The sequence below is a fragment of the Pseudorca crassidens genome, chromosome 4, assembly GCF_039906515.1.
Source record: "Pseudorca crassidens isolate mPseCra1 chromosome 4, mPseCra1.hap1, whole genome shotgun sequence".
Lineage (NCBI taxonomy): Eukaryota > Metazoa > Chordata > Mammalia > Artiodactyla > Delphinidae > Pseudorca > Pseudorca crassidens.
The window spans coordinates 39758558-40046915 of record NC_090299.1 but is presented as its reverse complement, the minus strand read 5'-3'; positions in this window follow the sequence as shown (position 1 = coordinate 40046915).

Genomic DNA, 288358 nt, shown 5'->3' with positions numbered 1-288358 from the left:
AGAGTGATGGTGGCCTCATAGAATGAGCTTGGGAGTGTTCCTCCCTCTGCTACATTTTGGAAGACTTTGTGAAGGATAGTTGTTAATTCTGCTCTAAATGTTTGATAGAATTTGCCTGTGAAGCCATCTGGTTCTGGGCTTTTGTTTGTTGGAAGATTTTTTTTTTTTTTTTTTTTTTTTTTTTTTTTTTGCGGTACGCGGGCCTCTCACTGTTGTGGCCTCTCCCGTTGTGGAGCACAGGCTCCGGACGCACAGGCTCAGTGGCCATGGCTCACGGGCCCAGCCGCTCCGCGGCATGTGGGATCTACCCAGACCGGGGCACGAACCCGTGTCCCCTGCATCGGCAGGCAGACTCTCAACTACTGCGCCACCAGGGAAACCCTTGTTGGAAGATTTTTAATCACAGTTTCAATTTCAGTGCTTGTGATTTGTCTGTTTATATTTTCTATTTCTTCCTTGTTGAGTCTCGGAAGGTTGTGCATTTCTAAAAATTTGTCCATTTCTTCCAGGTTGTCCAATTTATTGGCATATAGTTGCTTGTAGTAATCTCTTACAATCCTTTGTATTTCTGCAGTATCAGTTGTTACTTCTCCTTTTTCATTGCTAATTCTATTGATTTAGTCTTCTCCCTTTTTTTCTTGATAAGTCTGGCTAATGGTTTATCAATTTTGTTTATCTTCTCAAAGAACCAGGTTTTAGTTTATTGATCTTTGCTCTCGTTTCCTTTATTTCTCTTTCATTTATTTCTGATCTGATCTTTATGATTTCTTTCCTTCTGCTAACTTTGGGGTTTTTTTCCTTCTTTTTCTAATTGCTTTAGGTGTAAGGTTAGGTTGTTTATTTGAGATGTTTCTTGTTTCTTAAGGTAGGATTGTATTGCTATAATCTTCCCTCTGAGAACTGCTTTTGCTGCATCCCATAGGTTTTTGGTCTGTGTTTTCATTGTCATTTGTTTCTAGGTACTTTTTGATTACCTCTTTGATTTCTTCAATGATCTCTTGGTTATTAAGTAGTGTGTTTTTTGGCCTCCATGTGTTTGTATTTCTTACAGATTTTTTCCTCTAATTGATATCTATTCTCATAGCACTGTGGTTGGAAAAGATACTTGACACGATTTTGATTTTCTTAAATTTACCAAGGTTTGATCTGTGACCCCAGATATGGTCTATCCTGGAGAATGTTCCATGCACATTTGAGAAGAATGTGTATTCTGTTGTTTTTGGATGGAATGTCCTATAAATATCAATTAAGGCCATCTTGTTTAATGTATCATTTAAAGCTTGCATTTCCTTATTTATTTTCATTTTGGATGATCTGTCCATTGGTGAAAGTGGGGTGTTAAAGTCCCCTACTATGATTGTGTTACCGTCAATTTCCCCTTTTATGGCTGTTAATATTTGCCTTTTGTATTGAGGTGCTCCTATGTTGGGTGCATGAATATCTACAATGTTATATCTTCTTCTTGGATTGATCCCTTGATCATTATATAGTGTTCTTTGTCTCTTTTAATAGTCTTTGTTTTAAAGTCTATTTTTCTGATATGAGAATTGCTACTCCAGCTTTCTTTTGATTTATATTAGCATGGAATATCTTTTTCCATTCCCTCACTTTCAGTCTGTATATGTCCCTAGGTCTGAAGTGGGTCTCTTGTAGACAGCATATATACGGGTCTTGTTTTGTTTATTCATTCAACCAGTCTATGTCTTTTGGTTGGAGCATTTAATCCATTTACATTTATGGTAATTATTGATATGTATGTTCCTATTACCATTTTCTTAATTGTTGTGGGTTTATTATTGTAGGTCTTTTCCTTCTCTTGTGTTTCCTGCCTAGAGAAGTTCCTTTAGCATTTGTTGTAAAGCTGGTTTGGTGGTGCTGAATTCTCTTAGCTTTTTCTTGTCTGTAAAGCTTTTAATTTCTCTGTCAAATCTGAATTAGATACTTGCTGGGTAGAGTCCTCTTGGTTGTAGGTTTTTCTCCTTCATCATTTTAAGTATGTCCTGCCACTCCCTTCTGGCTTGCAGAGTTTCTGCTGAAAGGTCAGCTGTTAACCCTATGGGAATTCCCTTATTTGTTATTTGTTGTTTTTCCCTGGCTGCTTTTAATATTTGTTTTTTGTATTTAATTTTTGATAGTTTGATTAATATGTGTCTTGGCATGTTTCTCCTTAGATTTATCCTGTATGGGACTCTCTGTGCTTCCTGGACTTGATTAACTATTTCCTTTCCCATATTAGAGAAGTTTTCAAGTATAATCTCTTCAAATATATTCTCAGTCTCTTTCTTTTTCTCTTCTTCTTCTGGGACCCCAACATTCGAATGTTGGTCTTTTAGTGTTGTCCCAGAGGTCTCTGAGACTCTCCTTAATTCTTTTTATCCTTTTTTCTTTATTCTGTTCTGCAGAAGTTATTTCCGCTATTTTGTATTCCAGGTCACTTATCCATTCTTCTGCCTCAGTTATTCTGCTATTGATCCCTTCTAGAGAATTTGTAATTTCATTTTATTGTGTTGTTCATCATTGCTTGTTTCATCTTTAGTTCTTCTAGGTCCTTGTTAAACGTTTCTTGTATTTTCTCCATTCTATTTCCAATATTTTGGATCATCTTTACTATCATTTTTCTGAATTCTTTTTCAGGTAGACTGCTTATTTCCTCTTCATTTATTAGGTTTGGTGGGGTTTTGCCTTGCTCCTTCATCTGCTGTTTGTTTCTCTGTCTTCTCATTTTGCTTAACTTACTGTGTTTGGGGTCTCCTTTTCACAGGCTGCAGGTTTGTAGTTTCCATTGTTTTTGGTGTCTATTCCCAGTGGCTAAGGTTGGTTCAGTACATTGTGTAGGCTTCCTGGTGGAGGGGACTAGTGCCTGTGTTCTGGTGGATGAGGCTGGATCTTGTCTTTCTGGTGGGCTGGTCCACGTCTGGTGGAGTGTTTTGAAGTGTCTGTGGCCTTATTATGATTTTAGGCAGCCTCTGTGCTAATGGATTGGGTTGTCTTCCTGTCTTGCTATTTCTTTGGCATAGGGTGTCCTGAACTGTAACTTGCTGGTTGTTGAGTGGAGCTGGGTCTTGGTGTTGAGATGGAGATCTGTGGGAGATTTTTGCCATTTGATATTACATGGAGCTGGGAGGTCTCTTGTGGACCAGTGTCCTGAACTTGGCTCTCCCACTTCCGTGGCACAGCCCTGACGCCTGGCTGGAGCACCAAGAGCCTGTCGTCCACATGGCTCAGAATACAAGGGAGGAAAAAAAGAAAAAAAAGAAAGAAGAAGTTAAAATAAAATACAATAAAATAAAGTAAAATAAAATAAAGTCATTAAAATGAAAAATAAAAAAATAATTATTGAGAAAAAATTTTTTTAAGATTTAATAAAAAAACAAGTGGACAGACAGAACCCTAGGACAAATGGTGAAAGCAAAGCTATACAGACAAAATCACACACAGAAGCATACACATACACACTCTCAAAAAGATAAAAATGGGAAAAAAATATATGTATCATTGCTCCCAAAATCCACCTCCTCAGTTTGGGATGATTTGTTGTCTATTCAGGTATCCTGCAGATGCAGGGTACATCAAGTTGATTTTGGAGATTTAATCTGCTGCTCCTGAGGCTGCTGGGAGAAATTTCCATTTCTCTTCTTTGTTAGCACAGCTCCCAGGGCTCAGCTTTGATTTGGACCCACCTCTGCATGTAGGTTGCCTGAGGGCGTCTGTTCTTTGCTCAGACAGGCTGGGGTTAAAGGAGCAGCTGATTCGGGGACTCTGGCTCACTCAGGCTGGGGGGAAGGAGGGGTGCAGATGCGGGGCGAGACTGCGGCGGCAGAGGCCGGCGTGACGTTGCAACAGCCTGAGGAGCACCATGTGTTCTCCCGGGAAGTTGTCCCTAGATCACGGGACACTGGCAGTGGCAGGCTGCACAGGGTCCCGGCAGGGGAGGTGTGGATAGTGACCTGTGCTTGCACACAGGCTTCTTGGTGGTGGCAGCAGCAGCCTTAGCATCTCATGCCCGTCTCTGGGGTCCGCACTGATAGCCACGGGTCGTGCCCATCTCTGGAGCTCCTTTAAGCAGAGCTCTTTTTCCCCTCTCCTCACGCACCAGGAAACAAAGGAGCAAGAAAATGTCTCATCTCTTTGGCAGCTCCAGACATTTTCCCGGACTCCCTCCCGGCTAGCCGTGGTGCACTAGCCCCCTCAGGCTGTGTTCATACAGCCAACCCCAGTCCTCTCCCTGGGTTCTGACCGAAGCCAGAACCTCAGCTCCCAGCCGCCCCACCCCGCCCCGGCAGGTGAGCAGACAAGCCTCTCGGGCTGGTGAGTGCTGGTCGGCACCGATCCTCTGTGCGGGAATCTCTCCGCTTTGTCCTCTGCACCCCTGTTGCTGTGCTCTCCTCTGTGGCTCTGAAGCTTCCCCGCTCCGCCACCTGCAGTCTCCACCCGCGAAGGGGCTTCCTAGTGTGTGGAAACCTTTCCTCCTTCACGGCTCCCTCCCACTGGTGCGGGTCCCATCTCTATTCTTTTGTCTCTATTTTTTCTTTTTTCTTTTTCCCTACCCAGGTACGTGGGGAGTTTCTTGCTTTTTGGGAGGTCTGAGGTATTCTGTCAGAGTTCAGTATGTGTTCTGTAGGAGTTGTTCCACATGTAGATGTATTTCTGATGTATTTGTGGGGAGGAAGGTGATCTCTGCTAACTCTTAATTCTTCTGCCAAGAAGTCTTACTCTTCTGCCATCTTGAAGCTCCTCTTCTCCTAACTCTTAATACTCCTTTTCAGTATGACGAGCAGTTATGCGTAACCATATGACGCTCATAGCAGATAAAAAGAGTGACATATTTATTCTGTATTCAAGGCTCCATCTTTAGTTAATCCATGTTTTTTTTCTAAATCCCTTGACTGATCCAGACCTTATTTTCCTCAGTGTTATATAAATATTGCAATTATGTCAAGAACCTAGCACTTAGCAGAAGCTCAGTGTGTGGCAGTGATGAATAGGGGGAAGGGGTGGGGTAGAAAACAGGGAGGAAGAAAAGTGAAATGGAAATCAGGTTCTTTTTATTGTGTAAAATATTCTCTTACCAACTATAAATTTCTATGTAAGTCTTAAATGGACAATTCCTTAACTCTTGGGTACTGCAGTCTGTTGAAAGAACATACATTTTGGAGTTGAATATTCTTAAACTTTTATTATTGCTTCATACCCCGTGGTATGCTGGTACATGTTTAACAGCTGGCTCTCAGGGCAGGGGCCAGGGCTGCTTCCTAGCAATTGCTGATTTACATGTTGTAAACAATTCCACTGTGGCTGACTTTCTGCTACCAAAGTGACACCCCTGAACACAGAGTGAGCTCTTATAAGCTGGTGTGAGCTGGGTTCAGTGTACTTCCCACAATGTAACCCTGCAGAAAAATTCTCTGAGACCCAGTTTCCTGGTCCAAAAAGTGGGTGTATCAGTAGATGTCTCCCAGATCTAGGGCCATTGGGCAGATTAAATGTGACAGTTCATAGAACTACTAAGCACAGTGCCTGTTACTCAGCAGTGAACAATGAATATTGGCCCCTTCTTATTTTAAAAAAATTGTATTGGATTATAGTTGATTTACAGTGTTGTGTTAGTTTCTGCTGTACAGCAAAGTGAATCAGTTTTATACATACGTATATATGTATTCATAAAACTCTTTTTAGATTCTTTTCCCATATAAGTCACTACAAAGTATTGAGTAGAGTTCCCTGTGCTCTACAGTAGGTCCTTGTTGATTATCTGCTTTATATATAGTAGTGTGTATATGTCAATCCTAATCTCCCAGTTTATCCCTCTCCTTCCTTTCCCCTCTGGTAACCATAAGATTGTTTTCTACATCTGTGACTCTATTTCTGTTGTGTAAATAAGTTCATTTGTACCATTTTTTTTAGATTCCATGTATAAGCGATATCATGTGATATTTGTCCTTCTCTGTCTGACTTATTCACTCAGTTGACAATCTCTAGGTCTGTCCACGTGGCCCCTTCTTTTTAAAGATAATTGAAGGTTAAAAGTGCAAAAAAATTTCTTCAAGGTTGTGTTGATAGAGAAGTGGGAAGAGAACCAAGTTCTCTTAAAAGAAACAATATTTCTCTTACTTCTGCACCTTCTTTTTTATTCTATCTCCATAATAATCTAAACATTTTTTCTTGGCTCTCATTTCATCTGATGAGAGCTATCTGGTCAATCACAGAAAGGAAAAACATAAATGAGAAACCATAACTATGGCCTTGGTGCCATGTTTGCTTTATAAATAAAATGAATCTTTCAGAATATTCTGTCTGATAAAATGACATAGCCAAGACCCTAAAGCTGAATTTATAAGATCTTAATATACGGGTTTCAGGATTTTAATAAAAAGCATTAAAACACTTGATTTATTATAGAGGTTGCAAAACAACTGGCTATACACACAAAGATATATATATAATACATATATATATAATACATATACATACATATGTACACATACATATATTCATATTTATACATAAATCTGTATGTGTTCATATACATATATATTAGATTACAATATTTTATTCATAAATTTTTATGTGATTTGGAACAAGGAAACCAAGAAATAATTAGTTTGTTGATTTATTTTCTCATTTATTTATTCATTCATTATTTTAATAATTCAGGCATTATATCTTTTTAGAATATCTGCCACATGTCAGACATTGGGCTAGGCAAGAGGTCATACAAAGATGAATTTTATAGGTCCCTTGTACTGTAGGAATTAACTAACTCCTGGGAAGATAGAAATACACAAAGATAATTACAATTTAAAAAAGTGCAGAGCATCATCATAAAAATAAAAATGGGAGACAGTTTTTCTTCAGTTTTGTGAAGTAATGATTTTGCAGGGAACCAGGTGGAAGAGAGTATTGCTTTTAAGGCAGTTTTAACTTTTTGCTTATATACTGACATTGAAGGACAGAAACAGAGCATTGGCTCCCAATAATTCAACATAGAATCGTCTCTTTGAGCTCCCATACTGAGTATTACCTAAGACTTATTACACCCTGGGTTCAAAGTCTACCAGTACCTACATGGTGATACATTTATTGGCCTGTAGATGGCAGGCTTCACTCATTGTTCCAGTGGATTTTATCCACTCCTGTTAGATGCCCTGTTAAACTTTGCGCCTGAGCAGTCTAACCCTCTGTCTAGCACTGCTCCGCAAACGAGTTACGTATTTATTTACTTGGATCATCTTAAAACCTTGTGGTGCGACATATTTATCATGTCAGGAATTTTTAATGTTCCTGAGCATTTTGTGAGCACAGCTCATAAATGTGTGTGTAGGCAAGACTTAAGCTTGAAAGACTTTTGATCTTCCGATGTAAATAAGGAATTATTTAAGAAAAAAGTCGATACTGTAGAAAAATCCGGTAAATTAAAAATAGAGGCCACTAACCCCGAATATAAACGTGCTTGCTAAGCACAGGCACTCTGCAACACCTCCACACCTCTCTCTTCTCTGAGATTATGGAAATCTGTGAGCGTTTGGCCTCAGGGCTGGAATTATTTCAAATAAGCAGGCATTTATTGACTTTCTACTATGTGCAAGACACTGCATTAGGTGATAGGGGAATATGTAGTTGAATAAGCATAAAAACCTGGCCTTTGAGACTTATAATTTTAGGGAGGAAGCTAATAATAACCCAGCTAGAATGTTACATCAGAAATTCCAGCAAGGTGCTATGAGAGTGGAGGTAGAGAGGATATCACACCCAATAATGGTGGATGAAATATTTGTGGAAAAGTTGGAATTATAATTGGCTGAGGGATTATACACAGAAACTTCAAGGGCAGCTCTGAGGAGAAAGCACCCCAAACATTTGCATTATTTGGAATTTTGCAAGCTCCTTAGAGGCAAAAACTGTGTGCCCCTTTTTCCTTTTCCCCCCATTTTCTGTAATACATAAGGAAATATTCAATGAAATGGAATTTTAGATTTCATGGTCAACAAATCCATATAATTCCAAAATAAATGAGTCTCTATCCTCTATGCAATTTCTTAAAATAATTATATACTACATTAAAATATAGCTATTTGGAAACTTTATAGTTTTTAACATATGCTTATTGTAAAAAGTTGAAAAATTCAAGAAAAATATTAGATAGTAATAAAAGTAACCTGCAATCCTACCTCCCTGATATTCCTGTGTTCCTGACATTCCTGATATTCCTGATATTCCTGATATTTCAGTGGTAAATAAACTTTAATGTTTAAATAAGCATCCTAATAGCATGGTGTCTACATTTATGAAAAGCTACTAAAATCAGGCTAAAATTATTGACACATAAAGCCAGTCATGAGCACAATGACACTTCCTGCCTTGTTAAAAATTGTAAGTGAGGGCTTCCCTGGTGGCGCAGTGGTTGAGACTCCGCCTGCCGATGCAGGGGACACGGGTTCGTGCCCCAGTCCGGGAAGATCCCACATGCCGCGGAGCGGCTGGGCCCGTGAGCCATGGCTGCTGAGCCTGTGCGTCCAGAGCCTGTGCTCCGCAACTGGAGAGGCCACAACAGTAAGAGGCCCGTGTACTGCTAAAAAAAAAAAAAAAGTGATCAATGAAATGGATTTCCATTTTGAAACTAGAAAAAAATAACTTTGCATTTTTTTCCCAGTGACGTCTCATCTCTGGGCTTTGTATCTAAAAGCTTTGGATTAAATTTAAGCTAAAATGAGTTATTTATTGGGTAGTTCCTTCTCCTTATGAAACTCTATTTCCTTTTCTATAAAGTGATGTCATAATATCTACTCTCATTTGTGAGATTGAAGAGTAGCTGTGTGCTGGACCTGACACATAACAGGTGCTCATGAAGTGTAATCCCCACCCCCGCCTTATGTCAAGTAAGTCCCTTTTCTCTTGCTCACTGAGAATTTCTGAGAAGCTTGTCAACATTGCCTTAGTCCAGGATTTCTCAGTCTCAGTGCTATTGACATTGGGGTCATATAAATTTTGTTATAGGGGCTGTAGGATGCTGTATGATGTTTATCAGTAGCCCTGTTCTCTACTCAAGGGATGCCAGTGGCAACTTTTCTAGTTGTAGTAATCAAAAATATTTTCAGACATTGTCAAATGTCTTTTGGGTGGCAGAATCACTCTGAATTGAGAATCACTGCCCTAGTCCCTTAAAGAATGCCTGTTCAGTGGCTATAGTGGATGGGAAATGTCTCTCTCTAACAGACTTGTGCTGTACACCATTGGCTGCAGAGCTGCAACTCTGGTTGAGAGTCTTCAAGCCCTGCCTTCCCCAGATTTATTCAGCAGATACTGTGACCCCTTACTGCCCTTCCCTAAATCACTTACTTCATGAGAAGTCTTGGGCACAATAGTTTATGTCTCAGCATCATTTTCCCCAGATAGTTCATGAAGTCTATAACTCTCTTTTTTTTTTTTTAATTTTTATTTATTTATTTTTGGCTGTGTTGGGTCTTCATTGCAGTGCACAGGCTTCTCATTGAGGTGGCTTCTCTTGTTGTGGAACACGGCCTCTAGGCACGTGGGTAGTTCTGGTGCATGGGCTCTAGAGCGCAGGCTCAGTAGTTGTGGTGCACAGGCTTAGTTGCTCTGTGGCATGTGAAATCTTCCTGGACCAGGGCTCGAACCCATGTCCCCTGCATTTGCAGGTGGATTTCTTAACCACTGCACCACCAGGGAAGCCCTATAACTCTCTATGTTGCCATAAGTTAATTATCTGGTTTACCTCAGGTAAATGCTTCACCCATTGAATTAGCTTCTCCAACTGCACACCCAATCTATCCAAGTGGGCTTCATCCTTTGGTCCTGCTTAGTCATCTGGTTTCCCACTGGCACTGTCTTAAAACACAGGACACTTGGCTGAGACCCTGGCATCTTTCATAGTTTGGAATCATTTTAACCTTCTAGGAACTTGGGTCTCTATATCCTCAGTAACTGATATATATATATATATATATATATATATATATATATATATACACATATATATATATATATATAGTTATATAGTTATATAGTTATATAGTTTATAATTCTTGGAAGGAGGGGTCATATTGTTTGAATATGACTGTGATGAATATCTCTATGAAATAAGGACAATAAAATTGCATCAAGATTTGAGCTAAACCATACTGTCTATACTTGTCTTTTGCTTTCTATCTTGATTATCTTTTTCTGCCATTTTATGATTTTACAGAGTGTACACAATTATACTTACGTTTATTCATTTATTTAGGTGACTTCAACCATGTTTTACAGTTCTGTCATATTTCCTACCATAATAGCTCTGCCTGCATGGAAAGGCATGAGGTTCTGCACAACACCTAACACCATCCAGTTTCTTTTCTGACAATGCTATGATTTTCATGCTTAAATAGATGTTTAGTTGAAAATAGGTTGACCTCTGAGAAACACCTCATCACTACCTCCCTGAAATTATAGATACTTTCCCGCAAGAACTTCCTATTTTAGTGTATTTGTACCTGACCATGCTGTTGGATATCCTTGGATATCAAATTAGGTTCAAATAAAGTAAAACTTTTTACCATACTGCATATTGAACTTCTGGAATGGTTTTGGCCATATCAAATTCCTTTATTCAGATTTCTCTAGATTCCGTCTTATTTTTTTCCTCCCATGAGTTCTACAAACTAGTGTTGGTCAATATTTCTCAAAAATCAGAATCTCAGGGATTGAGTGTCCAAATCAAAATAACGGAGTAGGAAGATCTGAACTCACCTTCTCCCATGGACATGACAAAACTACAACTACATAGAGAACAACTATCTCTGAGAACAACGTGAAGTCTAGCAGATCAGATTTTCTTTAACTAAGGATATTTTTAAAAGGCCACATGGTGATGGGTAGGAGGTGCAGAGATGTGGTCTAGTCCGAACTCACACCTGGTATGAAACTCCACAAACTGGAAGAATATTACAACTGCAGACGTCTCCCCTGAGGAATGAGGGGTCCAAGCCCCATATCAGGCTCCCCAGTCCAGGGACCCTCACTGGGAAGGTGAACCTCCATAACATCTGGCTTTAGAAACCATTAGGGCTTATGTGGGACAGAGCCAGAGGGCTGTGGGAAACTGAGACTCTGCTGTTGAAGGGTTCACACACAAACTCACCCACTCCAAGTTCCAATGCACAGTCAGCAGCAAGAAGAGTACCTGAGTCATATGAGATTGTGATTCATTGACTAATTTTAGAGCATGTGCTGGAGGGGCAGGAATCTTGTAGAATTTTCTCTGATGAAATTGCTGGCTAGTGCCATTTAAGAAAAACATAGTCTTCACCTAGAAGTTGCAGCCAGGCTTTATAGGGTGGGGACTGTCCTTACCTACCAATGTGTCTGCAGTAGTCACAGTTGAGTCACGCAGTGAGCTGGGCCAGGGACATAGTTACAACAATTATTGCCCAACCGCAACAGGAAGGCACATGCAACCCACACAGGGGATAACACTGGAGCACCTGGCTATAGTGACCAGGGGGTACTGTTCCTCTGGGCCCCACAAGACACCTCCTATGTAAGGCCACTTTTTCTAGTCTGAAAAATACAGCTGATATGCAAATACATAGAAACAAAGAGAGTTAAGCAAAATGAGGAGACAAAAGTATAGCTTTCAAAAGAAAGAAAGACAAAACCTCAGAAAAAGAACTAAGAAAAATGGAAGTAAGCAATTTACCAGATAAAGAGTTCAAAGTAATAGTCATAAAGATGCTCACAGAACTCAGGGTATGATTGGATGAATGCAGTAAAAACTTCAACAAAGTGATAGAAACTATAAAAAATAACCAATCAGAACTAAGAATACTATAAATTAAATGGAAAAAAACACTAGAAGGACTCAACAGCAGATTAGAGGTGAAGAAGAATGAGTCAGTGATCTGGAAGATAGGGTGGTAGAAGTATCCCATTTGAAATAGAAAAAAAATTACAAAAATGAAGATAGTTTAAGGGACCTCTGGGACAATATTGAGTATACCAACATTCACATTATAGGGGTTCCAGAAGGAGAAGAGAGAGAGAGAAGAGGACAGAACACCTATTTCAAGAAATAATGGCTGAAAACTTTCCTAACCTGAAAAAGGAAACATACATCTAAGTCCAGGAAGCACAAAATGTTCCAAATAAGATAAACCCAAATAGACCCACACCAAGACAATTATAATCAAAATGTTAAAAGTTAAAGATAAAGAGAGAATCTTAAAATCATCCAGAGAAAACATTTGCTTACATACAAGGGCAACCCTATAAGACTATCAGCTGATTTTTTAGCAGAAACTTTACAGGTCAGAAGAGACTGGCACAATATATTCAAAGTGCCAAAAGGAAAAATTTATGTATATAACTATGAATACTCTATCTGGCAAGGTCATCATTCAGAACTGAAGGAGAGCTAAAGAGTTTCCCAGGCAAGTATAAGTTAAAGGAGCTCATCACCACTAAACAAGCCTTAAAAGAAATGTTAAAGGAACTTCTTTAAATGAACAAGAAAAAGCTATAACTAGAAACAAGAAAATTATGAAAGCAAAAATCTCACTGGTAAAGGCAAACTTAGGTTAAATGTTGTGGAACAAACATCTATAAAGAGAGTATGAAGGTTAAAAGACAAAAGTAATAAAATAAATCTATATCTAAAAAAATAAAGTGATATACAAAATAAAAAAAGATGTAAAATATGATGTCGAAAACATAAGATGTGTGAGGAGGTGTAAAAATGTAGTACTTTAATAATGTGCTTGAACTTTAGTGACCATCAACTTAAAATAGACTACTATATACATAGACTGTTATATATGAACCTCATAAAAAACACAAACTGAAAACTAAAGCAGATACACAAAAATAGAGAGATAAGAATACAAACATAACAGTAAATAAAGTCATCAATTCACAAGGGAAGAAAACAAGATAGGAAGAAAAGAACAGACAAGAACTACACAAACAACCAGAACACAAGTTAAAAAAAAATGGTAATAAGTATATATGTGTTGACAGTTACTTTAAGGGCAAATGGACTAAATTCTCCAGTCAAAAGATACAGGGTTACTGAATGGATTTTTAAAAATCCATATATATGGTTCCTATAAGACACTTACTTCAAATCTAAAGACACACATAGACTGAAAGTAAAGGAATGGAAAATATTTTCATGCAAATGGAAACAAGAAGAAAGCTGGGGTAGCGTTACTTATATCAGACAAAATGACCTTTAAAGCAAAGACAGTAACAAGAAACAAAGACAGAAATTGCATTATAATAAAGGAATCATCACAATAAAGGGCTTTAAAAATTGTAAGTATATATGAACCCAACATAGTAGAACCTAAATATACAAAGCAAATATTAACAAAAATAAAGGGAGATGTTGACAGTAATACAATAATATTAGAGACCATAACACCTCACTTGCATTAATGGATAGATCACCCAGACAGAATTTCAATAAGAAAACAATTTCACTGGTCTTAGATGACACAGACCAGATGCACTTAATAAATATATACAGAATATTCAACCCCAAAACAAAAGAATACACATTATTTTCAAGTGCACCTGGAACATTCTTCAGGATAGATCACATGCTAGGCCAGAATGGATCTCCAGGATAGATCACAAAAAGTCTCAATAAAATTAAGAAGATAGAAATCATGTCAAGCATCTTTTCCAAACACAGTGGTATGAAACTAGAAATCAATTACAAAAAGAAAGTTGGAAAGAAAAACACACACACACAAACAAGTGGAGACTAACCAACATGCTACTAAGCAATTAGTGGGCCAGTGAACAAATCAAAGAAGAAATAAAAAAACTGAACATAATCAATCATGGAGAATCTAAGATTTCAACTGTTCCCACTAAATCTCTGGAGTCTCCCAATATATGTCAGTATTTAACATTCTCTGCAATCCTCTGTTTAAACCTATGGAAGGACATCATCTCAAATGATTTTCTATTGAAGTACTCCACTGTGTGCGTTCTGCACACGCGTGTGTGTGTGAAGGTGTATGTATGTGTAGTAGAGAGAATGTAGAATTTACAAGTTTCAAGGTGTTATAGATTAAAGGAGGAAGGGTCATCTTAAATTGGGTTTCCACGGTAGTAGAGTATGAGATGAAGTTTTGAATGCAAATAGTGTCTTGGGTGATCCCAGGAAACACTGGTAAGGAGCAGAGAAATAATACAGAAAAAGGAACACAGATGTATTATTACAGGTCTTCTGAGAGGCAGACACCAAGATGGGATTAGAAGCATAATGATTTTATTAGGGGAAAATATCTGTACAAAATAAAACGGGGAGGAACTAGGAGAAGCTGAGAAGCAGATTTCCTTCCTTCCCTCTCTCCTTTTTTGTGAAGGAGAGAGGGAAGGAAGGAAGGTTGGTTGGAAGCTTCTTAGATTGTTAAGTGAGTTCACTAAGGTCTACAGGGAATTCTTGAACCCTAGTAAACTATCAGAGAAGTATTGCATCTGCCTTAGTATCCCTGTATCTCTCAGTTGTTGGCTGAGAGAAATCCATGGGAAGCATGGTCTTGGTGCAAAAGTGCTGGAGTTGAGAACAGAAAGCAGATGGGGCTCGCAGTTAATTTCCTGCAGTCAGAGATCTGGCAGGTGTATTCTCAAAGCCAAAACAGAAGCCAATTCAAGGTGTATTAGTGAGCATGCTAATGACATGGGCATTTGGGCTCAATCTTGCTCAGGACGTCTGAACACTGTGAACAGACCTCAAAGTCCCTCCTACCTGAGGGATGAGGAAGCTGAGATACTCATCCAGTAGGTGCTAAGTGGCATTACCTGAGGACTTTTCACAGGAGTATCAACCACCTGGTGCCTCTGGCCTGCCCCTCGCTCAACCAGAGAAAGCCCCCAGGCAGAGAAGCACAGGTACCTGAGCACACACAAAATGGAAAGTACCAAGAGGATATTGGCAGAGCACCAGCAGAATCCATGACAATGAGCTAAGGAAAAAGAGAAGCAAATTTTTCTGAATTTAGCTAATTATTTGTTCTTGAGCCTTTCTAGGATTTTCAAGATTCGAGGGCAGTCAAGTAGCATTTTCTTTCTGTTTATGATTTCCCTCTGAGACTATCATTGCTTTAGGCAAATGTATTCATGTGAAGAATCATTTTTCTCCATGTCTGAGCCTGTAATAAATGTCAACACTTTTTGGCAACTGCCGCTAATGCTGCAAACCTACCATTAACGAAATTGAAATTACATATGTTAGGACCCTGGATCAATTTATTTCAAGGGACATCCAAGATAATTCTGGACAGGCAGTGAAATTTCTCCACTTCTGCGGCTCTGAGCCTCTTTCTGGACAATGAAAATGAGATTTCTACTCGCTTTTCTTTTTCTGCTCAGTTTCTTCTCATTCGTACATAATGCACACACACACACACACAATGCTAGCTTTATTAATTCCCCTCCAATCCGGCATCCTCTCTAAAATACTTAGTAAAACCACGTACTCAGGAAACAAAGTTAAAGACTTTAATGTATGTTTAGTGGAACCTCTAAGATGTTTAATGAATAGTTCTTAAATTTCCCTAAGAATCATAAGATATTGGGACAAAAAGTAAGTTCAGACAATATCAGTGCTTTATTTTACAGGCGAGAAAAATAAGTGCCAGAGAAGGAAGCGACTTGCCCAGAGCCATACATCTTGTTAGTGACAGAGCTAACACCAGAATTAAGGTTGCCTGACATCCAGGCTAATAATATTCCATAGAATTTGATAATTATAAATTTAATAACAATAAAATAGTAAGAAGAAATGGTCTTTGTTATGTTCTAAATTCTGGTATAAAGACTTTTTGTACATTGTCTCAAAAAAGGAAATCTTTAATAAGGTAATGGGTCATTTAGGAGGCAGTGCAGCAACCTGGCTTAAGAGCAGAGAGCCTCTAGGATCAGAATGCTGGCGTCAAATTCTAACTCTAACATACATTACCTGCATGACACGGAGTGATCTCCCTGTGCCTTTTTTTCTCCATAGTAAGTATTAATACCTATCTCAGTATTGTTAGAAGGATTGTATGGGATTATACAAGCAGAGTCCCTAGGTGGATCATGGTGCATATTCAATAAATACGAGCTATTACAAAGCCATCTTCACAACAGCTCTCTAAGGCAGATTTTATCATCCTTACTGTACAGATGAGGAAACAGAAATTTACGAAGGTGTCTCAGCAGCAAGAAGAAGAGCTATACCTCAAACTCACCTACTGAGTTTTACCCACCTTGCTTCTCATTTTCTCGTGCTGATTCTCATGCAATGATAATATATCCATCATTTAACTTAAAATGTGTTTCTCATCCCATTTGGCAAATCACATCCCTCTTCCTTTTTTTTTTTTTTTTTTTGCGGTACGCGGGCCTCTCACTGTCGTGGCCTCTCCCGTTGTGGAGCACAGGCTCCGGACGCGCAGGCCCAGCGGCCATGGCTCATGGGCCCAGCCGCTCCGCGGCATGTGGGATCTTCCCGGACCGGGGCACGAACCCGTGTCCCCTGCATCGGCAGGCGGACTCTCAACCACTGTGCTACCAGGGAAGCCCATCACATCCCTCTTCCTGGATGCAATCTCTCTCCCTGGGTCTTATACTTCTTCTTGAAGTGATCAGTGTGGTTTTCATCACATACTCTTCTTCATTGGGTAAGTCATGGCCCTGTATCAAGGCCAATGTTATTCATTTTCAGAAAAAAAAAATCATCTTCAATTCCTCAATATTAAACCTAATGACGACTTTTTATCAACAGTATTTGAGACAGTTTTTTTGCCTTTTTATAAGTTTTGTGAAATGGTTGCTACAGCTATTCATTTGCATTTCAGTTTATATAGTATAGTTCACATATCTGTAGGTCTCCTACTGTCCCTGGACTTTGCCCTTGCTTTTAGAGAGCTCATAATTAAAGAAGAAAATACTGGGACTATAAACAAATATCTATCATGAGGCAAATATCAATTGAATAGGAGAAGATATAGACTATAAAATGCACCCTAATGAAATGTAACTTGTAATGTGAGTTTTAAAGACTAGAGCCACAAGTTGTAAAGTATCAATGCTGTGCCTGAACCAAAGTATGTAACTGCTCTAAGAACTTGGAACAGAGAGAAATTAAGCTGTAAGATAATGTAAAAAGACAGAGAAAAGAGATGTAGAATTATCTGAAGCAGAATATAGTGCCTGGGATAACTAGACTCCAGAGTGACATTTTCAAATATATTAATATACTTATAAAATAATGTGCCCATAAGAATGGGTTTGCCTTGTAGTATAGAAAGAGAAGAATCAGAGGAATTTATGATCAGTGTCCAAGCTATCAGCTGTCACTGGCAAGGATCACCATGAATATATTAGCCCAATTGCCCTTGACCATGGGACTTTTTTCACAGTTCTTGTTTTCATGCCTACTGAAGGGCATTAAAGAGATACTGCACTGATGACAAAGACTTTGATTGTTTACACTCTCTGACAATGATTTCACATGGTTACTTAATGACTGTTTCTGGTTGTGATTTGGTGTCCCTGTTCATTAGCTACAGAGGAAGAAAAGGCTAAACAAGAGATCTGAACATCTCTGGCCCACAAGATGATTATATTTCTCATTGTAAACTGATAAAATGACACACTGAGAACATATTGGTTTTGTATTTGTTTACTTCGTGATTCATTCTCTTAGTGTCTTGTCATTACTGGGGGCTAGTTAAGCAGTATCTGGGCCCTTAGAGTAGAATCCAGTGAGGATCTCTCTTAGAAGACACTTCACCATTTCCAGATCCATGTCTATCTTCTATTGATGACTACACCTTTAAAGGCAAAATATTATTTTCCGCGTTTCTTTGAGGGAAGTAAAAGACCTTATTAGGTAAACACCTTGATGGTCACATTGGGGTTGATTCTGAGGGTTGAGAGTACGGTTTGAAAGAAATGAACTCAGAATATAAGATGAAAAGGGATTTAGGATTGAGGTAAAGAGAGGCATGACAGAATAAAGGAAGGTATGATTGCATGACACTCATTAACATAGAAGAAAACTGAATCCCTATTTGGTATAAATGGCCAATGTAATTTTTGTATTCCAGTGATACATTAGAATTTTTTTTTCAGTCTTCTGTGCAAATAGAAGTTTCATATAGATGGATAGGTATGTTATTGTTATTTTTGTTGCTGGACTCAAGAGAAGAGAGCTACATATCAGGTTTGTTTTGACATATGTGTGAATAGAGACATCATCTCCATGATGATCCACAAATTGAATTAATTCAGAAGAAGGAGAGACTGCTAATCAGGGGTACCTGGAGAAAATGTGAGTGATTTCCTCCCAGAATCCCTGGAATGCTTGAAAAGGGTGAATTCTACATTGATTTGGATCTGAAAGCACAGGGTGTATCTGTTGACATTTTCATTTCATAGAGAAATAATTACTCTTTCTGTTTTTATCATAGGAATTAATAGAAAAGAGGGATCATTTTATATTGGGACAATCATAAAACATGTCATAGATGATGCAGCAGCCAGGTGGAACTTTGAAGCATAAAGCTGTTTTCTAAAACCCAAAATTGATGTTAAATAAGGGATGTTAAATAGTGGTTATAAAGGGGATGTGGAAGGATGAACTGTATAGAAAGAAGGTTCTAAGCATTTGTGAAAATAAAAGGGCTCTTTGGTGGTCACTGAGCACAGCATTTGGTTGAAGGACAGGGTTTGGGGAGGAATGTAATGTCTGTATCCCTCAGTCCACTGGAAGAAGGACTGCTAACTATGGAACCACATAATGACTGGAGGTCTTGGGGGCATGTTTTCTTGTGAGAAGCCATTCATGAGGCCATTAATAGAACCCATGAACTGCTGAGAAGCTATAAAACCAGAAGCCAGGAAGTCCATCTGAAGTCAGGAATAAGGAGAAAGCAAACATGAGTTGCTCTGGGCCTTACTCTAATGCCAGTGGAAGATGGTCCAATGCTACTGGTGCCCCAAACCATGTCCCTCAGCCCACCTCTGATTTCAGTGACATTCCGGTGGATGGTTTCACTTACCCTGACAGCATCCCACCCCAAACATACCTAGTGAGACTGCTTTTCTACTGCAATGATTTCTCTGAAGTCACTGAAGGTTATTTAGCTCATGTACCTGGTACAGCACAGAAGGGTGGGTGAATAAATGCCTCCAAGTGAATTCCCCACTATTGGGAAATGAAAGTTAGGGGGTAAATGCCCCTTGTTCCAGCCTTCAGAAAGGTAATGCTTAAGCTCATCCTAGCAGACTTGAAATTCCCCAAGAGCTTTGAGTCCCATATTCCACCATGGTAACCTACTTCATAATGTACCTTCCTCTCCTTGTCACACTCTCCCCACTCCCTCACAATTGTATTCAGGGGTACCTCCCAAGTAAACCTACTCCTAAGTCCTTGTCTAAGGTTTTGTGGTATTAAAATTTGTCAATTATGAAATAATTTGAGAGAACTTGGTGTCCTTGAGATACAGACAGGGAAAAGCTAGAAAATTCTATATCTTTACTGGGCCAAGGTACTTAAGAAAAGAGTCCATTCTTGCAGAAATTGAGAGGAATGGGTCTGCAAGAATAAGCTGAAATCAGAATACAAAGGATTTAGATCCTTAGGCTAAGACTTTGGAAATTTAAACCATGGAGAAACAGTAAAATTTGAGGGGCTCAGATGTAACAGAAAAAAACTGAGATTTTAGGGAGAAGATTAGTATGTCTCTAACTGATAGATGAATTTAGAAAGACTCGAGCTAGAGGCAGAATGACCTCTGGCATGTTAATCAAAAACCAATAATGCGGGCTTCCCTGGTGGCACAGGGGTTGAGAGTCCACCTGCCGACGCAGGGAACACGGGTTCGTGTCCCGGTCCGGGAAGATCCCACGTGCCGCGGAGCGGCTGGGCCCGTGAGCCATGGCCGCTGAGCCTGCACCTCCGGAGCCTGTGCTCCGCAACAGGAGAGGCCACAACAGTGAGAAGCTTGCGTACCGCAAAAAAAAAAAAACAAAAAAATAATGCTTTTATTTTTTTTCTACTGTTTAAAATTTAATATATCCATTAGGTATTTACATCTGTAGTCTTAGGCAAAATGATCAGTTTTCCATCAGTGAAAAGAAATCCTTTTCCCAGGCGTAGATTATATGTGAGCATGCTTGTAATTTTCTTGTTGACACCACAAATTCTCAATATGCGTTTGATTATTGGACTTCAAGTTCTAAAAGGTGATTTTGGGAGAAGGCATTCGAAAACCTATTCAGATTCTCTTGGCTCAATAGAAATTGGTAGTACTAGTTATTTGATGAGAGGTGAAGTCTAGCCTCTTCTTTGGAGGATCTACCTCCACAGGGTGAAACACATGAAAATGGGAAATGTTTTATTTTAGAATGTCTGAATACAAGATCAATATTTATCATGGAGGTTGCAGACATCCCACTAAGAAAAGTTCAACTACAGTTTGGAGAGATGCGTTTGGTGGGTTTGCAAAGGAAATCAGCTTTCCACTGAATGCAGAAGGCAGTTTGTAATGAAATTCAAAATTGAGAGAAATTCGTCCAATCTAACAACCCAGAAAAGAAATTTAAGTCTTTTTAGAAGACCTCAGTCAAGTTGCAAATCAATAGGAGCTGATTTATTATCTGGGGCATATAATGAAAACCAAATTTTCGCTGGGTTCCAAAGTGCCTGTGCCATTAAAATTTTTGAGCTTTAGCGGAACCTGCAAGCAGAGACAAAGAAATACACATAAAGGCAAGAACAAACATTTCTAAAACTTAGTTTGGAGAATTTTTAACGTTTTCCAGTTTCCTTGGCCTGGCATTCAAAACCCCCGTGTATTATATCCAGCACATGTTTATAACTTTGTGTAACAGAATTTAAAATGGGACCTTTGTTTTCTGCTTTTGCTCTTCTATGAGACTCCCAAAAGCCAAAAACAAAACTAAGATTGGTGGTTAAGTGTTCACACATTCTCAGACTGGTTCCCAGTCCCATAGCCCTCAAGGGAAGAGAAAGCATAATATATAAACTGTGACTTGGTAGATTTTCCCACTAGTTAAAAAACTATGTTCTCTTATCTCCTTTTAGTTCCAGATCAATCTGTGCAAAAATGTTATTTAATCAACTAGCCTTACTTACATATCATGACTTATTAAAATGTAACTTCTACCTATAAAACTATTCGAGACCGTTTCTTTGTAGATTTTAGAAAGGTTAGCGTGAACTACAACTGCATTCAATTAACTCACTAAACTATATAATTAATCATTTATTATCTCATTGATTAGATTTCAGGATTAAAGAAATAATAAATAAACTATATATATATAGTTAAACTAAATATAATAAATATAATATAATATATAAATATAATAAATATAATAAAATAAACTAAATATAATAAATATAATAAACTATAATCTTTTCTCTTGTGGAGTGCAGCATCTGGATGCAATAGGTACTATTACAGAGTATGAATAAGGCATGGAGGACATACTAAGGGGGAACTTATAGACTGGATTGGAGGAAGGTATGGAGCTCAATAGTCAAGTAAAGAAGTATTCACAGAGCATGAGTAACCTGATCTGGGGGTGAAAATCAGTTTGAGAGAAGATCCCAGGCAGAGTGAAGGCACAGAGGCCTTAGAGGGAAGTATCCCAGAACCAACAGGGAACCCTGAAGAGCTGGGTGTTGTGTGTATAGGAAAACAACACAGACAATGAAGCACATTCAGTAACACGCTGAAAAACTGTGGATTACAGTGTAAGTGTTGATAATCCTTGAACGCTTTAAGCAAGGATGCAGTGCAATGCAGTTTTCATTTTGGCTATATCATTTTAGTGCAAGTGGAAAAAGAATTGAAGTGGTAGATTTTGGAAGATAGGAGACATTTAAGGGAAAAAACTGAGTAAAAATGAACACATTATTGAACATCTACTATTATTTCAGACATTATACAAGGCACTGGAAGCAAAAAGAAAGCACAGCACTCTTTTTAAAAATTTTGTTTTGGGTGCTTTTGTTTCAACTGCTTTACCAAGAAAGAGATGGACCAGTCCGGGCCATCAACATGTATGAAATATCTGTGATGATAGTCTCCATGTCAGATACTAAATATGTGCTAATATATTTAATTCTTACATCAGTGTTTTTGAAGAAGTAACATTAGCCTCATTTTACAGAAGCAGAAAATGATATATATATAAAATAAAAATTATATATGTATGTATATGTATAATAAAAATTATATATATGTATATATATAATAAAATAGTTCAGAGTCTATATTTGGAAATCAGTCAGATCTGGATCTTAAACCTGCTTCTATTATATCACAATCCTATGAGTTTGGGCAAATTACTTGAAGGCTGTGATCTTTACATTTACTTATAGAATAAGAAGCATACTTCCTTCTTGCAGCATTTTTGAACATGTAAGAGACAGTAAATAAACTTGTTTCAGTGGCTGGAAAATATCACTTACTGAATAATAACTGTGATAATGGTGACATTGTGTTTCACATTTGATTGGGATATATACTGGTGCTATTTACTATGATGAGAAGACACAGGAACAGGTGTGAGAGAGATGACTGAATGTTTAGTTTGGGGAATGCTGATTTGAGAGGCCCAGGAGATGTAACAAGTGCTGCTGTCCTGGTGATACAGACCAGGGTTCTTGGCCTTCCCCAATCAATAGAATTTGACTAGAGGCGAGACAAGAAATTCAGGCAAGGCTTTATTGGGGCCCCTACTGCAGCAGTAAGGGAGAAAGAACAAGTAACAGATTACCTTGCTCACTCCCAGAGCAGGAGCAAGCTGATTCCTTATATGAGGTGAGGGCAGGGGTATGTCCAGGAGTCAGGCCAGAGGGTTGGCTTAGGTGTTCTGCCCACCCCTTTGTGGTGTTTAGTGCAGGGGTCAGGCACAGTACCCTGCTTTTGCTCCTGACACCTGGTTTTTGCTCCCAGCTCTTCAGAAGTGGCAGTTGGGTTTTTTGGTCTTTTTGTATCTTTCTGTCTATAATTTGCCCTTACTGAGCATGCATGCAGTTAGTTGTAGTCCCATATAGTTTCTTTGTATTTTGTTGCTCGAGGAGAGGTTTGTCCAGGTGCAAGCATTGCAGCACTGCTGCAAATGGTCCCAGGTCCCAACCTGTCTCACTGGTCCACACTGTCCTGGTCTACTTGAGTTCTCCAGGGTAGTTGTAGAGTGTAGTTTTCAGCACACTGTTAATTCCTTATCTCAGGAGTCTGGATCTGAGTCCCTCTTCTTTGAAAAATTTCTCCAATATCATTGGGACTTGTTCTGTTTCAAACAGGCACAATCTACAAGTATGAGATAGTTGATGCTCCTGGGGGCAATCCTCAAACAGTGGGAGATGGGAGTTGTTGATTCGTGTGATAGCTTTCCAAAACTCTGGTGGGATAATTCCCAGGTAGTTTTACACAGTTTTCAGAGGGTCTCCAAAAGGATGAAATACTTGTATTCCACAGTGATACCTAACTCCTCATTAACACACTATTCCCTGTCTCACTTCACCAATTCTCTTGTGCTTATTACAACCCAAACAAATTATCTGTATTCAAGCCTTGTCTTGGGGTCTACTTCTGGGTAAACCCAGACTAGAACAGATATTCAAATGAAAATATCTGTTGGTTTACAGCTTACTCCTAATTGTTAGTCCAGTGCTAGACACGAAAATGGCATGCAGTGAATGGTTTCTGAATGACTGAATTGATGGAGCTAGGGGATCATTTGAAACTAGAGGTAATATATTTTTAAATTAAGTATAAGTGATAGCTTAAGGCATAAGAGTTAGCTGAAAGTTTGGAATTGGATGGGATTAGTCCAAAAAAAAGTATTGAATGGTAAGAACAAAGAAGGCAGGGACACAATTTGGATCAACATGAACATTTTTACTGTAATAAAATATACATAACACAACATTTACCATTTTCACCATTTCTAAGTGCATAATTCTGTGGCATTAAGTATATTCACAATGTTGTGATATCATCACCACCATCCATCTCCAAAATATTTTTGTGTTCCTAAACTGAAATTCTGTACCCATGAAACACTAACTCTCCATTTTCTTCTCCCCTCAACCCCTAGTAGCCCCTAAACACCAGCTTTTAATGATCAGATACAGAAAGACTACCCAGAGGCAGGTATTTACTAAGGAGAAGAAAATGAAAGTGGGTTCTTTAAACTTAGAGAAGATAGTTTTAAGAAAGGAAAAATGGCCCAAAAGGCCCATGGAATGTAATTGCTGCCTAGAGGTTAAGTTAGGTAACAGCTAAAATATATCTATTGAACTTGGAGATGAGATATTTCCATAAGATATTTCCATGGAGTAGTGAAAATAGAACCATGCATAGTTACAGTGGACAGAAAAGAGAGTTGGATGACGAATTGGGTCCAGTGAGCCTATGCTGGTCTTTTGAGAAAGTTTTGTTTCCTTCACAAACATTTGAATGTCCAAATTGTGTTAGACTTTATACTTAAATTAGAGAAGTGATGTAATATCTTTTCCTGTAAGAATTCATGATCCAGGATTCTCTCAGTAGAACATTTTGGCTAGCTAAACTAAAACTGATTGCTATATGCCACTGTCTTTGCTGTATGTTATCTCATTCTTTTTGACATAAGTATTACTGTCCAATTTTTACAGATAAGAAAGAGGAAAATCTCTGCAATTGAAAACATTACTGTGGTATTTTAATATTATCTTTAGATGTTGCAATTAGAGTGGGTTCAAGATCTTTTGCTTTTTCCACCACTCTGGTAGGTACACAACTTTGGAAGTTATGCTTTGCTGTAACACCCAGATAACTGAGGATCAGGGAAGGGAAGCCTATTGGCTAAGTATAAGTATGAGTCTTAGGCATATTTTGTTTCCAGGTAATAAAGCTATACATTTCTGTATGACTCCTTCTATCAAGAACATGGGTTCCAAAAATGCAATTAGTACCAAGTTCAGGTTTGATTTTCTGCAAGTATTAACAACACTAGTTTGAGTTTAGCTTCAGGTATAACCTTCTCTATGTGGGCTTCTTTAAAGCCTCCTCCTTCCCATTGTCCCTTCTACTTGCCTGTGTACATGAGTTCAAATATTTTCCACTGAAGCTTACAGAAACTGAATTCAAGCTAACTTAAACTAAAATTAAGTTTAAGTTAAAGTGGACTATTGATTAAAAGAACAATTTAAAAGGCTCACTAAATTCAGGCATGACCTGATAGAATTTTCCAAAAATGTTTTTGGAATTTGGTCTCTCTTTTGCTAGCTCAATTCTTCTCTCACAGGTAATGATGTCATTATTTAGTGGACTCTGCTCAAGCGGTCCAAAGACAGGGCTCCCTGCAGATATAGGCTTATATTCTACTAAACAACAATAAAGGGAAGATGATATCCGTTTCCTATTAGTCTCAGTCAAGGTGCCTCTACTGACATTAAGCATCCTTGTTTTGGCCACATGCACATCCTGAGGATAAGACTTTGGGTCAGCCTGCCTGAACCAATGATGCCAAGAGTGAAAGAAGTGAGACGAGATGATTCCCCAAAAGAAGTAAAAGAAAGAGGATGCTTAAAAGACAAACCGGTAGATGTATTTTCACAGCATTTATCACAATGCATTTCAATTTTCTATCTTTTTCACTTAAGCCAAGTCCAGCATGTTACATTCATATGCCTTTTTATCATTTATTCATCCAAAACATATTTATTGAACATTTACTATATGACAGGAACTCTTCTAAATCCTGAGGACATAGTGATGAATAAAGTAAACAGGTTTTCTGGCCTCACAGAACCTAGAGTCTATGGTGGAGACAGACATGGAAAAAAAGATAAGTTTTATGAAAGGAGAAATATAAGGTTCTAAGGTCCTCTAGAAACCCAGGACAGAGGGCTTTAAAGTACATGAGGAAGTTGGAAGGCTCTCTCTAGTAAGGGATATAATTATAGATTTCAATAAATGCTCCCTAAATGAGAAAATAAATAGCCACTTGAGGCACTATTTTATTTTATTTATTTTATTTTTTTTTTGCGGTATGTGGGCCTCTCACTGTTGTGGCCTCTCCCATTGGGAAGTACAGGCTCCGGACGCACAGGCTCAGCGACCATGGCTCACGGGCACAGCCGCTCCGCGGCATGTGGGATCCTCCCAGACCAGGCCACGAACCCGTGTCCCCTGCATCGGCAGGCGGACTCTCAACCACTGCGCCACCAGGGAAGCCCTAGGCACTATTTTAAATGGCTATAATAATACCTTATGATGCAGGTCTTTATTTTTCAGAAGACCTCCACATTAATTTGCTCACACACTGTGTACTACATGTTCATATCTTTGTTACTATAGACATACATATATATTCACACATATAACATCCATCTATCTACCATCCCTTATCCACTTTGGGGGAATATATACACTTTTGAGGAAGTATAGAAGACCAATGAGACAAGAGTTGCCCAGCAGAGAGGGTAGACTGCATCTTGATGAAGCTGATGTAGTAAGAAGGGGTTGCGTCATAAAGGATCATGTTGCAAAGCAAATGGTTTAAGGTACCATGAGCCCTTGGAAGGTTTTAAGTTAGGAAACAACAGAATCACCTTTTGGAAAGTTCACTTGGCTACAGCATGGATAATGATGTGCAAGGGATTAGATGTTAGGAGTGAAAACCTAACCAGTTAGTCTCTAAATAGGTTCCCCCTGAATGAATACATAAATGGTCACTTTTGGCCATATCATTCTTTATGGATTATAAATGATAAAAAAAAGTTAGTTTATTTAGGGTTTTCATTTTGTAGCACACATCTAGGGTCCAAGGAGACGTGGGCACTAAATCTGTTGTTCATCATCATCTCTCTGTGCAAGGTAGCAGCTTGAAAAAGCAGAACTTGAAACACTGCCTCTGCCATTGATTTTCAGTATAACATTTGTAAATCATGTCCCAAATCATTTTTGCTCCCTCCCATCTGTGAAAGGGGTGCTAATAAAATTTTCCATGCTTTCAACTCAGCAGTATAATTATAGTAATCAGATGAGAAATTGTGTGTGCAAGTGCTTTGTGAATTCATTCATTCATTAAAATTTATTAAGTGCCTATTATACACCAGGAACTAAACCACATATTGGGGATATATATTCAAGTGAGATGTAATCTCTAATCTCAGTAAACAAAACAAAGGAAAGCAATAATTAAAATACCATGTGTCAGTTGTTGTAAAGGTTAAGCTCAGGATGCTACGGTAGGGTGCCATGAAGAGTCCTTAGTCCTTGTGGGATTGGGCATGATCAGAGAGGAAGGCTTAAAGGAAGGGATACTCGAACTTAAATGAACACATCACCCCAAATGTTTAGTTATTCATTAATATCTTTAATTATTATTCTTGCTAGTTTATGATGAATTGGTATTAAAATATGTATTATTAATTTTATTATTATTAACCACATGAAAGAGGGTGATAAGAGTCTGCTTAGATTATTTTAGCACATAGATATGAAGAGACTTCCTGGGAATGTTTCTTCCTACCCCTATGCAGATGGTTCCCAGCAAGAGGGTGAATTCCTTTCCAGAGGGAACCAAAATGCAGCAGCTGGCATTTCTGATATTTGGGTAACTGTCAATTTTTATCCCGAATCTGCTTCTTCTGTGTACCTGCTATAAATCACCTGGATTTTATTAGGAAGGCATTATGCTTCTTAACAAAGTATCACCTTCAGGAGGTGAGATTGTTTGCCTCTGTCATGAGTAAATGACATTTAAAAAATGTTCTCTGAGCTGGTATTGTGCTAAGATCAAATGGATTGAAATAAAGGGCAGCAAGCTCTTTTCTTCCTTTATAAACCAAATCTTGTTTTTTCTGACCCTCTTGCTTACATCTGAACTCTGAAAGATTTTAAACTTAAAATCATTGAAGCTATAAGTGGTATATTCTACTTTCAAAGAAAAGTATTAGTTTATTTGCTTGACCTCTGCCATCTCCCTTTTCTTATTTTTTTTCTTTCTTTCCTTCTTTCTTTTTTTTCTTTTTTTATGTCAGAGCTTATAAGCATAAAGATAAACTAAGGGAGAGAAAACTTGGATTAAAATACCCTGTTAGAATATGATTAAAAGAATGAAATAGTACTTTTAGAAAAGTAATACACACTGGAAATTAACACTAATGGGTTTACCTGAAGACCCCACCAAAAATTTATAAGAATGAATAAATAAATTTAGTAAAGTTGCAGGAAACAAAATCAATATACAAAAATCAGTTGCATTTCTATACACAGAAAGAGAAAGTTAAAATTCAATCACATGCACAAAAATTGCAAAAAAAGAAATAAGAACTACTAATAAATTTAATCAAGAAAGTAAAAGATCTGTATACTGAAGAATAAGATACTGATAAAATAAATTGTGGAAGACACAAATAAATGTAAAGATACCCCATGCTTATGGATTAGGAGAAGTAGTATTGTTAAAAACATCTATATTATCCAAAGTCATCTACAGATTTAATGCAATCCATATCAAAATTCCAATGGCATTTTTCACAGAAATAGAACAAGACAGCCTACAATTTGTATGACACTTCAAAAGATTCCAAAGAGTCAAAGCAATCTTGCAAAAGAACAAAGATGGAAGCATCACACTTCCTAATTTCATTACATTACAAAGCTATAATAATCAAAATAGTGTGGTATTGGCATAAAAACAGACACATAGATCAATGAAAGAAAATATAGAGCCCAGAAATAAGCCCTCACATATATGGTCAATTAATTTACGACAAAAACCCCAAGACTATACAATGGGGGACAGATAGTCTTTTCAATAAATGATGGTGGGAAAACTGGACAGCCACACGCAAAAGAATGAAATGACCCCTCTCTTACACTATTCACAAAAATCAACTCAAAATGAATTAAAGTCTTAAATGTAGGACCTGAAACCATAAGACTCTAGAGAAAACATAGGGGATAAACTCCCTGATGTAGGTCTTGGCAATGATATTTTGGATTTCACACCACTAACAAAGACAACAAAAGCAAAAATAAACATGTGAGAGTACATCAAACTAAAAACTTCTGCATAACAAAGGAAACCATCAACAAAATGAAAAACTAACCTACAAAATGGAAGAAAATATTTGCAAAGCTATAAAGGATTAATATCCAAAATATAAAGAACTCATACAACTTAATATCAAAGAAAGTAAACAATCTGATTGAAAATGGACAGAGGAATTGAATAGATTTTTTTCCCAAATAAAACACCCAAGTGGCCAACACGTATATGAAAAGGTACACAACATCACTAATCATTAAGGAAATGCAAATCAAGACCAACGTGAAATATTACCTCTCCTTTGTTAGAAGAGCTATCACAAAAAAAGATAAGTGATAGCAAGTGTTGGTGAGACTGCAGTGAAAGGAAACTCTTGTGCACTGTTGGTGGAAATGTAAATTGATACAGCCAATATGGAAAATAGTATGGAGTTCCTCAAAAAAGTTAAAAATAAAGCCTCCATATGATCTAGCAATCCCAATTCTGGGTATGTATCCAAAGGAAATGAAAACAGACTATCAAAGAGATATCTGCACCCCCATGCAACATTATTTTCAATAGCTAAGATATGGAAGCAATCTAAGTGTCTGTCAATGGATGAGTGGATAAGGAAGTATGAGATATATATACACCCTATATCAGCAATATTATTCAGCTATTAGAAATAAGAAAATCCTGCCATTGACAGATCTTGAGAACATTATGCTAAGCAAAATAAGCTGGACAGAGAAAGACACATGGTGTCACTTATATGTGAAACCTAAAAAATAAATAAATAAATAAAAGGTCAAACTCATAGAAAGAGAGTAGAAGAGCAGTTGCCAGTGGCCGCAGGGTGGGAAAAATAGAGAGAGGTTGGTAAAAGGGTACAAACTTTCAACTATAATATGAATAAGGTCTGAAAATCTAATATGTTGACTATAGTTGATAACAGTATCCTGTAACTGAGATTTGCTGAAAATAGAGTTTAACTATTCTCCCACAAAAAAGAAAAATAAAAGGCAAATATATGAGGTGATGTACATGTTAGTTAACTAGATGGGGGGAATTCTTTCACAATATATATGTATATCAAATTACCACAATGTACATTTTAAATATCTTACAATGTTCTATGCCAATTATACCTAAATAAAGCCAAAATTTAAAAAATAATAATAATAAGGCTAATGGGTTTGGAAATGAGGAAGACTCAGAGGAAATTTTTGTAATTTGATTTGTTCCTTTATTTTGAAATTCTACATTGGCAACTATAATGATGATTATGAAGATGATTAAAACAACTATGATTTTATAGGGTGTTGAATATAATAAAGCAATGCTAGGGAAATAGGAGTATGGAGTGTTTCTATTTTACCACGTTCTATCTGCAAATGTATCTTTCTAATCTCATCTCTATATATGAAAATTTCCACTCATCTCAGTTCTCTGGATAACTCTAGAAAGTAAACTATTGGTGGTTTGAACATTCTGTTATTTATTATTACCTTTAAAAAATGCTTAGACAAGTCTAAGGGCATCTTCCTTTCTAAAAATATGTATTAAATATTTAATTTCTCATGAATATGTGCTTCTCAAATAACATTTATTTTATGACTTGAATTTAGTAAAAGTCACCACCTCCCACAAATATATATCCTAAGTATAAACATTTTTAAAATATTACAGACAGTTGTATGCATCAAATTTTAATAGAATTCACAGAATTGACAGTAGCAAAATATGGCTTGAGGTAGATATGAGTTAGAGCAGGAACCCAATATACAAAAATCACAGTCACTGTTGAGAATCAGGCTTAGAAAGTTACTGGTCTAAATTAGAATATTAAACCTGTAAACTGCAAAAATAAATGTGGGATGGATCCCAAATTAGAATTACTAAGAAGGGAAAAAAATATTAGCAAGAGGGTAAAGAAACACATGTTTTTATTTCAACAATGCAAAAAAGAAGAAAATGGATTAAACACTGTTTAGTTGATGTCAACATTTAAGGATCAACCTTTGACAAAACACAGAAGACAGAATAATGTTTAGAAAACAGAAAAAAAAAATATATATTTTTCAATGTAAAAGTCAAGTTACAGTTAACAGAATATAGGGGGGAGCAGTGAGGAAGGTAAAGTAGAAAGAAGGGTGTAATCATATTTTCATCTCAGTGAGGGAAAACCACAAAGATGATATAAAATTAAGAGCTTAGAAGATAAATGGAAATAAAATAATAACTATCAAAATTGTAGAGAAACAGAAAGGGAAAAAAAAATTTGAATTCTCACCTTTCATGGCCAAAGCCAACAAATAATGTCTTGTAAAAATACTATTAGTGGCGATATAGAGGTGACTATCAGAAGACAAAAGGAAAATGTTTAAAAGGGAAAATAGAAAGGAGAAGAGGGGACAGAGATGAGGAGGGAGTGGGAAATTGGATAAAGTGGGGAAAGCCTCTAAAGAAAATGGAATGATTGGCTCTTAGAGGAGGACAATGAGGGAGCAATTCATGAAGGGGTCATGGGGTCAAAAGAAAATCATGTTTGGTTTGTTTCTTTCCTTATGATGAGAGAGACTCAAGTGTTTTAAATTCTTTATGGAAAGAACCAGTTAAGAAAGTGATGATGAAGATATTGGAGGGAGAATGGAATTGAGATTGGAGAAAGGCTGTAATTGGTTAGCAGCATCCCAAAGGATGGGGATGTATTAGAAATCAATGCTCAGGAAGAGGGTTATTTTTTATGTGGGGGAAAGGTCCTCTTTTGGAGTGAGACCTGAAGGGGAGAGCCAAGGATGGCTGCAGATTTTAGCAGCACCACTACTTTCCTCTTCTCTCTTGATACTCTTTTATTAATCTAAACGAAAATAGCATTGACATTTTGCATAGCTGAGAGAAACCAAGTCTCAGGGGACAATGTGACTAAGCCAGGGTCTCTCTCTATGAAGTCAGATCCTGGAATTTTTTTCAAGTGCAATGTTCTTCCCTTCCCTATTTCTTTCACCTGGGTTTATATGACCAAGTACAAACTCTTAGCATCCTTAAGTCCTAAGTGCATATTCCCCTCTTAGCTCTTTTCCTTTGTGGTAATATCTCCTCAGGGATATACAATCAAGCTAATTCACCTGAAGTCTTTGAAATCAACCTTTCTACATTACTGTGTTTTTAAAAAATGCAAAAAGAAATGCTATTTTCTATGCTTGTGCCAGGAGAAAATTTTAGAGTGAAAGACAATCAGCTCTGTGAGAGCCTCCAGGGAGCCTAAGTTTCTGATATAAAAAGGAAACTTCAGTTTCTCCCTATCTTCTGTGTTTAGGACTTCAGTTTTCATTATTTTATTGCTACCAATCTGGAAAAAAGAAAAAAAAAAACAAAAAAACCACCATGCAATTCTGGAAATAAGTGACTTAATTTCAACCTTAGAATAAAAGGAGAAATAAGGAGGCAGAAGGGGAAAATATCTGCAGGAAGAACAGAATGGTTATGGTTCAGAATTAAGGTAAGTTAGCAAAATCCTCTTATGGCAGGAGCTGAAATGGTAAGGTAAAGAACAGATGATTTTGGGTGCATGGAAGCTCATGGTAAAGGTTAGGAGGAGGAATGAAATGCACACTCAGCTCACTTCATCTGTATCTCATGTCTAGTCAAACCATGCAAGTCCAAAGTTAGCAAATGAATGCTGAGGGCTCAAGTTCTAAGTACAGTTCTAAACTTGCGGCTCTCTCAAAATAAGGACCAGTTGCTCTGCCCTTGCGGTACCTGGATCCCAGCAATAAGCCCCCTATAGTTGATTGAGAATGCAGAGCGGTAAACCAGTTGTCAGTCTATAGTCAGAAAAACAGTAAGTAAAAACAGGTTTCTCTTCCCTGGAGAATCAAACACAGAGCTACAAGAGAGTAATTTGCTACATTAATAAATAAAAGGGAAACAAATTGAAGATTTTTCTTTAAAACAGACACATAGGATTTTCATTGTTGATGCAGTGTTTATTATTTATGGGTCTTTGTGAGAATCAACTCTTTTGAGATTATCCCTGGATGTCAGACAAGACAGAGGGTAAGGCCTGTTCCCTGGATTTAAGGCAAATTTCCTCATCTGTGATACGGGATAACAGCATCTTTCTTACAGAGTTTGTGAGGATGGAGTGAGCCTAACTAAGGTCCTGGCACAGAGAGAACAGTTAAAAAGTTGCTTCTTTTCCTTCCATAAATGCCATAAACCATGCAAAACATTTATAGTTCTGTCATATTGCTGGAAAAAACTGTATGAAGAAAAAGGTGAACATAAGAGAAAGATTGGAAAAAAATAACCCCAAGAGAGTAAAAAAACACATAGCAAGTTATACTTCTTTTACATTTCTGAGAAGAGTTTTCCTTTTATCAGAACTTCTGATATAAGGTATATATGTTGTGATATATTCTAAAATAGGAACTAGGTGCTATTTCCCAAAGTGTCAAATCTTATATTTAAATGCTCCCAGCTTCTAAATTTCTCCAAAATTCTTTATCATCTGTTTGACTTTCCCTTAAGTTCCTGCATAACTTCAGCTCCTTACTTGCCTGTGACCTTGGGAAGTTTCTCATGGTGGTCTCTGGAAAGAGACTTTACAAAGCCAGAAAGGCAGTGTGCTGCCTGTCTTAGTCCCACTGTTTCTCCACATCCTCTCAAGAACCCCTCATATAGGCAACATTATTATCCTCATTTTACAAAATAAGAAACCCACATTTAAAAGAACATTGCAGTAGGAGTAGACTTTGGGCGCACCTTGCCTGGTTTTTAATCCCAGTTCCCTATCTACCAGCTATGTGATTCTGAGCAAGTTGTTTGACCTCAGATTCCTCATCTGTAAAATGGGAATAGCATTTGTAGTTATTGCACATGATTATCATAAATCTGAAAGAGAATAATACTTGTTAAGTTCTTATCACAGTAACTTTCACTAAGGGAACTTAGAATAAATATTAGCCATCACTACTGCTTTTAAAGATGTTTAGTAACCCACTTTTAGTAAAAAGCAACACCTCCTATAAAAGCCATGTCAGCCTGTCTCCAGGGCCAAAGTTCTCCACCATTAGCATGTCCACACCTCACATCTTCTGTTATTTTATTAACTGAATTGAAGGCAAAATGCTATAGTCTTTGGAAGCTGATTATTGCAGCTTAAAAACTGATCAGAATTTTTTTAAAGAAATTTCAAGCTGTCAAACTTCAAGATGTAAATAATTTATTCTTCCTAAAATTGAAATTGAAGGATGGATATATATGATTTGCAAATAAAAGTGCACATAAAGTGATTTAACATGAGTATCTCAGATAATGAAAATGGCAAGAAACTGTCCTTCCTTGCAAAGATAATGAACGATTTACAAGAGAAGTAAATACAAGCTGCTGCTCATTCAAGCCGTAACAATAATCTCCCTGTGGTAAAAAGGAACCTATTAGGGCTTGAATGCAGCTTAGGCTAGGTGTTATGATGGATGACTCTTAAGAAGAGCTGTATTGGGAAGTGGGGAGCAGTTAAAGAGGAATAAAGAAACATAGTATTACTCAGTAATAAAAAGAAACAAAATTGAGATATTTGTAGTGAGGTGGATAGACCTAGAGTCTGTCATACAGAGTGAAGTACGTCAAAAAGAGAAAAACAAATACCGTATGCTAACATATATATGGAATCTAAGAAAAAAAAAAAAAAGGTCATGAAGAACCTAGGGCTAAGACAGGAATAAAGACACAGACCTACTAGAGAATGGACTTGAGGATATGGGGAGGGGGAAGGGGAAGCTGTGACAAAGTGAGAGAGTGGCATGGACATATATACACTACCAAACGTAAAATAGATAGCTAGTGGGAAGCAGCCACATAGCACAGGGAGATCAGCTTGGTGCTTTGTGACCACCTAGAGGGGTGGGATAGGGAGGGTGGGAGGGAGGCAGATGCAAGAGGGAAGAGATATGGGAACATATGTATATGTATAACTGATTCACTTTGTTATAAAGCAGAAACTAACACACCATTGTAAAGCAATTATACTCCAATAAAGATGTTAAAAAAAAAAAAAGAAACATAGTATGAATAAGTTACCTCTTTCTCTGCTTCTGAATGGAAGAGGAAATAGCCACTCAGGAGAGGGGACTGGCTAATGTCCCCTTTCTGAAGGCAGATGCTTCAGGAGTATCCTACTGAGATTACAGAATGGGACAGTCTTTGTGCTTCTCTGAATTTTTGGAACCAAGAGTTTTAAGACATTTGAACACCTAGGTGGAGGCCCTGCTTGTACTCAACACTTCTTTCTTATATTTCTTTTACCTCTTTTTCTAAGGGTGAGCTTGGTTTCCAAATCTGTGCTATTGTGTGATATTAGGAAAATCACTTCACTTCTGTGGTAAGGGTTGGGCAAAATGGGAGCACAGAGGAAAAGCAACTCTATCTCTCTAAGGATTTCAGAAGAAGGATCATTTCTGCAAGGTTCTTGCCTGTTGTGTGGGAGCTAGTTTAAGTGGAGGAGGAAGAGGGAACTGGGTGTGAAAGGGGAATGGTGAGAGTTGCACTGTGGAAAGGTACCTGGATAAAGAATGCAGCTTCCTGGCTCACTGCTTCATCCTTTCCTTGAAACATAGGGGTTCAGTGGTGCTTGGGAATTTGGAATTTTTCAGATTTTTGAAGCATAATATGGAACAAATGCCTTTTATTATATGATACCCTTGGTTGATCTGGACAGTGTCACATAATCAAACCAATATTTCTGCTTAGTTCTGCAAAGCAGGATAAAGAAAGAGTATAATTAGCTGTGTAAGAGTTCAACGTTGTTGAGTTCATCCAAGTTTAACAGTTCTCCTGTTAAGATAGTTTTCCTCACAAGCAATGCTTCTTCAGGGCATTTCCTTTGTGTCATAATTAAATTCTCTGTTTCCTTTGGTAATTGGCCTCTTCTTAATTCCCTGCATTTCTCTCTAATTTTCCTTAAGAATTTGGAAAGCAAATAGCAGATTTTGTTGTAGAATAAGAAGTGGACTGGCCCATTCCCCAGAAATCAACACAAGAACAAAGTCTTTTGGGTCTTCAAAATGTAACTGCTGCATTTTTTGTAACTCAGAGTCCATGAGTTTAGTTTCTAGCCAACAATTTCCTAATGTTTCAATGGGATTCCTTTGTTCCTTCTGTGCACCATCCCACCCCTGCATATACAAGCACTTATCAAGGGCCTGGTTTTATTGTAATCATCCAATTGATAAAACGGAATTTTCTAATGAGAGAATATTTTTAAATTTTTGTATTTTATCATTTCACTGATTTGAACGAGAGGATCCACTTAGCATTTTTACACGGCTAAACAATTTACCCAAGTGATTTGATTTTGTATAAGTGAGTTAACCTCTGACAGACACTCAGTTGTCTTATCTGTACAGTAGGGGCAGTTGCAATAACCTCGTGGAGATTAAATGAACTATGTCAGACACTTAATACATAGTTATTAAGGAAATAAAGTATTAAAATATTTTTATTGGTCGTAATAAGAGAATCAGCCAATGATCATGGGGAATCTGGAGCCATGGATCACATTTGATGTGTGCTTGTATCCAAGCAGGACTTACAATGATTAAATCAAATGTCAGGATTTTGAGGGATAAGAGGAAATTACAAACTGCAGAGAAGCCACAATCCCTCACCCTCAATTACTGGGGTTGGAGAAGAGGCATTGTTGAAACAGAGCAAAAAATTGCCACTAATCATATGCCCCAAGATACTTGAAGGATGTTTAGGAACATCCATCAACATCAAGGATCTAGTCCCAGACTCTATAATATGTCATTCCAAAAATAACAAAATAGTAATAAAACAATAAAAATAGATATTTGTTGAATTATTTCTAAATTTTTACATGCCAGCCCAGCACAGTTGTAACGTGTATACATATACATATTTTGTGTGTGTATATTGTACATATCAGTATAATCCTCCACAGAATTCTATAAGATAGATATTATTAATATCCCAATATACTTTAGGGAAGACTGAAGTACAGACAAATTATGAAACACGTAAGAAAAACTCCATGGGCAAAAACGTCAACATTCAACATGTAAGTCCAAATTCAGTCCTTGAATTTTCTGTACTTGCCCTGTCTATGTCCTTTGATATCTCTTGCTTCATTCTTCCAACTTGGTAGCTACTCTGATACTTTTTATAGAGCAACCTGCTTGACTGGTTCATAACCCCTCACCATGTTCTCTGACATGTTTTCTTTATCCCTGGCATGTTGCTTTCTTCTAAATTCATTCTTTTTTTTTTTTTTTTTGCGGTATGCGGACCTCTTGCTGTTGTGGCCTCTCCCGTTGCGGAGCACAGGCTCCGGACGCACAGGCTCAGTGGCAATGGCTCACAGGCATAGCCGCTCCACGGCATGTGGGATCCTCCCAGACTGGGGCACAAACCCGTGTCCCCTGCATCGGCAGGCGGACTCTCAACCACTGCGCCACCAGGGAAGCCCCTCAGGTGCCTTTTTTATGGATGGAAAAGAAAGATTTGCCCCATTTAGGGTATCCACATCTCTCTAATTACATAGTCTTCAATACTTACTTTTACCACTGAGCTTATAATACTACAATGAAATTGTCTACTTATAGCTACTTTCCCCACTAGTCTATGAGCAAGGGGGACCCTATCTTATTCATTGTTGTATGTTCAGTATCTTAGTCCCTGGCACATAACATGTGTCTAAAGAATGTTTGTCAAATTGAACTCAACTGAAGTGGGATGAGGGATGTTTGGAGGAAGGACCCTCCTCAAATTAAGTATATTATAAATTATTGTAGGAATCCAGCTCTCACTGAGCCCTGAACATTAGGGTAGGTGCATACTTCTTAAGATCTATGACTCCAGGAATATCTGATGTAAACACTCAAATGTCAGTTATTCAGTGTCATGTTGATTGGTTTGCAAATTCTATGTGGTTCACACAGAGATGTCCTTCCCTTTCAGGGAGGTGGGGGTCCATTATTAAGCAACCTTTAATTTCTGCTCTCTCTAAATTCAACACATGGTTCCTCCTACATTGCTTCACCCATATGTTACTTTAAATCAAGCAATTCAGGCTGGTTCTGGTGTACAGGAATTAATAGATATGTGGCCTGGATTTTCTAGATGATTGGGGTTTTGAGAGAAGAAGTTGGAATTTTAGCTGGTCAGGATCAAGTCAAAAGGAGGTATAGAGACCTTTATTGACTGAGGTTTCTCTATGTATTTCCTCTTCTATAAGCTTTGTAAGCATAGATGACAAGCATGACATTGAAAAGTACTTACATAGAAAAAAGAAAAGAATAAGAGAATCATACCCACAGTGGGTGGGCTGGGAAGAGCTATCAGGTCTTGTGTCAACTTAGTCATCTCAACAGTACCTTCTGATGCCACAGTTTGGGGTTATCTGTGCCCATGTTCCCTTTCATTCCTTTGTTATCTGAGAGTTGACTATCCCTTTCAGTACAAACTCAAACTTTCATGAACCCTGATAGCCAAGGCTTGTTTCTAACATACAAATTAGATACCTGGGAGATTATTTTCTCTTCTACTTTTGAAAAATGCATCTCATCTTTTTTTTTTTGCCAAAAACAATAAGTTAAGGACAACCTCAAAACTGTCAGCTCTGATACAAATTTTGTCTTGACCCCCTAATGAGATTAAATTCAAGACCAATTAGCTCTTTCATGACTTCCACCTTTGATGGATGGCAGTAGTTGCTTTTTTCCCCCCACCAAAGGAATAAAATAAGAGGCAGAGAGCTGAAAGGGATAAAATAACTTTTGGATAGGAAACCTTCAGTGTCTACTGGTTTTAGTGTTTTCTCCAGGTAAAGTCATAGCATTTTTCTGATGGGAGAACCAGAACTTGGCCTTAGAGGACAAGTGGTGCTAACATCTACTGCAAATATAAGATAGCACTTCCAGCATGAGGTGACTTGCTCCTCTGCGTGATAAGTCCCAGGCAAGCCTTCAGATGGCCGAAGTCTGTCTCTTATCTTTACTGTAACCTCACAGGAGACCTTAAACTAGAAACACTCAGCTAAGTCACTCCCAAATGCCTCACCCAAGAACACTGTGAGAGATAAAAATGTACTGTTTAAAGCTTCCATGTTTTGTGGTAACCTGTTATACAGCAATTGAAGCAACAATGCTTAAGTTTTCTTCTAAAGTGTGACATGAAGAACCCACACAATACTCTTTCTACAGTCAAAAAGAGTTAAAAGGATGGTGGTAAGATTGAAATTTCCTCCTAGGACAATGATTTAATCATTTCAGATAATTAAGCCTATTGTTTTCCTCAAAAGCATCTGAGATGTTGGATTATTGTGTTATCAACTCACTTTCTTCAGTTGACAAGCCCAATCAACTGATATTACAGAGAAAGCTTACATTAAGGGAAAGATCAAACTTTGTTGCACCAGTGAAAATTAGCTCTTTACCTTTTCCCTTGTGGATTTGTCTGTTCTGAACAGAATACCAAAACTTGTAGCTACTTCATTACCCTCAAAATTGTGTTACTGCAAAGGTATTTTTGTTCTCAGAGAGCTTCATCTGTCTAGAAAAAGTGTTTTTTCTTTTTCTCCTTATTTCAACCAGGAAGGTTTTTGGTTTTGCTTTTTTTTAATATTTATTTATTTTTGGCTGTGTTAGGTCTTCATTGCTGCATGCGGTCTTTCAGCTGTGGCGAGCGGGGCTACTCTTCATTGCAGTGCACAGGCTTCTCATTGCGGTGGCTTCTCCTGTTGTGGAGCATGGGCTCTAGGCACAGGCTTCAGTAGTTGTGGCACGTGGGCTCAGTAGTTGTGGCTCGCAGGCTCTACAGCACAGGCTCAGTAGTTGTGGCACACAGGCTTAGCTGCTCCACAGCATGTGGGATCTTACCGGACCAGGGCTCGAACCTGTGTCCCCTGCATTGGCAGGCAGATTCTTAACCACTGCGTGACCAGGGAAGTCCCAGGAAGTATTTTAATTTAGATGACTAGCTTCCATTTTAGCCATATCAAATACTATAAATGTTAACATTTATAGTATAGCTAATTATTTAATTAACAATGAACACATTGGTGATAACCGTAATATGTTGGGGTAAAGATAATAATGGTGATTTGATGGAAGCTCTGATAACATGCTAAGGGCTATTTAAAAGTCAGCAGGCCAGTTTGAAAACCACAAAAATATAGACTTAGAGGAAATGATTGTCTTATATGAGCCATAAAGGACAACTGTCTGAAAAGTAAAGCAAGTGTGTCAGCCAAAAAATATGACCAAGGAATTTTGACAGAAAGGTAATTTGTTCAGAATTCCCTTAGACATTCTACAATTAAGATAATGCCATTCAAAATGCCCTGAATTGGAATACAGAAAGCCCTGCAATTGAATTTCTGGTAAGATATTGAGACTGTCAGATTTCAGTTTCATGCTGGTATCATCAATCTGGGCTTTATTTATTAAAGTTAATCTGACTTCTTGTTCAAGTATTTCTGTCTCCTAGTAAACTGTGGGACCCTGAATAATACAAAGAATGCTTTATTCATTGTTGTTTTCATGCTACATTGTTGAACAAATAGAAGGCACTCAACCAATGTTAGTTAAAGTTAGAAAGAAGGCAGGGAAGGAGGGAGGAGGAAAGAAGAGAATGTCATCAAATAAGACATAAAATGCCTAGCTTAATAACAGAACTTGACATTGTTCTGTCATTAATTCATCAAATACTCACTGAGCACTTACAGTTTCTGAATCCAAGTAACAAAGAGAATTTTTCTAGTCTGACTCTTGAGTAGCTTACTGTTAGACAAAGGTAATAGAAAATAAATAAAAACAAAATCATGGTAGCATATGCTTAATTTTATAATAGAGATTTGATTGGAAGAACTTCATAGAAGTTACCAGGCATCAAGGCACAGAAGGATATTAGAGATGCAATATCTGAAAAGACAAAGAGGTAAGTGAGAGACTGAATTAATAACATATATATGGTAAATCGTTTTAGTTTCTTAATTGATTCTCTCCTATAAGAGACACAATTCCAAGAGTTGCTATGTGATTTTTGGTGGCTCTCTCCAGTATATGTGGATGGCTGCACATCATTTTTGTTGAGACTGACCCTATGACCTTCTGTGACCAATGGAAGGACAATGGATGTGACCTTGTCATACCCAGCTCCTGGAAAGTACTGATCTATTTCCTTTCTTTTTTTTTTTTTTTTTTTTTGTGGTACGCGGGCCTCTCACTGCTGTGGCCTCTCCCATTGCAGAGCACAGGCTCCAGACGCACAGGCTCAGCGGCCATAGCTCACGGGCCCAGCCGCTCCGTGGCATGTGGGATCTTCCCGGACCGGGGCACGAACCCGTGTCCCTTTCATCGGCAGATGGACTCTCAACCACTGCGCCACCAGGGAAGCCCTACTGATCTATTTTCTATCACTAAGGATTTGCCTATTCTGAACATTTTATATGAAAAGAGTCATACAAGATATGACCTTTTATGCCTGACTTCTTCCATTTAACATAATACTTTCATGGTTCACCAATGCTGTAACATGCATCAGTACTTTATTCCTTTTTATGGTGGAGTAATATTCCATTTTACAAATTTTTAAGTATTTTTTATTCATTCCTCAGTTGATGGACATTAAGGTTGTTCCACTTTTTGGATGTTATGAATAATATTGCTATGTATCTGTGTGTAAGTTTTGTATGGATGAATGCTTTCATTTCTTTGGGGTATATACGTAGACACCTAAAAGTGCAATTTCCAGGTTATAATAGTGACTCTATATATAACATTGTGAGAAAATGCCAAAGTGTTTTCCAAAGTGACTGCAAAATTTTTCATTTTCAGTAGGAATGTATGAGGGTTCCAAATTCTCCAGATGCTCTCCAACACTTGTTATTGTTCATCTTTTTGATTATATCCATTCTAATGTGCATGGAACAATATCTCATTTTTGTTTTGATTTGCCTTTCCATAGTGACTAATGATGTTAAGTGCACGATGTGCTTCTTGACCATGAGCATATCTTCTTTGGGAAAATGTCTATCCAGGTATTTACAGATTTTTTAATTTGGTGATTTGTCTTTTAATACTTGGGTGTTAATTGTTATTTTTATATACTGAACACCAAACCCTTAACAAATATATGATTTTCAGATATATTCTTCAATTTTGTGAGTTGTCTTTTCATGTTCTTGACATTATCCTTTGAAGCACACGTTTTTAATCTTGTAGCCTAACTGGTCTTGTATTATTTTTTCCTTTTGTTGTTGATTCTTTTGGTGTCATATCTAAAAATTAATTGATTAATCCAAGGTCAAAAAATGTGCTTCCTTATTTTCTTTAAGAATTTTGTAGTTTTAGTAGTTACATTTAGGTTTTTGATCTATTTTGAGTTAATTTTTGTATGTAATGTGAAATAGAACTTCACATTCATTTGCATGTGAGTATCCAATTGTGCCAGAATCATTTGTTAAAAAGATTTATTTTCCTTAGTGAATTGTCTTGGAAGCCTTAATAAAAATCAATTGACCCTAAATACTATTCCACTGATCTCTATACCTATTTACATACTCTACCAGTACCACACAGTCTTGTGGTTACTATAGCTTTGTAAAAAAATTTGAAATTGCAGAGTGTGAATCCTGCAACTTTAATCTTATTTTTCAAGATTGGGCAATTCTGGTTCTTTTGTTTTTATATATGAATTTTAGGATCAGCTTGTCAATTTCTATTGAAACAACAGCTGCAACTTTGAAAGAAGTTGTATTCAATCTCTGGAGCAACTTGGGAATTATTGCCCTCTTAATAATATTATGTATTCTAATCCATGAATATGGATGTCATTCCATTTATCTAGATTTTTTAAAATTTCTTTCAATGAGTTTTTGCACTTTTCAGTGTACAATTCTTGCACCTTTTGTGCTACATTTATTTCCAAGTACTTTATTCTCTTTCATGCTATTGTAAATATATTTTTTTAATTTAGATTTTTATAGCTATCGTATAACAATATAGCTGATTTTTATATTGATATTTTCAATGTTGCTGAATTTGTTTTCAGCTCTAATAGTTATTTTGCAGGTTCTTAAGACCATAAAAAATAATGGCTTCTGAAAATAAATATAGTTTTACTTCTTCCTTTTTAATTTGGCTGGCATTTTTTTTCCTTGCGTAATTACCTTGCTAGAACATCCAGTACAAGGTGGAATAGAAGTTGTTAAGGCAGAAATCCTTGTCTTGGTCCAACATAGTTGAGAAAGGTTTAAGTTTTCCACCATGATGTTGGCTGTAGATTTCTCATAGGTGATTTTCTGGATTTCCTACAGCTCAATTTTTACCTTTATTGAATTATTTTTATATACACACAGCAAGAGATGTTGACAATAACACAAATGCCACCCTGTTCCACCAGCAGATAACTGAGGGCTTTTCAGTTGCTCGTTACCACCTTGGCTAGTGAGTTTAGTGTGTCTTCTTGGTCTTGGAGCCTAAGAAAAGTCCAAGTTATTGTGCACTGACCAGGCCATTACACAGGGAGTGCAGGATGAGAGGAACTTCAGTTGGGGAGGACAGATCCAGCAATGTTTGAGTCCGCCTTCTGTCACCACAACTGTTCTGATTTGTATCCCAGTGTTTTTGTGCCATACACAGCAGAGGTTTCTGCAGGAATGAGGAGAGGTAAAATGCATGTTCCCACACTCCTCCCATTTTATGAAACTCCTAAGATTGGAGATGCTCTTGTCCAATGATCCAGGGTGAGGACTACCCTGGTATATCTACCCAGGCTATTTGTTCAAGTCCTGAGGCTACAACTTCCACAGGAATCCACTGCACCTTTTGCTCCATCCAAACGTTTCAGCTCTGGTTGTGCAACCTAGGAAGGGAGGTCACATACTGAACAAATATGACATATTCTATAATATTGCCCACATGTACCTAGTGAGCAGAAGTCCCAGGTTCACCCAGGGAATCCTAGAGCCTTTATATTCTGTTGTGCCTCCACCATGATATGGTGTACTTTGATGCCAACCCTGCATTGTGCAAACTAACAGGCAAGTAACACCTGTTGCTCATAATCAGGAATAGCAGTCCCAGAATGTCAATGATTTCCACTACTCTGTCTTCTAGCTTGCTGATCTATTCCTCTGCATCATTTAGTATACTGTTGTTTCCTTCTAGTGTACTTTTTATTTCAGTTATTGTATTCTTCATTTCAGTTTGGTTGTTATTTATATTTTCTAATTTTTTGTTAAAAAACTTCTGATTTCTCTATCTGTTCATCCATTCTTCTCCCGAGTTCTTTGATCATCTTTCCATCATTACCTTGAACTCTTTCTTGGGTAGATTTCCTATCTTCACTTCACTTAGTTCTTCTGGTGTTTTATATTGTTCCTTATTTTGGAACATGTTCCTCTGTCATCTCATATTGCCTAACTTGCTGGGGTTTTTTTATGTATCTGGTATGTTGGTTATGTTTCCCAACCTTGGAGAAGTGGCTTTTTGTAGGAGATGTACTATGCATCTCAACAGCACACTCCTCTCTGGTCACCAGAGCTATATGCTCTAGGAGTGCCCTCAATGTGGGCTGCGTTGGTACTTCTGTTGTGGTGAGCTGACTACTGTGGGCAGTCTGGTAGGAGTTGCTGGCACCTGGTTTGGTTGGTTGCCAAGTCCTGCCTTGTGAGGAGGCTGCCAGCCACTGGTTGGCAGAACAGGGTCATGAGGAAGCTGGCTGAAAAACCCTGAGGGGCCCCAGAAGTAGTGTTAGTTCACTGGTGGGCAGAGTCAGGATCCAGGAGACCTCGAGGATGATGCCCTCCCACCAGTGGGTGAAGCCAGGTCCTGAGATTAGTGCCAGCAAACTGGCAGGCAGAGCCAGGTGCTGGGGTCTAGCTGAAGGACCCTGTGATCCTAGAGCTGGTGCCAGACCTGTGGTGTGTGGAGCCAGTTCCTGACACAGCTGGTTGTGGGGTTTGTGGTGTCCCAAAGCTTGTATTGAAGTGTGATGGGTGAGGCTGAAGGCCAGCAGATCCTGGGGCTGGTGCCTGCTCATTGGTCATTGGAGGTTGGTCCTGGAGTCTCTGGCTACAGGATCTTGGGGGTCCCAGGTCTAGTACCTGCACAGTGGTGTGTGGGGCTGGGTCCTGGTCTCCCTGATGGGCAGGGCCATGTCCAAGGGTGGCTGGGGGCACAGGAGGTCTTTTTTATTTTAATATTTATTTATTTATTTATTTTTGGCTGCATTGGGTCTTATTTGCAACATGCAGGATCTTTTCATTGTGGCTCACGGGCTCTTCATTGTGGTGCACAGCCTCAGTAGTTCTGGTGTGTGGGACCTCTAGTTGTGGTACGTGGTCTCAGTAGTTGTGGCACACGAGAACTAAGATCCCGCCACATGTGGGATCTTAGTTCCCTGACCAGGGATGGAACCCACGTCCCCTGCATTGGAAGGTGGATTCTTAACCACTAGACCACCAGGGAAGTCACTCAGGAGGTCTTAAGGAAGATGGTCTGCTGGTTGCTGGGGCTGTGTGCCTACCCTGTTAGGTGCTTGGCCTGAGGTGTCATAGTACTGGTACCTCTACGCTGGTAGGTGAGGCAGGGCTGGGTCCTCAGTCTAATAAGCTAGAAAGAGGATTCCAAAATGGCACTTTCCAGCACCAGTGTCCACATGGTAGAAGGAGCTTCCAAAAATGGCTTCCCCCAGTGTCTGTGTCCCCAGGGTGAGCTCCAGTTGCCTCCTGCCTCTCCAGGAGACTCTCCAAGACCAGAAGGTGGATCTGACCCCAGATCCTTTTAAATTACTGCTTCTTCCCTAGGTCCCAGAGTGCATGAGATTTTGTATGTGCCCTTGAAGAGCAGAGCCACTATTTCCTACAGCCCTCTGGCTTTCCTGAATGTAAGCTCCACTGGCCCTCAAAATCAAATGTTCTAGGGGCTCATCTTCCTAAGACAGAAGCCCTGGCCTGGGGAGCCCAATATATGGTTCAGACCCGTGGCTCCTTTGAGAGAGCCTCTGCAATTATAGTTATTCTTTCGTTTGTGGGTTGCCCACCCTGGGTCATGGACCTTGACTGTACAGTGACTTTGTCCTTCTTATTTGTCTCATTTTGGTTCCTTCTTTGTATCTTTAGTTCTAGAAGGTCTTTTCTCATAAGTTCCAGTCTTTCTCATCAATAGTTTCTCTGTAAGTAGTTGTAATTTTGGTGTATGAATGAGAAGGTTAGCTCAATATCTTCCTACTCTACCAGTGAATAGAGTATTAAAGATGTATTTCAATTAAAATTAGGTTATTAGGGTGGACCCTAAACCAATATGACTAATGTCCTTGAAGAAGAGGAAACTTGGACACAGACATGTACATTGAAAAGACCACGTGAAGACACAGGGAGAAGAGAGCCCTCTATATACCAAGGAAAGAGGTCTCAGAAGAAAGCAACCATGTGAACACTCTGATCTCAAATTTATAGTCTCCAGAATTGTTAGAAAATAAATTTTTCTTGTTTGAGTTACCCAGTTTATAGTTTTTTCTTATGGCAGTCCTAGCAAACTAATACTGGTACCTGCTATCATTCTTAATATAGGTATTAATAGCTATATATTTCCATCTAATGTCTGCTTTCAATGTAGCTCATAAATCTTGATATGCTGTGTTTTCAGTTTTATTCAGCTCAACATAATTTCTAATTTCCCTTGTGATTTCTTCTTTGACCCTTTGTTTATGTGGGAGTGTGTTGTTTAATTTCCACACATTTGTGTATTCCCTAAATTTTTATCTGTTGTATTCTCTAATTTCATACCATTTTAGTGGAGGAATATACTCTGTGTGATTTTAATCCTCCTGAAGTTATTGATTTTTTTTTATGGGTGAATGTATGGTCTATCCTGTAGAATAGTCCAAGTGTACCTTCAGCACTTGGAATGCAATCTTGTCTTCTGACCTTCATATATTTTGAACACAGTACAGACATGTTATCTCTCACCTGAGCCTCTCTACCTGCCCTTATCTCTGCACAGTGTTTTCTTCTCTTCATTATAATCTTTATCTAATTCCAGCTAGTTTTTTTTTCTGTTTTTGCTAAGGTATCGCATCTTCAAAGGAGTGTTCCTTATCCCCTTACCTCTACCCAAATTTGTCTATGCTCTAATAACAAACATTTTGTGCATACCCATATTCTAGCACTTTCCATTTTGTATTTTCATTGTGTGCTTGTCTTTCTTTTGGAGACAGAAAGTAAGTCTTATTCAGTTTTATTAACAACTAGTAGTGCTTGTCATGTATCAATAATGTAATAATTATTTTTGGATGGAAGGATGGGAAAAGGACCACTGTTGTTCACTGAAATAATTTTGTAGCTGTACAAAGTAGAAAGATTAGAGTAGTTAATGTAGTCAAATATTCGTGGCCAACATACAGACTGTTTTCTGCTCTTTCAGTATATATTTATTCCCTAAGTGTGAGTTTATCTTTGAAAGTTATTTCTCAAAGTGTGAGCAATAACTCCCTTAAGAAAATATTTCTTCATAAAATGTGTAAGATACATGAAACTTTTATAACTGCTATGGCAGTAGACAGAGTGTTACACTAGAAATATAAGAAGATTATTCAAAGATGGGCCATTAAGTGGAGCACAGTTTGAATTATCTAAGGCTGATGACATGAATATCTTTGTAGACTTAAAATAAAACAATAAGTAATATATTGTGTGAACATAATTAGCTATTATCATATTCTTATAATGTTAACTTACATCAAAGTACTTATAAAAATTTATTCAGATTATCCACATTTGTAAATTCCTCTTTCTTACGGGTTGTTTCTTTTTTTAAAAAAATTGCCAATACATGAAAATAGATATATTTAGAATTTTAGGGTAAGTTTTGTTTATAGCGTGGATTTTTAATGATAAACTCTTTAAAGTGGTACTTATCTTTTGAAGGTTATTTAAAACACTCTATCACTCTTGGTAAACAGTCTAATTGCTAGCAAAATGGTTTTATCAATTAAACTGGAAGCTATAAAATATCCTATTTGCACTTTGATTTTATGTCTTTGTAATTTGCCCTCTAATCTCATTGACCACTCATTTTCAGTATCTTTCACTCTTTTCTCAGGTCTTTAAAGATTTAAATGTTTTAGTATTTAGTTCTTAGACCTGTTCTTTGTTGTCAACTTTCACTTTAGGTTACCTCATCAACTGAATGATTTTATGTGCCTTAACCTTGATGATTCCTAAATGTGTATTTCAAGTCCTGACTTCTCCCAATGAACTTCACACTAAATTATCTAACTGTCTATGAGATCTATCGAATGTCTAATATACATCTCAAACTTAAGATTTCCAAAACCCAGCTCTTCTTTTCCACCTACACGCAAATCTTCTCTGTCTCAGTTATTCCCATCCCAGTAAATAACAAATCTAAACTTTAGAAGGCATGTGGGTCAAAAACTTAAGTAATTTTTGAATAATTCCTCTCTCTACATTTATAGATATCCACCACAAAGCAACTGCTCTTAGCTTTAACTTCAGACTTCCCTTCGCCAACCAATTTCTATAATATTCTTTGTAACCAACCAAGAACAAGCACCACCATTGCTCACCCATCCCACTACAATAGCATCCTAGTTATCTTTTTACTTCAACCGTGATCATCTCTCTCATAATATACACACACAAACTTTTCAACATCACTACATGACTGAGACTTTTAAATTTCAAAACTGTTGGAATCTTCCAGTGCTAACCTTTTTTCACAAAGAGAAAAATTTTAATTTTTACAATGTTCTACAAGGTGCCACGGTTCTTAGTTTACTATAGTAACCTTGCTACCCCATATACTTCTGCCCCAGGCTGTTCCAGCATCTCAGAACACAATTTTATGGGATCTCATTGGCTGCAGAGATTACTTTATGGAGAATTAGCACATTTACATGACTAAGTTTTGCTATCCTAGAATGAGCTGTATGTATTTTCCTGTTTTTCTTTTCTAAATATGTTTTAGAGAAAAGTTGTATAGTTTTTTTCCCACAAATGAATCTGTACATTTCTTATATTTCTCTCTGTGTTTTATTTGTTATATCTCTAGCCTTTGTTATTATTCTTAATGTGCACTTAATGTCTTTTACAATTATGTTTTCTAATTAATTATTATCTGACTATATCAGGGTTTTTCAATCTTGGCACAATTTAATATTTTGGGCCGATAATTCACTGTAGAGGCAGGCTGTTCTGTGCATTGTAGAGTGTCTAGCAGAATCGTTGGCCTTTATACAATATATGGTCAGTAGCATTGTCCCGACTGTGATAACTAAAAAATGCCTCCAGATATCTTGTGAGGCACAGAATTGCCCATGGTTGAGAAGCACTGATCTTTATGAAAGTACAGATGGGTTCTTATGTGCTGCATGCAGCTCATTCTCATTTGGTCTAAATATTTCCCATGTTCCATACAATCTTAATTGGTTCTTAATTTGAAAACTTATGGGACCTAACATATTTGCTATAAGAGATAGATATGCCAAGAGATTTCCTCAGAGCCTCACATACATTAAATCCATGATTCCCAGTAATCATAAGTCTACCAGTTTATGCGCTTTAGCCAGCACTAAGTAATTGAAAGTACAAGGGCATTGGGGACCTATAACCTGGGTGTGGTTCTTAACTCCACTGTCTAGTCAGTATACAGTTTCATAGGCATAATTTAAACTCTTTATGTCTTCATTTTCTCATCTGTAAATGGGAGGTGGAAGCAGCTGCTTTACACAAGTGTTCTGAAGTTTAGTAATGATATATGTGTGGTCCAGAACACATTTTAGACCAATGTATGTGGCAATTAGGAACTCTTCATAAGGCCTAAGGGCGGGACTGCAGAGGTGGAAAATAAATATTCCTTGATCAACACTGCACTGGGTAGTGAATTATATTTACCATTTTACTGAGTGCTCTCTCTAGGGATTATGGAAAACTGAATTTTCAAATGTGTGATATCTAGACCCTGTCTTTAAGAAGTTCACTGACAGGTAAAAAGAGACATAGTGACAGTACAAGGCGGTCTGCACATAATAAGTAAATGAATTATACTAATACAGGGAACAGATTCAGAAGGGTGATATTTCTGTGATGCCTCATCTCAAGAGTAAGAATTGATGTGATAAAAATGATTATCCTTATGTACAATATTAATTTGGTAAAATAATAATTGGTTTACAATTCCAAAATTTCCATCAATAGTCCACATCTCTGGAAATTTCCTTTTGGGGTTAGCTATTTGTATTAAGTGATGAATCCTTTTAACCAAACTTAAAAAAAATACCTTGGAGGGACTCATATAAGTTGTTTCTTCCTTAGTCTGCTAAACAGCATAAAATAATTAACCAGAGAGTTAAGAGGGATTTGCAATTGTTTGGCAAAGTTAGGATTAGCAGGACATGAAAAGAAAATAAACATCAGCTGGCCTAGAGCTACTACCTCTTCCTGAAGCCCCAGATTTGATAAGGGGAAAGAGCTATAATTTACAGCAGGAATTAATTTATTCACCAAATAATAATTTTTAGAAAAAAATTCAGAATATTTTACATGATTCTTTTGTTGATAGTTGATCAAAAGTAGGCCTTCCCATGCCAATACACAAATCCAAGAAATCAGACTTCAGGAAAAGAAAAAGAAAAAAAAAAGTAGATACACTGTCTTCTTTAAAGTCATCACTTTTTTTTTTAATTAAGAAAATGAGACCCAGAGTGATGAAATGACTTGTTCATAGTAACATACTTCTTTTCTTTTAAAGCAAAAGTTAGAACACATTTATCCCCACACTTAGCCAGTGTTTTTTCTATTATATTTGCTCCTTTTCCATATACTTCACTTTGTCATTTTTTTTTAAATGAATGGTGCTTGGATCAGTTCCAGAGGCAAATGCACCTCCAGCTCCATTTCAGGAGTCCATCCTGTAATTGTAACACCTGATCTCTGTCCCAGTGCCTGAACCCAATCACTGGAGATAATTTGAGTCGACTGAAACTCCTCAAGTCAGCCATTGACCCTCTTCATTCACAGTAGGCCACTGTGATAGGCAAGGTTGGCCACTGCCACTTTAAATTAGTGGTTTATCTTGAGTCCTGGAGAATGAAAGTCCTTTCAGGGGGAAAGGATGATGAATCACATGGCAGGGAACAAATGTAACTGTGATTAATGGGACATTACACAACAACAAAAAAATAGAGCCAACTGTGCACAGAGATAACTGGAACCACAAAGACTAACTTATTGTCTAAGTTAATGTAATTAACTTCAAGCCCCTTCAGAGCTTGGCTGGCTGATTCTGGTGAGCCTTTCCATTGTGCTGGTAATAATGACAAAATTGTGGCTCCTTAGTTCAAATACTATCTTATTAAGGACTATTTTTCTCCAATGCTTGGCACTGATAAAATGTCCAAGACTAAGATATGGCAATTTGAAGTAGCACAATTATAAGCAACTGTTCAGATTCATCCAACTTTCCCTTTTTCCCAGCGAAGACAATGGAAGACCACTCATCTTATGATATATGAGCTTCCTCAAATATATCAATGCAGAAGGGCTTACTGATTATCTTTTTTTTTGTTTCTTTTTGGGGGGGTTGTTCTTAGTTAAAAGAAAAGAAGTTTTTAGAAAATGTCATGTTATAGTAACTGTGATGAAGAAAGATTTCTGTTTTCTCATCATAATCCAGTAGCATAACTTATCCTGTCCATGCAAGTATGTTTCTCTCATTCATAGTAAATAAGTAATTGCTTTGTCTATTAGAAGGAATGGCTGGCTTGAATACTTAAGAGAAAGTATTATGGAGAGAAAGTATTATGGATTCAGAAATTATCTTGCACACTTTAAATAAAGAATATTAGCATTATGTATATTTTCATCCATTGAAATCTTGTCCACATTCTTCAGTTAGCAACGTTGGAATGAGATTCTGCATTTAAAAATGCTTGCCAACCTCCTTGCAAAAGTTGGAGGCTTCCCAAATATTTGATACCTGCTTCTTTTCATATTTTTGGAATTGTTTGTCTACTCCCACAAGCTAACAGAATAGCAAATACTTCCTCTAAAATTCTGAGATATGATATATTCAGATCACCATTTTTTTTTCCAACTGCCAGGTGTGTTTTTCTCCTCCTGACTTTGAAATTATAATAACATCTCATAATTTATAGTGTATTTATCCTTTACAAATAACATTAACCTAATTGATTCCATCAGGATAGATGTTAGAGAGCAGAGGTGTGGTATGAGTGAAAGAGCATGGACTCTGGGGTGACCTATCTACGTGTGACTTTTAGATCACTTAATTGTTCATATGAGTATTAAGTAACTTATTTTCTCTGAGTCTCATTTTCCTTGTCCATTAAAAGCAGGTAATAATATTTACTTCATAGAAGTTTCTGAATACTGAAAGAGACCTTGTATGCATGGTATGCTATGAAATCATTCAACTATTTCTTTCCACTATTCCCACCCTTTCTTTACTGGAAGAAAGCATTATGTTTTATTTATCTTTGTGTTTCCCGAGAAAAGAGAAAAAAAATGAGGTAATGTAGCTTTTATTAAGAACATTCCGCAAGTCAAGTTCTGTTGTAGTTCATTTCATATACATCAGATTATTCAAAAGGTATTATCTCAATTTTTGCAAGTAAGGAAAGCAGATGTTGGGAATATTAAATAAATGATTAAAAAAGTGTCCAGGCCAGTGCTTTAAGTTTAACAAATGATTTCTGAAATGAAACATGAAATGCAAGTATGATGAGACACCATGGGTGAGCATTCTCTAATCTGTATATCACTCAGTGTCCCATGCCAAGCTTCAGAACAGGCCCTAAGTCCTGCATATGCAGGCAGCTCCAGCCACATGTGCAGTCCTTCAGCCTTAGTTCTACCTGCTTCATATCCATTCTCCACTCTTCTTCATTGAATCAATTTCACTCAGCTATTGACCCTACTGCCATCAGTATTCCTCCTCATTCTTCAACTTCCATAGTAGCCTCTTTGCTCTTGATAATGACCATCATTCCCCCAGGTATAACTTTGATTCCTATCCGTGATTCTGGTCTTCACCAACTCTCTGCATCAATGACTGCTACAAACATCTTTCCAAACTTGAGTTGCTTTGGCAATCCTCTTATCATTACTTCCTCTTTTGTTAGGCTCACACCTAGTGCATCTTGTTCAGTTAAAAAGGAAATAGTGTCAAAGAAAAATTATTCAGTGGCACTTGTTAAAGCATAGTTTGAAAGACTTTATTCAAGGGAGGACCATCATGGTAGAAATAGGGACCATTGTGTTGGAATTTTACAGTGATGGAGAGAGTTTGGACTCAACTCTGAATACAGCATGTGCAAGTGGGAATTTATGGCCAAGGATTGGGGTGGAGGTCAGTGGATGGAAAATTAGTTAGAGGAAACCTCAGGAGTAAGGAGGATTCTGGTTTAACTGATCTAACAGGATTCTTGCTGAAGGCATGCAGGGTGATCAGACTTCATCTAGGGGATGGTGGAGGTGAGAAACCCAGTCAGATATTGAAGATAATTTGATATTGAGTGTGGGAGTTCTGGTTAAACTGACTAATCAGGATTCTTGCTAAAACAGGACAATGCAGAGAGGATAACGGAAGTCCAAAAGTCAAGCCTAGTTGAAAAAAGAGTTCAGGGAAATATGAGTAGAATTTGCTCAATGAGAGAATCTTTGTCTCTAGACAAATGAATGAATGAAGTGAAACAACAATGGTTTGCTTCAAGTTGCAAAGTTAGTTATGGGACCAGATCTATTTTCTGCCTTAGCCTGAACTATGGCCATTTCTACTAGACCACTGCTTTTCAACAGGGGGGTGATTTTACCCCTCACAGGACATTTGGCAATATCTGGAGATATTTTCTGGTTGTAATGCAACTGGCATCTAGTAAGTAGAGATCAAGAATGCTGTTAGAACATGCTACAATGCACAGGACACCTCCACAAACAAAGAGTTATCTGGACTCAAATGTCAGCAGGGCTATGGTTGAGAAGTCCTACCCTGGATTAAAGTACTGAATCATGAGGAAGCAGGAAGGAGTCTCCCTTGTGATTTTACTGCTTTTTATACATGTGAGAACAGCTTTGTAGAGCTATGATTAAAAATGCGTGTCATGAGCTAAGAGTTCTATTTACATATTTCCTATTGATTTACTTTGTGGCTTCCTATTCATCACTTTATTCCCAATTACAAACATTTACTGAAAAGCCCAGGCATGTCACTATAAAGGAGGCATTAAGGAAACAGAGGTTTTCTGTATCAGCACTGACCACTTGTGCACCTCTGTAGATACTATTCACCTCAGTGTCCATTTGCCCTTTGCAGATACAAAAATAAATAAATAAATTCTCCAATTTCCCATTTATGTTATGGCTATAACATCCAGAGTCGGTATCTAAGTGTTATTGGTCAAGTATTAAATAATGCAATATAAATTAATAATGTATTGTAATAAAATGTTCTTTATCACCATTTTATTTATACTGCTTTATTAATCCTTCTTTTGCTTGTTTTATTTATTATTTTCTTTCTGTCAGCCACCTGACCCCAAATGTTGCACTAATTACTTAACCAAATCTCAGTTACTCTCTCACGTCTTTCTAGCTTATTTTTCTTCTCGTTTCTCAGCCTTAACTCTTTTATCTTAATCTTAGGTTGGTATTTTTTGTTATCTTTTTCATCTCCTCTTCAATTAGTCTGTTTTCTCTCCTTTTCCACTAAATCTTTTCTACTATCTTAAAAAAAAAAAGTGTCCCCAGAGCGTTATAAAAAAAACAGAGGGAAATGGAAAAAAGGCAGACAATTGCCAAACTCATAGCTATTTTCTTTCATTCTCTTCTGTAAAATTACTAATCATATTTCCAAGGAATGGACAATGGTGACAGCCAGACAGCCCATACCTTAGGGAAAAGGTAGACTTACACAAACCACAGACCCCTCAGAACATGGAGCATAAGGCTATGAGGCTGGTGGTAGGAAATGACTTTGAGATTCAATTGAACATTTACTCATTAAACTGTAAACATGAAAGTCAATCTTCCCATTGCTGGGTTCCTCACTGCCTTCAGAATAAGGCTGTTGATTGTTTGGCTCTTATCTCTTTATTCTCTTCATTTATATCTTGGACCCAAATGCCCTTCTCTGCAGCCAGTTGAGACACCTGGTGTTCCCTGAATGCACCATGTTGGTTTCATGTCCTTATGTCTTTACATCCAGCATCCTTCCTATTAGGAGGACTCCCTTTTCCTGGTTCTCTGCCTGGAACATTTCTGTTCATCTTTAAATATTTAGCTAAGAAAAGTCCCCTTCATTGTGTTTCCATATATTGCATACTGATCTTAATTATCTGAATGTATTTGTCTGTTGTTTTATTTTCTGTACTATGTTATAAATTTTTAGTGGGGGTTGGGGTTGTGACTTTTGCTTTTTCTCTCTAACATCAATCACATGATTTTGCTCAGTAGATGGACAATGAATGGCAGCTGATTGAATAATTGGTTGGAAAGAAAATATGTGAAAATTACCAAGAAGAAGGGAGGTCCAAATGGGATGCACTCTTGGTGTACAAATATCACAGGAATGGAAACAACAGCAATACTAATTTGCCACAAAATACTTTTAAGTGCATGGGAAAAAATGATATACCAACTAGCTAGGAATTATGGGAAGAAATGTCTATCATTTATTTTTTTTCATTTTGAACACTTGGACTTATAATCAGTCATCTCTTTTTCTGGTTAAATAAAATCATTTCCTCCTTTAAGGTAATTTCATTATAACTATTAAATATGTATCTTCTAAAGGGAATTAGAACTAAACTCTACATATGTATATGTAAAACTTATTTATTGCATGAGCTACACTTGTACCACTTTATTCTTTCTGACCAATGTCTTTCCAAAGCACCTTACCTGAGTTGTTTTTCCCCAAACTTGGATGATACTAAAGTTAAAAATAAGTTATCTGGTTAAATTCAAGTAATTAAAAAGAGTTTATTAAAGGCAGTCCTCCTCAATATACTATCAAACCACATATTCAATTTTAAAAAGCTTAGGGAACCCTAACTTAAATCAGAAAACTTGAGATGGGGAAGGAACTATTTTTTTTTCCCTCTCTTTTTCATTCATTTTCTCCTCCAACTCGTCACTGCTGTTTTGGGTTCTTTCTGGGTAGGAATAAATAAAGGTACAAGAGTTAAGGGAGAGAACAATCTTTTATGGATTTAAAATTTTTAATTTGGCCCAGGTGTTCTTTGTATGTGGCTAATTCCCTTCTTTTGTGCTGTTTTATTTGAGAGGGAGTAGTTATTTGAAGTGCCTATATAATTTCTCTCAGTTCCAGTTTTCTTGGTCTAGGTAATGACTCATTTCAGCCACTTACTTCTTAACTTTCAAACCCTCTCTTCCCATCATCCTTTCCATTGTTGGGTCACCTTACCCATCCAGTCTGCTTTCTTGGATGAATTCCTCTAGACCACTCTGTCTACCTCCCTTCCACAGGGTGCCCATATGTCCCAACTTGAAATGTCTTGCTATACTTTCTTGTCACAGGCTGTTCTCAATGTACCCCATGTCTCCTCTATGCTGCTGGCAGAAAAGACTTCTCAAAGCAAGTGTCAAGTGCCATTTGCTATGTCCCTCTTCTTCCTGGCAACATGCATCAAGCTTTCTAAATGGTCACTTCGTTTGAGTAACTAGACTACTTCTCACCTGATCTTCCATATTGGTATTGGCTGATGGACCATGGTACTCTGGAGATTAATTTCAAAGAAATCTTTCCATCATTATAAGTCATTGCTGTTTTTGCCCTTGGCTGCAAAGAGATTTTCTTATCACTGGCTCTGCTCCTTAATCCTACCACAGAATGACCTGGCTGGAACAGGTTATCCTTTGCTTGTAACCAGAAACAAGCATCTTTTGTATTTTAAGTGGCACCAGCGTAAGATGTCAATCTGAGCTCCTGCTGATACCTTAGAAAGGCAATGTTCCTCTTTTTAGGCTTTTAGCTGGACAGAGCCTTGTGTGTTGCAGGGTGGTCAATAACCTATAGCAAACAGCGACATTTTTTACTACTGCTAAAAAGACTAAGTATCTGTTAGCATCTGCTGCATAATAAACTCTCCTAAAAGTTATGGCTTAACAAAACAACCACTGGCTCACAATTCTGCAGATTGGTAATTTGGACTGGGCTTGGCTGGGTGACTTTTCCAGTCTGTTAGGCTCATTTGTGAAGCTGTGATCAGCTACCAGTTTTGCTGGGGCATCTCAGTAGAATAACTGTCCCTGCTTCATATGACACTGCATGCTCTAGCATGTTAGGATAGATGTCTTCACATGCTAATGATAAGGATGTAAGAGAAAGCAGGACGAGAGTAGATGCACTCAAGTCCCCTTGATCCACATTGACGCTTTCACTGCATTCTCTTGCCAGAGCAAGTTACAAAGCTAACCTGGGTTTTAGAGGAGTGGAAATAGATGTTCCTTTGTGATAGGGCATGGATACAGGAAGGGGAATCATTTTAGCCATTCTGTAAGCAATCTATTATAGATGGTCCAATGTATCTCTCTTTACACTGTGCCAATATCCATACATCCGTTCATCACTGGTGATGAAATCTACAGGCTGGAAATTATGAATGGACAGGTAATATGAGAAGTAAAACTCACTCAGATCATCTATTGGATCATTTAACAAAATAGGGAAGTAAAAGCTCAAATGGAGGGTTAAAATCTAACAATTTCTAATGTTCTGTGGTTGTATATTTTTGTGAGTCCAGTTTTGAAACAATGAGATCTTGAATTTTGTTTTATGGTTATTATGTTACTATTTTCACATCTCTTTTTCTAAATTTAGGTAATTTTCTTACAATTTTCAAATTATAAGAATTGCCTTTACTTCTCCTAAGAAAATGTTCAACATAGTGTAACTAACAAATAACAGATATAAACATATTTATGAAGTTTAGCAATTGAAATGTGATGTGTCTGTAAGTTATCATTTTTTGTTGTTCTTTACCTGTTAGACTGGAAAACACCCAAAGACATGATTTTACTCTCACATTCCCCAGAGTTCATTTTTGTTTGAGATTTATGTATTTATTTTTAACTTTTATTGGAGTATGGTTGATTTACCACGTTGTGTTAGTTTCAGGTGCACAGCAAAGTGATTCAGTTGTACATATGCACACATTCATTCTTTTTCAGATTCTTTTCTCATATAGATTATCACAGAATATTGAGTAGAGTTCCCTGTGCTATATCCCTGTGCTGGTTATCTATGTTACATATAGTAGTGTGTGGATATTCATCCCAAGCTCCTGATTTATCCCTCCCCGCAAATGTTTCCCCTTTGGTAACCATAAGTTTGTTTTTGATATCTATAAGTCTGTTTATGTTTTGTAAATAAGTTCATTTGTATCATTTAAAAAAATAGATTCCACATATGAGTGATATCATATGATATTTGTCTTTCTCTGTCTGAGTTACTTCACTTAGTATGATCATCTGTAGGTCCATCCATGTTGCTGCAAATGACATTATTTCATTTAGTTTTTAAAATGTTTGAGATTTCTATATGCATTTTACATGCACCAAATTATCCTACAATGATCCATCACCAGTAAATCACTTACAGACAATTTTTCTGTGCTTTAGGTATTGCATTATTAATTGGCAGAAAATTATAAACATGGTTTATGAATTATTTACAAAGTGTGTCTACTGGGAAGGAAGAAATCTGAATACAGGTAATGCAAAAACATGTTTGAGCTCCAGATACTTAGGTTACCATTTGGGGAATCTCTGTTTGAAACATACAATGAGTAGCATGACTTCTCACTAGATATAAATAACTGGAGCTTTCACTGTATTATAAAAAGACTCCTTAAAATTCAAGGCATGATAGAATATTGACAAGTAATACAAGATTTGTAAGCACAGTTCATATTATTTTTCCTATCAAATTAGTAAATATTTTTAAAGTAAGATAACTGAATAGATGCAGTGTTATAGGTTTTCTTTTGCTATAGGAGATGGGAAAATAGATTATCATAATCTGGAAATACAGATGAAATGCCTAAGAATACTCCTGATATTTTGTTTTGGTTGAGGGGTGACAAAAAGAGCATCTATCTTCTCTACTTGGATTCTGATGCAACTTAGAAGTAAGGAAATGGATTCAACAGATGGAGACTGGTTATTACCTTTATTTCTCTCAAAGGCAAGACTGAAGACATAACTTACATGTTAGGCAATTATGTTTCTTAACACTTGCTAATATTAATGTTCAGAATTAACTTTATCAAACCAGTCATAGACAATAGCTATCCCTATAATATTGGAGGAGAGGCCAAGAATTTATACCAACCTAGGGCACCATCATATCAAAGTTAACTCAGGTATGGAGCATGGTCAAACATTGTGAGGCATGGTCACTGAGCTGACACCAGCAGATGTGCCTTGAGAAAGGCCTTGGTAAGCTAAGATGGCCCTGCAGCAGTGGGGAATGACTAAGGCTGGATGGAGGTAATGTCAGACAATAATATCTAGACCTTGTAAAATTGAATCTAGTGTAAATTCAAGGGTAACAAGGATAAGTGGCTGAAGGCAAAAGCAAGAAGAGAGAAGCCATCTTATAGGCTAACAATTTTTATTAAGAATTTGAGCATAACATATATGGAACATGCTCACGCTATCAAATTGCTCTGTGATTTATACCAGATTGGATAATTATCTATTTTATAACCCTTTCAACATGTAAGGGAGAAACTTAGAATGAAAAAAGGGGGGAGACAGAAAAAATCAATAAAAGAACCAGGCTTCCCTGGTGGCGCAGTGGTTGAGAGTCCGCCTGCTAATGCAGGGGACACGGGTTCGTGCCCCAGTCCGGGAAGATCCCACATGCCGCGGAGCGGCTGGGCCCTTGAGCCATGGCCACTGAGCCTGCGCGTCCGGAACCTGTGCTCCGCAACGGGAGAGGCCACAACAGTGAGAGTCCCGTGTACCGCAAAAAATAAATAAATAAATAAATAAATAAATAAATAAATAAATAAATAAATAAATAAATAAATAAAATAAAAGAACCCAAATTTATAAGAACAACAAACTTTAAATACAAGTTAAACTTTGGAGCAACACTATCTTAGGCTTGTGGAAAGATCGTTCAATTAGAGATCAGGAGCCCTCTGTTCAAAATTTAGTTTATCTACCAAATAGTTGTGTGGTTTTAGGCAATAGCCTTAGCCACTATGTTCTGAAGCTTGCTCCTCCTACCTTTTTATTTTTAATTTAGGAATTGCCCAAAGTGACCTTTAAAGAATTATCATATCTTATGATCTTAGATATTGTTTGTAATACATCTTTACTGTAAACCAATACCATAAGAGTAAACATTAGCACCTTTCTACTCACATTAATAACGTTTTTATTAAACTTGATCTCTCTATATATCTAATTTATAGTAACCCATATTCAAATTGTTGTCAATTTCTAAAGAGGCAATGCATCTATATTTCTGCAAAATACTTCTTCTTAGGAAGACCTAACTAAATGGTTAAAAGATTAAAAGTTGTCAAAATCAAATCCAAAAGAACCTATTTTGATTCCTTATCCAATCTTTTCTATTAAATCACTTATAAATAACTCGCTTGTTTATCCTTCTACCTCCAGACTCCCATGCCCATACACTTAAGAGAATCAAGGCATTGGGAAACATCCATTTAGAAAATATAAAATAGAATAGACAGTAGACAGTTCCAACTATGAGGTTAAAGCTCATTAGGATGTTGCTGACTTGTTTTGGTGCTTCTTCTTTGAAATACTTAATATTCTGGCTTACTTATTGCTTTGACCTCAAACAACTGTACAAAACTTCAAACACTCTGACCACAGAGACTCGACCATTGCCTCATCATCAGTATTATTTAGATCCTCAAATGTACTGAACATTTTAGTACTGTTTGTTACACAACATTGTTGGGAATTAGGCGGCTGCCAAGAAATAATGCTTCAATATTCTTTTCCTAGATTTTGATCCAATTGAACAAGCATCAGAAGGTAGAAATCCTTAATAGGTTCTTGAGCCTCAAAATGCCATTGATCAGCAGTGTCTGGGAGACAATAAATGAAGGTATTTCTTAAAAGACATACCAGGTCTGTAGATAGACACTTGGGATACTATTCCACTATTTCAGTAAGAGGAGGGGATGTTCCTACTCTTTTGAAGATTTTACTCGTACAGGGAAACCACAAAGTCAGAATCCATGCAGGCTTGCAGCACCAACTGTAAGGGATGACTGTATAAACATATACACAAAGGACCCTGAATCCTTGACTGCAACTCTCCTGAGACTCTAATGCACTCACTGTGCACCACATCTGATGTTGGGATGTGCAGCTTTTCCCTAGGAAACCTGTCAGGTACTTGGATCTCTCTTTAAAATAGAGACCTTCTGGACTATTCAAATGGAATGAAACACAGCAAGGAAAAAAAAAAGGAAATAAAGAAAAGACTGAGAAGACTCAGTAGGAGAGGACTTTCTAGCTGGCAGAGGAGTAAGATGTGGAGATCACCTTCCTCTCCACAAACACATTAAAAATACAACCAAAATTTGCAAGCAGCTCATGGAGCTCAATATCAAAAAAACAAACAACCTAATCCAAAAATGGGCAGAAGACCTAAACAGACATTTCTTCAAAGAAGATATACAGATTGCCAACAAACACATGAAAGTATGCTCAACATCATTAATCATTAGAGAAATGTGAATCAAAACTACAATGAGATATCATCTCACACCAGTCAGAATGGCCTCATCAAAAAATCTATGAACAATAAATGCTGGAGAGGGTGTGGAGAAAAGGGAACCCTCTTGCACTGTTGGTGGGAATGTAAATGATACAGCCACTATGGAGAACAGTATGGATGTTCCTTTAAAAACTAAAAATAGAACTACCATATGACCCAGCAATCCCACTGCTGAGCATATACCCTGAGGAAACCATAATTCAAAAAGAGTCATGTACCAAAATGTTTATTGCAGCTCTATTTACAATAGCCAGAACATGGAAGCAACTTAAGGGCCCATCAACAGATGAATGGATAAAGGAGATGTGACACATATATAAAATGGAATATTACTCAGCCATAAAAGGAAACAAAATTGAGTTATTTGTAGTGAGGTGGATGGACCTAGAGTCTGTCATACAGAGTGAAGTAAGTTAGAAAGAGAATAACAAATACCGTATGCTAACACATATATATGGAATATAAAACAAAAAATACATCTATATGTGGAACAAATACTACAGAACATCTAGTGAACGGTGGCAGAAGACCTCAGACTTCCCAAAAGCTGTGTGGCTGACAGGGTCTTGTTGCTCCAGCTGGGTGTCAGGCCTGAGCCACTGAGGTGGGAGAGCCGAGTTCAGGACATTGGATCACAAGAGACCTCCGGGCCCCACATGATATCAACTGGCAAGAGCCCTCACAGAGATCTCCATCGCAACGCTAAGACCCAGCTCCACTCAATGACGAGCAAGTTGCAGTGCAGAACACCCCACTAGCAAAACAGGAACACAACCCTACCCATTAGCAGAGAGGTTGCCTAAAATCATACTAAGCTCACAGACACCTCAGAACACACCACCAGACACGGTCCTGCCCACCAGAAAAAAAAGTTCCAGGCTCATCCACCAGAACACAGTCATTAGTCCCCTCCACCAGGAAGCCGACACAACCCACTGAACCAAGCTTAGCCACTGGGAGTAGACACCAAAAATAATGGGAACAAAGAACCTGCAGCCTGCGAAAAAGAGACCAAAACAGAGTAAGTTAAGCAAAATGAGAAGACAGAGAAATACAAAGCAGATGAAGGAGCAAGGTAAAAACTCACCACACCAAACAAATGAAGAGAAAATAGGCAGTTTACCTGGAAAAGAATTCAGAGGAATGAGAGTAAAGATGATCCAAAATCATGGAAACGGAATGAAGAAAATACAAGAAACATTTAACAAGGACCTAGAAGAACTAAAGAGCAAACAAACAATGATGAACAGCACAATAAATGAAGTTAAAAATTCTCTAGAAGGAATTATTAGCAGAATAACTGAGGCAGAAGAATGGATAAGTGACCTGGAAGATAAAGGAGTGGAAATAACTACTACAGAGCAGAATAAAGAAAAAAAGAATGAAAAGGATTGAGGACAGTCTCAGAGACTTCTGGGAAAACATTAAATTCACCAACATTCGAATTATAGGGGTCCCAGAAGAAGAAGAGAAAAAGAAAGGGACTGAGAAAACATTTGAAGAAATTATACTTGAAAACTTCCCTAACATTGGACAGGAAATAGTCAATCAATCCAGGAAGGGCACAGAGGCCCATACAGGATAAATCCAAGGAGAAACACGCCAAGACACATATTAATCAAATAGAAAGAAAAAATATTAAAAGACACAAAGGAAAAGCAACAAATAACATACAAGGGAATCCCCATAAGGTTAACAGCTGATCTTTCAGCAGAAACTCTGCAAGCCAGAAGGGAGTGTGAGCACATATTTAAAGTGATAAAAGGGAAAAACCTACAACCAAGATTACTCTACCCAGGAAGGATCTCATTCAGATTCGACAGAGAAATTAAAACCTTTACAGACAAGCAAAAGCTAAGAGAGGGGCTTCCCTGGTGGCACAATGGTTGAGAGTCCGCCTGCCAATGCAGGGGACATGGGTTCGTGCCCTGGTCCAGGAAGATCCCACACACCACGGAGCGGCTGGGCCTGTGAGCCATGGCCGCTAGCTTGCATGTCTGGAGCCTGTGCTCTGCAACGGGAGAGGCCACAACAGTGAGAGGCCCGCGTACCGCAAAAAAAAAAAAAAAAAAAAAAAAACAAGGGCAAAGGAGCTGAATAGACATTTTTTCCAACGAAGATATAGAGATGGCCAAAAGACACATGAAAAAATGCTCAACACAGCAAATCGTTAGTAAAATGCAGATTAAAACCATGAGACATAACCTCACACTTGTTACAATGCCCATTATCAAAAAGACAAGCAATACAAATGCTGGCGGGGATATGGAAAAAAGGAAACTCTTGAGAACTGTTGGTGGAATTGTAAATTGGTATAGTCATTATGAAAAACAGTATGGAGCTTCCTCAAAAAGTTAAAAAAAAAGAAAAATAGAACTTCCATATGATTTAGCAATTCTACTTCAGGGAATATATCCAAAGGAGACATAAACACCATGTCAAAGAGATATCTGCACCGCCATGTTCATTAGCAGCATTATTTACAATAACTGAGTCATGAAAACAACCTAAGTGTCCATCAACAGATGAAAGGATAAAGTTGTAGTGAAGATATATAGAATAGAATATTATTAAAACATAAAAAGAAGGAAATCCTGCTATTTGCAACAACATGGGTGAAACTTGAGGGCATTATGCTGAGTGAAATAAATCATATAGAGAAAGACAATACTGTATAATCTCATTTATATGTGAAAACTACAAAACAAACAAAATTCCTAGAAAAAGTAATCAGATTTGTGGTTACAACAGGCAGGGAATGGGGGGAGAGGAAATTGCATGAATTGCATGAATGTGGTCAGAAGGTACAAACTTCCAGTTGTAAGATAGATAATTACTAGAGATTTACTGTACAACATGATGAAATATAGTTAGCACTGCTGTATGAAATATTTGAAAATTGTTAAGAGAGTAGATCCTAACAGTTCTCATCATAAGGAAAATTTTGCTTTGAACTTTGTGTGTGTCTATATGAGATGATGGATGTAAACTAAAGTTATTTTGGTAATTATTTCACAATATATGTAAGTCAAGTCATTATGCTGTACACCATAAATTACACAGTGTTGTATGTCAGTGATATGCCAATAAAACTGGAAAAATGATATCTCAGTGCCAAAAGAAAAAAATCACAAATTCTTTTTGTGCCTCCTCTTCAGATTCATTGAATCAGAAATTTTAGGACTGTAGACCAGGAATAGGCACTTTAGACAAGTTTCTTAGTTTCACTCAAGTTTAAGAACACATGATGTAAAAATATCCATTTCAAAATATATTCTAAGACATTTCTGTCTAAATTTTATGCATGTTATTCACAACTATATTCTGTGTCTATCAGCTAACATTGCATAAAAAAGTAAAATCAAGTGATTGACAGGTCACTGTAAACACCATTTTAAAGGCTGCATGATATTAATACGTGAAAGTACTCTAGTTATTTTCATATTTTTTCAACATTTCAGGTTTTTGTTCTATAAAAATTATTGATGTGGATATCTTTAAACATATATATTTCCCACATTAAACTCTATTTATCAAATCTGTTGACTCTTAGTCTACCTATAGTGTATTAAAATGCCCTTGTTACTTCATACTTGCCAGCACTGAGAATTGCCATTTTTCCAATGGATGCAATTCGAGAGACAAACTTCTATTACTTTTACCTTGGCATCCTTAAATCAATGTGTAGTGTTCAATATAATTATCATTGATATTTCCTATTTTATGAAGCCCCTGTGATCCTTACCATTTGTCTACTGAACTTGCTAATTTTCCCCTTAAACTTTGATCTACATAGTTATTTATTCATTATGAAAAATAACTCTTTAACATAGCTATTACACTTATTTGCTATTTTTTTCTTTGAATTTCATTCATTTAGCTTTTTAAAAGCATTTTTCTTTTTGTACTTAACTTTTTAGAACACTGCTGCTTATTTCATTACACTTATTCTTAGCTTGTATTCAGATCCGAACATTTGATAGACATTAAGTTAGTTAATCTTCCAGGCACTTTGTGTGTGATTTTTTTCTTTTTGTTGAATTCTTTGGGATTTATTTACAGGTATATTGTGAGAAGATTATCAGCAGGTCAGTACTCTTATGATGGTCCAATGTCTTGTGATTCCATGAAACAAATTCAGCATTGGTACCTTAAAGGACCCTTACCAGCCATTCTCCTAGAACAAGAATCCCAACCTCAAGCAAACCTGGAGGCAAAGTACTGGTGTTCCCAGGTGCATTGGTTATATCCTTGGAAAAAATAGGTCAAAGAGCTCCCAAGTGGGAGAAATCACACAGATCTGGTGTAGGCTCATGGCAGGCAAGGCACTCCCATCTCTATAATGTTAAAGGGGACTCAGAAAATTTTGAGGAAGCCATTGGCACTGTATGGGGCAGATAATGCCTTAAGAGGCAAGACTTGTTCTGTTTAAGGACAGAGCTATAGAGAGGTTAAGAATCATGTACAAGACAAAACATCAATGATGAGGTTATTACTAGTGTTTCTTTTTTTTTTTTTAATTGGGTTTGTTTTAGTAGAGGAGATGTCCTCCCAAGACAGTCTCATGCTTCCTCAAATCAAATTCTTTGTCCTAAAATAAGTTAGTTTTGAGACTTTATTTTCATAAAGGAAATATTTATCATTATCATGTATCATTCAAAAATATAGTTTACTATGACTAAATAGGATTAATAGTACATATCTGTCCAGAAGTATGTGAAATTATGCATACATGTATACCTGCTTGAACATTTTTCTTAGCTCAATTCCTAACTCATGGTAATCAGAATTGGCTAGCTTCCTCCTAGGCTCAGTGGACAATCATTCAGAAGCCACCCTGATAGAATGCCAGTTGGTACTCATCCCCCCCTCCCTCCTATTCAATATAAGGAACTTCATTTTTTTTCCACCATGGATAAAATACTGGGTGAGTAGTAAAGTAAGTGAATCTAATGGAGACAAGATGAACAACTTAATTCATTATTTAACTGAACTTTCTTAAGCATAGACCATACAAGTATTCTATGACCTTTTTTTTTTTTTTTCGGTTTTAAACACTCATTTAATGTGTTACTTTCCGACACAAAACATACTACAGGCTAAATTGATACAAACAACTACTACATTTGATTTTAATGAAAACGCCGAGAGGGGACCTTCTATGACCTTTTTGAAGAGTGTTATATTAAACAATGTATGTTTATATATAAAGACAAGAAAGACATATGGACATGAAAACAGCTATGTTTAGGAGATGAAAATATAAGTGACTTTCTTCCCTTTATTTCAAGTAATTTAAATCATTTTGGGATACTGTTTTTAAAATTGAAAAATTAACAAATAAAATATATATACATGCTATTAAGATATTTCAGTGATATTCCCTCTTATAAAAGTGAAAGAAGAATTTTTCCCTTACTATTTTAAATGTATGTGTAGCCACCTGTCCTGGAAATTCTAATATTTCTTTTCACTAATTGCCTTAGTATCCCTCCCATATTCTTTTGTACCAGCAGCAAACTGCCTCTTTTTTATGTAATAACTGAAGCATTTTTCTTGGGGATGATATGAGCCTTTTTTCACTTTAGTTTTTCTCTCCACTTTCTCCTTTTAATAGTTTCTTTCTTCATCACTCATAAAGATTTCTATGATAATGTCTGCCACTGGGTTTAAAAATGACTACAGTTTGCCAGTCTTTTGAAATTGGATCACGTGCAAGATTTATAATTAAGTGATGGCAGAGAGGTCCTCCCTCAGAAGGAATAAAAACAGATCTCTGCTTGAAGCTGTGCAATTGGGAAAATAAAGAACTGATGACACCAAGGGTGAAGTGTGTGAAAATAAAGATTCTCAAAATCTATTCTGTAAGCCCTCTAGACCAATCTGCTAGTTACTAACTACCAGGCCACTCAGACCTTCATCCTCATCTGAAAAATAGCACATGATTTTGTGTTCAGTCTAAGTCTCATGACTGTTGTGAGGATGCAAGAAGATAAAGCATTTAATGCAAAGCTGCTATCTCTTACAGACTTCAAAGGAAGGGGATAGATTTTTCAGTTCTAAACTATCCCCCCAAAGCATAGCCATCATGTTGATACGCATACTGGTTTAAGGTTAAGGGCTCCTGACTTCTACCTCTGCTCAGCTGAAAGGAAATAATGAACAAGAACAGGATTTGACTAAGAGAGAGATTCTTGGAACCAGTTTTGTGGGGGCAGGTGAGCCAGCTGATGGTTCTACCAGATCTAATTAATTACAGTGTTGATTTCTCTATCAACAAATACTTAATGACATCTCACAGCCCAGGTTTACGTCCCTGAGAAACATGCCTATTTTATAATGTATAAACATCATACAGTACTTACTTAGTCTAAACCAAGCTGTGCCAAAATCACCCTTCCAAAAAATGCTATTGGAACTGTTGATATTTGCAAAATTACAGCTACGTGAACAGAATTGTCTTTTAAAGAGAACTTGTAGAGGGAAATCTTAAAATTCCAATTTTCTTTATGTATTATTTTTCACATGTAAATAGAATTATTGAGTCTCAGTGAAGAAATCAGATACATTGTGCTTCCGGTCAGTGTGTTTTGATTTATTGCTTGTTTGATAAATTAAATGACATCAATTGTTATTAGCCTCATAGAGCTATCATTCAATAATTAGTATCATTACTCCACCTAAATTCTTCTTATATGCAATTTTTAAAAAAGAAAATTGACTTGGACACATAATTTGAAAATTAAATTGTCAGAAGTTATGAGCACACGTACTATACTAACATTACCCTATGAATAGTGTGTGTGTTTGGGGAGGGAAGGCATAGTTTATATATTATTCTCTCATCTAACATTTAGTAGAAACCTTCCTTTGGTCAGACATTGAGGTCTGTTCTGAGATATTTGGCAGGGGCCTATGGTTTCATTATATCTCCAAATTGCATTATACACCCATCCATTCAGTTGCCATTTGACAAGTCTTTATTGGACTCCCATGCATTTGTACATTTATTGGAAGTAGAATTTTGGCCTTCTGAGGAGGTAGGTTATATGATCAATTCCTTGAAAACAGAGACAGTGGCTTGTGGACCTTTACAACTCCTGTAGCAGACAGCAATATCTTTTGCACCTAATAGGTATTCAGTGCTTATTAGTTTAAATTAACAGGGAGGATCTGATAAGGCTTAAGTGTTAGTTTAGTCTTTTTCTTTAAGGATATTGTGCTTTCGTAGGAAAATAATAATTGTTTCTTTGTCTTCTACTAAGAAGTATGTCTATAGAGAAATATACCATCTAACTGTGAAGGGTAAAAATGGGCAGAGTCGAGTATATATGGATGGAGTATGGAAGGAAGGAATAATGATTGACATTGTTGAGTGCCTCCAATGTCATGGGCCCTGGATGATGTTGGGCTTAGTACTATGTCTCCATCCTTCGTCGTGTAGATATTGAGATCTGCTCTAGGATATTTGGTAGGGGCCGGTTGTTTTATTACATCTCCAAATCACCCTTTTTTGGTTACACTGACCACTCACTTTGGATATTTTTGTTCATTTACTCTATGTTTATAAGCTCCTGTTGTATACCAAACTGTGTTACATGTTTTTTTGTGACCTGGCCCTTGATTACTTCTCCAAATTTACTCTGTCATTTTATCCTATTTAAACTTAATTGGCCACCCAGACCTTTGGTCACCTTTTCCAATATACCAAATTATTTCCCATGTTAAGATGTTGTAAATGCTGTTTCTTCTTCTTGGAACATAAACAAACAGCTCCTTGCAGCGGTGGTTGCTTTGTCATTTTTGACTTCAGCTTAAATGTAATTTAACATCAAAGAGTTCTTCCATGAATATTGTCGAGAATTCCCATTACTCTTTATCACAGTCACTAATTTAACAACTTCTTTGAACTTACTGAGCAAAAATATTTCTCTAATCTGTCAGTTTAATTGTTTTTGACTGTCATTCACTCTCACCATCCCTATTCCACAAAATGTAACCAACATGAGGGCAGGAATATAAGACTTGGTGAGAAGTTTATTTGAAGATAGTCTCTAGCACATAGTGGAAGTCAATGCATATTTGATAATGAAGTGACTACCTGAGTGAATGAATTCAAGACAAGTAAGACAGTCCCTACTATCAGAATCTTATAATTTATTGCAGACTAAGGTTCTAGAGAAGGAGACACAATGAAATAAGCTATAAGGTATAAGCCAGAGATTCATGGATGCCCAGTGGAGGGTACCAGAACCCAGAGGTAGGAAGTTAGGGCTAAGAGTGCAAAGCTGACCTGAAAAGCCTAATCCTGAATTTTCAAGAAGTGCAGGACTAAGGGATAATGATATATTTTACAGTTAAATGTTAAATGCACTACTACATACTGAATTGTGTTCCCTCAAAATTCATAAGTTAAAGTTCTAACCTCCAATGTGGTGATATTGAAATGAAGACTTTTAGGAGGTAATTAAGGTTAAATGTGGGTATAAGAGTGGGGCCTTATTCCTATAGAATTGGTTACCTTATAAGAAAAGGAGGAGAGAGATGTCTCTCTGCTAGCTCAGAGGAAAGGCCATGTGAGGACAAAGTACTGTCTGCAAATCAGAAATAGAGCTCTCACCATCAACCAACCCTCTCAGACCTTGATCTGGGACTTCCACCTTCCAGAACTGTGAGAAATAAATTTCTGTTGTTTAAGCCATCCAGCCTGTGGCATTTTGATATGGCAGTCCGAGCTGGCTAGTACAAGTATAAACAGAAGAGATTTCTTAATTAAAATTTCTTCATTAAAATTTCTTAATCTATGCTGAGCCTGAACAAGATTCCTTTTCATCCACTTCTTTTAAACTTCTCTCTCTTTATTCCTCACTCCTGAGATTTTAATCATCTTTCCCATATATCCTTGCACTATAACTTGCCTCAAATGCCTTTGGGAAACAATTAGGTGATTTGTCAATAAGTAAATAATGGTAAAGTTTTCCTCACCCGAAACACTAATAGCCAGCAATTTATTTATTTATTTATTTATTTATTTATTTATTTAGTAAGCATTCTGAGGCAAAGGAGAAGATTATTCATTAATTGTTGCTTTTCGTTTTTAGCTTTCTTCCTGTATCTGGCAATATTAAACCTATACCGCTAGACATGCTATAATGCAAATTTATTTTAATTGTAAGAGCAGTGCAGCTGAGGTTGTGACTAATTCACCTCTTTGTAGTACACCTCTTCTTTATGGCTGCTTAACAATTGCTATCAGCATTGTTTGGCTTCTAAATCTAAATTATTGTTCACGAATACCCAGAGGTTTATCAGACAGTGCCAGATTTCCCAAGTGAGAGTTGAGAAGTCTCCTTTTCAGTGGCATAATCAGTAGGTAAAAGGGCAATATTCCTTAGTGTGTGCTTCAAAAATATCATTGTACTGAGAAATTTTTCTGATAAATGTCACTTACATAGAGAAAGCTGGAAATGTCTCATCTGGTCAGAAATTTAGTTTGAAACCAAGTCCCCCTAAAATTGAGCTCCTCAGCTGAGTTTATAGTTAACTTCTCTATCCAAAACTTCACTCTCTTTCTTGTCTCCTCAAAATCTAGTGGTATCAAAGAAAAGGGGGGGTGAAACAAAGGAGGGAGGGCCCTCCCAGGTACAAAACACCCTCCATGTCCCCCATTTCTTGTTTACAGAAAAAGGCTTTAGTATCCTAGGTCTTCCCTGAGTTCCAAAGAGCAGACTCAAGCACTTACTAATTAGAGACAAACAGTTAAACAAGAAAAGTAATGACAATAGTTCAGCAATAAAACAGAGCCCTAGTTCCTCCTGAAGGGATATACATGGCAATCTGATGGATATCTGAGTTGTTCTTCAGGAACTAAGACCCTTCCTTCCCTAGGTGGAGGATGGTGACCACGTGCTGAACACAAGCACAGAGACCCCTGGCTGGTTGGAATCAGAAGGTTGATGATTGAGATTCATGAAACATCACACTTCTAGCTCACCACCTACCAATGAGAAGAAAATCATGAATACTGCAGCCCTCACCTCCAAATGTTGCCTTTAAAAATGATCTCCTGAAAGCCATTGGGGACTTTGGGTCTTTTGAGCATGAGCTGCCTGTACTCCTTTCTGGGTCTTTCAATAAATGCTATATTATACTTTCCTTCACCACAACCTGGTGTCTGTAAATTGGCTTTGCTGTGTGGTGGGTGACCAGATGCAAGTTCAGTTCAGTAACAAGTTCAACCAGTGATATGATGTAACAGAGGAAAAAGTAAGTTTCCATAAATTTTGTCTGTCATTTCTTCAATGCATTTTTAATTTTTTTTTCTTTTTTAAATTTAGGAGGTCGACTTCTTGATCTTTCCATAACTGGTGAATGGATACAATGCAGATTTTTAGGCAGAAGAGGTAAATAACCAGTATATCTTGCATAGGTTACTTAATCATGCTAAGCTTAATTTTCCACATCTGGAAAGCAAAGATACTTATAATACCTTGGGAAGAGATGAAGCAATATATGAGATAATACATGTAGTAAGCATAGTAAATACTCAAAAATGTTCCTTTTAATACTGATAATGTACAAAGAATTCTGTTTCTGAAATTACTAAATTTGTTACCACTGGATATACCATTTATTTATCTGAGTTTCAGTCAGTATGTGTAAAATTGGGGCTAGAAGATATGATATACATATTTCTCAGGGATCTGAAAATAAAGTAACCTAGCTCTTTGTTAATGTCATGTGGTATTCTGATGGTTAATTATATATGTCAGCTTGGCTGGGCATAGTGTTAAGATATGTGGTCAAACATTATTCAGGATGTTCTGGTGAGAGTGTTTTTAATGAGATTAGCATTTTAATTAGTGGACTTTGAGTAAAACAGAATGCCCTCAATAATGTGTGTGGTCCTCATCCAATCAGTTGAAAGCTTGACTAGAACAAAAGACTGATCTCCCCTTTCCCCACCCCCCAACAAGAGAGAATTCTGCTAGTAGAGGACCTTTGAACTTGAACTACAGATTTTGGACTTGCTAGGTTCCATAATCATGTGAACTAATTCCTTAAAATAAATCTCTCTGTATACACATCTTATTGGTTCTGCTTCACTGGAGAATACTGATTAATACCTATATGGATTGATTTATTTAAGCTCCCATACAATATTTATCAAATATTTAATGTATGTCATACACAGTTCTAAGCAATATGGATAGAGCGATGAATGATATAGAGAAATTCTTGATCCCATGCAGCTTACATATTGGAGTGGAATAGACAGACAAACAGCAAGACAGCATAATTTCATGTAGTAATAAGTGTTATGAAATAAAGGAAGCAGGGAGGAATGACCAAGAGTGCCTAGTGATGGAACACTAAAACAGACTGCAACTGATATCTTTTGTCTGCCCCTACACATCCACTCTCCCCCTGTCCCTATCCTTCTCTCTGCTTTGGAAGGAGACTGACTCAGGAAGACTACATTGATTGGTAACCTAAGGCTTCTTGAGGATTTCGCTTCCTATAGAGATTGGAATAAAATGAAGTCTGAATATTTACTTATTTTTGCTCCTTTCCTGTAAGGTGACCTTGGGTTGGCTTTGTCCTTTGTCTATAGGTTACTGTTCCTAGGACTCTACACAGCTGTCCTTCATTCTGGCTTCTGGTAACTATTACTACTCTGCACTATCACTTGGGTTTCCCCATACTCATGTTTATAAATAGTTTCCTGAAAAATAAATCCTCAAATTATCCTGTTTTGCATGTGTTGTCTCTGTCCTGTTGGTATCTGACAGATATACATCACAGAAGGTCTCATGGGGGATGATCTTAAGCTGAGGCCAACATGCTGAGAAGCAGCTAGCTGTGTGAAAATATTTGGAAGAATATTCCAGGTAGAAAGAAGAGCAAGAACAGAGGTCCTGGAGATAGAGACAAATATGATGTCTGAAGGTAGGAAGAAGGTCAATGTGGCTGGTGTGTTGAGTGACAAAGAGAATGTGGGTAGAGATCAGAATAGTAGGTAGTGACATATACATTGGCTAGAATAAACAAGATTAAAGCCTCTGAAGTGTTTCAAACAGAGAAGTAGAGCAATATGAATGATTCTTTTAATAGTAGAAGACCTCTGTAGTGGGCTGAGTGTGAGGACCTCCCCAAAACACGTCCACATCGATCCCCTGAAACTTGTGAATATTACCTTTTGGTAATTTGGAAAAAGAGTCTTTGCAGATGTAATTACATTAAATATCTCGAGATGAGATTTTCCTAGGTTATCCAGGTGTGCCCTAAATCCAATGACAAGTGTCTTTGTAAGAGAAAGGCAGAGGGAGATCTGAGACATATAGAGGAGAAGGAGGATGTAAAGATGGAAGTAGAGATTGGAATGATGTGCCATGAGACATGGAAGTCAAGGATTGCCCACAGCCATCAGAAGCTGGAGGAAGCAAAGAAGGAGTGATCCTCCTCAATATCCTCCAGAGGAATCATGACTCTACTGAAACCTTGATTTTAGACTTCTGGCCTCCAGAACTGTGAGAACATTTCTGGTATTTTATGCCACCCAGTTTGGGGTAATTTGTTATAGCAGCCTCAGGAAGCTAGTACAACTTCCATGAAACCTTCATATAACTCACTCTGAAGATTAACCTTAACTTCGTTTTACCACTGGCTTCTCTTTGCTGCCTTCAAGCAGCTTGGGCTCCCAAGAGCATTTGAAATGGATGCATACCAAGGGGCAGTTGTGTTTATCTCCAACCTGTTTATACCAGTTCTACTTGTTTATACAATTATTTAATGATACAATTCAGCATTATGTAAATTAATGGGATATAAATATGCATAACTACTTGTATAAGAGGATGAGAAGAGTTACAAATAGACTTAAAACTCATACAAAAACATCATGTGGGCAAATCACACTGGGTTTTCTGAAGGGATAAAAGAAGGAGCCTAGTGTAATCAGGAGAAGAGTAGAGCAATAAAGAATAGGTCAACAAATGACAGATGGAGGCTCAAGATTTGGGACTTCAAGATTCCCACAAGGAGACAGATAGTTGTTGATTATAGCTGAAGAATAAATGAGCAGGTTATCTGAGAAAAACAGTGACCTTCTCCTAGACCCAGTCTTATACACATAAACTGACAGCAATTCTGCTTATGATAGTGGCTAGAAGTGCATCAGGATTCTATCATTTGAATCAGGGGTACCTTTACATTCTTTGGGTCAGTTTCTCTGAAGCTTTTATGTTAGATTCCCAAGAGCTTCTAAAAGTCAAGCTAACAAGGTCTTGGTCTTTGGGTTTATTGTACAGAATTCTAGAAAATGAATGAACTAATCAATAAACCAACTAACCAACCTGCTAACTAACAAAATAGAAAACAAACAGAGAACTATAACAACAGACTCTTGAGAGTCATAATTTCTTTGAAAACTAACCTAAATATCTTAGAATAACTTATAAAAAGAGAGTTGATTAAAAATATAAATGTCAAATTATGTATTAATGAGACAACTGTAAACTACAGAAAATTATTTTAAAAGTTTAATTAGATTCTAATCACGTATTGTTTTGAAACTATCTTTACATTCTGACCCACTTTAAAGACACTTAGGCTGGAAATCAAAGATGATTCACTGTGGGCGTGGCTTATAAAGGAAACGCGAAGCAGAACTCCAGCAGGAATCTGGACTCCAGGGAAAGTGTTCAGTCTATGACATAAGGCTAGTAAATCTATATACATTAGTAGTTTCAGGTTAAAATAAAATTAATGTACAAGTTATGTGTGTATTATTTATATCATTAATAAAAATAATATTTTATACATTAATAAAACATTTTTTATGAATTTACCAAATACTGGTTCTTATCAGATTAAGAAGGCCTGTCTTTATCAGTACTGACAAATTCTTGGGTTATGAACACCTCGAGTTTTTCATTTTGAAATGTATTGCCCTTGTTTTTCCCATGTCTCTTTCTCACCCAACCCACCACCCCAGTCTGCCTCAAAAAAAAAAAAAAAAAAGAAAAAGAAAACAGTCCGCCTTAATTTTACAACAGTCCAACACCTACTATACTGCCTAGTGCAAAGTAAGGTCTGATAAGAGTCATTGCTTTAAACCGATTTGGGCATTGGCCTTCTGATTTGTTAGGTAAATAATTTCCTACTTGGTATTAGATTTTTTTTTTTCAGAGAAGGCTTCCTGATCTTTCTTTCAGTCAATTTAAAAATGGTTAAAGTCAGAGCCAAGGCTAGTGAACAAGAGTTGTGATCTGGTTAGGAAATACTGATTGGAAGTAGATAATGATAAGCTAAAACAGTAGGGCAGCACTTTCTGTTTTGCTCAAAATCTGAATCTGATTGTCTGAATCTGATTGAAGGAATTAAAATTTAGAGTGGTTGCAAATAGGTGTTTGTACTTTTCCACTAAGTTCCCAAAGTGTAAGAGCTGCATCTATTTATTTAATAAATAAATAAAAGTTTGTTGAGTACTTACTGCTTGTCAGGCACTGAGAGTAAATGCCAAGGGTAATTTTATTTAATCATCCTACAAGTCCTGATCATGTCTGGAAACAGTATGGACTATGGGATCTGGGAAACCAAGTGGGAATTTCATGCCTAATCTGGTGAAACGTACTGAGCACTTAACATATGCTGGTCACTGCTCTTCGCACTTTACTTGGGTTTCCTTTTCATTCCTCACATCATTTCCATGAGATAGAAAAATGCCATTGCACCATTTTCCTGAGAAGATTCAGAAGCACAACAAATAATTCTTTTTCAGCTCAGATAAGTGACAGAGGCTTGATTTAAAACTGGGCCAACTCTAGAGCTTTTGTTTACATATCTGGTTTCCTTCTTCCAAGGTTTTACTTTTATGTTAACCTGATATGTTTTATACTTAGTTTCTCAGTTTCCTCAAATGTAAACTGGGAAATGAGAAATTTTGTGCAAATTAAAGAAGCTTGCTAGTGACTTGGTTCTAGATTAAAGCAAACAAACAAAACTAATGCCTACTCTTATACACATGAGGTAACTGAAGCTCAACAGATTGAACTGAATGATGCAGGCCAGTGAGTAAGTGGTAGAGCTCTACAAAATCCTTTGCATTATGACATTTTGATCTTTTTATACCCACAAGGATTCACCCTATGTTGTGAGTGTAGTATGTGCTCAATAAATGCTTAGGAAATCCAACTATTTAAAACTATGCTGATCTTCTAAAGTATTTCGATGTCATTTACATTTACATTCATATGCATTCATATATTCTGAGGTTTGCTCAAAATTGCTTTGTAGTCTTACCACATATATGCAAATTTATTAAAAATGTGGGGCTTCTAAGTCAATCTTCAGTCACAGTTGACATTTATGTTGTCACAATATTTATCTTGTTCTTTTAGGTTACAGTAGATTTTTCAATTTCTTATTTTAAAAATAAACTGAAATAACATGAAATCAAGATATAATCTCCATCTGTTTGAAAGCAGGCCCTATAGCTCTAAGGCCTTCTGTTTTTGGTCATTTATTCTCATTCCAAAGCCATCATTCAATGTCAGAGTCCAAAACAAAAGATTAAGGAGTAAGAAGAAAGCTTTAAAGTTACAGAAGGCTGGAGATATTTTTTAAATTGACAAATTGGATAAATTTAGCATAAAAAAAACCTTGAAAACAAAGGCAAAGTTTGAGATACTAGAGAAACAAAAACAAAAACAAATTTTCAAAAGCATCTATGAAAATCAATGAAAAAATCTATGAATTAATAATAACAAAAGATTATTCATGACCATTTTAATAGCTAAATTATTCACAGTTGTATTATAATTATGGGATTCAGTGAGTGTAGGTAACATTCAAGGCATATAATTATTCATCATTCATTCATTAAAAAAAAATTTGAGAATGTACCAAAAGCTAAGCATCATTAATTCAGGCAAGAATGTGGTGTTTACTTTTTCTTCTTTTGTTTGTTTAGAGCAAGGGTCTCCAAATGAGTGTGTGTGCCATAAGCAGTGTTTAGTATAGAGATTAACACCAGGAATCTTGCTTAGCATTCCAGACAGTTAGATTAGGGACTTGAAGTGGATTGAATAACAGACCCCAATTCTTCATTTTTCTCTGCCTCTCTCCAGTTCTGTCACCTCATTGTGGGTAGAGTGTATTCCCACCTCTTGATTCTGGGCTTAGCCATGTGACTTGCTTTGTCAAATGGCATGTGGCTGGAGGTGACATTGTGTCAGATCTGAGCCTAGGTCTTAAGACATCTTGTGTATTTCCATTCTCTTTCTCATTTATGCTTTTGCCATCACCTTGAAAAGAATATGTCTCTGATGTCCCTTCAGCCTGGGCCCCAGAATAAATGCACAAAGATTAGAGTCACCCCAGTCAGCAAGCAAACCTGTAGGCTAAGACAGAGCCACCCAGCTGAGCCCGACCTAGATCATCCAATACTCATCTGAGCTTCAGATGGTTAAGAGCAAATGATTGTTGCTTTTAGCCACTGCGTTTGGATGTGCTTTGTGATCAAATGTTTTAATGGCAATGGTTGATTTCCTATCTGTTAGCTCAATTCTGCTGACCTCTTCCTATCCCCTCACTTCTCCAATTTCCTGATTGGTGAGTTTGGAAAAATAATTTGGAGACATATAGTCAAGTAATTTCTTCTTCCTTTATTCCATTATTATGGGTGCACACGTTGTAGGAAGTCTTTGAGAGAATGTGACCACTGTTGACCCTCAAGCTGGACCCGGCCAAAGGGAGGCTCCCCACCCTCTCCCCTGACCTTAGAATGTACATCTTGCTTGCCTTCCCCTCACTAAAAGCTATCTATGGACAATGCCTTGAAATAACAATATGTTATTGAAACCATCTGGATGTATACACAACTGAGCCCACTTAACACCTGTATATAAACTATAAAAAACATCTGTATATAAACTGTATATAACACCTGTATATAAACTATAAAAAGATTTTGGTGGGCAAGTTCGAAGCCTATTGGCCACCCAAGGCAAGCCTTGTAGGTAAGTTCCCTTTTTTTATTAAACTTGCCACTGATCAACCTGGAACTGTCTGCCTCTGCCTCTTTCTTTTGTCTCTTCTTGCCCTCCACATATGGGGGCTAGTTTCAGATTACACCCAGGAGGCTCCTGAGGTTATGAACTAACTACTGTACATGGTGCCTGCAGGGATATGTATTTTACTCCACTTCTCATCTAAGTTTTACAGAGTGGAATACACACACACACACAAATACATACGACACATGTATGGAGACCTGTACCATTTGGGACAGTCAGACTGGGTGGGTAAGTTGCTTAATTTTGAGGTTCAGTATCAGAAAGTTTACAGGACTACAAATATAAGCCATATTCATTAACATTAGCTTTAACAGTAATAAAATTTGTGTTTTAGCCTCATCTGCCTTATGTTATCTTATTTCTCAATTTGTTCAGAGCTAAGGAAAGAAAGGAGAATGCCAATCTTTGAGTCTCTTCAAACCCCAAGATATGAAGTTTGGGCCTGAAGGATTGGGATAGATGTTCCATGCAGTAAGCTTGGTGGAAAGGGCTCTTCCTTCAAGGTGGTGGTGATGGCAGTGAAAGAGCTGGAGCTCGGTCGAGTTCATTTCATTTGGGTGCATTAGGTTGTGAACTTTGAGAAACAGGTTGTAATTGATTAATTAATGTATGTATGTATGTGTGTATGTATGTATACTTGATAAACACTTAGAAAGTGCTTGTTATGTGTTTTACAAATATGAAGTCATTTAATCTTTGTAACAATACTATATCATAGCATTATTGTACATTATCATATAGTGTTACTGTATCATAGTGTTATCCCAGTTTAAGTGATGAGGAAAGCATCATTAAAGCACAGAGAAGGGAAGTAAATTTCCCAAAGTTACATATTTAGTAAATGGCAGAGCAAGGATTACAATCCTGACATTATGTCCCCAATATTAATATTCTTAGCACTAAACTTTGTCTATACAACAGATATTAGGTTAAAAAACAATACTTGGAAATATTTTTGTTGTGTTCAACCAACCTAGCGTTGAGCCTATTATGTGGATATGACATGTTAAGCTTCATGATTTTTACAGGCGTATGCTGGGATACAAGGCCATTTTTTTAGTTGAATTGTAACCACTGTCACCTGACTCCCTGATTTAGGCCTTAGAGCACGTGGGCTTTTGAACTTAATTGATCTCTACCATTTAAGGCAATTTTTTGTAAAGTCAGACAGTATACTTTATAGAAGCATCACCAGATATATAAATCCCCATGCAGTAGGGCTTAGGCTTTGTTTGTTTTTTGCAAAAGTGAGCCTCAGGAAAGTTGTGGACCATGGAGTTTGGTATGGCAGCCCCTGGATGTAGTAATAGCATAGAAGTTCTGACTCTTCAGCAAAACCATGGAGACTGGTCTGGCAAGCAAATATTGGACACACTAGCTTCTGCAAGGAGAAAATTTCCATAGTTATGGATTGCAGGCTCAGTGACAGAAGGCATGGGGTAGCTGTTAAACCTTGACCTTACACTTACAAAAGCTTTGGCCTTAGCACATAGGTTGCTGTGGAAGCTAAAGTCATGCATTGTCCTCTAGAGTGGCCACAGCACATGCTAGCTCTGTGGATCCTAGCCACAAACTCAGGTGAGGCTACAACTGGCCTCAGCAGAGGAGTGGGCCAACTTTCTGTGCCTTGATATTGAGATATGAAAATGCATCTTTTCCCGAGCAGGGTTGGGCAAGGCAAACATTTCATTATAAGGGAAAGAATCTTCTTAGCCTTTTAGATAGTAAAGGAGAAGAATATTTTTTTTTTCCTTTCAAACATTAGGCACATGAGTTGCCCATGAACTAGACAAAGGTACTAGGTCCCCAACTTCTAATTGTTAGTCCCAGGAGTAGTCATGTAGTGGTAGACTAGGGGATCCAAATTGTATTCTTCTTTTAGGACCAGAGGCTAACCTTGGATGCATGGAAGTGCTTCTGCATAAGTTGCTTTATGGTGAAAGTAATGAAGCATAGGCTTCAGGGTCCCTCTTATGTAGTTTCCCTCCAAAGCTCTCAGAAATTTCCTAGCAATGTGTTCATAGGGCCATATGTTTTATAAAATTGGCAAAATTAAGCTATCTGAGCCATAATCAGTTATGACCATTAGTTATTTAGACTGAATTTCCCTCATCTGTCTTCCCCAGTTTATGGATGAGATGGGAGTTGCCATAGACATTTTTGGAGATCCAACTAAAAGGAAGTTAAAACAGAGACACGTAGTTTGGGCTGAGCGGTATATATGCATGCGGATCTCGATCACTTTCATGAAGGGTCATACTATTTTTAGGCATCCAAATACAGGCCATGATTCCAAGAATATTCCTTCCATCTCTGTGCTAACCCACCCAAAGGCATTACACACAGGAGCAGTATCAGAGGTCATAGTTTGTTTAGTAATTGAAATTCCATGTTATTTTTTGTTAATAAGAGGACGTTGCAAATTATATAAACTTCAGACCCCACAAAACCTGAATGTGACCTTGTCCACAGGTTCACCTCTTCCAGATGGTCTCAAGTTAGCTCTAGATTAAATAATTCCCTGTGAGGCAAAAAGAATAGCTATGACAAATTTCACGGTGAGAAGTAGTAGAAGCAGGCACTGGGGCAAAGGACTAAACAGGGAAGAGTGAACATTATGTCACTGGAAAGAATTCATGCATTAGTAATTATTTTCAAGGATAAAAGGAGAAATGGGAAATAAGAGAGACATATATTGACACAGTTATAAATATGATATAGATATATTTATAAATATATACTAGATGGGAGAAAAAGTTATTTAAAATACCTGGTGACCTGGGCTACCACTACTGAACATTTCTAAAACTTGCAAGAAGTTAGTAATAACACGTATGACATTCTCTGATGGTCAGTGCTTATAATGTGAATTCTATTTAGACTCCTTGAGAAATAAGATAAAGATAGAATTTACCATGGAACTAAAACATAAGGGGAAGGAGAGAGACAGAGATGGAGCAAGAGAAAGACAGGCAGAGACAAAGAGACAGAGACAGAGACAGAACGAGAGGCTTCTGGCTACTACAAAAGGAATTTTGACCCAACCAAGCATCAAGAATGTCTTGCTGAAACTGAGCCAAATAAGAAATGGGGAAGGATGAATTTTAAATTTGAATTTTCTTGAACTTTAATTCACAAGGAAGAAGAATTTCATTTTAGGCATTAATTCATTGTAGACTTTAACTTGTAAAATTATTCAGTTTTAAATTTTTGGATTTAAATACTTCCTGAAATTACAGGACACAGTTTAAATTAAAGTTGGGACCATTTTCATACTGTTGACATTTTGAGTGTCTTAACTGCATTTAATCTTATTGTAGCATCACTAATAAGATGCATTGTACAACATGGCTAGACATAATTTGAGATGGAAAGTAAATATAGAATGCATTTTAAACTTTAGGTTCTGACCGTGATTAAATGAAATAGTGCAGAATTACCCTCCTGTAATATAAATGAAAAAGAAATGGACAAAATATAGAAAGTAACCATTTTAACATGTTGGACAACATTCAGCATTTTTATTGATGCCTGAAAAAAGCAAAACAAACAAGGTGGGTGAGCCCTATGATTGTCCCAGCTTTCTGACTGGAGGGAATTACAGAATGAGAGTCTGTCAGGTGATGTCAGATTGACCAGCAATCTTGCTGAGTAGAAAAGGCAGGGATAAAAGTAACGATGGCCAAGGCAGCTATAATATGTGGAACTGAGTGTCCAAGAGAAAGGAGATGTCTAGAAAAAACTCTGAAATGTTTTTATCAGGGGTCTTCTTGAGTCTTTAGCTGAATATCAACCTGTTCATGTATAGAGTGAAATCCCACAAAGCAGATAATAAAAACTCAAGGAAAGAAGCATTACTGTGGAACTGTAAGCCAAATAATTCTCAGAGATCACACAGAGTTGGATATTATTATAGACCCCTATGGGAGACACCTTGTTAAATACACAGAACAATCAGTAGAGATAAGAGAGGAGCTATGCCATAAAAGATAATTTTTCCATATTAAATTCTGGTCCTCCTCAAAAATAAACCTTTAAAAAAACAATCTTCACGTGTTTTAAAACCCAATGCTTATTTTGACTTAGTATTATGTTCAACATTTATCTTACCATAGAATCACCCTCTATGGCAGAGGCATAACAGTAATTTTCATTTTCTAGGAACTGTATGACATATTAAAAGGTCTGTTTGCGTAACAAGACAGTTTACAAAGTATTAAATTAAATCTTCATTTACATTATTCTATAAAACTCTGGCAAGGACTATGATAAAATTATCTTCAATTGGATGTAATAATAAGCCTTTTTTCAGTAAATCACAGTGATACCTTCCTTTAGAAAAATAAATGCAATAAATCAAGTCGATTTAAAAACAAGAGAATCAGATAATTTAAAGAAGCTTGTATTTTTTAAAACTTGGAAACCTTTCTGTAAAATAAAGAGTAGTCACTTGCCTTTCACTTAAAAAAAAGCCTCAAAATCATGAAACTAACACAAAAGTAACAAAACTACCTGCCAGATAAAGCCACTGTTTTTTAAAATAGTGAAGTAAAATCTAGCAATTAAGAGCATAACATTCACAGACTTCATTATTCAAATAAAAATCACTAGATTATAAAAAAGCAGAGAAATGTGACCTATTGAAAAAACATTTTCAGTAGAAACAGATCTTGAAGTAAGAGAGATGATAGAATTAATAGAAAAGAACATTAAAACAGATAGTATACTATGCTCCAGATATTTAAATAAGTATCAGAAAATATGAATACAATTTTAGAATGGAATATATAAAAAGATCCAAGGGAACCTGTAGAGATGAAAAATACAACACTGGAATAAAAAATACATGGAATAGGATTAATAGCAATTTGGACACATATGAAAACAAATCAACAAACTTGAAGACACAGCAATAAGTATTATCCAAATTAAACAGAGAAAATAAAAACCATGTATAGTGAATTTAGCTTAGCCTATATACTATATATAAGATTGTTAATTTTATTAGTCCACTTAAATTGTCCATGGGGGCCCAGATATTTGGTCACACATTATTCCAGGTGCATCTGTGAGGGTGTTTCTTGATGTCAGCCCTTGAATCAGTAGACTGAATAAAGCAGATTATCCTCCCTAATGTAGGTGACCCTCATCCAATCAGTTGAAAGTCTGAATAGAACAAAACAGCTGATCCTCCCTTGAGTAAGAGACAACTGCTTCTGCCTGACTGCTTGACCTGGAATATCAGTTTTTTCTGCCTTTGTATACAAACCAAAACATCAGCTCTTCTTGGGTCCCCAGCCTGCCAGCTTTCATTTTGGAACTTACATCATCGGTTCTTCTGCATCCCAGTTTGTTGACTCCAGATCTTGGGACTTCTTAGCCTCTGTATTTACTTGAGCCACTTCCTTATAGTTAATCTCACCCTCTCTTTCTCTCTCTCTCTGTCCATATATATATATCTAGCTCTCTGGCGAACCCTGCATAAACTAATACACTAATACTATACGTATATTGAGATGATTTTAAATATACTCCAGAGTGTGTCTGTTTATATATATATATATAATTGTGACCTGTAGCACAATATAAAGTGAAGACGAGGACCCTCTTTTTGGCAGATGGCCACCTTCTCACTGTGTTGTCAGGTGTCAGAGAGAGCTGTGGCATCTCTTCCTTTTCTTATAAGGACACTAATTCCATTGTGAGAGTCCTACCATCATGAATTTATCTAAACCTGATTATCTTCCAAAGGCCCCATCTCCAAATACAACCACATTGGTGGTTAGTGCTTCCACCTATGAATTTGGTGGGAAGGTGCAGTTTAGCCCACAACATCAATTATTTCTTCAGGATAAAACCCAGATATTACATATTTTGGTAGTTTGAATATATAAGAAAATATATTTTTTTAAATATTAGAAACCTACCCTCTGAGAAAATTGCACTGTGGCTCTCTTATTTTTGCTTACGAAAGTGCCTGTTTCTCCAATGCTAAATATCATTTACTATTTTTTGCCAATATATTAAAATAACATACTAACTTCTTACTTCATTTATAAAGTTCATTAGTAACTAATGGAATAAAAATGATTATGCTTATTGGTTATTATTATTGTTCCATTTACTAATCATACACTTTGCCTATTTTATATTAAGATTTTACATTGTTTTATATTTTTGTTTTATATTTTAAGCTGTCCTGTATCTTATTTATCAAACTTTCTCTATCATATGTTAAAATATTTTAAATCATTTTTTTCACAACATTTTCATTTTATGATAACATCAATATTTTTATGTTGAAAATATAAAAATCAACCCTGTTGTGTAGTTTCTAAGACAGATTTAAGTCCTATCAGCAAGTGATGGAGGTGAAATATGAACCCAAGTGTTCTGATTCTGGAATTTTTAATCTTATTTCCCACGTTATAATACTATGTGACTGTAGGCAACTAGCTTAGCTTCTCTGATTTTTCATCAAGAGTGACAGGATAGCAGTATGTATCTTACAGAGACTGTGAAAGATAACAAATGTAAAGCACTGAGCACATGGTAGGTACAGAACAAATGTCAGTTTCCTCATTAAAAAAGATAAATTAACGCTTTGTAATTGGAAAGTGCATGTTGTTACCCAGTATATCTTCCAATATTATGTAAATTGAAATCTCAATTAGGATAGCCTCGTGCTTCTTTCTTCTTCCCTCTACATCTGAAGGACCTGATGATACATGTAAGAGGAATGTAAAGAATGAACCATTTTTAAAAATCTCTGAATGCTCTGAAGGAGTTTCTCCAGAATGTGAAGGTCCTTCATTAGAGGCAGTTAATGATGTTCTTTATAAAGCATTTCACATTAACCGGTCTTAAAAATCAAGCTCTTGTGTATGCGGTCACATTACCCGAGCCAACATTCTAAGCCTCCTGCAAAGCTGAAATTTTACATACTCCAGGAAGCACCAAGCCTGAGCAGTTCTGACTACCAGTGGAAAAACAGGCTCAAGGCAGTTCCAGGAAACTAAAACAGCAAAGTGGAAAGAGACAGTGGAACAATTCATTCCCCAAATTTACGAAAGAATCCTTGGTGGGGAGGAAAGCAAAGTGTTTGCTTTCTTTTAACTGCTGCCATTAAAAATGAAATTTATATTTTATTTTTAAAACCATGGCATTCCAAGCTGAAGGTTGACATTAGACCACACACCTTTAGTTGTACAAATAAACACATTAATCTCAGTGGAGCTGTGGATTTGCTTGTTTTGTATTAGTGCCAACCTGAGAATGTGCTCTGATTGCTTGGTTTTAGAGAAAACAAGATGTTAAAATTGGGTGAATTGAAGCTTGCGTGTTAATGTAATTCTTTGGGATTAATATTAGAAAATTGCTCTTGTATTTAAGGCAGTACCTGGTGTGAGTGTTTCTTGTAGTTTTTCAGAACATTGTTTTATAAGTGTAAGTTGACAGTAGACCCTGATATTCTCTGAGGGAACAGTTGCTACTTATATCTGATTATGGCTATAAGATGCTATGAATGCTATATTATATGCCACTGGGCTTGCAGAAGGGAGAATGCTATTTTCCTCTAGGTTGGAAACAGATTTTCCAAGAAGGGTAAGTTGTCCTTCTCATCATCCTCATCTCTTGTTGAGGAGATTTTTCCTTCTCATACTGGAAACCAGAACGAAGAAAAAACTCTAGGTGAGGGTAACATTCTTGGTCTTGAAGAGGAGGGGTCCTGATGACCAGGAGAAGGACAATGAAGATAGGTGTTGGGATAGAACTAATGATGTGGAAAGGCAGGGGGATTGAGAATCGGCCCTTCAATATGTGTGCCAATCAGGGTTCATGATGCCTATGATATCTCTATCAATGTGTACAAGTTAACTCTGGAAACTTGAAAAGGTCATTCTTTCAAATTATGTCATTTGTATTCCATCATAATGACACTAAGTGACAAATCCAAGCCCATTCAGCTTAGCTGAAAACTACTAAACCAGTGAATCTTGATTTCTTGGCCCAGCACTATTCCCTCCAAAAAATAGTTCCTTTCTTATTATTTCCTTTGCTCCACTTGGTCAGATTTCAACTTTCCAGCCTGATTTTTTTCTTCCCAACAAAAAGGAATTTCATTAGAGTTGAGTAGTGTTCAATGTGTAAGCCCTTGGTTTCAAACCAACTCCCTTGTTTTTCAGAACTACACAAGGAAAGATGGTAGCACTGACAAATTGAGTTTGACACTAAAATAAAGCTCATATATCAGGTTTTCGGTATAGACAGAAAAAGAGAGACAGGATGAAGAGGTAAAGTAAGCAAACATCCTTGAGGACCAGAGCAGCACCTGTACTTGAGAAACAGCAGACACAGATTCCCCACTGATGTTTGGAGCTGAACAAGAACTGATGGAACCAACATGTCTTCTAAATCCAGTGGTTCCTGGAATGGAAGGGTACATTGAAGGCAGGAAGGACACCTTTATCTGTCACAAACGAGTAAAAAATGCAATGTAGGGAAAAGGTCGTTGACGCTGGGATCAGATAGACAAATATTAGAACACTACTCCTTCCACATCCCAGCTAACTTATTGGTCCTAGTCTTGAGAACCATTTTCCAATATTATTCTTAACCAATAAATTGGGGTTAAGAATAATACCTTAGAGTTGTCATAGCTGTCAAATGAACTAAACCAGAGGTCTTGAACTGCAACCCATGGCCAAATCTTGCCACTGCCTTCTTTTATAAATAAAGTTGTATTGGAACACAGCGAGGCCCACTTTTTTACATGGCTACAACTGCAGAGTTGGGTAGTTGTGATGGACACTGAGCCTATTTGCCTGCAAATACTAAAATATTCACTATCTGACCCTTTACAGAAAAAAATTGCTTTCGCTTGAGCTAAACTATGTAAATGAAACTAAACTAAGTAAAATACCCATGATCTGGGCACAAAAGTAGTAAACACTTTTGAGCAACTAGTGTTAATTTTGTTATTACTGTTATTACCCACGAATATTCTGCCCAGCTGATGAAAGCAAATGTAATTGTGTTAAATGTGACTTAAATTCTAAATCCACAATCTCAGAAAGCTTGACTAGCTTTCTACCTTTGTGCTTAATTCATGCACAGTTTAAGCATATGGAATAATAATGTTCTTTATGACAATCTAACATGCAACTGCTAGTGTTTATTAGTTTCCCACCAAGAGGAGCAGTTCTAAACTATGTGTTGTCATTAAGAATAGCCTTTCTTGGGCTTCCCTGGTGGCGCAGTGGTTGAGAGTCCGCCTGCCGATGCAGGGGACACAGGTTCGTGCCCCGGTCTGGGAAGATCCCATATGCCGTGGAGCGGCTGGACCCGTGAGCCATGGCTGCTGAGCCTGAGCGTCTGGAGCCTGTGCTCTGCAACGTGAGAGGCCACAACAGTGAGAGGTCCGTGTACTGCAAAAAAAAAAAAAAAAAAAAAAAAAGAATAGCATTTCTTCCTTCAGCACAAAGTCTAGATTTGAGGTCAGTTTAAAAAAAAAAAAGCCTTTTTTTCTATTTCTTACCTTGTTCTTTAGAGCTTTTCTCTCCAGCTGTGTTCAAAGGAAAAGGAAGCAATGGCATTCCCCTTCTGATCAATTAGAGCAAGAATCATACACTCTATACCTCATTTCTCAAGGATCTCACTCTGGTTCTCCTCAAGCTTCCCAAACTCTAAGCATCTCCCCAAAAGGTAGCACTCCCAGGCAATATGGTACTATGCCTGCTATATGGTGAAGCCAAAAGTGGGTGTGATTCTTACTAATGTATTAGAATGAGTGAAACCTAAGAGGAAGCTTCATGTCCCAATCTTCTTGCCACATATTAGTTGTTTTCTTCAAATATTAGTAGCTTGACTGTATCAGGATAAGAAAGTATTAAGTGAGAAGCACAAAAAGGAAGAAATGTTTGACAATTTTTATAATTTTCTATCTCTTTCACATCTTTCCATTACTTTATGTATCAAAATTTCTAGTAATTTACTCGAAGACACTACTGAGTACTCTCTAAGACTCCAGTATGTTCTTGGCCCATACTTTCTCCTACCCAAGGATGGAATTCTGAGATAGGTTGAACTTGATCTACCTGAGAGCTAACACTGAGGAAGTACACAGCAAATTAGAGCTGAGGAAAAAGTCTTCAGATTTGGAAATCTAACCCGCCTTATGCCACAGATTTGGAAACAAGTCCAGTGAGTCACCAGGTTGCCTTAAGCCATGTGGTAGGGAATGCAGAAGTGTCAGGTACCCTACAAATCTCAAGTTGCCTTCTTTATAAATGGTTAGAAAATGTATCATCATACTATGTTTTATATAAAAGTTCATCAATACGCTGCATTTGGGGTAATTTTTTTATGAATAAAATAGTATCCAATAAGGTCTTAAAATTATTTTTTATGCACCAATGTTTAGAGAAGAATGATGTTTATTCATTCCAGAGATATTTATTGACTGATAACCAGGTGCCAGAGATACATGAATAAATAAAGCAGATGAGAGTATCTGCCTTATGGAACTTACTTTTTTTATTTTTTTATTTTTTTGCAGTACGCAGGCCTCTCACTGTTTTGGCCTCTCCCATTGCGGAGCACAGGCTCCGGACTCATAGGCCCAGCGGCCATGGCTCACGGGTCCAGCTGCTCCGCGGCATGTGGGATCTTCCCGGATCGGGGCATGAACCCTGCGTCGGCAGGCGGACTCTCAACCACTGCGCCACCAGGGAAGCCCTGGAACTTACATTTTAAAGAGAGGAGCCAGAAAATTAGATAGTTGGCTTTCCATATCCATGGGTTACATACTATGAACATACTATGTTTACCATCTTAGGTTGGTTGAATGCGCAGATGCAGAACCCACTGTTAAGGAGGGCCAACTATGGGACTTGAGCACCTGCAGATTTCCACAGCACCTCCTGGAAGCAATCCCCTATGGATACCAAAGGAGGACTGTAAATGAATAAGATGTACAATACTCTAACAGTGATAAGTTCTATGATAATACATAAAGCTGAGAAGGGGAAGGGGTTGCTGGGTTAAAGATATCAGTCACCATTAAGTAGAATGGTTCACTAAAGCTGGGAGATGCTTCAGCAAAGCACTAGGGGAGGGAGTCAGCAGGTGGTATGGATTTTGGGGAATGAGATTTCCAGGCTATAGGAACATCAGAGAGAGGGCCTAGTGGCTGGATTCAAGTGAATGAGAGGGCAGCCCAAGAAAAGCTGAGAAGAATGAACAGGGAAGTCTGCATTGTTCTATAAACCATTTTTAGTTGGACTAATTTTGAGTGAAATGAAAGTCATTAAAGGTTTGCAGAAGTGTTAAGTGGTCTGACTAAAACTGGCTGCTGTTTGAGAATAAATTTAAAGAGAAAAATATAAAACATGTTGTTCTGCTACAGGAAAAGAGAAAACGTTCAAAGTTCCTACCTGGCATAAAAGACTTTCCATAATCTCATTCTATTGATACACTCACTCCATGTGACCTTTCCTCCAGTCAGATTACCTTCAAACTTGCCCAAGATCCTGCTGGCAAAATGGTGCTCTTTCTGCCTGTTCTTATTTCTCCATCTTCTCATTAAAAAAAAAAAATGTCTATGTAGTTTTCAAGATCCAACTCAATGAATTTCGGCTCAGCTTCTAGAATACCTTTTTCAGCTCTGTTAGCTTGGTCCCTTTTCTCTAGGGATATGGCAGCACTGTGGGCATGCCTCAAACCAAGACTTGGCTCAGTGAATTGTTCTTATCCATTCATGTGTCTGCTTCTACAGCTGGACTCTGAGCATGTAGACAACCAGTCCCCAGCTTGGAGCCTGTGCTCAGTGTAAGTGCAGTAAATAAACGACTAAATAATTCAAAGAAAGAGTGGATGAATAGGTTTTAGAAATATCTGTACAACATGGTTCCTATAATTTATGATATGCTATTGTTCACTTCAAAATTTGACAGGGTAGATCTCATGCTATGTGCTATTACCACACACACACACAAATACATACAAATGAAGAAACAGAAGGACAGAGGAAACTCTGAGAGGTATTTAGGTATTTTCAGCCATCATGTTCCCTAACCCCATGACACTGATGTTCTTAAACCTCAACATGGCATGCTTCTCCAGGCTCCTTCTGCTTTTTTTTCTTCTACGTTCCTTCTCAACAGCCTTGACTAGGGAGACTCAGCCAATGAGATAATTTTTATAGACATTAAATTTGAAAAAGCTGTTTACACTACCAATACAGAATGTGTTTCTTTAGAAGAAATGTGAGCATCTTTGATGAACTCTATATACATCTATTTCTATGTCACCTGAGAGTCTTCTCACTTTTTTATTTGACCTTAGATCCTGATGTGCCATATTTAAGTCCATCAATACAAACTCCCAGAATAAGGGAGCATAGTAAAATGAAGAAAAATAAATATGAATCAAGATGCATCAGCTGATAGCTCACAGAGGTTCTCTGCACTGAACCATTAATTATGACCTGTGCAAATTGAGCTTAGACATACACAAACACCCTTCATACTATTACCACCATAATGTGGTGTCAACAAAACTGTTGAAAAAAAGAAGAAACTGAACAAATCAAGACCTGTAAAAATGCCCCTTTCTTTCTCTATCTCAATCAGGTCATCTTCACCGCAAACTATCTAATACTGGTTTTATGGAATTTTCTAAGTACCATGAGGTCATAAGACCATAGAAGAGTAGGACTAAAATTACATGAGGACCAGAGGGGAGAAAGAAAAAAGAAGGTTAGGGACTTCCCTGGTGGCGCAGTGGTTGAGAGTCCGCCTGCCGATGCAGGGGACACGGGTTCGTGCCCTGGCCCTGGAAGATCCCACATGCCGCGGAGCGGCTAGGCCTGTGAGCCATGGCCGCTGAGCCTTCGCGTCCAGAGCCTGTGCTCCGCAACGGGAGAGGCCACAACAGTGAGACGCCCGGTTACCGCAAAACAAACAAACAAACAAAATAATAAAAGGTTATTTTGGTTCTTAAAAGTCAGTCTAACTGGGCTCCACAAATTGATTTTTTGAGCTACTACAATAAAACAAGTCTCAAAAATAAATGTATTATAGGCAATGGTATGTTTTCAACCATCAAGCTGAGCTTTAATTCCAGAATGCAATCAATAAGACTTTGTGTTTCCATAACAGAACAAGAGTAGAAAATCTGTGATGGGGGCATATGTGTTTATACAGTTGCTGATATTTCAGGCCAATGACTTCTTTGACAAATGATACCCTACTTCCAATCAATAACTCATAAGCCACAATTTACTTTTTCTTTACCTTGAACTATAACCAAAAGGAGGCAAGCATCACTATAATTTCCACTTAAAACATGGGTAAGAGTTGATTGTGTGTGTGCATATATGTGTGTGCATGGCCCAAAGGCAAATTATGACCACTAAAAGCAGTAGACTCTTCTGTTGGGAACTGTGTGAGTACTTATAATTGTGGAGGGAGGACATACTGCTAGAGAAATTTGACAATATGCATTATGTTTCTTAAGTACTTCATGTCCTTTGAATCAGAATTCCATTTTGCTTGAATCTATCCTATGGAAATAACCCATTGTCTGGGGAAACGGAAAACTATATACAAAGATGTTGATTGCAGCATTATTTATAATAGGGAAAAATAAAAGCAAGCTAACTTTCCAGCAATAGTCATGGTGAATATCCTGATTTGGGTAGTACACAGCCAGTATTAATGCCCTGAGAAAATGCTAAGAGAAAAAAGTGAAAGAGAAAATTGGACCCTTGGTATTATTTCAAACATGCAGAAAAATACACATAGCATGAATGTAGGACATAAATATGCTAAAATATGTCCAGTAATGGTTTAAAGGTTTTAGGGATATGAGGACTTTCTTATCACTATGTATTTTCCAAATTTATTATCAATATGAGTAGCATTATTATTAAAAGAAAATCTCTGACTTAATAGCTTGACTTCCTAAAATAGTAAAATCAAGGAAAGAAACTGTAAAAGAAAAGGTTAATACATTTACTTTCTAAACATTGATAAGGACAATTTCTTATTTTAAAAAGCATTATAAATAAAACTAAAAGTCAAAGTTCAAACTGGAGGTGGGACACGGAACATAGATATTAATTTTGTTAATATTTTAAATATTAAAACATTTTAAAATAATAAAAAGTATTCTTAATATATTATATAACATTATTTATATTAAGAATATTTACTCGTATGTCATGTTATATATATTAAGATTCTATTACATAATAATAGAATATATGTAAGTATGTATAGTATATAAAAATTCTTAGTATATAAAACCAGTAAAACAGACCAGTAAATCAAGCATATCGATATAATAATCAAACATAAAATTTCCAAAATAGAAAACACAAATGGACAATAGCTGAGCTTAATAATAAGGGTAAACACTGAAAGTCTACTACACCAAGATCAGGGACAGATTGAGACCCAGAGTAGACAATTCTGAGTCAATACATTGAAGAATGTTTAAACCCAATATTCTTCTGAACACTCTGAGCTGCAGAAGTAGCCCACTTCTTCCATTAATGGCTAGTGCTCTCCACTTGCTTACAGACAATGCAGAGAGATCTACTTTATAGAACAGCATGCAACTTCTTCAGGATTTCCCCCTACTTTCTTACCTGGCCATCGGACCAATGATTTAGATCAACTCACTATGCAACTTGACCTGGGAAGTGATGAGTCTGCTAGGTGAAAAAAAGATTAATTGACTTTTATAGTTAAAGAAACTGAGATATAGGTGCTGATTTTCACTCAGTATGGTTATGACAATTTTACATGGTAAAGAAGAAACACATCTTGGTTTTCATCTTCAGTTCTAAATTGCTGCACTAATTATATGTTTACTGAGATTTGTAAGAGAATAGTACATACCAATCCTGGAAGTTCAACAGAAAAATTTGGAGTTTTGTGTTCTCTTTTGCTAAGTTTTCTGTCATGATCTGTGATGAAATACATTTTTATTTATGGAGTGTTCATGCCATAAATCACTAACTGTTGAATTTCTAAGGATATTCAATCATTGCTGTTAAACTTTCAATAGGCAATCATATTATATATATTATATAGAATATTATTTTGGAATTCAATTATATATTATTTTTACCTCTAAATACAAAAAGTTACAGTAAATTCTAGAATAATGAAAATCAAGTGGGAGAGGAAATTTAGCCAATATCTGTATGGAATCTCATTTATTGTACCTTGAATTATTTTTCATTTTACTTGTGATTGTTTTTTTTATACCTAGGTCTTTCATATACGCTTCATATTTTTTGGTGGATTCCAATACCTAGCATAGCACCCTTTCCATAGAACTTTATTGGTTTTTGTTCCTAAGACTAAATTAATGACTTGAAAGCAAATCATATGTGCATTGTGGGATGCAAGCTCAGATACATTCATTTATTCATGGAACATGTACTGAATTCTTACTTTATGCCAAGGAAACTGCTAGGCACTGAGTATACGGTGTTGTCTAAAGTATGATATTTGCTCCCAAGGGACTCACATCTCTAAATGCCTTGAAATTAACAGATGCCGAAATAAAACCTACTTGACAGCAAAATCCTCTATGAATGCTGGCTCTAGGTGACAATAATAACTTAACTTCCTAGATAAAATCTTTGGTCTGTTGTTAAAAAAAAAATTAGATTTCATCACAACTCATTGTGACACTCAAATTGCAAATAGTGCCCCAAATTTAATACCATACCTCAATGTAATTTATATTTTTCAGATTCAAATTTTACCAAAACTGTTAAATAATCTGTTATAGTCTATAATAGGCTCTTTTGCATACATTATGCAATATATTTAGTGTCTCCTTTCATTTCATCTTTTGTGCAAAAAGCCGATCACTCGACCCTGCATTGTACCAGCCCTTAGAACATAGCAATGAATAAGATATTTCCTGCACTTGATTTGGAAAACATTAGTCTTATTTTAAGGCCCATCTCAACAGTAAGTCCTTCTATGTTGCCTTTCATGATTCATCTTAGAAGTATAAACCACTCCTCTGTTTTTACTCCTGTGATTCTTTGTGTTCATACTCAGAGAAGAAGGGGAGATATTAGAAAAAGATTTAACACAGATACACCAAGGAAGCTCCTCAGTTCATGATATGAGCACAATTCAACATGTCATTGAGTTCAATTTTCCCTATTGGAAGAATGTATATATTATTTTTAATAATTGTTCAATTTGGAAGTTGATCTTAAAGCATACCAGAGAAACATCGTCCATAATTCTGACGGTTTTGAGGCTTTGTGTCCATGCGGATATAAAATATTTACAGAAAACATAAAATGATTAGTGTGCACTCAACATGATAATAATGTTCAGTGCTTGTTGCAGTCCTCTAAATTTGTATGCAAGTCATAAATTCTCTACTCAGTACACCAAGTCTCAGTGATCTCATCTGCAAAACAGTAATAATATTTAACTGCATAAATTTATGGTAAATAATAAATGGCACAAGGAAAGCAAATGGCTTAAAATAGTGCCTGGTTATAAATGGCACTCAAAAAATGTTGATTTTTATTTTATTAACTCATGCTTTTAAGGAAGGTGAGCCTCTATCTTCTATTTAGTGAACCATACTAAGATATTTGCTTTCTGGAATTTGTAGAGCGATGCTTATTCCATGCTAGAGCCATGTATACCTTTTAACTTTATTTTCTGCCTTCTGTTATTTATTTACTATTTTGCTAACTGAAAAATATCATACAAATGTAATGGAAGTTGAAATTGATTATAATGATATTATTTTGTATGAGATAATGTGGCTAAATAAAAATTGCATAATTTCTTAAATCCTAATTTTTTTATTAACAGTGTTTACTAGGTCAGTGATAATAGGAAAACTACCTTTAAACCATGTTTTGGTAATATATTAAGCATAAAATATGTTGCTTGGAAGTTTTATATATGTAGTATCATTGTTTGGAAAACAAATTTGCAAATCACATGTTATTGTCATTTTTCAATGAAGAAGTTGAGGCTTCTAAAAGTAGTTAGTGAAAGTAACTTGGCTAGGATATGTGTGGTAATTCAACAGTGAGTTTCATGTATTTCCCTCAATCTCACCCGAGTTCCTTGTCCACAAAATGTAGGTGAGAATGATATTTAATTTTAGAGTAGACATGAGAATCAAATTAAATATGGTATATATAGATGTTTTGTGAAACATCCATATATAATCCATGCTATTACTGTTACTCTTACTGCTGTTATTATTTTACTGATTATTTACTTCTTCAGTATTCTTTTACTTTTACCAATTATTGTCTTCTCTAAAACTTATCACTGAGGCTGTTCCTTCAGTCCTCTTCCATTCCTTTTAAGATCAAGCATTTCCAAATCAGTGTCAAAAACATAAGTCTTCAGGTTATACTATCTATTTACTGCAGTGAAAGTGTTGAAATCTCAATTTATTTTGGGAAGAGAGTTTCCAACCTGAAAACATCACTGTAAATCATAAAGCAGTGAAAATAATACATAAAAACCTTCATCTCACTAAATCTCCTGAGTGGATGTTGATCTTCTTTCAGAAAGAATATCTATCATTTTATTTTCAATTCAGACTTGTCAAGGAATAAGTCAAAACAGAAATAATCACAGAAATTGACAGGTATAATAAAATAATAGTTGGCACTTGTCCTGTATTTTTTCCTGTTGAATTAACCTCTGGTTGTTGAATGTCTGCACTTAACCAAAGAGAAAGAACATAGAAATAAAAGGAATACTTGAGAGAAAGTCTCTCAGAAGGAGGGAAAAGCCATAACCTATATCTTGGCACACACACAATTTAATTTCCTTCTGTTGGATTCAGTTTAGAAGGTACTGAAGGTTGGTCAAAGTGTTACAGAATATTTATTCCTTGCAAAGAACACTGTGAGGCCCTGGAGTCAAATATAAAATAATAGTTTGTTTTCAGCAATTCCATAAATGATATGACTTAAGGCAAAACAATTCACGTTCTGAGATTCATTGAGGTCAATTTTGATAAGTCATTGAATTGGATGATATCTAGGTTACTTCTACCTCCAAATTACAAGGTAGTGAGTGACTACCATAAATAACTTGAGGAAAATGGAGCTCTTTTTATAACTTCCTAACATATTGACCTATCAACATTCATAATGAATTTTAAGTACCAATGTATGCATGTATGTGTTTTCTAAATTCCATTCAAGTATGGTTTACAAGATATTGACTATCAGGCAACAAGGGACAGTGATCTGGAGATCTGGGAAACAAGGGAGGTGAGTCCTACTATTTCCCAGTCTCATTGCCTTGAATGTTTCCCAGATGCAGTGCAGGGATGAAGGACCCCAAGAATTCTTGCAGTATCTGTGAATTAAGGAAATAGGGTTGAGAGCTTCAGAGACACAGACATCTAGAGTTCAAATTCTGGAATACCTAGAGGAGAGGACAGCACAGACAAAAATCTCTGAACTTCTGAACATAGTTATCTTTGAGTATTCAGTAGACCAGCACATGAAGGAGAAGAAACTATCTGAGGCTGGGGCAAAGAAGAACATCAAACAGGGTTTGAAGGCCAAAATTAGTGCCTATTCCCACAAGCCAAACCAGAAAATCCTCATGATTCTTGGGGCATTGGGTCTTATCTCCAAGAAGAATTTTACACAAAGGGGTCTTGCCTCAGTAGTTGGTAATAATTAGCCCTAGATTAACAACTATTCTGACCACACCTAACAAATTTGAAAATAATTGGAAAGGATCCAACTATTTCCAAGAAACTTCTGTGTGTAACAAGAATGCTCAAGTGTTTTTATCAAAAATAGAACCACACAAGGTAAAATTTATAATGTTTGGCATCTATTCAAAGATTACCAGACATTAAAATAAGTAGGAAAATACAAACCATAATGAGAAGAAAAATCAATCAAAAACTGATCCAGTTGTGACATAGATAGAAACCAGTTATTAGCAGACAAGGACATGCAAATAATTATTATAAACATATTCTATGTGTTTAAAAATATAAGTACAGGTAGAGAAATATTAAAAAAAAACTGAACTTCTAGAAGTAAAAATTTGAGATAAATGATATATTAGATGAGATTATTGCTATAATAAACATTGCAGAGGAAAAGATTAATGGACTTGAAGATAGAACAGTAGAAACTCAAATAAAATGCAGAGATAAAAGTGAAAACAACAGTAAAAAAATCAACTGAGCATTAGTGAACCGTGAGAAAAATGAAAACCACCTAAAATGATGTTATTGGAGTCTCAAAAACAAAGGAAAGAGAAAACAATTTTTTTGAAAAAATAATGATGGAAAATTTCTAAATTTGATGACCTCTATAAACTCAAAGATCCAAGTAGTTCAATGACTCTAAGTGTGTGTGCTGCATGCATGTACACAGACACACAATATGAATAAAACTGCAGCATGCACAACATAATCAAATTGCTCAAAATTAATAATAAACAAATCTCAAAACCATAAAAGGAAAGTAAAGAAGGAAATTACAGAGGAACATTGATAAATGTGATAGAATATTTCTTGCTCAAAACAATGCAAGTCAGAAGACAGTGGGGCAATCTTTTAAGTTCTGAAAGAAAAAAAAATCTGTCAACTTAGAATTTTATATCCAGGTACGTTATCTTTAAAAATAAATTAGTTTTAGACAAATGATGGGTAAAAAATCACCAGCAGAACCACACTGCAAGGAATATTTTAAAGCTCTTCAGGATGAAAGACAATGACATCAGAAGGAAATTTGGATGTACATAAAAGAATAGAGAGCAAAGAAAATAATAGCTACATAGATAAATACATAATATAGTGTTATTTTTATTTAAATCAATCTAAAAATAATTGTTTAAATTATCCTGTAATGCAGGTTTGACACTATATATAAAAGTAAACTATATAGCAACTGTGACACAAACATTGGGGAGAATTCAAGTATAGTATTGTAAGGTTCTTAAACTATTTGTGAAGTCATATAATATCACTTGAAGGTAGAGAGTAATAAGTAAAGGATGCAAAACTAAATAAACCACTAAAATTTTTAAAAGATTATAGTTAATAAATCAACATAGGTAAATTGAATTATACAAGTTATTGAATTAATAAAAATAAAGTAGAAAAATAGGAGAAAATGAACAGAGAAATGATGGGATAAACAGAAAGCAAATAACAAAAAATTATAGTGAAAGCTAATCAGATCAATAATCACATTACATGTAAATAGTCTAAATGACACAGTTATCTCAATTTGACTCAACTTATCTCAGTTTGGATAAAAAAGGACAGCCCAACTACATGCTACCTAAGAAAACACCTTTTAAATATAAAGGATCAAACAAGTTAAAAATAAAAGGATGAAAAATTACATTCTTTGCTGGAGGGGGATTTCAGAGCAAAGAATAATGCTGGGTGAAACAAAGTCATTTCATAATGATAATGGGATTAGTTCAACAAGAGAACATAACAATCCTAAATGTTTGTGTACCTAATAATAGAAACATAATACACATGAAATTAACAATAATGAAATTAAGAAGAAATAGTTAAATCCATAGTTAAAGTTGGAGATTTCAACATCTCTTTCTCAATAATTGATGGAATAATTAGACAGGAAATCAGTAATTATATCAAAGATTTGAAGAGTATGATCAACCAACTTGACATAATATTTATAGAACACACAATGACAGCAGACTATTATTAAGATAAATTAAAGAAGATTTAAATAAATGGAAAGGTATGCCCTGCTCATTAGTCAATAGACTCAATGTTGTTAAAATATCAATTTTCCCCAAATAGATCTATAGATTCACTGCAACCAGCAGAATTGGTTTTTCAGTGAACTGATGAGTCAATGCTAAAATATAGATGGAAATGTAAAAGTTCTAGAAGGATCAAAACAGTTTTGAGAAAGATCACGGTTGGGAGTTTGACTACACTATTTCACATAGTATTATGAAATTATAGCAATCAAGATAATGTGGTATTGTCAACATGGTACTTTCAGTGGAGCAGGTTAGAGAGTCTAGAAATAGAATATAAATATATGGACTACTGATTTTTGATAAAATACAAAAGTAATTCAGTGGAGAAAGGGTAGTTTTTCATCAAATAGTGCTAGAATAGTTGTATATTCATATGTAACAAAATGAATGTCAATATGTACTTTATATCATGTACAAAAATTAAATATAATGTATCATATGCCTAAGTGCAAAACCTTGAGCTATAAATATTCTAGGAGAAAACTGTTGTGACCTTGAGTTAGGCAAACATTTCTTAGCTACAACATCAAAAACATGATCCATAAAAGAACAAATTAATAAATTAGACTTAATAAAAACCATGAAGTTCTGCTCTTCAAAACACACTGAAGAAAATAAGAGGACAAGCAACAGATTGGGAGAAAATATTTGTTAATCATATGTCTGTTAAAGGACTTATATTCATAAGAGATAACTCTCAAAACTTTGTAAACAATCCATTAAAAATGGGCAAAATATTTGAACATTATTTTTCACTAAAAAGATATACAGATGACAATTAAGCATATGAAAAGATGCCCAGTGTCACCAGTCATTAGGAAATGCAAATTTAAACTTACAATGGGATACCATTACACACATATCAGAATGGTTAAATATTTTTAAAAATGATTGAGTATGCCAAGGAAACTTATGAGTGTTTTTAGCAAATTTATTCATAATAACCCCAAACTGGAAACAACCCAAATGTCTGTAAAGAGGTGAATGAGTGAACAGTGTTCCTTAGTATCCATATAATAGAAAACTATTCAGTAACAAATAGGAATGACATTGATATATGCTATAACATGAAGGACTCTCAAAACAATTCTGGGTAACTGATGCCATACAAAAAATGAAAATATATTGTATGATTCCATTTAGACAATTCAAAGAAAATTAAAGCCAATCTAGAATGACAGAAAGCTGAGCACAAGTTCCCTGGTCGGGGTGGATGTGTGGTAGGAAGGAGCTGGTCAGAAGGATTGCAGAGTACTAAAGAAAAATGGGTAAATTACATGAGCGATTTTAATTTGGAAAATTAAAAATATTCAGATGCCTAATTAACCAAAATGTTCGGCCTTGGCACTAATAAATTAAAATGAAGTGCTTTATCATTAAGGAATATTTTTGTTAGTCAGTTGATCAAAGATTAAAAATAATGATACTCCATGGTAACAGAAATAAAGGAGATGGCCACTCACATAATTATCAATAAATATATAAATTGTTGCATTCTGTCTGATGAAAAATTTGTCTCTATGTAAAGCCCTAATTTTATTTTTTCAAATCGTTGCCTAAAAGCTAATCTGAAATGTAGATACCTATTGATTCCAACACCTTCTCAACATTTTTATAATAGCAAGGATTTTATTAAAACATAAATGTCCAAAATTGAATACAACTTATGCCAAAATGCTTAAAATAATATTTTTGCAGAATGTTGAATAATATGAGAAATTGTATGCTTATATATGTTCAGTGGAAAATATGTATAAATATAAATGGAATAATTACTTGCAGTATAAAAAATACATACTAAAAAATAAAGGAAAACATGGTATACTATAAAAAGTTAGTTAGGTCCATTAATGCTTAGAGATGGGACTGGAAGGATAAATGACAAACATGCATGATGCTCTTAAATCAAGGGAGGGGACTGAACATTGGGAGGAATAGGAGATGATAGTTGGAAGGTGGACTTTGATGTTTCATTATATATATATATATGTTTAGCTACTTAACAATATGAATGTATTTGTACATAATATCCATAATATGCTAATACTTTTTTTTTTTTTTGCAGTACGCAGGCCTCTCACTGTTGTGGCCTCTCCCATTACAGAGCACAGGCTCCAGACGCGCAGGCTCAGCGGACATGGCTCACGGGCCCAGCCGCTCCGTGGCATGTGGGATCTTCCAGGACTGGGACGTGAACCCGTGTCCCCTGCATCAGCAGGCGGACTCTCAACCACTGCACCACCAGGGAAGCCCCGTGCTAATACTTTTGTATATGCTGAGGACTTCCGCATTACTATCTCTATTCTTGACTTTTCCATTAGCTCCAGATGTATGTACACTTCATGAAAAGATGTAACTGTTATTCAGATTTAAATAATAAATTATTTTAAATAATTTATAGACAAATTGCCATATAATACCTGCACACACATGTGCACACACATATACACATACACCCTTGCAAAATAATCTAGGGACAGATCTCTTAAATTAGGTTTATTTTGCAAGTAACCTAATAAGTCACTTTTTGCATATTGTTCACTACATCAGTACTCTATTCTGAAATTAAACCATCCTGGGAACTCCCTGGGTGGTTAATGTATGAAGAAAATGGTACTGAGCACTTTTACTGCTAATGGAAAGGGCGAAAACAACATGAATGGAATCTCAAAGATTTTGCAGTCTTGTCAGGATGACAGATAATGAAGAAAATGCCTTAAAATCAATTTCTCTTTGGACAGTATTGTTCTGAGAATACATTGCTTGATTTTATGTTGTTGAAGAGAAAAAGCACTATTGATAAAAATCAAGTCAAAGCCATTTGGAATTAATTGATATGAAATATTTGGCATGGACGTTTTACCTAGTTTAAGACTTAAATGGGTATTTGGAAAAATCTTTTTATTGCTACTCTTGTTAAGTCTCTAATCATTCCATTAACATTTATTTAGTGCCAGCACCTGAGCAGCTGCAATCACACCTGCTCCGAAAAAACTTTATTTTTCAAAGTATTTGCTATGCTTAAAGCTCTGAATTTTATAAATAAGCTTTATGAACTTAAAGAGAGAGCATGCAAAACCCAGATAGTCTGTGAGTGGAGTTGTTGTTGCCATGTAATGATGTATATAATGTGTTCCATATTAACACCCGTAATTTTTTTCCTTAGCATTTCTGTACTCTATGGCCTTGTGGCTTTCCTTCCCAAGAAAACTCGGCACCAGAGAATCACATTACCATTCACTTGTCAGCCTTGAGCCCGCGACCTCCGAAAGTAGGCAGAGTTTGTTCTAGGCTGGGGGCCCACTGGGACCTGGTATTAGGAAGTAAGAATCATTAACTTTGAAGAGCCCCAAGGCTCCTCGGGGCCAATTCTACAGTGGAGCACTATGCTACTTAATGACCAGGAGTAAACCGAAGGCCACTCTGGGCCAGTCCCTTTGCTTAACTGAACCTTGATACTGTGCCTAATGGGTGTACCAAGGGACTTGGAGGGAAGACCATGGTTATCTTTGTAATAAATAACCCTCTTCTGTATTATGTGGGCATGAGAGATGTACTTTGTCAAAGACCAAAAGTACCTCACAGCTGCTAACTCTGTGACCTCAGGCAAGGTGCTCAGTCAACCTGAGACTCAATTTCCTCACCAGCAAAAGAAAGCTAATGATAGCTGCCCTACCTTCTCTGACGTGTAACGACACTCTATGTAATTAATTTAGAAGCTATGAATCGAGGTTTGGCTTTGTGTGTGCCAGATTCAGTAAAAGGAAGCAAGGACACAACATGAATAAAACATGTCCCTACTCTAAGAGAAGTAGCTCACAGTTCATCAGGAGAGACAAAAAGGTAGCTAATGGTGCTAGAGGGTGGGGATGCCATGATGAAGCTACAGGATATATGCTATGGGAGGCTTAAATGAAGGAATAATTAATTCTGCTGTGAGACAGGGAGTATGAGGAAAGTCTTTAAAGAAAGGATGATTTTGTAGCATCATCTTGAGAAAGAGTAGGAGTTTGCCAGGTAGAGAAGAGTTGAAGGACTTTGCACAGAGTAAAGAGTAATCAATAAAGAACCTGCACAGAGGAGAGGTATGTGAGGAAAATGTGTGCATATCAGGACATGTATGCAAGTGTTCTGCCAAGTGATATACAAGTATAAGGTGGCATTATTATCAAAGCTACACTGAAGTTGTTTGAGAGCAAAACTCACCTCTCTTTCCTCCCATGCCCATGGCATAGTTACTGGTCTGGTATTCATGACTTCTCTTCTTGTGTGGTTCTGCTAAATTCTTTACTTATGAAAGTTCATATATGCACCGAATTTGAAAAATTCAAGTAGCACTAAAAGTCTGAAAACACTCTACTCCCAACTCTCATTCCTCCCAAATCACTTCCAGTTATTATAGCTATTCTCTTTGGTATTTATAAATAATATATCTAAACTGAGCTTGTTTCTTTTTTGCTTTGAGATCTTATCTATTGACTTCTTGTTATGAAAGATACAATTTTAACCCTCTTTCTCCATCACTTCCCATTACATTTTGCCACTCGTATGCACCAAAAGTGATTAGGTAACAGTTATCTCCTGTCATTATATAATGTATATAAATTATGACTACATAAATATTGTTCAAAGGTGAGCCTTGCTGTGTACTATTGTGTATTATGACAAATCATTTCCTTCCTTGTATGATACTATTAATTTGCTCATTTTACAAATTGGCTTGATTATTTTAGCTTGGGTTTCTATGTATATATCCTTAATTATCCTCTCCACAAATAGATAATGGAAGTGTGAAACTGTTTTAAATAAGGACAAACACATAAGAACTTTTGTTTTTTTCTTTGTCTTTTGTGCAGTTTGGAGGGGATATGTCTTCTTATTCCAGTTTTCATTGATTTCTTTTTAACCCTACTTTAAATGGAAATTTCCTTCTGAGTAGTCTTATGTGGAATGTCTTGCTTCCTGGATTACACGACTTCCTCTTTCTTGGTTCACTCCCTTGTTTGGGGAATTTTCTTCCCAGATTACTTTCCTAGGATATATTAAAAAATTATTATGTTGTTAAGATATCTAGGACTTAAGAATTTTTTTTATTCTTATCCTCATTCTTGTTTGATAGTTTAACAAATTATAGAATTCTGGTTTGGAAACTCCTTCCACTCAGAATATGAAAGCATTTCTCCCTTATAAGCAAGTTTCTGACATGTGGTGCCATGGAGATGTACAACTCTGATCTTCCTGAAAGAAGGAACTTGGATTTGCCTGGGATTGTAGTGACATTGTGATCACTGTGACATTGGGGAGAGACAACATTTCCCTGGGCACCTACAGCCAATGAGTGAGCTTGGTGAAATGATAGGGACTGTCCATTTCTCCCCAAGAGAAGGGGTCCTTGGATGGGCAGTCTTTTCTGGGGAGTTCCGCTTTGGGTCCCCTGAGACTTTTCAGACCTATATTGCGATATGAGGTTCTTCCTACCCATCTCTACTTCTTCCCATCTTCCTTTCACAGGTTTCAAATTTGCACAGTGGTCTTATCTATGTGGAGCCTTTTCTTAATACCTCATTTTTAGCTCCTTGCCTTACAGTACCCTCCACTTTGCCTGTTGTACTTAAGTTAGCAGACAGTTAGGACTCAGCATTACCCATTCTACTCTTCTAAGCCAGCTACTATGTATCCAACAGATTTTTAATACTGTTCACAACTCTTGTCTGTTGAATCATTATAATGGGGACCTAGATCCTCATTTTTATTCCAGCTCTCAGGAGTGCTGCCTATCATGCAGAAGTCTCACAACTGAACCCTTCTCTAGTAGTTGCACTCAGCCAACAGGGGCAACTAGTTTCACTGGAGTTCATGTCTCTTTCTGGTGGCAGCATGCATCCAATCACTGATTAATGTGTGGCTAATTAGTGATTATACTTTAAGATGGCGGAGGAGTGAGACATGGAGATTGTTTTCCTCCCCACAAATACATCAAAAATACACCTACATGTAGAACAACTCCTACAGAACACCTACTGAATGATGGAAGAAGACCTCACTTACCAAAAGGCAAGAAACTCGCCATGTACCTAGCCATGTGGCTGAAAGTGTCTTGGTGCTTCAGCCAGGTGTCAGGCCTTAGACTCTGAGGTAAGAGAGCCGAGTTCAGGATATTGGACCACCAGAGACTTCCCAGCCACACATAATATCAATCAGCAAGAACTCACCCAGAGATCTCCATCTCAACACTAAGATCCAGCTCCACTCAATGATGAGCAAGCTCCAGTGCTGGACACCCCATGCCAAACAACTAGCAAGACAGGAACACAACCTCACACATTAGCAGAGAGGCAGCCTAAAATCATAATAAGGTCACAGACACTACAAAAAACACCACTGGAGAGAGTCCTGCCCACAAGAAAGATAGGATAAGCCTCATCCACCAGAACACAGGCACCAGTCCCATCCACCAGGAAGCCTACACAAGCCACTGAACCAACCTTACTCACTGGGGACAGACACAAAAAGCAACAGGAACTACGAAATTGCACCCTGTGAAAAAGAGACAACAAACACAGTAAGTTAAGCAAAATGAGAAAACAGAGAAATATGCAGCAGATGAAGGAGCAAAGTAAAAACCCACAGGACCAAACAAATGAAGAGGAAATAGGCAGTCTACATGAAAAATAATGCAGAGTAATGATAGTAAAGATGATCCAAAATCTTGGAAACAGAAGGGAGAAAATACAAGAAACATTTAAGAGGGACCTAGTAGAACTAAAGAGCAAACAATGATGAACAACACAAAAAATGAAATTAACAATTCTCTAGAAGGAAGCAATTACAGAATAACTGAGGCAGAAGAGCAGATAAGTGACCTGGTAGACAAAAGAGTAGAAATAATTACCACAGAGGAGAATAAAGAAAAAAGAACGAAAAGGATTAAAGACAGTCTCAGAGACCTGTGGGACAATATTAAACACATGAACATTTGAATTATAGGGGTCCCAGAAGAAGAAGAGAAAAAGAAAGGGACTGAGAAAATATTAAAGACATTGAAACTTCCCTAATTGAAAACTTCCCTAATATGGGAAGGGAAATAGTTAATCAAGTCCAGGAAGCACAGAGAGTCCTATAAAGGATAAATCCAAGGAGAAACATGCCAAAACACATATTAATCAACCAATCAAAAATTAAGTACAAACAAAAAGTATTAAAAGCAGCAAGAAAAAAGCAAAAAATAACATACAAAGGAATCCCCATAAGGTTAACAGCTGATTTTTCAGCAGAAACTCTGCAAGCCAGAAGGAAGTGGTAAGACATATTTAAAGTGAGGAAAGGGAAAAACCTACAACTAAGATTGCTCTACCCAGCAAGGATCTCATTCAGATTCAATGGAGAAATTAAAACCTCTACAGACAAGCAAAAGCTAAGGGAATTCAGAACCACCAAACCAGCTTTACAACAAATGCTTAGGGAACTTCTCTAGGGAGGAAACACAAGAGAAGGAAACGACCTACCAAAAAAATCAAAACAAAACAAAACAAGTAAGAAAATGGTAGTGGGAACATACATATTGATAACTACCTTAAATGTAAATGGACTAAATGCTGCAGCCAAAATACGTAGACAGGCTGAATGGATACAAAAACAAGGCCCATATATATGGTGTCTACAAGAAACCCACTTCAGACCTAGGGACACATACAAACTGAATGTAGGAGATGGAAAAAGTTATTCTGTGCAATTGGAAATCAAAAGAAAACTAGGGTACCAATTCTCATATCTGACAAAATAGACTTTAAAATAAAGTATATTACAAGAGACAAAGAAGGACATTACATAATGATGAAGGGATCAATCCAGAAAGAGGATATAACAATTGTAAGTATTTATGCACCCAACATAGGAGCACCTGAATACATAAGGCAAATGTTAACAGCCATAAAAGGGGAAATCAACAGTAACACAATAACAAAAGGGGACTTTAACATCTCACTTTCACCAATGGACGGAATTGCTCACAAAGATAAATAAAACTGAAAGCTAGATATTTGAGAAGATAAACAAAATTGATAAACCATTAGCCAGACTCATCAAGAAAAAAAGGGAGAAGACTGAAATCAACAGAATTAGAAGTGAAAAAGAAGTAAGAATTGATGCTGCAGAAATACAAAGGATCATGAGAGATTACTACAAGCAATGATATGCCAATAAAATGGACAACCTGGAAGAAATGGACAAATTCTTAGAAAGGTATAACCTTCCAAGACTGAACTAGGAAGAAATAGAAAATATGAACAGACCAATCACAAGTAATGAAATTGAAACTGTGATTAAAAATCTTCCAACAAACAAAAGCCCAGGACCAGATGTCTTCACAGGTGAATTCTATCAAACATTTAGAGAAGAGCTAACACCTATCCTTCTCAAACTCTTCCAAAATATAGCAGATGGAGGAATACTCCCAAACTCATTCTACGAGGACAGCATCACCTTGATACCAAAACCAGACAAGGATGTCACAAAGAAAGAAACCTACAGGCCAATATCACTGATGAACACAGATGCAAAAATCCTCAACAAAATACTAGCAAACAGAATCCAACAGCACATTAAAAGGATCATGATTATACTACCCAAAGCAATCTATAGATTCAATGCAATCCCTATCAAACTACCACTGGCATTTTTCACAGAACTAGAACAAAAAATTTCACAATTTGTATGGAAACACAGAAGACCCCGAATAGCCAAAGCAATCTTGAGAACGAAAAACGGAGCTGGAAGAATCAGGCTCTCTGACTTCAGACTATACTATAAAGCTACAGTAATCAAGACAGTATGGTAGTGGCACAAAAACAGAAAGATAGATCAATGGAACAGGATAGAAATCCCAGAGATAAACCCACGCACATATGGTCACCTTATCTTTGATAAAGGAGTCAGGAATGTACAGTGGAGAAAGGACAGCCTCTTTAATAAGTGGTGCTGGAAAAACTGGACAGGTACATGTAAAAGTATGAGATTAGATCACTCCCTAACACCATACACAAAAATAAGCTCAAAATGGATTAAAGACCTAAATGTAAGGCCAGAAACTATCAAACTCTTAGAGGAAAACATAGGCAGAACACTCTATGACATAAATCACAGCAAGATCCTTTTTGACCCACCTCCTAGAGAAATGGAAATAAAAACAAAAATAAACAAATGGGACCTAATGAAACTTCAAAGCTTTTGCACATCAAAGGAAACCATAAACAAGACCAAAAGACAATCCTCAGAATGGGAGAAAATATTTGTAAATGAAGCAACTGACAAAGAATTAATCTCCAAAATTTATAAACAGCTCATGCAGCTCAATAACAAAAAAACAAACAACCTAATCCCAAAATGGGCAGAAGACCTAAATAGACATTTCTCGAAAGAAGATATACGGACTGCCAACAAACACATGAAAGAATGCTCAACATCATTAATCATTAGAGAAATGCAAATCAAAACTACAGTGAGATATCATCTCACACCAGTTAGAATGACCATCATCAAAAAATCTAGAAACAATAAATGCTGGAGAGGGTGTGGAGAAAAGGGAACACTCTTGCACTGCTGGTGGGAATGTGAATCGGTACAGCCACTATGGAGAACAGAATGGAAGTTCCTTTAAAAACTACAAATAGAACTACCATATGACCCAGCAATCCCACTACTGGGCATATACCCTGAGAAAACCAAAATTCAACAAGAGTCATGTACCAAAATGTTCATTGCAGCTGTATTTACAATAGCCCAGAGATGGAAACAACCTAAGTGTCCATCATCAGATGAATGTATAAAGAAGTTGTGGCACATATATACAATGGAATATTACTCAGCCATAAAAAAATGAAATTGAGCTATTTGTAATGAGGTGGATAGACCTAGAGTCTGTCATACAAAGTGAAGTGAGTCAGAAAGAGAAAGACAAATATTGTATGCTGACACATATATATGGAATTTAAGAAAAAAAAATGTCATGAAGAACCTAGGGGTAAGACAGGAATAAAGGCATAGACCTGCTAGAGAATGGACTTGAAGATATGGGGAGGGGGAAGGGTAATCTGTGACAAAGCGAGAGAGAAGCATGGACATACATACACTACCAAACATAAGGTAGATAGCTAGTGGGAAGAAGCTATATAGCACAGAGAGATCAGCTCAGTGCTTTGTGACCACCTGGAGGGGTGGGATAGGGAGGGTGGGAGGGAGGGAGACGCAAGAGGGACGAGATATGGGAACATATGTATATGTATAACTGATTCACTTTGTTATAAAGCAGAAACTAAGACACCATTGTAAAGCAATTATACTCCAATAAAGATGCAAAAAAAAAAAAAAAAGAATAAAACAAGTTCTCAAACTAGGACTCTCAAATGTCTTTTTCAGTCACATTATTGGCTTATTATGTCAAGCATGCAGATCCCAAATTTATTTGCTTAAAATGAATTATAAATTCTGACGTCTTACATCACAGAATTGGTGTATTGGAGTTAGTTAGAATAGGAGTGACTTTCTCTGTGCATACCTGGCTCTTGCCCGCAACTGATTCACTGAAGGGTGAGCAAGTGACCAAGACACGCAATTAGAATTCCTTTCCAAATATTATTGAACTAGAGTGAGAGAAAAAAATTGGTCTCTCTGATGGCAAAGCCACTTGTTGTTAGGTTAAGGAATTGCTGCTTTGTTTAAAAGAATAATGCCTGTGTATAACAATGTATAGGGATGAAAGAGAGAAAATTAGTTCTAGTGGGTCCAGTTGTTCCTCAAGTCTAGCTAAATGACTGCTCCTTACATTATTTGTGTCTTTATCTACCTATGTCATCTATTTTTTATTTAATTACACAAGCCAGGAAATTATCTTTTTATTTAAATTATTTCAGTTTTGTTTCTGACTTTCGGTAAACAAGGATTCCAGACAATCTCTGTGTCTATAACATAGTTTGTAAAATGTGATGGCAATAATAAAATTATCATGATGAATGAATAAATTGATAAAATACTTATATGAATCAGAGTATAATACCTAATGCTCACCAGCTTCCAACCCCCTTTAACCATTCTCTACTTACGTAATATATATAATACAATAGCATTGAATGAAACTATTCATTACCAGTTTGAAATAAAAAGCAGTTTATGAACAAAAATATAAATATATCAAAATATATAGCAGAACTTAAGAGATTTTAGAGAAATTGCATTTTAACCTAATTTTATAACTTTCTAAATGTGTGATTTTGGGCAATTTGCTTAACAATTTTGCACCTCCATTTCCTCTATGTAAAAAAATGAAAGCTAGTTCTCATTTCACATTACTGATATGTGATGTAAGGACAGGGCAAATGAAGTAAGTACTCAAATGATTTTACTTTTCTCTTTTCCCTAAAAATGTATTCATACGTAGTCTGACTCCAGCTGTGATTTGAAGTTTATGAATATAACTTCATAGAGTGACTCATGATGTCCACCATCAAGTCTATATAATGTATGTTCAGATGAGACAAACATAGAAGATATGATCCATCTCTTTACTCTTTTATATATTTTTTTGAATTTTATTTTTTTATACAGAAGGTTCTTATTAGTTATCTATTTTATACATATTAGTGTATATATGTGAATTCCAATCTCCCAATTCATCCCATCACCACCAACCTGCCCCAGCCACCTTCCAAGTGGGAGCTACTCTTCCTTGCAGTGTGCGAGCTTCTCATTGCAGTGGCTTCTCTTGTTGCGGAGCATGGGCTGCAGACACGAAGTCTCCGTAATTGTGGTGCATGGGCTTAGTTGCTCCAGCACATGTGGGATCTTCCCGGACCAGGGATGGAACCCGTGTCCCCTGCCCTGGTAGATGGATTCTTAACCACTGTGCCACCAGGGAAGTCCCTACTCTTTTATATTTTAATGGTGAAAAAAGGGAATCCAACCCTTCCTTGGGGTGGAGGTGGAGCTTCCACCTGCAAAGAGTCAACATGTTATTCTGGGTTTTCATTCACTTTCAATTTCCTCCTCATATGAAGTTGATTTGGGTAATGATATAAATGTGGATGATAAGTAGGAGATTTAAGCCATCTCTTTTTTATGACAGGAGGGAAAGATAATTGTAGTGTAGATAAGGACAGGTGTATAGGTTTGCTGGCATCTGAAACTAACATGTATAAAACTGATCTACTTGTATTTTTGCCCAAAACAGCTCCTCTGCTACCTCTCCATCTCAGTTAAGGGCAACTCCATTCTTCTGGTTTTTAAGGCCAAACATCTTGGTGTCCTTTTTGACTCTTGTCTTTGTCCTATGCACCACATTCAACCTCTCAACACATTCTGGAAGCTCTATCAACCAAATATGTCCACAATTAAGCACTTCTCACTCTTGCACTGCCCCTTTTGATCTGATCTACTTTCCTTTCTGGTTTGGATTGCTGCAATTTTCTGTTTAAGATATTTTACCTAAGAAAATAATCGAATATATGGAAAAGCTTTATCTAGAAATAGCAGATACTGTTTCAAAGTATATAAACATATGTCCCTAAGTTGTATATATATTGTTAGTTGTTTTCTAAATTAGAAATAACAGTTTATACAGGAACAAACGTTGTTTCCTGATTACCAGTAATATAATGTACTCTTTATAATAATAAAAAAGGGATGTGTTCAAATTTGTATTTATTTGATTACCATGACCTGAAGGCTTCTCCAGATGTGATGGCCCTTTATCTCTTTGATCCCATACTCTATTACTTCTATACTCATTTAGTCTTCTCTGGCTACAGTGCCTTCTATAATAAAGGTCATAATTTTAGTTCATGGAATCTAATTAGGCAAACTTTCATAAGGATAAAGACTTACCTAGAACTTAATGACAAATTTAAGCATAGAACACAATTGATACAAGAGAATCTCAATTTCTCTCTACACGTGTCTCTATTTCTTTTCACTGTAGATCAACTATCCTCATATATGATAAGAACCATCACCAACTGCAGCTTCCAAATGACACACATATAATCTTTTACCAAAATTAATACAGAATTATTTATAGAAGTAAAGGCCATTGAGACATAAATATAAACTATCCTGCTATAACCATTTTTGTGCATATTGATATAGAAAACCTTAAACATTCACTGAAGTAAAATATAGTCAGAAATAATTGTTTCATATACTTTTTTTTTTTTTTCGGTACGTGGGCCTCTCACTGTTGTGGCCTCTCCCGTTGCGGAGCACAGGCTCTGGAAGCGCAGGCTCAGCGGCCATGGCTCACGGGCCCAGCCGCTCCACGGCATATGGGATCCTCCTGGACCGGGGCACGAACCCGTGTCCCCTGCATCGGCAGGCGGACTCTCAACCACTGTGCCACCAGGGAAGCCCTGTTTCATATACTTTTAAGTGTTGTGTTCTTTTATTGCCTTAAATTGGTGATTTTTAAATTAATTTTATTGGAGTATAGTTGATTTACATTGTTATGTTAGTTTCTGCTGTACAGCAAAGTGAATCAGTTATACATAAACATACATCCACTCTTTTTTAGATTCTTTTCCCATATAGGCCATTACAGAGTAATGAGAAGAGTTCACTTTGCTATACAGTAGGTTCTTAGTAGTTATCTATTTTATATATAGTAGTATGTCTATGTCAGTCCTAATTTCTTAATTTATCCTTCCCTCCTTTTCCCCCCGGTAACCATAAGTTTGTTCTCTTCATCCGTGATTCTATTTCTGTTTTGTAAATTAGTTCATTTGTACCACTTTTTTAGATTTCACATATAAGTGATATCATATGATATTTGTCTTTGTCTGACTTTTTTTGTTTAACAAAAATTTTCTATTATTTGACAGTGGTGTTCTGAGATGCTGTGACAATGTTTCCTCATCTCCATGTATCCAGCTTTGACTTTGAAGGTGATGTATTTCATCCAGGGAAGAAAATATGGCAACATAAAGAAATTTTGACACAGAGCTGATGAATCTTGTTTTTCCTAGCTTGGACAAAATGATTTATAGAGTTAAAGGATATCAGTAAACATGGATCTGAAAGCTGCTGAAATATATGAATAATTTGACTGTGTATTACATTTTATGTCTGTATCTAAACACATTGAAAAATAGAGGGTCTAAGAAATAAATGCTTGAAACTCCAGAACCAATAATCTAAGCTCTTTCCCAATGTGTTTGTGGCCTGAGATGAGGGGGCTTTTTTTTTTTTTTCAAAGGACAGTGAGACTGCCAAACTTGCTTGTAGAAACTGATTGCAATTTTTAATCTAATGATCTGTCGTATTTCATTCTACAGAGTTGGATTGAATTCTATGTCTGACAGCTAAAAGTTGCATGACTCTAAGTGCACCACTTATTTTTCTAAAGTTGAATTTTCTTATTCATAAAATGAAGTGTAGTGTAAACCCCAACAGGATTTTTGCTGTTGTTTTGTTTTTTTGTTTCTTTTTTGTAACATAAGTGTCTGATTTAAGTTTTTGTTTGTTTGTTTGTTTGTGTTTTTTGCGGTAGGTGGGCCTCTCACTGTTGTGGCCTCTCCCGTTGTGGAGCAACAGGCTCCGGACGCGCAGGCTCAGCAGCCATGGCTCATGGACACAGCTGCTCCGTGGCATGTGGGATCTTCCCGTACCGGGGCACGAACCTGTGTCCCCTGCATCGGCAGGCAGACTGTCAACCACTGCGCCACCAGGCAAGCCCCTGATTTAAGTTTTGATTGTCCAGGCATCTATTTCAAAGAGGCATCCAATTCAAAGATCAAGCTATCTCAAAGAAACACACTGCCAACCTCCCCACACTGAGGCTTCTTTGTTTTAGAGATCTCGGTTAATTTTAATAACTGACCAATTGAGTTTTTTGTTTTCTTTTCTCTTCCCCTGCTTTAAGTTCCTACTCTCATGTTTGAAATTTGCTAATAAAGGATTAGCCCATGAAAACCTGGGTCACCACCCTTGATCCCAATAAAAGCAGAGTCCCAAATCCTCAAACCCATGCATTGTCTCTCTACCTGTGACCTTGCTCTGTGGCCCCAGGTGTGCTATGGAATTTCCAGGTCTTGTAAGTAATAAACCTTTATTTTTTCGTAGTTTCCTGACGGTTATTGCTAGGGTATTGTTCAGTCATAACAAGAAGCACAAGAGCTAGTCCAACCACAACAATTGATTATTGATAGGCCAATACTAGCACATAACAGGGGGAAATACCAATTTCCACGGATGTTCAAAATATTAGTGACTGGTACAGTAGATGCACTGACTACCCAGAAAGGATGCTGGTTACAGCACTGGTGCAGGCAATTGGAACCCAGCTGGACAAGTGTACCTTCTTATTTGCTGGATTGTGGGGAGCTCAGAAGAATGTTGAGATATCTGACCAGGAAAGAACCAGGGCACTCGAGAAGTAGCTATTTACGATTTGTAATGGAAGCATTTCAATATTTTGACAAGCAGGGGATCTACTCTTGTGTGTGTGCCTGATCTTCGGGCAATTTCAGGGTACACAATTTACACTGTAGTGTAGTGGGATGCTCCCTCCCATCTTGGAGTTTTGCAGTATACAACCTGTGCACTGGTACCTGATGGGCCTGTTCTCAGTTTAATATGGGAAAAGTGGCTCCAAGATTGTTTTTGTTGAGTAGTCATTGTGACTGAAATTCTGTCCTCATCATTCCAGTAAATCATACAACCTTCAGTTCAAGCGTGTGGTATGTGTAAACACCCATTATGTATGTTTGATGTTACAATAGTCTGATTAGTTCCCTGGATTCAATCAATTCTCCAAAATTCTGCCTGGCATTTTTTGCACTACTTTTTCAGCTCTTCCAAGCCTTTATGGTGATTAACAAATGTTTTACCTGATAATATTGATATGTATTTAGCGGAAGAGTCAATGGGGTTATATGTACAACCTCACTCACAGCCTTTTGGATTATGTTTTTATAAGATCATTTTTGGAAGCTCTGTGACGATGAGTGGAGACCAAGGATGAGAGTAGGAAGACAGCATAACCTTTTTTAAATAATGCAAGCAATAATGTGGACCAAGGTAGCAGGGATACAGGTGGCGAGAAGTGATTTCTTACCAAGACAAGTCCAGTAAAATGCTTCTGTGACTTCTGCATATCCTAGTATCTGAATGATGACTTTTAGACCTTCAAGGTTGTGGACCAGGGCTGCAGTTTGATCCATGTTACCAGATGAAAGATAAATTCTTTGTGGTGTACTCAGGCATATCTGAATACAAATTGCCTTCAATATCGAGTGTGATTAATGTTGTGTCTATATGTTTTAGAGTGTTATTTACAGGGAGAGAAATAATGGATGCAATAATGCATTTTATTCCATGATGTTAAATCATCAGGGTTGTAATGTAATCAGTCTAATTTGATTGGCAAAGATGTAAAGTTATAAGTAAATAAGTACAGTGGATTTGCTTTTCCTTTATCCTTTCTTCCTGAAAACTATGCATTAAAATATTATAGTCTTCTTTTCACCCTAAATATTAATAATCATAGCTCATCTTTGTTATTTAGTTTACACATTTATAAATATGCTTTTGTAGTACCCTTAGATAGGGATTTCTGATTACTATTTCTGCCACTGCAAATACTAACAGCTTTTTAAGCAATTCCCTTGCTTACCCAGTGTGCTAACTCTAGTTAGAATCTAGCTGAAATTGATTGATATATAACTGTTGACATGGTATGTAAATAGTTTCATTAGCGGGGGGAATAGGTAGTTTTGCACATTTGAAATTAAAGCATTACCAATTTTGTATTTTGCCCTTCATCATTTATTATACAAATGGTTTGAATTAGTATATCATAAACATGCTTTGAAGGTGCTGTATCATCATTTATAATTATCAAATTAAGTAAAAGAAAACCATTGTGTAGAGTTAATGTACCAATTACCCCTCATTCAGATAACAAGAAATGCAGTCTTTGAGTGACCTAAATGCTTTCACAGCTAATTTAGGTAGAGCTGGACCCAGTTTCCTAATTTCTTAACTAAGTAGCCGTGCTACTGGGTCATACCACAGAGAACTCGTATTAGAGCCGATTTATAAGTATGTAGAGGTGACATAAAAAAGTATCTCAGTGAAGACAGTTTATAGCCAAAGAGGCTAAATTGAAGCCTTCTAAAAGTTTAACTCACCTATTTAGAAATATTCTCTCCTTTATATTTCTTCTTATTTTTAAAACATATATATTCTAAAATCTTGAATTCCACTTGAGAATGACTACTATTTTAAGCTGAATTACAAGAGTAGTTTTAAATACATTTTTCCCCACTGTGTTTGGGAATTTAGACATAATCTCCAAGAGCTATGAGGTTAGGTATTCAAGAACACTTGACCTACCCTGTGATCTGGTCCAGTTTCTCCTAATAGCTCTTTTGGGCCATGGAGCAGATGGCCGGGTTAACCTGATGACCATGCCATCTGTTTGAATGAACTAAGTTCCCAGCTGACAGAGTAATTAGAGGCCGTATTAATACCGTGGACAGGACTGTTAAAGACTGGTTGGGTGGTCTGTTGGCTGGATATGAACAATCTTAGTATCAGTTGGACTCATAAGCCAGACATTCCCAAATAAGCCAGAGGCATTCAGGAAGTTATAGCTTTAAATGATGTTGAAAAGAGTTTGTTTCCACTTAAAAAAATGAACTTAAGTTAAATTGGACTTTAATAGAAGCAGCAGAGAATGCTGCTCATTTACCTTCTCCTTTTTTAATTCAAGTCTCTTTTAACTTCATTGTACATTTTTATAGAAAATATGAGCTTTCCCTCTGGAAGCTAATTGCACTGAAAGGTTGATGGGTGATAAAACCAACTAACTCCATAAGCTTTTGGTGGGATACCATGTAGGCTACAAAATCATATTAATTTATTTCAAAGAGTGTGTTCTTTCAAGAGGTCTGGAATATCAAAACTGATCTGATGCTTTGATCATTCAGAGGAATTCAGGAGAATTCAATTTGCCACCCAACACATATATTGAATGTTACTGCTTCAAAACACATTCACTTTACTTCATTTACTCTTCACAAAGATTATTCTCTTCATTTTTTAGAAGAGTAAATGGGGATGAGTATAATGGGGCTCAGAGAATGTAAGAAAGTGTCAGAATGGTCATAATTTGTATTGTTTTTAGTTTATTAGATGTTCCCACCCCAGCTTCCTAGTTTTCTGAAAACCAGGCAGAGTTGCTGGATCCATAACCGTTATACTGTACAAGTATGAGAGTAACATTCTGGGGTGGTGGTTCCCAAAGGCTCTTTTGGTGACAATCTTTCTAAACAATCCCTTCATGGTCTTACAAAGCATCCAAACTCAGCACTGTCTCAGAAGTGTATGCAGATTTCTCTTCATCCAGGCCAATGGCAGGTGGCATCGTGCAAACTCCACATGTTGCATTCAAATTAAAACAATTAAATACTATTTATACACAGATATATCTATTGGTATATTGATATACTTTCAGACTGGCAAAAGTTAAGAAGTCTGATAATATCATACAATGACAATATATAGGAAAACAGAAACTTTCATTCACGATTGGGAGAAGTTTAATTAGAGCTACTATGGGGAGCAATTTGGCCCACCTAAATGTCTGGATGAATGGATAAAGATGTGGTACATGTATACCATGGAATATTACTCAGCCATGAAAAAGAACAAATAATGCCATTTGCAGCAACATGGATGGACCTAGAGATTGTCATACTGAGTGAAGTAAGTCAGACAGAGAAAGACAAATATATAATATCGCTTATACGTGAAATCTAAAAAAATGGTACAAATTAACTTATTTACAAAACAGAAGTAGAGGGCTTCCCTGGTGGCACAGTGGGTGAGAGTCTGCCTGCTGATGCAGGGGACACAGGTTCATGCCCCAGTCCGGGAGGATCCCACATGCCACGGTGTGGCTGGGCCCGTGAGCCATGGTTGCTGAGCCTGTGCGTCTGGAGCCTGTGCTCCACAACGGGAGAGGCCACAACAGTGAGAGCTCGCGTACCACAAAAAAAAAAAAAAAAAAACAAAGAAACAAAAAAAACAGAAGTAGAGTCAGAGCTGTAGAAAACAAACTTATGGTTACCAAGGGGGGAAGGGTGGGGGAAGGATAAATTGGGAGATTGGGATTGACATATACACACTACTATATATAAAATAGATAACTAATAAGGACTACTGTATAGCACAGGGAACTCTACTCAATACTCTGTAATGAACTATATCAGAAAAGAATCTAAAAAAGAGTGGATATATGTATATGTATAACTGATTCACCTTGCTGTACAGCAGAAACTAACAACATTGTAAATCAACTATACTCTAATAAAAATTAATTTAAAAAGTAAAATGTGCATTCCCTACGTCCTGATGATTTCTCACCTTTATAAATAGCTGAGAGAAACTTGCATATTTGCTCAAGGAAACCTATAAATGTATGCTCATTGCAACATTGTTTCTAAAATTATTTTTAAAATAAAACATTCTAAACATCCATTAAAGAGTATGAGTAAGTAAAATGCAATGTATTCATATGAGATAATACTATAAATGTTAAAAATAACACATTAATTATTTTATCCCCTTGATGTTAACATTAAAAGGATTCCAAAACTAAAGTTGAATTTTAAAAAATCAATTGATTAATGATGTGTTTATGAATTTAAATATACATAAAACTATACTAAGGAGAACCTATATTTACTGAGTGCTTAATACATGCACTCTTCACAGGACTTCAGATGTTCATAATTCTTATGATATCCTTATATCCTTTGAGTAGGTAGCATGATTTCCCCACTTCATAGATGAGAAAAACAAGTTCCAAGGATAAAAAAATATTTCCAAGTTCCCACAGCTGGAATAAAAATGAGTCCTGTTTTGCACTCTTCCAATATTCTGCAGACAACAGCAAGCTGGTCATAAGTGTGTGTGTGTGTGTGTGTGCACGTGTGCAGATGTACATGTAAATTATGAAATGTTAATGACAACTTTGGTTAAGAAAGGAAAATTGGACTGGAACTATTCTTCTAAAGAGGCTGTAATGCAAACTCTAATGTTTTAGTTTATCTTTTAAAAAATAAAAAAAAAAGAAAGCATGGTGGAATATAAATACTGGATGACTAATATTATAAAACATTTATTCAATGTACCTCCTTAAAACATTAGTGCAATTAGTACTCTTACACACACAAGCTATGAATAAAAGCCCAAACTACAACATATAACAGCATTTTTCTTCCTATAGGTGTATGGCAAAAATTCCCAACACAGTAGCTACTTAACATTCTAGAGTTTATAAGTGCTTATATCCAAGAGCTGGCATTGACCTTTAATTTCCTTGGGATAGTTTAATGATAAATGCAGGCTTGAAAAGCATCAACATATTGCCAGTTTAGCAAAACAAAAGACATTTGTTTCAGATGAAAATAAACAAAAGGAACTCAAATATTCTCTATGCAAATGCATGTGTTGAGAAAAATAAACCCCCCCTCCCATGCACATAGTTAAGAGATCATGAGACTCACTCACACATCTGTTACAGTGACCTCAGTCAAGCCACTGCAATATTCCTATTGTTTTTTAATATGGTGTGAGCAGTTTTCTCAGTAAGATCAAGTTAACATTTACTGAGCCCTATCCTCAGTGCTGTTGGAGAATTAAAAGATGAATAAAGCATAACCATTATATTTTTGGAGCTCAGAATTGATTAGAAGACTCTTTTAAGCATATGCATAATTATAAATTAGACTATTATGGTAAGAGAAGTCTTATAAAATTGTTCTGGGACTGCAGGAGAGAAAGCAAGTCATTCTAACTAGAAAGATTGGAAAAAAGACTTGCAAATGTTCCATTGGGACTTCTCTTTGAAGGTTACATAATATCAGAGTGATAGAGACAGAGGGAATCTCTATACAAATATTTTTATTGCATTTTAATCCACATTATGATTGTTAATTGGTAAAAGCAATTTAATAATACATTGCAGCACACATTTTGCATACACTGCTACTTATTAGCGTGGCTGTGGTTACTGGCTAATATTTATTGAGTGATTACTATATGATATCAACTAAGAATTTTGTATACCTTATATTTTTTTTCATCCTTAAATGAAGACTACGAGGTATGTGTTATTATGCCATTTTACAATAGAGGAAACTGAGGCTCAAAAATATTAAATGACATCTAAAAGTGACATGTCTGGTTTTCAGGCTCAGTTCTGCTTATTTGAAGACTGTGCTCTCCTGAGAGTAACCCTACTATCTAAATGAGGAAATGAGTAAGTGACAGAGGACAGATTCCCACCCAAAGACAGTCTAGTTGCAAAGAATTTGGTCTTTCCTCCTTACAGTAGGACCCTACAATGTTGGTAAGACATGGGGAGATACAGTTTTTAGCTGGAAAGTACAGCCCATAAGGCAGGAAATTATCTGTATAGGGATAATTTTCAAAATTCCCAAACTACAAGAAAGAAAGAGAGGGAGAGACAGAAAAAGAGAGGGAGCAAGGAAGAAAGGAAGGAAAGAAGGAAGGAAGGAAGGGAGGAAGGAAGGAAGGAAGGAAAGAAAGAAAGAAGGGAGGAAGGAAGGAAGGAAGGGAAGAAAAAAGCTTGATTCACACTGAGAATTTCCATGTGAATGTCCTGCTGATCCTTCAACATTTATACTCCTCAAATTTAACTGACTGAATCTTCTTCATGGTACTTAAAGGGTGCCATCATCCTTGTTGTCAGACACCAAAACCTGGAAGACATTCTTGAATTTTCCCTTCACACGTTACCCACATCCACTTTCTGCCCAAATGGTATGGATTTTATTTCCTAAATATGTATTGAAATCAGCCTCCTCTGCTTCATTCCCACCAAAGTGAGCCCACCAAGCCCGTAATGTTACTTGTCTACAAAGTCCTTATAATAATACTCCTGCCCATTTACATTTCTTCCTCTTGTTTGTCAGCTACACCCCTGCCAATGTTGTCTTGTTAAAAGAAACCTGATTCTTACCTTTGTGGTTAAATCATCGAATTTTTATTAATTACATCATGCAAAATCCTTTGCTACTAGTTCCCTGGTTACATTATATCATGACAGTGAAGGGTCAGGATTCCACAATCAGGTTGCAGATGTACAGGTGCTTCACTCATGGCTCTGACACTTTAGCTGTGTAACCTTGTGGACCATTCATTTAACCTCTTAGTGTCTGTTTCTCATGTCTGAAAAGATGATAATGGTATATATCTAATAGAATTGTTGTATGGATTAAATGAGTTAATATATGTAAAATGCTTAGATTAGTGCCAACAATTATTACTAAGTGTTTGCTATCATATTATTTTAACCCAGTCACAAATCTACTTGCTAGGGATACAGCAGAGCCCAGGCATACAATACTCGTTCTCTGACATGTCTTTATCCTTTTATATCTGGCAAACTCTTCTATTCTTGAATAACTCCATGCCAATATCCTTTATGCCCTGATTCCTTCCTTGTTACCCCTCTATAAGATCAATAGTTTCCTTCTCAGCTTTCCCAGAACAGTTTGTTGAGACTGTGATTATAGTATTTATAACACTGCATTGTAAACTCTGTTAAGTGTCAACAAATCACATCAAACTCCCTCCAGAACTGAACTTGGATTTTATTCTGCTTTGTTTCCTAGCAGCAAACACAGTGCTGAGAGAAGAGTGACATGATCATGAATGAAAAAAAAAAAAAGTACCACTGGCAGGAGGAGGAATGTATGAATGGAAAAGGAGAAGCTAGATTCAGGGTAACTTGTCAGGAGATTAATCATATGAAAGACAATAAAGACAATGGTAATGAAACAGTCATTTCCAACAGAATTTGAAGGTTGAACTAAAACTATATCATGGGTAATGGAGGCTAAGAGCTATGTCAAAGATAATGCTTTCACTTGGGTATAAAAGAGAACTTGGTTTTGTATTGTTGTCAATTTTCTTCCAACTCCAACTTTTTCCTCCTCCTTCTGCTTCTTCCTTGATCCATAGGTCCACATATGCTGATTGCTATATATGTGAAATATTTAGACCATATATGAATGGCATAATTTCAGTGATGACTTTGAAAGTGTAAATCAGTATATAAATTGTAACATAAGTTATTGAAAAGAGGTGAGGCAGAATTCCTGGCTGTCTGCTCTAATCTCAAGTTTATTAGTTGTGTGATTCTTTGGTCTCTTAACCACCATGTGAGGCTGTATAATTGCTATCCTAAGATGCAAATGATGAACATGTGCAAATCCATTCTGAAAATTATAAGAAGCTCCACAAATGGGAGGTACCACTTTTCTTATTATCGGAGTGTTGTAACAGGTTTCTACATAATAAGTTTAATTTTGTCTTGTTTCTAGGAAATGTACTACTTATATGGAGGTTGCATTTATTTAATCTGGTTGAGGTTTCTAGGATATTACTCAAACTTCAACAATATTTGCCTAAACTTAGTAACCTAATTTGTTACGAAGTGCTTTTTTTTTAACATATGCAGGGAATATATTTGTATTTGAAGGAAGCATATGTACATTTTTTAAAATTTCAGTAAAAAAATGAAATAGTTGGAGACATTTCTTCATGTTACTTTTGGCTATTTATATTCTACAGAGTACCAAAGTCAATAACCTTGTCAAATCAAGTTAAACTCTAGCCTGCACCCAACCCTTGCTTGATTGGGTGGAGGGAAGGCAATACTCTTTAAATATGCCTGGAGAAAGACAGGGAGGACTTACAATAAAGTGTTCTTGATGTTATTTTTTGACATAGTGTTAAAATATGCTTCCTTCACATCCTTTGTAAGGAACTTTCTGACATCTCTCCCAATCTAAAATAACTGTGGTGACCTTCAGTTAAATACAACTACATGATTAATTAAGACAAGTCATAAAGACTACAGTAACCTGTGACAAAATAATTGCAAAGTAACTCTAAAAGTGTCTTAGCTAAGCTAACATATATAGATATTTTGAAGATGACATACCAAGCAATTACTGGATGATGTTTCAAACAAACTCCTAACATTTAAAACCTCTTTTGAAAAATATGTACCAACATATACTGCAAAATAAAGACATGTAAAATAAAGATATTTAATAGCAGCAATATTGTAATTATTATTACCATGAGAATGTTAAGAACCATGAAGCATCTGAGTCGCCAGCCAGCATTTCACAGATGCAAGTAGAAGACATAAGACTCCTGTTTCAAAGGTGAAGAAGTATTAATTACAGATGGCAATAACAGTAGTCCGAGCATCAGCAATTTTGTACCTCTTCCCTGAGGCCCAATTCCTATAAGATGATGTGAAGGGGCCAGATGACACCTGTGTGTACAGTAAGTTACATTACAGGAGGGAAATCCTGAGGTTAGAGAAAGCATGCATTCCCGTTGTTACAGATGGAGACACTATGTCTACTTTTCAAAACTGCATGCAAACAAGTCTTTTGCTCTGGAAAGAAACACTATTTCTATCTTCCAAGATGTTCACTATACTAACATCCTTAAAAAGATAGTCTGGACAAAAGGACCATTAATGCCTTACTTGCAGGTCTTGCAGAAACACCTAGATAATGACTGTCTCCCAGAGAGACACTACCTTTGAGTTATGAGGCAGAACTACCTGTTAGTTACTTTAGAGTCTTAGGCAATTTACTACTCACAATTCTCTAAGTTTCCTCATCTGTAATGGGGATAGTAATATTCCCTATCATAGAGTTACTGTGAAGATTAAGTCAATTAATACATGAAAAAACTTTAGAACTGTGTATACACTGTAAGCATTAAAGATGTATTATTTACTGTAGATAAATTATATTATAAATAATTTATTTACTTTTCTTACTTTAAAGCATTACTTAAGAACTGCAGAGTCTCACCCTTTTAGTTGAAGAATTTATAGGTAAGGTCTTAGCAGTTCCTGGGACCACTTGTCCTGAGAAGCTGCCCCTCAGAGTTCCTCCAAGAGGCACCACCTACCACAGAGCTTGGTAGCTGGAGAAAGGAATTGGTATTTGGGAGCTGACAGGCAACATACAGTAATCCATGTGGCTTACAGAGTCTTGGTGCTCTGGCCAGGAGTCAGGCCTGAGCTGCTTAGTTGGGAGAGTAAAACTCAGAACATTGTTCCATGAGAAAAATCCCGGCCATGCGTAATATCAGTCAGTGAGACCTCACCCAGAGATCTCCGTCTCAACGATAAGACCTGGCTCCACTCTATGACCAGCAAGCTCCAGTACTGGACACCTCATGCCAAACAACTAGCAAGATAGGAACACAACGCCACCCAGTAGCAGAGAGGCTGCCTAATATCATAATAAGTTCACAAGACACCTCAAAATACACCCCTGAACACAGTCCTGCCCAACAGAAAGACAAGATACAGCCTCATTCACCAGAACACAGTGCTTGGAAGCAGACACCCAAGATACAGTCCCATCCACAAGGAAGCCTACACACCCACTGAACCAACCTCACCAACTAGGGGTCAGACACCAAAAACAACAGGAACTACAATCCTGCAATCTGCAAAAAGTAGACCTCAAACTCAGTAGGTTAAGCAAAATGAGAAGACAGAAAAATACACAGCAGATGAAGGAGCAAGGTAAAAACCCAAGAGACCAAACAAATTAAGAAGAAATAAGCAGTCTACCTGAAAAAGAATTCAGAGTAATGATAGTAAAGATGATCCAAAATCTTGGAAGTGCAATGGAGAAAATACAAGAAATGTTTAACAAGGACTTGAAGAACTAAAGAGCAAACAAGCAATGAGGAACAACACAATAAATGAAATTAAAAATTCTCTAGAAGGAATCAATAGCAGAATAACTGAGGCAGAGAATGGATAAGTGACCTGGAAGATAAAAGAGTGGAAATAATTACTGCAGAGCAGAATAAAGAAAAAAGGATGAAAAGAATTGAGGACAGCCTCAGAGACCCCTGGGACAACATTAAACACACCAGCATTCAAATTATAGGGATCTCAGAAGAAGAAGAGAAAAAGAAAGGGACTGAGAAAATATTTGAAGAGATTATAGTTGAAAACTTCCCGAATATGGGAAAAGAACTAGTCAATCAAGTCCAAGAAGTGCAGAGAGTCCCATACAGGATAAATCCAAGAAGAAATAGGCCAAGACACATATTAATCAAACTATAAAAATTAAATACAAATAAAAGACATTAAAAGCAGCAAGGGAAAAGGAAAACAAATAACATACAAAGGAATCCTCATAAAGTTAACAGCTGACTTATCAGCAGAAACTCTGCAAGCTAGAAAGGAGTGTGAGGACATATTTAAAGTGATGAAAGGGAAAAACCTACAACCAACATTACTCTACCCAACAAGGATCTCATTCAGATTCGACAGAGAAATTAAAACCTTTAAAGAGAAGCAAAATTTAAGAGAATTCAGCACCACCAAACCAGCTTTACAAAAAATGTTAAAGGAACTTTTCTAGGCAAGAAACACAAGAAAAGGAAAAGACTAACAATAACAAACGCAAAACAATAAAGAAAATGGTAATAGGAACATACATATTGATAATTACCTTAAAGGTAAATGGATCAAATGCTCCAACCAAAAGAAATAGACTGGCTGAATGGCTACAAAAACAAAACCCATACATATGCTGTCTACAAGAGACCCACTTCAGACCTAGGGACACACACAGACTGAAAGTGAGGAGATGGAAAAAGATATCTATGCAAATGGAAATCAAAAGAAAATTGGAGTAGTAATTCTCATATCAGACAACATAGACTTTAAAATAAAGATTATTACAAGAGATAAAGAAGGACACTACATAATGATCAAGGGATCAATCCAAGAAGAAGATGTAATAATTGTAAATATTTATGCACCCAATGTAGGACCACCTCATACATAAGGCAAATGTTAACAGCCATAAAAGGGGAAATTGACAGCAGCACAATAATAGTAGGGGACTTTAACACCCCACTTTCACCAATAGAAAGATCATCCAAAATGAAAATAAATAAGAAAACACAAGCTTTAAATGACACATTAAAAAAGATGGACTTAATTAATACTTATAGGATATTCCATTCAAAAACAACAGAATACAATTTGTTCTCCAGTGTTCATGGAACATTCTCCAGGATATAAAATACCTTGGGTCAAAAATCAAGTCTTGGGAAATTTAAGAAAATTGAAATAATATCAAGTATCTTTTCTGACCATAACACTATGAGACTAGATATCAATTACCAGAAAAAAGCTGGAAAAAACCTGTAAAAAATACCAACACATGGAGGCTAAACAGTATGCTATGAAATAACCAAGAGCTCACTGAAGAAATCAAAGAGGAAATAAAAAAAAAATCTAGAAACAAATAAAAATAACCCAAAACCTATGGGAAGCAGCAACAACTGTTCTAAGAGGGAAGTATATAGCAATAAATCTTACCTCAAGAAACAAGAAAAATCTCAAATAAACAACCTAAACTTACACCTAAAGCAATTAGAAAAATAAGAAGAAAAATACTCCAAATTTAGTAGAAGGAAAGAAGTCATAAAGATCAGATCAGAACTAAATTAAAAAGAAGTGAAGGAAATGAGAGCAAAGATCAATAAAACTAAAAGCTGATTCTTTGAGAAGATAAACAAAATTGGTAAACCATTAGCCAGACTCATCAAGAAAAAAAGGGAGAAGACTCAAATCAATAGAATTAGAAATGAAAAAGGAGAAGTAACAGCTGACACTGCAGAAATACAAAGGATCATGAGAGATTACTACAAGCAACTATATACCAATAAAACTGGCAATCGGGAAGAAATAGACAAATTCTTAGAAAAGCACAACCTTCTGAGACTGAACCAGGAAGAAATATAAATATAAACAGACTAACCACAAGCACTGACATTGAAACTGTGATTAAAAATCTCCCAACAGACTAAAGCCCAGGACCAGATGGCTTCAGAGGTGAATTCTATCAAACACTTAGAGAAGAGCTAACACCTATCCTTCTAAAACTCTTCCAAAATATAGCAGAGGGAGGAATACTCCCAAACTCACTCTATGAGGCCACCATCACCCTGATACCAAAACCAGGCAAAAGTGTCACCAAAAAAAAAGAAAACTAGAGGCCAATATCACTGATGAACATAGATGCAAATATCCTCAATGACATATTAGCCAACAGAACCCAACAGAACATTAAAAGGACCATACACCTTGATCAAGTGGTGTTTATCCCAGGAAAGCAGATTCTTCAATATATGCAAGCCAATCAATGCAATATAACATATTAACAAATTGAAGTAAAAAACCATATGATAAACTCAATAGATGCAGAAAAAGCTTTTGACAAAATTCAACACCTATTTATGATAAAAACTCTCCAGAAATTGGGCATAGAGTGAATTTCCCTCAACATAATAAAGGCCATATATGACAAACCCACAGCCAACATTGTTCTCAATGATGAAAAATTGAAACCATTTCCACTAAGATCAGGAACAAGACAAGATTGCCCACTCTCACCACTATTATTCAACATAGTTTTGGAACTCCTAGCCATGGCAATCAGAGAAGAAAAATAAATAAAAGGAATCCAAATTGGAAAAGAAGAAGTAAAACTGTCACTGTTTGCAGATGACATAATACTATACATAGAGAATCCTAAAGATGCTACCAGAACACTACTAGAGCTAATCAATGAATTTGGTAAAGTAGCAGGATACAAAATTAATGCACAGAAATCTCTTGCATTTCTATACACTAATGGTGAAAAATCTGAAAGAGAAATTTAGAAAACATTCCCATTTACCATTGTAACAAAAAGAATAAAACACCTAGGAATAAACCTGCCTAAGGAGACAAAAGACCTGTATGCAGAAAACTATAAGACATTGATGAAAGAAATCAAAGATGACACAAACAGATGGAGAGATATACCATGTTCTTAGATTGGAAGAATCAACATTGTGAAAATGACTATACTATCCAATTCAATCATCAGACTCAACGTAATCCCTGTCAAACTACAAATGGAATTTTTCACAGAACAGGAACCAAAAAAAAAAAAAATCACACAATTTGTATGAAAGCACAAAAGTCCCTGAACAGCGAAAGCAATCTTGAGAAAGAAAAATGGAGCTGGAGGAATCAGGCTCCCTGACTTCAGACTATACTACAAAGCTGCAGTAATCAAGACAGCGTGGTACTGGCACAAAAACAGAAATATAGATCAATGGAACAGGATAGAAAGCCCAGAGATAAACCCATGCACATATGGTCACCTTATCTTTGATAAAGGAGGCAAGATATACAGTGGAGAAAAGGCAGCCTCTTCAATAAGTGGTGCTGGGAAAACTGGACAGCTACATGTAAAAGAATGAAATTAGAACACTCCCTAACACCATGCACAAAAATGAATTCAAAATGGATTAAAGACCTAAATGTAAAGCCAGACACTATAACTCTTAGAGGAAAACATTGGCCGAACACTCTATGACATAAATCACAGCAGTATCCTTTTTGACCCACCTCCTAGAGAAATGGAAATAAAAATAAACAAATGGGACCTAAGGGAGCTTAAAAGTTTTTGCACCGCTAAGGAAACCTTAAACAAGATGAAAAGACAACCCTCAGAATGGTGAAAATATTTGCAAACGAAGCCTGTGACAAAGGATTAATCTCCAAAATATACAAGCAGCTCATGCAGGTCAATATCACAAAAACAAGAAAACCAATCCAGCAATGGGCAGAAGACCTAAATAGACATTTCTCCAAAGAAGATATACAGATTGCCAGCAAACACATGAAAGGATGCTCAATATCATTAATCATTAGAGAAATGCAAATCAAAACTATAATGAGGTATCACCTCACACTGGTCAGAATGGCCATCGTCAAATAATCTACAAAAAATAAATGCTGGAGTAGGTGTGTAGAAAAGGGAGCGATCTTTCACTCTTTGTGGGAATATAAATTGATACAGCCACTATGGAGAACAGTATGGAGTTCCCTTAAAAAACTTAAAATAGAGCTACCACATGACCCAGCAATCCCACTACTGAGCATATACCCTGAGGAAACCATAATTCAAAAAGAGTCATGTACCACAAAGTTCATCGAAGCTGTATTTACTTTAGGTAGGACATGGAAATAGCCTAAGTGTCCATCTACAGATGAATGGATACAGAAGATATGGCACCTATATACAATGGAATATTACTCAGCCATAAAAAGAAACAAAACTGAGTTATTTGTAGTGAGGTGGATGGACCTAGAGTCTGTCATACAGAGTGAAGTAAGTCAGAAAGAGAAAAAAATACTGTACACTAACACCTGTATATGGAATCTAAAAAAAAGGATTCTGAAGAACCTAAGGGCAGGACAGGAATAAAGATGCAGACGTAGAGAATGGACTTGAGAACACAGGGAGGGAGAAGGGTAAGTTGGGACAAAGTGAGAGAGTGGCATGGACATATATACACTACCAACTGCAAAATAGATGGCTAGTGGGAAGCAGCCACATAGCACGGGGAGATCAGCTTGGTGTTTTGTGTCCAACCAGATGGGTGGGATAGGCAGGGAGGGAGAGAGACACAAGAGGGAGGAGATACGGGGATGTATGTATATGTATACAGCAGAAACTAACACACCATTGTAAAGCATGTATACTCCAATAATAATGTTAAGGAATAAAAAAAAAAGAACTGCCTATACATGGAAAAAGACCATGTCATATATTCTTTTAGGAGGTTAAAATATACTTATTTATTATTTGAGTTTTTAAAACTTGATGGTAAAAAATTACACATTTTATATCTCTTTAATTTATTTATACCCTGTTGAGCTTTCCTAATGTGTTCTATGTTCCTACACTAATTTTGTTACACATATTATTTCATTTGCACAGAATACTTGGAGTTAGATGACATTAGCCCGAAGGGCTAAAGCCAGGCTTTTAACCCAGTACTCTGTGTGCCCTAAACTTATACTTTTTCCTATTAGATATAAAATACTCTCTCAAGGGATATATCTTAACCTTTGAATCTATCACAGCACCTTTACAAGGACTATGTGACAGTAATACTTTCCTCTTTATCTAGTGTTCTATAGTTATAAAAGCATTTCAATCCATTATGTTTTATAAATTTCCCTGCTTTAGTGTTGAATAAGCTAATTTCAGTGAGAGTTGAGTTTCTGCCACAATGTCACAGCACTTGAAAATAGAAGAGGAAGGCTTCAACCCACATATCCTAACTTGCCCCTTTCTCTGGCAGAACACACTCTTCGGCTGTGTCTCTTTCCTTTCTCCTATCTACTCATGGGGACACAATTTCATTGCTTAACACTTTGGAAAGACTTCCCTGCTTAAATGAGATGGCCTCTAGTATAAGGGAATAGTGATGCAATTCTCAATGATTCCTACTAGTGATCCTGCTATAAATTAGTGAAAAAGAGGACAAGGCAGGTTGAATGAGAGATCCTGGAAAATTTTCTTTCTTCAAGATGGACTCCTGGACTCCTCAGTTGTTCTAGGCACTGTCCTCATGGGCACATTGAATTCTTTCATGTGAAATCAGGTTCACGAATTCAGAGTAGTTGTGAGAAAGAAGACTCAATTTTACTATAAAGGACACCATGTTACTTCAGTCTTGTGCTAAACTGCAGCCAATTTTTCACTCACAAAAGACAATACAAAAGTGATGGGGGCTTCCCTGGTGGCTCACTTGTTGAGAGTCCGCCTGCCAATGCAGGAGACATGGGTGCGTGCCCTGGTCCGGGAAGATCCCACATGCCGTGGAGCAGCTTGGCCCATGAGCCATGGCCTCTGAGCCTGCGCGTCCAGAGCCTGTGCTCCGCAACAGGAGAGGCCACAACAGTGAGAGGTCTGCGTACCGCAAAAAAAAAAAAAAAAAAAAAAGTGATGGTATTTTTAGATGGACTTGTGGCATATATTTGTACAAAGTGGGTAATATTAAGGCATGTTGTAAGGAACCATGTAGCAGTTTTGTAATATTCCAGAAGTCAATGGGTGATTTAATCAGTACCCAGATTTAATCTCCTGATAGAAGAGAATAAGACATATATAAGATGTCAGCATCCTAAACAGTTAAAATGTGATTTTGTAGTAGGTCTCTAGTTCTAATAGGTAAAGTGCTAGCCTTGGAAACTGAATATGATCCCAGTGATAGCTAGGAACTTGATCTTACCCAGTTCAGACAGGGACTAGGTACTGTTTAGTGAGTATGCAGGTGGCCAGCACTTTTTGGCTGCAAGGCTCAGCCCAGATCTCATTCACTATTTAGCCCCAAATAGAAGTGAGTAAAAGTGCCCCCAGAAGGACTTTCCCAAGATAGAAGACCTGGAGATTGTGTAAAGATAGAAGGTCCCAAGAGATCCTAGTACTGAATTATCAAACAAGAAGCCTGAGTTTCGGTCTACAGAGAGTTAGGATTCTCCTAATGAGAAAGTAATATGCAAAACATATGAAAATGTGATGAGGTCATAAACCAAAATAATTAAGAGATATGTGGAAAATAAAGCTAGAGGAAAATATGTACAACTTATTCAGAACTTCCATGTGGTATCCGGAATAAGATTGGGGGTCAAGAGGTAGGAAATGACTTTTGGATACAGGAGGTATTATGTATAGGGCAGCAAAATTTATTTGAGATCCATCCAACTGAGGTCTGAAGATAACAATATGCTTTCTGCTCTGGGGAAGACTAGCTCATAAAATAGAGACTAAGCCTGCTTCTAGATAGACATTTGAAGGGATGCCAGACAGGTAGAGAAAGCAAGGGATGACAGCACCTTGCCAGGTGATAAAAGAAGATTAAGATGATTTCTACACATTATGAAGTCCTGAAATTCTAGCTGTGATGTAAATTGTGCCCAGGCCATTAAAGCCAAGCAAAGAAGAAGATTTTGATTTTCACCTCAGTGATTGTTAAGGAAGTATAAAGCAAACATGATCAAGTTTTCACCTGTCGGAGTCATGAGATATCTTTGAACTTTGTTACTAACAAAAGTTTGGAAAGCATTCTTTAATTAGGATTTTCCCAGCATAGACATGATTAAAGACACTTTAGTTTGTACCCATATGTATGCATTCCCTTGGTCTAGACACTTATTAAGTCAGAAACACTCCTCACGGTCTCAGACTTATGGGAACCACAAAAAGCAGGAAATGAATTTAAGGGCATGCATTCCAATTTGGTTTGTTATAATAAGATACTGACAAATCCATCCCAAGTAGAACATAGCTGTATATTTTACTTTTATAATTATTTAGTTTTTGTTTAAATAACAGTTGCCCCATCTGAGTTTGTCCAGAATGCAGTCAGGAGATTGCAGAATCTATGTCAGGGGGTATCATGCCTGCATAGCTACAATGTCTCGCCATCATCAAACAGCGACATTCTGGTCTGATGAGATGTCTACAGGTATTGTTATTTCTCTCCTCTCTTTCCAAGACACCATCTAGTTATCATATTTCCTTTCTCTATTTTATCGTTTCAGTAAATGTCTCCTATCTGCCCCTTTCAGATCAATTTTCCTACTATACACAATGCTTGGCATCATTTTTATTCTTTCAGCCACTCCTTAAGTCAGATTTGGATTTCAGAAAGGCCAATCTTTTCTATTGGAAAATTGCAATTAGCCTCACTGTCCTATAACCATAGGAATTCCTGCTGGATCTTTGTTCCCAGTTGCCATACAAAATAAAACTTATCCCGAAAACTTATAACATCCATTCTGTTTTATAACAAATATTGAACAGAACAGAAATTATAGTAGGTTTTCCCAGACATCAAGTAAGAGATATCTGGAAATATTCTTTCTTGCTGTTTGAATCCTAGAACATGATCTCTTTATGGAATAATCTTTACTATGTACCTCACTGTGCTTTGCTGCCCAACAGAATTACAGCTTTACTTTACTATTCAACTGGGACTGGAAGCCTACCTGACTAAAACTGAGTCTGATTCCTGGAGATCATCTCACTCACTTGGCTTGTGCTAGATCTCTAATTTCTCAGAGGATTGAACTCTGATCAGAATTTCTAAGGATTGGCTGAGTGGAGTTCCTGTGGAAAATTCTCCCAAACTTCACCATTTGGCTACAAGTGTTGTCACCACCTGCGTACTCCCGTTACCTTGCCCCTATCCCCTAGAGCCTACACTCTGATATACGGACGAAATCAGAGGAAGTATGAGCTCTCCTGGTCTTTTGGACACTATACTTTGAGTTGCTTTCCTTTCCTATAATGAAGGCAGGTGTTACAAACTTACTCAACATAGCTTACATAGTAAAGCCCCTGAGTGAGGACAATTTCTGACATTATTAAGGAGAACCTAGCAACAGTTTAGTGCCTCTTTAATAGTGGGTTCTTTCTTAGTTCACTCAACTCTCCAACCCAAGGGAGCCATGAATGAAGGGCAGTAGTGGAGCAAAGGGGTCAGGTCTTATGCTTCCCTTGGTCCCATTAGCAAACCACCAGCTGAGCTTCAAGAATGACTTCTCACAGAGCTGTTTAACATGTGTTTTCTCAAACTGGACTCAGGTGTGGGTCATGCTGTCCAGGAACACACAAGTATTTTAAAATGTTGCAAGCAACCAGAGCTTCTAGGTCACCTTAATTCAAGACCAAATAAACAAAGTTTGGTAAGAGTCAACATGGTCACCTCCATTTTTAAAGGATTAAAATTTTAAAAAGAGAAAGAACTAATAGCTTTATTTGATATGAATTCTGGCATAAGTAATGTATATGTCAAAAGAGACTTCTGGACTATTGAAATTAGGCAAAAAATAAGAGAAGAATGAACCTTTATTTATATAAAATAATTTAAAGTTAATTGTGGATTATTTTTTGATGACTTCCAAGTTCCAATTTATATGTCATGAGACATTTTTGTGTAAATACAATGATTCTTTTCTGTTTGAGATGGAGACAAAGACTTATTATGTGACACTCCTGTTTATCTTGAATAACTATAATCTTCAATAGTAGTTCTATTTGGTAGAGGAGAGACTTCTGGTCTTCCTGACTTCCACCCTTGAGTCTTTCCTAAATTATTTCTATTGTTGTATCAATACAAGCTTGAATATACCAAACCTGTGCAATCATGTGATGAATAGTTGAGTTGTTTGTGTGTTTCAAGTATGATAAATACGGGTTTTCAATACTGGTAACTTTCTCACATAAAGAAACATTGATGTGCATGTGTTCAAAATGAATGAATGAGAACATTCACTGAGAACATTCATGAACTCAATTAATGAGAACAGACTTCCATGCCAGGAAAGGGTATCTACAATACTTTTTTATAAATACTATAACATGATTTTTCTTGCTGACAAACATTGAGAAATGGAAAGGTCCTTGTTTTTACTTTTCTTAATTTTCACAAAGATGTTTATTTACAGACATCTAATCTTCTCTACTATACTTACAGCCATGGTTGATGGTTTGAGAATGTGTAAGAGAGAAGGAGTGAGTGAAAACATGTTATAATTTATCATGGTGTGAATACACGGCATCACACTAAAAAATAACACTCTTCACTAAATATAGCAGCATATACATATTTTTATGGGTATAGCTTAATAAAAAATCTTCCCACCACTTATATTCCTAAATGATTCTAAGGTACATTGTGAAAATACAAAGCTGAATAAACTATACCTCTGTCATGGCGTATAGTAATAACTGTATTTAGTTTTTGAAGATTGAGCAGTACACTTTTGATATTAGAACTTTGCTGGTAAAAAATTTTAGAAAATCACTCTCACTACCTTGTGGAGAATGGGTTATTGTAGGACAAGTGTGGAATGAAGAAGGCTGGTTAGTAAGTCATTGCAGTCATGTGGGCAAGAGAGAATGATGACTGAAGCTGGGGTCAGAGAAATGGAAATATTTAGAATATAATTTGATGCTAAATTACAAGACTTAATTATGAGTTAGGTATTGGAAAATGATATGAAGAGAAGACTCAAGAATGATCAATTGGTTTTTACCTTAAAATCCAAGTGAATGATGGAACCATTTATTGGTTGGTTAAAAGATTGATTTTTTTAAAAAAATAGGTTCATACATGGAAAGGATTTGATTGTAAGAGTTTGATTTTGGATATTTGAAGTGTGAGATACCCAAGTGAAGATATAAAGAAGGCAGTTGAACACAGAGAAAAGTTGTAAAGGGAAAATTGAGAATTATCTGCTCAAAAAATGAATCAAGCCACTCAATGAGATTGACTGAAGAAATCATGTGGAAAGGGAAGAGAAGAGAACTCAGGATAAGTTTTCTTTTCAGTATAAATACGTGCTAAATGATAATTAAATTTACATATTTTACAAAATTTAAAAACTCAAATTATTTTCTAAATCTAGCAATCATAACCCCAAACGAAATCCCAGGGTGCAGTGACATGTAGAGTTTCAGCAGAGCAAGAGAAGGAAGCAAAGGAAACTGAGAAGAACCTATCAATGGGATAAGTAAAACTGGCAAGTTGTGACATTCTGAAAGCCAAGAGAAAAACCAAAAAAAGGAATTAATTCCCAAAATATCATTGATGTTGAGGGTCTGAGACCAGAACCAAATTGATTTTTTGTTGGTTCATTTAAGTAAATGTAGGCATTTATTATGGAAGGTATTTATTCCATCTCTCTCTCTTTGCCATCTTGGTTATTTTGGACTTGACAGTAAGAAATTAGATTTGTTTGCTAGGAAGAAAACAAGGATTATCTTTGTTAACACAAAAGGGAAAATCCCAGTTCACTTTTACCAACACAAGCAATAACAGGCTAGGCAGGGAGTTCTAGAAGATCTGGTTTGATACACAGATACATAATGTTCCAGGTCTTTGACTTTGGGAAATCTACTCATTCCTCTGAAGCTCAATGATTTTTTTTCTGTAGAAATATAATAATACTAATGTTTGTGTGTGAAGGCATAGAGATTATTTCTGTAAAAAGCTTGACATCTAGTAACCTTTTATCCGCATAATAAATAAATTCAAAACATCTTTTTAATCTTGTAGATCATATGTTTATTTCAGCACCCACAAAACAGTACTTGCTGAAGTTTCAACATGTGCCTTGTGCAGAGGTGGCTCTTTCTGGACACAGAGAGCTGCTGAGTCCAGTGACTTTAGCTTCCGCATATTGGCAGAGTATGTGGACAGTGAGCACAGCAGGGGCTACCCATTCTTAGATTTTTATCTCTCAGCTTCACGTGCTCAAGGTTCCCCTGGCTCTGCCTCTTGCACCATCAATGATTCACAGTGCATACTGGGGTAAGTACTGTAAAGTCCCAAATTAGAAGTGCCTTCACAGCAGAATGTCAGTTCTAACGCCAGCACATCTGCATTGGAAGCATATGGATCTATCTTTAATCAGCTACACAGCATAGAACTTCAAGCACGTGTCCAAGAATTCAGCCATGAGATGACTCTAATCAAGCAATGCCAAAAGGCTGCCAAGCTCATCATTTTTAGAACAGTCCACCTCAAACTAGCTGTGGTGAATGGCCATTGAAAGAAATTCTTTAATATCTAGTCCTATGGTGTATAACCAGTACGTAGCTAATATCACAAATGAGTTCCATGCCTGCTTCGCTATAAGCAAATCTGTTGGTCATTCCTAGGTTTACTGGTCAAGTCTGGTGGTCTTGATAATGCTAAATTGCCATGGTAGTTTCTATACTTCTCTATTTTTGTACTTAACTCATTATGGACAGATATCGGCCTGTGAACCATATTGGAATTAAAACTCAAGCCTCTACTCACCTGCTGAGATATATCCATTGGCTCCCTTTCCCTAATAGGTTAAATAGGTTTAAAAGATATTTTAAAATTCTCAGTGAGGTTGTATCACATAGCATTTTACTTAATTCACCATTTACAGCCCCTATCATATTTAACAGTAATTTTCTGTTTATGTGACTGTCTACTGGCTAAACTTTGTGTTCCTGGAGGGATGCCACAGGATCATAAGCGTACATATATCCCCAGCAACTAGCACCATGCTTGATGCATAAAAAGACCTCAGTAAGCTCATTTGGACACAATATATATGTATTAAGAACCTGCCATGAGGCAGGATCCATTCTAGACACTAGAAATGTAATGATGGGCAATACTAACAAAAATCCCTCCTCTCAAGGAACTTTAATATCATTGGAGAAGAAAAGACAGTAAGTGAGATTTAAAAAAAAGCAAAACAGTAAAATACATAGTTGGTTAGTTGGGAATAATTACTAAGGATAAAAAAAATAAAGCATGGACAGAAAGTTTTTGGAATTGTGTAAATATTTTCCACGTGATTGAAAGTAGTGGTGAGTCAGAACTCCTTCATCACCTGATTAAAATAGTATCTTTTTAGTTTCATTTATCACCTCTATGACCACACAGAACCTGAGCCTTTTTTTTTTTTTTTTTCTGAGCCCTTTTTTGAATCAATTATTTCTCTCTGGAAAACTTTCTGTTGTTTCTACCTAGGAAATGCCAGCTTACCATTTAAGACCCGGGTCAAGTATTATCTCTGAGAAACCATCCATGACTCCACGGGAGGATGATAGTTCACTCCTCTCAAGGATTTCTCAACATCGCTGTAGCTCAGGCAGGATCACATTGCTTTTTGATTATTTGCTTGTGACAAGCTGTCTGCAAGACTCTGTAAGGGTTAAGAGGCAAAGGCCTTGTTTTTCTTCCCTTCTCAATTCCCAGCGGCCAGTGTGGGATCTAGGATATCAGGGAAGCTCAATAAATACCTGTTGAAATAGATTCTAAGGAAAATGAGTTGAGAGAAACAATCTAAGGAATATAAGAACTTCCTGTTTCTTGGTTTTGTGAGTCTTTCTTAGGCAGACAGTAACACACTTGGACTATATTAGTTTAAACACCACACTGATGTTTCCCTGAATATAGTATTACATTTTTAGAACAGATAATGTTGAGATAAAAAATATCTTCATCTCGGTGCTTTGTGTCCACCTAGAGGGGTGGGGTAGGGAGGGTGGGCGGGAGATGCAAGAGGGAGGAGATATGGGGATATATGTATATGTACAGCTGATTCACTTTGTTATAAAGCAGAAAATAATGCACCATTGTAAAGCAATTATACTCCAATAAAGATGTTAAAAAAATAAAAAATAAATTTAAAAACCTATATCTACATCCTTGACATATCGATCTCCCCAAATTATACATTTAAAGATCCAAGTGATGATATTCTTCTGGAGTTCTGATAAGAAAAAAAAAAAAGAAAACATATATATATATATATATATATATATATATATATATATATATATTCTGAATTGATGTTTAGAATGCTACTTCTGTAGCAAAGTGCCATATGTTCTCTAATGTGACTTTTAATTTCTCACATGGACCCAGCGAGATAATACTTAAAAATTTCAGATGAGTAAACTGAGTCTGGGATCTTTCTCTTAACCATATAAAGAACCATCATTTACAGACCACTTGTTAAGTGTTGGTCACTCTGTCAAACTCCTCTGATGCATTAACCTATTTGGTTCTTCTATGGCCTAATCAAAGACTTGAGCAATCAAGGATTAAAGAGTTTACAGGATCATAGCCCAAGAACACACATTCAGAACTTTGAGTCAGTCCTGGTCGGTCTCGTTACCAGAGCCCCCTGTTGTAGCCAGTATGCTGCTCTGCCTCATACTCAGGTAACACATGTGAATCAAGTCATTCAATCCAGGGGCCAAACTCTGTGTCCAATACCATGGAGTATTCTTCAGTGGTTCTGGGCAACCCAAGCTAGCCACAGGCTGGCGACCTCTTCTGCAAATATTTGCAGATGCCAACATGTATAATACCTAATACTAATTGATGCTTGTCTTATTTTTATGAATATATTATTGATGCATCACATTCATACTGAAAACTATGTATATTCTCAGTAACTGCATAACCTGACACATTTTCCTAAATTGAACACATTCGGTTGAATAAATAGAGCATTACCAGGACAGACCACAGAAGTTTCCTTGGTTTTCCAGTTACCTTTCCTCACCCCCATTAAGGGCCACCCACATCCTGACTTACAGCAGAATAGATGCATTTTGCCTGTTTCTCTATATTTATAAGTGGAATCATTTTGTATTACTAATCTTATGTATAGCTGATCCCCTTTGAGCCTACCCAGACATTCTGGATACAGTTCAACATAATTGAAGGAGTACCAGGCTTAAGGTCTTCATGGTGCTGGACAGTCTGTTGCCAATTTGATATCACAGAAGAAAAGCTACTGGCTTACTAGATCCTTTAGTGCTTCTTCTAAGTTCTTGAAATTCTCAGTGGCTCCTGGGTGAGACTGAGAAATCACCCAGTCCCAACCTTTGGTGCAACAGGCTGAGATTGCCAGCAATGGATCCCCCAACTTTTGCTCCTCCAGCCCTAACAGCTGTGTGTGAGTCTCTAACTACTTGTATTAATTGCCTTGCAAACTGGCATGTTTCCCTGACCAAACTCTGATAGCCTTAGCTCATTACCAGAATTATATCATATATTAAGCTTATGATCACTCATTTTACCTATTTTAACTTGTTTTCTAACCTCTAAATTGAGACAGTTGAATATGACAGTCTCTAAATTCAGTCCTAATTCTAATATTACCATATGTGTGATTATGAACTAAACTGTGTTCAGAGTGGAATTCCCAATAACATAGCAGCAGAGAGAAGTGGGGACCTTGGCATACGAATCCCTGCATTTATGCTCCATCCTTGACTAGTTGTGTGATCTTGAAACAAGTTTCTCAAATTCAAGGAGGCCCCATGCATTCATCTGTAAAAGGGTCATAAGTATTTGTTACTTATAACAATGGTGAATAAGTTCAGTGATTGATATTTAGCAAACATCCAATAACTGTGTAATGCCATCTATTCTTTTTACTGTATTTTAGAAGGTGGAGACGATACATGATACATTTAAGAAAAAATATTTCAATGGCAAAATAAACACTAATTTGCAATTAAAAGAGTATTTTTCAGTTATCTGGAAACGTTAACTCATATGGAATATTTTGTCCTTCAAGAGGTTGGAGAAATAGGTGAACTGAACTATATTTAACCAAAATGATGGTCTATATAATATTATTCAGAATAGATTTCTTTTTTTTAACATCTCTATTGGAGTATACTTGCTTTACAATGTTGTGTCAGTTTCTGCTGTATAACAAAGTGAGTCAGCTATATGTATACATATATCCCTATATCCCCTCCCTCTTGCGTCGCCTTCCAACTCTCTACATCCCACCACTCAAGGTGGTCACAAAGCACAGAGCTGATCTCCCTGTGCTATGCAGCTGCTTCCCACTAGCTATCTATTTCACAACTGGTAGTGTATATATGTCAATGCTACTCTCTCACTTCATCCCAGCTTACCCTTCCCCCTCACAATGTCCTCAAGTCCATTCTCAAGGTCTGCATCTTTATTCTTATCCTACAACTAGGTTCATCAGAAACTTTTTTTTTGTTTTTCAATTCCATACATACGTGTTAGCATACGGTATTTTTTTTTCCCTTTCTGACTTACTTCACTCTGTATGACAGACTCTAGGTCCATCCACCTCACAGCAAAAAACTCAATTTTGTTTCTTTTTATGGCTGAGTAATATTCCATTGTATATATATGCCAAATCTTCTTTATCCATTCATCTGTCAATGGAAACTTAGGTTGCTCCCATGTCCTGGCTATTGTAAATAATGCTACAATGAATATTGTGATACATGTCTCTTTTTGAATTATGGTTTTCTCAGGGTATATGCCCAGTAGTGGAAACGCTGGGTCATATGGTAGTTCTATTTTTAGTTTTTTAAGGGGCCTCCATACTGTTCTCCATACTGGCTGTATCAATTTATATTCCCACAAACAGTGAAAGATTGCTCCCTTTTCTACACACCTACTCCAGCATTTATTGTTGTAGATTTTTTGACGATGGCCATTCTGACCAGTGTGAGGTGATACCTCATTGTGGTTTTGATTTGCATTTCTCTAATGATTAGTGATGTTGAGCATCCTTTCATGTGTTTGTTGGCAATCTGTATATATTCTTTAGAGAAATGTCTATTTAGGTCTTGCACCCATTTTTTTCTTTTTTAATATTTTATTTTATTTTATTTTATTTATTTTTGGCTGTGTCAGGTCTTAGTTGCGACATGAGGGATTGTTGTTGCGGGATCTTTCACTGCAGCGCACGGGCTCAGTAGTTCTGGCGTGCGGGCTCATTTGCCATGTGACATGAGGGATCTTAGTTTCCCAACCAGAGATCAAACCCACGTCCCCTGCATTGGAAGTCAGATACTTTACCACTGGACAACCAGGAAGGTCCCTTCTGCCCATTGTTGGATTGGGTTGTTTGTTTTTTTGATATTGAGCTGCATGAGCTGCTTGTATATTTTGGAGATTAATCTTTGTCAGTTGATTATTTTGCAAATATTGTCTCCCATTCTGAGGGTTGTCTTTTATTATTGTTTATGGTCTCCTTTGCTGTGCAAAAGCATTAGGTTCCATTTGTTTATTTTTGTTTTTATTCCCATTTCTCTAGGAGGTGGGTCATAAAGGATCTTGCTGTGATTTATGCCATAGAGTGTTCTGCCTATGTTTTCCTCTAGGAGTTTAATAGTGTCTGGCCTTACATGTGGTCTTTAATCCAATTTGAGTTTATTTTTGTGTATGGTGTTAGGGAGTGTTCTAATTTCATTCTTTTACATGCAACTGTCTAGTTTTCCCAGCACCACTTGTTGAAGAGGCTGTCTTTTCTCCAATGTATATTCTTGCCTCCTTTATCAAAGATACAATAACCATATGTGTGTGGGTTTATCTCTGGACTTTCTAACCTATTCCATTGATCTATATTTCTGTTTTTGTGCCAGTACCATACTGTCTTGATTACTGTAGCTTTATAGTATAGTCTGAAGTCAGGGAACCTTATTCCTCCAGCTCCGTTTTTCTTTCTCAAGATTGCTTTGGCTATTCAGGGTCTTTTGTGTTTCCATACATATTGTGCAAATTTTGTTCTAGTTCTGTGAAAAATACCATGGGTAGTTTGATAGGGATTGCACTGAATCTGTAGATTGCTTTGGGTAGTATAGTCATTTTCACAATGTTGATTCTTCCAATCCAAGAACACGGTATATCTCTCCATCTGTTTGTATTATCTTTAATTTCTTTAATCAGTGTCTTATAGTTTTCTGCATACAGGTCTTTTGTCTCCTGAAGAAGGTTTATTCCTAGGTATTTTATTCTTTATGTTGCAAAGGTAAATGGGAGTGTTTCCTTAATTTATCTTTCTGATTTTTCATCATTAGTGTATAGGAATGCAAGAGATTTCTGTGCATTAATTTTGTATCCTGCTACTTTACCAAATTCATTGATTAGCTCTGGTAGTTTTCTAGTAGCATCTTTAGGATTCTCTACGTATAGTATCATGTCATCTGCAAACAGTGACAGTTTTACTTCTTTTCTGGTTTGGAGTCCTTTTATTTTATTTTTTTTCTTCTCTGATTGCCATGGCTAGGAATTCCAAAAGTATGTTGAATAATAGTGGTGAGAGTGGGCAACCTTGTCTTGTTCCTGATCATAGTGGAAATAGTTTCAATTTTTCACCATTGAGAATGATGTTGGCTGTGGGTTTGTCATATATGGGCTTTATTATGTTGAGGTAGCTTCCTTCTATGCCCACTTTCTGGATACTTTTTATCATTAGTGGTGTTGAATTTTGTCAAAAGCTTTTCCTGCATCTATTGAGATGATCATATAGTTTTTATCCTTCAGTACGTTAATATGGTGTATCACATTGATTGATTTGCATATATTGAGGAATCTTTGTATTCTTAGGATAAACGCCACTTGATCATGGTGTATGATTCTTTTAATGTGCTGTTGGATTCTGTTTGCTAGTGTTTTGTGGAGAATTTTTGCATCTGTGTTCTTCAGTTATACTGGCCTGTAGTTTTCTTTTTATGTGACATCTTTGTCTAGTTTTGCTATCAGGGTGATGGTGGCCTCATAGAAGGAGATTGGGAGTGTTCCTCCTTCTGCTATATTTTCAAAGAGTTTGAGAAGGACAGGTGTTAGATCTTCTCTAAATGTTTGATAGAATTCACCTGTGAAGCCATCTGGTCCTGGGCCTTTGGAAGATTTTTAATCAGAGTTTCAATTTCAGTGCTTGAGATCAGTATGTTCATATTTTCTATTTTTTCCTGGTTCAGTCTCAGAAGGTTGTTCTTTTCTAAGAATTTGTCCATTTCTTTCAGGTTTTCCATTTTATTGGCATATAGTTGCTTGTAGTAATCCCTTATGATCCTTTGTATTTCTGCAGTGTCAGTTGTTACTTCTTTTTCATTTCTAATTCTGTTGATTTGAGCCTTCTCACTTTCTTTTCTTAATGTGTGTGGCTACTGGTTTATCAGTTTTGTTTATCTTCTCAAAGAATCAGCTTTAGTTTTATTGATCTTTGCTATTGTTTCCTTCCCTTCTTTTTCTTTTATTTCTTATCTGATATTTATGATTTCTTTCCTTCTGCTAACTTTGGGGTTTTTTTGTTCTTCTTTCTCTAATTGCTTTATGTGTAAGTTTAAGTTGTTTACTTGAGATATTTCTTGTTCCTTGAGGTAGGATTGTATTGCTATAAACTTCCCTCTTAGAGCTGCTTTTCCTGTATCCCATAGGTTTTGGGCAATCATGTTTTCATTGTCATTTTTTTCTAGGTATTTTTTTTTTAACATCTTTATCGGAGTACAATTGCTTTACAATGGTGTGCTATTTTCTGCTTTATAACAAAGTGAATCAGTTATACATATATATATATGTACCCATATTTCTTCCCTCTTGCATATCCCTCCCTCCCACCCTCTCTATTCCACCCCTCTAGGTGGTCACAAACCACCTAGCTTATCTCCCTGTGTTATGCGGCTGCTTCCCACTAGCTATCTATTTTACGTTTGGTAGTGTATATGTGTCCATGCCATTCTCTCACTTTGTCACATCTTACCCTTCCCCCTCCCCATATCCTCAAGTCCATTCTCTAGTAGGTCAGTGTCTTTATTCCCATCTTACCCCTAGGTACATCATGACTTCTTTTAAATTTTTCTTTTCTTAGATTCCATATACATGTGCTAGCATATGGTATTTGTTTTTCTCTTTCTGACTTACTTCACTCTGTATGACAGACTCTAGGTCCATCCACCTCACTACAAATAACTCAATTTTGTTTCTTCTTATGGCTGAGTAATATTCCATTGTATATATGTGCCACATCTTCTTTATCCATTCATCTGTTGATGGACACTTAAGTTGCTTCCATATCCTGGCTATTGTAAACAGAGCTACAATTAACATTTTGGTACATGACTCTTTTTAGATTATGGTTTTCTCAGGGTATATGCCCAGTAGTGGGACTGCTGGGTCATATGGTAGTTCTATTTGTACATTTTAAAGGAAACTCCATACTGTTCTCCATAGTGGCTGTATCAATTTACATTCCCACCAACAGTGCCAGAGGGTTCCCTTTTCTCCACACCCTCTCGAGCATTTATTGTTTGTAGATTTTTTGAGGTGGCCATTCTGACCGGTGTGAGGTGATATCTCATTGTAGTTTTGATTTCCATTTCTCTAATGATTAATGATGTTGAGCATTCTTTCATGTGTTTGTTAGCAATCTGTATATCTTCTTTGGAGAAATGTCTATTTGTTTCTAGGTACTTTTTGATTTCCTCTTTGATTTCTTCAGTGATCTCTTGGTTATTTTGTAGCATATTGTTTAGTCTCCATGTGTTTGTACTTTTTACACTTTTTTTTTTCCTGTAATTTATATATAATCTCATAGGGCTGTTGTCAGAAATGATACTTGCTGCTATTTCAAATTTCTTAAATTTACCGAGGCTTGATTTGTTACCCAGGATATGATCTATCCTGGACAATGTTCCATGTGCACTTGAGAAGAAAGTGTATTTTTTTATTTTTGGATGGAATGTCCTATAGATATCAATTAAGTCCATCTGGTATAATGTGTCAATTAAAGCTTGTGTTTCCTTATTTATTTTCAGTTTGGATGACCTGCCCTTTGATGAAAGTGGAGTCCCTTTAGCACTTTAGTGACTTTATCCCCTAGTATTACTGTGTAACTGTCTATTTCCCTTTTCATGACTGTTAGCATTTGCCTTCTGTATTGAGGTGCTCCTATGTTGCGTGCATAAATATATACAATTATTATATCTTCTTCATGGATTGATCCCTGATCATTATGTAGTATCCTTCTTTGTCTCTTGTAATAGTCTTTATTTTAAAGTCTATTTTGTCAGATATGAGAATTGCTACTACAGCTTTTTAAAAAAATTTCCATTTACATAGAATATCTTTTTCTGTCCCCTCACTTTCAGTCTGTATGTGTCCCTGGGTCAGAAGTGGGTCTCTTGTAGACAGCATATATACGGGTCTTCTTTTTGTAACCATTCAGCCAGTCTGTGTCTTTTGGTTGGGGAATTTAATTCATTTACATTTAAGGTAATTATCGATATGTATGTTCCTATTACCATTTTCTTAATTGGTTTGGGTGTTTTTGTAGGTCTTTTCCTTCTCTTTTGTTTCCTGCCTAGAGAAGTTCCTTTAGCATTTGTTGTAAAGCTGGTTTGGTGATGCTGAATTCACTTCGCTCTTGCTTGCCTGTAAAAGTTTTAATTTCTCCATCAAATCTGAATGAGATCCTTGCTGGGTAGAGTAATCTTGGTTGCAGTTTTTTTTCCCTTTCATCACTTTAAATATTTCCTGCCACTCCCTTCTGGCTTGTAGAGTTTCTGCTGAAAGATCAGCTGTTAACCTTATGGGGATCCACTTATATGTTATTTGTTGCTTTTCTCTTGCTGCTTTTAATATTGTTTCTTTATATTTAATTATTGTTTGTTTGAGTAGTATGTGACTTGGCATGTTTCTCCTTAGATTTATCCTGTATGGGACTCTCTGTGCTTCCTGGACTTGTTTGACTATTTCCTTTCCCATATTAGAGAAGTTTTCAACTATAATATCTATAAATATTTTCTCAGTCCTTTTTTTTTTTTTCTGTTCTTCTTCTGGGACTCCTATAATTCGAATGTTCATGCATTTAGTGTTGTTCCAGAGGTCACTGAGATTGTCCTCATTTCTTTTCATTCTTTTTTCTTTATTCTGCTCAGTGACAGTTATTTCCAGTATTCTATCTTCCAGGTCACTTATCTGTTCTTGTGCCTCAGTTATTCTGCCTTTGATTCCTTCTGGAGTACTTTTAACTTCATTTGTTGTGTTCTGTTTAATTCTTCTAGATCCTCATTAAACGTTTCTTGTATTTTCTTCCTTTTATTTCCAAGATTTTTGTTCATCTTTAGTATGATTACTCTGAACTCTTTTTCAGGTAGACTACCTATTTCTTCTCCATTTGTTTGTTGTGGTGCGTTTTTATCTTGCTCCTTCATCTGCTGAATATTTTCCTGTCTTCTCATTTTGTTTAACTTACTGTGTTCGGGGTCTCCTTTTCATAGGCTGCAGGTTCATAGTTCCCGTTTGTTTTGGTCTCTGCTCCCAGTGGGTGATGTTGGTTCAGTGTCTTGTGTAGGCTTCCTGCTGGAGGAGACTGGTGCCTGTGTTGTGATGGTGGGGCTGGATCTTGTCCTTCTGGTGGGCAGGGCTGCATCTGGTGATGTTTCTTTCAGGTGTCTGTAAGCTCAGTATGACTTTAGGCTCATGTCTGCTAATCGGTGGGGTTGTGTCCCTGTCTTGCTAGTTGTTTGACATGGAGCATCCAGCACTGGATCTTGGTGGACATTGGGTGGACCTGGGTTTTAGTGTTGAGATGGAGATCTCTGGGAGAGCTCTTGCCAATTGATATTACATGGGCCTGGGAGGTCTCTGGTGGTCCAATGTCCTGGACTTCGCTCTCCCACGTTGGAGGTTCAGGTCCGAAATATAGCCGGAACACCAAGACACCGCCCGCCTCAAGGCTTGGAAGAAAAGGAAGAAAAGAAACCAAACAGATAGTACCCCAAACCAAATGGTAAAAGCAAAACTAAACAGACAAAATCACACAAAGAAACATGCACACACACACTCATAAAAAGAAAACAAACAAGCAAAAACCAAAACAACAACAACAAAATCTAAAAAAGAGAAAAAAAAGGAACAGACGGAACTGTAGGACAAATGGTAAAAGCAAACCTAAACAGACAAAATCACACAAAGCAATATACACACACACACTCACAAAAAGAGAATAATAGAAATAAAATTTTTAAATTTAAAAAATAATAAATTAAAAAAGGGAAGAGAGCAACCAAACCAATAAACAAATCCACCAACAATAACAAGCACTGAATAATAAACTAATATAAACATAAAATCAAAAACAAATCAGACACAGAAAGCAAACCCCAGATCTACAGTTGCTCCCAAAGTCCACCACCTCAATTTTGGGAACTTTCACTGTCTATTCAGGTATTCCACAGATCTAGTGTTTATGAAGTTGATGTGGGGATTTAATCTGCTGCTCCTGAGGCTGCAAGGAGAAATTTCCCCTTCTTTTCTTTGTTTTCACAGCCACTGGGCTTCAGCTTTGATTTTGGCCCCAACTCTGCCTGGAGGCTGCCCTCAGGCATCTGTTCCCTGCCCAGACAAGAGAGGGTTAAAGCAGCAGCTTATTAGGTCTTCCTTGCTCACTCAGGCTTGGGAGAGGGAAGGGTACAGTAGTCCTAATTGGAATGCAGGACAAGCCTGGAGCAGCAGAGGCTGACATGACATTGCAGCAGCCTGAGGCTCACCATGTATTCTCCTGGGGAAGTTGGCCCTGGATGATGGGACCCTGGCAGTGGCATGCTGCACAGGCTGCCACGGGTGTGTCAGTAGCAGACAAGCATCTAAGGCTGGTGAGTGATGGTCAGCACCAATCCTCTGTGCAGGAATCTCTCCACTTTACCTTCTGCATCCCTGTTGCTGTGCTCCCCTCTGTGGCTCTGAAGTTTCCTCCCCTCCCACATACATCCCCACCAGTGAAGGGGCTTCTTAGTGTGTGGAAACTTCCTCCTTCACAACTCCCTCCCAGAGGTGCAGGTCCCATCCTTATTCTTTTGTCTCTGATTTTTTTCTTTTTTTCTTTGGCCCTATCCAGGTATGTGGGGATTTTTTCTTTTTTCTTTTCCTTTGGGGAAGTCTGAGGTCTTCTGCCAACATTCAGTAGGTGTTCTGTAGGAGCTGTTCCACATGTAGATGTATTTTTGATGTATTTATGGGGAGGAAGGCGATGTCCACATCTTACTCCTCCACTGTCTTAAAGGTTGGAGTAGATTTCTTGTATTGATTAATGTAATAAGTTGATACAGGGGACTGATTTTGATTATCTTGAATTTGTGTTCTAAAGAAACTTAAGGCAAAACTGGAGACATTCTAGAAAGCAGTGTTAGGACCTCCAGCCTATATGCTGACCCAATGTATGTATTATCAACTTGCTGTCAGAAATTAAGGAGACCACTTCCAGCTTCTGTACAAAGATAAAAGAATTAACAAGGTCACAGAAATATTTACACTCTGACTATAGAGAAGAAAATTAAATATCAACACAAAGATTTCCATGCTGCACAAATTCCTTCTCCACCTAAAACCACTTTTAATGCAAAACATTAGAAAACACACACACACACACACACACACACACACACAAGATGATAACACTAAATGAAAAATCATGTTATTTTGGTAAAAATATTATTATTTAATTATTTTTTCTGTTTTCTCCATATTTTGCTTGCTCTAAAAGAAAAATAGTACTTTTAATTTAAATGATTCTATCTCTAGTAAGCCACTTAGCTTCTCTAAGCATTAGACAATCATTTTAAAGGAAGGAAAAATTATACTTGCTTTATCAGTCAGAAAAGTCTGGTTGTGTTATGGCAACAAATGACTCCAATGTCTTAGTGACTTGTAATGACAAATATGTATTTCTTGCTCACTTTGCATTTTGATCCCAGGACATGTAGTGATGGAGCTGATCATTGCAGTTTCTCAGAGCTCCACACTGATGAAGCAGCAACTGTCCTGAACATTAGTAGTCACTTGCCAGAAGGAAAGAAGACTACAGAGAAGCATGACATGGCACCAAAATGACATATGTTACTTCTCTCCTTGGTTTATTGACCAAAAACTAATCCAAGGTCCTCACCAAATCTCAAGTAGGCAAGGTAATGCAATACTATCACATGTCCAGAAGGAAAGAGAGAGAATTATTTATGAGGAACCCTCTTAACTGTCACCCCTGCTCTATCATCTTCACTGGACATTGTGAGGATCAGAGGAGATAACTATATGAAAAGATTTTGCAAATTATAAACTATTATATAAACATAAGATATAGTAATGATATAATAAATATAATTACTAAAAAATTAGAAAAATGTGGGACTCTGGATTAGATTTCATTTACTGAAAATTTGGAATACCTTGTGGGCTGAAAAAAATGTTAAGAACAACATACCTTATATACTTGTGGTCTTATATTTTTATTGTGATATGTATAAACTTTCTTTCCTACTTTGTGCACTTAATAGTAACTCATGTTCATATTCCCATCCTTCTGATTAATTAGGACCAACAACTGTGACTACATTTTCCTATTAATTGTTCCATCATGAGAGTTTCATAATGTCGACTATAACAGCTGGCATTTTATCCTTTGTTTCACTTTGCAATTTTTACTTTCTACTTCTATACATTTTCTCACATATGTTAATGTGAAGCTCACATAGAAAATGAGGAACAAGTAACAAACAGAGGTTAAGACTTTGTAATAGTTGATTTTCCTGTGGTTAAAAATGGTACAAGATGCTGAGCAAATTCAAAAGCCATTTGAATTTCACTTCCTCAGTTGAGGAGTAGGAAAGTATGCTGTTCTTAAAGAGATATGGTATTACCACACTGAAACCCCCCAGGTTATGAATTAGATTTTCCATAAGTCTAAGAGTTAGGAGCAAGAGAGGGAAAGAGAGAGAGAGAGAGAATAAATTCTTTGAAATTCTCTAGTTGTAATCTACATTCTCATGCAGCCTGCCCATATGTCATTTTTCTGACGCCTGCTGTTTCCATTAACCAGATTTGTACTTTTTTGGGCTAGCCTGAGTAGCTTTCTCCACTTTTCATTTTGTTTTCTCTTTGTAAGTGACCACAATTTTTAGGCAACCCCTATAAGCTTTACTGTATTTTTTCTGTTATAGCTTTGTGATATGTTCTTTTTGATTCACAACTTATCTTGTAAATATACACAAGTAGTCCACCTCTCATAACTTACTGGACATTATCTTAAATCAATCAACACGTATGTGTTGGATACCTGCTCCATGCATACACTGGTTAGTCCATGAGAAGAATGTAAGTGCCAACAGGCATCCCTTGGTCTTTTGGATAAATCAAGTATATAATGGGATTAGTTATAATATTAAACACAGGTGCTATTTTAGGGCAGCTATTATTTATTCTAAATGATATTAAGCAATTTTACTTTCTGTGTCAATTAACCTTCACAGTGACTGATAAGAATATATCACTCTCTTTTTTTTTTTTTTTTAACCTATGAGGATACGTTTGGATTGCTAAAGAAATTTGCTCCATATCACATATTATTACATGGCAGAGGCTGGAAATCAGTTCTGAAATCCAGACTCTATGTAAAGATCAAAGCTTGGGGACTGATATTTCAGACCTAAGAACAGGCATTCATACATTAAGATTAAAAAGTGTAATATTAAAGAATAATTTAATTCAATGATACTAGAGGCATCACAATCCAGTTTCTGATTGACAAGCATGTACTAAAAATAGTAAATGATATTGTTTGTTCATATGTCCAAAGAGAACAGAGAGATCACAATGATTTGGAATTTGCTGTACAGACTTTGTGAGGATTTTATTAATCTTACCATAAGTGGTCCCATCACTGAGGTGAATCAGACAACTATACTGCAACTATGCTAGGTTCAGGAAAAATTCATTTTTTTCTTCTTCTCATTTATCTGTCGTTCAACCTTATGCAAGATTTTTATGTCATCTGAGCTTGTGCTTCCTTGTTTGTAAACCAGAAGTAATGTTGTTCACTCTATCTACTACACAGACTTGACGAGATAATAGATGTGAAAACTGGAAATGCTTAAACTACAGTGCAGAGTCTTAACAATTTGATTGTTAAGTATTAACAATTTGACCTGATGATTTTTTTTAAACATCTTTATTGGAGTATAATTGCTTTACAATGTTGTGTTAGTTTCTGCTGTATAACAAACTGAGTCAGCTCTATGTATACATATATCCCTATATCCCCACCCTCTTGTGTCTCCCTCCCACACTCCCTATCCCACCCCAACAGGTGGTCACAAAACACTGAGCTGATCTCCCTGTGCTATGCAGCTGCTTCCCACAAGCTATCAATTTCACATTTGATAGTGTATATATGTCAGTGCTATTCTGTCACTTTGTCCCAGCTTACACTTCCCCTTTCCCCATGTCCTCAAAGTCCATTCTCTACATCTGCATCTTTATTCTGGTCCTGCTCCTAAGTTCATCAGAAACTTTTTTTTTTTTAGATTCCATATGTATGTGTTAGCATATGGTATTTGCTTTTCTCGTTCTCACTTCACTCTGTATGAAAGACTCTAGGTCCATCCGGCTCACTACAAACAAGTCAATTTTGTTTCTTTTTATGGCTGAGTAATATTCCATTGAATATATGTGCCATGTCTTCTTTAGCCATTCATCTGTCAATAGACACTTAAGTTCCTTCCATATCCTGGCTATTGCAAATAGTGCTGCAATGAACATTGTGGTACATGTCTCTTTTTGAATTATGGTTTTCCCAGGGTATATGCCCAGTAGTGGGATTGCTGGGTCATATGGTAGTTCTATTTTTAGATTTTTAAGGAATCTCCATACTGTTCTCCATAGTGGCTGTATCAATTTAAATTCCCACCAACAGTGTAAGATGGTTCCCTTTTTTCTACACTCTCCCGAATTTATTGTTTGTAGATTTTTTGATGATAGCCATTCTAACCAATGTGTAAGGTAATACCACATTGTGGTTTTGATTTGCATTTCTCTAATGATTAGTGATGTTGAACATACTATCATGTGTTTGTTTGCAATCTGTATATCTTCTTTGGAGAAATATCTGTTTAGGTCTTCTGCCCATTTTTGGATTGGGTTTCTTGTTTTTGTGATATTGACCTGCATGAGCTGCTTTAATATTTTGTATATTAATCCTTTGTCAGTTGCTTCATTTGCAAATATTTTCTCCCATTCTGAGGGCTGTCTTTTCATCTTGTTTAAAGATTCCTTAGCTGTGCAAAAGCTTTTAAGTTTCCTTAGGTTCCATTTGTTTATTTTTGTTTTTATTTCCATTTCTCTAGGAGGTGGGTCAAAAAGGATTTTGCTGTGATTTATGTCATAGAGTGTTCTGCCTATGTTTTCCTCTAAGAGTTTTATAGTGTCCAGACTTACATGTGGTCTTTAATCCATTTTGAGTTTATTTTTGTGTATGGCATTAGGAAGTGTTCTAATTTCATTCTTTTACATGAAGCTGTCCAGTTTTCCCAGCACCACTTGTTGAAGAGGCTGTCTATTCTCCATTGTATATTCTTGCCTCTTTATCAAAGACAAGGTGACCATATGTGCGTGGGTTTATCTCTGGGCTTTCTATCTTTTTTTTTTTTTTTTTTTTTTGCAGTACACGGGCCTCTCACTGTTGTAGCCTCTCCCGTTGTGGAGCACAGGCTCCGGATGTGCAGGCTCAGCGGCCATGGCTCATGGGCCTAGCCACTCCTCGGCATGTGGGATCTTCTTGGACCACGGCACAAACCCATGTCCCCCACATCAGCAGGCGGACTCTCAACCACTGCACCACCAGGGTAGCCCCTGGGCTTCTATCTTGTACCATTGATCTATATTTCTGTTTTTGTGCCAGTACCATTCTTTCTTGATTACTGTAGCTTTGTAGTATCGTCTGAAGTCAGGGAACCTGATTCCTCCAGCTCCGTTTTTCTTTCTTGTGACTGTTTTGGCTATTCAGGGTCTTTTGTGTTTCCATACAAATTTTAATCTTTTTTATTCTAGTTCTGTGAAAAATGCCACTGGTAGTTTGATAAGGATTGCATTAAATCTGTAGATTGCTTTGGGTAGTATAGTCATTTTCACGGTGTTCATTCTTCTAACCCAAGAACGTCGTATATCTCTCCATCTGTCTGTATCATCTTTAATTTCTTTTGTCAGTGTCTTACAGTGTCTTATAGTTTTATGCATACCAGTCTTTTGTCTCCTTAGGTAGGTTTATTCCTAGGTATTTTATTATTTTTGTTGCAAAGGTAAATGGGAGTGTTTCCTTAATTTCTCTTTCAGATATTTCATCATTAGTTTCTAGGAATGCAAGAGTTTTCTGTGCATTAATTTTGTATCCTGCAACTTTACCAAATTAATTGATTAGCTCTAGTAGTTTTCTGGTGCATCTTTAGGATTTTGTTTTGTATAATATCATGTCATCTGCAAACAGTGACAGTTTTAATTCTTCTTTTAAGATTTGTATTCCTTTTATTTCTTTTTCTTCTCTGATTGCCATGGCTAGGACTTCCATAACGTTTTTAAGTAATAGTGGCAAGAATGGACATCCTTGTCTTTTCCTGGTCTTAGAGGAAATGCTTTCAGTTTTTCACCACTGAGAATGATGTTTCCTGTGGGTTTGTCATATATGACCTTTGTTATGTTGAGGTATGTTCCCTCTATTCTCACTTTCTGGAAAGTTTTTATCATAAATTGTGTTGAATTTTGTTAAAAACTTTTTCTGCATCTATTAAGATGATCATTTGTTTTTTATTCTTCAGTTTGTTAATATGATGTATCACATTGATTGATTTGCATATATTGAAGAATTCTTGCATCTCTGAAATAAATCTCACTTGGTCATGGTGTATGATTCTTTTAATGTGTTGTTGGATTCTGTTTGCTAGTAGTTTGTTGAGGTGTTCTGCATGTTTATTCATCAGTGATATTGGTCTGTAATTTTCTTTTTTTGTAGTATCTTTGTCTGGGTTTGGTATCAGGGTGATCATGACCACATAGAATGAGTTTGGGAGTGTTCCTTCTCCTGAAATTTTTTTTGAAGAGTCTTAAGATGATGGGTGTTAGCTCTTCTCTAAACGCTTGATATTTCACCTTTGAAGCCATCTGGTCCTGGACATTTGTTTATTGGAAGATTTTTTTTTTTAACATCTTTATTGGGGTATAATTGCTTTACAATGGTGTGTTAGTTTCTGCTTTGTAACAAAGTGAATCAGTTATACATATACATATGTTCCCATATCTCTTCCCTCTTGCGTCTCCCTCCCTCCCACCCTCCCCATCCCACCCCTCCAGGCTGTCACAAAGCACCGAGCCAATATCCCTGCGCCTTGCGGCTGCTTCCCACTAGCTATCTATCTTACTACGTTTGTTAGTGTGTACATGTCCATGACTCTCCCTCGCCCCGTCACTGCTCACCCTTCCCCCTCCCCATAACCCCAAGTCCGTTCTCTAGGAGGTCTGCGGCTTTATTCCTGCCTTACCCCTAGCTTCTTCATGACATTTTTTTTTCTTAAATTCCATATATATGTGTTAGCATACGGTATTTGTCTTTCTCTTTCTAACTTACTTCACTGTGTATGACAGACTCTAGGTCTATCCACCTCATTACAAATAGCTCAATTTCATTTCTTTTTATGGCTGAGTAATATTCCATTGTATATATGTGCCACATCTTCTTTATCCATTCATCCGATGATGGGCACTTAGGTTGTTTCCATCTCCGGGCTATTGTAAATAGAGCTGCAATGAACATTTTGGTACATGACTCTTTTTGAATTTTGGTTTTCTCAGGGTATATGCCCAGTAGTGGGATTGCTGGGTCATATGGTAGTTCTATTTGTAGTTTTTTAAGGAACCTCCATACTGTTCTCCATAGTGGCTGAACCAATTCACATTCCCACCAGCAGTGCAAGAGGGTTCCCTTTTCTCCACACCCTCTCCAGCATTTATTGTTTCTAGATTTTTTGATGATGGCCATTCTGACTGGTGTGAGATGATATCTCATTGTAGTTTTGATTTGCATTTCTCTAATGATTAGTGATGTTGAGCATTCTTTCATGTGTTTGTTGGCAGTCTGTATATCTTCTTTGGAGAAATGTCTATTTGGGTCTTCTACCCATTTTTGGATTGGGTTGTTTGTTTTTTTGTTATTGAGCTGCATGAGCTGCTTGTAAATTTTGGAGATTAATCCTTTGTCTGTTGCTTCATTTGCAAATATTTTCTCCCATTCTGAGGGTTGTCTTTTGGTCTTGTTTGTGGTTTCCTTTGCTGTGCAAAAGCTTTGAAGTTTAACTGTTTCAATCTCAGTGCTTGTGATTGGTCTGTTCACATTTTCTATTTCTTCCTAGTTCAGTCTTGGAAGGTTATACGTTTCTAAGAATTTGTCCATTTCTTCCAGGTTGTCCATTTTATTGGCATAGAGTTGCTTGTCATAGTCCCTTAGGAGTTGTATTTCTGAGACGTCTGTTGTAACTTCTCCTTTTTCTTTTCTAATTGTATTGAATTGAGTCCTCTCCCTATTTTTCTTGATGAGTCTGGTTAAAGTTCTATCAATTTTGTTTACCTTCCCTAAGAACCATCTTTTAGTTTTATAGATCTTTGTTATTGTTTTCTTTGTTTCTATTTCATTTATTTCTGTTCTGATTTTATTATTTCTTTCCTTCTACTAATTTTGGGTTCTGTTTATTCTTCTTTCTCTAGTTTCTTTAGGTGTAATTTTAGATTGTTTAATTGAGTTTTCTCTTGTTTCTTGAGGTAGAATTATATTGCTATAAACTTCCCTCTTAGAACTTCTTTGTATGCATCCCATAGGTTTTGGATCATCATGTTTTCATTGTCATTTGTTTCTAGGTATTTTTGATTTCCTCTTTGATTTCTTCAGTGATCTCTTGGTTATTTAGTAGTGTATTGTTTAGCCTCCATGTGTTTATATTTTTTACAGTTTTTTTTTTCCTGTAATTGATATCTGGTCTTGTACTGTTGATAATGATTTGATGTTATTAACAATTCGGCACTGATTCATAAGTGATATGGAACTACCTCATTGTTTACACTATGTTAGCTTTTCCAAAAAGAGGAAATAGTGTTCTATGTTGTGATAAGACAATATTAAAACCAAGGAGAAACCTTGCTCCCTATGAGCTATTCCTTACATTTCCACTTGTCCATAGAGTTATCTTTCATTTCTGGTTTCAGAGGGTAATCTTTAAACACAAATCTGACTGAAATACCTCTAAAGTCTGAATGATTGGTTGTGGTTTGTACTCCAGTTGCCAGAATTTCTCTGGCATATTGTTGATTCTCAAGTTTTGAACGAATTAATATAGATATGTATAAGTAGCTAGAAAGTTCAAAGAATGTTTGGCTGGCTGGTTGGATGACATTAGGAGTGGTTCATACACAGAAGCTGAGTCCATGGTTCCTCCCTTCCTCCCTTTCTCCCTCCCTCCCTCCCTCCCTTCCTTCCTTCCTTCCTTCCTTTCATTCATTAAAAAGTGTTGGTTGCTCAGCTCAGGATAGCCATCATGATAGATAGAATGATGTATGCAACACAGGTCTTGTTCAAAAAATATAAACCCTAGCACAGAAAAATATATAATCCAAAATATAAATACAGATGAGTCTTGAGGGAAATGTGGATTAATATGAATCAAAATTCAAAAAAGTTATAAATTTTTTTGAAGGAAGAGATGAACCAAAGACAGTTTTATAAAAAGGTTATATTATATGATGGAATACTGTGGGGGTGAAGGTTTGAAGGGGGAGGGAATGCAAAATCATGTTGGCCCAAATCTACTTGTGCTGAAGAAGATATTTGGCAATGTATGATGGTTCCTTGACCATATGTGATCTTCCTTGCCTTTATATTAGTCAGCTAACTTCTGAAATGCTCTCCTATCTCATGGTCACACATTATAGTGGTGAGAAGACTTATGCCTGGGTTTTGTGTGAAACATTTCACAACTGCATAGTATATGGTCTGCATTTTACTCAATGTATTTAAGCCTCACCAGACTCGTGTATAAAATGAGAATTACAATGCTTACTTTGTAGGAACACAGTGCCAGACTTACAGTTCAAGCTCAAGGCATGTTTGTCTAATGAATGAATAGGTACCATAAATGAAATTCAAGAACATCTGGGAATACATGTGTGTACAGGGAAATTAGATAACTCTGAAGCATTCTTCAACTCTTTGCTTCTAATTAGTGTTACTTTTTAAATTTTGTTGTGTAAGATGGGAATATTTTGACATTTGGGAAAGAGGGCCAGGAGAGATAAAGCAGAGAGGAAGGTTGTACAAAAAGGCAATACTTAGTTACTTTTACATCATATTTGAGAGTTCATTTGAGTGCTTCCTCAAACTCATTATCTTACAACATCCTCACAGTATCTTTGACAGGGAGACCTATATGTTTGACACAGTACAGAAATTTCACTGATGAGATAAATATTCCATACTGGGGTTTGATATGGAAGCACACATTTTCAGATATATCACACCTTAATATATATAGCAATTACACGGATGATCTACTATCCCTGAACTAAAATTACTCTGTCTATAAATAATCTGCAATTTGGCAGGATTTTGCAGATGCCTTAGTGCCCTCCTCATTATGTGTGTGTGTGTATGTGAGCATGCACACATTTATTTTCAACATTTGCATTTTTTATTGACTCTTCACAGTTTTTGGCAAGTTGAAGGGCTTGTGATGGTTAGGGAAAATGGGTTAGTATTACAGTTGGCTTGCATGGAATACCTATGCTAAAGATAAATTTACACTGTTTAGTTTCCAAGCTGTCATTCTCCAGTGGATTGTCATCACTCTCAAGTACGCTTGGCTAGTGAAGGAAATTATTTGAACTGTGTTGGAGACCTCAGTCAATGGTCCAGTAATCATACTGCTACTTTCATTCTAAATGAACCATCTCAAATAACTTTATCACATGGAATTCCTTTCTCTTAAGTGATTTCTTTTAATAAGACAGTGTACCCACTGAGAATCACCACCATATCATATCCCCTGTTCACATACCACTTCTCAATGCACTGTGACCAGTCCCTACCCCAGGGACTGTGCAGAGAAACATCAGTCATCCATAAAACAGCCAAGAACACCAGATTTAAGGCCCTACCTGAGGAATCTTAGAGCTTTCCTATGACAGTATTTATGTCAGAATCAACTAGAAATCACCTCATATTATTGAGATTTTGATAAGCTCTTTGAGATAAAGAGTTAAATGCAAAAATATAAAGAGTTCTGACATGAATCTGGTTTAATGACTATAGATAAATAACTGGATCCTCAAATAAAAGTGTATTTTCCTTTTTAAAAAATCCATTAAATAAAATAAATTTCAAGTGTATTTTGAAAAACAAAATCACTATGAATATTGAGCTATTTCAATCATTATTTATTGTTTCAATATTCTCTCCCATGTATGTGTTAACAGTATTATAATCTTTTATCCATATACATTTGTGTAGGTGTGTATGCTTTTATATATGTGTGCATGCATAAAGTTCTTAGGAAGAATATAATTTATCTAAGACTCCTAACTTGAAAGCTTGGCTTCTTTGCATTTTACATCTAATTATCACCAAGTCTGATAGAATTTACAAGTACAAAGATGTAAGAAAATGAATGTCTGCATGGTTAAGCAATCTCAAAATATTCTTAGTACAGGAAAATTACATGAAAGATATATATATATATATATATGTATACATACATATATATAGTGTGTATATATATATATATATACACACACATGTAATATGCATATACATAGTGTGTATATACATAGTGTGTGTATGTATACAAAGGTATATATATTATATTGTATGTATATCTCTCTATGTATCATATATATTATATGCGTATATAATTAGTATTATAATACATATGTATATATGTATTAATATGTATGTACATATATATTTGTGAATTTTTTCTTGCTTTAACATGCCTAGGGAATTTATATTTACATTAGTGTATCAAATGCTCTGAGGTATCCTGCAGTAAAGAAAGTCTTTTAGTGTTATTTAATCTGAAGTGGGAATTATTCAAAATTTTTTGACTCAGAGCTATTTTTCCATAGGCATGCGTAACCACAGTATGTTCTTGCAGAAGGAGTATTCTACTGTTCCTACTTTTAGAAATGTTAAATTAAACACTTTGTATAAAATTTCTAATTTACTCTTAAAACATATCCATGGGCTACTGTAGGGGATAGCTGTTATTTTTGCTAAGCAAAACCTTTTTACTGGCAAAATAATAAATTGAATTTCCCTTGGGGGTAAAAAAAAACACTCCTTCCTACTGCCAACATCAACTTCAGGGGCAGGACATATGTGATTGAATAAGGTGCTTGAGATACAGCTTCAAACAAAATAGACAAAAACATTGCAGTGATAGAATGTACATACAAACAAATGTAGAAGTGAAATATAGAAAAGATCAAATGGTGACAAATGAAACAGAGAAAAAATAAAACATGGGTATGGGAATTGAATGGTAGAGGTTGGACAAGTTCTTTCATTACCCATAGTAATTTATGGAGAGGAAAAGGGATAATCAAAGTTCTAAGCTTCTTGTGGTACCCCCCCCAAAAAATACGGTTAAAATAATGATTGGTTCTGAGGTATCCATTCAGTAAACATTTATTGAGTGGCTACCATATGCCAAGCACAGTTTAGATGTTGCAGATATGGTAATTAACAAAACAAAAATCTCTGATCTCATGGATAGAGTGTTGTGTTGGAAAATACTTGAGAACTGGCTCTTCAAAAAAATTAAAGGAAGACCTAATTTGGAGCTTTCTGAACTTCTCTGATTTAGCCAACCTGCCATGACCAGTTGCAAGCTACCACTTACATACAGAGTAGGAAAGAAATGTACACAATTAGATCTTGAATGAAAGTAAGCATACCACTGCATGTATCTTATATTCAATCATGCAAATGTAAATGTACTAAATGGTAAGTTAACACATGCATTAGATGATGGCATGTGCTGGTAAATAAAAGAAAGCATAGCAGTGTAAAAAGAAATCAGAAAGCTGAAGGGAGGGGGAGGAGAGTACAGTCGTAAATAAGAAGGCTGAGATTGGCCTCACTTATAAGATGCCATTTCAGCAAAGATTTTAAGAAGGTTAGAGACATGGACAATCAGATGTAGAGGGCAAGAGTTTTCCAGGCATGAGGACACCTAGAGTACATGTTCTAAAATGGACACACATTTGGCTTGTGTTGAGGGACAGCCTGCAAGTCATTATGCCTGGAATAGAACGAGTGAAGGGGAGATATTAGATGAGGCAGGGATTCAGATCATATGTAGTCTTATCGACCACAGAAATGGACATTAGATCTTATTCTCAGTTAAATTGGGAGCCATTTTAGAGTTTTGTGCACAGAGTGCTTAAAAGTCATGGTCTGTCATGACTCTTAAAGAATCATTCTTGTTGCTAGGCTGAGAATAAAGTAAAGGCAAAAAAAAAAAAACAAAAACAGGATTCATTCAAGTGGTTCAGACCAGGATGGTAACGGTGGAGGTGGTGATAAGTAGTAGCTGGATTCAGAATACCTGTAGACAGGAGAGCCAACAGGGTTTCCTGATAGGTTAAAAGTATCCTGTGAAGGAAAAAGTGATTCTAAGGTTTTTGGCCTGAATAAAAGGAAATAAGTAGTTGTCATCAAATGGGTGGGGAAAATTTTGTGGTGGCAAAGTATGGGGGTGGGCAATGGGGCAGAACCAAGACGTCAGTTTTAGACATGTCAAATTTGAGATGTTTTTAGCACCCATTGCAGATATAAAGTAAGCAGTGGATATATGAGTCTGGAGTCTGGGAGAGAGGCCTGGGCTAAAGATAAATATTTGGAGTATTCTGTATATAGATGATTAAAAAGCCAAGTATCTGGAGAGGATTACTAAATGAATAAGGGCTAAGTAGAGGATTCTGCTCGAAAGACAGAAAAACAATGATCAGCGAGGTAGGATAAAAACCAGGAAACTGCAAGATCCTGGAAATCAAGCCTGTCAAGGCAGAAGGGGGACCAATTATTTCAAATGGATCTCGGAGGTCAAGTAGAATAAGGTCTAAGAACTGAACAATGGATCTAGCAATGTGGTAGTTATTGTTAATATTTACAAGAATCATTTCAATGGATGGAGGGTAAGGAAGCTTCTTAGTTGGTCCCAGAGAGATAATAGGGAAGAAGTGATATCAGGGCCGATTTTAGAGTGATCCTGTTGTTAATTAAGGAGAAAGCTGTGGGGCTTTTCCAGGTATATTCAGAGTTTGAGTCCATATATTCAAAGCTATCCTCAAAAATGGCCAGCCCTGGAAAAGGGGAAGCTTTACCTACAGAGTAAAGCCGGGTGGCCTTATCTAGAATTTACACTTGAAACCCCCTTGTTCTCTTTTGTCTCTTGCTGATGGAAATGCAAGCAGAGTCAATTTACCAAAAGCACTGGAGAGCAGTGGTTAAGCTAATCAATATATTTCACTTTTCCAGTCCAATGATTAGGGAGCAAACCAGTGAGAGTTAGGTTCCCATTTTTGGGTTACCTACTGTAGGAGAAATGTTCTTCTACTGCTGGAGTGAGTCTTTGGTGGTGCTTGTGATATCTAGTTATATAGTGATCTTATGCTTGCCTGGGTAGATCCTGGATGTGACAGAGGCCACCAAGTGGATCTGTCATAGAGCCAGGAGGTAGAGAGATGCAGAGCCTTCTTGTCATCAAGTCTTGAATCTAGTCATGCAGCACCCCCTAGATCTGGCCATTTCATTTACCTAAGCTAATAAGTTCCCTTTTTGGCTTAAGCCTGTTCAAGTCAGATTTTATGTGAGGTTTTTACCTGAGCCAGTAGGTATTATTACCACTGCATTGGTCCAGATGAGAAAACTAAGGCTTATTTTTCAGTGAATGACTAAATGCCCAAACTTACACAGCTAATGCATGAAACCAAGTATGTCTCAGGGCCACACCTTTTTCTTATTCTACTGTGGGAGGAAATAGCAGAATAAAAGAGATGAAAAACTTCTTAAGAGTCTGCAATTGGATGGGACTTTCATAATTATTTTTCTGATCCTCTTATGAGGAAACTTCACCTTAGAGAAGGGAATAGCATGCTCAGAGTCAAAGGGAGAGGATTTAACCAGCAAAGGAGAAACTGTACTTGACTTTCAATTCTTGGTATTTGGTTTGCACCCAAACTTCAAGATTCTTTCAACTCCATGTGATACTGATAACAGAACAAACAAATAAATGAAAATAAATTTAAAAAAACAGACAGTTTGACATTAGAGGTATTGAAGAAAGAGTGCCTGAATGGCACTTAAGAAGAAACTCTGGAAAATTTAATTAAGGCAAAAGGCCAATTAAAGTGTAATCCATATCTCCTCTACATTAGTGTTAAGAAGGTAGAGAAAATTACAATTGTTTAGGTAAATGGCTGAAGATAGTGGGTGTCATGGGAATCTGGGATTTTATTAAGAAAGCCAGTGAGGGGTAAATTCTACTAAATAGTGCTTCCTAAAGAAGAACTGATGCAAAAGGACCTAACTAGGGAGAGAAGACCGTGGTTCACTCTTAGCCTTAGCAGATGAGTTCATGACAATTTTAGGATGGGAACAGCAGGGAAAGTAGGTAAGATACATGAAAGGAGAAGTAAAATGTTGTTAATAGAAACATATTACTATTTTCTATATACTAGTATTCTTCAGGATGTCCTGACATTACAAAACATCATATTATCTAGTCCATGCCTCAGAAAAAAAGAAGTAAATAAATAAACATGTAAAGCAACAAATAGGAGGAACACATAGTCATCTAATATAAAGATATGAAACAGGTCTTACTGATCACAACTTACTTCACTTATAAGTGAAGTGTACTTATAAGTACAGTATAACATTGAAAAGTCACACCTTTTCCCTTTTTTCTATATTTTTAGGTACCACCTTAGCTGTTCACATGGTCAGCTCCTCTATTGAAAAATCTACTGAAATGTCAGCTCTTCAGAGTAGACATCACTGGTCATCCTTATTTCAAATAGCACACAAAGGAACGTATATAACAAAACAGAAAAGGACTCACAGATATAGAGAGCAGACTAGCAGTTACCAGAGGGAAGGGGAGAAGGGCAAAACAAGGGATTAAAAGATACAAACCACTATGTATAAAATAAATAAGTGAAAGGATATACTGTAGAGCACCGAGAAATATAGCCATTATTTTACAATAAGTTTAAATGGAACATAATCTATGAAAAAAATTTAGTCACTATGTTGTACACCTAAAACTAATATAATATTGTAAATGAATCAACTTCAATAAAAAAAAATTAAAAGTGGCCTGGGAAGAGGGGAAAAATATAGCACTCTCTAGGGCTTCCCTGGTGGCGCAACGGTTGAGTCTGCCTGCCACTGCAGGGGATACGGGTTCGTGCTCCGGTCCAGGAAGATCCCACATGCTATGGAGCGGCTGGGCCCTTGAGCCATTGCTGCTGAGCCTGTGCGTCTGGAGCCTGTGCTCCGCAACGGGAGAGGCCACAAAGGTGAGAGGCCCGCGTACTGCAAAAAAATTTTAAAAAATAAATAAAAAATAGCACTCTCTAATCCCCATCTCTGTGACTTTCTTTTTATTTACCCTTTGGTATTATACTTCAGAACACTTACCTCTGCTTGAACTTAAATAATGTCATCAATCTGTTGTTTTCCTTTAACATATGTTGACCCCTTCCACCCCTAGAATATGAACTCAGAACTCAGTAGTCTTATTTACTACTATATCTCCAGAACCTAAAATGAGTATATGTCAATAAATATTTTTGAATAACAATGAATTAGCATTAACTTTTAAATGGTATTTTGTTCTGATCTGCTACTTGTGTTTTCTCCTGATAATAATGGGAGATTTCTTACAATTAGCTTTGATAGGGATTTCTCATTCATTGCAATGAAGAGTATTCCATTACATAAATGTAACATAATATACTTAACAACTTCCCTCTGGGTAGATCTTTTTTTTTTTTTAATAAATTTATTTATTTTATTTATTTATTTTTGGCTGAGTTGGGTTTTCATTGCTGCGTGCGGGCTTTCTCTAGTTGTGATGAGCAGGGGCTACTCTTCATTGTGGTGTGTGGGCTTCTCATTGCTGCGGCTTCTCTTGTTGAGGAGCATGGGATCTAGGTGCGCAGGCTTCAGTAGTTGTGGTGCACAGGTTCGGTAGTTGTGGCTCGCAGGCTCTAGAGCACAGGCTCAGTAGCTGTGGGGCACAGGCTTAGTTGTTCTGTGGCATGTGGGATCTTGCCACACAAGGGCTCAAACCTGTTGTCCCCTGTATTGGTGGGTGGATTCTTAACCACTGTGACACCAGAGAAGCCCTGGGTAGATCTTCTAATCTTTTATCATTAGGAAAAAGAGAGTTGCAATGAATCTCATTTTTAAGCATTTTGTAATTACATGTGAGTCTATTTATAGAAAAATGTTTAAAAATGAATTTCTGGTTAAAAAATTATGGGTATTTGATAATTGTCATTTTGCCATCCAATGGAGATTGTAATAAACTCTCACTAGCAATAAAGGGGAGTGTCCAACTCCTTGCCATTATACTGTTATCAAGTGCTTTTGCTCCTTTGCAATCTGAGAAGTGAAAAATGATGTATCCTTGTAGCTTTATTTATTTATTTTTAAATCTTTTTATGTCTTATGTCTAGCTGTGTTTGCTCTTGTGTGAAATTTTGTTTTACTGATTATTCTAATGAACTGTTGGGATTTTCCTATTAACTTTTATTAACTGTACATTAAGAGAACAAGACCTTCACTTGTAATATGTGCTGTAAACTTTTTATCCAAGTCATGTTTGCATTTTTACTTTATTTTTGCCTTGCACAATGCTTATATTATGTATATTGTCATTTTAAAAATGTTATGGCTTCTAGCTTTCATCATTATAAAAAATATATTTTCCAAAAAACACCTAAGAAAAAAATCTTCCTTAAGTTCTTATCTTTTTTAGATCACTTAAATTCCTAACTCATTCTGGATATTTTTCCTTTTTACTTCTATATAAAACATCTTATGCATTTTACTTTACACCAGAAACTTGAGAAAGGAAGGCATAGTCTCTCTTTTCGGGGATTAGAATTTAACGACATCAGAATAACTATATAGGTGTTGTTGTTGTTGTTGTTGTTGTTTATATATTGTTCCTATGTCAAGCACTAAAGAAAGTGAATTAAATGGATAATATATTTCTATTTACTTTCCTGTCATTTCCTATAGTTTTCCTATGTTAATGATGATATATCTTAAACTATTCATTAAATATATATTTAAAATGCCTTGATCTGTATTAGAACTGTAAGCTTTATCCATAAATGACCCTAGTTTTTCTTTATTTCTTGTTTAGCTCATTTTTGAATGATATTTAGATTTTAATCCACCCTTTCATCTATATTTTCTCAGTATAAAATTGCCCATCCTTTTATTTTTCAACTTCTCTAAGTCAAGTTATAGTCATATCCTTTTCCTTTGTAATCTTATGTGATATTCTTTGTATATAAATAGGCAATTAGTCTTAATTTTATCTCATAATTTATGTGACACTTTCTGCTTTTACTGCTCCTTTTTACAATCCTTTACTACGTGAAGTGTATTTTTTTTATTTATGTATGTGTTCCTTGATAATTTAGAATTATGTTCCGTTAATTGCTCTTCTTAATGTTACTTTTATAACTACAACTTTATATAAATTCTTGCTATTTCACTGATTTACACAGCAACTATTGAATCTTCACAATGAGCAATAATAAGGTTACAACACTAGTGTCTTCATTTAGTTTCTCTCAGAAGCAGATCTTGAAGCAAGGATTTCAAGTGTAATGTCGCTCATTTGGAAGGTAATGGTAGGAAAGTGGGGGAGGAAGAAAGGCACTAAGGTGGTATTATCAAACCAGCTCCCACCATGGGTGACTGGAGTGAAATCTTGCTGTGAAATTCTTAGGACCAGTGCAAAACACTTCTCAGAATCATCTCATCTGAAGGTAAGGGAACTGTGGGGATTATAAGCCAATCCACAATGGTGATTTTTTGAGGGCTGCTCTGAGGGTTGATAATTTCCCTGCACTTCTGGCTTTTCTCACAGAGGAAGTAACATCAATAACTGAGAAAACCTAGGACAAAGAAGTGCAGGTACTCAAAGTTGGAATTTTCTGCCCTAAAATTGAAAGGGATTAGAGATAATGATGGAACAGTCATAACATCTACTACAGCCCTACCATCCTGTCATCACACGGCTTTACTCATGTCCCATGTCAAATTCCTGTCAACAGTTATTTGAGGTGGTAACCTGTCACAAGATTTTTTTTTTAAAAGGAAGTCTTACAAAAGAAGACTTGATAGGACAAGCTCTAATTCCAACTGCTAAAAGCTGGTCTTAGAGCCTTGATTTTTGTACATCTTCTCCTGCCTCTACCACCTGTCCTAGATTTCATTTATCGGCATTTCTACTCCTCTCTGGCTTTGATGACATTATTAGGTTGTGGTTGCTACAACTACTCCTTTACTACTATCATAGGACAGAACATGGAGGCAAGAGGTACCCCCAGAAATTCCTTGAATCCCATACTTACTGATCCCTATAACCCTATATAACAGCAACATTATCTTCTCGTGATTATTGAGGTCAATTAACTTTACCAATTATAATAACTCCTCTTTTTCTATTTTTTTTCTTTTTGCCTGTTAGTCTACTAGCATGAAGATCACATGGTGAGAGACATAGTAGAATTCCCACTGTATCTTTGGAAAAAGCATCCTACTGCCTGTGAAACTAGACCTCTAGAGTCCAGCAAAACCTAAAGCTGGAAGTAGTAGGCACAGAAAACACATATTGCCCAAGATGGTCACTGAGAGTGATGACGTGTGAGGTCACTCCTACCTTCTACCTCTTGGATTCTGGACCTTATTTACCTACTGCAGGACCAACATCATATCATGGCTTTTGGTTAAAATACACATCAAATATTGAAGGACATCACTTCAGACCCATAGGGTACCATACCTGAGCTGGCATCTTAGTTATATCCTGAAGAGTCTATCCCAGTGTTCCTGATGGATGGCAGCAGGCTGGTGATAGAGTGAATGGAAGAACTGGTGGATCCTGTGCTCATGTCCAAGAGTCACACTACCTTGTTGCTGTAAGTCAGTCCCTCGGTCTGAGATAGTATTATGCAAAATCCCATGACAATAACCTAGTGACCTTTTACATACTGATGCTGGTCAAGGCATTCAGAATAAGGAGTAAAAATCCATTCGCAGAATAGTTGTCAATCTCAGTAATTATGAAATAGACTCCCTACAGGTAAAAAACATCCAGTGAAATCAACTTGCTGCTCAGTGGCTGGTTAGTTAGTCTTCTGGAAAAGTTGATGCCATATCACAACATCAGTTTTTGTCTCTGCTGCTAATGGGTTGAGCATTTAGTAGTGGCAGTAACTAAATCAGCTGTTAAATCCATGCACTATCTCCACCCATGCCACCGTAGCTTCTCCATGCAAGGGGTAGCTGAGGAGAGAGGCTGGCTAATCCTCACAGATGACAGATGAGGCCAGCTGTCTCCCTGGTTATTCAGTGCCTCCATTGCTGTGACCTCTCAGGTTGGAGTGCATAAAGATCTGCACACTTAGCATTCACCCTTGAAGTACCATCTGTATGCCTCTTGCTCTAAAATCTTTTTCTTCCATCTTTTAATCTTGTTCCTTTAAGGACACTGGCCAAAAAAACAAGACATTTATCACTGTCTATAAGTCCATATATATTCTTCACCCAGGCCACTTCTCTCTGTACATCAAGTTGATGAATAGAGGCTTAATGTTTATAGCTCTGCCCTGTAGGAGGATTTTACTCATCCGTGTCTTTCAAAGCCACTTTTGAATGAAGCTGTAGTGCCACCGAGGTCCATTCTGAGCTTATATGTACATATCAAGATAGCTCATTCATAAAGTAAGCTGGTGACTACCGCAAGGCCATAAGAGTGAGCTTAGTGGAAGAGGTAATTATGACAAAAATAGGTGGCATATAAGTCTATGCCACCTGTTTATATAAATGGCCTGTGCCCTGTGGATATAAATGGGTCACAATAAATTGTTGCTGTGCCCACCTGACTCTGACTTGGTGAGTCTGACAATAGTAGCTCTGGACAATTTTGTATAATAACTTGGTGTCCTATAATCATGAACTCAGTTTTACCAGGGCCCAACAACGTGTCAGGCATTGATTTAAAAATAGTAAAGTTCTGTGTTGCAGAGAGTATGCCTTTGTTTCAGAACCTTAGAGATTTGTGCTCTGACTCTATTAAGGTTTGCCAGACTTCACACAGTTTTTATATCTAGCACAGACAATTGTACCTGCCATATAGGCCAATTGAGAAGATTTTGTACCACAATCTGACAGCTTTCTTTGTCACCCAATATACAAGCCACACCAGGATTCCCAAGCATGGTATCCCGTCTTCAAAATGTGAAGAACCTATCAAGTACTGTTTCTCCTTTTTTTAGTGGTAGGAGGTATATAATCACTTGTCCTTTTTTCTTGAAAATGATGTTCTACCATTCCCCAGATCAATGGACACCTACAAATTTTATCAGTGGAGCTGGTGCATAACTCATTCATTATAGGATTCATCACACACCGTCTAGTATGCATATATTCAACCAGAACATCCAGTGCACTTGCCGTTTCTTGCTCTTCAAGTCTGTTTACCATGATTCATCAATACAATGGATCAGCATGATGTTCTGGAATATCCAGAAAATAAACCATTGACTGAAAGGGAAAGTAGGTGACCTTGAGGAGGAGCTGATATTTCTACATATATATATTGGCTTTTAAATCATGCCCTCATTTGTTAATTAGCTGATGTGTGCTATTTCTTCCTCAGTGTTTCAATTGCACTTAACAGTAACCAATTCCATGGTACTTCTAGGAACTACCATATTTTATCTCTCAAATGATAGAAATACTGCATTAGTTGGGGCATCCCCCTCTATTTGTATCACACCCCAATGCACCACAGGTGAGTGAAATCGTGAGATCCATGCTAGTTAAAACACAACAAGTATTAGCACCTCTTACCCCAAAAGTAACATCATTATTGTCTTCCGGTTGGTAAGTGATCCGATTTCAGAATCCATCCTGAGTATCTGCTTCGTAGGACCATTTCTCATACCAACTGTCTTAATTTGTTTTCCATCAGAATCAGGACCAGATTAAAGGATTTTCCTGAGAAGGAAAAGTAGGGATATAGCTAGGAAGGGAAGGCAGACCTCAAAAGGGCCTACTATTGCTATGAGTGACTGAAAAATCTTGAGCAGCCAGGGTAGAACATACATTTGTATTTCAGGGTTATTCACCTGATGCAAAGAGTCTTGGTTGAGGGCTGATCTAAAGGTGTGTTAATTTCCTGGCACTTCTTGATGCCACTTGGATGGGCAAAATGTTTTCCTTGCAACAGAAAGCCAAGTCCTCAAGCAAAAACAAAAGAAAACAAAAAACAGATACTGGTAATTGTAATTTGTGCTGACCATTGAAGTAGTAAGAAAGAAGGGAAGTAGGTGGGAGATTGAAGTGTCTGCTGTAATTAATTATTTTTTCTTAATAAAATGATTGCTTTTCCTTATTATTCTCCTATTTAACTTTATACATTTAAATGTACTTGCATCCTTGTAACTTGATTTACCCACTTTAAATTATATAATTTTGAGAGCTTCATTATAAGAGATGAGGACATGTCTTCTTAAACGCTCTCTTACACTTTTTCCCTTTGCTTTTTCATTTGCTATTTTCCATTTCTCTCTTTCTAGGTTTATAACATTTTTATTATTTTCATTAAATATTTAGTAATACTGGTTTCTTAATCTTAACCCTATAGATGTATGAGTTAAAAGTCCACCATAGGCTCCTTTCCCAATGATTTTCTATTGATCTTAAGTTTTGCTAAAGTTTGTCTTCTAATACTTAAAAAAGGCTTATTCAAAATTTGTGATTTCTCGTATGCTCAAAAATATTTTTTTATAAATCTAACTACGTATTTAGCTTCCGTACTTGGACTGCCAATGTTACAGTTTCAAAAGTGGGCTTCTAATCTTCCCCTTACCAAATCCCAAATCTATTCCTCCCACAATTTTCCCAGTAAATGGCAAGTCCATTTTTTACCCCAGTGAACAAAAACACATGGAGTCATTTTTAACTCTTCTCTTTTTATTTACTTTTTTAATAGAATTTATTTTTTAGAGTAGTTTTAGATTCAAAGCATAATTGAGCAGAACGTACATATATATCCCTGCCTCCAGTCATGCATAATCTCCCCCAATATCAACATCCCCCACCAGAATGGTGTATTTGTTATAATTGATGAACCTACATTGACACAACTTTATCACTCAAAGCCTGTAGTTTACATTAGGGCTCACTACTGGTGGTGTACATTCAGTGAGTTCGGGTAAATATATATTGCCATGTATCCACCCTTATAACATCATACAGAGTAGTTTGTCTGCTCTAAAACTCCCCTATGCTCTGCCTATTCATCCCTTTCTCTCCCTTAATCCTTGACAGTCATTGATTTTTTTAACTATTCAATAGTTTTGCCTTTTACAGAATGTCATATAGTTGAAATCACACAGTATGTAGCCTATTCAGTTGGCTTCTTTCACTATATAATATACATTTAAGGCTTCTCCATGTCTTTTCATGGCTGGGAAGCTCATTTTTTTGGCTCTAAACAATATTCCATTGTTTGTATGCACCACAGTTTATTTATCCATTCACCTAGTGAAGGACATCTTGGTTGCTTCCAGGTTTTGGCAATTATGAATAAAACTGTTCTAAACACCCATCTGCAAGTTTTTGTGTGGACATAAGTTTTTAATACCTTTAGGCAAATATCAGAGCACATTTGCTGCATCTTATGGTAAGAGTATATTTAGTTTTGTAAGAAACTACCAAACAGCTTCCAAAGTGGGTGTATCTTTTTGTATTCCACCAAGAGTGAATTAGAGCTTCTCACTTATTTTTTAATCCTACAGTCAATTCATAACCAAATATTTTTGATTTTCACTGCTTACATGACTAACACTTAGGGTCACGTCACCATCAACTTTAACTTATATTATTTAATAGCCTCCTAAATAGACTCCTATATTTGCCTATGGTCATTTTGTAATATAGAAGATAGAACAAGGGAATTAAAATATGCAAGAGATCATGTCACTCATCTTAAAACTCTCCAATGACTTCCCATCTCAGAGTAAAATCTCAAAGCCTTAAAATAGCCAACATAAAAATAGCCTTTCCACATTACCTTCCTGACCTCATCTTCCTATTGCCTCCTCCTCACTCTGTTCCATCCATACTGATCTTTTTCTTGTTTCCTAAACATTCCAGGCACATTTATGCTTTAGCGCCTTGGTAGTAGCTATTATCTTTGCTTAGAATGTTCTTTCCCTGGGTATATGCAAGGCTTACTCCTTTACTCATTCCTATTTTTGCTCACATGTCATGTCTCATTAAGGCTTTCCTGGGCACCCTCTCTAAAACAGCAGTGCTTTTGATAATCTCTATTTACTTTCTATGCTTATTTATTTATTTTATTTATTTATTTAGAATTTATCACTTATCACCTCCTCCCATTATACATATATTGCTCAATTTTTACCGCCAATTACAATGTAAGCTTTATAAGAGAGGGAATTTTATCTGCTAGTTATTATTATTGCTGATATTGTATTCCTTGTACCTAGAATGCTTGACTATAATAGGTGCTCAATAAATATTTCAGAACAAATGAATGAATGTCGACTTTATAATTAGACCAACATTTCTTCGGGCTAAAATTCTTGTTTCCCTGAGGTTGTTGGAACCACATGTTCCTCAGTCTTCTAACAGTAAATGTTGCTATGAATCATTTTGAATCTAGCCTGATTATTTTCTTGTGTAGATGATCTAATCTTCATGTCCAAAGTATTCTTTCTCTATCTTAGAAGACCAGTAACTTGAACTTTTCTCCTTTCAAAAAGTCTTACATTATAGGGTACACTTTCAACATATATAGTTAGGTCTTCTTTTACATCTGAAAATATTTACAAAATCATAGCTTTAAAAACATATTTATTCAATTTTTGAAGCTACCTTTCACAGTGCATGTGTGAAGTCATTTTTTTCTTTCCTTTGTTTCATATCTGCCATCTACAATCTTTTAAAATTCTTTGTTCATTTTTCTCTCATTTTTTTGTCTTTCTGTCTTTCATGGCCTTACTGCACTTTGAGCAGTTTCTATTTTCTTCTGTGCTCTTTCCAATGCAGACATGTTTTGTAGATGATAATTTTCCCATTTCCTCTCCACTTATCTCCCACATTCTGTCAGCTCATGTTTCATCTCTTTTGGTTAACTTGTTGCATCTTACTAGTACAGTTTTTTAAAAGGTATTTTTAAAATTTTATTTATGATTCTGTGTTTGCTCATATATTACATCTGTTCTATGGCAATATTTTTCTGGTGAGGCTTAGTCATCTTTCACATTTTGCTGTTCTTTTTATTCTTATTTCTTGTAGTATCTTTGTAGAGATCCTGTACTTCTTCCTTTTTATTGGTTTCTCATCTTTGAGTGGGGTAGGTTCTTACAGGACAGCTGTTTTCAGGAGAATTTGGGTTAAGCTGGGGCCAGAATGGGTTTCTGTATCAACAAGTTTTCCCACATAACAGCGTGGGGTTACTTATTTGGCAGGGTTGTATGACTGTGAATTTTTTGTGCCTTTGCTTCTTCCCAGAAAACAGAGATCAACTGCAGCCAGGTTGGTCCCAAGTCAAGGTTCCTCCTTCCTGGGAAACTACTTCAAGCTTTCCTGAAACCACGTACTTTGCCTACATCTCAGCATTGTGGAAGGGGTGTCAAGGATGCTAGTCTGCATACCCTATTCTAGTTGCTCAAAGAAATGAGTGCTGGTTTGCCCTTATGTATTGCACTTCCTTTTGGGAGCTATTTTTGCTAACTTTATTTTATAGATTTGCCTTTTTCAACAAGTGTCTCTGCTCTTCAGTGCATTTGGCAGTTCTTTCTCATCTACTGTTATTCAAGGTCATAGGTATCTTTAAATCTTTTAAAGGTAAATTTAAGTCCTGTGAAATTTTGCTGAATCACACTGCCTCTCAGAGACTTTTTGTGCATAGATTTGTGCAGGAAGAAGAAAAGGGAGCAAGACATGGATACTTAAACTGCAACAATAGTTAATGCAGAAGGAGAAAAAGTGTTGAGAGGATGAAAAGGAGACCCAACAGGGTGCAGACAGGTACAGGGGTACTCAGCATGTCTACTGGGTGAATGCTGGTGATCATTTTAGTTTAAGGCATTTGCAGGCTCTCCTGATAGAGTGCTCCAGCTCACTGAATATTGAAAGCTAAAGTTTATGAAGAGGATGAGCTTGAGATGGGAATTTTCTGATGCATATGGCAATTAGAAAAAAGTATAGATGAAATTATTGAGATAAATTATGTATTATCAGAAAAACAGAGGGTGATATGTCAGCATAATTTGTATACTCTGGGTCTAAGGACAGGAGCCCCACTTGGAAGCAGATAAGTAAGAATAAGTGAAGAACAAGAACTTTGCTTCTCTGCAAGAAATGTGGAACTGGATTATTTTAATGATGATATTTTAATGGTATTATATTTCCGCTGTCCCCACAAAAAATTCTTACTGTTATTTTATTGATTCATGTAACACACACTTATTAAGCCTCTTTTATATGCCATTCCAGGTCCTGGGGACAGAGTGATGGGGAGCCGTAGTCTTTGATTATTGTCTTAATCGGTTCATAATGCTATAACAGAAATCCCATAGACTGCATGACTTAAATAAACAAACATTTATTTCTCACAGTTCTGGAGTTTGGCATGTCCACGTTTAAGGTGCTGGGAGATTTGGTGCTTTTGTGTATGACAGATTTGGTGTTATGCTTCCTGGTTCTTTCTGTCCCCTCACATGGCAGTAGGAGGGCAAGAGAATTCTCTGAGGTATCTTTTATAAGGACACTAATCTCATTCATGAGGGCTCCACCCTCCATAACCTAGTCATCTTCCAAAGGACCCATCTTCTGATACCATCTCATTGGGGGCTAGGAGTTCAACATATAAGTTTTGGAGGGACATGTTCAGCCCATGGCAATTATGATTCTTCATGGAAAGAACAGAGTGAATCTTTTTTTTTTTTTTTTTTGGCTTGGGATAGGGGACCCAAATGGGAATATCTGAGAACCTTATTTGTCATTTCAGCAAATACTATTGAGAATCTATTAGGTGCCAGACACTTATCTGGGTACTGGAGATACAACAGTGAATTTGGTCATTCAGATGATCAGATTCATATTTCTCATATATATTTGGTTTTCCTCCATAATTCCTGGCTCACAGCTCTCAATGGAATTTCCTAAGTGATAAAAGTTTAAAGATACCTCTTATGTTAATGAGGTTACTTCTGTAAAACACCTAAGCATGGGGACTGGTGACCAGTGAAGTCAACCATGGAGGGTTGAAACTTTCAGTCCTACCGCCCCCAGCCTCTGGGGAGAAGTGAGAGGCTGCAAGTTGAATCAGTTGCCAATGGTCAATGATATAATCAACTATGTCTATGTAATGGAGCCTCTAACAAACTCAAAAGGACAGGGTTCAGAAAGCTTATGAGTTGGTAAGCACATGGTAATTTAGAGAGAGTGAAGAGCCTGGAGAGGGCATGGGAGCTCGTGCCCGTTCCCACACAACTTGTCCTATGCATCTCTTCCATCTGGCAGCTCCTGAGTTATAACTTTTAAAATAAACCAGTGATCTAGTAAGTAAAATATTTCTCTGACTTCCGTGAGCATCTCTAGCAAATTAACTGAACCTGATGAGGAGGTTGTGGGAACCTCTGATTTATAGCCATTGGATAAGAAAAACAGGTAACAACCTGAAGTCTGAAGTCCAAGGAGGGGATTGTTGGAATCTCTAATCCATAGCTGGTTGGTGAGAAGCACAGCTGATCACCAGGGCTTACAACTAGCATCTAAAATGGGAGGTGGGCAGCCTTGGAGGACTGAACTTTAATCTTGTGAAATCTGATGCTGTCTCTGAGTAGATAGTGTCAGAATAGAGTTGAATTGTAGGCACCCAGTTGGTGTCAGAGAACTGCTTATGGGTGTTGGGAAGCCTTCCTCACATATGCTGGCATTGAGTCCAGGAACCCACAAAACTCCTCTGGGGGAAATAAAAGCACTTAAAAATATAAGCTGATCCTTTTCTGAGATAGCAAACCACGTGAATCTTTTATAGGTTAAGAATCACTGGTCTAGGGTTTAATACAAAAACTAAATAGATGATGTTGCAGACAATAATTGAAGGAAAGATAAAAGCATATCATGATTTTTGAGTACCAAAAAGACTATGCTGACCACTCTCTGTCACAAAAATTCAATGAGGGACCATCATTGTCATTGTACATTGAAGGTACCCAAATCTCAGAGCTTAAAATAATTTACCCTGAGTCACACAGGTGCCCAGTGGAGGGACCTAAGTTCTGACCCAGTCTTCTGTAAACTACTGCACCTCACTCAGTTGCCTGCTAAATTATTGCCCATCGAGATTCCAAGACTGTGGCTTTATGCTCCATAAATAAAGACACTCTGTTTTTCTGTTTCTGTTCTCCAGCTCCAGCTGTTCTCATTTATGCTGAGGACAACAGCACACATCTTCTTCCCTTTTTTTTTCTGCTCACATGTCCCAAAGTAAGTGTTAATTAATAAAGCTGTTTAATTTTCCAAACATATGAAAGGCATTAAAAAATATGAAGACTTGGAAGAACAGCCTTTATTCTTTTCTAGCCAGTGATCTGAAAACTCTTAAAGGTGATTGTAGGTGCTGGAAGACACAAATAGAAGCAATTTGTGGCAAAACATGTCAAGACTGAACAACCATGAAAAGTTTCTCCATCGAGTAAATGGTGCTAAACAACAGCTAAAACCAGCCATTGAAGGCAGTATCTTTTCACATGAAAGAAATATTAATTTGACCAAATGTTCCAAGACCTTGTTATGTAAACATAACTCCAACACCCTGAATGGCAAAAAGAGAGAGAGAGAGAGAGAGAGAGAGAGAGACATGTGGCAGATAAAGCTGTTCATAGCTAAATATATTAAAACCAGAATGTATGAAGAGCATTCCTTTGTTTACTCTGGATTTCATAGTCTTTGTTCAGAGCCAAAACAGCTGCATTTTGCAACTTTACTTCAGAAAATGGTCTACAGTCTCTTGCACTGGGTGGGTATTTATATGTGCCTGTATTTGTGTGAGCATGTATTCGAATAATACAGCATCTGAGAAATTATGTCTCTTTGTACTCTGTGTGCATGTTTTTGTGAGAGCTGGGTTTACAGGCACGTGTATGAGCCTGTGGATAATCAGAGGGGCACACTTAGATTTGTGTACACACATAGGTGACTGATCCTTTGTGTCTGTTTGTGGATGTGGTTGTCTATGTGCATGCAATTGTGAAGGGTTGCATGTGTGAGCAAATTTAAATGCTTAAGGGTGTGTGTATGTGTGAACACCTGTGTGGAGAGGAACATGAGTACCCCTATGTGCAAGCTCCTTGATTCCTATGTAAGCCTGCATGTGCAAGTCCAGCTGTATATTCATATTTGTAAGAACATGTGCATGCATGTTTGTGTTGTGTAGGTCTGGGGGAAGGTATGGGGTCTGACGGCAATGTCGGAGAATGACAAAGTGTTACTGGAGGGACTGTTTCTCAACCGTCATACCTCACTGTCAGTGTAGAAGTTGTTTCCAGAAGTGGCTGCTGTCAATTTGTTGTGCTGTTAATTGATGTCAAAGCTGTGTCTGTTGGGTCTGGCACTCAAGTGTTAAAGTGAAATTTCCAAACAAGTCCAGACACCCGGAAGATGTCCTGAGTTTACAAGGTGATTGAAAACAGATATTTTTAGGGAAAAAGAAAAGTATTACATTTTTGGTGGTACTACATGTAGAGGCCAGTTTGACAGGTCTATCTGTAACTCATCTGGGGTAGGTTAGCAGGGTGAGGATGGGATTGGAGGGGAGACAGAGAATTGGGTAAGAGCGCTGCCAGCTAAGCTCCAGTGGTGACAGCTTCTCCTTGCATTTTCCCAGACTCTGAGTATCTGTTAACCACTTCAGGGCTTTTTTTTTTTCTGCCAAAGAGTAGGATTCTAGAACTGGATGATACCATCCTTTGTTTAGATTTGAGGAAACTGAGACCTGAAGTGGAAAAGATTACTCCTCTGGTGTAAGAGGCAGACTTCAGCTTATAACACAAATCAATGAACTGTGAGAACTGTTTGTAGAATTCGGGTTTTTATTTCCTTCTAATATATATTTTTTTACTTTCTTTTTTGTTATCAATTAGTATGTATTAAAAAAAATCAAACAAACCGGGGGATTGGCAACTGCTGGTTTCATTAGGGAAGGCAAGGAAGAATGCTTATAGGACAAGATTCATGGCCCATCATTTCTTTTCCTCATTCCTGTGCAAATCCTTCCATCTGAAATCCAAACACACAAATACTCTTCTCTCTCCACTGGTAATTTGAAATATCGGTATAGCATACAAAATACTTTTTTACCAGAAGATATTTTTAATTCCCTTCTTACCCATAATGCAGAATTTAACTGAACAATATTTTTATCAATTAATGCTATAAGTAAATTCATTTGATATATGTTTATATTTGTGTCATTCATGATAAGGGTGTAAATGCAAATTTATAACATACATGACAATGTAAACTATATTTTATAGTTTGCAAAAATACTTGTGTGGTATACACAAATTACTAACTTACTCTCTATATAAAGAAACAGATTTAGAGCTAGTGATACAGTTAGGGTGAATAGTTAAAAATGATTTTAAGCATGCATTTCCCAAAATGACCAAATCTGCATATGGCAAACCAAAAATGCAAGTACCTTTAGAAGGGGTGAAACTGTTTATCCCCAAAATAAAGGTATGGCTTTGAATGGGAACATTACTTGGAAGAGATATCTAACTATCTATAATCATAGTGTTAATGGGATGTTTAAACTTCTACAAGAAGATCAAAACACCCTCCTCTCTCCTGAGGACGTTACTATTACAAGTCATCAGAGAATAAAGTTCCAGTTTGGTTAGCAAATCTATGAAATATGTTAGGACCTCTTTTGGTGACTGTGTGTTTTTTTCCTCCTTGAATTGTCTCTCTTGGTCTATGTTGCTTTGGAGATTTCTCAATATTTCATTGATGCCCCATGGAACTGGTGAACCAAGTCAAGCCCAAAGTTGCCTACTACATGGGGCACCCTGAAGGGGCAGCCCAGGTGAAAGAGTTTAGACCATTTGTGCACTGAGTAAGGAGCATTGTCCTTCCCTCTGTCTTCAGAACACTGACATCTACACTCACAGTCATAACTAAAAATAAGCCAAGAAGCCTACCTACCTGAATTAAGACATATCACTTAGACGTGTGACCAAATAAGTGTTTTAACATTTTACTTGCAAAGTCTTAAAGATCCATGACTCTCAACTATGGTGTCACATTAAGGCCATCTAGGAGAGTTTTCTTAAAACCTCAATACCCAGGAACCCCAAAGATTCTGCTATTTGATCGGAAGTTAGCTGAGGTCTTAGGCTAGATGGAATCCACATTGATACTCAGTGTGGATTAACCTAGAACAGAATGGCAGAAAACAAAATAAAGTCTAGTCATATTATAAAGCTTATTATAATATAATTTATACATTAACCTAGAATGACACCTCCACAAGTCTTCTTTGGGGACTTGCGGTACTGAAAGCTAATTTGGGGATTCAGAGATTGAAGGACCAGGATACCATCTTTTCATCAAAGACAAGGTTAACATCAAACAATTTATAATGAGCTCAGTTAGGAGGAGACATTCTTATCTCCTCTCCACACTCTTCCCCAGGCCAAACCTCTTGAAACATTGGTGACATGGCTTCTGCCCTTCCCCCTGCTTCCTTAACCATGTCACAAAGTTGTGACTTACAGGATTAGCACAATTGGAAGAAAGAACTGTTGCTCCTCTGTAGTGTAAGCCTTTCTTAGCCTCTTATGGATCTTTCTACTCATAGAACAAAGTGGTTATGCTTTGTCTCTGGTTCCACATCAAAAGCATACTAGTGTCAAGGTCAAGTTACATCTTTAAAAACATGGATGGAGGTCTGCATCTCACTGGCTTCAGCTAGGAGGTAGCAAATTCCCTTGGATCAGCTGAGCAGGATATGGTCTGTTAGTCATTCTCTCCCTAAGGCAGAACATCTTGGTGGTTTAGAACCTGTCATGAAAAATTTCAACCAGAGACCAGAAATGCAGATTCTTCTGGACCGACCCCAGGACCAGTGAATCAGAATGTTCATTTTCACAAAGTTCTCCTGTGATACACATGCACATAAAAGTTTTTGAGAAGGACTCATGCAGGCCAATGTATCTTTCCCCATCCTGGCTGTATGATAAAATCGTATGAGGAACTTTTACAAAGTAAACTAAAGCCCAGGTTCCACCCAAGACCAATTAAGCCAGAATCTGTTGGGTGGGACCTGAGCATTAGTATTTTCAGAAATTCCTTACATGAATGTGAAGCAAGGATTGAATGGCTCTATGTTAAAGTCCAGGAGCAAAATATTTAAAAGTCTATTTTAGACACAGATCTAAGTTACAAATCCAAATTCATATATACCAGCAATAAAATCAATATTTTGATTTTTATCTTAATGATTTCACTGTGTATATTTTAATTACTTCTGGACACATAGGAATGAAAACCAGTACTTTATTTTGTTCCTTTTAAATGTCAACAAACCATTAGGTCATATCTGAAATCCCATGTGCTATTACAGAAAAATCATAAGCCTGGACTCAGAGTCCAGTGTGGTGGACACACTCTGAAATAAAAATATTCTTTAGTTCTTCTACCTGATAATAAGGGTCAATTAGAGTTATAAATAGGAAGAAGTTAGAATTCTGTTGCCCCTCCCAGCATTATTCCTCCAGCACCTCTGGAGCTTCTTCCACACTCACTGTTCCTTTCTTCATACCCTTGTCATGGTGTACAAGAGTAGTCATTTACATCTTATCTAACCTCGAATAGAATATTTCTCTGTGTGTGGGTTAGATAGAGGAGTACCATCAAATGGATAGGCATTTTGAAACTTTAATTCTTTCTGGGTTGAGTAAGGAAATACACAATGGTGATAGATTTAGAATCATCAGTAAACAAGGGGGTAGGGCACAGGTTATAAAATCTTCCCAACCACTTCTAAAGTGGCCTCAGACAACAGTTGCCTATCCTCATGCAGAATAAAGACCACAATCTGACAGCCTCTGGGAAAAAACTGACCTGCATATATATTTTAAACATTTGTTTTAAATTAGCTTCTGAAAGTTAGAAATTGTGATTGCATATAAATTTTGGACTTCTGACTTCTCATAGAAAATGGAAAGAACTGGAAATATATTTTCCTTTACAAAGCCTTAGTAGTTAGGAGACTTTAAGCAAGTCATACAGCTATTGGGAATCTCAGTGTCCCTGTTTATAAAATAAAGATAAAGATATTTGCTTATCTTGCATAGTTATTGTGAAAATTAAGTGGAACAATATATAAAACTTTCCCTGCACATTTTCTGAATTATAGTAGGATCTCAAAAAATGAAGTTTTATATCATCATTATTATTATTCAATTATTTACAAAAATATATTGGTAAAAAATACAGTAATTTTGATGTTAAATGCCAAGATTATCTCATCATTTATTGATAAGAACTGCACATAATAGTTCTTAGATTTTATCTATTCTGATGTAGTCTGAGTTACCTGTTTCTTGTAATTTTAGTTATCACTTTTTAACATGAACTTTTGAGCAATTTTGTTCTCTTCAAAGTTGTACAGACTCAATTTGGATTATTCTGATATCCATGTGCTCTGAACAGAATACTTTCTATAGTGGTGGATGTGGAAAAACATATAGTCTTTTTGAGCTTTAGACAAACTAAGTACTTTTTGAAGACACTACACACCACCCCAATGGACATCACTAGTTCAACTAGTTCAAATTACCTAGTTGAATATGGATAGCCTTGGCTTAAAAAAAAAGTGTTTTATTACAACTTTCTACCTGAGCTGGAAATTTTTTTAACTGTTTAAGCCCACTGTATGCAGTTTAGGACACATTGGTATGTATGACTGATTTTAATATGATGTTTAGGACATGAACAAAGAACAGTTTGGTATCTTAGAAACAAAAATACATTGATGGTCATCTTGTGTCTGACCCTGGGCTGGACAATGAGGTAGAGAGGACAAAAAATGTTTAAAAGCTTAATTTACTGCCTGAAAATCCCATCCCAGCTGTGTTTCTCTGGTGTGAGATTTTGACTTTTCTGACTAATTAAAATTGAGACAGCAATTTGACATATTCAGCTGGTAAAACTTCTTGGAGAAATAAATACTATCGACTGAGAGAAGTCAGCCATGATGTCTAGGCTTGTTTACATCAGACAGTGACTTAATTGAAACATAGCTGCAGGATTGAAAACACAGTAATGCTTAGCCTTTTCCAACATTTTCACATCTTTTATCCAATAAAATCCTTAAATCAACTCCCTAAGAAGTTAATGAAGTTAATTAGTTAACATAAACTAGGTTATGCTCTGCTAACCAACAACCTCCAAAAGTCAGTGGTTTAATGAAATAAATTAACTTCTTGAGAGCACTACTTCTTACTCATTGAAATTCCAGGTGACTCAATGACCCAGACTCTTTCTGTATTATAACTCTATTATCTCAGCATGTGGACTCTATTCTGGACATAAAGAAGAGAGTCAGAACAACTTTTTCCATTAGAAATAGAATGCTACCTCAGATGAAAGGTGCTTTGTATGAAGCTTGGTAGCATCCTTTTATTGATCAGAGTTTAAGGAACTGGGTTATGTACTCAGATCCCACTTAACAACAGTGGGATTTGAGCACAATTTAGGTGTCATTAGCTCCAGTATTCTCTTTAGTAAATGGGAACAGCTATATTTGCTTTGCATTCAATGAGATAATGCATTGAAAGCTCTTTGAACATTATATAATGCAACACAAAAATGAATTATTATTAGGTTATCAAGATATCCTCTATTAAGATAAGGTTGTTGTGATGGTCATTTTTATGTGTCAACATGGCTAGGCTATAGTCCCCAGTTATTCAATCAAACACTTATCTAGGTGTGCTGTGAAGACATTTTGTAGATGTGATTAAAATCTATAATCAGTAAACATTAAGTAAATATTATTCTTGATATTCTGTGTGCCTGATTCAATCAGTTGAAAGGCCTTAATTAGAAATTCCACCTATGGACTATAGTTTCAGCTAACACTGGAGAATTCCCTAATGGCTTGCCCTATGGATTTCAGACTTGAACTGCCTCCAAACACAGAGGATTTGATTTTTTTCTTAAAATGACTGATGACACAATGGTCTACATAATTTGATTCCTACCTTTAAGGAGTTTCTAATGTAAGATGGTAACATAATGTCACCAAAACAACTACAAGATAAAGTCAGCAATAATAAATGACACAAAAATGAGGAGTAGGGGAAAGGAAAGTGACATTTTTGAATATTTATTATGTTCCACGAACTAGACTAAGGTTTTAGTGTCTTTGTAGTTGATCCCATTTAACACACAGCCATCTCATGATCTGTGCAATTGACAATTTTGAGGAGGAAATTGAAGGCCAGAAACTTGATAGCATTTTCCCACATTTCACAAGAGAACAGGAACCAAGACTTAAATTCAAGTCTTTGTGACTCCAAAGAACATTTTTAAGTGTATGTGGTAAAGATTCAGAGAACAGATGAGGAAAGGGGAAAGGAGAATGAGATGTTCATCAGATATTTGGGAAATTGGCCACCTTCCACTTAAACTGGCATTCATTTGTCCATATCATTTCCCATATATAGGAAGACTCTCCATTCTCTTTGCCTACCTGAAACCTTCCAAAAAACCAACACGAAGAGCCAAAGTTTCATGAAAATTTTATGACCTTATAACTTAAATTTCATCTGTCAATTTTTTTTTCTTCAGAATCCTGAGTCTCTTACATTCTGCACTATTTTTTCATGTGACCATTGTTAGAGATCTGGCACATCTGTGTATAGAAGTACCTTAGTAAATATGAACAAACTGAATGAAAGTTTATATTTTTAACTTATGTTCTGAACTCTGTGTGATTCTAGCCCCGACTCTGCTACTATGTTACTCTGGGCAAGTGACAATATACACATAGCTCTTAAATTTTCATCTGTGAAGTAGGTGGTTTAATGGTCTTTAAAGCACTTTGCAAGTCTAATGTTCACTCATTATTTCAAGAAATATCTCTCTGGATATCTCTGTTAGTCTTCTGGACCAACACTAATGATGTTGAGTTTAAGATATAATATGAAATATATTAATTGGAATTATATATGTAATTAATATGTTAGTGTTTATATTTAACAGTGTATTGCCTGGCATGTGGTAAGCTTTAATTAAAAAAATATATATATCATTTCTTTCTCCCACCCTCCCTCCCTCCTTCTCTTTTTTTTGCACTACTCTGAAGCCACTGTCAATGTAAATTTGATCTGGCACATCAACCATTGTCCTAAATCCAGAGATGAAGTGTTACCTGTCTAAAAGGCAACAGATGAGACTCTTTGCCAAGACCCTGTACTCTATATCACTGTTTCATCCTTCATCGTCTCCTGGAGACAGATTAACAATCCTCAATGGTTTCACAGAATGAAAGCATTGCTATTATTTACATTTACTTTCTTCCCACCTGCTTCTGAAAAAAGAAAATGGTTTGTAGTCAAACAGAAGGATAACAAAAATTTGCATGCTCTATCAATCTTTCTGTCTCCTGAGATGGTGAGATTTGCAAGGACAGAAGGCAGTAGTAGAAGGAACACTAGATAAGAAGATAGAAGACTGGTTTCTAGGTTAAAGGACAAGTGCTTTATGAGTGGAAAATGCTGTCTACACATCAGGCATCCTTATTATTCTGGGTGGTTTGATTTTGTTTGTTTGTGTTTTTATTTGCCACAACTAGTGTAAATGTTTGAGACTGCCATTTCACCCCTGTTTACTCTCTTGAAAAATGATGGGTTTTAATTAAATACTATCACCAATCTGATATCCAGCCTAAAGATATCTGTTTGTTACAAAAAATATTACCTCTTAATTATGGACAAATTATTGTGTCCAGTACTAATAGATAATAGACATTACCTTTTGTCATTTGAGAGAAGAGAAAGTCCAACCAATTGGAAATAATTATGATAAATAAGGTACTTAAAAGTTTCTTTTTTTTTTTTTTGGTTGTTTTTATTCCATGTTTGAACCTCATTTTGATGTCATAACTCAATCCTCTGTCTTTAATCTTTATATTTTTGCTTATTTCCCCAGGCAGAACCCATCCATGGTTCCAATGTGGCTATCATGCTTCCAGTCATCATATCCAAAAGCAAAAACTGGACAGCATAGTCCCATCTGCATCCTCTCAAATGGGTCACTATCTTCAAGAGAGAAAATGTTTCTCAAAAGTGTTCTCAGCATCATTTCTCTTGTGTTTTTGCATGCCAAAGTTGTGTGACACTAGTCAATGGCTTTGATGGGGAAATATCAAGATTGTTCTAACCCAGTCAGGATTCACACAAGATTGGTATGGCTAGCAGACCAAACTCCCCTGAAGCCAAATCTTTCTGATATTTGAACACTGGGACTAGGTATAAGGAAAGGAGGTGTGTGGAGAAGGCAGTCAATGGTCTCATCAGTACTCCCTCATGCCCACTGGTCTCCCAGTCCATCCTTCTACCCATCTTCTCCAGGTCATTGCCAGTCCATTGCTAAAAGCAAAGTTTTAATAGAGTCACAACACATCTGCTTGAACTATCCAAACAGTTTTGAAAAAGAATAAATCAGCAGAGCAAATTCAACATATATGTGAACAGATGCACACATCCAATGCATATAGATGTGTATAGATGCATGTATAAATTAAACATGTATAAACAATTTACTTATTCATTATAAATATTGAAATCGTATACTTTTACATACTGGATGTGGTAAATGAACATCTCATATTATAGAAGAAATACTTTAAAAAGAACTGTTGAAATTATATAAATCTATTTACTTGTGTGAGGATATATGTATTTGTTTAATTGTGTATTAGAGTAAATATCTGTAACGTATATTAGAATATACACATGAACAAACACATGCATGTGTGTGTGGTTTGTGAGAGACAGAAAAAAAATACTCTTTTTTTTGCCATCAGCTTTAGTTAGCTGTTGTAGTGGGACAAGTTTTCTGCTTGCTCCTCATTGCAATTTCCAAACTATTTATTCCACTAGCTACATAAAAAAGCTTCTTTTAAGTATGTGTCATTAAATTTTATCACCCACTACTCCCTTCTTTATTGCTGTCATCAACTACTCACCAGTTAGTAACCCTTGTACATTGATGTCTTTACCATCTGGCTTACAGTCTTTTTCTTTACCACTAACTCCTGTTAACATCATTGATGGTCTTCATGGCTACTGTGATGATAATGTCCAATAGCTTGGACTGCCAGATTCGTGACATTCCAGCTCCAATGACCTTGTCATTCCCTGCTCCCATTTCTGGTTCCCACTCCCATAGACTTACTCTAGATCTTGTCCCATCCATAATTGCTCAACCTCTAAGATATCTATTTTAAGTGTCCCAATCTGTAACTATTATTTTTTTTTTCTAAATAAGACCTACACTTTCTAAATAAGCCTATTTTCTCCTCTCTCAGAAAACTATTTAACATATTTATCTCTCTCCTAAAAATGTCAGCATTCACTGTGCCCACATGCAAGTGTAACCAATGACCATAGCTAATATTGCATGAAGCCAGTCATTTAAGTATGATTTTATCTTCCCATCACTAAGATTCTGGCCTGCTTGCATCTGTATTTATATTATCATTCTTCTATCCTGTTCAAATATATGGACTTTCCCTTCACTCTAATGCCAACCGTTCTACTCTCCTCTAGTCAATTTATTCACAGGTAAAATGATCCATTATGTTCTTTCTATTCTGTATTATTTTCTATAATCTCCTTAAAAAATAAATTTTAATATTCCTCTACTATCCATTTATTGAATTGTCTCCCCTTGCTCAGCTCTTCAGGTGGTCTGGGTCGCTTGCCAGGTAGAATAAGCCAGACCCTCATTCCTGAATCCCTGAGTCTTTGGGTGCTTTACCTTGTCAGGTTATGTGTGTAGCAATTGCCTATCCACTATTCTCTAAGCACGGAAGCACCTACTGATGTCAGAGGTCCAGGGAGTGGGCTAAACTAGGTGAATCCAATTCACATTTCTTGCATTTCCATTCTGCAAACTACTGTGACTAATTTCTGCTTCTTCTATAAAATTTCCCCTCTACTGAGCTTTCACTGATGGTTCAGCACATGGATTATTACTCTACATACTTAATTCTATATTTTATTCAATCATTCATTGTTGCTTTATAGGTGAGATTCCTGTCTCTTCCTCTGGATGGCAAGGGATTTTGTCTTTTTAAGCCCTAGGTATTATCTTCACTGACCAAATATAAGCACTTGTATATGACTTCCATTTATAAAGTGAATTTTCAAGCAAAAATGCTATTAGTCTCCTATTAAGCCAACTGTCTTTGTCAGCAGCACTTGGATAAATGGTTCCAGCTGCATTGTTCAATTTTTCTGTCATTTGTTAACTTGTGATTTTTTTGAAGTCTGTTTTTGTCCCCAGAGTACTTACATGTCTCACTAGAACTCTCCTCCAGCTGGTGACACCCATACAGTGGTTTATTTAAACATCTAATCACTGCTAGGGAGGTGGCAAAATTTTTACATTTCTAAGAATTTCACCCTAGTGTTTTGCCACAGAGCTTTGTATCCTCATTATTATATACTTGCAGTTAAAAATTAAACCTAGGAGGTCCCTTCCACATAGCAAGAGTTCTAGGAGGGAATTCCATTGAGATTATCATGATAACAACAAGGGCAAATTTCATATAAACTTTAAACCTTTTTTCTATTTTTCTGAGGATGGTTGTATTTTCTTGCTTTTGATATGCATGCAGGAGGCACGTTTCTGATACTATTTATACATGCACTCTGAACTCTGGCAGAGCTGTGCTCAATTCTGGCTCTTCCATTTACTGGCTAACAGGACAGCTGGCCTCTCTGAGCACCATTTTTCTAATCTGAAAAGCTTAAAAGAAACCATAAACAAAACAAAAACACAACCTACAGAGTGGGGGAAAATATTTGCATACAATGCAAACGACAAGAGATTAACCTCCAAAATATACAAACAGCACATACAGCTCGATATAAAAAAAAAAAGCAAACAACCCAATCAAAAAATGGGCAGAAAACCTAAACAGACATTTCTCCAAAGAAGACATACAGATGGCCAAAAGACACATGAAAAGATGCTCAACATCATTAATTATTAGAGAAATGCAAATCAGAGGTACAATGAGGTATCATCTCATCAATCAGAATGGCCATCAACATGTCTACAAATAATAAATGCTGGAGAGGGTGTAGAGAAAAGGGAACTCTCTCACACTGTTGGTGGGAATGTAAATGGGTACAGCCACTATAGAGAACAATATGGAGGTTCCTTAAAACACTAAAATTAGAGCCACCATATGATCCTGCAATCCCACTCCTGGGCATATATCTGGAGAAAACCATATCTCAAAAAGATACATGCACTCCAATGTTCATTGTAGCACTATTTACAATAGCCAAGACATGGAAGCAACCTAAATGTCCATTGACAGATGAATGGATAAAGAAGATGAATGGAATGTTATTCAGCCATAAAAAGGAATGAAATAATGCCATTTGCAGCAACATGGATGGACCTAGAGATAATCATACTAAGTGAAGTAAGTCAGACATGGAAATACAAATATCATATGATATCACTTGTATATGGAATCTAAAAAAATGATACAAATGAAATTATTTACAAAAGAGAAACAGACTCACAGACATAGAAAACAAACATGGTTACTAAAGGGGAAAGGCTGGGGGAGGGATAAGTTAGGAGTTTGGGAGTGACATATCCATACTACTATATATAAAATAAACAACAAGGATCTACTGTATAGCACAGGGAACTATACTCAATATTTTGAAATAACCTATATGGGAAATTAATCTGAAAAAGAATATATATATATATATATAATATATGTGTGTGTATGTGTGTGTGTTATAACTGAATCACTTTGCTGTACACCTGAAACTAACACAACATGGTAAAGCAACTATACTTCAATAAAAAAATGACAATATTAATATAATCTCACAGGATTGCCACTTATATTCAGTCAAATAATGCATGTGAAGTGCTCAGTACAGACTTAGAATAAAAACCCAATTAATACTGGCTGTTTTTATTATTGCCGTTATCATTTAGAAAATCTACACTAAGAAAATCTCACTATATCTATTAAAATGTCTATACCCAAATATTATTTATCACTATTATTTATAAAATTACATAGTAAATAACAATCCAAGTGAGCAACATTAGAATGAATCATATATATGGATGAGACACATTTCAGTATAAAAATGATGCTCATAGGGCTTCCCTGGTGGCGTAGTGGTTGAGAGTCCGCCTGCCGATGCAGGGGACAAGGGTTCATGCCCCGGTCCGGGAAGATCCCACATGCCGCGGAGCGGCTGGGCCCGTGAGCCATGGCTGCTGAGCCTGCACGTCCGGAGCCTGTGCTCCACAATGGGAGAGGCCACAACAGTGAGTGGTCTGCGTACCGCAAAAAAAAAAAAAAAAAAAAAAAAGATGCTCATAAATACTTTGAAATAGAATTTAAATGTAGTTTTGTTTCAAAGTTAATTGAAACAGAAAATAAGATTTAATATATAATATTAAGTTAGTGACATATAAATAAATTATCCACACATATAAACATGGCTGATACAAGTCATGATGATGTTTAGGGTAAAGACATATGGCCTGAAGGTTTTGTTGGCAGTGCTGGCAGAAGAGAAGCACCAGAGTGTGGCTTACCTGGACATTTTCATATCAGCACGATAGTGTAACATATTGAGAAGAAAGGAGAGAGGTAATGGAGCATAAAGATGGCAGCCTCAGCCTAATTTGGAAACTATGGATTCTACTTCCTTAACTCATTAAGGCATCTAGGGCAAGGCACTTTCCTTCAATGGATCTATTTCCACATCTGTAGCAAAAGATCACACTAAATTAAGGTAAAGAAATAAAAATGATAGGAACTAACATTTTCTGAGAACCTACTAAGTTCCATGCAAGTTCCATAGTTTGCCTTTAATTCTCACAACAGCTGGTGCAGTATAGCTATTGTTATTCCTTTTTTATAAGACAAGAGACAGACTCAGAAAAAAAAAGCAATATTTCTAGGTTTGCACAGATAGTATTCTGTAGAGCTGGGATTTGCACATGATTTTATCAGGTCCTAAAAATCAAGCTTCTTCTTTTAGACCATGGGACTTAATATGAGACTCTCAGCATGGGGAAGCAGGAAAGAAGAGATTATATTACTCAGCTAAAGGATATAGGTAAAGGGAACCAGCAAGTAAGCCAAGAAGGTATTACAGAACAACATGCTTTCTTACATAGCTTTTTTTTTTTTTCCTGTTTTCCCTTTGTGTTTCTCCTTGCTTCATTCTAACTTGCCCCGCAGGCCTGAGTCAACTTCCTCAAGCAAAAGTGTGAGCTCACTACCTTGCTCTAAAATGTCTCCACTGCTAAGAGGATAGTGTAGGTTCCTCAGAATAGTGTTCAGTATCCTCTTGCTCTGATCTGACCTCATACCCGTCCCAGCATTATCTCCCGTGACACTTATATCAAACATCCACTCTAGTCTGGCTGGTCCTCCAACATTCCCCATTTGAACACTATGACCTATGACTGTATTTTCCCTTTCATAAGGTTTTTAATGTGACGTCTCCCCCATCCACCTTCCTGAGAACACATGCCCTTCTGTAAGCTTGGAAGGCTTAGATTCTAATCAAAAAGTTCTTGTGGGCATCCCTGGTGGCGCAGTGGTTGAGAGTCCGCCTGCCGATGCATGGGACACGGGTTTGTGCCCCAGTCCGGGAAGATCCCACATGCCGCGGAGCGGCTGGGCCCGTGAGCCATGGCTGCTGAGCCTGCGTGTCCGGAGCCTGTGCTCCGCAACGGGAGAGGCCACGACAGTGAGAGGCCCGCGTACCACAAAAAAAAAAAAAAAAAGTTCTTGTTCTTCTCTGTTGAAAAAGATACTGAGATCACTTTAAGACTGATGTGGCCATATCTGAGGGAGATAGAGAATCTTCAACTTAAAGTGGCTTGTAGGTTTGAATGACAGAAAAAACTGCTGGTAGCATCACAGAAACACAGCAGGATGGAAAACGTGAGGATGAATTTTATGCTGTTGTTGAATACCTCAAATTGCAGTTGTTAGTTACAGCATATTGCTTATAATGGTGATATGTGAAAATATACAATTGCTGTTAATTAATTTCATAAATCTAGTAATTTATATATAGGTTTTTTACTCTATAAACTATTTTAGTGCATTTGTGTTCATATAGTTTTATAGCTTATATACATGAATAATGATTTTAATTTTAACTTTATTTTAGTACTATGAAAACTCTTTTTCTCTAGGGAATATAATGAGTGATTATTTATATTTGAAGAGCTATTTATATTTTAAAATATTTTTAGGTTTGTATGTTATTTGATTCTTGAAGCAGTGATTAAAATATTTATGAAACTGAGGGTTAGAGAAGTTAAGTAATTTACCTCGAGATACAGAGCATCCAAGAAGACTCCAGATCAGGATACATGATGAACAGTTCCATTCCCTTCTCCATACATCATATTTCATTTCATAAAACAAGTAGATGATTTAAAGTTCAAAGCTTTGGATATTTTTCAATCTATTTCTAGAAGGTGGAAGGTGGGGAGTGGAGCACCTGTTCTTGCTGATTGAATTTTGAATTTATTTTCTTTATTCCAAATTATATAAAAAGGAGAGAATCCTTCACTGATTGCCTTTCCTCTGGTGAAAGTCCATTCTGTGTTTAGCAGACATCTTTTTTTTATAACTATGCCATTTTAAAAATATGTATTTATATATTTTTTTCATTTATTTATTTTTTGGCTGTGTTGGGTCTTTGTTTCTGCATGCAGGCTTTCTCTAGTTGCGGAGAGTGGGGGCTGCTCTTCGTTGCAGTGTGCAGGCTTCTCATTGTGGTTGCTTCTCTTTGTTGTGGAGCATAGGCTCTAAGCTCGCAGGCTTCAGTAGTTGTAGTACACAGGCTCAGTAGTTGTGACACATGTGCTTTGTTGCTCCACAGCATGTGGCATCTTCCCAGACCAGGGCTCGAACCCATATCCCCTGCACTGGCAGTCAGATTCTTAACCACTGTGCCACCAGGGAAGCCCTGCTATTTTGTTTCGATATTCTTTTTAGTTATATTTACATTCCTAAAAGCCAAATTCATCAGCAACTGCCAATAAAGTCACCATCATCATCACTCACAATATTAGTTTCACCAAGTGCAAAATATAAAGGATGGCTTGGCTGAGACATATTGATCGTTTTTCTTTGGAAAAGCATGAAACTTCCTCTGAGATATACTATTTGTCATAACTGTATTTTTAGCCAAGAATAGTGAATAACTGATAAAATGAAATATGGTAGGACATAATTGGCAAATGGAGAGCATTTTGAAGTCACTCAAAGTAGCTTGAATTTCATTTCTGGTTATGGTTTATTTAACACTAGCTGCTTGTTCAGAGTCGTGCATAAAAGATTGATGATATTTTAGAGCAATTCCTAAGTGTAATATTATGTCTTAAAGAATTATGCCACTCTCTTTAAGGGTGCTGAGAAAGATGTCAGGAGGCATCAATAACAGTTCAAGTATTACTAACCATCTGCCTTTCATAAATCAAGTGGACAGAGGGTTTCCCCATACAACCCCTAAAGGAATTACATGATCCTGAAAGACATTTACTAAAGTATTTGTATAAGAATATAGTTTGTTATAGAAAGGTAATGAATTTGGGAGTAATGTCCCAAATTCTAGATGTCCCAAGAAGAAGAATGAAATAAAAATAATACAAGGATCTACTCAGGGGAGAACTTCCATAAGCTTGGTGTTGACATCACTGTTTCAGTTAGTGTTTCCTGAAGAATCATTTTTGTTCCTGCTAGGCAAGTCATAAATGTTCTGTCTACTGAGTGTTGTTCTAAATAGTCTTCCTGTGTCCTAAAAACATTTTTTATGTCTCTCTCAGTACATATATTACCTCCAGGAAAGAATTTAGTCATTGAGAATCTTCAGATCTTAGAAACTTGAGAAGAAATTGATGTTTGTAATAAGTGCCTTCTACACACTTTTCTCATTTCTCTCTTGCTTGTTTTCTTTCTGTTCTTTATCTTCTCTTCAGGCAGTTGGATATTTTGAAATTAGTATAGGTTTAAAGTCAGAAAATTTGACTGGAGTTTCAGATCTGGTGTCTATTAGCTTTGAAGTGATGGACAAGTTACTTAGCGTCCTGATGCTTCAGGTTTTTCATCTATAAAATGGAAATAATAATTTCTAAGAGCAATGTTTAGGAAATGATGCAGAACAGATCCTCATTAAGAGTAATTTATTATTATCAAGTTTTTAATCTTCTAAATGAGAAATTCCTTTTTCAAATTGGAAAGAAATATACAAATTTGCATTTACTTAGTTGTTCTGCATCTGATAAAAAAGGTAAAGGGATCTGAAATGCTTTGGTAAAATGGTTTTAATTATCTTTTCAGGGGAGACACTATATTTTAGCATATTGGAGTCAGAGGATTTGGGTTAAAGTCCTGATGAAGAATGATTCTATCTGTGAACAAACTATTTGGCACATTTGAGCTGCTGTTTCTATCTTTGAAAATTATAATAACTCTCATATATGTAGGTCACTGTGAAATTCCATATAAGGTAGTGTATGCAATTGTATAGTCCTTAGAAATGGAAAACGGTTATATTAATGTTAGTTGTTGATATCAATTACCACAATTAGTTGTTGATATCACAAGTATGTTAATATCATATGAGAAACAAATGGATTGTCATCTCTCCCTCTTTTATTTGTTTCTAGAAAAAAAGTGAAGACATCATGCTTTTCTCCCATACACTGAATTCAAAATGGTGCCTCCCCATAATAAATTGCATTCAAAGCCTCATTATCTGCTGCTTAGAGGAAAAAAAGTCATCATACAGGAGTCACTGACAGTCTGTCCATTAGCTGCTTTAACGAATACAGTTAAGACTTTTATGGATCTTTCCTTTGAGTACTGAAGAGTTTACTGGGAAAAATAAGTCTAAACATGTACACACAAGCACACACACACAAGTTATAGCTACATGTTAGAGGAGCTCAGAAGAGGAGAAAACACCACTATATGGTAGAAAAAGCTTATGAATGAGGTGACATTTGAACTGTGTGCTAAATATCAACTGGGCTGAGTCTTGTGGGAAATGAAGGAGAGACAAGCATCATTCGTAAGAAAACTATGATGAAAGTGTCAAAGGGAGGTGATTGGGAGGAGAAGAGGAAATATACAGGATAAAGAGAAACTTTGTTTTGATCAGAATCTTGTATACTGATGGGAAATGGAGTAGGCCCCAAAATTGGCAGACCTAAGAAGTTGGACTTTATCCAGAAGATATGGTAGAGCTAACATAAATTTTAAAGCCAGGGTAAATGTTATCAGAACTGTGCTTTAACAAGATGTCCTATTTTAGTCCAAGTTCTAGCATAAATTTTGGAGCTGTTGCTCATGTATGAATGTCTTTTTCTCACCTTAATCAGGCAGCCCAAAGACCCTCCCACTCCTTTTCTTCCCCAGCACTCATCTGCACACAAGATTCCTCTCCTTTCCCAGTTCTCACCAACCTTCCCACCTCTGTTCTTCGACTTCTTTCTATCCCATTCACTAAGATGTCGTTAGCCATCTCACAACATTTACAGATCTACTCAGTGCTCTGCAATGTCTTTTCGGTTCCTCTAGAGATTCCACTGCTTCCTCACTTGTGTTTGCCTGACTCTGTCCCTGAAGCTCCACTGTAGCCAGTGCCATAAGGTAGATGTACTGGTTTGTTTGCATGCTGGTTTCCCCAAATAAACATGAGCCTCTCGATGAAATGGCTCAATCTTTCCCTCCTTTTTTGTAAGTCCACTTTAATTCCCTTTATTACTAACAGACACAGTCTTTTAGTTATGAGGTATAATACTGCTAACACTGAATTCCAGAAAGTGTAATTTGAAATTAGTACTTAGGTGCTCTATCACCTTAAGGTCTAATGCATTCATACTATGGTATCCTTTAAATAGGCCTATGCTTTGGTTGTTTAATGTTATGTTCATTCATTTATTAAGTACCTATTTATTGAGAGGAAGTCAGATTATGTGAAAAGTAGTCTGAAGTGAATATTAATAGAACTAAATTCTGGCCCTAGTTCTTCCTCCAAGTGGATCTATGACCTTAGACAATCATTTAAAATGTGTAGACCTGAGTTTCCTAGCTATGAACTGAGCCGTTGGTTGCATGCTCCCTACCATTCCTTTCAGCTCTAGCTGATTGGTTTCAGCTCAAGCATGCTATAATGTGCATTGTGCAATGCAAATGAAGTGTTCTTGTGACCATTAGAAGAAAGAAAAACTGTTGAAGTTTGGAGGAACCTAATAATTCCACCTTCCTACCCACCAGATTATAGACCAGCTGACGCACAGGAGCTGGGTAAACATTAAAACATATGATCCACTTGATTTCTAATAGATAACAATTAGAAGCCTGACCTTGAAGTCAGAATAGGGATTCTTGTCACCTCTTCCGTAAGTTGAGCCCTGGTATAGATGGATATTCAAGAGGATGGTAGGAAGCTTAAACACCACAGCAGAAGTAGATGGGGAAATGTTCTCAGCTTGTGGGTAGGTCTCTTTAAAGAAAGACAAAGGGCAGAAACATACATTATCTTTAACTTTCATCAGTAATCAACAAACATCAGTAACCAACAAATAGCCAGCTTCCACACATGCCAACAACTCCTTCGATGCTTCAGGGAGTAGCTAGTGATGGGTAGCAAGAAGAAGGAAAAATCTGTGCCAGCATTTCCTGGAGAGGTGGAAGGATTGAAGGGAATTTTTATTTCTAGACAGAGAAGAACACCTTCCACCAACATCATCACCATCACCAACACACACACACACACACACACAAACACAAACACACACACACACAGTCTGTTCAACAGAATGCATGTGATAAGGTTGGTTTTAATAGAAATGATCAGAAGTTTGTTGTTCTTTAGGTCCTAGAATCAAAAGATGCCATTGAGATATAGGAGTTGCAGATATGTATTTGCCATTTGGAGCATTTATCTTTCTGGTTTCATATCCACCTTATAAAATATTTATTATTAAAAATGCTAGCAGGTTCAAAATATATTCATTAGGTCAGTATTGAAACATACATTTTCTGGTAGAAATGTTTACTGAACTTGATTCAAAGGCAGAAAAATAAGGTATTACCATAATAAGTCCTTCAGTGCTCCTTCCCTGTCTCTAAACAAATAAATAACTGAAAAGAACAGGGGTATAGCCTCTCTTTACTCCTTTGGACACCACCTTTATGCATTTTTTCATATACTGCTCCTCTGACCTATAATGTTTTTCCTTAACTTGCCTATAAGTCCTCAAAGCTAAAGTAGCCTTCTCAACCTCCTTACTTATTAAGAAGCCCCAAATTTCTCACAGGCTCAACTAGGATGTCTTCCTTCACCTCTAAAAGTATAAAGTAGTCTCTCTCTCTCTCTCTCTTTCCCTCTTCCTCTCCCTATCCCTCTCCATTTTTGTGTCTCCTGTAATTCTCTGTTTAAGGACTTATCATGTTGCATTCTAATTTTGGTTCATTTGTCTCTCAAGTCACTAGTCTGTGCTTTGCTTAAGATAAGAGATATATACATAAAAGATTTCCAATAAATCTTTGTCCAATGAGTAAATAATTGATGATTCTTTGTCCAATGAATAAATAATAAATGTTTTAAATATTTCCAGGAAAACATATATCTGGAGAAAAACATGGCCTGAAAGGATACATGCACCCCAGTGTTCATTACAGCACTGTTTACAATAGCCAAGACATGGCAGCAACCTAAATATCTATCAACAGAGGAATGGATAAAGAAGATGTGGTACATACATACAATGGAATATTACTCAGCCATTAAAAAGAATGAAATAATGTCATTTGCAGCAACATGAATGGACCTAGAGATAGTCATACTGAGTGAATTATGTCAGACAGAGAAAGGGAAATATCATATATCAATTATATGTGGAACCTAAAAAGAAGTGATACAAATGAACTTATTTACAAAACAGAAACAGACTCACAGATTTAGAGAATGAAGTTATGGTTACCAGGGGAGAAGTGTGGGGGAAGAGATAGTTAGGGACTTTGGGACTGACATGTACACACTGCTATATTTTAAATAGGTAACCAACAAGTACCTACTGTATAGCACAGGGAACTCTGCTCAATGTTATGTGGCAGCCTGGGTGGGAGGAGAGTTTGGGGGAGAGTGGGTACCTGTGTATGTATGGCTAGGTTGCTTTGCTGTGCACCTGACACTATTACAACATTGTTAATTGACTATACTCCAATATAAAATAAAAAGTTAAAAAAAAAAGATTGCTGCCAAATTTGGGGAGGCTTCTATTACATTTATTTCATCATAAATTCCAGGGCATTTCAAGGTGTCTTGTGTAATGACTAGTCTTTAAAAATCTTTAAATTGACTACATTCATTAACTAGCTTGTCATCAGTGTCTGCATCATGGTGGCATATTATGAATTATGTTATCTTTACAATGTCAATATTTCATGAAAAGCAGCCAGAAATAATTTTTTTTCCCAATGTGTTCTCATGAAAAAAAAAAAAAAGGAAGGTTTAAAAATGCAATTAACTACTTTGGTTTTATGGACAATTTTCTAAACCCAAATGTATTAAGGTTGGAATTCTTGAGAAGAAAAAAACTGAGAAAGGGAATTGAATTCAAGTGGTTTATTTGTCTTATGATGCCAGAAATCATGGGAGGAGTGGAAAGTAAGATAGGAAAGGGAAGAAAGTCAATAAAAGTAGTGCTAATTAACTGCTTACCATTTTGTGTCACTGGGTCTCAATCTTGCTAGAGACCTCTGGAAAACTGCAAACAGCAAACTTCAGGACTCTCTCACCCAACAAGCAAGACTGCTGATTTTTTTTTTAAACATCCTTATTGGAATATAATCACTTTATAACCATGTGTTAGTTTCTGCTGTATAACAAAGTGAATCAGCTATACATATACATATACATATACATATATCCCCATATCCCCTCCCTCTTACGTCTCCCTCCCACCCTCCCTATCCCACCCCTCTAGGTGGTCACAGAGCACTGAGTTTTTCTCCATGTGCAATGCAGCTGCTTCCCACTAGCTACCTATTTTACATCTGGTAGTGTATATATGTCCATGCCACTCTCTCACTTCGTCCCAGCTTACCCTTCTCCCTTCCCGTGTCCTCAAGTCCATTCTCTATCTCTGCATCTTTATTCCTATCCTGCCCTTAGTTTCTTCAGAACCATTTATTTTTTAAGATTCCATATATATGTGTTGATGCTGATGTTTTTAAGAACACAACTTCTGTTAATAATTAGTTGAATGCTGCTTCTACATTGTTAATTCATTGGTACTTTCAGTCTGTTCCTGTGGGAGCTGAGTCTATTCCAGTGGCCAGATCAAGCCCTTGGGAAAAATTCCCAGGTACTCGTAATAGGAAGTCACCAAGTCAGTAATACACAGGAACATTGAGTGCAAAAGGAATGAATATAATATCTGGACAATATCTTCAGGGATGGCCAAACCATATTCAGAAAATATACCAATTCTTGTAAGGACAAGTTGCTGATCCTGTTCAGATGATAGAGTTCTTATATAATTTGTCTCTAAGTGGCTGATTTGTCTTCTTATTATATATTACCATAACAAGGGCTCAGTTTCTAACTTTAATGGTAGATTTGACATCAGCATGATAATCATAATAGACTTGATAATGGAAGCTGATAATGTTGCACCCATGAATAACTGCCATTCCTACCATCATGGATGCTCACTATGAGCATATTGTGCAGATGCTGGGATGAACAATAAAAGAGCCTGGCCACCCTCAACTGGATGAGTTTATCCTGTTCATCTAGTTGTTCAGGGTTTCTGCTGAGATGGATACTCTTTCTGGTGGACATTGACCTGAGATAAAAAGATCTACACCTTTTGGACCCATAGATCTAGTCCCAAACATCTTCCTGATGATTTTCTTATTTCATTATCCTCAATGTCCAGTTTTTCCAGGCTAAGTCATTTACCATTGCTCAGGCATCTCTGTGTGCATTCTTACCTGTGACCATTTTCCCACTAAATTGGTGAACATTTGCACTGCTAAAGACCTGTCCACTAGGGAGGAATATCCACCATCACTATATTTCATGGATATCCATGGTTGGGACTGTACTGCAAAAATTGTCATAACAACATATGGTGTAGACCCATTTATGAACCAGTTTCAGGTTATTCTTCTAAATGTCAGCTGGTCCCAGGGAACACCCAATAGGGTCACATATATGGGCTGAGGAGAGGATTGGTCATGAGAGTCCAGTTGACTTAAGGATATAGGCCACCCATTTGTACAAATTATTTGTACTCTCCTGCTCTGCTCGTACCCAATTACCACAGTATCACTTCCATAATATGATAAATTAATGCTGTGATCTCCTGAAAATAATTAGCTCATAATGGACTCACTGTATGAAGTAAAGGATACTTTATATGAGCTGACATATGTGCATACCCATTGCATACTTACTATGCATGTATCATGGTCTATTACAGATTTTCTACTAAAGTCCAGTGGCAGGTCAAAATTTGCTGTTCAAAAATGAATAGTGCTCTGGTATAAAAAAATCCAGCATGCCTTCAGAAGCTTGACAGAGCTGTCAACATGTTGTAGACCACCAGGGATAACACATAAATACCTTCGCCTTCTTGAATGCACCCATTTGAACCAATTCCTGAGCTTACTGCAGAAGGCTTTATTGTTCTACTACACTTAAAACTGGCATCTTAATGAGTCATCTAAGAAATGATTCAGAGCTATATTGCTAAAATGGTACATGGTATCTTCAAAACTCAAATTGACCATCCAAGCACTGTCTCAGTTTCCTGGTGGTAGGAAATACAAGGTGAAATATCCTGATGTCTCAGTATTACCCAAGCCCTCAGACCTCTAAAAACTTCACAGATGTTAACCAAAACTTTTTGAGGTTTAATATTCCTCTGATACATAAGTGCTTTTCCAGGATTTCCAGAGTGCTTGCCATTTCATGGTCTCCAGGTCAAATTAACATGATGCTATCAGTGTAGTGAAGAGGTATAAAAACTACGACCTCCAAGCCAAATTCAGCCTGTCACCTACTTTCATTTATAAAGTTTTATTGGAACTCTATCACACATTAATTTACATAATGTCTATGACTGCTCAGTGGCAGAGTTTAGTAGTTGTGACAAAGACTATATAGTCTTCAAATCCTAAAATATTTCTTACTTGCCTTTTTACAGTAAAAGTTTCCTGAACTCTGGTATAGTAGAATATTGTCATACATGCAATGTGTCCAGATGGTCAAGGTCCCATCGACATACATTGAGACAGAGAGCAGGAGATTAACATAACCCTGAGACAAGACTGTAAATGTATGCTGCTGTCTTTCCAAGTGAATGCTAACAACATTTGATCCCCCTTCCTGATAGGTGTTGAAAAATATAGTTTTCCCAGATCAACATCTATAATACCAAGGGCGAGTAAGGAATGGTGATTTCTTCTAGAAAAGATACAACTCCAACACATAAACTATTATTAGGGCTGTTACTTTGTTATATTTATGAAAGATTATCATCCTCTGTCAAAATCCACCTTTTTTTACTCATACATACCATATCAGTGAATTAAGCAGGGGTGTAATGAGGCCCACCACTGCTATGTCCTTTAAGACTTTGAAGGTGGCATCAGCTGTACTACTTTATCTAGGATGCACTACTACTTTTGATTTCCTATAAATGAGGGATGCAGACAGTTTTACAAGCTTCTACTTGGCCCTTTATAGCATAATAACTCTTTATCCACAGGTTAGGGAACACAACGATGGTTCTGCCAGCTGCTAAATATAGCCATGTGGATGATGCTCTATGAGGATGGGGAAATGACCCAGTCATTATGTAGTCAGAAACTGAGATGGAACATATTTGGGTCAAGAGTCTAATTATTATGTATCTTTTGTACGTCCGCACTCTGAAAAGGGGCTATCCTCATTCGTATTTTACCAGTAGTAATTCAGATTCTGTATCCAATGGCCCTATGAACATTCAGATATTTTTTTCTCAATAAAAACTTACTTTTATAGGCTGCTGTATGCTGTTTTGGGAAGAAATAGCTATTGTATATTATTATTGTAGCATTAAAGGGCCCTTTCTTAAATAGATATGATCTTTCATTCAGTAGACTCTAAAGTTCAATAACTGGTTTAGGTTTGGAAACTGGTTAAGGGAGAGTGATTTTTCATTAGGGTAGTTGACATCAGCTTTCTTCATGACTGTTTCTCAATCTTTTTTTTTGTTTGTTTAATTATATAAATAAAATTTTATTCTCATTGGCTGTTCTTTGAAATGCCATCACCAAGATCCCTGGTTGCCTTTCTGGAATTGCCCTCTTGTTACCTCTAATAATTTGTATCCACTTTACCTCTAATAGTTATGAACTTCAGCTATTCTGAAACCCTTCCATTCCTATCTGTTAAAGTCATTCTGGCATCTCTCCTTCATTTATTTGTAGACCAATATTGTTTCTATGCAGGGACCAAATTCAAAAGTATACTAGGCATCCTTTCAGTGGTAGTAAATCCTAAATCACTGAAGAGTGTCCTCATATCAATAAACTCTCTTCCATCAGCCATGTATTGCGCTGGACCCTCCAGATCTATCCTTAGGCATGTTCTACGGGTCCCTGATTGTGTGTACTACCATATGTCCTTTCATCTTTGGACCATGCTGACACTAAATATTGACTGAGAACAAGGAAGGGAGGAGCAGATCTTAGAAGGGCAATATCCTGTTGGTTAGCATTAATCTTGGGTGAAGCCCTTGCAAGGACTTTGTGCAATGACAGGTCATTCTTTTCTAATAGAAGGCTACTCTTCAGCCTAGAAGGTTTAAGGAAATGTTGAGACTCAAACACATCTGCCCAATATTCCCATCCTGGATTTCAGAGTTCTATTCTTGTCTTTTTACAGACCAAACATTACTGTAGAAGACCTGTTGGAGCTATCAGTTCAGGTTTTATCCTAACTCTGAAACCCTTATACTCAAGTCCCAGGCCATTTAGCAAAGTCTATCCTCCAGGTGAAATGAATGGTCTTTTTAAACATGTCCATTGAGTCTTACTTTCTTTTTCAATATTCCCTGGTTTAATAGTTGCCTAAACTGAGACTAGTATTCTTTTCTTTCAGAGCTCTAGGACATTTGTTAACAGATAGAATTCTTAAATTTTCTTTTGTATCATAACCCTGTACATAATCTCACACCTGTATATGCATGTCATCACAATCCACCATGGATGACACTTCTATTAAACTGACTTACCACCCATTATGGTGTCATGTTGCCATTTGGTCATTTAGCAGCCTGCTCCCAGATCCATGTTCCTACTGTCTATAATTCTACTTTGGCTCCAATTATCATAGCTTATGTTTCCTTTGCAGTAGATCCTGATAAAAGGCTTTGAGTGCAATAGTCTGTTTTGAGAGGGGTCACAGGTTGCACCAGTAGGAAATGGGAAACTGAAGCAGAAAAGAGAAAGATCTTAATACAGTGTACGCTAATGAACAGTTATGGTGCCAACTGGGGCTCGGTCCTACTGAAGGCCTCTGGGACCCTGCATGAAAATGCTTCAGAGTTAAACACATGCTACCTGGCAAATATTGAGCAGAATGTAAAGAAAACAGGAAATATAATGTTGAATACTTCAGGGGGCATTCTGGGACTTAGAGTTAAATAAGGATAACTGAAACGTGACTCCATGAATAAAGGATTAAAATACCCACAAATGCTGTTACAGATATAAGATCTACAGAAAAAATTTCATTTAAAATCCACTTTTAAATATCAAATAGTGCATGACATTAAAAAAAAACCACCCCAAAATCATATAAAAGTCCTTATGATAAAAAAAATGTTTCCTACTTTACACTTCCCCACTACTAATCTTACTGTCCAGGATCATCTGCTATTAACAATTTATGTATGTAGTTCTTATGGGAGTTATTACATAACTGTACATTGTCTTTACAAATTTTTTTTTAACATCTTTTTTGGAGTAGAGTTGCTTTACAATGTTGTGTTAGTTTCTACTGTATAACAAAGTGAATCAGCTATATGTATAAATATACTCCCATAGACCATCCCTCTTGTGTCTCCCTCCCACCCTCCCTATCCCACCCCTCTAGATATTCACAAAGCACCAAACTGATCTATCTCCCTGTGCTATGCAGCTGCTTCCCATTAGCTATATATTTTACATTTGGTTGTGTATATATGTCAATGCTACTCTCTCACTTCGTCCCAGCTTCTCATTTGTCCTCCACATGTCCTCAAGTCCATTCTCTATATCTCCGTCTTTATTCCTGTCCTGCCCCTAGGTTCATTAGAACGTTTTATTTATTTTTTCCTTTTTTTTAGATTCCATATAGATGTGTGAGCATACGGTATTTGTTTTTCTCTTTCTGACTTACTTCACTCTGTATGACAGACTCTAGGTCCATCTACCTCACTACAAATAAGTCAATTTCATTTCTTTTAAAGACTGAGTAATATTCCATTGTATATATGTGCCACATCTTCTTTATCTATTCATCTGTCGATGGACACTTAGGTTGTTTCCATGTCCTGGCTATTGTAAATAGTACTGCAATGAACATTGTGGTACATGACTCTTTTTGAATTATGGTTTTCTCAGGGTATAAGCCGAGTAGTGGGATTCCTGGATCCTATGGTAGTTCTATTTTTAGTTTTTTAAGGAACCACCATATTGTGTTCCATAGTGGCTGTATCAATTTACATGCCCACCAACAGTGCAAGAGAGTTCCCTTTCTCCACACCCTCTCCAACATTTATAGTTTGTAGATTTTTGATGATGGCCATTCTGACCTGTGTGAGGTGATACCTCATTGTAGTTTTGATTTGCATTTGTCTAATGATTATTGATGTCAAACATCCTTTAATGTGTTTGTTGGCAATTTGTATATCTTCTTTGGAAAAATGTCTATTTAAGTCTTCTGTCCATTTTTGGATTGTGTTGTTTGTTTTTTGATATTGAGCTGCATGACCTGCTTGTATATTTTGGAGATTAATCCTTTGTCAGTTTGCTTCATTTGCAAATATTTACTCCCATTCTGAGGGTTGTCTTTTCATCTTATTTATGGTTTACTTTGCTGTGAAAAAGCTTTTAAGTTTCATTAGGTCTCATTTGTTTATTTTTGTTTTTATTTCTATTTCTCTAGGAGGTGGGTCAAAAAGGATACTGCTGTGATTTATGTCATAGTGTTCTGCTTATGTTTTCCTCTAAGGGTTTTATAGTGTGTGGCCTTACATTTAGGTCTTTAATCCATTTTGAATTCATTTTTGTGCATGGTGTAGGGAGTGTTCTAATTTCACTCTTTTACATGTAGCTGTCCAGTTTTCCCAGGACCATTTTTTGAAGATGCTGTCTTTTCTACATTGCTTATTCTTGCCTCCTTTATCAAAGATAAGGTGAGCATATATGTGTGGGTTTTTCTCTGAGCTTTCTATCCTGCTCCATTGGTCTAAATGTCTTTTTTTGTGCCAGTACCATACTGTCTTGATTACTGTAGTTTTGTAGTATAGTCTGAAGTCAGGGAGCCTGATTCCCCCAGCTCCATTTTTCTTTCTCAAGATTGTTTTGGCTATTCGGAGTCTTTTATATTTCCATACAAATTGTGAAATTTTTTGTTCTAGTTCTGTAAAAAATGTCACTGGTAGTTGATAAGGATTACCTTGACTCTGTAGATTGCTTTGGGTAGTATAATCATTTTCACAATGTTGATTCTTCCAATCCAAGAACATGATATATCTTTCCGTCTGTTTGTATCGTCTTTAATTTCTTTCATCAGTGTCATAGTTTTCTGCATACCGGTCTTTTGCCTCTTTAGGTAGGTTTATTCTTAGGTATTTTATTCTTTTTGTTGCAATGTTAAATAGGAGTGTTTTCTTAATTTCTATTTCAGATTTTTCATCATTAGTGTATAGGAATGTAAGAGATTTCTGTGCATTAATTTTGTATCCTGTTACTTTACCAAATTCATTGATTAGCTTTAATTGTTTTCTGGTAGCATATTCAGATTCTCTAAGTATTTTATTATGTCATCTGCAATCAGTGACAGATTTACTTATTCTTTTCTGATGTGGATTCCTTTTATTTCTTTTTTGTCTCATATTGACGTGGCTACAACTTGCAAAACTATGTTGAATAATAGTGGTGTGGGTGGGCAACCTTGTCTTATTCCTGATCATAGAGGAAATGGTTTCAGTTTTTCACTGTTGAGAACAATGTTGGCTGTGGATTTGTCATATATGGCCTTTATTATGTTGAGGTAGGTTACCTCTATGACTACTTTCTGTAGAGTTTTATTCATAAATTGGTGTTGAATATTGTCAAAAGCTTTTTCTGCATCTAATGAGATTATCATAGGCTTTTATCCTTCAATTTGTTAATATAATGTATCACATTGATTGATTTGTGTATACAGAAGAATCCTTGCATTCTTGGGATAAATCCCACTTGATCATAGTGTATGATCCTTTTAATGTGCTGTTGGATTATCTTTGCCAGTACTTTTTTGAGGATTTTTGCATCTATGTTAATCAGTGATATTGGCCTGTAGTTTTCTTATTTTGTGACGTCTTTGTCTAGTGTTAGTATCAGAGTGATGGTGGCCTCTTAGAATGAGTTTGGGAGTGTTCCCCACTCTGCTATATTTTGGAGGAATTTGCAAAGGATAGGTGTTAGTGCTTCTCTATATGTTTTATAGAATTTGCTTGTGAAGCCATCTGGTCCTGGGCTGTTGTTTGTTGGAAGATTTTTAATCACAGTTTCAATTTCAGTGCTTGTGATTTGTCTGTTTATATTTTCTATTTCTTCCTGGTTAAGCCTCAGAACGTTGTGCTTTTCCAATAATTTGTCCATTTCTTCCAGGTTGTCCATTTTATTTGCATATACTTGCTTGTACTAATCTCTCATGATCCTTTGTATTTCTGCAGTGTTCATTGTTACTTCTCCTTTTTCATTTCTAATTCTGTTGATTAGTGTCTTCTCCCTTTTTTTTTTTTTGATGAGTCTGGCTAATGCTTTATCAATTTTGTTTATCTTCGCAAAGGACCAACTTTTAGTTTTATTGATTTTTGCTATTTTTCCCTTCATTTACTTTTCATTTATTTCTGATTTGAACTTTGATTTCTTTACTTCAGCTAACTTTTGGGGGGTTTTTGTTCTTCTTTCTCTAATATCCTTAGGTGTAAGTTTAGGTTGTTTATTTAAGATGTTTCTTGTGGTAGGATTGTATTGCTATAAACGTCCCTCTTAGATCTTCTTTTGCTGCATCCCATAGGTTTTGGGTCATCATGTTTTCATTGTTATTTATTTCTAGGTATTTTTTGATTTCCTCTTTGATTTCTTCAGTGATTTCTTGGTTTTTTAGTGGTGTATTGTTTAGCCTCCATGTGTTTGTATTTTTTTTTCCTGTAATTGATATCTAGTCTCATAGCATTGTGGTTGGAAAAGATATTTGATACAATTTCAATTTTCTTAAGTTTATCAAGGCTTGATTTGTGACTGAAGACATGATTTATCCTGGAGAATATTCCATGAACACTTGAGAAGAAAGTGTATTCTGTTGTTTTTGGATGAAATGTCCTATAAATATCAATTAAGTCCATCTTGTTTAATGTTTCATTTAAAGCTTGTGTTTCCTTATTTATTTATTTTTTTCACTTTGGATGATCTGTCCATTGGTGAAAATGAGGTGTTAAAGCCCATTACTATTATTGTGTTACTGCTACTTCACTGATTAAAAGTAATCTTAAAAAAACTGAGCACCAAGTTCATGCTATGTTTTTCCTAATTGCTGAGACTAGAATAGGGAATGAGGCACAAATTTTATGGTTTCAAAAGAGAAAGTTTTGTAAATATCAAGTATGATAAGTGGAGCAAAGTTGTAGAGAGGAAATGCCCAATGGAACCCAGAGTTGGAGGCTTCATATCAGTTCTGGTAGACCAGGAGCTTTTCTGGTGGTAGAGGTGTTTTTTGTTTGTTTGTTTGTTTGTTTTTATAAATATAAAGGAGAAGTGGGATTTTTGAGGAGAATTATAGTGGCTTTTGTTGAAAGAAATAATATTTTACATAGAGATTGTTAATTTTGTCCTAGTGATGAGATAGAGCATAATAAGTTCAAAAGCATTACAAATAGTTTGTTTTATGTAGAGCAGGAGCTGTCAAACATTTTTTATTAAGGACCAGATAGTAAATATTTTAGGTTTTGTGAACTATCAATCTCTGTTACAACTACCAGAGTCATAGCAAGGAGACAGGCATAGACAATATTCAGACAAATTGGCATGGCTAAGCCCTAATACAACTTTATTTACAAAGCAGTCAGTGGGCAGTATTATTCAGGCGTTGAAAACCCCTGATCTAGACTGTAGAGGGCAAGGAGGTTTTGAGAAACTTGGGACCACTGAAACAATCAGTGGTCAGACTATGAATCATTCTGAATGGGAATGTTTTAGTTCCTCCTTTGTCATTAATGAGTGTTCATTGAAGGCTACAAGCAAGGTAAAAAGGTCATCAGGTCTCTAATTTTATCTTCCTTTTTCTAGTTACACAGTCATGTAGATTAAGGAGGTGAAAAAGGGTCAGATAAACCAATTAGGCAGGCACTAAAGTAACTAAAGCAAGTAAGAATGAGCTGAACTAAGCAACAACAGTGAGGACTGAGAGATGAGGTTATTTAGAAGATGTTTAAGACATGACTGATTATGAGTAGAAAGGAAGACAATGAGAAAGATGAAAATCAAAATGATGCCAGCATTCTGGCTTGGGAAACCAGATGGTGTGAGGTCATTCACTGAGAACAGAGACATGGAGAGAGGCTGAGTTTGAAGGTGAAGATAACAAGTTTGGTTTTGAATATGTTGAGCTAAGAGTGCCCATGTTTCATCCAAATGGGAATTCCTGGTGTGTAAGGTTGTCAGATAAAATACAGGTCACCTAGGTAAATTTGAATTTTAAATAAACAATAAATAATTTTAATATAAATATGCACAAAATATTGGAACAATCTAAACCAATTACTTTTTTTTTTTTTTTTTTTTTTTTTTTTTTTTTTTTTTTTTTTTTTTTTTTGCGGTACGCTGGCCTCTCACTGCTGTGGCCTCTCCCGTTGCGGAGCACAGGCTGCGGACGCGCAGGCTCAGCAGCCATGGCTCACGGGCCCAGCCGCTCCGCAGCATGTGGGATCTTCCCGGACCGGGACACGAACCCATGTCCCCTGCATCGGCAGGCGGACTCTCAACCATTGCGCCACCAGGGAAGCCCCTTGTTTGTTTTTTAATCTGAAATTTCATTTAACTGGGTATCCTGGATTTTTATTTGCTAAATCTGGTAAACCCAAGAGTATAGTTGATGTCGTTTGTAATTAGAAGAGAGAGAGACATGGATATGAAATATAAATTTTGTAATGACCTACATATATCTGATAATGTAAGCTCTGTTGCTAACCAAATTTCTGACCCTGGCCAAGTTAACTTCACCTCACATTTATATAATGTGGAGACTCTGTTAACTGATTTTCTTTAGCCTTTTCTGTTTTAAGATAATATGTAACTATGAATACACTTTCTTGAATATATTTACTTATGATTTTTGTACCGTTATCTACTATGAACAAAATTTATTGTAATTTCACAGAGTTTGTTGCCATATTGAATTTTTAGGGAAGAACAAATTGTCCTTTGCGTGCAAAAGTGTCTCTGGCTCTGCTTTTTCCCATGCTTTTATAAAAATTAATAGCCAGCCATCCTGATATAGAAATTTTTATTTCTGTAGTACCACTTTCTCTTATTCATTCACTTTGGTCACAGCATGCTATATTTGGATCATAAATTTTTATTTATACTCGAGTCACGCTGAGGAGATATTGATCCACTTGAACGTATTTGATACGTTACAGTTCTGAATGCTACAGGTGCCTAACAAACAGCAAAATTATTTCTCCCTATTTTTATTCTCAAGGGAACTTCATATTTGAGAAACAGTCACATATGATTCATATATAGGTTTTAGGCTCCATTCTAAAAAGCTGGTTTACAGAAGGTAAGAAACGTCTCCATACACCAGCTTAGTGATGTTAAGGTCCATGACCTCCATGATTTTAAGAATGATCATAAAATAAATTTAATTATATTTTGGTAATTTAATAATACTGATATCTACAACCAACTATATTGTAAAGCATTCAATATTGTTATTACTATCACTACAGATAGTGAAACAGAAGCTCAGGTTAACTAAATGATTTACCAAAGGTACTTCACCTTGTGAATTAAGGAACTAACTGAATACAGGGTTTCCAGTCTCAAATCTTACTCTCTCCTCATTGTACCATTCTGTCCTTCTGATTTCATAGGCTTTCTTCACAAATGGTGAATCATTTTCAAGGAAATTATACAAGGTTGTGATACAAAGAACATTAGGGAAATCTTAAACAAATTTAAAAAGAGAAGGGTCAAGTTTTCCACTCTACCAGCTGAGCTATAGCTGGTGCACTTCAAATTGTTAAGAGTCTCTCAAGTGTTTTTATCACAAAAACAAAACAATAACAACAACAAAGGGACAAATGGCCAAACTGAAAATTGTTGGATATTACTATTACCTTGATTGTGGTGATGGTATCACTGGTGTATACATATGACCAAACTTATCAAATTGTACATGCTAAATATGTGCAGTTCTTTGTGTATTAATTAAAATTCAATACAGTTGCTATAAAATAAAAGAGACAAATAAAATAAAGAGAAAGGACAAATTTCTATCTCTTGAGTTAGAAATGGTCTGAAGTTAGGATGATCTGAAGACTTATAAGTTCAGGAGTTAGGATGATCTGAAGACATAAGTTCAGGAATGGATACAAAAAATATTGAATAGTATTTATAATTAAATATCATCTATAACACTGTGTCCTCTTACATTATTGATGAATCAGTATGCATCCAGAAGTGGGCAATCATGCTTTTAAGAGCTTTAGAAACTAGCTATGGAAACAGCACTTGAAGAAGTTTCAGACATTTAAATTGGAGAAGAGGATATCGGTAAGGCTGAATGATGTATAGAAAGCGATTCATTCTTTGTGACATCCTAAAGAAAGCACTAGGATCATAGATTAAAGGAAAGTAAAAAAAATGAGAAAGTAGAGAGAAGGAAGAGGAGGAACAGAAGGGAAAATTCATACCTAGTAAGCACCTCCTGTGCACTAAGGAGTTTAATCATGTAATCACCATGCTTCTAGTACTTTACTCAGAGGTTCTGAGTTGAGAATTTGATAGGCATTCTACTTCACTCAGTATGCATTTACCTTCTAATCAGTGTTGAATTAAAAAGTTCAAGAAACTGTGACTGTCCCAAAGAGTCAAAGACCCCAGTATAGATACCAAGCTACCAAATATAACTTTTGTTTCCCTATTTTACTAAACATTTTATATTTTGATGTCTGAAGATGAAGGATGAGGTAAACATTTGTTAGGTTTTGCTGTCCAGCTTCTCTTTCCTTTTCTTCTGATACCAGCCTCTCCAATTTTCATTGGTAATTCCTCTTTCCCTCAGTTGCAGCCTATGTGGGTTAGGTGGTTCATATTTCTTGCTGTTGCATGAGTGGCTGTAACTTTAGGCAATGGATTCCATTTGCACATCTCTATGGCTATGTCATCACATGGGTCACAAGAATGGTTTTGGTATCTAGTTTTGGGCAATGAGTGTCAAATTGAGGGCATCTTTCCTTCTTCCTTCCTTCCCTCTATTTTTTCTTCCTTTCCTTCCTTCCTTCCTTCCTCCTTTCCTTCCTTCTTTCCTTCCTTTCTTCCTTCCTTCCTTCCTTCCTTCCTTTATTTTTCCTTTCCTCCTTCTCTTTTTTATTCTTTTTAAAATATATGGTTGAATAATTGGGGAAGAGGAAGGATAAGGGTACAAACTTGCAACTAGTAGATAAATAAGTCCTAGAGATCTAATGCACAGTATAGTGGTTATAGACAACAGAACTGCATTACAAACATCAAACTTGCTAAAAGACTAAAACATTGTTATTCCCACCACACAAGAAACCTTGCTTACTGGATTCAGCGCTATGAAGACATGAGCCTAGAACTGCTAGAGATCTCATATGGTGGAGCTATGAGACAGAATTATGTAATTATACCAAACAATTATCTTAAAGAAAATCAGACCTTGAAGAGAGAAAAATATGATGTCAATGATTCAACTTCCTTTAAGCTCTTAGATGTAACAAAGGGGGAAGCCAGGTCCACCCTTGAATTTTATAGACAGCTAAAAACTTATTTTAAATGATGTTGGTTTGGAGATGCTTTCCATCATTTATAATTAATCGACATAAGGGAGTGTTCTCTACTTTGACATTCTTCAACTATGTCATTCCTTATGTCACAACTTTTGTTTCCCAAACTCTGGAACCCATCAACTCTAATATGTAAGTCATTGCAACTCTCTTCCATGAGTGGTTATAAATATATCTGCAGGTTCAGCTTTTTCAGATTCCACATATAAGTGATATCATACAGTACTCATCATTCTCTGACTTACCTCACTTAGCGTAATATCTTCAAGGTCTATCCATATTGTTACATGTGGCAGGATTTCCTCCTTTCTCATGGCTGAATTATAATCCACATTTTTATCCATTCATCCCTTGATGGATACTTAGATTGTTTCCATATCTTAACTATGGTGAATAACAATGAAGTTATTATTATTATTAACAGGAGTGCAGATATCTCTTCCATATCCTCTTTTCATTCCTTTGGATATATACCCAGAAATTGAATTGCTGGATCACAATGTACTTCTAAAAACAGAGAGTAAATTCGTGGTTCCCAGAGGCTAGTAGGTAGGGGAAGAAGAAAGAGATGACAAAATCCAAATCCTCTCAAATCTTAATGTTGAGGATCCCTGCCAGTGATTTTCTTTTATGTAGCAAAATTATTAGACAAAGGTAGAGAAGGAGAGACTTTTAGCAAATGCAAAAGCTCTAAAGCAGGAGAGAGCATAATGTCTAGGAGCAGCAGAGAGATGGTAAATGTGGCTATAATGTAGGTAGAAAGGAGGTTCTCATATGAAAAGTGACCAAAGAAAAGAATAAGGGCTAGGCTTGTTTATCATGGAACGAACTTTGTTCTTTATCTTAAATGAAATGACAAGTTGTATGGGCTGGATTGTGTCCCCTCAAAATTTATATGTTGAAGTTTCAACCCCTAGTACCTCAGAGTATAGCTGTATTTGGAGATAAGGTCTTTAAAAGGGTGATAAAGTAAAATGAGCCCATTAGGATGGGGCTCTAATCCAATATGATCGGAGTCCTTATAAAAAGAGGAAGAGACACCAGAAATGCCTTTGAATAAGAAGAGACAGAGACAGCAGAGGATGGCCATATGTGGACCAAGCAGGGGGAAGATATTTGTTTATAAGCCAAGGGGAGAGGCCTGGAACAGATTCTTCTCTCATAGACCCCAGAGGAAATCAACTCTGCCTACACCTTGATCTTGGGCTTCCAGCCTCCACTACTGGGTGAAAATAAATTTCTGGTTGTTAAGCCAAATCTCTTTCTCTCTCCCTTTCTCTCTCGTCTATTTCTGTACGTAACAATCGGTGTAGACAGAATTCTGGTTCAAATCTGAGTTTTTTCTACTTACTTAGTGTGAGTTTTGCTACTTAGTTAGTGTGATATTTGTTTATACTGCTCCAGGAATGTCCTTTTATAAGCAGGAGTACAACACAATGCACAATGACTGACATGTAAGGCATGTAAGGAATATTCAACTATCACTCATTGAATTAATTAATTAATTAATACCTTGACATTTAAAAATTAATCTTCAGTGTTCTCTAATTATTGTATTAATTTTATTCATAGTAATACATAGGGATACTTTGCCACTACTCCAAATGGCTGAGAAATGCACCAGTGAAATGACTAGTCAAAAAAGAAAAATATAATTAGGGTAAGAGCATTAAAATTAGCAATATTCTCAGATATTATCTACACATACTCAGGATTCCCATATATTCTGATTTTCCTGGAAACATTCTGATTTAAACTTACTATCCAGAAGTAATTATAAATAAACCGCTTTTTACTTTCAAGGGTGTCTAAGTTTGCGAAATAAATTAGATGAGACACTAGACCTATTGCCTGTTAAAGAAGAAACAGAGCCCTTCCCTAGTATTGCCACATGATGGGGGGCTCAGGAAATCATTATATGTCTCAATTCATTCTTGAACTCACACCCTAGAAAATATATCCTTATAATCCTCCCTCTCCCACCCATTATTCCACAGAGCCGTAAGAGAAAACACAGACTGATCTTATTTTTACTTTTCCTTCTCTCTAAATAGAATTCCTGTGAATATTTGAAGACCACTATATATTTCCATTCAGTCTTCTAATTTTTGCACAAGATGTTCTTAATTACATTATTTTTTTCATAATTTGTCATTTCCAGATTTCTCATTATACTGAGCACACTCCCCTGGATGAACCCTAAATCACCAATTACACCTCAGAATCTCATGGTATCTTTTCTCTCTTTCATTATACATTTCACATTTTGTTTTTTCTTGTTTAATTTCTTTCTTCCTTTGTTTCTCTCCCATTCATGAACAAGCGTAAGCCAACTCCCTGTTCCTTCTCTTTCAGTCTGTCATGTTCTTGAACTTTACCACTGCTATCATTTCATTTCTCTTGTCCTATCTCTCTGTCCCTTCCTCTGCTTACATTTTCAATCACTATTTCTATCTTCTAATTCCTCTCTCTTCTCTTCCTCTTTCTCCTATATCACCAACTGGGTATCACTAAGCATGAGCCTGTTATTAATACAGTACCACACTTCTCCTTTGTCACTGAATTACTGACAGTTGTGAGCAATATGAGTAGCAAGGTCAGGCTGTCAAAAACTGGAGTCCAAACTGTCAAATCTAAGGGTAACAGGACCTATTTTTATCCATACTCTGCTTCCATTTTCCTGCAGATCACCTTGTGTTTTAAAGTTCTGTGTAGTAATATTACAGATTTTCTTGTTATCATCACACCTAGCACACAGCAGAGCTGATCCCTGAAAAAAAATGAGTAATGAGATTTTGGTGAGATTCAAGGTGTGAAATTAACCCAAATAGAAAAGGTTTGCATTCTGAAGAAGCTGGGAGGAATAAGGAGAATTAAATTGCAAAGACAGGATTTACCTGCCACATAGATGGACATTGTTTGGAAGCTGAGTGGATAAATCTAGAGTTGGAGATATCAAAACACAGTAGTTTATACACTTAAAGGGTCCCTCATTAAATTTGTGGTTATTTTGAACAGACCTGTTGAATTTCTCATTAAAACATACATTTTAGAACTATGTATGAACTTCCACAGAGGTGTATTTACTAGATTTTATAAGAACTATTTTATTTTGACATTTAATTAAAAGCAGCATTTATTTAAAGGAAACAGGTAGCACAGGCATTAATAAGGTATGGAAGCAGCATTTCTTTTCAGATATTAAGCAGATCTGTGGTATGGAATTCAGTCTTACTACAGTGGACTAATTTGACTAAGACATAGAATTCTTATTTAAAATACCAGTTCTTGGGTGTTGCTAATCCACTTCCTTTCCTTTTCTATTTCTTTATCCTCCTCTTCCTCCTCCTTTTAGTTTCCTTTTTTTTTTTAAACATCTTTATTGGAGAATAATTCCTTTAAAATGTTGTGTTACTTTCTGCTGTATAACAAAATGAAACAGCTATATGTATACATATATCTCCGTATCCCTTCTCTCTTGTGCCTCCCTCCAACCCTCCCTATTCCACCCCTTTAGATGGTCACAACGCACGGAGCTGATCTCCCTGTGCTATGCAGCTGTTTCCCACTAGCTATCTATTTACATTTGGTACTGTATATATGTCAATGCTACTCTCTCACTTTGTTCCACCTTCCCCTCCTCCTTCCCTGTGTCTCAAGTCCATTCTCTAGGTCTGCATCTTTATTCCTGTCCTACCCTTAGGTTCATCAGAACCATTCTTTTTTTTTTTTTTTTAGATTCCATATACATATATATGTTAGCACACAGTATTTGTTTTTTTTTCTTTCTCACTTACTTCACTCTATGATAGACTCTAGGTCCATCCACCTCATTGCAAATAACTGAGTTTCGTTTCTTTTTATGGCGAGTGATATTGCATTGAATAAATGTGCCAAATCTTCCTTATCCTTTCACCTGTTGATGGACACTTAGGTTCCTCCTGTGTCATGGCTATTGTAAATAGTGCTGCAATGAACACTGTGGTACATGACTCTTTCAGAATTATGGTTGTCTCAGGGTATATGCCCAGTAGTGGGATTGCTGGGTCCTATGGTAGTTCTACTTTTAGTTTTTAAGGAACCTGAATACTGTTCTCCCCAGTGACTGCATCAATTTACCTTCCCACCAACAGTGCAAGTGGGTTCCCTTTTCTCTGCACACAACCCAGAATTTATTGTTTGCAGATTTTTGGATGATGGTCATTCTGACCAGTGTGAGGTGATACCTCATTGTAGTTTTGATTTGCATTTCTCTAATGATTAGTGATGTTGAGCATCCTTTCATGTGTTTGTTGGCAATCTGTATGTCTCCTTTGGAGCAATGTCTATTTAGGTCTTCTTCCCATTTTTGGATTGGGTTGTTTGTTTTTTGATATTGAGCAGCATGAGCTGCTTGTATATTTTGGAGATTAATCCTTTGTCAGTTGCTTCATTTGCAAATATTTTCTCCCATTCTGAGGGTTGTCTTTTTATCTTGTTTGTGGTCTCCTTGGCTGTTGAAAAAATTTTAAGTTACATTAGGTCCATTTGTTTATTCTTTGTTTTTATTTCCCTTTCTCTGGGAGTGGGGTCAGAAAGGATCTTGCTGTTGTTTATGTCATAGAAGGTTCTGCCTATGCTTTCCTTTAAGAGTTTTATAGTGTCTGGCCTTACATTTAGGTCTTTAATCCATTTTAAGTTTACTTTTGTGTATAGTGTTAGGAAGTGTTCTAATGTACTCTTTTAGATGTATCTGTCCAGTTTTCCTAGAACCACTTGTTGAAGAGGCTATCTTTTCTACATTGCTTATTCTTTCCTGCTTTATCAAAGATAAGGTGACGATATGTGTGTAGGTTTTTCTCTGGACTTTCTATCCTGTTCCATTGATCTATATTTCTGTTTTTGTGCCAGTACCATACTGTCTTGATTAGTGTAGCTTTATAGTATAGTCTGAGGTCAGGGAGCCTGATTCCTCCAGTTCTGTTTTCCTTTCTCAAGACTGATTTGGCTATTCGGGATCTTTTGTGTTTCCATACAAATTGTGAGATTTTTTTTGTTTCAGTTCTCTGAAAAATGCCATTTGTAGTTTCATAGGGATTACACTGAATCTGTAGACTGCTTTGGGTAGTGTAGTCATTTTCAAAATGTTGATTCTTCCAATCCAAGAACATGGTATATCTCTCCATCTGTTTGTATCATATTTAATTTCTTTCATCATTGTCATATTGTTTTCTGCATACAGGTCTTTTGTATCCTCAGGCAGGTTTATTCCTAGCTTTTTATTCTCTTTGTTGCAGTGATAAATGGGAGTGTTTCCTTAATTTCTCTTTCACATTTTTTATTATTCGTGTATGAGAATGTAAGAGATTTCTGTGCATTGATTTTGTATCCTACAACTTTACCAAATTCATTGATTAGCTCTAGTAGTTTTCTGGTAGCATCTTTAGGATCTCTATGTATGGTATCATGTCATCTGCAAACACTGACAGGTTTATTTCTTCTTTTCCGATTTTGATTCTTTTTATTTTGTTTTCTTCTTGGTTTGCTGTGGCTAAAACTTCCTAAACTATGTTGAATAATACTGCTGAGAGTGGGCAATCTTGTCTTGTTCCTGATCTTAGAGGAAATGCTTTCAATTTTTCACCACTGAGAGTGATGTTGGCTCTGAGTTTGTCACATATGGCCTGTAATATGTTGAAGTAGTTTCCCTCTATGCCTACTTTCTCGAGAGTTTTTATCATAAATCGGTGTTGAATTTTGTCAAAAGCTTTTTCTGCATGTATTGAGATTATGGTATGGTTTTTATCCTTCAATTTGTTAATATGCTATATCACATTGGTTGATTTGCACACACTGAAAACCTTGCATTCCTGGGATAAACCCCAATTGATCATGGTGTATGATCCTTTTAGTGTGCTGTTGGATTCTCTTTGCCAGTATTTAATTGACGATTTCTGCATCTATGTTAATCAGTGTTGGTGTGTAGTTTTCATTTTTTTGACGTCTTTGTCTGGTATTGGTATCAGAGTGATGGTGGCCTCATAGAATGAGTTTGGCAGTGTTCCCCACTCTGTTATATTTTGGAAGAGTTTGAGAAGGAGAGGTTTTATCTCTTCTCCATATGGTTGGTAGAAGCCATCTGGTCCTGGGTTTTTGTTTGCTGGAAGATTTTTAATCCCAGTTTCAATTTCAGTGCTTGTGATTGGTCTGTTTATATTTTCTATTTCTTCCTGGTTCAGTCTTGGAAGGATGTGCTTTTCTAAGAATTTTTCCATGTCTTCCAGGTTATCCATCTTATTGGCATATAGTTGCTTGTAGTAATCTTTCATGATCCTTTGTATTTCTGCAGTGTCAGTTATTACTTCTCCTTTTTCATTTCTAATTCTGTTGATTTGAGTCTTCTCCCTTTTTTTGTGATGAGTCTGGCTAATGGTTTATCAATTTTGTTTATCTTCTCAAGGAAACAGCTTTTAGATTTTTTTTTTTTTTTTTTTGCGGTATGCAGACCTCTCACTGTTGTGGCCTCTCCCGTTGCGGAGCACAGGCTCTGGACGCGCAGGCTCAGTGGCCATGGCTCACAGGTCCAGCCACTCCTCAGCATGTAGGATCTTCCCAGACTGGGGCACGAACCCGTGTCCCCTGCATCAGCAGGCGGACTCTCAACCACTGTGCCACCAGGGAAGCCCCAGCTTTTAGATTTATTGATCTTTGTTATTGTTTCTTTCATTTCTTTTTCAGTTATTTCTGATCTGAACTTTATGATTTCTTTCCTTCTGCTAACTTTGAGTGTTTTTTTGTTCTTCTTTCTCTAATTGCTTTAGGTGTAAGTTTAGGTTGTTTATTTGATATGTTTCTTGTTTCTTGAGGTAGGATTGTATTACTATAAACTTCCCTCTTAGAACTGTTTTGCTGCATCCTATAGGTTTTAGCCTGTCGTGTTTTCATTGTCATTTGTTTCTAGGTTTTTTTTTTTTTTCCTCTTTGATTTCTTCAGTGATCTCTTGGTTATTTAGTAGCATATTGTTTAGCCTCCTTCTGTTTGTATTTTTTACAGTGTTTTTTTTTTTCCTGTAATTGATATCTAGTCTCATAGCATTGTGGTCAGAAAAGATACTTTATACAATTTCAGTTTTTGTACATTTATCAAAGCTTGATTTGTGACACAAGATATGATCTATCCTGGAGAATGTTCCATGAACACTTGAGAAGAAAGCATATTCTGTTGTTTTTGAATGGAATATCCTATAAATATCAATTAAGTCCATCTGCTCTAAAGTGTCATTTAAACCTTGTGGTTCCTTATTTATTTTCATTTTGGATGATCTATCCATTGGTGAAAGTGGGGTGTTAAAGTCCCTTAATATTATTGTGTTACTGTCAATTTCTCCTTTTATGGCTGTTAACATTTGCCTTCTGTATTGAGGTGCTCCTATGTTGGATGCATAAATATTTACAATTGTTATATCTTCTTCTTGGTTTGATCCCTTGATCATAATGTAGTGTCCTTCTTTTTCTCTTGTAATAGTCTTTATTTTAAAGTCTATATTTTCTGTTATGAGAATTACTGCTCCAGCTTTCTTATGGTTTCCATTTGCATGGAATATCTTTTTCCATCCCCTCATTTTCACTCTGTGTGAGTCCCTAGGTCTGAAGTGGGTCTCTTGTAGACAGCATATACATGGGCCTTGTTTTTGTATCCATTCAGCCAGTCTATGTCTTTTGGTTGAAGCATTTAATCCATTTACATTTAAGGTAATTATCAATTACCATTTACAATTAAGGTAAATGTATGTTCCTATTACCATTTTCTTAATTGTTTTAGGTTTTTTATTGTAGTTATTTTCCTCCTTTTGTGTTTCCTGCCTAGAGAAGTTCCTTTAGCATTTGTTGTAAAGCTGGTTTTGTGGTGTGTAATTCTCTTAACTTTTGTTTGTCCATAAAGGTTTTAATTTCTTCATCGAATCTAAACAAGATCCTTGCTGGATAGAGTAATCTTCATTGAAGGCATTTCCCTTTCTCACTTTAAATATGTCCTCATACTCTCTCTGGCTTGCAGAGTTTCTGCTGAAAGATCAGCTGTTAACCTTATGGGGATTCCCTTGTATGTTATTTGTTGCTTTTCCCTTACTGCATTTAATATTCTTTCTTTGTATTTAATTTTTGATAGTTTGATTAATGTGTGTCTTGGCATGTTTCTCCTTGGATTTATCCTGTATGGGACTCTGCACTTCCTGGACTTGATTGACTATTTATTTTCCCATGGTAGGGAAGTTTTCAACTATAATCCTTCAAATATTTTCTCAGTCCCTTTACTTTCCTCTTCTACTGGGACCTCTATAATTTGAATGTTGGTGCATTTAATGTTGTCCCAGGGGTCTCTGAGACTGTCCTCTATTCCTTTCTTTCTTTTTTCTTTATTCTGCTCTGCAAGAGTTATTTCCAATCTTTTATCTTCCTGGTCACTTTTCCATTTTTCTGCCTCAGTTATTCTGCTATTGTTTCCTTCTAGAGAATTTTTAATTTTATTTATTGTGTTGTTCATCATTGTTTGTTTGCTCTTTAGTTCTTCTAGGTTTTCATTAAATGTTTCTTGTATTTTCTCCATTCTGTTTCCAAGATTTTGTATCATCTTTACTCTCATGACTCTGAATTCTTTTTTCAGGTAGACTGCCTATTTCCTCTTTATTTGTTTGGTCTGGTGGGTTTTTACCTTGCTCCTTCATCTGCTGCATATTCTGTTTTCTCATTTTGTTTAACTCCCTGTGTTTTGAGTCTCCTTTTCACAGGCTGCAGGTTCGTAGTTCCCATTGTTTTTTGGTGTCTGCCCCCAGTGGGTGAGGTTGATTCAATGGCTTTTGTAGGCTTACTGGTGGAGGAGACTTGGGCCTTTGTTGGGGTGGGTGGTGCTGTATCTTTTCTCTCTGGTGGGCAGGGCTGCATCTGGTGGTGTGCTTTAGGGTGTCTGAACTTAGTATGATTTTAGGCAGCCTCTCTGCTAATGGGTGGTGTTGTGTTTCTTTCTTACTAGTTGTTTGTCAAGGGGTGTCAAGCACTGGATCTTGCTGGCCATTGGGTAGATCTGGGTCCTAGCACTGATATGGGGATCTTTGGGAGAGCTCTCACCAGTTGATATTACACGTGACTGGGAAGTCTCTGGTGGTCCAATGTCCTGAACTTGGCTCTCCCACTTCAGAGGCTCAGGCCTGACACCAAGCCAGCACACCAAGACACTCTCAGCCTCACAGATCAGAACAAATGGGAGAAAAGAGAATAAAAAATAATAAATAAATTTTAAAAATAAATTATTAAAATAAAAAATATTATAATAAAAATATTTAAACAGCATTTTTAATAAAAAAAAAAGAAGAGAGCAACAAAACCAATAAACAAATCCACCAATGATAACTAGCACTAAAAACTATACTCAGATAAATTTAAAAATCAGAAAGAAATCAGTTGCAGACAGCAAACCCCAAGTCTACATTTGCTCCCAAATTCCACCACCTCAGTTCTGGGATGATCAGTTGTCTGTTCAGGTATTCCACAGATGCAGGGTACATCAAGTTGATTTTGGGGATTTAATCCACTGCTCCTGAGCCTGCATGGAGAAATTTCCCTTTTTCTTCTTTGTTCACACAGCCCCTGGTGTTCAGCTTTGGTTTTTCCCCACCTCTGCATGTAGGTCACCCTCAGGCATCTGTTCCTCATCCAGACAGAAGGGGCCTAAAGCAACAGCTGATTAAGGGGCTCTTGCTCACTCATTCCAGGGGAGGGAGGGGTACGGTAGTTATAAATAGAATGTGGGGCAAGCTGCAGTGACAGAAGCTGGGGTGATATTGTAACACCCTGGATCATGGGACCCTGGCAGTTGTGGGTGTTCTTGGTGGCTGCAGCAGCAACATTAGCATTTCATGCCTGTCTCTGGTGTCTGAGCTGATAGCCACAGCTCATACCTGTCTCTGGAGATCATTTAGGCAGTGCTCTGCCTTCTTTAGGCAGACAGGGAAGGAATCCCCTATCCTCACACACTCCAAAACAATGGTCTTTTGCCTCTTAGGCAGGTCCAGACATTTTCCTGGACTCCCTCCGAGCTAGCTGTGGTGCACTAGCCCCCTTCAGGCTGTGTTCACACAGCTGACCCCAGTCCTCTCCCTAGGATCTGACCTCCAAAGCCTGAACCTCAGCTCCCCAGCCTCTACCCACCCCGGTGGGTAGCAGACAAGCATCTCAGTCTGGTGAGTGCTGATTAGCACCAATCCTTTGTGCGGGAATCTCTCCACTTTGCCCTCTGCAGCACTGTTGCTGCATTCTCCTCCATGGCTCCAAAGCTTCCCATCCACCCACTCCCTGTCTCTGTCAGTGAAGGGGCTTCCTAGTGTGTGGAAACTTTTCCTCCTTTACAGCTTCCTGCCAGAGGTGCAGGTCTCATCCCTATTCTTTTGTCTCTGTTTTTTATTACTTTTTTCTTTCTTTTGCCCTACCCAAGTATGTGGGGATTTTCTTGCCTTTTGGAAAGTCTGAGGTCTTCTGCCAGTGTTCAGTAGGTGTTCTGTAGGAGTTGTTCCACATGTAGATGTATATTTGATGTATTTGTGGAGAGGAAGCTTATCTCCACATCTTACTCCTCCACCATCTTGAAGGTCCCCCTCTATGAAGAAGTATTACCTGTTTAGTGCTCCATATGTTACTGGCACTCTGTTAGGCATTTTCACACATTTTTAAAACTTTCCATCTTAAGATAATTTCAGTCTTATGAAAGAGTTGTGAAAACAGTACAAAAAATTCCCATACACCACTGGTTGTCAACTGGCAGAGACTTTATGCCTTCATCTCTGAGGATGTTTGGTAATGTCTGGATAAATTTTTGGTTATCACAACTAAGACGGTGTTGCTACTGACATCTAGTGAGTAGAGGCCATGGATGCTGCTAAACATCCTAGAATGCACAGGGCAGCATGCCATAATGAAATGTTATTCAGCCCCAAATGTCAACAGTTCTGAGCTTGGAAAACCCTACCATTTGTCCTTCATCCACATTCTCAAATGCTAACTTCTTATATAGTCACAGTACACAGATTATATATTATAATTATATATATATATATATAAAATATATATTTTCTTCATGACCTGACACTTTTGAAAACCATTGGCCAGACATTTGATGAAATTTCTCTTGATTTTGTAGAATATATTTTTAAAATTAAGATTACGCATTTTTGATAGAAATACCACAGAAAGGATTTGTCCATCTTAGTGAATCATAGAAAGAGGCAGACAATGTTGGTTTTTCCATTAGTGAGGATGTTAACTTTTATCACTTGACTAAGATGGTGTCTTCAGGTTTTTTCACTGTAATGTTACTATTTTTCCCTTTGTAATTAAGAAACCTGTGAAAGTTACTTTTAGATTATGTAAATATACCATACTTCATCAAACATTTGTCCATTCATTGTAGTAGTCATTAAAGATTCTTGACTGACAAACAAAAGTTGGTTACTTTAGGGTTTGAGCAATGCTGTTTTCCACTTCCATCAATTTTTAAAAAATATTTACCAGTTGGAATTCTCTTGTAAAAAAGAGCTTTCTGTCATCTTCTATGTATTTGTTTATTCAATTATTCATTGATTTCAACATAGACCCAAAATATTCTATTTTTTTCCTAAGGTTATATTTGCTTCTTCTCCTTTTTCTTCTTCTCATCATCACCATCATCATTATTATTATTATTATTATTATTACTGCCATTTTGCTCAATGTGTACCATATTTGGCCATTGAGAGCCCTTTTAAGTTGGCTTTTATGCATTTTTGGAATGCTTTCACCAAGTTTTGAGGACTTCCTTCCTTTCTGGTACTATGAGATATTACAGGCTAATCTTGTACTTTCTCTGCCCTGACCCTGGAATCAGCCATTTCTCCAAGGAGTTCTAGTTTTTCATTTGAGAATGGTATTTAGAAACCAAGCTTTAGCAGTGTATGTGTTCAATGGTATTGGGTATCATTGCTTCTAGTTTCTTTCAGTACAAAGAATTAAGATATGCATACACACATTTATATTTCTAAATCTACTATCTATCTATCTATCTATCTATATATCATCTATCTATCTATCTATCTTAAAACAGACATTTAATACACATACCTCCAATTTCAACACAATACCAAAAGATTCTACCCTTTCCTCTTTCCTTATTTGTAATTTTCTTCTAGACAGTGAGAAAGGTGACTTTTATTATTTGCAATATATTTACTTATTAGCTCCATCATCAAATACAAATAAAATAGTTTTAGCAATTCTAACACATATCACTGTGGACACACACCTACTAATCAACATAAAATATTGTGTATAGTTTTCTTGATATTTAGTCTTTGAGTATATAATAAAAAAAGTTCCAAAGTTACCTTAATTATTTCCCTTTTCTCATTTAGTATTTTATGTTATTTATTTGTAATACAATTATGTCTATTTTCTTCCTATGACATTTTATTTTGGGCTTCCTCTTCATTATTGCTAATTTTAGACATGTTTAATTATAAAATATACTAAAAGTTAGAATTATACAAAAAAACTGTATTCAGAGAAGTGTCACTCTCCACACTCAACCTTTCTACCCCAGTTCCATCCTTCCATCCATCTCACTCCGTTTTCATTCACCTCTGTAGGTAAGCAATCTTTGTGATTTTTGAGTTATTCTTCCAGTGTTTCTTTTCACACAAATGTGCAGATACATGTATATTTTCTTATGCTCACTTTTTACATAAATGAGAACATAATATAGCTATACTTTTGCTCTAGACACATTGTTTTACTTAATTTTTGAAACAATCCTTTGAAATATTAGAAGTAAAGTTATTTGAGAGGTCATAAAAATTATTTATGAAGAAATTCTTATAATTGTTTTTGGATAATCTCTTACCTCTAATAGGTCCACAGTCTCTGTTAAATTAAACTTAATGTTAAATTTGTATTTTCCCAAGATGTTCATTGAAATTACTTATCTACTTTCTAAAAATCTTTATAGTGTTTCTGACACACAAAATACAGACTTATTGGCCTGACATAAAAGACTCTATAAGTTCTGACTCATTTTATGGCCTCATCGTTTACCACTCTAATTCATAATCTCAGTCCTCAAATATTCCTTGCACACACCCTAAACTAAAGTCACAGTGAACAACAGTATAAAACAGTTTTCCAAACACATCAATTTCTTTCATGCCTAGTGAATTTTCACAGGCTTGTTCTTCACTGATTAGTGAGGGATCTGATTGGAAAAATCCCCTAGGCATTTAACACAGGTAAATGTCACCACTTGTGTAACAAATGTACTGTTTCCCAAAGAACAAATGAGGTTTATTCTTGTTGATCCTATAATTGCAACTTTTACATATTTTTGTCATTTTGTATTTTAATTTTCTGCTTTTCTCTCTTACAAGTAATCATCTTTAAAGCAGAGTCCAAGTCATAGTCCCCTTATGAATATCTAAGAGATTAAATATCTGGTATTTTTAGGTGGCCAGTGAATTATATATTGAATTCAATACAAATCAAAATAAGCACATTTTAGTGATAGAAGTCAATAATAGAGATTCTTAAATTTTGATGTGAAGTAACTTTTTATAAAACTCTATTTTCTATAAAAAAGCTGTGGAAATTCATTCTTACTATAAAACTCATTCTATGCTTTAAATACCAAGAAAACTTAGGGTTCTATTTGTTTTCCAGCACAGATTTATTTTACAATATTTATTAATTTAATTACATTTTTCTTTCAAATGGATGGCATAATTTTTTAAGATTCTACTTTCAGATGATCTAGTGACAATTGATTTTATTCCTAAGCAGGATACATTCTGTTTCTTTCAGGTAGCAACTCCCAATAAACACTCAATAAGTACACATTTCTCTTACTAGTCTTTTTAGTTTTTTATGGAATTGAAACCTTCCCCATGTGCAGGGTTTAAATGTAACCCAAGTACGTCCAATAAGATCATATCATACTCCTTCTTCCTATGCTTGAGTTAAGAATAAACGTGATCCATCTAGAGTAGATAAGAACCAATTCTGTGTAATGCTTTTGTTGAAATGCTAAGAAAGTAAAATTCACTCATGGTGAGGAGATTGCAGTGAAGACTGACTGTAAACCTGACACTTCTGGCAGACATGTTGTCCCCATGAGAATGGAAACTTCATGGAGGAATGCAAAGCCAAGGATGGAAGAAGCAAGACAAAACCCTCATGTTATTAGTTGAGCACCTGAAGCCAGCTCTACTACTGTACTTTTCAGTTATGAAATACCCATCTAGATGGAGAAAAACAGAGAAAGGTGTTGATAAAGGCAAAAAGAGAAATCCAAGCAGCAAAATGCCTAGAGCTGGGGTTTTTTTTTCGTTTGTTTTTTGTTTTTTTTTCTGTAAAGGGTCAGATAGTAAATATTTAAGGCTTTGTAAGTAATGTGATCTGTGTAAACTACTCAGCTCTGTAGTAATGGGAATATAGCCATAGATAATACATAAATGTGTGAAGTGTGTTCCAGTAAAATTTTATTTATGGACATTAAAATTTGAATGTGAATAATGTCGTATTATTTTCATGTGTTTCTAAATGTTATTCTTGTTTTGATCCTATCTAGACTCTTAAAAATTACAAAAATATTTTTAGTTCATAGGCCATCTAATTACTGGCAGCAGTAATCATTTGGTTCATGGGCCACATCTTGCTAAATCTTGTTCTAGAGTAACATGAACCCTTACATGGGACATCAGGAGAGATAACATTTACAATTTCCTAGACCAGGTTTCTGATTTTTGGAACTTCCTTTCAGGCAGGGATACTGGACAACTAGAATAGATATGATGATATGGATATGTAATATTAATCATAGTGTTTGTGTATTCATATGGAGAATCTATAGCACAAAGCAAAAAAGATATCAACGTGACTCAGTAATAATTAAATGGTTAAATTAAAAGAACATTTTACATGTAAATGAGCCCCATGATAGATTAATCTCATTAGTGGCTCAACTTCTTCACTTTTGTCTATAGTCATACTCTTTGCCATATGGCTTTACCAACAGACAACAACTCTCAGACATGTGAACAGCTGAGCTAAGATCAGAGACATTATCTGTCTGACCATCCAGATGCTTGAGCAAATAAACACTTATTTTTTGTTATGCTACAGATGCGTTGTGGCTTTTTCTTATGCAGCATTATTATTTCAAATGTCAATTGTTATGAAACCTTATGTAATGGAAAACAAAACTGGACTGGAAAAAAAATGTTCCAAGGTTGTGAAACAATGTCCTTTCTGTGGCCTCAGAAGAGAGATGAGCCAAGAATATCATGGGGATTTCACTACATCAAGTGAGGTTTTAGGTAAAGGCTGAACTGCATATGTACTGCTCCAATGTCTTAGTATGAGAATGCCACTTTAAAGTAAAAATTTTATTAAGAAAAAAAAAAGAAATGCATGTAAATAAAATAAATAGTAATTAGAGGAGGAACACCAAGTGATCTCAAGGGCTCCACATTGGAGGAAGGCATCAAAAAAAGTTTGTGTCACAGAGAAGAATGAAGTCTTAAAGAACATAATTTGAGCTTAGAATCAAATGGTAAAAGTGAGTCTAAATATCCCACAGTAGATTGACTGTACCTTCTATTGACTTTGATTAAAGTCCATGTCAGTATTAAGTAACACAACTGCCAAGCTCACGGTTTTGCCTGTGCTGTTTGATGGCAAAAAGTGATCTGGAAATATCCTGGGATTGAATCACTGCAAAAGCTTAGTCTCTCAGTTATCTGTGCAAGAGATGATCAGAAGAAACTAGCAGCTACCTGCTTAGATTTTTCCCCTGACCCAGTATTAAGATTTTCTGGGAGTGCTGGGAGGATATGGGAGTAGAACAGTAATAATAGTAGTAATTATAATAACATCCATATTTATTTAGTCCTTCATGTTCCTGGCACAGTGAGTGCTAAGGAATTTAACTGCATCATATCAGTACACCATCATAACACATTAAGTATTGTCATTCTTATTAGTTTATAGGTAATGAAACTGAACTTTATGAGGTCAAGTCATTTACCTAAGCTCACACAGCTAGTAAGTGAAGGGGACGAGCCTTTAATAAAGTTTGAGTTTGAGCTTTAGTACTGGAAGAGAAGAGGAAATGATTAACAATTTTTAGTGATCAGAGAACCTGTACAAGAAAGATGCTTGTTCTGGGTCTTTAAGAATATATAGTCTTTATATAATGTATAACGAATCTATACATTAGTCTTTTACCATTAATTATGATGTTACTGTAGATTTTTCATAGATGTCCTTTATCAAGTCAGAAAGTTTTTTTCTAGTATTTCTAGTATTTTGAGTGTTTTTATAAAAAAAGAATTTGGATATTGTCAAATATTTTTTCAGGACTATTGAGATGATCATGTCCTTTATGAAAATGTTGTATTACATGAACTGATTTTAGAGTGTTAAAGCAACCTTGCATTTCTGGGATAAATCTCATTTGGCTATAGTATACAATTTGTTTTATATGTTTATGGATTTGGGTTACCTAATATAGCGCTGAGAATTTTCCACCAATATTAATACATAATATTGGGTTGTAGTTATATTTTTTTGTTATGTCTTTATCTGGTTTTGATTAATCACTGTCCCCAATAAACTTACTCAAATATCTTCAGAGGTCAAGCAGCTAACAAACAAATCTAAAAAAATTACACTTAAAAATTGTAGGGAGTGGTGTAAACCAGAGGTGACCTCAGAGGGCAAACCTTCCCTAAAGGCATTTCAATTCAAATAAAAAATACAAAACTAACTAAATGCAATGAGAGCAGTACAAATTAAACAACAATACAGATGAAACAACAAAACACATAAAACATTGTTTTTGCCTCTGGGTGCTCAGAGTCAAATTGCAGATCAACAGTGTTTACAATTCTTGACTTGTAATATGGTATTTATGTGTATTGATGTGATGGTACTGAGGTGAGGAAAGTATTTGAGGTGTTACTGGTAAGTATAGTAGTTCCCCTTAACCACAGTTTCACTTTCTGTGGTTTTACTTACTTGCAGTCAGCTGCTGTCAGAAGACACTATTTGGAAAATTCCAGAAATAAGCAATTCATAAGTTTTAAACAGCAGGCTGCTCTGAGTAGCGTCATGAAATCTAGCACTGCCCTGCTCTGTCCCACCTGGGATCCCAACCAATGATATCATTGACTCCTGACATATATTGAAGAGGATCAAGCATAGTATGAAATGTCCTGATTTATGTTTTGAAGAACTTTTGGAAATACATAGTAGTGATGGCTGCCTAACATCATGAATGCAATCAAAGACACTGAATTGTACACTTAAAAATGATTAAAATGGCAAATTTTATTTTATATATGTTTTACTAAAATTTTTAAAATATAGATAAAACAATCTTTGTAGTTAGAATGGAGAAACAAATTTGAAAGAGGAGGAAAATAATCAAGGAATGCATTTAAGATGGAAAAGGGTCCTCATTAAATCCTCACAAGCACTTCAGTGTGTTAGGAATTGTTTCCACATGTAGAAATTGAGACCCAGAGACGTTCTGAGACAAAAGTTGAAAGATACTCTAAATCAGAGCTGGGAGAGAAGTTTTCTTTCTTAGCACTAAATTAAGAAATGCATTTGTTCCCAAACTCATGTCCCTCTACTTCCTCATTGCTCAATTTTGACGTTTAAGTAATCTTTGCTTTTCATTTTGAAGTCTTAGATATAAATTGTCTTTTTTCAACTATGCATGAAAATTCCCATCACCAGAAATATTAACAGTGCTTTTATTGTAACACTGCAATTTTGCCTTATATAGCAGCAATTACAGTACATGCATTAAAAGAGTCATCATATTGTCTGAAATTTTTGGAAGAAAAGACCATTAAGATATTTTCCAATTTAGGTAGTAGTTATTCCACTATCCATCAAATTGACTATAAATGGATATTTTGATTTCTTAGATTAAAAAAAACACTGCAGAGAATGAATACTAAAGGAGGATTTTCAAAAAAAATTGTAAATTAAAAAAATGTCTAATTTGTGGGATTCATATTAGTTTCATTATTCGTTTTGCAAACTCTTTCTAGTAAGTAAAAAGAAATCTTTGATATCTAAATCCTTATAATAGAAGATCAGCAAAGATAAGTATAATCAGAGGAAAAGTGTATCAGAAATGAAGTACCTTTGACAATGCTCTAATCACATTAGGCAATTGAATGCATTTGTCCAGAGAGAATGAATTCCAATGACTAAGATTTAGGCATTTTATTATTATAAAAGAAGTCCACAAACTCCCTGATCATTTAAAATGGAATTGTCTTGAATTTACAATAATAATTTCTAAAATTGGACCATAAAAGTAGAAGCAAGGCAATGCAGTATTAGAATAATTTTGATGAGCTTATATCTTTATAGTGTGAAAACATGTCTGGTATTTATCTCTGAATGTCCAGTAGAAGTTTTAACACTTGCATAGATCAAAATAATAATCAGTCTTATGAAATTATTTTATTTCGTGTAGAAAAACTACCTTTGCTAGTTTAATTTTGGAATGTTCTTTCAACACATCTTTCTGTTCATGGTCATCTACGGGTAATTCACTCCACAAGCATTTATTGTGAGTGTAGCCAATAGTATATGTTGTGCTTCAGAAAGATGAATAAGACATTTTAACATAGTGAGAAAAGGGGATAATAAGTTTGAAGTTCTAAAGCCTTGGTTGTACTAATTCTATGACCTTAGAAATGCCTTATACATTTATTCAATATAAATTTCTTAATCTGTGAAAATGGACAATTTGTCTCACATGGCTATTATGAGAATTAAGTAGGATAATCCACAAAAAGTGCTTATCACAGATCCTGGATCATGATATATGTGCTCTATAAGGTATTCTACTTCCTCTGTCTTGGCTGCAATAAGTTCACACTGGTGAAAACAATTGAAATTTTCAAAAATTGGTAAACTTTCTGATATGGACCACATTTCATGTATATTGCATGCATTGATCATTTACTACTCTATCCAACAAAGATTTATTGAAACTTTTCTATATGATAGACCTATACAAATGCTGAGAAAATAGCACCAAACAAGAAAACATCCCCAATTTCATGGAGCTCACATTCTAGTGTGAAAGACAATGACTTAATGAACTGATAAATAATATTAGCACACATTTTTACGGTGCTTGCTATGTGCCGGGGACTGATCTAGACATTTAATGCACATTTACTCATTTAATCCTATAAACTACCTTTTGCAGAAGACACTCTTATTTTCATTCCCAATTTACATTTGAGGAAATTGAGTCAGAAATGTATTAAATAAGTTACAGAATCAGTATGTGGCAGAGCTGGGATCAAATCTAGGCAGACTGTTTTTCAAACGCTGTCTTTACTGTTGTTTCTTTAGACACATAGGAATTTAGCTTGAGTGTTTAGTTGCACAGAGAGGTAGGAAAAGAGACAGCTGCTCATTCATGGCAAGCAGTTGGACACTATTCAAAATGTAATGAGAGGCTATCAGAAGGTTTTAATCAAGAGAGTGATGAAAACAGTTTAGGTTGTATAAATTCAATCTAATGGTTATGTAGGAGGAAAGATTCAGGGAGAACTATGAAAAAGAGTTACAATTTGGTTTTAGAAGTTCTCCTGGAAAAACGATGAGAGCTTGGACGTATTAATGATGTTGGAGACAGTGAGAATGTGTTGATGTGAGATCCATATGGATGTTTAGCCTATAGAGCTTGCTAATGGGTTCAAGGTAAAGGGAAGAGAGCCACCAAGAATGAATCCTGTGTTTTTGTCTTGAGCAACTGCAGAGATGTTGCTGTGATTTGTGGTAGAAAAGTGAGTGGAGTGGTATAGGGGACAAGAGTTTTGTTTTGGATTTGGTAAGTTTGACATGTGTACCTAAAATCCTCTTAAATACACAAATCTGGAGCTTCGTGAAAAGTTCATGGTAGTGATAGAAATTGGAAAACTGACATTATAGAGTGATCTTTAAATAGATGAGATCAAGTAAATTCTTATAGTGAGAAAGTATGAGAAAATGTAGATAGAAAAAAAGAAAATTTAGGACCAAACTTGCTCAGTGTCACATGTAATGGGGATATGATCTACATTTTAGACTATGCTTTTACATTTTTATTTTATATATATATATATATATATACTTCATATAAACTCCACAAATAGTACTAGTATTAGTACTTTAATCAAGGCATATACAAAGCATTTGCAGATGCTAAAGAGGGAATTAACACTAATTTCTTTCCCTAAACTAATACAAAAGGGGTAATATTTTCCTTGGAACTGACAAATACTAATGAGTTCCTCAGAGTGACAGAAATGGCAGGGAGAAGTGGCAAGCATTCTAGACAGAGAAATCAGTAGAAATATAATGAGCAAAGCCACCATGGAAAGAAGTGCTTTGAATTAAGGAGTGTGTGTGTGTGCGTGCACGCATGCTCACGTCTTTTCCCTGGGGAATGCTCATTAACTGCAGCATGTAAAGTATAGGAGCAGAAAGGCAGTTACTTGAAAAGACATGAAAGAAAAATGAAATCAGATTTTATATTTTTATTTTTTATCACACAAATGAGTTTGCACTTTAATCTGTAGGCACAAAGGGAAATTGAAGGCTTATCAACCAGAGTAGCATTTTAGAGTTATCTGTGAGGAACACAATTTTGACTCCTAGAGTAAATAAGTTATTTTTGTTAGTTCAGCATCCTTACTTTGAGGGAAAGCCTTGTTCCACAGTTAAATGTTTCTGATGGAACTATTGATCATCACACCTACCCTTACTTTGTCCAGAGGGATGAATAATGGATTCAGATTGAGATGTTTATAGTACACCAACCCACTTGGCCCTCTGATCACATGGGCAGCAATTCATGTCCTTTTCTTATATATTACATAGCTACCAACATGATGAAGCCCTCTTTTTACTGGAGCTCTAAGTTGGGACTACAAGAAGATAAAACTACCGTGGTTGGATCCCAAGTTGTCTGAAAGAAGCCTGCAGAGACAGAATTCTGAGGCATAATTCTGGATCTAGTCATTATTGGGACATTTTTCTCACCTAGACATCACAGTTAAATGAATGGGTAAATCCCTTTTATCCTTGAGTATATTTGGATCCTGTCTACTAGACTGCAGTGGGAAAACCTGGGAACATTAGCTGGTTATGTAAATAATCCTGGTAAGAAGCCAGGAAGCTATAATTATGGCAATAAAAATAATAATGCCAAAGGGACAAATTTGAGACATTTTGGGGGGAACTAGTGGTCTATTTAACATACAGACTATCAGGATGTTTAGAAAAATGGAAACATCTTACTTAAAAATTGAATGTTTTTTGACCATTCATATGTGACCATGCCACACCTCTGGTAAGACAGAGAAGGCAAAGACAGATGAGGAAAGGGTTTGTTTAAATGTTGGGCTCTTGTAGAATTTGAAGTACATGTAGAGGAAGGTATGAGTGTAAGCCGTAAAAAGGCAGAAACGATGACTTTGGAGCTCAAAACAATATCTGAGCTGGAGTGTAGATTTGGGAAATATTAACATAGTCATTATATGTGAGCCATGAGAGTTAACAAAAGTTTTTGGAGAGAGAAAAGAGGAATAGTGCAGGGAAAGAGTAAACACTATTGCACGTTCTTTGAAAATGGGGGTTAGATTTACCCTTTGGTGTCCCCCTGACATTAGCACAGTGGATTATGTATAAACAAATGACTGTGCTTGGCACAGTGCTAAGTATGGTGTCTCTGTAGTTCCCTTTAATCATCCTAAAATGTTCTGACATGTGTTTCCATTTCTATCTTCATTTTATTAGAAAAATGATAATCTCACTTGCAGTTTAAATTTGCTAAAATTCTAGGGTTTAATGATTCTGTATCCATTTCTGTAAGTGTGCATGTGTGTATGTTTAATTAAAATAATCAAAAAATGCTTATACCAAAAATTTTTAAATATGTTTCTACATCTCTTTTAAAATTATGCAATTATCTTAAGGTCATTTTGTTTATACAAAATCAACTGCATAAAGAAAGACCTGTGGAAGCATGTTGGCTGCCCTGATGTCAAGTCAAAAATCCATCAGGCAATGATCAGCATTAATATTTACTGTATAGTCATCATGATTTTACTGGTTGGGTCGTTTCTTATTTGGTGCTGTTAGAGTGGAGTCAAATTCACTTTTCAAAGACTATTCAAAGCATTAGCCAAAATAATTTTTGTTAAAAATATGAAGATTTAGTAGATGTACAGAGATAATTAATTTTAAATTGTTTTTTAATACCATCAGTGACTATAAATATTTAAGTTATTGTGAAAGACATGGATTCAATAAAAAAAACTGCATTTGGCAGTAAATAAATTTTGGGGAGTTCTAGTTTATTGTTCTTATATGCTTCTGTTTAAATACTTTCATATGTACTAGAGAATACAACCATCCATGATTTAAAAATAAGTCAATAAATGAATCCCAGCATCATCTAATTTATTCTGAAAATATTACTTTATTGTACTCTGTTTAGGGTGTAAGCTTTAAAAAATATCCTATTTTATTTATTCTTTTAGTCTAGGAAGGCTCACTTTAGGATCAATTAACCATATTAATTGATACCATGTAACAAAGCAAATGCACTTGAGGCTGTAAATAACCAAGTAGATAATAATTAACTATTTGATGATAGTTAAGTATTTTGCAAATATATGATGCAATTTAAAAGTGAAACAAAAATGATATGCTAAGAAAGGGGAAAATGAATGTTTGCCTTTTTCCCTATTGGTTATATCACACTCTATTGGGAAAGCAGGCATTAACTCATTTATCCTTCTAAGACTGTTTTCGGAAAACATCATCAGGAATTAAAGATTCATTATTTTATTTCACTCCTTACTAATATCAGTAGAGGCAAAGTGTGCTGTGGGCTTAGGTTTGACTCAGGAGAGAAAAGGACTTATTGTCAAGGATTTGACTCCCATTGGCTGTGTTACCTTTACTAATTTGTTGCATTTTTATGGCTTCCAGTTTCTTCAACTATAAATTTGGCATATTAAGCCTTTATTCCCCTCTTTCCCTAATATTTTTAATGCAGAAACCAAAAGAGATAAGCCTGGTCATCATTTATACATGCCTAAAACTTTCACATTTTTAGTCTTTGTGCATTTAGAGGAAGCTACACAGAAATTTCTAGGAGGGAGTCTGGCTGGTCCCTGGGGCCAGGGCTCATCAAATGACTACTTCCTGATCAAATCCACATTCTGAAAATGTGCTCTCCTGCTTTGCAGGTCTAAACATTTGCTACTCTGGTGTTGTATATTCAGTCAGGAACTACTCATGTTCAGAAGAGATTGATGAATAAACAGACATGAAAAAAACTTTAATTTATAATAAATGTTGGCCTTTCAGAGATAGCTATTATCTAGGGTTCTCCACTGTGGTATGTCCTGGAAGCCACATAAATAATCAGAGGGCAGCTTATTGATTACAGAATTAGTGATGGTCTCCAGGGATAGTTCATCCTGATGAACTGTGGCAACCACACCCCTCTCAGGTTGCAGGATGTTTGGGTCTAGCCAATTCGATCTAAAACAATGTACTAAAGACATGTATGCACATTCTTGTTCTCTGCCTCTGGCTTTTATGATCTCTAAGCTTTCCTCTTTCATTCAGATCATTTCCTCAGAAAATGCCTTTCTGTTATCGTGTTAGGCTAATTAAAATCATGTGTTCTCCAAAGTCATCTCTGCTTCAGCAATCTTGTGAATTAATTCTACATAGATGATTCACATTATCATTAATTTAGGAAGTAAAAGCTAATTTTAGTTCAAATTATGGAGACATACCACTGTTAAGCAAATAAGCATTCATAACAAAAATGTGTTTACTATTTTTATTATTCCTCCAATTATTTACTCTACTTACTCCATTCCACGTTAGGTATTATATGGAATTTTCTTCTTTAGTTTTTAGAGACTTAAAACTGAACCTTAGAGAATTGAATACTTTTTTCAAGGTTAGACAGCTAGTAAACCAGGAAGTTGTCAGAGATGAAATTTGAGTCCAGGTTGAGCAGAGTCCAACATTTTAGCCATTATGGTATTTTAGAAAATAAAATCTCAATATTATTTGGTAATGTATCTGAGAGTCCTTTATGGGTTGATATGTAAAATGGTCTTTTCATATCTCCATGACAAAAATAATACCATATCATCTGGATTGATGTGCAATCACACACATAGTATATTATTTGCTCCAAATGCCTTTATCAAAAGGTGTGTTTGATTCTTTTGTTTCTTTGTTTAAATTATTTGTTGACTATTTGGAGGAACAGTATAGTCAGTGGGCAGAGTAGAGTTTCGGAGTAAAATAAACTTGTCACATGGCCCTATCACTTACTCACTGTATGAACTTTGTTAAATTACATAACCCACTTCAACATCGCTAAAATGGAATGTTTACTATTCTAACTCATATGACTTCACTGTTAGGCCCTAGAGTCCCAAAAATGATAAAAAATAAAGTAAAATAAATGTTGTAGCTTTCATGGAGAGAATAATTTAATGAAGACGATATGTAATAATTAAATAAAATTGTATTGTTGCAAGAAACAAGAACAAGCAGTGCTGTGCTGGTAAACTGGCTCTATGGACAGAAAAATACAACTTATAATGTCTGCTGTACCCTGTGGTATATATACTCCCACCATGGCTAATTTCAAGCTACCGAGTTGCCCACAAATTTCCTTAATGTTTTGTAATCTGTCCTTATGATCCAGTAGAAGCAGATTCCTACCCCCACTGAGTGTCTGGTAAGGAAGGTTTCCTACCAAGACACTTCTATAAACATCTCATGTAAATTGCCTAGTGTAGTTTTTTTGTTTGTTTGTTTTGTTTTTAACAGCACACATTTCTGTAAACACCAGTGCCTTTTTATTCCACGGGTCTTCTTAAGATATCATCTGCCTCTGTTTCATAAATTTAAGAGCTATGTGAGGGTTAAAGGCTGGAAATTTTTTCTATCTGTATTGAGAGTGTTTTTTACAGACCTTGGTTTAAATGACATGATAAAGCATTTGTATTTGTGCTTGAGGAGTCAGAATATATAAGAAATAGAAGGCAAAAAGGTTTTTAAAAGTTCCAGGAGCAAGAAATAATATACATGCTGTGATCGATAGATGGGATAAAATGGTCATCTACAGGGCATTAATTTTCTCTAAGCATTCATGGTCCTCTCTGGAGAGTAAATAAAATCAACATTTTTCCAACCCTTTGTGTTGAAACTTTCATTTATTTTTTGCCATCCTAACTTTGCTTTTCCATTCCTCTTTTCTAATATCCTTTTCAAATTCATTATAATGTCATTCTTACTCCATATTTTCCCTGGCTTTCCACCAGACTCTTGGTTTTCATTTTTTTTCTCCTTTATCTTAAATCATTACTATTCCTTTTTTTTCTTCATTTTCTTCTATTAATTTAATTGCAGAATGTAATTCTCTAGCTTCTGCTTTAACTTTAATTTGGAGGCAGTATCTGAGCTTGATGAATGCTGACAACTGTGTATGTCCATGTAACAACCACCTCAATTAAGGTAAAGACATATTTATCACCCCAAGAAAGTTCCCTCACATTCCTTTTCAGGTGACCCTGTGCCCCAAGGCAATTATGGTCCTGATGTCTATCACCATAAATAGGTTTAGCCTACTCTTGAATTACATACAAATGTAATCATGTAGTATATATTCTTTTGTGCTTGGCTTTTTAAAATTAAATACAATGTTTTTCAGATAATTAGTTTTGTTGCTTTTATCAACATTTTATTCTATAATTGCTAAGTAACACATCATTATATGAATATATTATAATTTATGCACTCTCTTGTTGATATACATTTGCGTTGTTTTCAGTTTGGGCCACTTATGCATAATGCTTCCATGAACAACCTTCTTTAAGTCTTTTCTAGGTTATATGTTTGCATTTTTTTTTTGGTAGGGGCATAAATAGCTTGGGGTGAAAATGATGGATTAGAGACCAGATGTCATAAGAAACTACCAAAACATTTTCCAAAATGGTTATGTCATTTTAACTCCTATCAGCAATGTATGTTCCAGTTACACTGCATCCTCATCACATCTACTGTTTTTTGTATTTTTAATTTTAGCCCTTCCAGTGGATACCCAGTGATATGTTATTGCAGTTTTAAATTGCAATTCCCTGAAGGCTGTACAAGCTGTACAGGTACAGCCTGTGCCAAGTCTGTTACAGCCCACTCCTTGTGCTGTGTGTATACACCACAGCTTTATAAACATTTGGGGAGAAGTTCCTTCAGTGTTTCCTGTTGGCCTTGCTTTCTGAGAAGAGACTTAGACTCGGAAGGTTGGCCAGACACAATTATAGCCCTTTACATTTTCTTCAATTGATTTTGGGCTTCAAATGATATTCATCTACTTCTTCCACTGCCATTAAAAATTCTGCTTGCCTTAAGTTCTCTGTTTTGATAATCCCAGTGATCATTCAGTAGTGTCATACAAACTGTCATTCCTGAAGGTGACTAAGTACTTCATTATAATACTTGTCTCAGTCCAGGCTTACTGCACATGTCCATTCACAGATGATAGCCCCTATTCTTAGCTTTTGGACCCTGAACATAAGGAATCCAAAGTATACATTGGAAGCTGTAGTTTCTAGTTGAATGGAATACTTGATTTTCCTCTCTCCACCCTTTATTTATTTATTTTTTTTACGGTACGCGGGCGTCTCACTGTTGTGGCCTCTCCCGTTGCGGAGCACAGGCTCTGGACACGCAGGCTCAGCGGCCACGGCTCACGGCCCCAGCCGCTCTGCCGGCATGTGGGATCTTCCCGGACCAGGGCATGAACTCATGTCCCCTGCATCGGCAGGCGGACTCTCAACCACTGTGCCACCAGGGAAGCCCCCATCTCCACCCTCTTTAAAGTCCAACTCCAGGTAAGCATGTAATAGAATTATGTCCACTGCAGGCACGTACTTAATGAACTGACCCATCTTGGACATCTCCTTTATCAGCTCTCCTATGTAACCCTGTACAGCTGTGAGTAAAGAGAAGGATGCTGGTAAAACCATGTTGGGTAGTAGGGGGACCTATTGAACATGATAGCATGTTGATGAAGCTTGCTTGTGTCCTCTGGCCATTTTTGAGCTCCGTCCTTATATACCATTTCCATCCTATTATTGATGGCTGCTGAGCCACATCACATTTTGACTTGGTGGGTATGATAGGACAAAACTGATGGGCAGTTCTGAATGCATAATCACTTAGTATTCTATAATCATATTTTCCATCTCTACCAGGACCCACTAGCATGCCAGGGACTCTTTATCAAAAGGTATGCCTTTCTTCAAAGCATAGAGCATAGTTTTGCTCCAGAAATGTAGGAATCTCCATTGTGATTCTCCCACAGAGACTTACCATAAATTCCACAGTATATCTTACTTTTGTTTAACTTAGTTTCCTAATGCAATGTTTTTGAGATTCTTCTATGTTGTTGCATGTATCAAGAGTTGTTCCTATCCATTGGTGAATAATATTTAATTGTATGAATAAACAAAAATGTGTTTATTTATTTTTCTATAGATGAACAATTGTGTTGTTTTTAATTTGGGACTGTTATAAATAAGGCAGCTGTAAAATACTCTTGTATAAATATATTTTTTGATCTTAGGTTTTATATTCTTTTGTATAAATACCTAATATGATATTTCTGGGTCATAGGACAGACCTTTGGAAAAATTTCTAAAAAATTGCCAAACAGCTTCCCAAAGTGGTTGTAACATTTTAACTCTGACCAGCAATGCATTAGTATTCCAGCTTTTTTACCTCCTTATTAACATTTGCTATTATTGATCTTTTTTAAATTTCAGTTATTCAGGTGAGTATGTAGAGTTCCTTTATAGTAGCTTTAAATTGATATTTCCCTGATGACTCAAGATATTTAAAACCTTCACATGTGTTACTCTTTTGAGAAGTACCTGTTTCAAATATTTTGCCTTTTTTCCCATCAGTTTATTGTAGTCATACAGTATAGTTGAGGATGGGCCCCCAGACACCAAATTTGGTTTGGATTTTCAGACCAATGATGCTACACATGCACTAGGAGGGTATGAAAAATTTTATGACAAAAGGAGGCTCTCTAGCAAGGACAGGGCAGGGTCCAAAATGGCTTAAGAGGGCAAGATAGGGAGGCCGGCTTGGGGTTTTTGTGGTGGTGGGAGGGTAGGACTGAAGTGATGGTTTCCTTGCACAATATTAACTACCTCCAAGTACCAAGGCAGCAGTACCTGGGCTTTCTTATCAGCATGTCTAGTTGCAGAGTAGCAGCCAAGGAAGAGAATGGAGGAGGGTTTAAAATTTTCAGCAGTCAAACATCAAAAATGCAGTCAGACTTTTTGTTATAATTATTTATACTTTTAATGATGATTTTAGGGAAGGTATATGTGGTGTGAACATTTTCCAAGTCTGGTTTGTCTATCATTTTTAAATTTCAAAAAAAAAGAAATTTATAATTTTGATGAAGTTTAACTCAACATTATTTTTGTTACTTTTACATTTAGTGCTCTTTGTGATCTGCCCCCAAATCCTTGCGCATTGCAATATCATAAAGATATTTTCCTATCTTTTCTTCTAGAAGTTTTTGACTATGGTTTTAGGTCAGGCTAATAATCCATTTTGAATTATTATTTTCTGAATCATATTAGGTAGGAACTGAGTTTTCTGTTATTGTTTTTCCATGCAGATATGCTCTTGTTCCAGAACCATTTGCTTAACAATAGTTTTCTCTTTCTCGTTGAAATAACTTGGTAGCTTGGTCAAAATCAGTGGACTGCATATGTATGGGTTGACCAGAACTCCCTGTGTTATTTCATTGATCTATTAGTTGTCCTTAAGGTGATACCACATTGTCTTAGTAAGGTTTCCTAGTAAGTGTTAAAATCAGGAAGTAAAAGTCCACCAACATTTTTTCTTCTTTATTCAGATTGTTTTGGCTATGCTCAGCCCTTTGCACTTCCATGTAAATTTGAGAATTAGCTTGTCTATTCCTTCAAAAGAGGCTGATCTAGTTTTGACAGGAATTTCATAGAATCTATGAATCAATTTTGAAAAATACATCTTAAAATACTATATTCCAATTCATGAATTGAGTGCAGGCAGTCTTCGCTTGGCTCAGCACTGTTTTGCACAGATTTCAGTTACCAGGGCTTTGAAGTTCTAGGTCAAAAGGAAAGAGTAGACTGAGCCATTTAAAGATAAGGTCAATGAAAATGTGGGCGTCCCAAAATATTGTTTTTCTTCCATGTAGAAATGTTTCCTTTTAATCTGTTATGCTAGAGTCTATCTGATCTTTAACTTCACAAGTTTGTCCTTTGGGTGGCACAGAGTGAAGGATGAGAGGGCAATGGAATAAAGCATTAAGCCTCTCTACAGTTAGGTGAGCATCAGCCTTTCCTTCTGCTTTGTTCCTAAGACCAAACTCTTTGTCTACTTCACTTTATCACAGTGACCATGGGAGTAGGAAATCCCTGGCTCTAATCAGATACATGTTTTCCCTTTCAATATTGAGTCCTGTCCCTAAGTACCATTCTGAGGCTTGGTGGCTGCCACACACCCACTTTGTATTGACCATCTCTTGCTGAGGCCTCTCCAGAATGAAATTTGTCAGAGACTTGCCGCTCACCAGTACCTCCACACTGTACCCCTTATACTTCATCTAAGATTGCTGTTCACTTTGTCCAGATGTTTTTCATACAATCAGACAAGGAATCCAGAAAACATTGTTTTCATGTTAATAATATTAATGCATATATGTTGAACATTGTTTTAAAAGCACTAAAGTATACAATGAAAAGATAGCTATTGCTATCAAAATAGCTTGCAATTTTTATAAGGTTATACATATACACATACATATCATTCTCCATATATGGGTTTTGAAAATGTTATTGTATTTGCTTACTGCTTAAACCACACGAAAATATTCCCCTTTAAAATATACAAACATTAAGGCTAAATTCTATATTAAGAGCTGCCTCAGCTGAGGTCCCACACTTTCTATCACCCATGTCCAGTGACTAAGCATGACCCCAGGCATATGGCCCAACACGACCATTCATAGGTGCCAACCTCACTACAGAGCACCTTGCTGTGTTGGTTAAGGCTTCCTATACACTTTGGAACCCAAATTCAGTTTCAGAGTCTACTTCCAAAAGACCCAACCTGACACAATCACCTTGATCTTGACTTCCTTTGCAGGCACAAGGATGCACATACAAAATACAATCTCTAACCCTAGAGATAACCACTGTTAGTAATCGCTGTATATTGTTATTGCAGACAAACACACATGCACACACACACACCTGAGGTACATGGTATTTGTTATGGACTAAATGTTTATTCTCTCCCCTTAAAATTCATATGTTGAAATCTTAACTCCCCAACGTGATGGCATTAGGAGGTGATTAGGTCCTGAGAGTGGGGCCCCCATGACCTAATAGGATTAGTGCCTATATAAAAGAGACCTCAAAGAGCTCTCTCGCCCCTTCTGCCATGTGAGGACACCATGAGAAGACTGCCGTCTATGAACCAGGAAGAATCAGATGTAAATCTTAATCTTGGGCTTCCAGCCTCCAGAATTGTGAGAAATAAGTATTTGTTGTTTAGCCATCTGGTTTATGATAATTAGTTACAGCAGCCAGAACTGATTGAGGCAGTATTGTTATTATAATTTTTACATAAATTATATGGTCTGTATTTATCACTGGGCACCTTTATCATTTTTTTTTCCTAGAAAGTATTTTTAGAGGTTTATTCATGTCTGTATATGTAGACCTATCTCATCATTTTAAGTGTTGCTTTATTCCATACATATATACTCTTGATAGAAGAGAGTTTATTTAGCTGTTTCCCCAATGACAGAATTGTACACTGTTTCCGGTTTTTACGTTTCAACATACCAAAATGAATACCTTTGCATATGACATCTTCTGCAGAGATGTAACTGTATCCATAGGTAGGTACTAAGAGTTAGAGTTGCTAGATCAAGGTAAAAGACTTGCTGTTATCATGTGTACTCTAGCCTGGTTGTATGAATTTAGACTGGTCAGCAGTGAATATGAGTAACACGTTCCATGTATACTCTCCCACACTGGATGTGTTCAAGTGCATTTTGCCACTTTTATCCTGTAAATTTAAAGCTAATGTCTTCTTTAAAATGTTTATTGGGATCCATTTACCTGTCAATATTTTCTTTTCCCTCTTGTGTTTCACTGCCATCATCCAAATTTTACAACTTACATAATGACTTCACATCTATAATCTCATTTAACCTCACAACAGTTCTATAAAGTAGGCAGAGCAGCAATTTTTGTTAATGAAGTTTGAGAGAAAAAATTTCAATATAAATGTCCAGCTACAGTACGATAACATATAAATATATTCAGAAGTAAAATTCTGCAGTATTTATGTATATTTAATATTTTAACATTTTGTTTTGCTATTTCCTATAAACATTTCTTATTTCCAAACCTGGCTGTATCACCCATAGAAAAATATCTTAATTCAAGGACAGTTGAGAATGTTTCTTCATTTTAAATATTGCGCAGGTTTCCCTCTGAGAAAATTATCTTCTTCTACTTTGTGTGTGTGTGTGTGTGTGTGTGTGTGTGTGTGTGTATGTTATTACTTGTCTTTGCAGTTCCCTAAATTTAGAACCTGAAATCATTTGCCTTGTTATTGCTTAAAATAGTATAATATCATGTCTGAAAGTTATCTAAAACCTCCTGAGACTTTAATTTTAAATTTTTATTATTTTCTTGCTGCAACAGAAATAAAATTTTTCTTAGATAAAATATACATATAAACTTGACCCTGAAATTAACAGATCAAGTAGTGCAATGCAATTTTTAATAAGCTATTATAGGAAACCAATAGACTAGATGTGACAATTAATTGCAAAATATAACTTATGACACTGTCATTAACTTTGAAACTAATTAGACTTTTGGAAAGTTTGGTGTGGTCTTAAATAAAGGCTGATTGAAAGCCTGATGGAATATACAAATATGGTCACATCAAGTCTCACTTGTCCAGAGATATTTTTGTCAATAATATTAGACATCTCCACTACTATAATATTTTGTAATCATCATATCTCTTTTTATTTTTTTGCTGAATTATGTATCTTAGTACTCACTTCTTTGTTAGTCCATTCTTCCTTTTTCTTACCCATGTGTTTCGAAGATTTTCATAGTTCAGTTCATTTAATGTATTCTGTCTCACTGCCATTCTGGGATTATCAGAAACCTCTGCTCCACCATCAGAACAAACTTGGAATATGCTATGCCTCTTATACCAGGGCTAGTAACAAGACAAGCTCAGCTCTCACTGACTTCAGATCTTGCTGTAATTTTTGCCTTTGTGAATTAGTCCAGGTTCTCCACAGAACATAGAATGTAAAGATAGAAATTAGGACAGAGATAGAAAGAGAGAGAGAGATTTTAAGATATTAACCCATTTAATTGTGTGGTGGGCAAATCCCAATTCATAGGGCAGACCAGAAGATTAAAAACTCAAGCAGGGTGTCTATGTTTCAGTCTTACTGAGACAGAAATTCTTCTTTGGAAAGTCTCAGTCTTTTTTTTTAAGTCCTTTAACTGATTGGAAGAGGCCCACTCAAATTTTGAAGGATAATCTGTTTACTCCAAGTCTATTGAATTAAATATTAGACTCATTAAAAAAAGAATCTTCATAGCAACATTTAGACTGCTGCTTGACCAAAAAACTGGGCACCATAGCCTAGCCAAGTTGACAAACATAATTAAACATCACACTCTGCAATATGACTCAAGACATTATTTCAGAGCCAAAGAAAAAGAATGAGAAGCCAAAACAAAAGGAAAGAAAAACAAAGTCTGGAAACACAGTCACACAAACATAGAAACCTAATACTTTAATTACCCTAACTAACACTTTTTATACATAAAATTTGCCAGGAACTAACGTGTCTATTTGCATGCCATTTCTTTCTCACTTAATTTCTTTAATTTTCATAGAAATATCGAAGAATAGTATGATTGCCAGTTTATCAATGCAAGGAACTCAAGCTCTATAGGTTAAAAAATGTATCCATGATCACACTTAGCAAAAACCTTAAAAATGTACCATCTAAAGGTAATCTAAAGAATAGTAAAGTTTGATCTGGCAAGAAGTCTTGGATGAGGAAAGATAGCTCCTTTAATTTATAAAAGAAGGAGAGGGAAAAGAAATAGAGGATATTTGTAAAGGGTTAATTACAATAGAATGTATACTGGTTACAGAGGGAAGTGAAAAGAGGAGGAATTGATTCACAGAAAAGAAAGGATTAGAGTTTATGTATTTGTAAAGGTGAAAAATTGCTATGATGGGCATTCTGATACAGGTGAACTGGGATGGTAGAGTGGGAGCTGTAAATTATGGTGCTAGAGTAGTGCCCTTATTCATGGTGTAAGGTTCAGATATGAGATAGATCCATGTGAGATGGTAGAAGTAGGAGGTTGAAGAAGCATGAAGAAAAAGGTTTTTGGAAGAGGTAAAGAAATTGAGGAGCCTGGTGATGTATAAGTTACCTATTTGTATATTGACAAGCCTGAATTATGATAAGAATAGTGGTGGGGAGAAAGATTATGGAGAGAGCAGTCAAAGTCTTCAACAAATGGAAGGAAATGACAGTGTGCTTCATACATAACTCCATCTAGATAGTGCAGCTAAGGGTATAGTCCTGAGGTACAACCTTCAAAATAACTGGAGGTGGAGATTGAGCAAGGAAGTAAGAATATTTAGGGGGTGGCAATGGCCCAGAGGTATTGGAGCTTAAAAGCGTGCCTGAGAAGAAGGTCATGGATGGAAGTAGAAATAACAATTCTGTCACCAAGTACATTGTGCTAGTGTAGATGAAGCCAAACATGTGAGGTCAAAAATATTCAGAGACTGAAAAACTGCAGACAATAATTGGTGTTATAAGGAGGGAAAACCTAAGTTTGGAGCCTTTGTCTTGGCAGGGTTGGGATGCCCAACTTTCTATTGGATGATATTTCCACAGTACCTGGGTAAATTCTACCAGGGCAGGAGAGACATCTGAAGTCAGGTTTCTCCCTATCCAATTCAGTGTATTCCTATCATGTGGGGGATTATGCTCAATTTTAACTTTTCTCATGTTCCTGACTTACGCTGGGAGCAAAGTTCTGAAATAAATGGCAGTTTGAACAGAAAATGATACCCGTGTGGTGAGCATCAAGGGGTCACCATTATCTTCTTCCAATTTTACAAAATGGACCATTTCTTCTTTAAATGACATGATAGTAATGTCATTCATTGTCCGTTATCTGTTATTTTGATGGCAAAATTTATCACACTCCGTGTCACAGATGTTAGAGATCCACAGGAAGAAAATGTATTGACATTCTTCACTCATAATATAGGATTGATTGTTTACAACTTTAATTTATCCAAAAATACATTTGAGAAAAGTAGACAGTGACTGATTTACAAATGACAGTGGCCAAGGGGAAGGTGGTAAGACTATAGAAAATAACCTACCTGCAATAATTGCAGGTCTTAAGGGTTTTGATGAGGCATACAGAGAGATGCATAATCTATTTCTTTTCTTCACATCTTAGAGCAACTTCCAGCTCTTGGTGATTTTATTAGAATTAAATAAATCTAGCACTGGTAAGATTCTTAGAGATTTTCTAAATCCAGTTTATCATTTTATTGATAAGGAAATTAAGGAAGAGCTCATTTGGCAAATGCCAAGATTCATGCCCATTTTGTAGGCTAGGCAAGACTCATTATTTAGTTCTTTTTCAATAAGAGTTCAATTTGGAATTTCAGGACACCAAGAAACCTGGAGACCTGTAAGAGGATTATTATGCTGCTCCTTTGTTTTCTACACAATGCTAAACAAAACTCGGATATTACCACGATGATTTCAGCCCTCAGTCCCCAACCCCTCAAAAATGTTTGTTTGGGCTTCCCTGGTGGCGCAGTGGTTGAGAGTCCGCCTGCCGATGCAGGGAACACAGGTTCGTGTCCCGGTCCGGGAAGATCCCACATGCCACGGAGTGGCTGGGCCCGTGAGCCATGGCTGCTGAGCCTGCGCGTCCGGAGCCTGTGCTCCACAACGGGAGAGGCCACAACAGTGAGAGGCCCGCAAAAAAGTTTGTTTGTTTGTTTTTCTAGAAACTAGGCATACATAGGCATTGTAGCACTCATATTCATTTGCTTCTTATGGTAAATTCACCTCATATGTAAATAGCTTCTCCAGGATTCTGATTGCTATTCTTTCCTGGGAAATTATAAGAATAGGGGTAGTAGGACAAACCACAGCTCTTGATGCTGATGTTGATCTCAACGCTGTAACTGATATGCCACCCTTTATTTCTTCTGCCACATATTCTGCCAACTCAATGAGAACCTCTGTTGCTCTAGGTGACTTGCCTGGTGGGACAACCCAGACCTTCATCCTTGAGGAGGCTGAATTCTTGGCTATCATGCCTACCTCATAGCTTGGCTGATATATTTGTCCATTTCTCATTAAAACTGAACATGAGAACACCACCAGACACTCCAGTTTATTACTTGAGTGCCAAACATATTCTTTCCTTTCTTGTGATGTAGGAGAAAGTCAACATCTTCATAACTGGGGTCCATTAGCCCTGGTAGTATGATGATACCTTTCCTTGCATATTAGTCTCCTGGCATGAGAAGTCTGAAGTAATCAAGTGATGGCCATAGCTTAAAGTTCAGTGGGGCTTCTACAGTGTTACCAGGTGTAAACATTTCCCCTATAAGAACCACGATCTCTAAAACCCACAGAGCCTAAATCTGGTATTATGGGGAGTGTTCATTATCTGATTAGTTGATAGTGAGTGATGGTGAGTGAGGTCACTTCTACTTCCACTTTTAGTTACTGAGCAGAACACATATTCTTCCTATAAAAGAAACATATAATTATTGATTTAGGGTGTATGTTCTAGCTTCATGAATGATAACCCATCTCCAACCCAGTACCTCAACTACACATGTAAGAGGTCGATCTGCAACTGTATTTGTCCAGGAACTTTGAGGTGGTGGAATATGTGATAGGAGTAGTCAGAAATGCATCTGTGAGTTATTGGCAGCCAATACTTCCAGGAACTGGGAAATAGATGTGTCAGATCTGAAGAAAAGACACAGAATCCTCAAGTGGTTATTGATTCATCCTCCTTGATATTGAATATAGCATGATTACATGGTAATACTGTTGACAGTCATTAACTTACTGGACAAGTATTTACTGAGGACCTACTCTGTGATATCTAAGTTCCTCATTAAGTGGGAAGCTAGAGAAAATGTCATTTACTAAAATAAGTGTTAGGAAAAATGTCAGAAAGTATTAATGTGAGCTTTTTTGACGGTTGGATAAGATATCACTATGAATTTGGCTTACATAGTACTTTATTTATATTAGTTAATATTTGTTGGATTTTCCAGTCTATATTTAGAATATTAACAGGGAAGAACAGCTATCCCAATACCTTTGACAAATGAATGATTTCTCTGCATTTGAGGATCTGCCTCTTTGAGGGTCCAGATTTTAAAAGGGGTATAGTGGGGGAGATAATCAGAGTAAGGGATTACCTGTCTGCCAGTCAAATAATTTAATAAAACCTGGAATGAGTGAAGTGGTAATTGCAATGCCTGGCTCACCTTTATAAATTTGTCTGTATATCAGTGAGACATTTTTCTGTAAAGTAGACAGCAGATTAATCTCCTGATAGTGTGGTTAAGAAGAGATTAGAGGAGGACCCTCAGAATGTAGTGAGACTTTACACTAGCCAGTGAGGGTGTTAATAAAAGAGGGTGATCAAGGACAAGAAAAACATTCAGAGGAGTTGATGACCTGGATGAGAAACACAATGAGCATCCTAAAGGGTGTCAGGAAGCTTAGTTGGTGCAGTGAACCTGGCATATTGAAGATCGTATTTTATCAAAGTAATTCCCAATCCACTAGGTGGGATAGAGCAGCAGACACGTGCATACTGCAAATAGTACTCAAATTCAGAGAGTGGCAGCAGTATTGTTCCAGGTGGTCTGTGTGTGTGAAAGCCAGAGGCAAGGTATGTTCTTGAAAGAGGGATCAATAAATTAATGCCCACATAGACTAGGCAGATAGGGCTCATGAGTGATGCAAGGAAGTTGATGCAAAGGGAGTGGGAAGGACAGTGATGCCATGGAAGGAACATGCATACCCTTTGTGATGGTGTCAGCTAGAACTCAGCCTCAGCCAACTGTGCCTTTGTGGGAAGTGGGCCAATATTGCAAAATCTCAGACATTTTTCAAGATATTTTGGGGATATTTATTTAAATTTATATCAATTTCAGATATTTAAATGTTGGAACTAAATAAAATTTTAAAACCTGGCTGGGCCAATTAACATGAATCTGAAAATAGAATGTCGCTTATAGGCTTCTGCTTTGCAACTCTGAGATAAAATTTTGGCAGAATCCTAATGTAGAGGGTATAGCCTCAGAGAAGGGCAACTGTGCCATTCAGGAATCTAAGTATGAATCAGAAAACTGAGGCACCATTCTAGTAATCAAGGCTGGAGTAACACCGCAAGAGTAAGGAAAAATCTGGAGTCCTGTGGGCAAGCTGGTGCCCCCATATTTACCATATTTGTCAAGGCTAAATGACCCTTTCCAGTTTTTAAGCCTTAAAAGTTGAGAAGGCTACATCCTCTTAATGAAGGACAAAAGTAAGATCCAAATTATAGTCCAAGGTGTTTATGTAATCACTCTTACTTTTCTTTTATTCACTTTTCTTTGGTTATTTATTTATTTATTTTACCTCTGATCTTAGATTTAAAATCTGCTTCTAGAAACACTGGTTTGAGAGTAACCGTTGATTCCCTTGTTGGATTTTTTTAACTTTGGATTCCAGTTGAGTTTTTGTCAATGCTCATCATACTGGTTTTGGTGTCTCTTGTGGTCTCCATCTAGAAATATGTGGGTCCCATGGAATTTCAATAATGAAGCTTTCTTCCTGGGTACCAGTAAGGGCAGATAATTGGAAAGACAAGTCTATGTGGATTCTTTAAACTGTCAGAATTGCCTTAGGGATTCTGGGTGGGATGGGACCTCAGAACCTTGCCCCCAGGCAAGGAGACTTAGTACATTATAGGACTGTACAGATCTGGGAGTGGCACTTGCAACCTCAGGAGTTCCCTGAGTAAAATCTGAAACTGGCCCCATACACAGAGGGCCAGGAGAAACTGAAGAAAGAGGCAGACCACTCCAGTCTGGTCGGTGGCAATTTTAACAAAGAAGGGAACTTACATATGAGGCTTGTCTTAGGTGGCAGCAAGATAAGTAGATCTCCACATGGCCCAAGAGAATCATAAAATTTATATAGAGAACTTAACTGATTTCAATCACATATTCAATCTCGATAGTCTCACCAACACCTTACTCATCCCTCTTCCAAGATTGCATCCTTGAGAAGTCTCTGGCAATGGGAACTGTGAGCGGGATGTACATTCCAAGGATGAGGAGGGGGTGGGATTCCTTTTATTGCCCAAGCCCAAGTCCAGCTTTCGGGTGACAGCCATCACATCCCCTCAATGACCTCTTCCAAAAAGTGGGTGCATTGTTTATTCTTTCTTAGACACAATACAGAAATCTGTATTTATAGATAATGATACAACAGACTTCACAGAGTTTTTGAAAGGCTTAAATACAAATCACATCTTTAAAATGCTAGAGAGTTGATTGGCATATAACATGGTTGATACATTATAACACTGCCTTTTACCCTCTGTCCTCCCAGCTGTACACAAAAGAAAATAGCAGAATGTTGAGGGGAATTCATGCCATTCATTTCTATTCCAGAAATATTCTTGGTAAACATGTGCATGTATTGTTTTCTTTGTAAAATATACCTTTCTTTGGCTTTAAATTTACTTGATAGTTTTCATGTATCATCTATTATGCAATCTATACCCACTCCCTTCCCTCCCACAAAAATAGATAAATGAAGAGGCAAATGCTAAAAACTACTTTGGTAAAAGCTAGGAAAGGCTATTAAATGACATATTATATAGGAGTATGACTCAGGGACTTTCATAAAATAATTTAGCATCCAGAACTTCCTGATGATGAGTGGTATAATAAAACCCCTGAAACTACCATGTCGACTTTAGGAAAGGCTAGAGAATAAAAAGAGAAAACATTCACATTTGTTTTCAGAACCTTTCACCTTGACTGTTTTTCCTTTCAAAATGAGCTTGGGTTTGATTTAGAAATGAACTACAAAGTCAGGTTAAGGAGAACATAATTTTGAATGCCATGCTATGGATTGTGCCAGCAACAGCACTTTTGTGGGCAAATAACTTTTAGGTGCATAACTAGAAAAAGATAAGCCCTGGTGCAAATCTAATGTCCTCCCCTCCTTGACAGATGCACTTTCGTGCACCAAAGGTATTTACCTTCCTGCCAACAAACACATGAAAGAATGCTCAACTTCATTAATCATTAGAGAAATGCAAATCAAAACTACAATGAGATATCATCTCACACCAGTCAGAATGGCCATCATCAAAAAATCTAGAAACAATAAATGCTGGAGAAGGTGTGGAGAAAAGAGGGTGTGCTTTATTCTTTAAGCACAGGAACAACAGAATAAAAATTCATGTCAAGTAACTCTCACTCTCAACCCATCTGGATAGGCTGTGGTTTGATGGAAGAGGTTAGCTGCTTTGTTTGAAGGTAACCCTGACCTTCTAGAAGGAGTGGACATTGCTACACACACAGCACTAAGCACAGGTCATAGGTTAATGCAGGTTAAATTCTTTTCAATTATTGAGTACCAATTTTATTGCAGGTATTTTTTTTTCTTCATAGCTAACTCTTAGAGGTAAGTAGTATAATCTGGAGTTTACAGATGAAGAAACAAACCCATAAAAGATAATTACCCAACATACTTCTGGCTTTCAGGTGACCTTATATGATTGTGTTTCTACATCTACTTATCTTTGAGGCTGGCTTGTAGTTGTGTATTCGTGATCTCTTTACTAACTGTTGATATCAGGGATATCCTAATTTAGAAAAATGAATTGGAAAATGACTTTCTGTGCTCTAAAATGATTTACATAGCATGAACCTACAGATATCTCATTATATATTTCTAGAAACTGTGTAACAGCTAACTTATTAAACTACCTATAGTCAGAACCTTTTTGAGAAGAACTGTTTGAATATCGATAACTGATTACTTTTTTCCAAAACTTTATCCTCTTTAGGGTTTTCACTACATATTTACGAAGAAATTTATATTTTCCCATAAAGTTATCAGTATGCCACTGGTATATTTTTAAATCCAATAGCAGAAACAGTAGTGCTTTTTTTTTTTTTCTTTTTGGTGTTTTCATAAATATCTCCCTAAGAAATGCTGGGAAAGTGAATCATCTACTGATGGTTAGTTTTTCATGATTTGCTTTCCTTTTTGTGAGCTTGAGTTAAGGATAAAGGTAATGACCCAATAAGTAGGTTATAAGTAAGAGACAAAAGGAGAATGGTGTTGTTATTTCATATTGACAGGAAAATCAAAACCAAAACATCCAGGACAAGATAATAAGGACTTGTAGACTTTCTTCTACAACTCTATAACCAAAAGTGTACATTATGTTCTTAACAAGGATGTTTAAAGAGACTACAATTTCCAAATCAGGTGAATAGAATAGTGGATGGAGTTAATTGTCATGGAGATATTTGTGTTGCCCCAACAGTCATGTGGAATCATCATCTCAAATGTTATTGCTATGATGAACCAGGGTGATACGACAGAGAAAAGAGCCACGTCCTACTTCAGAAGGCTTAAGGGAAGGTTTTTCAGAGGAGGTAAAGTTAACACGAAGAAATAAAGATGAGAGTCAACTATGTGAGGTCCAAAGGAAGAGCATTTTAAGCATATGAAACAGCACACACAAGTCATTAGGTGACTCTCTTTCATTAGGTGAAAGAAAGTTTGACACATCCTAAGACTCTGTCCAGGTGTTCCAAGCTTTGGGAATGATGGAGAGAGCAAGATGAGATGAAGCTGGTGTGATGGGCATAGTCAAGACTACAAAGGCTTTATTTAGCAAGCTAAGTAATTCATATTTTAGCTTTGGTACAGTGAGAGATCACACATGATAAGGAAAGAAAATGTAAACAGGAGAAATCAACATCAGTTCTAAATGCTGATGTGGACCTTCAGGGGCCTCAACTGAAAAAAAAAAGCGTGTTCCAATTGGAGTCTACACTTTTGAAATCCATCTTGTAACGTAAAGTAGAACACTATGCACTGTCCGTTTTGAAAGCAGCTGACTTTCTCCTTAGCTGTTCAACACATTCCTTTATAGGAGTTGAATTTAACATGATGGCAGAATATGCTTTTGGATTTGTATGAAGGACTCATGAATAGATGTGGTTTGTAGAGTGAGATGACAACTTATTGTTTTTTAGCATTGATCAGAAATAACACTGTGTTTATGTGATTTTTACACTGCTGGAAAAGTTTAAATTTAAATCATCCTTTAATTCTTAAATTCTTCCCTGGAGAGGTGAAGTTCATTAATACTTGAGAAGTAGAGTTGAAGCAATAGAAAAAAATACATAGAAATTTCTTATACACTCTGTCTACTGTCATCTTCCCAAGCTTACAATATTTTTTTGCCTTAAAAAAATGAAATGGTGTGATAACTGCAAACTGTTTATATTTTCAGTGGCCTTTTGGATGGAAAATTTTGTATTGATAAGAAGGGAATTGTTAAGCTTAGATGTCTTTAAACAACTTGGTATGCAACTTAAACACACTAATAGGAAAATAGACATTTTATCAATGATTACAAGAAATAATGCTAGCTCCAAAAGTGTTCAATTATAATCTGTATTTACCTACTTGAAAGCATCTCATTAGAGTGAGTTGTCATTTCCCACTCTATATGAGTTTTCTCTTGCCACTGTAACAAAGTACCACACATTTAGTGGCTTAAAACAACAAAAATTTATTCTTTTATGATTCTGGAAGTCAGAAGTCTGAAATCAGTTTTACCTGTATAAAGGCAAAGTGTCGCCATGGCTGGATTCTGAGGGGAGGACCTGTTTACATGCCTTTTTCACCTTCTAGTGGCTGCAAGCATGCCTTGGCTTGTGGTTCTTTCAAAAAGCATCACTTTCATCTCTGCTTCCATCATCACCTTACCTTCTCTTCTGATGCTGACTCTTCCTTGGTCGCTCTTTTAAAGACAGTTATGATTTTATCACATCAACTCAGATCACCCAGGATGATCTCCTCATCTACAAAGTCCCTTTCCATATAAGGTAACATTCTCAGGTTCCAAGGATTAGGACATGGACATACTTGGGGTGTGGGGACAATTATCCAGCCTACCCACCATACCCTGTAAGTTAAATTCATTCTTAGGGGCTTCCCTGGTGGCACAGTGGTTAAGAATCTGCCTGCTAATGCAGAGGACACGGGTTCGAGCCCTGGTCTGGGAAGATCCCACATGCCGCGGAGCAACTAGGCCCGTGAGCCATGACTACTGAGTCTACGCATCTGGAGCCTGTGCTCCGCAACAAGAGAGGCTGCAATAGTGAGAGGCCCGCGTACCGCGATGAAGAGTGGCCCCCGCTTGCCACAACTAGAGAAGCCCTCGCACAGAAATGAAGACCCAACACAGCCATAAATTAATTAATTAATTAATTAATTAAAAGCCAAGCATTTGAAACCATTTAAAAAAAATTTTCATTCTTAGTTTTGTATTCTAGTTCACATAGCCAGTTGTCTATGAACCGTCCCCGTTTGCTCATTTCCAGAATTTTTAGTGATCTTCTTTCCTTCAAACCAGCCTGAGAACAACAAAATCATAGAACTTATCATGACACAATTTTCTTTCTCTCCCTGAAATATTTGCGATCACCTAGGTCTTATTAGGATACTTACCTCAATTCCTGAAAAATAGTAAACACTGAATACACATGACCAATGGCTGAGATAAAATGAAGCAATGTCTTCCTTAGTCTTCTGTTTGTGTTTTACTTCAAAAGACCCATGTTCCCAGAGTTTGTTGAGAGTATAAGCAGGCATTTTGTAATCTTTAAAATTATAAAATTGCTATATCTTTTTTTCATAAAAAGCAGGCCACACATCTAAATGACCTAGATTTCCTCAAGAACGTTCATGCAGTCCATGATAACTTAAGAAAGCGTCAGCTACCATCTGGAGGCTAGATAAAAGACTGAGCTGGTGTCACAGTGTTGATTGTGTTTGATAAGGACAGTGAGACGATGAGGGAAAAAAATAAAAGTGTGTATTTGGCCTCTTCTTTTATCTCTGACACTTTGTAAAGCTGCTCTCATTCAAATTTAGTGACCTTCAGATTTTGAGCAGACAAAAATACACTTTATTATTTTAATCTATTTGACTAACTCTTACTATTGCTTTAATAAAATCACAGTGTAGGTGTCCCTATTTTTTTCTCATACTTTCCAGAAAGTCTCATGTACTTCTCCCAACTTTCCCAGCCCAAAAATATTCATCTCCATTATTTCCTCATTTATTTCCTTCAGCCAATCTAGATTACTCTGTTTCCTCCATGTCAGGATGGACTCTGACTATATTTGGGTGACAGATATTGAAATTATCCTAATACATTAACTGCTTGGTATGGGTTTAGCCTTGCTGGTGAGAAGCTGAGCTCATGTTGAATGAAGCTGGGACAAATGGTGTGGTCAAGAGAAAGATGAGGTGAGGTTCTGCAACCTGTGGAGCCTTGGTAGGCTCTGCAAGGAGATATAGAAGGCCAGAGGAAGGGAAGCATTGGATTCCTCAACACTGAGTTATGTAGACAAATAAGAAAAGAAGCACACTTTTTTCTAATATGCCAAGTGAGAGAGTCTACCAGCAACATGGATCAGAGTTCAGGGTTATTACCTGATCAGTTCTCGTTTTGACCCTGTATCAGTGTTCTCTTATTTTTTTCTGTCAGTGAACCTGTGATAACCTAGTTTACAGTCAAAGCCACTGAGGCTCAGTGGATTTTAAGTAACTTACTTAAAAACACACAGTTAGTAGGCTGCAGAGTTAGAATTCAAAATCACCAATTTGGCAAATCCAGTTCATACTGTATCTAGAATCACAGAGTTGCAAAGACAGGAACACGGCTCTCACTTTTGTCATGTACCATGTGGAAACTGCTAACAGCACAGCTAATCTGGAGGTATTGCAACTCTATCCAATGACAGAAGCAGTGCTCATGAAGCCAGGCTGCCTTCACAAGGGTTAAAATGGTCAAGAAAGGTATGTTTGGTTTGGGGATAAATATGTGTTTGTGTCTGTGTGTCTGGGGGAGTGTGTATGTGTGTATAGTGAGTGTGTGTGTAGTGGAAAAACATTTGAGTAATTTGAGATTCAGGTAGACTTGTGTTCTGATCTCAGCTCTGACAGTTACAACATAGTGATCTTTAGAGATATTAACCTTTCTAAACCTTAGTCTCTTCATTCATAAAATGGGAAAAAGGATAATTATAGTGCAAGTTAAATTAACTCTGACTCCAATCTGCCTAGTACAGACTCAAAATAAATGCTCAATAAACATTATTGTTTATACTATTATTTTTATTGGTATTACTATTATTACCATATACTACCTTTTCAGACTACAAATCAGAGCTGTGTAAAGTTCTTCGAGAACACACATCTTCTCTGCATTACTGCAGTAGCTTTGCAGCATAGGGTCAGTAGATCCTGGCTATGAATTTTGTATCCTAAAGACAAGCCTTATGATCAACAATGGAATATTTGGCAAACAAAGTCCTATAACATCAGAACTGAACTTTGAAAATATGGAAGAAATAGAGACAAAAGAGGTATAAATCATCAGAAGGTTGTGTGAGAAATAGTTGAGAGAACTGGAGATATTTAAACCTGGAGAAGAAAACTGGCTTCAGAAAGTCATCCTAACAAAGAAGTATTTGACTTTTTTGATAGAGTCTCTACAGAGAAGATCTATGACCAATAGATGATTGTTACTGAGAGAGAGTTTGAAATTAAAGAGCTACCGAAAGTTGGAATGGACTGTCTTGTGAGGTAATGAACTCCCTATCACTAGACTTCAGTGAAGCATCAATACTGAGATCAAGGACACAGTGAAGGTGACTTCCTAAGGGGTTTCAAATATTTCCTTTTGATTTCCTCTTCTTTCTTCACTATGTACATACTACCACTTGCTTGAGAGGTCTCTTTTTTTCTCTTGGCCACATGAAATATAAAGGACCAGGGATTTTACAGAAACATTGGTGCCAACTCTTTTCCAGGGGCCAATCACCAGGATGATGGTCCAGGTTGGAATTTGAGCCAAAAGACTTTGCTATTGTGAGTGTGCATTTTCTTAGCGTATCCATTCTCTGCTGCATTTGCAAATGAAGAAAGGTGACAGTAGGAGGTGGACAGAGTTTTCAACTCATTTTTCTGAATGCATTAATGAAAACTATTAAGACTAACTTATCTTTATAGTCTTGCCCATCTCTTAGAGTCTCAAATTCTGCCCAATCTTTTAAAGTGAGATTTTCTACAATATATGCATTAATACATATATTTATTTATCTATCTTTATATTAATAAACCAGTTCTCAAGATATCTTTGAGTGATATGAAAACTACCATTAGCTCCTAGTGTCTTCAGTACATTTTATTACTTTGCTGAACTCTCAAAAGAGAGGGCGAGTGTCCCTCAATATCTGGGTCAACCTTGGTGCATATAACCATCACAGTTAGGTCATGCTCTGAGCTAACAGCCTATGTGCATTCTTTATGAAATTAGAGACTTAGGTGTAGATTCTTTTTCTCTGCTCCATTTTAAGCTCAGCCTCTCCTGCAAATGCATACTTCAATTGCATAGGCCTCCTGTTAATAGTAGATTTTATCTATGTACAACTCACACTTGATGATCTGTAACTACGAGCTTTGCCACTCATAAAATACCCATCTCAATTAGTGAATTAGCAGACCATCAGGTTGATGCCAAAGATGTGAAACCTTGAGAATGCTCATTGCAGCTAATGAAAATATGTTTAGAAATTGCTTCTCTAAATGAGTCACTAGCAAGAAATTGGCTTATTATTGTAGACTGTATTTGGTTCTGAACAAAATCAATCTTCCCTTCAGCCCTGTCATCTAGCAGCTCGTCAGCTATTTAAAGCATCACATAAGCTGCCTGCCTTTACCAATTCTTAGAAAATGGGGCATTTTCACGGTTTATTAGGTGACATTAGGACCATTATTATACAGATTGATGCTTTTTTAAATATGATCATTCTGTTCACTTTTAATCAGCATTGGTTAAAAAATAGCTGTCTTTCTTGAAGGGTACAGATTCCAGGGGAGATGTAGCTAAAAATTTTAGGCATCATACATTATTTCAAACATCTGTAGGTGTTTGTATTGCACGTTATAAAAACCTTGATATAAAATGCCACAATTGAATGAGAAAGTATTAAAAATGTCAATGCTCATATTTCTGAAGACCAATTTGCCGTTTTTTTGGTGGTTATTTTTTTGAAGGTTGTAATGAGCCTGGTTCATTTTGCTTCCTACCATTTATCTTTTCAGTAGCAATGGAAAATTTTTCCCTTAGGCACAGCATGCTATTCTTGTCTTAGATGATTAGGCAGAAATGAAAATCATAAAGGTGAGAGATTTTCCCACAAAAAAAATATGATGCTCAGTTCAGTAGCTTGCACAATTTAGGCTTAGGAATTCCAACTGAACTCAAGGATGGCAATTTTGTGATGTAGCAGAAACAAATAACAAAGCTTCCATTTCTTACTGCTCTGAGAGGTGTGTGGGAAGGCAAAGTTCAGACTTTGCCTCGGCCTTTCTCTGAATGTTCAATAAGCTGTCAAATGATAGTTTAACTCGAGAGTGTAAAGTGCCAATCTCAAGGGCATTGAGGCTAGAAAAACAGGAATGGAATAATTGTAGGCTATTACATTTAAACTGGAAGAAAAACTGTTTTTCAGTAATTATTCTTTGTTGAGGATTAGCATTTTTCTATCAGATATATCTGGAACAAGGAAAGCTCAGGACTGTTATGCTTCCAGAAGTGAAGGTATTACTTGTGCTTTTGAGAAAGAAAATGTAAAGTATATGCATTGCAGAGCAGGCAAAACTGAGTTACTCATGCCTCTGCCACTCTCTACTAATGTGAGTGTACACAGGCTATTTAAATCCCTTCAGACTATTTCCTCACCTGCAGTGGAGTTATAGATTAGTTTGGACCCTATGAAACTGTTTGACCATTTTTTAAAATTTTATCCTGTACGTAGGCCTCTCACTGTTGTGGCCTCTCCCGTTGCAGAGCACAGGCTCCGGATGCGCAGGCTCAGCAGCCATGGCTCACGGGCCCAGCCGCTCCAGGATCTTCCCGGACAGGGGCACGAACCAGTGTCCCCTGCATCGGCAGATGGACTCTCAACAACTGCGCCACCAGGGAAGCCCTGTTTGATTAACCAAAATGGCAAATAGTTCACAGTGTTGCTGTGATAATCAATGAACAAAACAAAACAAAACAAAACACTCTCCCCCACAACCTCACAAAGAGGTACAACAATCATTTCCCTTTCCTCTTAGATAATCAATCCTCAAAGCCTTCCAGATGCTGCCCTGGCAACAATTCCTTGCCAAGAATAAGAAGCATCTCATAGGGGCTTCCCTGGTGGCGCAGTGGTTGAGAGTTCGCCTGCCGATGGGGGGCACGCGGGTTCGTGCCCCGATCCGAGAAGGTCCCACATGCCGCGGAGCGGCTCGGCCCGTGAGCCATGGCCGCTGGGCCTGCGCGTCCGGAGCCTGTGCTCCGCAACGGGAGAGGTCACAACAGTGAGAGGCCCACGTACCACAATAAAAAAAAAAAAAAAAAAAAAAAAGCATCTCATAATGATAAGTGTGATTGCTCTTATTAATCAATAACTGTGGATAAAACCTTGCATGCAGTATTACATTTAATTATTTCTTAAGTATGTGATAGGTCTTATAATTGTTATTGTGAATTATGGATTCACAAACTGAGGTCATATACTAAGGTCTCAGGAGGGGTAAACTGGAGAATCCATGGTCATAACCAACACACTTCCTGAGAGGTCAGGAGCCCGCTTTCAATGTTATAGGTAGAGTTTCCTTGCTTTAGCCTCCTTTACAAGCCCTTCACATTTAATAATAATGCATAGTCGCAAGATGTTGAGAATGTTTTGGGCATGCAGATTCTGTAATTTGGCTTCCAACCTCTTAACCTTTTAGCTATATGACCTCTAATATTAGACAAGTCAATTAGCTAGTATTTGTTCATCCCATAGTTAGCAACCACTGTTCCAGGCCTTTGCTCACATTAACCCCTTTAATACCCATAACAATCCTGGTGGATGGCATTATGATTTTCATTCTACAGAAGTGGAAACTTAAACACAGGGAGTCTACATCACTTACTCAAGATTATAAAACTAGAGAGCAAAGTCAGGATTTGAACCTGACAGTCTAACTTTAAGCCTCACACTCTTAACAATTATGCTAGATTTAATCTGTAATCTCTATATACTCAATGTTAAAATGGTATTTAATGAGGATAAACATAAAAAACCCTGGGACACGGTATGGTCAATAATTTTTTTATTAATATTTATTATACTTTATTAGCCACTTTTTTACAAAACCTACAACAATGATCCTTGTTGTGGAAGTGTTATTGGTCTGATTTCAGATGAAAAACTGAACCTTACCAAATTAGGTTGGTTTGTCCAAAATGACACATCAAAACATCCTGGAACCTACAACTTTTGACTTTTAATCCATTGCTTTTCTCGATATTCACTCCTTCATTATATTTCACTGTAAATGTTTATAATTAACTTATAATTTTATCTGACTATTACCAATTCAGTTTTACATTATAACTATTTAATTAGTTTTTAGTTTCTTATACATCAAATGTCATTGCTATATTCAATTAATAACTTTATAGTTATAGCCTAAGGTATATATAATTATATTTATAGCTAAAGGTAGTACTTTTATGAAATGTATAAATAATTTTCTGACATCAAAACTCAAGTGCTTTTTTATTTTGAAAAATTGTATGCATATTATATAAACTAAATGGGAGAAAAATCTTTTTTTTAAATTAGAACAAGGAAGGGGAGACAACTGAACACAGAAAACTTGTGTTTCTTCCCTAGAATAGGAATGTTTTTCTTTGTTCTTGGAATGGCTTTAACATGATGATTTCTCTGTATTTGCTGATTACCTATATGCAATAAAATAGCTAAAAGCATAGTCTTCCTCCCTGAAACTCAGCTTACATAATGTGCATATTGACCAAGTCTAGTGGGTACACTGATGCACCACCCAGAAACTTCCTTCAAGAATGAGACACTCATTTAACCAGCTTCTGGGTGTGTTGTGGCTCACAGCTATAGCTGAACTGATTTCCAAAAATTATCCTCAGCCAAAGAGAGCCACTTTACCTGATGTCACACCTCTTCCTGCAGCCCACTCCAAAAACTGGTCAGTGAAAGGGTATAAAAGATTAACCCTGTGTCTGAAGATGGGGAAACTCTGAAGGGCTACACCAACTCTTGAGTTCTTGGTGGGTTCTAGAATTACCTGAGGCCTCTGTTTATCTCTGGGAAAGAATAGGGTCTAGGGTACAACTTTTCCCTCTTCTCAATACTATGCCTTTCATTCCCCCACAGACCTGGATCCAGAGAATACTCCCCAGTAAAATCCCTGCACACAGATCTCTATGTCAGAGTATGTTTCCTGGAGCGCTTGACTGAAAACACCCAGGTTTTGGAGAATGGAGACCTGCTTTGTTTCTTGCATTACAGTGATCTGACACTAAAACATTTCAATAATTCCTAGACTGGGTTGGGGTTACACTGACTGTGATTAGGGGCCTCTGATTCTGACCATTGCCTATTACACCACGACCTTTCAATACCTTCAGCCTTGTTCAGCCTTCAGCCTTCACTGATCCATGACAACAAAATACAGTTCTTTTCAATTATTTTTGGCAATGTGTCTCTGGTCCTTATCTTTGAATCTGGTGTCATGGCTTCATTCCATTTGTTGAATCTCCATCTTTGACCTCTGTCACATATGGCACCATTTCCAGTGTTCTTAGCATTTGAATCTTGCATGCTGTACTTGATTTCTTGTTGTGTACACAGTTCCAGGGACAAATAACTTATGTAGTTATAGGCGAGCTCTGTTCACTTTGTTTCCCCTTGAAATTAAAAATTCAACACTTATGCCCAGTTAGAGATGAATTCAGTCACCATTTGACTGTGTATATCCTCATACATCAGGTACACTTTACTCTTTTGAACTCATTCATCACTCCCAAAATTTTGTTGCATGGACTAGAAACTGGTCACTTTTTTTTTTTTTATTGGAATAATTGCTTTACAACGTTGTGTTAGTTTCTGCTGTACAATGAAGTGAGTCAGCTATATGTATACATATATCCCCTCCCTCTTGGACCTCCCTCCTCCCCACATACCACCTGTCTAGGTCATCAGAGAGCACCGAGCTGAGCTTCCTGTGCTATACAACAGGGTCCCACTAGCTATCTATTTTACACATGGTAGCATATATATGTCAAAACTAATCTCCCAGTTCATCCCACCCTCCCCTCCCCCACCACGTCCACACCTCCTCCGTTCTCTGCATCTGCATCTCTATTCCTGCCTATCTTTAAAACGGGGTTTAGAAAGGCAATTTTATTCTTTAAAGATGTTTCTCAAAGAAAAAAAGACTTTTAAAAAGTGTTTTAGTAAAATTGGCTTTCTAACCCCCCTTTTAAAGATTCACAATTTTTACATGTTAAAGGATCTCAAAATTTCTGCAATCAAGAAATCCTTTATGTTTATCTTCACCTATTTCCCAAATTTGGGTTGACCACAGGATGTTTTTTGTTTCTCTGTTTTGTACAGTATCTGGCAACCTTTCACATATTTAGAGTTTTACTTGGAACAAGTTTGGGGGAACACAAATCTAGTTTAACCTCTGACCCAGTTTAGGATCCCTTTCTATATCTGAGGGTGATTCTCTAACATAGGAGAGATTTATTACATTTGTATTTCACTTCACTTATGATTTTCATTTCAGATATTTATTTATTTATTTAATATCTTTATTGGAGTATAATTGCTTTACAATGGTATGTTAGTTTCTGCTTTATAACAAAGTGAATCAGTTATACATACACATATGTTAGCATATCTCTTCCCTCTTGCATCTCCCTCCCTCCCACCCTCCCTATCCCACCCCTCTAGGTGGTCACAAACCACCTAGCTGATCTCCCTGTGCTATGCGGCTGCTTCCCAGTAGCTATCTATTTTACGTTTAGTAGTGTATATATGTCCATGCCACTCTCACTTTGTCACAGCTTACCCTTCCCCCTCCCCATATCCTCAAGTCCATTCTCTAGTAGGTCTGTGTCTTTATTCCCGTCTTACCCCTAGGTACTTCATGACCTTTTTTTTCATTTGTTTGTTTTCCTTAGATTCCATATATATGTGTTAGCAGATGGTGTTTGTTTTTCTCTTTCTGACTTACTTCACTCTGTATGACAGACTTTATGTCCTTCCACCTCACTACAAATAACTCAATTTTGTTTCTTTTTATGGCTGAGTAATATTCCATTGTATATATGTGCCACATCTTCTTTATCTATTCATCTGTTGATGGACACTTAGGTTGCTTCCATGTCCTGGCTATTGTAAATAGAGCTGCAATGAATATTTTGATACATGACTCTTTTTGAATTATGGTATTCTCAGGGTATATGCCCAGTAGTGATGGGCAGAAGACCTAAATAGACATTTCTCCAAAAAAAATATACAGATTGCCAGCAAACACATAAAAGAATGCTCAACATCATTACTCATTAGAGAAATGCAAATCAAAACTACAATGAGATATCATCTCACACCGGTCAGAATGGCCATCATCAAAAAATCTAGAAACAGTAAATGCTGGAGAGGGTGTGGAGAAAAGGGGACACTCTTGCACTGTTGGTGGGGATGTAAATTGATACAGCCACTATGAAGAACAGTATGGAGTTTCCTTAAAAAACTACAAATAGAACTACCATTTCAGATATTTAGGTTAACTTCATTTTGCATATAGGTAGAGGGCATAAAAATGAATTAAAAGGCAGTTATCATACATCTTATCTTCCCTGTGCTCCAGGAGAGAGCAGCCCTAGTTGAAGGGAATTTAATGAATAGGGACCAGGTTGGCCCTCTAGCCTTGTCATGAATGTCTCCAGGGAATAAAGAACATGCCTTTCATAAGGCAGACAATTTCACTGTTAGCCTATTCTAATTATTATAAATCATCTCCATTATAATTTCTATATACCTATCCCAGATTGGCCCTCTGGTGCAACATCAAAAATTATTTATTATTATTTTTTTTTTGTGTGTGTGTGTGGTACGTGGGCCTCTCACTGTTGTGGCCTCTCCCATTGTGGAGCACAGGCTCCAGACGTGCAGGCTCAGCGGCCATGGCTCACGGGTCCAGCCGCTCCACGGCATGTGGGATCTTCCCAGACTGGGGCACGAACCCGTGTCCCCTGCATCGGCAGGTGGACTCTCAACCACTGTGCCACCAGGGAAGCCCATTATTATTTTTTTTCAATAATGTCCCATCCCCCTCAGGCAATTGAAGACAACCAACTTACCCTATTTGAGACTTCTTGTCTCCAGACTAAATATAAATTATTTTAATATTTCACAGCTGTCATGTTTTACAGAATCCTTTTAAAATGTCTTCCTCACATGAGCATATGCTAGTTTACCACTAGAATTCATATCTCCAACTTTTAGCTACTTCTAGATACCATATTTCTGTAACAACATCCAGCCATTTGAACAGTCTCTTGAAGGCGCACTAAATGAAACAGAATATTGCTTCCTTGTTGTTTCAGAGGAATGAGTGAATTCTGTGTTTACTTCAAGGTTTTTCTTTAAATAAAGGACTAGATGAGAAAATAGATAGGACTCCTATTTTTAGTCTTGACTATGATTAAAAGACCTCCTGTGCTGTGATAGTCACATTCTTTGTGATTTACAAAACCAGCTGGCATATGTGTCATTTAAGAAATGGGAACAGAGGATTGGGGATTACTAAATAATATTAGATCCTCCCTGGGAAATGAAAAGTCAACACCTATTTTACTTTACTTTCCCAACTTACAGAATTACCATAGTTTTTGCCAATATTTGATATTTTAAACTTCAAACAAATTACCCATAGGCACAAAGCCACTTCACACAGATTTTCTTATTTAAACAAAATGTCATTGAGAGGAAATCACACTACTGAAAATCACTACTTTCTCAATGACTGAATGTGTTTAAGGTCCTGTATTGGGAGCAGATATATTTGATAATAAAAAGCATTGAATATGATTTATCAGTGTACATAAATGAATTGCACCAAATCATGTTTTCTACAAATGTCAAACTAGGGGAACAAGACACCAAATCAGAGAATAATTGAGAAGCATTAGACTAGTTAACAAAGCAAGATAATGTGATCCTATTTAATTGTATTATCGGTTTTCCTTCTAAGTCAGTGTTTATCTCCCTTTTCTTAAAGAGAAACTTAAATGTAGGTTGTGGTGTTTAAATCTAATCTGTCAACCTTTGTCTAATCTAGCCTGTAACTACTCTACTTGTTAACTGTGTGTTGGACAGCTCTTGTTGACTCCATTTAATTTTGTTTGGGAAGAAGAAGGAAATGACAGAGAAAAAGAATGGATGCTTTTATGATTTGAATAGTATCTCATCCAAGCTGATATCATCATTTTGACCTACCTATTATCTGATTGAGTGAGGGTGAGGAGAAAATGTGCAATTCTATTTCTTCCTTAAGTATAATCATGAGGTTTGGTGGAAAGCTTAGGTGGGTTAAATCTGTTAGCTTTGTTGGATATTCCACAAATGCATTTGACACCTCAAGAATCTCAAGAACTTATTTAGATCCCTCAAAAGTTGAAAATCATAGTCAAATTAGACATAAGGATTCTGGCATTTAGGAGATTTGAAGAGGTAAACAGTAAATCTATGGGATAATCTCAGCTGCTCTTTTTCAAATGAAAAACAAATTCTAAATAATTAAGGAAATATACATATATAATGAGGGAAAATGTAAAAGAAAAATAGTAGTCATAATTTATAAATATTTTATAGACTTCTAACATTTAGGATGAAAAAAACTCTAGAAAAGGAAGACAGACCCTCACTCATAAGTGCACTTTGAAACATTTTCAAACATTGTCAAGGACTTTTTTCCCCCATTGGAAACATAAATAATTACATATTTCCAAGAGTAAAAGGTAGATATGATATATAATAGTTATTGACATCTTCTGCCTCTTCACCATACTCTTAATTTGGAATCACCAAAGCCTTAAAAAACTTGGTTTTGATTGGTTTTACTTATTCTGAGTTTCAGTTTCCCCATATGCTAAGAATTCAACAACAAAATGAACAAAAGATAAACCTGGCAAACCAAAATACAAATGAGACCAAAAAAGCCAAAAAAAGAAAAAAAAAGGACAGATCACAAAGACCTCCCAATGCCTTCGCATATTGTTGTATACTTTGTGTCCAGCAATAAAACTAGTCAGGGTTGGAATTATTAATTTAACTTATTTAATTAACATTTATATAAAGAGTCTGCGCTGGACCAGTCATTGATTCAAATCCTTTACATATATTGACTCATATTTATTCCCTAAAATAACCTCAGGAATCAGATAATATTATTCTCATTTTTGAAGGAAGTTGATTCACAGAGAAGTTAAGTATCTGACTCAAGTTTGCACAGCTCGTAGGTATTGAAGTTAGCCTTCACCTTGGCTGTCAGACTCTGGACCCTCTTCTTTTTCACACTTTTGTGCTGCGTGATTTCTCATAAAATATTGCTCAAATATAGGCGATCATTCTTCTACTTCTCCTCTTACTGTTTAATAGTAAACTTTAATTTAAATTAAATAAATTTTATAATTTTCCATCTAGAACCTGGTACATAGAAGTAGTCAATAAATGTGAAGTATATTTCTTGTTTCCTATATTTCCTTTTTATAATTTTTAAAATGTCCTTGCATAAACCCAGGGAAACCTACTCTCACTTACTAACTCAGGTTATTTAAATACTTATAGGGTCCTGATAAATATCATGAAAAAAACTTCATTATCTGAATACTTTGTAGATTAAAGTTTGTGGTAGAATATAGAAAATGTGTGAGTGTGATTTCAACAAGTGCAGTATCACTTTATCTTTTAATAATCCCCATGTTTCCAGAGGCCTTGTCTTGGTAGGAGATAATTATGGGACATGAGGAAAGAAATATATATATATACATAATATATAATATATATGAATAAAATATAAATATAGATAAAGAATATATATGCATATATATTAAAATAGTATTAACATAAATGAGAAAAATCCTTTCTTGTTGATGTTTCACTAAAGACATGGTAGGATCTAGAGTCTTTCCCATTAAAACGTAAAAACTACAGACTAGAGTCTGCCTCACCAGAATAGAGCAGATACAAGGAATGAAGAATATTTGGGGAGGAGAATAGTATAAGAGGTAAGAGAGAAGAGATTCTGAACACTCAACTAAGAGGGGCTCCATATGAATTGCAACGTTTGCACCATATGCTAAACTCTGGGTATGATAGTGACCTTCTAATTCTAAGAGTGTTTTGAGAATGACTTGCGACTTCACAAACTTTCCACATGGTGTGAGAGAGCTAAGGGATAGGTTTTCTTAAACATAGCCTTAAGAACTGGGTTAAGGGGAAAATAGGTGCTTTTCAAAGGGCAGTTGCCATTATGTTTACCAAAATTTTACTGTAAAAGTCAAAACAATTATTTTAAAAATAAAGAAGCTCAAATGCTCATGTAGCTCATTTATTCTCAACTATATAAATCCAGGAGTTCTAAGGTGTCCCACGGAGAATACTCAAGAAGCTAAGCTACCCTCTGGTCCTTGTTCACTCCCTTCCATAGATCTATAACAAATGTGCTTCTAAAGCCCTGGTTTACTTTAAAATTGAATGTCACCAGAAAACACCACATTTTTAGTCTTCTTACTTGTACCCACTGACCTGAGATTGAATGGCTAATGGTAGATTCACTTTAAAAGTGGTGGGCTTCCACTTGCAAGTTTGACATTTGGTACCCCCAGTGAAGACAATTAAGCAAATCTCATAATGCTGTAATTGAAATGTTAAAAGATAATTGCCTATGTAATTATTCTTAGTCATTTTATTATCATTAGAGGAGGATAAAGCAGTATAATTTAATATCAAATATTATTCGATTACTGAGCTACATTTACTGTTAGTGCATCTGTTTTATAATAACTCAGGAGTTTTCATTTTGGCTGAGGACAAAGAACATCCTGATTCTGGGCACAGGAAGCATTTTAGAAGGCAGGAATGTTGTCCCTGTACCTATTATTTAGCAGGCTTATGTCCGTCTCACTTACTCTCAATTAGTTTCTACAATTGTTGGTCTTTACCCTGGAATACCCTCTGCAGCAGCATATGGGTGAGAGCAAATTGTTTCTTCTACAAAATTGTAAGTAGAGGTGATGAAGTCTTCAATCTTCTTTGTTTCATTTGTATATCCCTTTTCAGTCCTGGGGTACCTCTGTGGGTGCTCCTTTCTTCCTTGTAGTCTGTGAACCTTCCACTGCTCTGACACTTAGCTGTTCACCATTGACATATTACTTATTTCAGAATTTTCTATATTGGTTTATTTTATTTTAATTAATTTAATTTAAATTTAATTAAATAATCTCAATGATATTAATTATATGATATAGTCTAAAGAGTTAACACTTATCATTATTCTGTTAATAAGCAACTGATAATATTTTAAAAACAGGGAATTGACCTTATACTTCAGCAAATGACTAATTTCAGTGTCTTCTTAGGACTTCTGTCATTTAGTCCTTTCTGATGGTACCCCAATCTTACCACAAGTCCTTCGTTTAAAAATCTTCAAAATCTTCTAGAGTTTTTTTCTATTAACTTATTTAATAAGTCTTAATTCTAGGTTTACTATTCTAGCAATTGTTTGAAAGCCTAGACGGTTTTCACATTTAGTGACAAAAAGACTGTATACATAACAATTAGTCAAAGATCAGTAAAATTAAGTCTCAAAAATATAACTAAACTTTCCTTACTTTGCCTAATTATGACATAGATATCTAACATAATATAAACAAGTATAACATTTTAGATTATTTTTAAATTTCAACATTAGAACAATACAAGTTGAAAAGTTGAAATACTTACTTTGTATTTTTTTTCCTAAATAGTTTATTCCTTCTTTGATTTGGAACTAAAAGTGTGACATATTTTCTTTTGCATCAAGATGTCAATGTCAGTTCTTGTATGTTTTGTTGAGATGTTCAGTACAAAATTTAGCCTTGAATTATTTATCTGGGAATGACATATATCTACTTATTTGTGTAATGGAAAAATGCTGTTCACATATAATATAGGTGTTTCTGAATATAGAGACTGTGTAAAGTGATATTTGATCAGTAGTTTATTTACTAGTTGGGGTAACACTTTCAGATATATTTAAGGTTTGTGGTACCCCAAGTAGTCATAATTTTTGTTTCTAACCATCTTACACTGCAGTTTAACAGTTTTTTTTAGAACTTATTCTTTGATCATCACTACCCAAGAAAAGCAAATGGTAATATTAGTTCATTGTCATGAAACTGAAATTCAGAGAACATTTTTGGAAATCAATGTTCAGCTTCACAATTTGATTATATACTCAGGTTACTACTTTGACATTTGGAAATGATTTAAGCACACAAAAGTATGTCAAGAGATTTTTTTTCTGGTGAATTTCTAAAGAACTCATTTTTCACTAGAAAAGAATAAAAAGTGCACTTATTTAATTATTTCCAAATTCCCTTCAAAAAGTTTGTATGGTTATAATGTCAAACAAAAAATGCTTGATTGGTGATTTGATTTTCATTGGTGAGCCAAAGTTAGAACTTTTCCGGGCTTGATATGAGCAGATTAATTTCTTTCAACAGATCAAAACTTGCCCCAGCATCTTCCCTTACTTAGTTGCTCAGCTATAAGGTGTATGACAGATGAAATGTATATCCAATTCATCAAGCAAAACTTTAACCGTCAAGGGCTAAAACCATGGGAACATTTCTAGTTCACAGTATTCATTGTTGTGTGCCTGACAGGGACCATATAAAACTCTTCACCACAGGTGATTATTGGTAAATGATGCAATGGTTAGATTTAAATAGGGGCTTTTTTCAAATTTGTCAAAATTGGTTTGTTTGTTTAGTACAAAGTTATCATCAATCATCAGATTCCAAACCAATTCAGACTTGTGTATCTTCACGTTTGCAACACCCAAGAAGAAGGCATTTTTAGGATATGTACTTATTGTGGGCATCATATATACGTTTCTTGGTCATATATATATTGACCTTAATAAAATAGCTAATGCTCTGTGGATTTTCCTTTTTCTTCAGCATGCTGAAAAATTGCATTTCTGAATGCTTTTTTACAAATGCTTGTTTCAGTTTAGGACATTTAATTTCTGCTGTACTCAGAAGAAACTTTTATAAGCTTACCTTTGGTATATAATTTTAAAACTTAGGTCATTTTTGCACCTAACACATTTCACAGCAGCATTGTTGAATCTATTGTCATTCAAAAATAAGACCGGCTAAAATTTGTCTTTTATTTAGGTTCTAAAATTGGTTTTGGTGCAACTACTGCATGTACCAGTCGTAGTACTTAGTATGTTTTGCTTATTAAGTGACACTTTGATTTGTATGTGCTGACATAGAGACATTTTGTTTGCATATTAAGTATGTAGAAATTATTTTCATTTGCAGAGGAGAAATGCATTTTTTCCATATTTTTCTTGAAACATGAGGTTTTATTTGTCCATCTTTAATGTTCCCTCTTCAGATAAGGATACAGGTAAAAAAGTATTTCATTATCCTCTTGAATGTTCTATAACAACAGAAGTAGTATAGTGATGAATTGCAACTGACATAGTGCTCAGTGTTTGAAATACAAAGGAGAACAGTGGGGATTGTGACTGGGATTGGAAGGGAGAAAATGAATGTTGGTTCCAGGAGACTGCTGCTACTTCACAGGTAACCTGAACTTTTAAAGAAAGATAGTAGGCCCGATTCTTACATGTGATCTCTAATTTGTGAGGGTTGAAAATTAATCATTTTAACTTTGTGCTTGTAAAACTAAACACCTGTTTTGTAATTAGGTTGTGACTTCCATTATGAATAATTATGGGACACATCAACGTTTTCATTTGACTCTCAAATTTTGCTGTTGAATACAAATATCCAATGACTCATTACATGAAGCATTATTTGAAGGAATATGTAAACATTTGGATAAAAAGAAATGATGATTACATTTTTCAGATCAAACTAATTTTTCATGTAGCGTTTCAATTTAAGATGTATGAACTATGCTTATTGTAAATTGTGAAGAAAGATTAGACAAACAAAATCTGTAAATGACTTATTTCAGGGATAAAGGTTACTTTGATTGGCCTTCACTCCTGAAGATGATTTTACAGACCATCATTTTCAAAACATTCTTGTCTGTGATTAGAATTGAGGTTGCTGAAAAGGTTGCATGAGAAACCCATTCCAGACTCAATAATTTTATAATATACTCCAGAATCTGCTGTGGGATTTTATAGTGTTGTCCCATGGTTTTCTTTTCTATTATCAAATGCTTGGTGTGTACAAACAACATGCATGACACAGTGTTCTTTCTGTGGGAATATAGAGGTTGAAGTTGTAATATAATAGAGAACAGAGATGTACACATACATAATACACAATAAAGCAGATTGTTAGTTTTATAATATGAAACATGTGTGATGCTTAGAAGGGCTAGTACCAAGAGAAGAGGGGGTGGGGACAAAGAAAAACTGATAATATATATAGTCTTTGTAAGCTCTCCATTTCTTTATCTGGAAGCCAGATCTTTGATTTGACTGATTTAACTGATTTAACTAATATTTGTCAAAAATGTATTTAAAATGATTCTTCTTAATTTACAATAAAATAATGTTTAATGTTGTCCTCTCTTAAGCTCATAGCTTCTTCTGGCAGAGACTTATTTAATCTTAACATTTTCACCTAAAATGCCATTACCAACATGGAAATATCCTTCCCAACCAAGATAGATTTAATCAAACTCTCTTCATTCTCAAAGCAATTTGTACATGTCTGTATTCATAGTAAAATACTGCAATTGCACCTTTATGCACATGTCTTCTTCAACAGAATATAAGATATATGTGGGTCAGCATATTCTTGGGAATTTTATCCCCAGTGCCAAGCATAGTTAATGTCCATGGGATGAATAAGTGAACAAATGAATTGACAAAAGCAGTGAGATTCAAAGTTGTGTTCTCCATTACTATTTTTTTTTACTTCACTTCCTGTTGGGATAAATTAGCTGGTGATAGACTAATGAGGTGTTCTTAAAATAAAATAGCTATCACAGATACTTCTAGATTTGCATGCCAAATGTCTTGACCATCATATATAGAAATCTACAAAATGATGGAAATGATTGTCCTTTTATGTCAAATATGTCTATGTTATATGTATTCAATTTATATTTGTTTTCTAAAAGATGTTTCTTAGAGATTTATATATATATATATATATATATATATAAGTACTGCATAAAATTATGTGGAGCAGAACTTCAATAAAAATGGTGGTGTAAGGACCTCCAAAAATTGTCTTCTCTGTAAAATGAGAGAGAATACAGGCGTAAAATTATAAGAATCATCTTCTCAGAACACAGGAAATTAACTAAAGGCTTGCAGTTATTCAGGAAATATGTATTCAAGACAAACGGCTGAATCTCAGTAAAAACAGTGAGCTTGTGACACCTTAATTTTCCCAGTCCCTTTCCTCTCTTCCCAGCTCCAGGATAGTTTTAAAAATCAACAGACTGCAATCACTGTGAAAACCACCAGTCTGAAGTCAAAAAAGGGGAAAAATGGTTCGAGGTCCTTCAAAGTCCCATTGCCATAGAACTGACATTATTAAACTGGTAGTTCCCTGGAAGACCCCACTTGCAAGGCTGTCTTTATTTGACATTACTGAGAGTTTACCAAATGCAAACAATCTTTTCCAAAGGGGCATTTGTCTAAAATAATCAGAGGCAATTGTTGAACATCATATCTGACTGCACAGTAGACAACAATTGGGACTGATAGGTTAATCAAGAAGTTTAAGAGGAATATCTTGGAAATGAGAAATTTATAGAGGGCTTTGAAAAGCTCTGTTACATTCCTGAGACTCGAAAAAGGCACTTGCGTGTATAAGAATATGGGTATGAGGCTGTATTCATGCTCAGAAAAGACGAAAGAAAACAATAAGTTCTCAGCTTTGCCTAATTTTGAGGCCGTGCAACAGAAAGTTAAAGCTAAGGTGGAATTATTAAATCTATGACTTAGTGTTAAATTCTTGCCCTAACATGCATACTGAACTCTTTGTGAAAGACTGGGAAATGTATTGGTTCCAAACATTTAAGGCAATCTCTGTCATATCATAAGCTGACCATTAAACTAAATGGGTAGATACTTCAGTGGTCACAAACAAAAAAGAATATATACTTCATAGAAATATTTCAGAAAAGTCACTAAACAAACTAAAAACAACTACAAACAACAATAATGGCAAATCTTAGGAATAGTGGAGTATTTGATTTCCAGAATTTCCAGATTATATTATTTAAAATGTCTAGATTTCAACACAAAAACTATGAGGAATACAAAGAAACAAGAGTGTATGGAGCAGGTATTTTATTCTTTTTGATGCAATGGTAAATGGGATTGTTTCCTTAATTTATCTTTCTGATCTTTTGTTGTTATTGTATAGAAATGCAGGAGATTTCTGTGTATTAATTTTGTATCCTGCAACTTTACTGAATCTGTTGATGAGCTCTAGTAGTTTTCTGGTAGCATCTTTAGGATTTCCTGTGTATAGTATCATGTCATCTGCAAACAGTGACAGCTTTATTTCTTTTACAATTTGGATTGCTTTTATTTCTTTTTCTTCCCTTATTGTTGTGGCTAGGACTTCCAGAATTATGTTGAATAACAGTAGTGACAATGGATAACCTTGTCTTGGTCCTGATCTTAGAGGGAAGGGCCATACACAAAGGGAACATGTCAACAGAAGCCATATCTTGGAAAGCTCTAATATTAGACTTACTAGAAAAATACTTCCAGATATTTTAAATATGGTCAAAAACCTAAGGAAAACTATGTTTATAAACTAAAGAAAAGTATAAAAATGATGTTTTACAAAATGAAGAATAATAAAAAAAGTATACAATTTTAAAAGAACTACATAGAAATTCTGTAGCTGAAAAGTATATTAATTGAAAAGAAAAAAAAATTCACTGGAGAGGTTCAATATATTTGAGCAAGCAGAAAATGATGAACATTCCTGAATAAAGGTTAATTGAGATTATCCAGTCTGAGGAAGAGAAAGAAAAAAATAAATAAAGAAAAAATGAACAGAGCTTCAGATACTTGTGGGACATATTCAAGAGTATCAATATACACTTGCATATGAATTCTCAGCATAATGGCAGTCCAAGAAAGAAAATAGAGAATGAAAGGGGCAGTAAGAATATTTGAAAAAAAAATGGCCTAAAAATGTCCTAATATGAAGGAAATCAGTTTACACATCCAAGAAGCATAACAAACCCCAAGTTGGATAAGCTCAAAGAAATTCACACCTGAGCACATCATGATCAGTAAAAAAGCCAAAGGCAACATATGAGAGAGAGAGAGAAAGACGAGGCATGAAGAAATCCTCTATAATGTTAAGACTGACCTTATATCACAAGACATGGGAGTCAGAAGGTATGGGAGGACACATTCAAACTGCTGAAATATAAAATAGACTATCAACCAATAATTTCCACTGTAACAAAGCTATCCTTTAAAAATTAAAAGGAAATCAAGACATTCCAGATAAACAAAAACTGAAAGAATTTACCACTAGTAGACTGCTGCCCTATAAGAAATACTGAAGTGAGTCTTGCAGGCTGAAATGAAATAATACTAGAGAGTAACTTCAATTCATGGGAAGAAATAAAAGATGCCATTAATCTTAATTATATAGATAAATATAAAAGGTAGTGTAAATATTTTTATATCTCTTTTTCCCCTCTCTGTATTTAAAAATATCTGCACAAGGCAACAGTTATAAATCTGTGTTGATGGGCACACAATGCAAAAAGACATAATTTGTATGACAATAATAGTATAAAAAAAGGAAGGATATATGTGTTAATATATGATGTTTGTGTTTCTCTTTCTGACTTACTTCACCCTTTATGACAGTCTCTAGGTCCATCCACATCTCTACAAATGACCCAATTTTGTTCCTTTTTTATGACTGAGTAGTATTCCATTGTATATATGTACCACATCTTCTTTATCCATTTCTCTGTTGATGGACATTTAGGTTGTTTCTATATCCTGGCTATTGTAAATAGTGCTACAATGAATAGAAAGCAGAAATAGAGCCACAGACATAGAGAACAAATGTATGGATACCAAGGGGGAAAGGAGGGGTGGGATGAATTGGGAGATTCGGATTGACATATATACACTATTGATACTATTTGTAAAATAGACAACTAATGAGAACCTACTCTATAGCACAGGGAACTCTACTCAATGCTCTGTGGTGACCTAAATGGGAAGGAAATCCAAAAAAGAGGAGATATATGTATATGTATAGCTGATTCACTTTGCTGTACAGTAGAAACTAACACAACATTGTAAAGCAACTGTACTCCAATAAAATTTTTTTAAAAAAGGAAGGATACAGATAGACAAGGACAAATTTTTTATATATTATTATAATTGTTGTTATTAATCCAAAATAGTGTTATAAATTAAGATAATAAATGATAACCCCCAGGGAAACCACTGAGAAAATAAAGATATATGTGTATATATATTTTCATTTCATATATATATGAAATAAAAATACAAGACAATTAAAATGTGATACTATAAAATATCTATTCAACATAAGACAATAATGAAGAAACAAACTGGAGTAAGAGAAACAAAATCATATAGCACGTTGGAAACAAATGGAAAAATGGCAGACATCCTAACATGTAGGAATTACATTAAATGAAAATTAAATAAATACTCCAATTATCTAGTTAAAATTTAGAAATTGCAAGAATAGAAAAAAATATATAAAACTATATTCTATCTACAAAAGCTATACTTTACATTCAATGATACAAATAGATTGAAATAAAAATGTGAAAAAAGATAAATCAACTGAACAATAAAGAGAACTTAGGTGGCTGTACTAATATCAGAAAAAATATACTTTAAGCCAAAAATTATTATTAAAGACAGAGAATGATACAGTTGACCCTTGAACAACACGAGTTTGAAGAGTGAGAGTCCACTTATACACAAAATTTTTTTTCAATAAATGTATTGGAAACATTTTTGAAGATTTGTTACAATTTGAAAAAAAAAAAACCTCACAGATGAACCATGCAGCCTAGAAATATTTTTAAAATAAGATAAAGTTAAGTAGGTCATAAGCACATAAAATATATTTAGATACTAGTCTACTTTATAATTTACTACCATCAAATATACACAAATCTATTATAAAAAGTTAAATTTTGTAAAAATTTACACACTCAAACACTATAGACCCTACTTGGCACCATTTGCAGTTGAGAGAAATGTAAACAAATGTAAAGATGCTGTAGTAAATTATAACTGCATAAAATTAACCGTAGTACATACTGTACTACTATAATAATTATATAGCCAATTTCTGTTGCTATTGCAGTGAGCTGAAGAGCTGCAAGTATCCACTTAAAATGCTGTGTGATGCTAATCATCTCTGTATGAGCAGTTTGTCTCTCCAGTAAATTGTGTATCACAGTAAAAAGTGATCTCTCGTTGTTCTCACATATATTTCGTGTTTCGTGCAATATACGGTAAACTTTGAATAACCTCATGGGGCCCATATGAAGTGCTGCTATTCTAGGGAATTTTTCCCTAGAAGCAGAGAAAAGTCATAACATTACAAGAAAACAATTGAATTGCTTGATATGTACAGTAAATTGAGGTCTACAGCTGCTGTTGCCCGCCATTTAAAGTTAAATGAATCCAACATAGAGACCATTGGAAAAAAGAAAAGGAAAATTTGTGAAGTTGTCATTGCAGCTACACCAGCAGGCATGATAACCTTGCACTTTTTGTGAAATACATTTTTGTCTCTTATTGGAAATACAACTTTTATGTGGGTGCAGTATTGCTATAAGAAGACAAATCTATAGACTCTAATATGGTTTGAAAAAAACAAAGTCATTATATAACAACCTAAAGCAAAAGGAAGATGTAGGATGTAAAGTTGGAGAATTGAATGCCAGAAAAGGATGGTTTGATAATTTTAGAAAGAGGTTTGGCTTTAAAAATGTCACAATAACAGGAGAAGCAGATTCTGCCTACCAAGAGGCAGCAAATTCCCAGATGCCATTAAGGAATTATTGAGGAGAAAAGATATCTGCCCAAACAACTTTTTAATGCAGATGAAAGTGCATTATTTTGGGGAAAAAAAATGCCACCAAGGAAATTTATTAGTAAGGAAGAGAGGTGAGCACCAGGATTTAAGACAGGCAGGGATAGGCTAACTCTACTGTTTTGTGCAGATGAATTTGGGTTTATGATCAGTACTTCCCTTATCCATAAAGCTGATAACCCCCAGCCTTGAAGGAAGAAATAAACACCAGCTGCCAGTCTTTTGTTTGTACAACAGGAAGAACTACACAAGGAAAACTTGTTCTCTGGATTAGTTCCATTATTATTTTGTCCCTGAAGTCAGGAAGTACCTTGCCAATAAGGGACTACCTTTAAAGTTCTTTTAATATTGGGCAATGTCCCTGGCTACCCACAGCCTCACGAGTTCAACAGTGAAGCTGTCAAAGTGGTCTTCTTGCCCCAAAACAACATCTCTAATTCAGCCTCCAGATCAGGAGATCATAAGAACATTTAAGTTTTATTATACACAGTACTCTATGGAAAGAATTGTCAATGCTATGGAAGAGAACCCTGATAGAGAGAACATCATGAAAATCTAGAAGGATTACATCATTGAAGATACCATTGTTGTTATAGAAAAAGCCATGAAAGCTATTAGGATGGAAACAAATCCCTGCTAGAGAAAACTATGTCCAGATGTTGTGCATGACTTCACAGGATTTGTGACCAAGCCAATCAAGGAAAACATGAAAGAGATTGTAAATATGGTAAAGAAAGTTGTGGGTAAGAGATTTCAAGATATAGATTTTGAAGAAATTCAAGAGCTAATAGACACCACACCAGAGGAATTAACAGAAAATGACTTGAGGGAGATGAGTGCTTCTGGACCAGTGCCAGATGAGGAAGAAGATGTAGAAGAAGCAGTGCTAGAAAACAAATTAACATTAGACAATCTGGCAGATGGGTTCTGATTATTCAAGATAGTATTTGACTTCTTTTACGACCTGAACCCTTCTATGATACAGGCACTGAAACTAAATCAAATGGTGGAAGAATAATTGGTACCATATAGAAACATTTTCAGATAAATGAAAATGCAAAAAACAAAAATAGTCAGACAGAAATTACACTGCATATCCATAAAATTTCACCAAATGTGCCTGCCTCTCCTGCATCCCCTTCCACCTCCTCCATTTCTTCTGCCTCTGCCACTCCTGAAGGAACAAGTCTAACCACTCATCTTCCTCCTCTCTTTAGTCTACTCAACATGAAGACAAGGATGAATGATGGTGATCAACTTCCACTTAATGAATAGTAAGTAATCATTATGATGTACCGTAAATAAACTTATCTGTTGTGTATGTGTGTTTCTTCATGTGAAAATCTGATAACTGTACAACAAAACTGTATGAGTCATTTTTTGTTACCATAAATTATCATTGCCTAAGTATTCATTGTGTAGGACATCGTGTGAAGAATTGTACTGAAGTGGATAGTCTATCCTTTCATTGGCATAAGGTGACTGATATTTAATATAAAATTAGTATGTTAGTTTTCTTACTGTCTTACTTATAACTTTACTTTCAAAGAATTACATTATTGAACAGTATTTTGCTCTCTCTCATAATTGGAGAAACTGCATATCAGCCTATCAGCCTACATTACAGGTAATTTTTTTTAATGTAACAATGTTTCCAATACTGTCTTATGAACATGACTGTAATACTGTATGATCATGAACAAGACAAAGTTGGCTAGTCTCGGCACTTTTATTCAGCACTGTATTGGACAATCTAGCTTTAGTTCATATGCAAGAAAAATAAATTAAAAACATCCAGATTGCAAGAGAAGAAACAAAACTATCTCTATTTGAAGATGTCATTAGCTTATAAATAGAAACTACTGAAGAATACACCAAAAAGTCCACTAGTGCTCAAGTCCACAAGTTCAGCAAGTTTGCAGAATTCAAGGCCAATACATAAAAATCAATTGTATTTCTCTACACTAACAATGAGCAGCATGGGAATGAATTCAGATGCTATTTAAAATAACATCAAAAATAATAAAATATTTAATAGCCAGGATATGGAAGCCACCTAAGTGTCCAGCAACAGATGAATGGATAAAGAAGATGTAGCACATATATACAATGGAATATTACTCAGCCATAAAAAGAAACGAAATTGAGTTATTTGTAGTGAGGTGGATTGACCTAGAGTCTGTCGTACAGAGTGAAGTAAATCAGAAAGAGAAAGACAAATACTGTATGCTAACACATATATATGGAATCTAAGAAAAAAAAAAAGTCATGAAGAACCTAGGGGCAAGACAGGAATAAAGACACAGACCTGCTAGAGAATGGACTGGAGGTTATGGGGAGGGGGAAGGGTAAGCTGTGACAAAGTGAGAGTGGCAAGGACATATATACACTACCAAATGTAAAATAGATAGCTAATGAGAAGCAGCCGCATAGCACAGGGAGATCAGCTTAGTGCTTTGTGACCACCTAGAGGGGTGGGATAGGGAGGGTGGGAGGGAGGGAGACACAAGAGGGAAGAGATATGGGAACAGATGTATATGTATAACTGATTCACTTTGTTATAAAGCAGAAACTAACACACCATTATAAAACAATTATACTCCAATAAAGATGTTAAAATAATAATAATAATAAAATATTTAGAAAGAAATTTAATCAGATTTGGACACTGAAAATCACAAAAAAATTTTGAGAGAAATTAAAAACCTAAATAAATGGAGAGACATTCCATACTCTTGGATTGGAAGACTCAGTATTGCTAAGATAGTAATATTCACCAAATAGATCTACAAATTCAACAAAATCCCTATTAAAATCCCATATGCATTTTATTTGCAGAAGTTAACAAGCTGATCATAAAACTGATGTGAAATGCAAGGGACCAGAATGCTCAAAACATGCTTAAAGAAGAACAAAGTTGGAGAACTCACACTTCTTGATTTCAAAACTTACTGCTAAGATACAGTAATTAAGACCATGTGGTACTGGCATAAGGATAAAGATAGAGATCAATGGACTTGAATTAAGTGTCTGTAAATAAACCCAAATATCTATGGTCAAGTGATTCTTTTTCAGGGTGCCAAGAAAATGCAATGTGGAAAGAATAGTATTTTCAGCAAATATTCATATGCAAAATAATATAATTCTACCTCTACAACACATCATATATAAAAAAAATCTCAAATGAATCAAAGATCTAAATGTAAGAATGTAAGAGCTCAAATTAATATATATATATATATTTGCATGAAAATATAGGGGTAAATCTTGTGATCTTGGATTAGGAAATTTCTAAATATATAAAACCTAAAACAAAGTGACAAAAGACAAATTAGTATAAATTGAACTTCACCAAAGCAAGAAAACTTTTGTTTGAAAACTGAAACCCACAGAATGGGAGAAAACATTTGGAAATCATACAACTGAAAAGGAATTTATATCCAGAACATATTTTTTTAAATATTCTTACAGTTCAATAATGAATAAACTGTTCAATTAAATGATGGATTTGGGTAGACATTTCTCAAAGAAGATATGCAAAAGGCCAAGAAGTACATGAAGATATGCTAGTCACCACTAGTCACTAAAAAATGCAAATCAAAACCACAAAGAGATATCATTTCATACCCACTAGGATGGCTATAATCAAAAAGTCAGACAATAACAAGTCTTGGTGGAGATGTGGATAAATTGGAACGCTTGTACACTGTGGATTAGAATATGAAATCGTGCAGCAACTTGGAAAACAGTTTCACAGTTCTTCAAGATGTTAAATATAAAATTGCAACATGACTTGCCATTTCCACTCCTAGGTATGTACCCGAGAGGAATGAAAATGTATATCTACACACAAACACACATTAATGTTCATAGCAGCATTAATCATGATAGATAAAATGTGGAAACTCCAGTTATTTGATGAGCTCCAAATGCATATCAACTTTTTAACAGATAAGCAACACATAGCATATCTACACAATTGAACATTATTTGGCCATAGAAAGGAATGAAATGCTGATTCATGGTACAGCATGGATGAACCTTGAAAACATTAAATTAGAGAAACCAAAGACATAAAGCCACATATTGTGATTCCATTCACATGAAGTGTCCAGAATAGAAAAATCTATAGATACAGATTGTACATTAGTGGTCAACACAAGGTGTAGGGAGAGAGGATTTGAGCCTGACTGCTGATGATGTGGAGTGTCTTTTGAGGTTATAAAAATGTTCTGTAACCATATAGTGGTAATGGTTGAAAAACTTTGTGAATATAATAAAAACCAGTGAATTGTACATCTAAAAGGATGAATATTACAGCTTTAAAAAAGTAAAATATATTTGAATTTTAAAAATGCTTGGAGCTTACAATGCTGAATAACTCATCTCCAAAATCTAAGTTTTCTGAAAGCATGTACACAAAATATGCAGATACCTTGCATCATGGGTAAAATGCTGATATTGAGCTAAATGTGGTGTTAGCTGGCATTTGGTCTTCACAGTAATGAATATTTTTTGCTATCTGTGTTCCAGGATGATTCTTAAGTAGTATTATCAGCACGTTTTCATCTAAATCCTCATAAAATTCTGTGAGGGTTTATGAAAACTATGATGTTATAAATGGACAAACCAAAGCTTTAGTGATTAAAACATTGGTCCAAATCTATTAATGTGTAGCCAGATTTGGATTGAGATATGTCTGACTCCAAAGTCGATAGTATTCCACTGAAGTATAACCTTTTATTAATTAATAGATCAATTAATTGATTGATAAATTATATCATCTACTCAATAAGTATTTTTCTTAGTTTCTACCATGGGTTAATTATTTTTTCTCTGTTGAGGCTGACATGAATTTTATTATTTTTTTTTATACAGCAGGTTCTTATTAGTTATCCATTTTATACATATTAGTGTATATATGTCAATCCCAATCAGCCATGGGTTAATTTTAACAACAGTAAAATACCAGGAAAAAATCAATGCTTTCATGGAGATAGCATTTATGTGGGGACTGGTAAACAACCAGGAAGCAAATTAATTATGGTGAAAACTCTGAGAAAATAAATATATAGATAGATAGAAAAATTATAGATAGATGATAGATAGATAGATAGATAGATAGATAGATAGATAGATAGATAAAGGGAACATGATAAAGAGAGATTGAGTAGTCAGAGGAGAAAGTGATCTGTATGCTAAGACCTGAATAATGAAATAAACCAGCTCTACAAAAGCATAGAGGAAGAGAATCTCATGCATTGAGAACAGCTACTACAGAAGACTTTAGGCAAGAATGTGCTTGGACAGGAAGAAAGAAAATATTCCTAGAATATAATGATACAGGTGGAATGGCAGGATTTAAAGCCTGAGAGCCAGGCAGGGACCAAATTATAGAAGGCTTTGTAGACCTGAATAATGGTTTGGGAGAGGAAAGAAATGACAGTCATGATGATATTGATGACAGTGATCTTGATGATGTTGATGATGATGATAACTCTACCAAAAAGAAACAAGATCAATGTATACACCTGATATGTGCCAGCATTTTGCTAATATTTGATATACATTGTTCTCACTTATCATTCTTAAAAAAAATGGTGAAATGAAAGTCATCTCCATTTTACACAAGAGAAACCAAGGCTCAGAAATGTTAGCTAACTGTCCCAAGAAAACACAGCTAAATGAATGCTAGAGAAAGGGTTCAATCTGTGATTCCTTTACCACAATTGCTAGCCCCAGCTGCTTTCCAAGAGAAAATTCTGTGGCAGAACACTATGTACCTTTATTATTCAGCAATGTTTTTTAGTTGAATGAATTAGACAGAAGTTTATTTTGCCCACCAAATGTTTCTTCCGTGTGTTCTACTCTCACTGTGGATGGTTATGATTCTTAAAGGTATAAAGTTCATTATTTATATCTCTGGGACTCCAAGAATCCCAGTGTCATGATTTCACAAAGAATCCTCACCTTTAGAGTTATCATTCTGGGTCGCCATCTTTGAGGATATTTTCAGTGTGTACCTTATGTTTTAAGGACAAAATATTCCAATCTCACTGCAAAAACCAACTTGCGTGACTCATAGGCTGTGTCAGGTTTAGGCTGTCAGTTATTAAGCAGGTTGTTCTAAATAAGCAGGCAAGATCTTGTTATTCTGACTTGCAGTTACAGAAAAGAGCTGGCAGCCTCATGAGTATAAAATGAAATGTCAAAGAGTCCGGGGATACGTCATTGTCCAAGAAAAGCCATCAGCAACTGACTAAGAAAACATCAGATTTACATTTACTCTACCAAGTATTAAACAGTATTGACAAGTGAAATGTTTTTTGTGTTCTTGCCTCTGGGAGAATTTTAAGAAAGACAAATGATTCCTTTTCTGTGGCTGTTTTTAAGAGATTCACATATGGGTCAGAGTGGTGAGAAAAAGCTGCAGAGATGATGTGAAAGAAGATTCTACCCCTTCACAAAAACATGTCCCATCTGAGAGTGGTTGTGAAGGTGTGAGAATAAGAGAAATACTTATTTTTCCTGTCTTCACATAAAGCTTGAGGCTTGCTAATTTTTGCTGGGAAACTGAGGCTAAGTAGCAGGGAATTTGCCCAAGGCATAATTGCTAGATAGCAGCAGAACCAGGATTTTAACCTAGGAAGCCTGCCCCTCAAACGGGCAGAAATATTATCCATGTGAGAAAGAAACCATATATATCTCTTCAGGTGTTGGGCAGGGGGGGAGATTATCTTAGTCATACTAATTGGTCAGATTGACTGCACAATCAAATGCCTTCCCAAGACCCTAAAGCATAATTGTGAACATCTCTATATGTTATATGTCATCTATCTATCTAACTACCTATCTATCTATCCTCTTCTACTCAGAGTGCTTTGAAATATTTTGACATTTATTCCATGGTACAAAAATTATTAGTAGACATATTTATCTGCATACCTCATCTCCAACTAGAATACTACCTCAGGAAATGCAGTGAATTCTATTTTACATCTTCCATCTCTAGTAAAAAGCCTGAAAAGTAGTAAATAAGTGAATGAGTAAATAAATTAGCAACTCAAGCTGGAAGTAGTCCAGCAAACAATACTTCAGATGCTTTTGGCAACCTTTGCAATAGACTTACAGCTTGGACACTTGTTTCAATTTCTTGAGATAAAATTATTCAACCTTTCACTTGCCCCAGATGAAAAGGCCAATTTAGCATCATTCATCTTCCGGGTAAGTTCTGAAGTATATTTCGGGTGCTGTGATATATGGTAAAATTTTCAGCATAGTAAGGTAGAGAAGTGGCCGCCTCTTTCCCAGAGTTTCAAAATAGTGTATTATAGGGTTGAAAAGGATAGATGCATTGTATACAGTCTTGTTTGTCCTCCAATGCGCTAGTCTCTATATTTGTTTATTTATTTTGGAGATACTGCAGTTTATCTCTGTGTGTGTCCACATATCAGCCAAGCAACCAGGCAAGGGTTTTCAGGAGGATCTTTGCTGAAGGCAGCCAATATGGTGGTGGATTAGCCTTTAACTGATTGTCTGATGGGCCAGAATGTGTGAGAGAGACACACTAAATAAGCAGTTCCAGTCTCTGTGTTGAAATAAAATCATTTTGTGCCTGGGCAAAGGATTAAGAAAACAGGGTCTGTGTTTCTTCTGTTAACAAGAGTTCTAGTTCCATTGTTATCCCTGGATGGCCTCCAGCTTCCCAGTGACATCTGGTCAATTAGCTTACTGCAGTCCTACTGAGTTCCTAATAGGTTATGGAATGGAAGGTTAGCAGAGAGGAGTGGTAATTATATTAGATAAACATATGAAGCCAAGGTCTGTACCTATCAATCATATATTCTGAAGTATACTCATAGCTCCTAAAATTCAGATCCAGTTAACATATATTATCAACTCTATTTCAAGCACCATTTTTGGCTGTCCAGATAGTTTATTTAATCTTTACCTGAAACACAAATACTATTGTTTCTAATTTACAGATGCAGAAGTTGGATTCAGAGAATTAAGTGGCAAAACAGTATAATTCAGTTTTCAGGACATTTATTCTATTGGTCTTTCTATTAGGCCAAAGGTGATTAGTACCAGTTAATAGCTATGATCTCTGTACTGATAATCATGCCGTTTTAAAGTCTATTATAATCATATATCAAAGATGAATTTTTGTCCATGGGTCAATAGATGAGCAGCATATATCTGTATGTGAAAGAGAAGTAAGAATAAGGAGATTAATTATGATCCTGGTTATCATATCTCATAAATAGCCCTCAGATTCTTTCATAACTCTTTTTATGTATTTTCAGCACTTTGGTTCAAGCCACAGCCATCCCTTGTTGAGCCTACTTCACTAGCTTTCTAATGAGGCTTCCCATTTCTGCTTTTCTGACTACTCCAATTCACTTTCTCATCTGAAAATGGCATTCCAATCATTTCATTGTCAAATGAATCAATGAACGAATCAATGAATATTTAATATGCCCTCCCCCCAAATCCTTTCTTAACTTTCTAACCTTACCAGAAGCCATTCTCCTGTTCCCTTTCATTGGCATCTCAAAGATAAAGATGTCCAAAACAGGACTCTTAACAAATGTTCCAATCATTTAATGCTCCATAATAAACCATATCAAAAGTCAATGGCTTAAAACAATCACAACATTCATTTTGCTCACAAATATGCACTTGGACAGGGATTGCCAGGTTCAGCTTGTCTCTGCTCCACTGGGTATCAGCTGAGTGGGCACAAAGTCATCTGACGTTTACTCACTCACATGTGGAGTGGTTGATGGATGTAAACTGAAACATTAGCTTTAGCTGTCAGGCAAAACACCTATAAGTGACTTCTCCATGAGGACTGAGCTTCCTCACAACATGGTAGCTGGGTTCTAAGGGTGAACGTCTCAAGAAAAAGAGTACTAAGGACAAGCTATACTCCCATTCATGTTCTAGCCTTTAAACTCAGATATTCTATCTGCTGAGACAAACATAAATCCATGCATAATTTCAAAGGAAGGAAAAACAGACTTCAGTTTTTGAAGGGAGAGAATGCTATCATTCTAGAAGAACATGTAGAACTAGAAGTATCACCATGACCCTTTCAGTGGACAGACCTAAGTTATGAAGTTATGTGTCAATGTATCTATCCCTATCACTATTTCCATATATATATATATATATATATATATATATATATATACACATAGATAAATGTTTGTGTGGACATGACATAAATGAGATTTATATATGAGTGTGTGTGTATATATATATATATATATATATATATATATATATTTATGAGATATACCTGTATAATAGATGCCTATATAGATCTTTGAGATGCCTGCACATTCACACATACACATAGACACAAACACATAGATGTGTGAAGAGGGAGAGATTTACAAATACACTGATATCTATTACCTCTATTATTGAAATCCTTAAATTCATGAGTTGACACTAATCTTTCCAATCTGATGTTTCCTATCCAGCATCACAGGGTTCATTCTAATTTTTCTTTCCATATTTGTAACTCCATTCTCTTACAGTAAAGCTCTCCCTTTCCTTAATATACTAATTTATTTAATCAATTTTCCTCTAGGCAACTAATCTCTTATTGCCATTGCTACAGACTTGCCTGCATGGACTCTTGATTTAACCTGCTAGCTTCTTCCCCTCCCTCAAGGCTTCCCGTTTGCAGATAGACTCCTTACCTCATTAATCTGCATGCCGTTGGCACCCTCAAGCTCTGAATTCCCATACCACCTTCCTTGGCTACAGTTTTGTTCTCTCTCCTTGGGCTCTTACTCCTCAGTTGGAGTGTCCGTACAGGTAGATGCCCTTCTCACTCTGTTGGGCTCTGACCGTCCATACCAAGCTTTTAACTCCCCATCTTCTCACCCAACATGGACACTACTTATCCTACTTATACTCCAATGTCCAACAATGGCACTTCTCCACATAGACACTCACATTACCCTGCTTGGGTTCTGAAACCCTAAACTGAGCCACACACAGATATGGCTGCCTTCCTCACTCAGTTGGCTTGATTCCCCATGGCAGCCCATCTCATATAGATACCGTCTTCAGCTTGAGTTTGGACACCCCATATAAAGCGGTTCTTCCAGGTGGATGACTACCATGCTTGACCTTACCTAATGGTTTTAGGACTAAATTGTTTAGGAAGTTGAAGGGAAAGGTCTATCAGTTGAGTCCTTTGGAAAGCAGATGCTGAAATTAAGTTAGGAGTGTAAAGGATTTATTGTGGAGAAGCACCTGAGTGGCACCTAAATCGGACAGAAGCAGACTTGTTCCCAGACCATCTGGCAGGGAAAGTCAGATGGGGCCAACTGTGAAATTGTGAGGTATATATATAAAAGCCTCTGCCAGACCAGTGGAGAGCTCTGGAGCAAAGATTGCCCTTCAAATGAATACTCATTGGTCTTGACCCATCTATGACGAGCTTGCTGCATCATGAAAAGTGTGGCCTAAACTCAAACTTTATAGCACAACTTAAGGAGTT